The 288,358-nt window shown below is 42.6% G+C and overlaps 3 protein-coding genes across 11 annotated transcripts in view; 1 reads left to right on the top strand and 2 right to left on the bottom strand.

The window, feature by feature from the left end:
* The window catches only part of map3k19 (mitogen-activated protein kinase kinase kinase 19), a 109,898-nt gene extending 15,947 nt beyond the window's left edge, over positions 1-93,951 (bottom strand). For 3 of the 4 annotated variants that reach the window (XM_068035069.1, XM_068035071.1, XM_068035072.1), the window contains exons 1-8: positions 93,754-93,951; positions 69,546-69,734; positions 57,129-57,289; positions 55,258-55,373; positions 50,124-50,188; positions 33,764-33,893; positions 23,355-23,439; positions 1,017-1,285 (exon numbers count right to left, since the gene is read on the bottom strand). In XM_068035069.1, the coding sequence (XP_067891170.1) occupies positions 1,017-1,285; positions 23,355-23,439; positions 33,764-33,893; positions 50,124-50,188; positions 55,258-55,373; positions 57,129-57,289; positions 69,546-69,734; positions 93,754-93,771 (1,033 nt within the window). In that variant the 5' untranslated portion in view covers positions 93,772-93,951. The remainder of the gene's footprint in view (positions 1-1,016; positions 1,286-23,354; positions 23,440-33,763; positions 33,894-50,123; positions 50,189-55,257; positions 55,374-57,128; positions 57,290-69,545; positions 69,735-93,753) is intronic. The other variant, XM_068035070.1, reaches the window with a different exon arrangement.
* A 4,144-nt stretch (positions 93,952-98,095) lies between these two features.
* rab3gap1 (RAB3 GTPase activating protein subunit 1) lies at positions 98,096-216,479 on the top strand. Of its 2 annotated transcripts, none has more exons than XM_068035073.1 (25): positions 98,096-98,244; positions 102,222-102,352; positions 102,448-102,503; positions 105,915-105,990; positions 106,437-106,572; positions 106,920-106,998; positions 109,342-109,461; positions 140,705-140,870; positions 145,828-145,927; positions 148,586-148,667; positions 155,511-155,579; positions 156,247-156,320; positions 156,440-156,532; positions 156,652-156,824; positions 164,903-165,004; positions 168,010-168,182; positions 168,586-168,640; positions 183,621-184,028; positions 197,941-198,078; positions 198,868-199,095; positions 205,702-205,798; positions 205,998-206,101; positions 206,198-206,313; positions 209,221-209,323; positions 215,670-216,479. In XM_068035073.1, the coding sequence occupies exons 2-25, from the start codon at positions 102,263-102,265 to the stop codon at positions 215,910-215,912; spliced, it is 3,081 nt and encodes a 1,026-aa protein (XP_067891174.1). In that variant the 5' UTR covers positions 98,096-98,244; positions 102,222-102,262; the 3' UTR covers positions 215,913-216,479. The 2 variants fall into 2 exon arrangements, with proteins under 2 accessions (XP_067891174.1, XP_067891175.1); XM_068035074.1 differs by having other exon boundaries at positions 98,098-98,244; positions 156,655-156,824.
* A 13,785-nt stretch (positions 216,480-230,264) lies between these two features.
* zranb3 (zinc finger, RAN-binding domain containing 3) overlaps positions 230,265-288,358 on the bottom strand; it is a 171,643-nt gene continuing 113,549 nt past the window's right edge. For all 5 annotated transcript variants that reach the window (XM_068035047.1, XM_068035049.1, XM_068035051.1 and 2 more), the window contains 9 exons: positions 269,312-269,819; positions 268,721-268,996; positions 265,537-265,634; positions 261,271-261,372; positions 259,432-259,574; positions 258,873-259,022; positions 256,261-256,663; positions 237,146-237,277; positions 230,265-230,454 (listed from right to left, as the gene is read on the bottom strand). In XM_068035047.1, the coding sequence (XP_067891148.1) occupies positions 230,356-230,454; positions 237,146-237,277; positions 256,261-256,663; positions 258,873-259,022; positions 259,432-259,574; positions 261,271-261,372; positions 265,537-265,634; positions 268,721-268,996; positions 269,312-269,819 (1,911 nt within the window). In that variant the 3' untranslated portion in view covers positions 230,265-230,355. The remainder of the gene's footprint in view (positions 230,455-237,145; positions 237,278-256,260; positions 256,664-258,872; positions 259,023-259,431; positions 259,575-261,270; positions 261,373-265,536; positions 265,635-268,720; positions 268,997-269,311; positions 269,820-288,358) is intronic.

Here is a 288,358-nt window from a genome sequence, read left to right as displayed (position 1 = left end):
CTTGAGAGCTCTTTAATTTAAACAGGAATGGCTTTAAATAACAGGATCTACTTGAATCTGCAGCTAGAAGTGGAATCCAATGTTTCTGCTCCCTTTTCCCACCCTAAACCTTCCTGATTCCTCACAATTTCACCCCATCTCCTGCTGTTTCCTTCCTGAATGCAATTAGTGATTTGCATGGAGCAGCAACAAGTGTTTAGCAGGCTGAGAGGAAGTACTTTTGTTCAATCTGTTGGGTGTAGTGAACTGTTAGCTTGGTAATTTTCTTCAGACCTGTCACCTTCTTGTACATTTGTGTACGCATAGGTGTTAGAGGCAACAGTCTCTCTAGCAGCCACTTCCTCCCTGAGATTCCGCACTGCTTTTCTCTGAAGATTGTACCCTAGAGTGGCAAACAGGATAGCCCTTCTTGTACCCACCCCACAGCAATAACTTTACTCCTGCATCAATGAACCTGGTGGCTGTTCTGCTTCAGTGCTCTATAAGAAATCAGGAAACTCAGTTTTATCACACAGAAGCTTTTTCAGTACCAGTCAGCTTCCCTTTAAATTGTTGCTCCAACACTTTAAACAACTACATTAGCACTCGGAAATTCCGATGAGGTGTAAGTGAGCTTCCAGAGACAGCCCACTGAGTGGGCAAGTGGATAAGAGGTTACATTGCAAAGCTGAGATTGAGGTAGGAATAGGCATGTGCAGCAAATTGACAGACATTCGACTGATCATTATTCCTGCCCCGAGATTGCAGGAATCAGAATTTCTACAACACAATGATATTTTTAACTTTAGGAATGGTTAGATGACCACAGTGGTGTTTTCCAGCCTTGTATGTCTCAAAATAATTACAAGTTGTTCTAGTTTTCTACTCCCAATTTAGACATTACTGGAACACCTGATGAGATTGGTGCCCTGTATTCACTTCCAGGTATCCATTATTCTCTACATAATCTCTAACATCTCTGCAAAATAGGACTGTACTAAGAAAGAGAATCAGCAAGAACATGGAAGTCTGCTTACTTTGCTGAATATGAGTTTTTGAATCTTGTGAGGAATCCAGGTGTATTTCAGTATCACTGATATTTGGCTTAGATTGTGAGTGCTGCATTCCACTGCTAACTTCTATACTGGGCACATCTTTAAACTTCTTGTTCCATCTGGTAGATAAGTTTAATGAAGAGGGCCTCCTTAGCTTCATAGGAGCCAGCAGTATCTCATCTGGGAGTGATGAATGACGTAACTTTTTTCTATTAAGACCGTTCCAATGATCTGCCAATATAGTATCTGGGCTGTGGATGATATAAATTACTTTACATTATCTTTCTTGAACCTAATATCTGTGTATCTGTTTTAAATTTACTCACAGCTTTTAAATGTATCTTGCATGACTACATAAAAGCTGTAGGGGAATCAATAATTGAAAGTACATCAAACATAAGACTCATCTGTGCACTAATAATTTGTTCTTGCTTTCCACTGCATGAGTTTAACTTTTGGGCTTTTCTATGCATCATTGTAAACTTGAGGTGTAAAAGGAAAGAATTTTTTATGGAAATTGCACATACTAGCACTGTGTATTCTGTTAATGCATGAGCAATTTGAAAAGCCTTTCAGCAGCTCTATTTACTAACAGCGAGAAAAGAATTTCAATTCTGTGCCAAGAGCTGGGCATGAAGTTAAAAAGTAGGACCTTGAAGGTAGTAATCTCTGAATTACTCCCAGTACCATGTGATAGCGAGAGTAGAAATAGGAAGATGGGAGGGTCAATGCGTGGCTCGAGGGATGGTGCACGAGGGAGGGCTTCAGATTCTTGGGCCATTGGGACCTGTTTTGGGGCAGGAGGCACCTATTCAAAAGGGATGTGTTGCAGCTCAACAGGACTGGGACAACTGTGCTTGCAGGGACGTTTACTAGTGCGTTTGGGGAGGGTTGAAACTAAATTGGCAAGGTGATGGGCACAAGCATATAGAAGTAGAAAAGAAAAATAAGGTGCATGAAGGAGTGAGAATGTTGGATAGTACTACAGAAGGAAATGGTACCATATTAGGAGCAGACTAAGAAGGACTACAAGGAATGCATGAACAGGTTTAGAATGCATGTATGTAAATGCAGAAAGTATGGTGAATAAGGTTGGTGATAGGGAAGGAAAACAGGGAGGTGGGGTGACAATACAGATTAGGGAAGACATAATAATGTTGGAAAAAGAGGATGTCCTTGAGGATGCAAGGACAGAATCCATTTGGTTAGAGTTGAGAAGCAAAAAAGGGATGATCATGCTACTGGGGACATTCTGTAGGCCTCCAAATTGTGTGAGAGAGAAATAGAGGAGCAAATTTTCAGGGAAATCAGAGATATGAAAGAACTATAGAGTGGTGATATTGGGGGATTTTAATTACCCAAATATCATTTGGGAGAGTAAAAGGTAAGGAGGAAGAAAAAATTCTGAAATGTGTGTTCTCAATCCAACTAGGATGGAGGCATTGCTGGATCTGATGCTGGAAAATGAGGTGGGCCAAGTGGACCAAGTGTCTATGGGGGAACACTTGGGTAAGAGTGATCATCGTATAAGGTTTAGATTAGTCTTGGAGAAGAACAAGGAACAAACTAAGGTAGAACATCTAAATTCAAAGAGGGCTAACTTCAATGGGATGGGAAGGGATCTAGCCAGGGTAAAATGGAACCAAAGACTGACAGGAGAAACAGTAACAGTTCAATGGGTGATCTTTAAGGAGGGGATGTTTCAGGCACAGGTTGGGTACATTCCAACAAAGGCGAAAGATATGGGAACCAAAGCTCGGGCTCCTCGGGTGACAAGGATGATAGAGAATATGACAAAATAAAAAAGGAGGGTGTATGATGCATGTCATTCTTCAAGTGAGAACCAGGCCAAATACAATAAGTAGACAGGGAAGTGAAAAGGAAACTAAGACTGGCAAAGAGCGAACACGAGAATAGAGTCACAGTTAACATAAAAGGGAACCCAAAGGTCTTCTCCAACATGTAAATAGTAAGCAGGTCGGTAGAGGCAGGGTGGGGCCTATTAGGGACAAAGACGTAATATATGCTTAAAGGCACAGGGCAAAGCTAGAATACTTAATGAGTACTTTGTATCAGTGTTTACTAAGAAAGAGGATGCTAATAAAATATTGATAGAAGCGGAGATGCTAGAGGTAATGGATGGTGTGAAAATTGATAGGCAGGATGTACTGGAAAGGCTGGCTATGGTTAGAGTGGATAAGTCACCTCGTCTGGATGGCTTGCATCCCAGGTTGCTAAAGGAAGTGGGAGTGGAGATAGCGGAAAGGCTTGCCATAATCTTCCAATCTTCCCTAGATATGGGGACGTGCCAGAGTATTGGAAAGTGGCAAATATGACATCCTTATTCAAGAAAGGGTGTAAGGGCATTCCTAGTGACGACAGGCCAGTCAGTTTAACATCAGTGGGGGGTAAAGTTTTAGAAATAATAATTTGTCTGAGTACAAATACCATGTCTGTGGTACCTCTGTTTGCTCTGAAACCACACTGGCTCTCTAGGAGGTTTTCTTCCGCAATGGTAGGCACAAGCCTGTTCAGAAGTATTCTAGCCAGGATCTTCCCAGCAATAGAAAGGAGGGTGATCCCACAGTAGTTGGAGCATCTGATTTTTCTCCTTTGTTATTGTACAAGGTGATGATAACGGCATCACGAAGATCCCATGGAATCCTGCTCTGTTCTCAGCAGGTTGTGAAAAACTCATGGACCTTAGTGTATAGGGCAGGGCCACCATGCTTCAAGGCTTCAGGTGGAATTCCATCAGCTCCAGGGGCTTTGTTGTTCTTCATCTGGTTGATGGCGGTCACAGTTTCCTCCAGAGTTGGGCTCTCATCCAGTTCTTCTTTGACAGGCTGTTGTTAGATGCTATTGATGGCAGTATCATGCACTGTGCACTTGGTGCTGAAGAGTGTTTCAAAGTGCTCCAACCAGCGATCCAGGACTGACTCCTTGTCAATGTGTAGGGTCATGCCATCAGCGTTCCTCAAGGGGTTTTGGGTTTGATATGCTGGTCCATAGACAGATTTTAGTGCTTCATAGAAACTTCTTATGTCGCCAGTAAAGCGTACACTTGAGCTTTTTCCACAAGTGCAATCCACCAGTCATTTTAGATGTTCCTCAGTTTACATTGAAGGGTGCTGCATGCTTGACAGTAGGCTGCCTTTTTCTCTTGGCTGGCCGGCTGAGCCAGCCAGGTGAGCTTGATGAGCTGACCTTTTTATTTTCAGCAGAACTTGAATTTCCTTGTCATTTTCATTAAACCAGTCCCTATTCTTCTTGGTGCTGGGTCCGATGACCTCGTTGGAAGTATCCAGTACTGCAGCTTTGATGCGTTCCCAGGGTTCTTCTGGAGTGGAATCAGCAGTGAGATCAGGATGTTTCAGTCTAATCTGTAAGGTTGCTTGATATCTATCTCTGCAAGATGAGGTTTGCAGGTTGCTGACTCGAAATTTCTTTGATGGGTTGTCTCTAGGCCTGTTCTTTGGCTCAGGCTTTGGAAGTGGAAGTTCAGCTTTGAATGAACGAGCCGGTGGTCTGTATGACAGTCAGCACTGGATATGGCTCTAGTATGCAGGACGTCCTTTAGGTCACACTGGCACACCAAGATGTAATCTATCCAGTGCCAGTGTTTAGAGCAGGGATGCATCTATGTGATCTTGAAGCAATCTTTTTGTTGAAAGAAGGTGTTGGTTATGGACAACTGCTTTTCTACAGAGTTCCAAGAGTAAACGTCCGTTTTCATTACAGTTTCCAAATCCATGGTTTCCGAGCACTCCTTTCCATGTCAGACTGTCATGGCCCACTCTGACGTTGAAATCGCCAAGGATGACAATTTTGCTTTTATGACAATTTTGTCCTTGGGAGGGGCATTCTGGATGAATTCACAGAGATCTGTGTAGAACTTATCTTTGTCAGCTGGGTTAGCCTTCAGGGTTGGAGCATAAACACTGATGAGGGTTGCATGCTGCTAGTCTTGGAGGGGCAGGCTCAGGGACATGATGCGTTCGGAATGGCCAATTGGCAGGTTTGAAAGTTTAGTGGCAATAGTCTTCTTCACCATGAAGCCGACACCGAAGAGGCGTTGTTCACCTTGAGGTCTACCTGACCAATAGAGGGTGTAACCAGCGTTGTGTTCTGTTCGGCTGCCTTGCTCTGAAAAGCAGTCCTCACTCAGGGCCGCTATATCAATGTCTAGTCTGGCTAGCTCATGGGCCACCAGCGCTGAGCGTCGTTGGGGGTCGCTGTTGTCACCAGAGTCGAACAGTTTTCTCAAGTTCCAGCAGGCGAGTTTCAGAATTTTTCTTCTTTTCCTACCTTTTGAAGTGAGGTTAGGAGTTTGCGTTTCCTTCTCTGTCGTAGTTGGACTGCATTAGGAGATGCTTGTTGGCCACGGCAAGCCAACTAGATGATGGAGATGAGCATTTGTTTAGGCCACCTTTTCTAGGCTCCTCTCCAATTTCGGAGAAGCAATGCTGTCCTTCAAAAAGGGCAATTAGGGATGAATAAAAAAAAAGGCTGCTTGGTCGCTCAGGGTGCTACCGGGTGATGATGTCATCTCTAGGACATCATCAAAACGAACAATATCCTGAGCCGCCTGCATAATAATTGATAAAGGAAAAATAAAAAGAACCAGGTTTCTTGTGTAAAAGAGTAAAGTCTACATCACTGCAATATCTTTAACAGTTGCTGCAACTTTTCTGGGGAAGGAGGATGTATCCCTGAGTGATTTGAGGAACTTAACCAAGGTTAATAGCACAGGCAGCAAAATTGGAGTTAGAGTTAAAACCAGGAGCTGAGAAAGCAGGCGTAATTGAAATAATAGCACAGCATTTATAATTGGAAGAAGAAGAAAGTAAACTAGAGGGTAGTGCATTGAGTTAGCTAAAATTCAGTTACAGATGAAGCAGCTTGAGCTTGAGCAGGAAAAAGAATTGAAAAAACATGTGCTTGAGAAAGAATTGACAATGAAAAAATTTGAACATGAAGGAACGGAAAGGGAAAGAGAAGAAAAGGAATTTGAATTTAAAAAGATGGAACTAAGACAAAAGAGTGGTCTTGACTCCAGTGAAAGTTCTGGTGAGGAAGGATCTGGCTCCAGTCCAGGACCCAGTGGAGAGCTGTTTAAATTTGTACAAGCCCTCCCTAAGTTTGAGGAAAGGGCCGTAGAGGCATTTTTAATTTCTGGGAATGCCCCACGATCTCCTCCTCAGGCCAGAAAGGAAGAGGCTGAGGGTGTAAGTGAGGTCCACAAGCCTAAATGTTTCCATTATTACAAGGTGGGACATCTTCGAACAGAATGCTGGAAGTTGCAGGGCAAACCCATGGGAATTATTCGGGTACACAAAGCCAATGCAGAGAAAGGGGCCCTGGCCGAGAGTTCAGCAAATCAGGCTGTAACTCTGACTGCAGCTGTAAGGCTAAATACAAAAACTGCGCAGGGGTTGTGAATAAGGTACCTGACAGTTATGGGAATTCTTGTCGAAAGGAAAAGTAACTCCTTATCCCTCAAGTGAGGCAGGTAAACCTATAGTTATACTTTGGGATACAGGAGCCACCCAAACTCTTTTGCTGGGGAAAGGCATAACATTTCCATCAGAGAGCGCTCTGAATGCTAAAGTTTTAGTGAATGATATTGGGGGGATATATCCCCGTACCTTTGTATCGGGTGCAACTGGAGTGTGACCTAGTGTCTGGAACAGTAACTGTAGGAGTTGTCCACAGTTTGCCAGTAGACAGAGTTGACCTACTCCTGGGGAATGATCTGGCCGGAGCGAAACTCCTCCAATGGTCATGGAAAAACCAAATGACGTTAAAGAGACTGAACTGTTGCAGGAAAAGGTTCCAGGAATTTTTCCTTCATGTGTAGTAACTCGAGCAATGGCTAAATGAGTTCCATTGTCGGAGGTAAAACTGGCACCACAGACAGATAGCCAAATATCTGAAACTTTCTTTGGGGATTTGGATAATCCAAAGGAAATGTTTAATAAGTCTTCTCTGATCACGGCTCAGCAAGCTGATAAAGAGTTAAATAAAGTGGCACAATCAACTCTTAACAGAAGCTGAAGCAAAAGGAATTCATGAAGGCTATTATATTAAAAATGGGATTCTGATGAGGAAGTGGAGACCTCCTCAAAGACCTGCAGACAAAGAATGGACGGTAGTTCATCAGATAGTGGTACCAACAAAGTATCGCCGGGAACTATTAAGGATAGCGCATGAAGTTCCTAAAGCGGAACATGTGGGGATCCGGAAGACCAAATCACGTATAAGTTGACATTTTGACTGGCTAGGTCTTTCCAAGAACATGGTGCAGTTTTGTAAAAGTGTCATACATGCCAGAATGTTTGAAAACCATAATCTGCCATAAAACCAGCATCTCTAATTCCCATACCAATTATTGGGGAACCAGTTAGGAGGGCGTTGGCAGACTGTGTAGGACCTTTACCGAAAACAAAAGCTGGACACCAATATATGCTCACTATCATGGATATGGCTACTCGGTTCCCAGGGGCCATTCTCTTGAGAATAATTCCTGCTAAGGTAGTGGTAGAGAAGTTAACCCAGTTCTTCACTAGATATGGATTACCGATTGAGATTCCATCGGATCAAGGTTCCAATTTTATTAAAGTTTTTCAGGACATTATGGGTAATTTGAGTATAACACAGTGAAAATCTTCAGCATACCACCCACGGACACAGGGAGCTTTACAGAGGTACCATCAGACTGTCAAAATGATGATCAGAGCATACTGTCATGAATATCCCTATGATTGGGATAAGGGGCTAGAATGTCTTTTGCTTGCCACTAGGGATTCATGTAATGAGTCTACAGGTTTTAGCCCTTTTGAATTAGTTTATGGACATGGGATAAGAGGTCCTCTAAAACTAATTAAAGAAAGGTTTTTAGAAAGAGGGACGAATCTTCTGTGCTAGATTATGTATCCGTGTTCTGGAAACGGCTCACGAGAGCTTGCAAATTGGCTCAAGAACACCATCAAGCTTCCCAAACAACTATGAAGAAATGGGCAGACAAGTTTGCTAAGACACAAACATTTCAACCAGGGGCTGAGGTGTGTGTTAGTATTACTACCTTTACAAGGTGAACTATTGAAAGCACAGTTCAGTGGTCCATATAAAGTGGTCAAGAGCTTTAGTAAAGTAAATTATTTGATTGACACCGCCAGATCGCCAGAAAAAGAATCGGCTGTATCATATCAATATGTTGAAATAATATCATCTCCAGGAGGAGGATAAGCAAGCACAGGTATATCAGGTAGTAGGGACAGCAAAGGATGAAAGGGATAGTGAGGATGAGGCAGAAGGAGGCCTAGACAGTTCTCAAACTGAATCTCCTACTACCTGGTTAGCTAATACTGAATTGTTAGGAGATTGGACACTATGCTTTCATATTTGGAAGTAAACCAACGAGAAGGCTGAACAAGTCTGCTCATAGCAGTTAAAAGTGTCTGTAGAGATAAGCCACGATGTACAATCTTAGCCACACATGATGTGGATGTAGGGGAATCCTTTCCTATAAAACAGCATCCTTATTACTTCAGTCCCGAGAAACAGGCCCAGGTAAAAGCAAAAATCCAATATATGCTGGAAAACCACTTAATTGAGCCAGTCAAAGTGCTGGAGATCATCAGTGGTATTAGTGCCTAAACCTGATGGTTCAACTAGACTTGCTTAGACTACAGAAAAGTTAATGCAGTAACAAAGGCTTACTCCTACCCAATACATACAAATATATGAATTAGGAGCAGGAGTAGGCCACTCGGTCCCTCGAGCCTGCTCCGCCATTCAATAAGTTCCTGGCTGACCTGATTACTCTACATTTCCACCTACCCCCGATAACCTTTTACCCCCTTGCTTATCAAGAACCTATCTACTTCTGCCTTAAAAATGTTCAAAGACTCTGCTTCCACTGCCTTTTGAGGAAGAAAATTCCAAAGCACAATCCTCTGAGAGAAAAAATGTCTCCTCGTCTCTGTCTTAAATGGGTGACCCCTTATTTTTAAACCGTGACTCCTAGTTCTGGATTCTCCCACAAGGGGAAACATCCTTTCCACACCCACCCTGTCAAGACCCCTCAGGATCTTATATGTTTCAATCGAGTCACCTCTTACTCTTCTAAATTCCAGCGGATACAAGCCTAGCCTGCCCAATCTTTCCTTGTTACACAGCCTGCCCATTCCAGGTATTAGTCTAGTAAACCTTCTCTGAATCGCCTCCAACGCATTTACATCCTTCCTTAAATAAGGAGACCAATAGTGTACACAGTACTCCAATGCCATGTACAGCTGAAGCATAACCTCCCTTCTTTTGTATTCAATTTGCCTCGTGACAAACAATAACATTCTATTAGCTTTCCTAATTACGTGCTGTACCTGCATACTAACCTTTTGTGATTCATGCACGAGGACGCCCAGATCCCTCTACATCTCAGAGCTCTGCAATCTCTCACCGTTTAGTTAATATGCTACTTCTTTATTCTTCCTGCCAAAATGGACAATTTCACATTTTCCCACATTATACTCCATTTCCCAGGTCTTTGCCCACTCACTTAACATATCTATATTCCTTTGTAGCCTCCTTCTGTCCTCTTCACAACTTACTTTCCTACCTATCTTTGTGTCATCAGAAAATTTAGCAACCATACCTTCGGTCCTTTCATCTAAGTCACTTATATACCTCACTTGGAAGACTGTATTTACAGAATGGGCAGTGTCATGTTTCTTACAAAAATAGATTTGTTAAAGGGATACTGGCAAGTTTCTTTAACACCCTGAGCTAAAGAAATATCAGCCTTTGTCACACCAGACGGTCTTTTCCAATGCCAAGCGATGCCATTTGGGCTAAAAAATGCCCCAGCCACTTTTCAGAGACTAGTGAACCAAGTGGTAGTCAGTGTTTCCAGCTATGTGGTTTACGTTGATGATGTGCTAGTCTACAATGACACTCGGAAGGACCACTTGGAACAACTGAAGGGCTCAGTTTGGAAGATTGCAGTCAGTTGATTTGGTGATAAACTTTGTGAAAAAACTTTAAAACGAGAATGCCAGTCTATTCCGATGGAGTTTACTATTACTACCTTATCACTTAAAGAGTGATTGCGGGCAAATCCACATTGCGGGCAAAAATAATGTTATTGCAGATGCTTTATCAAGAATCTAACTTTGTTTTGAATTATCTGAATGAAAAGAGGGTTACAGAGTAGAATTGTATTAACTGCAGGTAAAGAGTGAATGGGGATGAGTGTGAAAATATGTTTTAGAAAGTTTTCATCTTCTGTTTTTTATACTTTGTAATGAAACGTATTTAAAAATGGCATTTCATTTCTCCAAGGGTGGAGGTGTTACAAAAGTGCTTCTGTTTTTCTTTAAAATATTTTTTTGAGAATTCATACTCAAACTGAAGAAATGTTGGACCAGTTTTTTTTTCAAGAGGGTCATCAAAAGAACACTGTTGTTTGACAACAACATTTACTGGTTGTCACATGACTCAAGTTAAAACTAGAACAGAAATCCTGGTAACTGGGGAAAGATGTGTGTAGAGAAGTGACAGATCAGAAGGTGGACTTTCTGTACTATTTAAAAGGGGTTGGAGTTTTAAAAAAAAACTGAGGGACAGAACCCCAGCTCAGCCCAGCCTGTTCCATCTATTTAAAAAACCTGCAGAAAAATGAAGAGAACTTCCAAGGACAAAAGAGAATTCCCAAGGAAGGAGAGAAGACTACAACCCAGCTCAGTATTCAGCCCAAGTGTTTTCTTTGTCTGTAACAAAGCTCTAAACAAAAATCCCTTTTATTTTTCCAGTTAGCCAGTGTATGTGTGTGTGTGTGTGTGTGAATGTGAGGGGCTAAGGTAAAAAGGGAACTTTAAAATTTCAATCTGTTTGTTTATGCTTTACTTCATTACTGGTTAAGACTCGTTTCATAATAAACTGATAATTTTGTTGTTCATTAAAGAAACCTGGTTAGTGCATTTTATTCTGGGAAAAATAGAGTATATGATTGACTGTATTGGTAAGTTGGAAAATTTTAATACATGTTGTGACCTGTGGAGAAGTGGAACTAGAATAAAGAATGCACTGCTCCCGCCTCAGTCGTAACAATGGAAATAAGCATGCAGGGCTACTGGAATAGAGGGGGAATAGGTCTGACTAGATTGCTCTACAGAGAGGTGGCCTGGACTGGATGAGCCAAATGGCCTCCTACTGTGCTGTTATGACTAATTTACATACAACAAGTTCCCACAAACAGCAATGAGAAAATGACCTGATATCTTTTTTAGTGATGTTACTTGAAGGATAAACAATGGCCAGGTCACAGCGACATCTGCCATGCTCTTCAAATAATGCTACAGGATCTTTTATATCCAATGGAGAAGGCAGACAGGGCCTTGGTTTAATGAATCATCTGAAAGTCAGCACCTACACCTGTGCAACACTCCCTCAACTCTGCAGTGTCAGTGTAGATTTATGTGTTCAAGCCTCTGGAGTGGAACTTAAACCTATCACCTTCTAACCCAGAAGCAAGAGTGCTATCAAACGAGCCACAACTGCCACCCTATAGTAAAAGGTATTTTGCCAGTCTTTACAGTGTTTCTGCTCAAGTACATCTTGTTTGAGAAACATAAGCATTGAGGGTGAACTTTTCTCACCAATATAATCTGGAAATTAATTTCCCATTTGTAACCACAAACCAGGTATAACAAAATATATATTTTTAAATGAGCACTGAATAAATTTTTTTGCATAATTACATTACCAAAGGTAAGCTCACAATTTGTTTAACATTGATTTCAAGATACAGTCAATCCAAAATTTGCGAGTGTATAATATAGAATTTCTCTGTGCTATTTTAACTAATGCATGAACACATTTAACCTCAAATCATTGGAATTTTATGCATCCAAGATTATGATGGGCTAATTCCAAGATCCTGTCCCTAGTAGTAAGTGGTGCATGTAGGAAGTATAGCTCAGAGAATCGTAGGGAACTACAATGTTGTACCCCCATCTGTGGCCCCTGATCCCTTTTGAGCATGGCTCCCTCACTAAATTAACTCATCGTTGTTTTGTTATCTGCCAGATTACATAAATTAGGCACTGTGGACTAGATTTTTGTCTTCGATGACTGGTTAGTAAGCTAGTAGAATAGATTGTTCACCCTTTAAACAACCATTTGATTTTCATTCCATTGATTTTAAAGACCATTAGTCTATTGATATCTATTCATTGGTGCTTCCTATGATATCTGACTCAAAAATGTTTGTTAATTCAAGATACAGAGGATGTTTTTCCTTTTTTTCCCCCAACAACACTAGCACCAGCTGAAACAAATACAACTTCTGCCTATGTACACACTGCGTGGTGTTTTTCTGACTGAGTGCTTAGACCACGTGTATTGTGTTATGATAGAGGGAGGAGGAGTTCACCGTCTTTCTCTAGTTCTACTTCTCCACGGGTCACAACATATATTTAAATGTTTCCCCAGTTCCAGATACGGCCAGTTATACTTTATTTTTATTTCAGAATAAAATACAACAACCAGGTTTCTTTAATAAACAACAAAATTATTAATTTATTATAAAACAAGACTTAGTCAATAAACATGCAAAGCTTTAACACACAGTTTGAAATATGAGAGTAAATATATATATATTCCCTTCTAAATATGCAACACACACACACACAACGGTTAAAAGAAAAATAAAGAAATTTTCTCTACAGAGATCTTTTTACAAAAAAACAGACAAAAAAAGAATACTTTGGCCAAATACTTGTTTACTCTTGAAGGAAAAGGAGAAGATTTGGAATTTCATCAATTGTTCATTTATTCTGGTGTCACCAAGACGTGTAGACAGCTGTCAGTGAAATCTTTCTGGTACAGTTCTTTTCAGGCGGCATCGTGGGTTAATCCGATAGGCTTTCCAGGAGAAATGCGGCATCAGGGGTTTCAGCAATCACACTGGATTCGCAGGGTTTTTCAGAGAGGTACTGAAAAGATGAACTGATGCCCTCTCGCTTAGCAGGCTAACCTCCAACTGACTGAAAACAGTACTGACCACCATAAGTCTTGACATGCCACTTCTCTGTAAACAACTCCCATAGTCAGAGGGCGCCTGCTGTTTACTTAGCTGAAGACATGTGACTTCCAGTAAGTGTTTTTAAACAAAGTCCTTCCAGTGACTTAAAAAAAAACAAAGTCCAGCATCTATGGAATCACTTCAATCCTCCAAAGGACTCCATCTCTACAATCTTCAACCATAAAAATATTTTTAAAAATAGAAGCACTTTCATAACACCTCCATCCTTGGAGGAATGAAACATCATTTTTAAATGCATTTCATTACAAAATATGGAAAAAAGATGAAAAATATTAAAACATATTCACACACTCATTCTCACTCACCCTTTACCTGTCACTCATACAGTTCTGCTTTGTATCATCTTTGTACTCAGATAACTCAAAGCAAAGTTAAATTCTAGACAAAGCATCAGCAATTACATTGTTTTTCCCTGCAATGTAGATAATCTTTAAGTGATAGGGCTGCAATAGTAAACTCCATCGAAATAGTCTAGCATTCTTGTTTTTGAATTTTTCCACAAAGGTTATGATCTGTATATATCAGTGTCTCTCTGTAGTCGTGGCAGACATAAACTTCAAAATGCTTAAGATCTAGTAATAAGACCAAATTTCTTTTTCCACTGTTGTGTATCTCTTTTGGTATCGATTTTGCTTTTTGGAAAAGTATCCCACTGGCCTTTCTATGCCTGAATCATCATCTTGTAACAGGACTGTACCGACCCCCAACGTCACTAGCATCAATTGCTACCTTGAAGGACTTAGTGAAATTTGGGGCAGCCAACACAGGTTCATTGATCAAAATAGCTTTCAGCCTCTCAAACGATGCTTGGCACTCTTCTGACCACACTACCTTGGCTTTCTTTTTTGTAGCAAATCTGTCAGTGGAACAGCTATAGTGCTAAAATTTGGTACAAACTTGCAGTAGAAACCACACATCCCCAAAAACCTCATAATTTCTTGTTTAGTCTTAGGGGCAAAGAACTCCATCTTTTGCTGTACTTTTGCTGTTCTTGGCAACACTTGCCCTACTATATGCCATAAGTAGGTTACCCGCGATTTTACAAATTCACTTTTGGCAAGGTTTATCACCAAATTAGCCGACTGTAATTTTCTAATAAGAGCTTCCAGTTGTTCCAAGTGGTTCATCAAGGTAAAGCACACAGTACCACTTGGTTCATTAGTCTCTGGAAAGTTATGGGGCATTTTGTTTTAGCCCAACTGGCATCACACGGTATTGGAAAAGACCCGACCGGTATGACAAAGGCTGATACTTCTTTAGCTCAGGGTGTTTAAAGGAACTTGCCAGTATCCCTTTAACCAACCTATTTTGGTAAGAAACATGGCACTGCCAACTCTGTCAATGCAGTTTTCCAAACGAGGAATTGGGTAGGAGTCTTGCTTTGTTACTGCATTAACCTTTCTGTAGTCTATGCAAAATCTAGTTAAACCATCAAGTTAAAGCACAAATCAACTGGGGAGCTCCAGCTGCTTGGACTGGGTTCAATTTGGTGGTTTTCCAACATGTATTGGATTTCTGCTTTCATCTGGGCCCGTTTCTCTGGACTTAAGCAATAAGGATGCTGTTTTATAGGAGAGGATTCTCCTACATCCATATCATGTATGGATAAGGTTGTACATCCTGGTTTATATCTACAGACTCCTTTAAATGCTGTGAGTAGCCTTGTTACGTCTTCTCATTGTTCTGCATCCAAATATGAAAGCATAGTGTCTAATCTCCCCAACAATTCAGTATTAGCTAACTGGACAGTAGGAGGTTCAATTTAAGAATTGTCTAGGCCTCCTTCTGCCTCATCCTCACTATCCCTTTCATCCTTCACTGTCCCTGCTACCTGACATACCTGTGCTTGCTTATCCTTCTTCCGGCATTGATATTGTTTCAACATATTGATGTGACACAGCCAATTCTTTTTCCGGCGATCTGGGGTGTCAAATAATTTACTTTACCAATCCTTTTCACTACTCTATATGGTCCACTGAACCATGCTTTCAGCAGCTCACTCTGTAAAGGCAGTAATACTAACACCTCATCCCCTGGGTGAAATGTTCAGGTCTTGGCATGCTTGTCTGCCAATTTCTTCATAGTTGTTTGGGAAGCTTTCAGGAGTTCCTGAGCCACTTTGCAGGCTGTTGTGAGCCGTTCCTGGAACATAATACATAATCTAGCACAGAAGATTTGTCCCTCTGTTCTAAAAACTTTTCTTTGATTAGTTTTAGAGGACCTCTTACCTCATGTCCATATAGTAATTCAAAAAGACTAAAACCGGTACACTCATTACGTGAATCCCTAGGGGCAAACCAAAGAAGTTCTAACCCTTTATCTCAATCATGGGGATATTCATTACAGTATGCCCTGATCATCGTTTTGAGGGTCTGATGGTACAGCTGTAAAGTGCCTTGTGGGAGGTATGCTGAGGATTTTCACTGTGTTATACCCAGATTGCTCATAACTTCCTGGAAAATTTTAGACATAAAATTGGAACCTTGATCTGACTGAATCTCAATCAATAATCCATATCAAGTGAAGAACTGAATTAACATTTATACCAATACCTTAGTAGAAATTGTTCTCAAGGGAATGGCCTCTGGATACCAAGTAGCCATATGCATAATAGTGAGTATATGGTGTTCCGCTTTTGTTTTCGGTCCCACACAGTCTACCAACACCCTACTATATGGTTCCCCAAAAACTGGTATGGGAATTAGAGATGTTGGATTTATGGCAGGTTGCGGTTTTCCCACAAACTGGCATGTATGGCACATTTTACAAAACTACCATATTCTTGAAAAGACCTGGCCAATAAAAATGTTGACTTTTACATGATTGAGTCTTCTGGATCCCTACGTGTCTGGCCATAGGAATTTCATGGGCTATCCTTAATATTTCCTGGTGATACTTGGTGGGTACCACTATCTGGTGAACTACCATCCATTCTTCGTCCGCAGGTCTGTGAGGAGGTCTCCACTCCCTCATCAGAATCCATTTTTAACATAGTAGCATTCCGGAAGTCCTTTTGCTTCAGCTTCAGTTAGAGCTGATTGTGTCACTTAACTCTGGATCGGCTTGCTGAGCCTTGATCAGAGAAGACTTACTGAACATTTCCTTCAAATTGTCAAAATCCCCAAAGAAAGTTTCAGATACTTGGCTACCTGTCTGTGATGCCAATTTGACCTCCGACAATGGAACTTGTTTAGCCATTACTCGGGTTAGTACACATGAAGGAAAAGTCCCTGGAACCTTTTCCTGAAACTGCTCTGTCTCTTTGACTTCACTTGGTCTTTCCGTGACTCCAGGAGAAGCTACTACCTTCACTCCAGCCAAATCATTCCCCAGGAGCAGATCAACTCCATCTACAGGTAAACTATAGACAACTCCTACGGTTATCGTTCCAGACATTAGGTCATACTCCAGGGCACCCAAGACAAAGGTATGGGTATATGCTGCCCACCAATACCATTCACTAAAACATTGGCATTCAGTGCATTCTATGGTGGAAAAGTTATGCTTTTCCTCAGCAAAAGAGTTTGGGTGGCTCCTGTATCCCAAAGTATAACTATAGGTTTCCCTACCTCACTTGAAGGATAAGGAGTTACTTTTCCTTTTGACAAAAATTCCCTACAGCTCTCAGGTAGCTTGTTCACGTCCCCTCGCACTTACAGTGGTTTTTAAACTTGGCCTTACAGCTTTAGTCAGAGCTACAGCCTGATCTGTTGTACTCTTGGTTAAGGCCATTTCTCTGCATTGGCCTTGTGTACCCCATGGGTTTACCCCGCAACTTCCAGAATTCTGCCCGAAGCTGTCCAACTTTGTGGCAATGGAAACACTTAGGCTTTCGGATTGCACTTCCAGCCTCAGCACCTTCCTTTCTGGCCTGAGGAGGAGATAGAGTCATAGAGTCATACAGTTATACAGCACAGAAACAGGCCCTTTGGCCCATCGTATCTGTGCCGGCCATCAAGCACCTATCTATTCGAATCCCATTATTCAGCACTTGGCCCATTGTCTTGTAAGTTAAGGCGTTTCAAGTGCACATCTAAATACTTCTTAAATGTTGTGAGGATTCCTGCCTCTACCACCCCATCGGGTAGTGTGTTCCAGATTCCAACCACCCTCTGGGTGAAAATTTTTTTTCCTCAAATCCCCTCTAAACCTCCTGCCCCTTACCTTAAATCTATGCCCCCTGGTTATTGATCCCTCCGCTAAGGGAAAAAGTTTCTTCCTATCTATCCTATCAATGCCCGTCATAATTTTGTATACCTCAATCAGGTCACCCCTCAGCCTTCTCTGCTCTAAAGGAAACAACCCTAGCGTATCCAGTCTCTTCTCATAGCTCCAGCCCAGGCAACATGCTGGTGAATCTCCTCTGCACCCTCTCCAGTACAGTCACATCCTTCCAATAGTGTGGTGACCAGAATTGTACACAGTACTCCAGCTGTGGCCGAACTACGGTTTTATACAGATCCTGGGGCTTTCCCTGCCATCCTGGCTACTTGCCTTCCTTTCACCCTCCCACCTTCTATCCTTCTCAGGTTTGTGGAGATGACGGAAAAAAAGTTTGGGATTTTAAACAAGCTTGTAATCATCAGTGATCTCAGCTGCCTGTCTGGCAGTTAAAACCTTCTCTACATGGGTTCTTACTAATGGAGGGAGTGAATTTTGAAATACTTCCAGGAGAATTATTTCCCTAAGGATCTCATACGTGGCCTGTACCTTTAGTGCCCGCATCCAATGATGGAAATTAATTTGTTTTTCCCTCTCAAATTCTATATAAGTCTCCCCAGGCTGTTTCCAGAGGTTCCGAAATTGCTGCCTATGAACTTCAGGGACTAACTGATAAGCAGTGAGAATAGCCTTTTTTGCCATCACAAAATGAACCCATCTGGTTCACTAATGTCCTTTAGGGAAGGAAATCTGCAACCCTTACCTGGTCTGGCCTACATTTGACTCCAGACCCACGGCAATGTGGTTGACTCTTAAATGCACTCTGAAATGGCCTAGCAAGCCACTCAGTTGTATCAAGCTGCTACAAAGTCAATAAGCAATGAAACCAGATGCACCACCCTGCATTGACCTAGGCACCGGAAACGACAAAGGCAAACCCAGCCCTGTCGACCCCGCAAAGTGCTCCTTACTAACATCTGGGGGCTACAGACTAGTCAAGCAGCAGCCTGACATAGTCATTCTCACTGAATCATACCTTGCAGACAATATCCCAGACACTGCCATCACCATCCCCAGGTATGTCTTGTCCCACCAGCAGCACAGACCCAGCAGAGGTAATGACACACTGGTATACAGTCGAGAGGGAGTTGCCCTGGGAGTCTTCAATATTAGCTCCAGATCCCATGACGTCTCATGGCATCAGATCAAACACGGGCAAGGAAAACTCCTCCTGATTATCACCTACTGCGCCCCCCTCAGCTGATGAATCAGTACGCACTGAGGGTGGCAAGGACGCAGAACGTACTCTGGGTGGGGGACTTCAATGTCCATCACCAAGAGTAGCTCAGTAGCACCACTACTGACCGAGCTAGCTGAGTCCTAAAGGATGTAGCTGCTAGACAGGGTCTGCGGCAGATGGTGAGTGAGGGAACCAACAAGACGGAAAAACATACTTGACCTCGTCCTCACCAATCTGCCTGTCGCAGATGCTTCTGTCCATGACAGTATTGGTAGGAGTGACCACTGCATAGTCCTTGTGGAGACAAAGTCCCATCTTCACATTGAGGATACCCTCCATCATGTTGTGTGACACTACCACCATGCTGAATGGGGTATATTTTGAACAGATTTAGCAACGCAAAATTGGGCATCCATAAAGTGCTGTGGGCCATCAGCAGCAGCAGAGTAGGTCTCAACCACAATCTGCAACCTCATGGCCCAGAATATCTCCCACTCTGCCCTTACCATCAAGCCGGGAGACCAACCCTGGTTCAATGAAGAGTGCAGGAGGGCATGCCAGGAGCAGCACCAGGCAGATCTCAAAATGAGGTGACAACCTGGTGAAGCTACAACACAGGACTATCTGCATGCCAAATTGTGTAAGCAGCATGCGAGAGACAGAACTCAGCGATCCCATAACCAACGGATCAGATCTAAGCTCTGCAGTCCTGCCACATCCAGCCGTGAATGGTGGTGGACAATTAAACAACTAACTGGAGGAGGTGGCTCCACAAATATCCCTGTCCTCAATGATGGGGGAGCCCAGCACATCAGTGCGAAAGATAAGGCTGAAGTATTTGCAACAATCCTCAGCCAGAAGTGCCGAGTAGATGATCCATCTCGGCCTCCTCCTGAAGTCCCTAACATCACAGATGCCAGTCTTCAGCCAATCCGATTCACTCCACGTGATATCAAGAAACGACTGAAGGCACTGGATACTGCAAAGGCTATGGGCCCTGACAACATTCCGGCAATAGTCCTGAAGACCCGTGCTCCAGAACTTGCCGCGCCACTAGCCAAGGTGTTACGATACAGCTACAACACTGGCATTTACCCTGCAATGTGGAAAATTGCCCAGGTATGTACTGTACACAAAAAGCAGGACAAATCCAACCTGGTCAATTACCACCCCATCAGTTTACTCTCGATCATCAATGAAGTGATGGGAGGTATTGTTGACAGTGCTATAAAGTGGCACTTGCTTAGCAATAACTTGCTGAGTGATGCTCAGTTTGGGTTCTGCCGGGGCCATTCTGTTCCTGACCTCATTATAGCCATTAGTTGCCACACGAAGAAAAGAGCTGAACACCAGAGGTGAGGTGAGAGTGAATGCCCTTGACATCAATACAGCATTTGACAGAGTGTGGCATCAAGGAGCCCTAGCAATACTGGAGTCAAGGAGAATCAGTGGGAAAATTCTCCGCTGGTTGGAGTCATACCTAGCGCAAAGGAAGATGGTTGTGTTTTTTGGAGATCAATCATCTCCAGGACATCACTGCAGGAGTTCCTCAGGGTAATATCCTAGGCCCAACCATCTTCAGCTGCTTCATCAATGAGCTTCCTTCAATCATAAGGTCAGAAGTGGGGAGGTTCGCTGATGATTGCACAATTGTCAGCACCATTCACGACTCCTCAGATACTGAAACAGTCTGTGTAGAAATGCAGCAAGGTCTGGACAATATTCTGGCTTGGGCTGATAAGTGGCAAGTAACATTCGTGCCACGCAAATGCCAGGCAATGACCATCTCAAACAAAAGAGAATCTAATCATCTACCCTTGACATTCAATGGCATTACAATTGCTGAATCCCCCACTATCAACATCCTAGGGGTTACCATTGATCAGAAACTGAACTGGGGTCACCATATAAATACCATGGCTACAAGAGCAGGTCAGGGGCAAGGAATCCTGTGGCAAGTAACTCACCTCGTCACTCGCCAAAGACTGTCCACCACCTACAGGGCACAATCAGGAGTGTGATGGAATACTTGCCTGGATGGTTGCAGCTCCAACAACACTCAAGAAGCTCAACATCCAGGACAAAGCAGCCCCCTTGATTGGCATCCCATCCACAAACATTCACTCCCTCCACCATCGATGCACAGTGGCAGCAGTGCGTACCATCTTCAAGATGCACTGCAGCAACGCACCAAGGCTCCTTAAACAGCATTTTCCAAACCCACGACCTCTACCAAATAGAAGGACAAGGGCAGTAGGTGCATGGGAACACCACCACCTGCAAGCTCCCCTCCAAGTCACGCACCATCCTGACATGGAACTATATCACCGTTCCTTCACTGTCGTCAGGTCAAAATCCTGGAACTCCCTTCCTAACAGCACTCTGGGTGTATCTACCCCACATGGACTGCAGCGGTTCAAGAGGGAGGCTCACCACCACTTTCTCAACAACAATTAGGGATGGGCAATAAATGCTGTCCCAGTCAGTGACGACTACATCCTAGGAACAAATAAAAAAAAACTGTAGACGCCTCCTCAGAGAGCCATGGCATAAACTTCATGAGCTCTGCTCATCAACCTGCTTTGCATGAGCAGTATCTAGCTTTCCTTCCATCACTTCATATGACTAGTTATCTTTTCAAAAGAAATGAAAAATGCCTCTATGTTCCTTCCTCAAACTTCGGGAGGGCCTGCACAAATTTAAATAGCTCTCCACTGGGTCCTGAGTTGGAGTCAGATCTTCCTCACCAGAATTTTCATCGGTGTCAAGGCCACCCTTTTTGTTTAGTTTTATCTTTTTTAAATTGGAATATCCTTTCTTGCTCCCTTTCTCTTTTTCTTTTTCTTTCTCTTGCCACTCTGCTTGCTCCCTTTTAAATTCTAGTTCAAGTTTTCTCATTTCTTTTTCTCTTTCAAGTTCAAGTTTTTTCATTTCTTTTTCCTGTACAAGCTGCTTTATCTGCAACTGAATCCTAGCTAATTCAACTGAACTATCATCTGGATTGCTTTTTCCTTCTTCCAAATTCAAATGTTGTGCTATTACTTCAATTATGTCTGCTTTTTAAGCCCCTGGTTTTCACTACAACACCAACTTTTCCGTCAATTCCTTTAGCCTAGCCTTGATTAAGTTTTTCAAATCACTCAGAGATAAATCCTTCCTCCCTAGAAAGGTCATAGCAACTGACAAAGCTATTCCGGTAGTGTTAACTTTACTCTGATGCACAAGAAACCTGGTGTTTTCCTTTCCCCCTTTTCAGTTATTATTACCCCACTTACAATTGCCCATCATTGGCTTTGGGTTATCCTGCACAGAGCACCCAATTATATGTTAGGACTGAGGAGGGAGGAGTGCTCTAGTTCCACTTCTGCATGGGTCACAATATATATTGTTACCGATACGGCCAGTTATACTCTATTTTTATTTCAGAACAAACCAGGTTCTTTAATAAACAAGAAAATTATTAATTTATTATAAAACAAGACTTAGTCAATAAAGATGCAAAGCGTTCATACACAGTTTGAAAATATGACTATATATATATATATATATATATATTCCCTTCACAAACCACTGACCACCTCCAGGCACTTACCCATTGTCTCTCGAGACAAGGAGGTCAAAGAGATATATTCCCTTTTAAATAGCCAACACACACACACACACACACACACACACACACATACCGATTAAAAGAAAAATAAAAGAAATTTTACCTGCAGAGATCTTTTGACAAAGAAAAAGACAATAAAAGAATATTTTGACCAAATACTTGTTAACTCTTGAAGGAAAAGGGAAGATTTGGAATGATATCAGTTGTCCCTTTATTCTGGCATCCCCAATACATGTAGATGGCTGTCACTGGGATCTTTCTGGAGCAGTTCTTTTCAGGCAACATCGAGGATTCATCAGGCAAGTTTTCCAGGAGAAATGCGGCATCAGGGGTTTCAGCAATCACACTGGTTCACAGGGTTTTTCAGAGAGCTGGAGAAAAGATGAACTGATGTCCTCTCTCTGAGCAGGTTGACTTCTAACTGACTAAAAACAGTATTGAAAATGAAACCAACTCTTGACCACCATAAATCTTGACGTGTCACTTCTCTGTAAACAACTCCCATAGTCAGAAGGCATCTGCTGTTTATTTAGCTGAAGACATGTGACTTCCAGTATGTGTTTTTAAACAAAGTCCTTCCAGTGACTTCTTAAAAAAAAAGTCCTGCATCAATGGAATCACTTCAGTGCTCCAAAGGACTCCATCTCTACAATCTTCAACAAGTTCTCACAAAAATATTAAAAAATAGAAGCACATTGATAACAATTGGTAAAGAATATGATTTCCCACAGGATGACTTGTAAAAACCTCCTCATCTATTAGGTAAAAACCATGGTTATGAACTGAAAGTCATGCCTGTCCAGTTCTTTTGTGTTGCTCCTGTTGCTGTGGAGTCTGTCTCAGAATGTAAGTGGGGCAGATTTCACAGCAGCAGATACCCCCAACATATGTAAACTATGTGTAATAGAAGTGATTTGTAATAAAAGAGGGTATGTGTTAAAATGGAGCTGACATTCAAATTTATCTCTCTTTTGAAAGTCAACAATTCACTCCTGCAGCTACCAAACAATAAAGAATCTTTTAGAAAAATTACTGCCAAATGTGATTAGAACTCTTTTTGGTCTAATTGCAGCTATCTCCATTATGTTTTGATTGATTCAGATGGCTCAAATTTTCATTTTAAACTACAAAAACACTACAAAGCCTCATAAGTTTTTAAATCTACAGCATGTCCATTGAAATCAGTGTTCTTATTGTGCTTACCGACTTGTTTCTAACTCATTGTAAACACAAATCATCTCTTCTAATGTATTTTTTCCGGCGTTCAAATAAAGAAGAATTTGCTGACCTATTAAAGAGATTTTAAAACATGATTATTTAACATTATATATTCTAGTGCAACTCAATCTATTTTCTATATAGACAGTAAAAGTGTCATGAAATGTCATTCTTGGCTGATGTCAATAGGTCATGATTTGAATATTTCTTAGTAAATAATTATTCAATAGACTGGATTTGCTCTCAGCACCGAACAAATGGCACCAGACATATGATACATACCTACTTGCCCATAGGCTTTCTATGGGACCATATATTAGAATTTACTTAAAATTGGTGATAGCCTAAGAGTCAGAAGGTTGTGGGTTCAAGTCCCATTCCAGAGACTTGAGCACTAAAATCTAAGCCAACATCCACTGCAGTACTGAGGGAGGGCTACACTGTCTGAGGCACTGTCCGCTCTCTCAAGTGGACGTAGAAAAATCCCGTTACATTATTTTGAAGTACAGCAGGGGAGTTATCCATTATGTCCTGGTCAATATTTATCCCTCAATCAACATCACAAAAGCAGCTTATCTGGTCATTATCACATTGCTGCATTTGGGACCTTGCTGTGTGCAAATCAGCTGTTGCATTTCCTATATTACAAGTGACTACACTTCATAAGTACTTCAGTGCTGTAAAGTGCTTTGGACCATCCTGAGGTCATGACAGCACCATAGAAATACAATTTTTTTTTGAAAAAGCACAGCACCCTCTACAAAGGATCTGGAGCCTGTGTATCTCCTTAACCAATCAAATTAAGAATTGTCAATGAGCAGCGCAATGTCAAAACCAGGAAATGCCACTTAGAATATTGAATACAATGTCAAATCGGATACAGAAAACTAAAAGGAAAGAAGCTTTGGATAAAGGGAGAGAGAAAAAAAGACAGAAAGCAAAAGTAAAAAATAACATTTTATTAACATTTCCAACAGTAATTAAAATCTGAAGGAATGCGACCCCACATTTGTAAAAGTTAATTTTCAGTGCAAAGAGAGGTTGTTTGGTACTAATTAAGACTTCATACCATTAAAAGCACACTTACACTGTGATGGACAAGCCCTAACGTTTTCTTGTGATTTTAGTAAATATTCTGCAAGTACAGAAACTTCACACTGTTCAGTGTATTTGAATGGTGAGTCAGAAGGTGAGATGCCATTTTCACACAGTTTTTGGAGGACTAGGGCATTTTGGACAGCAACTTCCTGATTTTCATGTTTAACTGTGCATGTATGGTCTTCAGACTTCCATTGTCCAATTTCCAAAGTAAATTACTGCAAAGTAAATTTTAATACTCACACATAAAACATTGAAGAATGGCAGAACATGGCAGAGAGAAGACTCCAAGGTTTTCAGACACTGCACTGGAGGCCTTTGTGGAGGGAGTGAAAAGGAGGAGAGATGTCCTGTGTCTGCAGGGGATCAGGAGGCCCTCCAAGCACATAATCAGAAGCCAGTAAGAGCAGATGGAAGTTAATGCCAGATGTCAGGCCCCCAAGACCTATATGCAGTGCCGGAAGAAGGTCAATGAGTGGTGAAGGTCAGTGACTGCATCACCAAATGCCATATCCCATCAACTGCACCACTGGCCTCAAAATCTGCTCAGATCAGCACACCCCATCAGTCACCTACCAACAAGCGCTATCAATCAGGATTCATACTTGACATTCATATGCTACACTGCACCCTCACACACTTAGCACTGTTGCAAGTCTCACACCCACATCTCATAGCTTGCACACACTGCCAGCTATTCAACTATGACAGTCACAGCACTCAAACAGATGGCACGATCCTCACTGACATACTTCCTTCTCCCTTGCAGGACAAAGCAGCACACAACTGGGGGAAAAAAGCAAAATTTGCATTTATTTGGTGCCATTTGTGACTTCAGGATATCCCAAAGTGCTTAACAGCCAATGAAGTAATTTTGAAGTGTAGTCACTGTTGTAATGCAGGAAACATGACAGTCAATTTGCACAGAGCCAACTCCCACAAATGGTGATAAGATAATGACCAAAAAAAATGTTTTTCTTATGTTGATTGAAGGATAAATATTGGCATGGACACTGGGAATAACGCCCCTGTTCTTCAAAATAGTGCCATATGATTTTTACATCAATCTGAGAGGGCAGACAGGGCTTTGGTTTAATGTCTCATCCAAAAGACAGCAGCATTCCCTTAGCACTTATACTGGAGTCCCAGCTTTGAATGTGGGACTTAAACTCACAACCTTCTGACTCAGAAGTAAGAGTGCTCCCATCTGAGCCACAACCAATATCAAGCACAAGTATGCAGCAGGAGTTAAGGGGGATAGGAGCGGCTGCATGTTCTAACTCCCACGGAGAAGAGGTTGAGGCTGTGGCCAGTGATGGGGCTGAAACCATACGAAGATAATGGTATCCTCATACCTAATCCTCCTTTTCACCTCCCAGCCACCCCCCTCATCCCAATACTGTAAGTATGCACTTCTTACTTCCGCCCTCCACCAACCCCCCCACCCTCTCCACCCCTCAGCTCTACCCTTGTGTCTTTCTCTTTTCAGATACCCATGATGTGCAACCTGGCCAGGAAAACAGGAACAGCAATAAGACAGTGATGATGAAGATGCACTATTAACTCAATTTCACACTCGCAGCCACCAGCTTAGATACTGCGATTGCACATAATTTAAACAATAGCATTTAGGGGGGGATCTGCATGTGGTGAGATACTGGGCACAAGTAGCAAGGATAGTGTGGGTGCCAACTCACCAGAGGGCAGAGGTAAAGTACTCAGATGAGCATTTTGATGGAGCACCGTACAGAATAACACTGTTGTGTATGCAGAACAAAATGCTTGGTGCATTGGGAAGCCTGCCAGAAAGCCTGCGTTCATCATCAAGGAGCGTGGAGGGGTCTGGCACCAACTTGGCACAGGGCCTTGCACAGAGCTTGAAATCTATCCTTTCCAGTGTGAAAGTGGTGACTAACTCTGTTCACTCACTTGTGGACCCAACCATGATGTAGTGTTGGATGGCTGATGTCGCAGCTTCTATTGCACCATAATCAGCAGCCAGCCAACATCTCAGTGCTACAGTGGAAGCTCAGACTTTGGTTATGCAAGGTCCACTTGCTGCCAGGCAAACACAGACTGCTGCCATCATGGCTGTGGATTACATGGCTGTGGATTTGCTGTGTGCAAACAGGCCAATTGGGTCTCACAGCAGTCCAACAGATTACTAGGATTTCTGAGCTGTCACACTGGGATAGTTGCAAACCTGCTATTCTCTCTCAGGAAGCAAGAATTCATCGTGCCACCCCTGCCACTCTGTCAGTGCCCTTGCTGTTGTCTATTAGCTGGCAGCTCAGACTGCTGTCACCCATGCCGAGATAGCACAGTCCACAGCCAGGCTCGAGGGCATCCTCCAAGGCCATCTGCTGGCTCCTCCACTGAAAGTCAGCAGCCTTCCACCAGAAATACTGCAGCAATATAATAAAAGAAAAATACTGCAGATGCTGGAAATCTGAAATAAAAACAGAAAGTGCTGGAAATGCTCAACAGGTCTGGCAGCATCTGTGGGGAAAGAAGCAGAGTTAACGTTTCAGGTCTGTGACCTTTCCTCAGAACTGGCAAAGGTTAGAAAAGAATGAGGTTTTAAGCAAGTGAAAGGGGGGGGGCGGGTGGGTGGTGTTTGGTGGGGAAGAGAACAAAAGGGAAGGTGTGTGATAGGGCAGAGGGCAGAAGAGATTTTTAAAAACGCTGTCATGGAACAAAGGGAAAGAGCTTATTAATGCTTAAATAATGAGCAGCTCTGTCCACATGAAAAAACAGGCACATGGTTAAAAAATAAAATAAAATAATAAAAAAAGAAAAATATAAAAAATGCCACTTGTGCTCAGAAATTGTTGAACTCAAGTTTGAGTCTGCAAGGCTGTAGAGTGCCTAATCGAAAGATCAGGTGCTGCTCCTCAAGCTTGCATTGATTTTCACTGGAACACTGCAGCAGGCCAAGGACAGAAATGTGGGCATGAGAGTAGAGGGATGTGTTGAAATGGCCAGCAACTGGAAGCTCTGAGTCATGCTTTCAGACTGAGCAGAGGTGATCCGCAAAGCGTTCACCCAATCTGCGTTTGGTCTCCCCAATGTAGAGGCCACTGCATTATGAGCAGTGAATACAGTATACTAAATTGAAGGAAGTACTAGTAAATCAATGCTTCACCTGGAAGGAGTGTTTGGGGCCTTGGATGGTGAGGAGAGAGGGGGTAAAAGGGCAGATATTACACCTCCTGAGATTGCATGGGAAGGCTCCGTGGGAAGGGAACGACGTGTCGGGGCTGATGGAGGAGTGGACCAAGGTGTAATGGAGGGAACAATCCCTTTGGAAGGCTGACAGGGGAGGGGAAGGGAAGATGTGTTTGGTAGTGGCATCACACTGGAGGTGGCGGAAATGGCGGTGGATGATCCTTTGGATGTGGAGGCTGGTGGGGTGGCCAGTGAGGACAAGGGGAACCCTGTCACGGTTCGACATATCCCGTAAAAAGACAGGCATAACTAGGACCCATAGCAACACCTTTTATTTGAAGGAAATGAGTGGAGTTGAAGAAGAAGTTGTTCAATTTAAGAACAAGTTCAGCCAGGCGGATGAGGGTGGTGGTGGATGGGGACTGGTTGGGCCTCTGTTCAAGGAAGAAGTGGAGAGCCCTCAGACCATCTTGGTAGGGGATGGTGGTGTAGAGAGATTGGACATCCATAGTGAAGAAGAGGCTTAGGGACAGGAAACTGGAAATTGTCGAAATGACGTAGGGTGTCAGAAGAGTCATAGATGTAGGTGGGAAGAGACTGGACCAGAGGAGAAAAGATAGAGTCAAGATAGGAAGAAATAAGTTCAGTGGGGCAGGAAAAGGCTGAAACGATGGGTCTACCAGGACAGCCCTGTTTGTGGATTTTAGGAAGGAGGTGGAAGCGGGCTATCTGAGGTTGTGGGTCTATGAGGTTGGAAGCTGTAGAGGGAAGATCTCCAGAGGAGATGAGGTCAGTGACAGTCCTGGTGACAATGGCTTGATGTTCGGAGATGGGGTCAGGGTCCGGGGAAGTAGGAAGAAGAGTCTGAGAGTTGGCACTCAGCCTCTGCAAGGTAGAGGTCGGTACATCAGAGAACAACAGCACCACCCTTGTCAGCATGTTTGATCATAATGTTGGGGTTAGACCTGAGAGAACGGAGTGCAGCATATTCGGAGGGAGACAGGTTAGAGTGAGCGAGGGGAGCAGAGAAATTCAGATGGCTGATGTCACGACGACAGTTCTCAATGAAAAGATCAAGCGTGGGTAGCAGGCCAGAGGGAGACATGCTGCAGCCACTAGGATAGGAGCACTAAGGCATGCAAAGGCACATGGAAGATAGGCATTAAGGAAATGCACAAAGGTGATTATTTGATTTTTGTATGCATTATGGCATGATTTCATTTATATATTTTGTTTTGGCATTTATTTTTGCATTGTGGCCAAATGGATGCTTTGATGGTCAGTGACAGAGGTAATGTAACTTTGGTGAACTATTGGTGAATTGGGAATTGGGGTTGGGGTTACTGGTGTCACACTCGGATGAGTTCTTCATGAACAGCCTGACAATAAAGGGGCTATGTAGGCTCTCTCCTCCCTTCCTCTTCCTCCTCCTCAAGCTTTTGCTTCTTAGCTGCTAGCTGCAGTGCTAGTGGCAAAGGGTGTCCTCTCATGATGGCAAAGTTGTGCAGCATGCAGCAGACCACCATGAATCTTGACACCCATTCTGCTGAGTCCCGCAGGACTCCTCCAGAGTGGACCAGACAGTGAAAGCATTGCTTCAGCATGCCAAAGGTCTGCCCTATCACATTTCATGTGGCAACACTGTAATAGTTGAAGGCAGGAGAGATCAAATGACAAAATGATGATGGTGCCAAACAAAGGGAGATAGCAATGGTTCAAGTAAAGAAACAAAAGATGGATCCAGAGAAGATGTAAATGGGAATAACAGAATCATTACCGACAGCTGCTGTCTGAAAAACTGGAGGTAGAGGTTATGATCTGAAATTGTTGAACTCAATGCTAAGTATGGAAGGCTGTAAAGTGCCTAATGAAAAAATGAGATGTTGTTCATCTCAAGGGTGACCCCGATGGTCACCTGACATTTTAATTCTCCGCCACACTCCCACTCTGGCCTCCCTATCCTCAGCATCCTAAACTACTCCAATGAAGCTCATCGTAAGCATGAGGAACGGCACCTCTTCTTTCGGACAACAGCTGTTGGTAATGATTCTACTATTCCATTTACACCTTCTCTAGACCAATCTTTTGTTCTTTACTTGTCCCATTATCATCTAATTTTGCTTTGCACTATCAGTCCTTTTGTTTTCAACCCGATCACAGACCATCCCTTTTGTTCTTTCCCCCTCTCCCTTTCCTTGCTTCTGCACTTATTTAAAACCTATTACATCTTTAACTTTCTCCAATTCTCAGGTCATCAACCTGCAACGCTAAACTCTGTTTCTCTCTCCACAGATACTGCCAGACCTACTGAGTACTTCCAGCATTTTCTATTTTTGTTCAAGAGTACTTCATTGGCTGTGAAGCACTTTGGGACATCTTGAAGATGTGCAAGTTGTTCCTTAGTAACTTAGAATTATTTTCTGCATAGGAATACATTAAACAGGCATTCCTGGCAGGCTACTAGGAGAAGAAGTACCTTCAAAGAAATGTAGAAAATAGCTCACTGTTTGTAGCTGATACTGGAAGGTTTGTCACTCTAAGACTGGGAATCATTACTTTGTGCACAAAGTTTTTGTGAAGTTGCACTTCACTTTATGTTACCAGTTTCAATCCTCTAAGTTCTCAGCTAATAATTTACTCATAGAATCATAGAATGGTTACAGCATAGAAGGAGGCTATTTGGTCCATCATGTCTGTGTTGTCTCTCTGTAAGAGCTACTCAGCTAGACCCACTCCACCACCTTTTCCCATAGCTCTGCAATTTTTTTGTTTAGATAATTATTCAATTCTCCTTTGAAAGCCACAATTGAGTCTGCCTCCACTAAACCCTCAGGCACTGCATTTCAGATCCTAACCACTTGCTGTGCAAAAAAGCTTTTCCTCTTGTCGCCTTTGGTTCTTTGGCCAATCACCTTAAATTGGTGTCCCCTGGTTCTTGACCCTTTATCAATGGGACCCCTCTATTTTGAATACCTCTATCAAATCTCAACAGCCCCAGCTTCTCCAATCTATCCACATAACTGAAGTCCCTCATCCCTAGAACCTTTCCCACAAATCTTTACTGCAACCTCTCTAATGCCTTCTAAAGTACGGTGCCCAGAATTGGACAAAAGCAAGGAAATTATGCTGAACCTGGAGGGCAAACCAGTGTTTCATAAAGGTTCAGCATAATTTCCTTGCTTTTGTACTCTTTCCCTCTATTTATAAAGCCTAGGATTCTGTATGAATAATTAATCGCTTTCTCAACCTTCCCTGCCACCCTTAGTGATTCATGTTCATATACCCCAGGTCCCTCTGCTCCTGCACCCACTTTAGAATTGGATCCTTTACTTTATATTGCTTCTCCTTGTTCTTCCTACCAAAATGCATCACTTCACACTTCTCTGCATTAAATTTAATCTGCCACATGCCTGTCCATTCCACCAGCCTATGTCTTCTTGAAGTTTATCACTATCCTCCTCACAGTTCACTTTCAAGTTTGTGTCATCTGCAAATTTTGAAATTGTGCCCTGTACACCCATGTCTAGGTCATTAATAAAGATCAAGAAATGTAGTGGTCCTAATACCAATCCCTGGAGCACCCCACTACGTACCTTCCTCCAGTCTGAAAAACAACCATTAACCGCTAGTCTCTGTTTCCTATCACTCAGCCAACTTCATATCCATTTGCCACTGTCCCTTTTATTCCATGGGCTTTAACGCTGTTGACAGCTCTGTTATGTGGCACTTTATCAAATGCCTTTTGGAAGTCCATGTACTACATTACTCTCTGTTACCTCATTAAAAAATTCAATCAAGTTAGTTAAACACAATTTGTTTTTAATAAATCTGGGGACAGTGTCTGCTTATTTGGGGATGAAAACCAGCACCAGTCCTGGTTCCTCCTCTCAGCACCACTGTTGGATCCTACCTCCTGCTGCTCCTTCAAGAGATTGAATGTTGCTTCACACTATGGACAGGAGCTCTTTATCAGGATTTCCAGCTCCTCCAATGCAGCAGCATTCAATTCCCTGCAGCCGCAGCATGTGAGAGTCTAGAGTAATGCTATTTGGGGAACAAGGTCGGGACAGAAATAGAATGCCAATGTTAATTAGGCGGAGGGGGTGGAGGGAATGAAGTGCTGGCACAAACTGGGTAGAAGAGGAAAAATTCCACTGTGAATTAGAATGTGAGAGGGAGAAAAAGAGTTCAAAAACGAGGGAAACAAATGTCATTGTATCACTGTTGCAATCACATAAGCATTTTCAAAACAATTAAAAATCCAATTTAGCAACAAAGGATGTAACACATATTCACATTAACCTATAATTTATCTGCAGGAAATAAGGAAATTCTCCAAAATTTTACCATAACTTCCCGCTATACAAATGCAGTTTTAAACTGTGACAACTGAAATGCAATTTCATCGTGACTTTATTGTCACAGCCTATACGTAAGACTGATTTGTGTTGTCAATTTTTGTTTGAAGCTGTTGATCAGGTTTTGTGAGTTTTGCAGTTTGGCATGTACAAAAGAATGTAAGATTATAACAGAAGTAAACTTTCATCAAACAGTAGGCAATACATTTCAAAAACTGTTAACATTTTAACTACCCTAAATTACCAGTTCATAAACGTGCATAAACTTAAACACTTACAGTGAAGTTGTACAATCTTTGCACAGACCCTTGTGCACATAAAAAATATTAAGTCAACATTGCAATGATAGGGTGACCTTTTGCAGCTTGTTCTGAAACAGTAGGCATTTCAGTTTCCGTAATATAATAGTATTGGGGGGAGGATTCCCATTCAGATGCTCCAAGTCCAAATTTCTCTCTCAATGGTCATTCAAGCTCAATTTATCTCAACAGAAAATTTCATTAACTCTTGTCTAATCTTTAAAGAGAGCACTTGAATATTTAATTTAAAAATACATTTTTCCCTACCAGGGTAATTCGCCTATGGCCAATAAAGGAGCAATATTTATGCTAAGCCCTGAGGAAAATGCTGTGGTCCAGAATACTAATCTTCCCAGTAACAGAGGCAGTGTGACAATAAAGTTACAGCAAGTGGGAATCTAACAGAAATAAGGAGGAAACGGTTTAAAGATGTTCTATAAGAACGGAACAGTTTCAACAGTGAAATTTTGTGATAACTTTTCCCTAATGCTTCTGATTCTCTCCCCAGCCCATTCCAGTTTTTAGCAGGACCCCCACAACAAGAGAAGATGTCGTATATGTAACAAACACATCTTCCTTCAGAGGGCAGAGTAGAAATGTTTATTCTGCATGTCAATACAACGCTCCTAATAAGGCACATTCACAGCAAATAATGAAATCTTTATAAGATATATGTTTGCAATAGCAAGTTTCTCTTTGCATTTTGAAAGGAGAATGAGCTTCATGAAAAAGCGATTGGCAAGCCTTTGTTTATAAATGCACAATGCGTGACAAATTATATTCCAGCACATCAGCTCACCACTTGCATATGATTTTAGGATTAAAAATATGCATTGACTCTTCTCCTTATCAAAATTTGGCAAACAACATTTACCATGAAAACAATGCCTCTCTAAATAATTCAAATGGAAAAAAACAATGATGGTCTTAAACGAGTTGTAAATTCCCACGTTAAACAATAGCAGCCTAGTGTACCTGTTTTGGTTGCTGGCACCTGAATGAGGTTTGCATACTTGAGACTGGAAGCAAGCACATCCTTATTCTCTGCCTCTTGTATATAATGTGCAGTACTGTTCTACCTACAGCTTCTCACAACGCTTGGTGATAAGCTACCCATTTCTTTATTGTACAATCTGGCTCACCGCAGCAAAAGTGTTATGTAACTATTCTGTATTCTCAGATATAACAGATCACAGAGATTTGCTTACATGTCCAAAGCATACCTGCCAAGATGTTATCTTGCATCTTTAGGAAGACAACAATAATGCCCTATCTAAAGAAGGAAATTGGATATCAAGAGTGCATTATCCATGGCTATAAAAATTACAGTAGTGTTATACAAAGAACCTATTATTGGTGTGCTGAAATGTTTGTAAGAAGTCATTGAATGAGGGACTTTTTGCAATGAAACTGTATATCCTCCATCTTCCTGGTCAAAATAATTAAAACCGAAGGTATAATGTAACAGTACCTTGTGTTAGGCTTTGAAATTCTGTATTTGTTCCATCAGATCGTTTGCCCGAAGTGCTGCTTTTTTGAACAGCGAAAGCCGTATTTCTGCTCGTCAAACAGTTTGTGTTTTCTGAGTCCTCATTGGACACCTGGAGGCCAGAAAATCACATGAATGTTGTAAGTTTCTCTGTGCACCAGATACCCAGAGGGCTAAATTCGATAGCCCCAGAAAATGGGCGTGGGAATTCCGAAGTGCGATTACCTGCACCCATTGATTGCAATGCAGATGCATGCCAACTTTGTGCTGCCTGTTCATTTCAATGACTTCAATGTACAGCAAGCACTAAGTGCAGTTGGTTGGCTGGACACATCAGTAGGGGACCAATATCGTGAGTAGCTAGCACCACTTAAAACTCGCCTGCACCATGTAAAGCTAGCCTTTATCTCTTAAAGGGAGGTGAATCGTGGCAGCTGAAATGCTAGCAATTGTGCAAGAAGTGACTCTGACCTGGGAAACATTGATGAATAGCACAACATGGGAGGGTGTGCTCCAAAGATATCAGATGTTGAGGTGGAAAGGAGGAGAGATATCCTATATCACCCAGACCAGGAGGCCATCCAGCAAAACACTTAGAATGGAATGGGAGCAGATAGCCGTGGAGGTAAATGCCAGGGGTCAAGCCCCAAGGACCTATAGGCTGTGCTGCAGAAGTTCAATAACCTCACACGAGTGGTCGAGGTCAGCGAATGCATCTCAAATACCATAACTTACCAACTGCACCACTAGTTTCAGATATTGCTCAATTCACTATACCGGCATCACTCACCTACCCACAATCTCTATCAGGACTCATACCTGACATTCATATGCTCCACCACACTCTCACACGTCTGGCACTGTGGCAAGCATCGTGTCCACATCTCACAGCTTACACACACTGCCAGCTATTCATGACAGCCACATTGTCCAAACAGATTGTGTGACACTCACTGACACACTTCCCTCTCTCTTTCAAGCCAAGGTAGCACATAACCAGAGGCAGCAGGAGCTAACCGGTAAGGAACCGAAGTGCTTGCATGTCCTAATCCCCATGGACAAGATGGTGCTAGCCATTATTAGGATGGCCGCTGCTGAGACCATGGCCAGCGACAGTGTCATGCAATCTGTTTGAACAATGTGGATGTCATGGTTGAGTAGCTGACAGTGTGTGTAAGCTGTGAAATGTGGATGTGAGGCTTGCTGCAATGCCAAATGTTTGAGGTCATGGCCAGCAACAGGGCTGAATCTATCGAAGATCATGGTATCCTCATATTTAATCCTCCTTTTCACATTGCACCCACTCCCTCATCCCAGACTCTCTTCTGATTTAGAAACTGCAGATGGTGTAAGCAGGCACCTCTTACTTTCCCTCCCCCACTTTGCACACCACAAACTACCCCTGCGGTTTTCTCCTTTCAAATACCCAAGAATTTCAACCTGGTCAGGCAGTGGAAGAACAGTGAGAAGACAATGATGGTGAAGACGCACCGTCACTCAATTTCACACTTGAAGCCACCAGCTCAGGTACTGTCACTGCATGCAACTTAGAGCATAGCATAGAGTTGGGATCTGAATGTGGTGGCACAAGTGGCCTGCAGCCAGGGCAGGGGTCAGTGCTAGCGCAGCCACCAGCTCATATGAAGGTGAGGTCGCACCCAAGTTCTGCTGCAGAGAATTCAGATGAACACTTCAATGAAGCAACCTACAGAAGAATACAGATGGGTATGCACTAAAAATACTAGGTGTACTGGCAAGCTTGCAAAGAGCCTGTGGTCAATGTCAAGAAGAATGGGCGAGTGCAGCACCAACTTGGCCCAATGCTTTGTGCAGAGCTTGAAGCATGGAGGTGATGGTCAGCTCCATTTGCACACTTGTGGACCCAACATGATGCAACATCAGGAGGTCGATGCCGCAGCTATCATTGCAGAACAAGCAGCTTCCACCCAATGTCTGATTGTTGCACCCAATGTCTGATTGTTGAAGTGGAAGCTCAGACTTCTGTCATGCAAAAGCAGACTATTGCCATCATGGCTGTGGATTACAGTATGCAACAGGGCTTGCAAGCTGTCACAGCAGTCCAGCAATCTGTCCTCCAACAGATTGTTGTGGTGCCACCCCGAGGCAATGGCACTGTGGAGCACAAACCTGCTTCCCTCTCTCAGGAAAACAGTATTCATCTTCGCAATCCTTCCACCCCGCCAATGCCCTTGCTGTTGCCTGTCAGCCAGCCATTCCAGACTGCTAGCGTCCATCCTGAGATGGTGCTGTCCACAGCCAAGCCGACTAAGCCCAGAGCTGCTCAAGCTTGTTCTTCAAGACCATCTTCCATTTTCTCCACTTAAAGTCAGTAGTGTTTCACCAGCTATTCTGCAGCCACTGGAGTAGCACTGTGTAGGGCCACTAGGACATGCAAAAGCACACAGAAGTCAGGCACTAAGGGAATGCACACAGGTGATTTGTTTACTTTTGTATGTAATATTGCATGATTTCATTTATAAATTTGGATTGGAATGTTTATTTTGTGTACGCCTTTATTTTTGCATTGTGGCCAAGCGGATTTGTGTCACACAAATGCTAGGCATTGACCATCTCCACAAAGAGAGAACCTAACCATCTCCCCTTGATGTTCAACAGGGTTACTATCGCTGAATCCCCCACCATCAACATCCTGGGGGTTACCACTGACCAGTGGGCCAGCCATATAAATAAAAACAGAAAGTGCTGGAAATACTCAGCAGGTCAGACAGCATCTGTGGAGAGAGAAGCAGAGTTAACGTTTCAGGTCTGTGACCTTTCATCAGAACTGGCAAAGGTTAGAAAAGAATTAGGTTTTAAGCGAGTGAAGTCGGGGGGAGGCGGGGTCAGTGGTGGGGGCGGTGGTGGGGAGGAGAACAAAAGGAGAGGTGTGTGATAGAGCAGAATGCAGGAGAGATTAAATAACAAAGCTGTCCTAGGACAAAGGCAAAGAGCATGTTAATGCTTGTGGTGAAAGACAAAGCATTAGTCCAGAGAGAGTGTTAATGGCAGAATGAGTAGCTCTGTCTAGCTGAAAAACAGGCACATGGTTAAAAAATAAAATAAAATAAAACAATTAAAAAAATAGAAAAATATTTTTAAAATAAATACTGTGGCCACAAGAGCAGGTCAGACACTGAGAATTCTGCGGCGAGTAACCCTCTTCCTGACTCTCCAAAGCCTGTCCACCATCTACAAGGCACAAGTCAGGAACGTGATGCAATACTCTCCACTTGCCTGGATGAGCACAGCTCCAACAACACTCAAGAAGCTCAACACCATCCAGGACAAAGCAGCCCACCTGATCGGCACCCTATCCACCACCTTAAACAGTCACTCCCTTCACCACTGGCGCACAGTGGCAGCAGTGTGCACTATCTACAAGATCCAGTGCAGCAACTTGCCAAGGTTCCTTCGACAGCACCTTCCAAACCTGCAACCTCTACCATCTAGAAGAACAAGGATAGCAGATGCCTGGGAACACCACCACTTGCAAGTTCCCCTCTAAACCACACACTATTCTGACTTGGAACTATACCACCGCTCCTTCACTGTCACTGGGTCAAAATCCCAGAACTCCCTCCCTCACAGTATTGAGGGTGTACCTAAACCATATGGACTGTAGCGGTTCAAGAAAGCAGCTCACCACCAATTTCTCCTGAGCAATCAGGGATGGGCAATAAATGCTGACCTTGCCAGTGATGCTCACATCCAATAAATTAAAAATAAAAATGCCATGATGGTCAGTGACAGCGGGAAGGTCAGGTATGAATGGGGAATTGGGACTGTGGATTCTGGTTTTGCACTCGCCTGAGTTTTTCATAGACAGCCTGTCCAGTATCGGGTTGTCTAGGTTGCCTTCTCCCGTCCTCCTCCTCCTTCCTCATCCTCCTTCTCCTGTTCCTCAACTGCTCACCATATAGCTGGTGCAAAGGCTGTCATTGCATGGTGGTGGGCATGCAGCAGACTACCACAAGTCTTGGCATCTGCTCTGCTGAGTACTGCAGCACTCCTTCAGAACAGTCCAGGCAGTGAAAGCATTTTTTTAGCAGCCCAATGGTCTGCTCTATCACATTCATGTGATAGTATAGCTTTGATTTTATCCCTGCTGCGCATGTGTGTGTGTGGGCTACAGACTGGAGTCATCACTATGTCATCAGCGGATTGCCCTTGTCATCCTGTAGCTGCCTTTTAATTTGCCATGGTGGCACAGTGGATTGTCACAGAATGAATGCAGCCACATAGGAACAGCACCACCTGCAAGTTCCCCTCCAAGTTACACATCATCCTGACTTGGAACTATATCGCCGTGCCTTTACTGTCGCTGGATCAAAAACCTGGAACTCCTGTCCTAACGGCACTGTGGGTGTATATACACCACATGGATTGCAGTGGTTCAAGAAGGCGGCTCACCACCATCTTCTCAAGGGCAATTAGGCATGGGCAACAAGTGCTGAACTTGCCAGTGACGCTCATATCCCATGAAATAATTTTTAAAAAACGACTGCTTCCAGGATATTGGGCATTGGCGTGCATTGATTCACTGCCTATGGTCACATTCCAGCTGGACATTGAGGAAGAGGAATCCCTTTCGGTTCCAGTATAAGGCAGAGCTAACATGCGGTGCCTGCAAAGCGATGTGCGTGCACTGGAGTGCTGACTTGGGTTGTATTAGAGTGCTGAAGTGTGAGTTTTGTGACTGAGGGAGTTTGGTGAGGAGGGAGCAAGGAGTTCCTTTCATTTCCTACCTGTCCTCAAAGAGCGTGAGGGGAGCCGGGAGTTTCCACAGAGCACAGCTGTCTGGTGAGTAAGTCCTGGTGGGTATTTTTCAAATTGGATTAAATTATAAGTCATTGTTTTAGCAAGACTTAGTTGATTTTTAAAAAATTATAATAGTCTTCTAAAGTTTTAAATTTAAAGGGTTTAGTCATGGCAAGAGAGCTTAAAGCCGTGGTTTGCTCCTCTTGCTGCATGTGGGAATCCGGAAACATTTCCAGTCCCCGGGACCAGCATGTGTGCAGGAAGTGTGTCCAGCTGCAGCTCCTGGAAGCTCAGGTTTCAGAGCTAGAATGGCGGCTGGAAACACTGTGGAGCATCCGTGAGTCTGAGAGCATCGTGGATAGCACGTATAGAGAGGTGGTCACACCGCAGCTGAAGGGACTTGAGGAAGGAAGGGAATGGGTGACCACCAGGCAGTCCAAGAGAATCAGGCAGGTAGTTCAGGAGTCCCCTGGGATCCCGCTTGCAAATCGGTATTCCATTTTGGAGACTGATGAGGCTGGTTCCTCCAGGGAGTGTGGACAGAGCCAAGCTTCTGGCACCACAAGCAGCCTGTCTGCACAGGAAGGGGGAAAGAGAGGAAGAGCAATAGTAATAGAGGATTCTACAGTCAGGAGAACAGATAGGCACTACTGTGGCCGTCAACGTGACTCCAGGATGGTGTGTTGCCTCCTTGGTGCCAGGGTCCGGGATGTCACTGAGCGGCTACAGGGCATCCTGAAGGGGGAGGGCGATAAGGCAGAGGTCATGGTACATGTTGGTACCAATGACATAGGTAGAAAGAGGGATGAGGTCTTGCATCAAGAATTCAGGGAGTTAGGCAGCAGACTAAAAAGCAGGACCTCTCGGGTTGTAATCTCTGGATTACTCCCAGTGCCACGTGCTAGTGAGTATAGAAATAGCAGAATAGCACAGATGAATGCGTGGTTTAAGAGTTGGTGCAGGAGGGAGGGTTTTAGATTCCTGGACCACTGGGACCATTTCTGGGGAAGGTGGGACCTGTACAAGCGGGACGGTCTACATTTGAACCAGAGGGGGACTAACATCCTTGCTGGCGGGTTTGCTAGTGCTGTTGGGAGGAGTTTAAACTAATTTGGCACGGGGAGGGGACGCAGACTCTTAGCAGAATAGGGACACAGCTAAACACAGGAAAGCAAACAAGTCAGAGGGAATACAGTGGAAATAAGTTTCAAGGGAGTAGGACCAGGATGGATGGCCTCTAATTTAATGCCAGGAGTATTACGGGTAAAACAGATGAGTTAAGGGCAAGAATTGGCACGTGGAATTGTGATATTGTAGCCATCACGGAGACATGGTTGAGGGAGGGGCAGGATTTGCAGCTGAATATCCCGGGATATAGAATCTTCAGGCGAGACAGAGGAGGGGGTAAAAGAGGAGGGGGCATTGCAATATTAGTTAATGAATCAGTTACTGCAGTAAGGAGAGATGATATCTTGGAGGGGGCATCAAATGAAGCTTTATGGGTAGAGTTTAGGAATAAAAAAAGGACAGCTACATTGCTAGGTGTTTATTATAGACCCTCAGATAGTCAGCGGGAAATTGAGGAGCAAATATGTGCGCAATTCGCAGAGGTGTGTAAAAATAATAATAGGGTAATTATATTAGGTGATTTCAACTTTCCCAACATTAATTGGGATAGTCATCGTATTAAGGGCTTAGATGGAATGGAGTTCTTAAAATGTATACAGGAGAACTTTTCAGCTCAATATGTAGAGGATCCAACAGGGAGGGTGCACTGCTGGACCTAATTGTGGGGAATGAAGCCGGACAGGTGGTTGATATGTTGGTGGGGGAGCATTTTGGTGATAGTGACCACAACATGGTACAATTTAAGCTTGTTATAGAGAAAGAAATAGACAAGTTGCAAAAAAAGGTTTTGGAATGGGGGAGAGCAAATTTTAGTAAAATAAGGCAGGATCTGGCCAAGGTAGACTGGAAAGAGTTACTTGTCGGGAAATCTACAGAAGAGCAGTGGGGGGCATTCAAAAAGGAAATGGGGAGGGTACAGGCCCAACATGTTTCCTCTGAGGTAATAGGTAGGAGCAACAAGCCCAGAGAACCATAGATGACCAGAAACATTCAGGGTACAATGAGAAGGAAAAGAGAGGCTTTTAGCAAATACAAAGAGAGCAAATCAATGGAAGCATTAGTGGAATACAGAAAGTGTAGGATGGAGCTTAAGAAAGCAATTAGGAGAGCAAAGAGGGGACATGAGAAAGCTCTGGCTGGTAAAAGTAGGGAAAATCCCAAGATATTCTATATCAATGGGAAGAGGATAACAAGGGAAAGAGTAGGACCCATTAGGGACCAAGGGGAAAATCTGTGGGTGGAGCCAGGGGACATTGGTAGGGTCTTGAATGAATACTTCACATCTGTCTTCACCCAAGAGAATGAGGAGGTAGATATGGAACTCAGAGAGAGAGACTGTGAGGTTCTTGAGCAAATTGTCATAGGGAGTGACAGGTATTGGGGGTTTTGGCAGGCTTAAAAGTGGACAAATCTCCAGGTCCGGACAATTTGTGTCTCAGGATGCTGTGGGAGGCGAGGGTGGAGATTGCGGGGGCTCTGACCCAAATTTTTAATTCCTCTCTGGCCACCGGGGAGGTGCCAGAGGACTGGAGAACAGCTAATGTGGTCCCACTATTTAAGAAAGGTTGTAGAGATAAGCCATGAACTATAGACCAGTGAGTCTTATGTCAGTGGTAGGGAAACTATTGAAGAAAATTCTGAAGGAGATAATCTATCTCCACTTGGAGAGGCAAAATTTGATTAGGAATAGTCAGCAAGGCTTTGTCAGAGGGAGGTCATGCCTAACAAATTTGATTGAATTTTTTGAGCATGTGACCATGTGTGTAGATGAGGATAGTGCAGTTGATGTAGTTTACATGGATTTCAACAAAGCCTTTGACAAGGTCCCACATGGGAGACTTATCAAGAAAGCAAATGCACATGGGATACAAGGTAACTTGATAAGATGGATTCAAAATTGACTTAGCTGTAGAAGACAGAAAGTGATGACAGACAGCTGTTTTTGTGACTGGAAGCAAGTGTCCAGTGGCGTACCACAGGGATCTGTGCTGGGTCCCCTATTGTTTGTCATTTATATAAAGGACATAGATGACTATGTGGAGGGTAGGATCAGTAAGTTCACGGATGACACAAAGATTGGCCGAGTGGCTAACAGTGAGGTTGAGCATCTTGGGTTACAGGAAGATATAGACGTGATGGTCAAATGGGCAGAAAAGTGGCAGATGGAATTTAACCCTGAAAAGTGTGAGGTGATACACTTTGGAAGGAGTAATGTTCAATGAATGGCCTGACACTGGGAAGTTCCGAGGAACAAAGGGACCTTGTCGTGTTTGTCCATAGATCCCTGAAGGCAGAAGGGCAGGTTAATAGGGTGGTGAAAAAGGCATATGGGACACTTGCCTTTATCAATCGAGGCATAGATTACCAAAGCAGGGAGGTCATGTTGGAGTTGTACAGAACTTTGGTAAGGCCACAGCTGGGTTACTGTGTGCAATTCTGGTCGCCACATTATAGGAAGGATATGATTGCACTGGAGGGGGTGCAAAGGCGATTCACCAGGATGCTGCCTGGGAGGGAACATTTAAGCTATGAAGAGAGGTTGGATAGGCTTGGGTTGTTTTTGCTGGAGCAGAGAAGACTGAGGGGTGACCTGATTGAGGTGTACAAGATTATGAGGGGCATGGACAGGGTGGATAGAAGGGTCAGTTACTAGGGGACACAAGTTTAAGGTGAGGGGCAGGAGGCTTAAGGGGGATTTGAGGAAGAACTTTTTTACCCAGAGGGTGGTGACTGTCTGGAATGCACTGCCTGGGAGGGTGGTAGAGGCGGGTTGCCTCACATCCTTTAAAAAGTACCTGGATGAGTACTTGGCATGTACTAACATTCAAGGCTATGAGCCAAGTGCTGGCAAATGGGATTAGGTAGACAGGTCAGGTTTCTTTAATGCATCGGTGCAGACTCGATGGGCCGAAGGGCCTCTTCTGTGCTGTATTATTCTGTGATTCTGTGCAGTCAATGGCACCCTGCACATTGGGCAGTCTGTAATCCTAGTGAAGCCATGGGCTCACCACCTCCTTCTCTCTGGCAAGAGAGAATGAAATGTAGTTTGCTATCAATGAACACACAGCCTCAGTGATTAAAACAGAAAATGGTGGAAAACACTGTTTTTATTTCAGATTTCCAGCATCTGCAGTATTTTACTTTTGTATTAAAGAGTCAGTGACCTCCCTTGTGCAATAGTGGATGGCAAACACATGTAGCATCAAAGTAACAGCTAAAAACAATCAACCAGCAACTGAGCTGTAGGTAACTGATAATCCTTTTTAATAGCACTGGGTAGAGGTGAGTGGGGGGTCTTTCCTGCTGCTGAATGCGTGGTCAGCTGTGTCAGGTTAATAGAGGGTGTTAGCTGGAACATTGAGCTCCAAATTGGCACAGCTGGCATCAAATCAGCATTGCCTGCTGATTGACATTATGATCTACCTCCTCTGCATACATCTGTCAGCCGTTCACTGTGTGGGCGCTAACATCCTCACCAATATGGCGTGATCTGTCCCAAAGGTGTGCGCACATGCTGCGGACACCATTTTGGAGCTCTAAGGGCACTAGTAGCCCCTGACAAAAATGAATAAATGAAACTAATTTCTTGCCCTCAGACTCTTAGAATACTCTCTAAATAGAATATTAATCAATTGCTTGAACTAAACTTAACTAATATAACATGGATTATTTCCTCACAGTAAACTGTTTTTAATCAGAGCCCTTACTGATTTTCTCAAACCTGTATTCACTCAAACCCATTTAATGGCAATAGTTATGCAGTTTGTCATGCTAGACCCCCACCTGCCAAGAATAGGGATATTAATTTTGTCATATGAACATTGATTTTAAACTGTTGCTGGAGCGAGGAAACGACTTGTTAAACAGATCAGCCGTGGCTGGTAAAAACATTTGCATACTAACAGACAGTGCTTGGAAAGACAAAGGGGCTATTCCCTGCTCCAATTTAACCCGCAATGGACTTTGAGCACCAGGTAATGTGCGTAAGAGGAGACATTACAGGGTCAGCTAAGACAAGAGAATCCACAAACAGACATGTGAATAAAAGCAAAATACTGCAAATGCTGGAAATCTGAAATGAAAACAAGAAATGCTGGAAATACTCAGCAGGTCTGGCAGCATCTGTGGAGAGAGAAGCAGAGTTAACGTTTCAGGTCAGTGACCTGATGACCATGACTGCTTGGCAACCTAGGTTTTTTCTGAATTGTACAAAGAGTTTGAACTCAGAAAGACTGTTTGCTCCTGGAGTGAGAAGACCTCTCCTGTCTGCTCCCATCTCTTTCTCACAAGCCTCTGGACGCACTGAGGACACATGGAGTTCAAGAGAGAAAAGTCTCCTACATCGAACAAAGTTTAAGAAGAATACTGCACCCCAACGAAAAGCAAGACCTACCTACAATCAAGGACTTTACAGCGAGTTCGAAGAACAGTAACCAAAACCATCTTCAGATACTGCCTCAAACTTTTCCAGTTTATTTCTTCCGCTCTTTTCTGTCTCTATCTGCATGTGTGTATTGCGTATGCATGCTGGCATGGGTGTGTCGCTTATCCGTAGGCATGAACCCAATTAGAGCTAAGTTTAATAAAGTTCAAAATTTTTTCTTTAAACCTCAGAGAACCTGTTTGACTAGTTTCTTTGCCTTATAATTGGAAGATAGTGAACAAGGATTCACTAAGGGGGAGCTAAAAAAAATGGTGTGTTTAAAATTAAACCCTGTTATGGTAAGACCAGGTGAAGGCTGAGAGGGACCCCTAGACCCCTTTCTCACCTGGTTGGAACATGTTAATAAAGGTTTTTTTCATCTTTTGTGAATCAGCAATTTCTGTTTATTTTACTATGTGTTAAGGTTGGAAATAATAGCCCAGAATTTGCTGGAGTGGGATATTGTTAGACATTTTCCCTCACCCATCAATATGAAAAATTTTTGTGCAGGAAGTTTGAGCTGGTACCAGGACAGGGAGGTTAACAGGGCACCAAGGACCTTGGTGATTGATGTAACCAGGAGAGCCACCTCTGTCCCATGTCCCTTTAATATCAGGAGCCTACCACTTCCTACCTGCCTGACCGTTAGAATAGGTAATGGGAAGGCACGTCAAGGCATTAGGCATATGCACAGTGTTAGAAAACAATAGGTTGGCTGTTTCATTGTACCTGGTCAAGTTCAAAATGCATTTAATTTGCTTGTAGTTATTCTTGGAAGCTGCTTTGTACAGCGCCTTTGTCATATGACAGTTGACTGTGCACTTATTCAGTTCTGAGCTATTGATGGAAGCCTGCTTATCTTTGGTCATTTCTGAATTAAGATTCAATATGCACTTATTCTGTTCTTTGGAGGCTGGTTTATACTTTGCCATTGATGTATTCATGTTCAGCTATGCTTTGTTATTGATGGAGGCTTGTTTGTGCTTTACCATTTTCTTCTATTAAAGTTCTATTGTCCTGTTCGTTAATCATGGAGATCACAGTCATATTGGAAAGGGTACACTCACTTGGGGCAGACATAATCACATAGGTGTTGGCAATTGACATAGTCATATTGGGGAAAAAAGGTTGATGAGCTGTTACATGTTTGGGTGCACACTGGTTTCAGACAATATTTATCAGCAAGTGGGGAAGAAAGTGGGCAGGCTATCTCCTGTCAATGTAAGCAATTAAGTGAAGATCTCTGTAACAAGCTACCTTTTGATTCTCCTTTGATTATTTTTGTACCCCTCTCTAGCATACATGGCAAGCCACCCCTTGGCTTGTCCAGGCATCTCAATTGGCCTTTCAGAAGCCCTATGTTCTTCTCCACCACACGTCTGTTCGCTGCACAGGCTCTCTCATAGCAAACCTCTGCTTCATTGCAGGTCACATGGAATGGTGTCATAAGCTATGGTATCATGAGGTAGACCTTGTCCCCAAGGATCCTTCTCTCTGAATAGCTGTGTGATGGCTGAATACTCTAGATTGTATGTATTGTGATTGTGATTCCCAGCAATGGATATTGCATGTCGGTGCTGTGCTGTGCATTAATGTGCAGAATCTGTTGCTAGGCATCAGAGATAATCTGCACATTTGGAGAATGGGACACCTTCCTGTTATATATGGCAGTGGGTTCCAAGTTGGTGCCTTCTGAGTCACATGAATGCTATCAATAACCCTTGCACTGTAAGGAAGCCAGCAAGTCTGTAAAATTGAATGCTGCCATCTCTCTGCTCCATGTGGGTATTGCTGCAATTGATGAAGTCAGATGCTGGCAAAAAGTATGCTAAAGTAAAAGGAAGATGATCATAGGAATGTCATATATCAGATGGCACCAGATGACCAAGAGAGATGAGGAATACAGGATAACCAAATGAAAGGATAGGGAGAATGTACGAGATAGGAGTTAATGATGAACTGCTATGAATGCCTCATTTTACTACATGTTGGTACAAAGGTGGTATAAATCAAGTTAGAGCACTGTACCAAACTACATGACAGCAAAATCCAATTTAGTTTAATACCTGACAGGAAACACTACTAAGTAGCTCCTGCTTATCTAGAGCTCCCCCGACGTTGGAGGTCGTGGTGGGGTGGGACCAGAAAATGCCTCCAGGAAGGACTCACCATGGACCTCGACGCCAGGAAGGCCGGGCCCTATATTGCCGATGGAGGCAAGGACTCGTGGCGGCCCCCCTGCCGCTCAGATACGGGAGACCCATTTCAAAATGTAAATTAATTAGAATTAATTACCGTTCCGCTCCTGCCGTCGTCCTGGAGCGATATTCGTGCCAGTGGCCGGCACTCCCGCACCTTCGAATCCCTGTCCGGGGATCCAAGGTGGAACACTGGTGGGCAGGGGGAAGCAGGTAGGTTTCTCTGTGCAGGAGGAGGGGGGGAGTGGGGTCACAGTCATCTCATTGGTAGAGGGGACGGTGGGAAGGGGTAAAGTTGATGCACTTTGTGGGGTGGGGGGGGAGAGGTCAGGTGCACAAGGTGTGTTTGTGGGGGGTGGCAGATAACTAAATCTATGGTTATGGGGGGTGGGGGTGGGAAAGGGGCAAGATCAATTTAGTTAATTTTTTAAAATCAATCTCTCTTTAAAAATTTTAATTGAAATGTAGGGCTCGACGCCCTTTAAAAATGGCATCAGTGCCTGCGCAAAGGCAGCTGACGCCATTGCCGGGGATGGACCGCCCGCCTCCTCCACTTCATCGGGGTGGGTGGTCTGCCCCGCTATTTAAATGAGCTGCTGCACTTAATGGCCGGAATTTTACGCCGCCCCAGCAGGTCGGATGGTGGCGTGGGGGCGGCGTAAAATTGTGCGGCAGGCTCCGGGAGGCCTAACCTCCCCGATTCCGCCTCCAACCGTGTTTACGGAGGTCCGGCGGGGAGGCGGGGGTGAGAAGCAGCCTTCCTGCCTGAGACCAATCAAGACCCTTAAGTTCCTTGGTATCCTCCTCAGTCGGCTGGGCTGCAGTCCCAGCAGTTGCCACTGCTCCCAGTGGAAGTCCCGCCTCGGGCCAATTAAAGCCTGGGGATCCGTAAAATACGGGACGGATCCCCAGGTTGGGTGGAAGCGGGTTCAGCACCAACATTTACGTCGGAGTCCAGCTCCCATCCGCCCACTGTAAAGTTCCGGCCAATATTGCCCACACGGGCGGACTGCCATTGTTTTCGGAGTATACATTTCAGCCCTATATTTCTGAGATGCTGGATAAAATTAGGTTAAGAAAATATCAAATTATTAAAGTATCTTTTTTCTATAAAGTAGGATCAAGTTGATGGAATAAGACAAAGCCACCTTTAATTGTAACTGTAAACACGTTTAAAAACATCAGTTTGAAAGAACTTATTTGTGCACAAATGAATAAAACTTCAAAATTTCTAAATTCTGATAATTGAAAGGAATGTTATTTTAATAAGCTCCAAAGGCAATGAAGAGTTTTGATAATAGTAAAACCTTCTTTATTACCTGGCATCTATGATTGTTGGCAACTATCTTTTCTGGCAGTCAAAAGACACATTACCAAAATTACAGCCTTTGTAAGGTCAGCTAATAAAAGATGCAACCTGATTCAAGAGCTACATTTTCATATGTCAGTAAAGTATTCTTTCATTTATCATCCTCTTAGACACAGATAAATTGTGGGTATACTTATCTCTGGATAATTTCTTCCAAAAGATTTGTTTATATTATGTTCAGTAGATTAATCCAAATAATGAGATTGATAGGAGTCTAGAGGGAGTATTTTTAGTTCAAACTGCTTCCTTACTGTCTAAAAATACAACTATTAAATATATTAATTGGTGTTTTAAACATCAATCCAGAATACTATGTATTGTCACTGCCCTCTAATCATGCTGCCTTTGAGAGGGTACAGAGGCAAGTAACAAAGATGCTCTGCAGTATAAAGAGTTTCAATTGAGAAGATTAAGGAAATTGGCTTGCCCTCTGTAGAAAAAGAGACTTCAAAAAGTTTAAATTCAAGGTTTCAAAATTGTGAAGGAAACTGACAAAAATCCAGGTAAACTGTTCACCATGGTGAGTTCAAGTATCAGGAGAGACACGTTAAATAGCAAGAGATTAAGAGGAAGAGAGAAGTCTGGTGGAATTTTTTCACCCGTATAAGAAAGATCTATGGAATAAGTCAACAGGGAAGGTCATTGGAATAGGTTCAAGAGAAAGTTTGATTTATTTTTGGAAAGAGAAGGGATTGAAAGATATGGTAAAATATGTAATAGCACAGAGCTTCAGATGCCTTCCTAAAGGATTGCAGGATAGCATCATGGTTGACTTCTACACTGTCCCCTATGAGTGGCCGGAAGACCCTATGACACAAAAGTTGACGTCAGTGGTGACTTTCACCATCATAGGTGGGAATCATTTACTGTTCTTGTAGGTTTTCGTGTGCCAGGTGGTGTATCTCAGTCACAGCATCCCTGCCAATATGACCAACATCATCTATTGCTCCTCCATGAGATCAGGATAGCTGATTCTGTTATGTTACATTCACTTCCTGAGTTGGTTTGTTCTGCAAGTGCTTCGTCCAGCCCCCTCCTTTTGCTGCTGTTGCAACACAAGGGCTCCCTACACCTATTCTGTGTGGGTCAAAGAATCTTTGTCAGTGTTGTGCTAATGCTTCCAAATCTTGCCAGTCTATCATTACAATAACTCCATCTCTACATCTGAGCACAAAGATGGAGACAGTGGCATAATGGTAATGTCACTGGACTCTCTATGGACTGTAATCCAGAGGCTCAGGCTAATACCCTGGGGACATAGTTTCAAATTCCACCACAGCAGCTGGTAAAATTTAAATACAAGTAATTAATAAAAAATGTCTGGAATTGAAAGCTTGTCTCAGTAATGGTGTCATGAAGTTGTCACTGATTGTTGTAAAAACCCATCTAGTTCATTACTATCCTTTAGGGAAGGAAATCTGCTCTCCTTACCTGGTCTGGCATACATGGGACTCCAGACCCACCGCAATGTCTGTGACTCTTAATTGCCCTCTGAAATGACCCAGTAAGCTTCTCAGTTGTCAAGGGCAATTAGGGATAGACAACAAATGCTGGCCTTGCCAGTGACACCCACATCCCATGAAAGAAGAAAAAAATCTCCTTGGTTGTTATATTTTATTATTTCAACTCAATGCTAGTATTCGTGGGAATACGATCTGTGTGATGCACCAAGCCACACAGGCAGAAAACGATTAAACAACTGGACATGTGGTTGGAAGAATGAGGTAGGGTTTTAAAATTGTGGGGCACTGGGACCAGTTTTGGAACAGGAGGTGGTTGTAGATCTAGAGGAGCAGGTGTATATATTTTTAAAAGCAAATAGAAAAAATCTACAAAAGACTAGAAGAGATTCTGGATTTTATATATAGAGGCATTGCATGCAAAAGGGTGATGATGAATCTGTACAAGGCATTAGTTTGAGTACTGTATGCAATTTTGGGCACACTCTATCATAGAAAGGATGTTGGAGCTATAGAAAAGAATAAAATAGATTTACTGGAATGATACCATGGATGAGAGACTGACAAGAGTTTTTAAAAATTAGAACTATATTCATAGAGTAGTTTAAAGGCAATCTAATAGGAATGTTCAAAGCTTTGAAAGGGTTTTTTTCATCAAGTCTTCCATGTAGGCTCTCAAATAGGAATGGTATTATTCAAATTTAAATATTGTATTGTAGTGCCATATGATCTGAACTGCAGTAAAATCAGGTTGCATTTCATTGCATGTTGTAGAGAAGTACCTGCACACTTTAAAATATTATATCTTTGATTATAAACCAGAAAAAAGTCCCAAAATATTTATTTATATGGCAATTATAAGTTTCAGGTAATCAGCATCACTGGAGAGTAAAAGAAACCCCTTATGTTAAGTACAATGTACTTTTGTTTCTTTTATTCAAAATTGACTCCTGTTTCAACAGGAAGGTGAAAGACATCCTGTTACCTGTGAACCACAGATGCTCAGATCAACGTTTATCCCGTTCTTTTCTCCATATACAACGAAGTTGTCTAAAAAAGATGATTCTGTATTAGGAGAACAGTCAGAAATATCTTCTGCTTGCATGGCTACAACATCAAAGGGACAAAGATAAAGTGTTTTTGAAAAAATTATTTTTTTTCATTGAAAAATGATTGAAAAAAAGTGATTTTTTTTAACCACCAAAATTGGGCAGAACATCCTTAAAATAATTCTGTTTTCATTTAAGAGCAGTGGGCCTAGTTTAATGTTTGTTAGCACCTGCAAAATTTAGTAGATGATCCCGGTCCTAAGGCTATGAAGCATTTGCATTCAACCATACATCTCTCAAGATATAACATTTTACTTTTGCCATTTAGAATATTCTAAATATGATGGGCCGGATTTTATACCAGCAACGGGGGTTCTGGTGGCAGGCCTGAAGGTTGGGGGAGAACCCACCTTGGCTCTCCGTTGGACCCTCGTTGCTATTTAACAGAGGGCAGCCAATTAACTGCCTGCAGTTGGCGATGCCGTCCCTTTAAGGGATGAGCTCCCATGTCCAAAACTGCCGGCCAATTGGAAGGCCAGCAGCTCTGCGGTACAGGCTGCGCCACTGGCAGCTGGGGCGACTACTGGAGGCCCTGCAGTACGAAGACATACGAACATATGAATATACAAATTAGGAGTAGGAGGAGGCCACCCGGCCCCTTGAGCCTGCTCCATCATTCAGCAAGATCATGGCTGATCTGATTGTAACCTCAGATCCATATTCCTGCCTACCCCCAATAATCTTTCACCCACTTGCTTATCAAGAATCTATCTACCTCTGCCTTAAAAATATTCAAAGACTCTGCTTCCACCGCCTTTTGAGGAAGAGAGTTCCAAAGACTCACAACCCTCTGAGAGAAAAAAATTCTCCTCATCTATCTTAAATGGGTGACCCCTTACTTTTAAACAGTGGCCCCTAGTTCTAGATTCTCCCACAAGAGGAAATCCTTTCCATATCCACCTTGTCAAGACCCCTCAGGATTTTATATGTTTCAATCAAGTTACCTCTTACTCTTCTAAAGTCCAGCAGATTCAAGCCTAGCCTATCCAACCTTTCCTCAAAAGACAACCTGCCCATTCCAGGTATTAGTCTAGTAAACCTTCTCAGAACTGCCTCCAATGCATTTACATCCTTCCTTAAATAAGGAGACCAATACTGTACGCAGTACTCCAGATGTGGTCTCGCCAATGCCCTATATAACTGAAGCATAACCTCCCTACTTTTGTATTCAATCTCCCTCACAATAAATGATAACATTCTATTAGCTTTCCTAATTACTTGCTGTACCTGCATTCTAACCTTTTGCAATTCATGCACCAGGACACCCAGATCCCTCTGCATCTCAGAGCTCTGCAATCTCTCACCATTTAGAGAATTTGCTTCCTTTTTATTCTTCCTGCCAAAATGGACAATTTCACATTTTCCCACATAATACTCCATTTGCCATTTCTTTGCCCACTCACTTAAACTAATAATATCCCTTTGTAGACTTCTTACGTCCTCTTCACAACTTACTTTCCTACCTATCTTTGTGTCATCAGAAAATTTAGCAACTATACCTTCAGTCCCTTCATCCAAGCCATTTATATAAATTGTAAAAAGTTGAGGCCCCAGCACTGATCCCTGTGGCACACCACTCATTACATCTCGCCAACCAGTAAATGACCCATTTATACTTACTCAGTTTCCTGTTAGCTAGCCAATCTTCTATCCATGCCAATATGTTATCCCCTACACCATGAGCTTTTGTTTTCCACAATAACCTTTGATGTGGCTACATTTCAAATGCCTTCTGGAAATATAAGTACAGTACATCCACCAGTTCCCTCCACATCATATGTTACTTCTTCAAAGAACTCCAATAAATTGTTTAAACATGATTTCCCTTTCACAAAACCATGTTTATTCTGCTTGATTACCTTGAATTTTTCTAAGTGCCAACCTATAACATCTTTAAAATTCTAACATTTTCACTAAGACAGATGTTAAGCTAACTGGCCTGTAGTTTGCTGCTTTCTGTCTCCCTCACTTTTTGAATAAAGGAGTTATATTGGTTATTTTCCAATCCAATGGAATCTTTACCGAATCTAGGGAATTTTGGAAAATTAAGACTAATACATCAACTAGCCTCTTCTTTTAAGACCCTAGGATGAAGTCCATAGGATCCAGGGACTTGTCAGCCCGCAGCTCCAACAATTTGCTCAGTAGCACTTCCCTGGTGACTGTAATTTTCTTGAATTCCTCCCTCCCTTCCTTTCCTGATTTACATCTATTTCTGGGATGTTACTTGTATCCTGTATGGTGAAGACAGATGCAAAATACCTGTTCAATTCATCTGCCATCTCCTTACTTTCCATTATTCATTCCCCAGACTCACTTTCTATAGGACCAATGCTGACTTTGTTAACTCTTTTCTTTTTAAAATATCTATAGAAACTCTTACTATTTGTCTTTATATTTCAAGCCATCTTTCTCTCATACTCTATTTTTTCCCTCCTTATTAATCTTATAGTCATTCTTTGTTGCTTTTTATGTTTTGTCCAATCTTCTGACCTGCCACCCATCCTTGCGCCATTATATGCTTTTTCTTTAAGGTTGATACCATCTTTAACTTTTTTAGTTAACCACGGATGGTGGGTCCTCGCCGTGGAATTTTTCTTTCTCATTGGAATGTATCTATTCTGTGTATTCTGAAATACCCCCTTAAATGTCTGCCACTGCATCTCTATTGACCTATCCCTTAACCTAATTTGCCAGTTCACTTTTGCTAGCTCTGCTTTCATGCCCTCATAACTTTCCATTATTTAAATTTAAAATACTAGTCTTAGACCCACTCTTCTCTCCCTTAAACTGAATGTAAAATTCAATCATATTATGATCCCTGATACCTAGGGGCACCTTAATTATGAGGTCATTAATTACTCCTATCTTGTTGCACAGTACCAGGTCTAGTGTAGCCTGCTCCCTGGTTGGCTCCAGAACGCACTGTTCTAAGAAACTATTCCAAAAACATTCGATGAGCTCCTCATCTAGCCTACCTTTGCCCATCTGATTTTTCCAGTTTATACGTAGATTAAAATCCCTCATGATTATCACCATACCTTTCTGACAAGCACCCATTATTTCTTCCTTTACACCAGTCCTACCATGTGATTACTGTTAAGGGGTCTGTACACCACTCCCACAAGTGACTTCATGCCTTTATCATTTCTCATCTCGACCCAAATAGCTTCTATATCATGGTTTCCTGAACTTAGGTCATCCTTTCTATTGTGCTAATACCCCATCATTAATTAACAGAGCCACTCTTCCACCTTTTCCTAGCTTCCTGTCCTTCCTAAATGTCATGTACCCTTCAATATTCAGGTTCTAATCTATGTCATTCTGCAGCCATGTCTCTGCAATGGCTATCAGATCGTACTTATTTATTTCTATTTGCGTTATCAGTTCATCTGTTTTGTTTCGAATGCTACGTGCATTCAGATACAGAGCCTTTAGTTTTGTCCTTTTCTTATTTTTGTAACCTCTAGCCTTGTCTGCTGATTTATTATTAGATTTGTACTCACTGTCCCTTCCTGTCACAGTCTGTTTATTATTTCCCATATTAATACCTTTCCCTCTTGTCTTGTCTCTACTCTTTGATTTACCACATCTTCCCAAATTTGATCTCTTGCCCCCACTATTTAGTTTAAAACCCTCTCTACGTCCCTACTTATGCAGCTTGCTAGAATGCTGGTCCCAGCACGGTTCAGGTGTAGACCATCCCAACGGTACAGTCCCCACTTTTCTCAGTACTGGTGCCAGTGCCGCATGACCCGGAACTCACTTCTACCACACCAGTCTTTGAGCCACACATTAATTTCTCTAATCTTATTTGCCCTACTCCAATCTGCACGTGTCTCAGGTAATAATCCACAGATTATTACCTTTAAGGTTCTGCTTCTTAAATTGCCTAGCTCCTCATACTGACTATGCAGAACATATTTCTTTGTCCTGCCTATGTTGTTGGTACTGGCGAAAAGTGATGAAAACCCCTGGAGAAGTAAGTGAGGTCGGAGTTGATGGGGCCAGGCAGGTAGGCCCCAGCGATGGGGTGGAGTGGTGGTGGGGGCGGGGGGGATGATTGCTGCCAGGGGCCCTGGATTGCACACAAAGGAGGGAACCCCCAGACCCCTCTAGGAGGTTTCCAGGCTTTACCTGGCAGTATCTCTCCAAGGCGGAAGGCCCCTCCGCCTTCTACAAAATTGAGGTGGAGGCAGGAAGAGGCCCTTAAGTGGCCATTAAATTGTCCACTTAAGGGACTCAATTGGTCTGGGGAGGAAAAGCCATTCTCGGCCTTCCCTGCCTTAGACAAAATGGCAAGGGGTCCAGGCAACGTTGGGAATGGCTCCCCCGATCATTTTGTTTGCCCCCTGCCTCCATGCCTGCCTCCAAGGCTAGCACAATATTCTGCCCATTGTGCCTATAGTTACAACCATTGCCTAGATGAACACACAATACAGAGAAGGCCGTGCTCAGGTAAAGAACCATCTTTCAGTTGTGTGGATCATTATGATACTGAATTTAATGTGATCTATTGCTCAATTATTTTGGATCCTCACTGACTTTCAAATCTTTTGGGTTGAGTTAGAGCAGCGGATTAAAATTCACGAACAGAAAAAATACAGACATTGTTCACTTATAAAGGATGCACGGTTCATTAAACAGCATTGCTGTTTACATTTAAATTCACTAGGCATACCAGCATAAACAATGACAATAATCAACATTAAAATTCTTCATAACTTAGAAACTGCTTTTTTCTCGAAAATTACAGCACAATGTTACAGATATTTCTAATTTAAATTAATTTATCTCTTTTAATAGACTTAAAAGTTGTTTTTTGGTTCAGGTCTTTTACTTCCAATATTCCCAGATGTAGGACCTTGTATGCATTGGCATGTAGGACCTGGCATGCAGTTGGTTATCACTGTCTAAATTATTTCACCTTACTTTCCTGCAAAGAAGGAAGAGATTTTGTCTCATAAAATCCTTGAAAACCATCATTCAAATGGAAACAAGCAAGTTTACCTTGTAGTGATAGATGATTTGGTAATACATCAGTCAGATGTTTTCCTACTGTGCTGTTCATTTGGGCTGCATACTGTGTAAGTGACCTCCTGTTTGAATTGCAAGAATTCAAATTTCTAGAAAGCACAACATAATACTGCAAAATGTTCAATAGGAATATGACGGGAACTTAGTTTTTTTATGCATATTTATAAAAGTGTAGGAGTTCATAGATATTATAAAAGTGGAGGAGGTTAAAGGGAAAATATATATTTTTAAAAGCTTTATATTTTGGGGAAAATGTTTAAGTGCATCCATTATATAATGTGCTACAACTCTGGTTTCACAGCAGCTCAATCTTCCATCTTGCTTTGCCATCAAATGAGGCCCAAGGTCCAATATCGGGTGTACCTCATGCCTCAAAATTTGGATGCAGGGATCTTTCTCTGTGCCCCCAGAAATTGTGCTATACCCTGAGGAACTGTGTAAACATTTGTACAACGCTAAAATTAAAAACAAGTCAATTCTTGTGTCCATAATAAACTGCAGAAACTGATAATCCAACATAAAAGTGAACTGAGTTCTGACAAAACGTCTCTACCTGAAATAAAAACCTGTCCTTTTCCCTCTTCAAATACTGAAGGACTTGCTATGTATTACCAGCACTTTAAAAAAAAAATCGTTGTTTTTAAACTTGTGTTGATCAAATATTATGCAGTTATTGTTAATGTACAATTAAAGGACTTAAAATGCTGATGGAGTCATTGTTGATAGTGTGAGGATGCTAGAGAAAAGAATTGATACAATTGGTGATGTATCATATTTCTAGATATTAAGGGCATCAAGGGACATTGCAGGAAAATGGCGTTGAGGTAGAAGATCAGCCATGATCTAGTTGAATGGTAGAGCAGGCTCGAGGGGCCAATGACCTACTCCTGCTCCTATTTCCTATGCTCCTATATCTTGTCACTGATGGAGGAATTTGGAAGGGCACTTATTACCAGGCTGTCAGTGGTAGAGGCTCTAACAACATGTTTGCTGCTCTTTCGGTCCTGGCCCTTTAGTAAAGTTGAATGTATATTTTCACATATTTCAATTCATTAATTTATCTGCAGTGCAAAATCTCCCCAACCCACACCAAACCTCTTGAAACAGTAAATATGTCACTAATTTAAATACTTAAGTTGATAAAAAAAATCAAATCTTTCCAAACTATTATAGACTTTATGTACGTGTGTAACGTTCATATTTTGCAGCTTTAAACACAGTTCTATTTACAAATGGTCAACATTTGTAAAGGGAACTGAAAATAGTTATAATATAGCCCAGGTGCAGTTTTTATTATGGCTCTAAAGATGATAAAGATCAGTCGATTATTTTAAGTCATTACGCATCCAACTATTCTACAACCATAAGATAAGCAATGTATAACACCAAAATTTAATAACCGATACACCAATAGAACAAATGATTAAATGCTGTAAAATAAAATATGCAAATGAATTGTGATGTACATTACGGCCTAAGCAATAATTTGATAATCAGGGTCATAATGATCAAGAATCGATTCATATTGCTCTTCCTCATATTTAGCAACTTATTTGTAGTTTGTGATAATAAATGTGGTGTTTTAAAGAGTTGCTATGTGATTGTTCTTTAAAAATATTACCGATTTATTCAATCTTGCCTTTGATGTGGCTACAGTTCATTAACTGACAATTTGGCTTCATTGAATATTTAAAGCAATGCAATTTCAACTTACTTTTAACACCAGTTTATAAGGAATTCAAATTGATCTGGACCCAATACCAAACCAAAATACCGGTAGGTTCATCTAGATGTCCTGTAGTTTGAAGACAATAAATTTTCCATAGCATTAAATTTAAACTTACTCATGATGTTTAGGAAGTTCTTGAACAATCTTCACTGGTCTGTATTCTGCTGGTGCAAGATCCATCAGTTTTTCCAACATGTCCACATCTTGTACAGTTAACGTAAGGGGAATCAGACCTTTGAGATTGTTGCAATTTACATCCAATGATCCTTCTCCTGACTGGAAGACATGTTAATAAGAAAATATTACCATTTTTTAAAGAACTTATTTATCCAAGGATTTTAACTGTTAGAATTATAAACAGTTTTTTTTTACTTCCTATTTCCTTTCTCCTGCAATCTTCACAAATCCCATACTTTCCAAGCTCTCCCTTAAAAACAGCTGCAATAGTTTGCTCACAAGTGAGCTGTTACACGTTTGGAGATCAACCACCTACTCCACACTATCACCTTTGAAGATATATAAGTTTTCTGTTTCCACGAGGAGTAGTGGAACAAAAATTGTTTCCCACTCACTTTTTGTTAATATTCTATTTTAATAGTAATCCTAAAAGCAGTGCCAAAACTAGATGAACAGACTGTTAGTGCTTTCTACCAACATTATTTGTCTTAGCTGGCAATTCCAACAAAGAGTCATCACAGTGATAGAAAGGAGGGACTAAATGAGTGTAATCTGAAGGTGGACCCAATGTGGTTAGAATTAAGGGAAAGAAAATAATCTAACACACCAGTGTGATTATTTTACAGACCACTTGACTGCATGACTTAACAGAGGAATATACATATCTGTAGATGGTGGAGGCCTGTAAGAAGAAAAATGTAGTAATGGGAAACTTTAACTTACATTTAAATTGAAGAGAAATAGCAGGAACGAGAATATTTATTGTTGTATTGAACACTTTCGTTAAAGCAGCATTTTTTAAAGCCAAGAAGAAAGCATGTGATACTTGACACAATTACACATAATGAACCAGAAATAGTTAACAGTATGGTAGTAAAGGGCTTTTAAAAGGCCAAAGATACCTTAATAATGGTCTACAAGAGTGATCAGGTTGATTGTAAACAAGAGGAAAAGGCTAAGTAAGGGCAAAGAACAGTGTTGAGATTAAAGCCTACAAAATTACAGAAAGCAACTAAAGGAGACCAATAAAGTAATAAGGAGGGCAAAGAAGGAGTATCAGAAAAACATTTGTAGATGATATTAAGGGTAATAATAACAGCTTTTGTAAGTATAGTATAGTGCTGTGGTCAGTCCACACGTTGAGTATTGTGTCCAGTTCTGATCGTCAAGAAACAGAGAGAAATTGGGAATGAATATTAACTGCTGCCTGTCCAGCCAGCAGTTGAAAATTAAAAACAAATTGCTCACCAACCAGCTACCCAAGGCTCGCTAGATGTGGTTTTCAGGCGGGGCTTGAAATGGGTGGCTGGAATTATACAATCATAGAATAGTACAGAACAAAAGGAGGCCATTTGGCCCAATAACAAAGTGCCAGCTCTTTTGAAGCTTGCACTTCCACCCAAAATAAGCAGAAGTCTTGAGACATTGAGAAGCCTAACCAGTGGTCCTTAAAGGATTTGCTGGAGGCTGCACAGAAAGCATCATGACAAGGTGGTTATAAAGATTCTTGGGCAGTTGAGGGGAGCCTCCTGGCCTCACGGAACTCTTCAGGCTTACTGTCAACCACTCAGTGGTCGTCTTCCCAAATTGCCTTCAACCCCCTGCACCCCTCCCCCTGCTTTGGGGCCTGTCTTCTGGATTGACTTCATGGAGAAGCCACCAGATTCTGCACCCACCAGCCCAACAGTAAGCTGTATGTGTACAATTGCTGACCATTGGCAGTCTGCCGACAAAAATGTGAAGTGCAGAGAACAGCTGCAATGCAGATCACTAATGTCAAAGGACTGAGTTATAAGGTAAGACTGGAGCAACTTGAGCTTTCAAAAGATGATCTTATAGTGCTATATAAGACAGTTAATGGAATGAAAATGGCAAATTTATATTATTATATATGACCTAGATTTGGGAATAGAAAGGAATACATCAGAATTTGCAAATGATACTAAGACAGTGTAAGCACAATGGCCTGTAAATTGCCTTAAATGTGTTCTCAAAACAGACTCAGTAGCCAAACTGAATTATTGGGTACTAAATCACAAGGAACTGTGGTTACTTACAAGAATAAGACATTCTCACAGAAACTACAGTAACATTGGCCATCAAGGCCACAGGCCCAGTAATAGCTTGGTAGGAAAGATAATTGTGCTACTCCATACATGGAAAATAATACAAAGCTCTTTATACTAAGAGAGAGGTTAAGGAAGTAAATTTACCACATGGCATGTTTGGATTCCAGTTATCACCAGAAGTCTCCAGGAGCATTAATATGGTTGGTGATTGACACCAAAAAAGAGAACTCTTTTGACTCTTGTGACTCAGATCGGTTAATTGAATGAAAGGGGCACTTAATACTTGGAGAAGCTTCTTGCTTCTTCTTTTGTTTTAATCCTGTAGTAGCCTTTAGCTAATGTGTGTTGAAAGGCGTCTCTGTACAAACAGAAAGCGCATCTCTGACAGCGACAGAGTTGATTACCAAAGTAAGACTTTACAGCTATTCTAGCCAGTCACACATGTGTCACTTAAAGAATCATAGAGTAGTACAGAAGGAAGACATTTGGCTCACTGAGTTTGTGCCTGCTCTTTCGAAGAGGATTCCAATTAGGCTGATTCCCCTGCTCTTTCTACATATCCCTGCAATATTTTTTCCTTCAAGTATTTAGCAATTCCACTTTGAAAGCGGCTATTGAATGTGTATCCATCATGCTATTACTAGCCTTCTCTGTTCTAAGGAGAACAACCCCAGCTCCTCTAGTCCATCCATGTAATTGTAATCCCTCATCCCTGGAACCATTCTAGTAAATGTCTTCTGTACCTTCTTCAAAGCCTGCATGTCCTCCCTAATCTTTGTGCCCAGAATTGGATATAAAACTCCAGTTGGTGCTGAATTACTGTTTTACGTAGGTGTAGCATAACTTCCTTGCTTTTGTACTCTATGCCTCTATTTAAAAAGCCCTAGATCCCATATACTTTATGAGTTGCTTTGTTAACCTGTCCTGCTACCTTCAAAGATTTAAACCAGCTAGTCCAGATATAGTTACCAATATGTAAGGTGACTTTTCCCAGGCACAGAGTATGCCAGACAAATGGATAACAATTCGACAGAAAGATGTTTCTCATCCATCATTCCAGAAGCCAATGCTATTAACCCATAGGAAAGTGAGATAACCAACTCAAATGTGCAGCTCCTGTGGGCGACGTCATATAAGTTCTGGCAACACAGCTAGCTGCCTGCACGTAGATGCTCATCAATCCCAGGCTCTGGGGACATTGGTTCGAATCCTACTATGGCAGATGGTGAAATTTGAATTCAATTAATAAATCTGGAATTAAAAAGCTAGTCTAATGCTGTCCATAAAACCATTGTCAATTGCTGTAAAAACCCATCCGGTTCACTAATGTTCCTTAAGGAACAAAATCTGCCGTCCTTACCTGGTCTGGCTTGCACGTGACTCCAGATCCACAGCAATGTGGTTTATTCTTAAATGCCCTCTGAAATGTCTTAGCAAGCCACTCAGTTGAATCAAACTGCTATGAAGTCTAAGTAAAGGAATTAAACCGAAGGACCATCCAGCATTGAACTAGGCACTGGAAATGAAAACGACAAACCCAGCCCTGTCAACCCTGCAAAGTCCTCCTTACGAATGTCTTGGGCTTGTGCCAAAATTGAGAGAGTTGTCCCACAGACTAGTCAAGCAACATCCTGACATAGTCATACTCACGAATCATACCTTACAGACAATATCCCAGACACCACCATCACCATCCCTGGGTATGTCAAACAAACGAACAGACAAATTAGGAGCAGGAGTCGGCTACTTGGCCCCTCGAGCCTGTTCTGCCATTCAATAAGTTCATGGCTGAACTGATTACTCCACATTTCCACCTACCCCCGATAACCTTCCACCCACTGGCTTATCAAGAATCTATCTACCTCTGCCTTAAAAATATTCAAAGACTCTGCTTCCACTGCCTTTTGAGGAAGAGAATTCCGAAGACTCACGACCCTCTGAGAGAAAAAATTTCTCCTCATCTCTGTCTTAAATGGGCGAGCCCTTATTTTTAAACAGTGACCCCTAGTTCTAGATTCTCTCACATGAGGAAACATCCTTTCCACATCCACCCTGTCAAGACCCCTCAGGATCTTATATGTTTCACTCAAGTTGTCTCTTACTCTTCTAAATTCCAATGGATAAAAGCCTAGCCTGTCCAATCTGTCCCCATAAGACAGCCCACCCTTCCAGGTACTGGTCTAGTAAACCTTCTCTGTACTGCCTCCAACGCATTTACATTCTTCCTTGAATAAGGAGACCATACTGTGCTCCAGATGTGGTCTCACCAATGCCCTGTGTAGCTGAAACATAACCTCCCTACTTTTGTATTCAATTCCCCTCATGATAAACGATAAACCCACCAGCAGGACAGACTCACCAGAGGTGGCGGCACAGTGGTATAGTCGGGAGGAAGTTGAACTGGGAGTCTTCAATTGACTCCGGACGCCATGAAGTCTCAGGTCAAACATGGGCAAGGAAACCTCCTGCTGCTTACCACCTACCACCCGCATCCACCCCCCCAACCCGCCCCTTTGAACACAAAGTGGAAGAAGCACTGAGGGTAGCAAGGGCACAGAACATACTGTGGGTGGGGGTCTTCAATGTCCATCACCAAGAGTGGCTTGGTAGCACCACTACTGACTGAGCTGGCCAGGTCCGAAAGGCTGCTAGACTGGGTCTGCGGCAGGTGGTGAGGGAACCAACAAGAGGGAAAAACCTCACCAATCTACATGTTGCAGATGCATCTGTCCATGACAGTATTGGTAGGAGTGACCACCGCACAGTCCTTGTGGAGATGATGTCTCATCTTCACATTGAGGATACCCGCCATCGTGTTGTGTGGCACTACCACCGTGCTAGATGGGATAGATTTCAAACAGATCTAGCAACTCAAAACTGGGCATCCATGAGGCGCTATGGGCCATCAGCAGCAGCAACCTGTAACCTCATGGCCCAGCATAACCCCCACTCTACCATTACCATCAAGCCGGGGGACCAACCCTGGTTCAATGAAGAGTACAAGAGGGAATGCCAGGAACAGCACCAAGCATTCCTAAAAATGAGGTGTCAGCCTGGTGAAGCTATAACAGGACTACTTGCACGCCAACCAGTAGAAGCAGCATGCAATGGACAGGGCTAAGTGATCCCACAACCAATGGATTAGTTCTAAGCTCTGCAGTCCCTCCTCATCTAGTTGTGAATGGCGGTAGACAATTAAACAAATAACAGGAGGAGGAAGCTCCACAAGTATCCCCAACCTCAATGATAGGGGAGTCCAACACATGAGTGCAAAAGACAAGGCTGAAGCATTTTCATCCATCTTCAGCCAGAAGTGCTGAGTAGACGATCCATCTCGGCCCCTTCCTGAGGACCCCAGCATCATAGATGCCAGTCTTCAGCCAATCCGATTCACTCCACATGATATCAGGAAACGTCTGAAAGCACTGGATACTACAAAGGCTATGGGCCCTGACAACATTCCAGCAATAGTACAGAAGACTTGTGCTCCAGAACTAGTCGTTCCCCTATCCAGTGTTCCAGTACAGCTACAACATTGGCATTTAACCTGCAATGTGGAAAATTGCCCAGTTATCTCCTGTCCACAAAAAGCAGGACAAATTCAAGCCAGCCAATTATCACCCTATCAGTCTACTCTCGATCATCAGCAAAGTGATGGAAGGGGTCGTCGACAGTGCTATCAAGCGGCACTTGCTCAGCAATAACCTGCTCAGTGACGCACAGCTTGGGTTCTGCCAGGGCTACTTGGCTCCTGACCTCATTACAACCCTGGTCCAAACACGGACGAAAGAGATGAACTCAAGAGGTGAGGTGTGAGTGACTGCCCTTAACATCAAGACAGCATTTGACGGAATATGCCATCAAGGAGCCCTTGCAAAATGAGTCAATGGGAATCGGAGGAAACCTCTCCACTGGTTGGAGTCATAACTAGCACAAAGAAAGATGATTGTAGTTGTTGGACTTCAGTGCAGCAGTTCCTCAGGGTAGTGTCCTAGGCCCAACCATCTTCAGCTGCTTCATCAATGACCTTCCCTCCTTCATAAGGTCAGAAGTGGGGATGATCGCTGATGATTGCACAATGCTCAGTACATTTGCGACTCTTAAGATACTGAAGCAGTCCATGTCCAGATGCAGCAAGACCTGATAAGTGACAAGTAACATTCACATTAGACAAGTACCAGGCAATGACCATCTACAACAAGGGAGAATCTAACCATCTCCCTTTGATATTCAATGGCATTACCATCTCTGAATCCCTCCCTATCAACATCCTAGGGGTTACCATTGACCAGAAACTAAACTGGACATAAATACCATGGCTACAAGTGCAGGTCAGAGGCTAGGAATTCTGTGGCTGGTAACACCTCCTGTCTCCCCAATGCCTGACCACCATCTACAAGGCACAGGTAATTGCCTGATTTGGTGCAGCTCCAAAAACACTCAAGAAGCTCAACACTATCCAGGACAAAGCAGTCTGCTTGATTGGCACCCCATCCACCACCTTCAACATTTACTCCATTCATCACCGACGCACAGTGGCAGCAGTATGTACCATCTACAAGATGAACTGCAGCAACTCACCAAGGCTCCTTCGACAGCACCTTCCAAATCCGCGACCTCTACCACCTAAAAGGACAAGGGCAGCAGATGCATGGGAACACCACCACCTGCAAGTTCCCCTCCAAGCCACACATCATCCTGACTTGGAACTATATTGCCATTCCTTCGCTGTCACTGGGTCAAAATCCTGGAACTCCCTTCCTAACAGAACTGTTAGTATACCTATATCCCAAGGACTGCAGCGGTTCAAGAAGGCAGCTCACCACCACCTTCTCAAGGGCAATTAGGGATGTGCAATATATAGTGGCCTAGCCAGCGACGTCCACATCCCATGAACAAATAAAAGAAAACTGGCTATATAATTCAGTTAACTTGTCAGCTATCTAAGAAGCATAATCCTAAATTAATCTCACTAATATATATCAATCTCAGACACTGGTCTTGACCATAAATTAATGATCAATAAAGCAGCTAATGCTGAGTTACAGTGACACAACTGCTTTTATGAACTCTATTGTTCATTTTGTAAGTAACCCTATCTACTAATTATTTGTGCACTCAATATTTAATTTAGGTGTTGCTAAATATGATTCTGAAGTTAATAAACAATTGTTAGTGCATGACCTGTCTTCTTTTTTGATAATTTGGCAAGGAAGGCTTATTTCATTCACGCAGCATAATACGCAGAAAGAAATTGAAGGTTGGTAAGATAATTTGCCTGTTCAACTTTGTCAAACTTCTTCGTAATTTCATTAGGTGATTTTGAAATCTAAGTTCTAAGGATAAGCCAAATTTTCTTAACATTTCCTCATATCGAATACTCCATCTGTATTATTGAGTGACTTCAAATGGAAGGCATAGTTTCTTGCCACAATCTTCAAAATTTGTTTCTAGCCTGTTTCTAAAATGCATTTTTAGTTAAAAGTTTTCTTGTTTCTTTTGTTTCTAAATGTATTTATCAGGAATTCTAAGTTCAATTTCAAAGAATCTTAAGTATGCATCTTGCTGTTAAAGAGTACATGAGTAGGGTTACAGTTTGTATGTATAGATGCAAACTAAACCTTGTCGAGGAAAAATGTTAGTATGGAAACAATTAGTTAATTGAAGTGTTAGCACATAATCCAACTGAATTTTCTGTGTAATATTGAGATAACTAGCAGAGACCTGCAAAACATTTGCAGTCAAATTATTTATTGCAACAGTACTTCTTTAAATACAGGATTTTTAGTTCTTATTTCATCAAAGACTTTAACATAATCAAAATTTCTCTCTCTGGAAAAAGCTACATAAAGCAGTCCATGTGTATAAACAGGCCTATGAATATAAATACAAATTTTGTTAAGAGTCTGACCTTGTGACTTGTTTATACTTATAGAATATGAAAGTCTAATTGGGACCTGTTTTCACCTGAGTTGAAAAGGCATGTTTACATCTGATGGACTCAATATTATTCGAGGAATATTTCCTTGAAATCTGTCTGTTATAATTTCAGCATCTATTGTCGAAGAAAACAGCTTCCTATCTACCAATCTTGTTCCATGACAAACTCCTTATTTAGGATTCAAGTTTTTGGCAACATAAGTACTCCTTCCTTGAGTCTGCGTTTGTGTGGTGGCATGCCCATTGGAGTTAGACAATGTAGAAACTCTGGAGGGTATAGACTGTTATCTTCTTCATCTATAGAATCAACACTGATGTTTGTTTTAATTCACCTGACAGCTTTTCTAAAACTTTTTCTTTCAAATCTAGTTCATCTTCATTTTAGCACAAAGAATAGCTTTCGAACAATAAGTTGTATCAAATAATTTTCCCTGTCATTTTCCCACGCTTAATCAATTCCATCATTTCATCCACCTATCCCATGCCATCCCCATCCTATTCCTTCCATCCCTTCCATGTCATCCCCATCCCACTCTTGCCATCTCAATCCCCCCCTTGCCATCTCCAACCCTCCCATCAATCGCATCCCATGGAAACAATCTCGCCAGCCAGGATAACTTTGTTGTTGGGCTCCCCTTATCTTACACTGTTTTTGTTCTTCACCAACCCCCCCACCCCACCCCGCCACCGCCGCCACCAATCGTTGGCAGCCTCATGTGCATCACGCACTCCAGTCCTTTGTGTGCCCCATCTGCCTCTGCGTGCGCCGCCCTCAAATAAACCCACCAACAGATGCGCTCCTTAAACTGACCAATCAAAACAGTCTGTACAGACAAAAAAATGAGTATTATTATTATTATAGATGTTGCACTGTTGGAGGTGCACTCTTTTATATGAGATGTTGAACTGTGGTACTGTCCTGTTGTATAGGTGGCTTTAAAAGATTCCATAGCACTAATCAAAAAACAGCAGGGGAGTTCTCTTAGCAGCATTTATCCCATTCCAAACACTACTATAAAACAGATTAAATGGTTATTTGTTTCATGGTAGCTTGTAGGACATTGCTGTGTGCAATGGCTGCTCTATTTGCCTACAAAAGGAGGACTACACTTTGGAAGTAATTAATTGGCTATGAAGTACTTGGCGGTAGCTTAAAGATGAAAGGCACTATACACAAGTTCTATATATTTTTCAAAGTGTGTATGTATTTTGCAAACTGCAATAGACAATTTGGGTATGGTAATGTAATTGTTACGCTAGTAGACTCTTAATCCAGAGGCATGGACCAATAATCAGAGAATGTAAGTCATACGCAGACTGGGTGACCGCTTTGCGGAACATCTCCACTCAGTCCGCAAGCAGGACCCTGAGCTTCCGGTTGCTTGCCATTTCAGCACTCCCCCCTGCTCTCATGCTCACATCTCTGTCCTGGGATTGCTGCAGTGTTCCAGTGAACATCAACGCAAGCTCGAGGAACAGCATCTCATTTACCAATTAGGCACACTACAGCCTGCCGGACTAAACATTGAGTTCAATCATTTCAGAGCATGACGGGCCCCCCATTTTACTTTTATTTTTAGTTATTTTTTCTCTTTTTTTTTCTTTTTTTCTTTTTTACATTTTTTACCATTTTTTTTTTGTGTTTATTTCATTTCATTTTAGTTTGTTCAGTTTGCTTACCCACTGTTTTTTTTCATGGTTGTACTTGCTGCTGTTCAATCTTCAGTCCGTTAACACCTTATCTGTACTAATGCTTTGTCTTTCAACACACCATTAACATATTGTTTGCCTTTGCTCCATGACCTTTTGATCAGCTATGTGGTCTTGTCCAATCTACACCTTCTCCTCTGTTATCTCTTGCCCCAGCCCCACCTCACTTGCTTATAACCTTTGACATTTCTAATATTTGCTAGTTCCGAAGAAGGGTCACTGACCCGAAATGTTAACTCTGCTTCTCTTTCCACAGATGCTGCCAGACCTGCTGAGTGATTCCAGCATTTCTTGTTTTTGTTTCCGATTTCCAGCATCCGCAGTATTTTGCTTTTATATTAATGTAAGCCATATCCCTGCTATGGCAGTTTGAGAATTTGAATTCAGTTTTAAAAAATCTGGAAATAAAAAATTGGTATCAGTAAAAGTGGCCATGAAGCTGTTGTATTCTCTGATATCCTTAAAGGAAGGAAACCTGCTGTCTTGACCCAGTCTGGGCTACATGTAACTCTTGTGTTACACTAATGTGACTGACTTGTAACCACCCTCTGAATATACCTAGCGAGTCACTTGGTTCAAGAAGAAGGCTGTTCAAGAAACAGACCCACCACCATCTTCTCAGGGCAGCTACGGATCCCATTACCAGCCCACATCCCGAGAATTAAATTTAAAAACTGCAATAGACATACAATATTCACCTGTCTGTAATCACTTGAATTACATAGGAAATGAATACAAAGCAACAAAGCTCAACCAAAAATCGACACCAAGCCCAATTCATTTTTAATCTATTGCAGCAATCAGCAGATGGTGTTTAATTTGTAGTTATTCCACTCAAACCTTTACTATTTTGCCTGCCTCTCTCTAATTAAATTAATTGCAACTGGGTTACACAGCCATTGTTTGCTCCTTTCACTTCCTTTCAGTGACAAAGATTACATCATAGATGAAACCATAATACTATTATTTGTTACATTACAACACCTACCAGCACCTGTTGGAGTTGATGGAGATCCCCAAGCCAGGTAGTCTATAACCGACACCTGTTGGAAAAGCTGGTTCTGGTTACAGCAGACAGCAGGATTCCCTGGACAACAGAATTAGCCACATGTATGGCTGTTTCACTGTTGTGATTTAAAAGAATGATATCTACCTCCTTCTTCAAAAGCAAGCAAATAACCCAGAACAGTGATAAAGCTTCTATTGTGCTGATCACAAAAATAAAAAAGTAGACCATCGATCTTAGATCTGAAGAATCTGATAAATGCTTTACTTTCAATACCAGTGGAAAATCGATATAGGTTTTACAGGTCATTTTAACCCGTTGTGAAATTATTACTAACCAACAAGCTGCTGTCTATTGATTTACTTTTAACCGTTTTCTTTCTTTCTTTGTGCTTTCTTTTTCTCCTTGACATTAACAAAAATTGTAACCAAGTCAGTTCCACCATATTTACTTATAAAGTATGATTTATATGCATGAGTTATATACTTGAAAAGAATAATTTGCTTAAATATTAGAATTCAATTAGAGTTGCCATAGCAACAAATATTCTTTGATTGATGGTTTAGCTTGCATTTTCCTTAGGTACATGATGTCATCGAAGTATGATGGGGTGGATCCTTCACCAGCCAGATGACACTAGCACTGACCCCACAATATTTTCTGGGGTCAGCTTAATTTAAATACACAAAGTAAACCCAGGCATTGGCAATGCCTCTCACTGGAAGTTCCCCTATTAGTGGATGAGAAATTGCTCCAACAACAAAAACAAGAAATGCTGGAAATACTCAGCAGGTCCTGCAGCATCTGTGGAGAGAGAAACAGAGTTAACGTTTCAGGTCAGTGACCCTTCATCAGAACATGAGAAATTGCTTGCTGCTTTGGGACATGAAGAGTCAAACATTACTGTCACAATTTTGGCTGTAAAAAATGCAATTCAAAGTGTCAGAGAAGACTGTTGCAGGACATAAAACCCTATGCTTTGTGGATACTGATGTTGAAGAGCTGCCTCAGGAATTTAGGCTTAGGAGTGAAACACACAGTTCTGGGTACTGCCTGTGCAGAGTTTGCAAGTTCTCCCTGTGACCGCATGGGTTTCCGCCAGGTGCTCCAGTTTCCTCCCACGTCCAAAGACTTGCAGGTTGATAGGTAAATTGGCCATTGTAAATTACCCCTAGTGTAGGTAGGTGGTAGGAGAATGGTGGGGATGTGGTAGGGAATATGGGATTAATGTAGGATTAGGGTGGTTGTTGGTCAGCTCAGACTCAATGGGCCAAAGGGCCTGTTTCAGTGCTGTATCTCTCTATGAGTCTAATTCTGCACTCCACCAATTCCAAAGACTGCATTTTGAGCAATCATGGGTGCCCAATTGCGACTTTCTGCCTATTACAATACATGATTTTTAAAAATCACAAGCTATATTCCAGTGATTTCCTGAAACGTGCTTCCTGCAATGCCACTTTCAAGAGAAGAATTGGCCATTCTGAGCCATCAAGAGAGTAAATACTATTTCGCATATGGAAACTTCAATCTATACAGTCGTAAGATGCAACCTTACAAAAGTCATAAAGAAAGGCTAACATAGGCCACAACAAAAGTGTTAGTAAAAGTATGATACAATTATGGTTCTTACCTCTGTATTACCCTTCTGAGCAGTTCCAGTGAGAGATGTGCAGCCTATGTCAGGGTGCTCTAAATTGCTGTTCATAGGTGCTGTTTCATTTGTCAGCATTTGACTCTGTACTAAAGTCTCCAAGTTGCTTTCTGATGCAGTAACCAAGAAGTCAAGCACTGGATTCATTTTGTCTATTTCCTTGTTTCCCTATCAAATTGTAAAAAGATCAAATTTAAAAACCAATTTATAATTAAGTTGCAATGAAATGCAATCAAACATCATGTGTGAAAACCCTAGTGAAACCTCATAAAATAAACCATTTCAAATGTTTTACGTGACTTTGTCTATCATCCTATTATTGCTTATTTCCTACATTACAGCAGTGACTACACTTTAAAAGTACTTCATTGACTGTAAAGTTCAGATGTCCAGTGGTTGTGAAAATCACTGTATAAATGCAAGTCCTTCCTTCCTTTCTTTCTCTTTAAGGATTTCAGCCCTAAAATCACTGTTGCTGTGTTTTTCTAAATACCTATGACATCCTTCAGTACCTGGCTTTCTAGAATATAATATGCTAGCAGAGAATGGTTGTCTAAAGGTGAAGGTTGGAAATGAAAACAATTACTTCAGATGGAAAACTAAAATCCTAAAGGCCATTGTAGAAAATGGCAAAAGGCAAGTGTACATTGTCAGGGTATGATTACCCCCCCCCAATGTTCTCGGAGGCTGAACCACATGACCAGTGAAGGAATGAAGTGAACATGTGGTCACGGGTTATGTTAATTATTCTTACCCTGGATTGCTCCTTGTCCTTTTCCATAGTCAGCCTAAACCTTATGATACAATGATCACTATCTCCTAAATGCTCTCCTACTGATACTTGATCCACTTGGCCCACCTCATTCCCAAGAACCAGGTCTAGCAGTGCCTCCTTTCTTGTTGGACTAGCAACATACTGTTGTAGAAATTTTCCTGAATGCACTCTAGGAACTCTTGCCCTTCACTGCCCTTTATACTACTAGTATCCCAGTCTATGGATAATTAAAGTCCCCCATTAAAACTACCCTATAATTTTGCACCTCTCTGTAATTTCCTTGCAAATTTGTTCCTCCACTCCTTCCCACTAGCTGGTGACCTATAGACAACACCAAGCAATGTAACTGCACCTTTCTTGTTCCTTAGCTCTAGCCAAATTGACTCTGCCCTCGACCCCTCTGGGACATCCTTTTTCTCCAGCACTGCAATGCTCTCCTTAGTCAATACCGCCACCCCTCCCCCTTTTTTCCCTTTCCTATCTTTCCTGAACACCTTGTATCCAGAAATATTTAACACCAAGTCCTGCCCTTCTTTGAGCCAGGTCTCTGTTTTAGCCACAACATCATATTTCCACAAGGAAATCTGTGCCTGTACCTCACCTGTCTTATTAACCTCACTCCGTGCAGTCATAAATGCATATTAACCCTGATTCAGACTTTATTACTTTCTCCCTTACTCTGACCCCACCTAATAATGTACTATTCCCTACTCTCATGCTATCTATCTCCCCCAGTATTCTGTGCACCTTGGTATTCCTCTCTAATACTTGCTCCTGGTTCCCACACCCCTGACTAGTTACCAGTTTTGCTTCCCTCCAATCTGAGCTCCCTCTCAGGTTCCTAACCCCCTGATAATTTAGTTTAAACCCTCCCCAACAGCACTAGCAAATCTCCCTGCAAGCATATTCATCCTAGTCCTGCTAAGATGCAACCTGTCCATCTTGTACAGGTCCCAGCTGCCCCAAAACTGGTCCCAATGTCTCAGAAATCTGATGCCCTCCCTTCTACACCAGTTGTCCAGTCACATGTTCAATCGGCCAATTCTCCTATTCCAATGTTCACTTGCATGTGGGACCAGCAGTAATCCTGAGATTACTGCTTTTGAGGTCCTGCTTTTTAATCTCCTTCCTCGCTCCCTAAAATCTGCTTTCAGGACCTCATCCCCCTTCTTACCTACGTCATTGGTACCAATGTAGAACACGATCTCTGACTGTTCACCGTCCCCCAGAAGAATATCCTGCAGCCTCTCCGTGACATCCTTGATTCTGGCACCAGCGAGGCAACACACCATCCTGAAGTCAAGTTTAGTGCTGCAGAAACGCCTGGCTGTTCCTCTAACTAATGAATCCCCTATCACTACTGCTCTTCTACTCCTCTTCGGGGTGGGCTTGAGGGGCTGAATGGCCTACTCCTGCTCCTATTTCTTACGTTTTTATGTTCCTGTGCAGCTGAGCCACCTGTGGTGCCACAAACTTGGCTCTGACTGCACTCTTCAGAGGAACCAACACCCTCACCAGTATCCAAAATGGAAAACCGACTCCTGCATGACCTGCCTGGTTCTCTTAGACTGGCTGGTGATCAACCATTCCCCATCTACATGCATGATCCTAATCTGTGGTGTGACCACCTCCTTAAATGTCCTATCCACGTAGTCCTCCGCCTCGCGGATGCACAACAGTGACTCCAGCCGCTGCTCAAGTTTCGAAATTTGGAGCTCAAGCTTCTGCAGCCGGTGACACTTCCTGCTGATGTGTTTGTCTCGGACATGTGGTGCATCCATGACTTCCCACGTGCCACAGTGCTGCCTTGCCATACCTTAACTTTACTCGGAGGGCGGAGTCCCAGAGAGGTGAGTATATAAAAAAAAACTTACCTCGGGGATTCTCGGAGCAGACTCAGAGGGCGGAGTTCCAGAGCGGTGAGTATATAAAAAAAACTTACCTCGGGGATTCTCGGAGCAGACTCGGAGGGCGGAGTTCCGGAGCGGTGAGTATACGGAGTCAGTTACCAAGGGTGGGGAAAAAAAACTGAAAAAGTGACGTCACAGGAAAGCTGTGACCTGATTGGCTGGTAGGGAATCTGTACTGAATTTGAAAATAAAACTGATAAAAATTGATTAAAACACTAATTAACTAATTAATAAGTAGAGTAACTAAACCAGAGGGAGGCGATTACTGTATTCAGATAGCATTTAATATTTATTGTAGAAATCTAGCACGAGGGACCACATAGTGAAGTGTATCATAATTTAGTAAGGATTTAATAAGTATTTATTTATTTTATATCAATTAACTAATTAGTGATAGAAATGTCAGTTAGAGGGGTGAAGTGCTTCACCTGTGAGATGTGGGAAGTCCGTGACGCTTCCAGCGTTCTGGGCGACTACATCTGCAGGAAGTGTACCCAGCTGCAGCTCCTCACAGACTGCATGGATCGGTTGGAGCGGCAATTGGATGCATTTAGGAGCAGGCAGGTGGCGGAAAGCGTCATAGGCAGGAGTTTTAGAGAAGTGGTTACGCCCAAGGTGCAGGCAGATAGATGGGTGACCGCTAGAAGGGGCAGGCACTCAGTGCAGGAATCCCCTGTGGTTATCCCCCTCTCTAACAAGTATACCGTTTTGGATACTGTTGCGGGGGAGATGGCCGATCAGGGGAAAACAGCAGCAGCCAGAGCAGTGGCAGCATGGCTGGCACTGTTGTTCAGCAGGGAGGGACAAAGCACAGAAGAGCAATAGTTATAGGGGACTCTATAGTCAGGTGGGAACCAGAGCAGTAGGACAGCTAGTGAAGTAAATGAGCAGGACATAGTAAATAAGGCCAGTAGGACTAAGAGGAAGAGCAGGCAGGGAGATGTTGCTGAGCACAGCGGGACTGGTGGTCTGAAGTGCATTTGTTTCAACGCGAGAAGTATAACAGGTAAGGCAGATGAACTTAGAGCTTGGATTAGTACTTGGAAATATGATGTTGTTGCTATTACAGAGACTTGGTTGAGGGAAGGGCAGGAGTGGCAGCTAGATGTTCCAGGCTTTAGAAGCTTCAGGCGGGATAGAGGGGGATGTAAAAGGGGTGGGGGAGTTGCATTACTGGTTAAGGAGAATATCACAGCTGTACTGCGGGAGGACACCTCGGAGGGGTCATGCAGCGATGCAATATGGGTGGAGCTCAGGAATAGGAAGGGTGCAGTCACGATGTTGGGGGTTTACTATAGGCCTCCCAACAGCCAGCGGGAGGTAGAGGAGCAGATATGTAGACATATTATGGAAAGATGTAAAGGTAACAGGGTTGTAATGGTGGGTGATTTTAACTTCCCCAATATTGACTGGGACTCACTTAGTGCTAGGGGCTTGGATGGGGCAGAATTTGTGAGGAGCATCCAGGAGGGCTTCTTGAAACAGTATGTAGATAGTCCAAATAGGGATGGGGCCATTCTGGACCTGGTATTGGGGAATGAGCCTGGCCAGGTGGTCGAAGTTTCAGTGGGTGAGCATTTCGGGAGCAGTGACCATAATTCCATAAGTTTTAAGGTACTTTGTGGATAAGGATGAGTAGTCCTCGGGTGAAGGTGCTAAATTGGGGGAAGGCTAATTATAACAATATTAGGCAGGAACTGAAGAATTTAGATTGGGGGCGGCTGTTTGAGGGTAAATCAACATCTGACATGTGGGAGTCTTTCAAACATCAGCTGATTAGAATCCAGGACCAGCATGTTCCTGTGAGGAAGAAGGATAAGTTTGGCAAGTTTCGGGAACCTTGGATGACGCGGGATATTGTGAGCCTAGTCAAAAAGAAAAAGGAAGCATTTGTAAGGGCTGGAAGGCTAGGAACAGACGAAGCACTTGAGGAATATAAAGACAGTAGGAAGGAACTTAAGCAAGGAGTTAGGAGGGCTAAAAGGGGTCATGAAAAGTCATTGGCAAACAGGATTAAGGAAAATCCCAAGGCTTTTTATCCATATATAAAGAGCAAGAGGGTAACCAGGGAAAGGGTTGGCCCACTCAAGGACAGAGATGGGAATCTATGCGTGGAGCCAGAGGAAATGGGTGAGGTGCTAAATGAGTACTTTGCATCAGTATTCACCAAGGAGAAGGACTTGGTGGATGATGAGCCGAGGGAAGGGAGTGCAGATAGTCTCAGTCATCTCATTATCAAAACGGAGGAGGTGTTGGGTGTCTTGCAAAGCACTAAGGTAGATAAGTCCCCAGGGCCTAATGGGATCTACCCTAGAATACTGAGGGAGGCAAGGGAAGAAATTGCTGGGGCCTTGACAGAAATCTTTACAACCTCATTGGCTACAGGTGAGGTCCCAGAGGACTGGAGAATAGCCAATGTTGTTCCTTTGTTTAAGAAGGGTGGTAAGGATAATCCAGGAAATTATAGGCCGGTGAGCCTTACGTCAGTGGTAGGGAAACTATTAGAGAGGATTCTTCGGGACAGGATTTACTCCCATTTGCAAACAAACGAACTTATTAGCAAGAGGCAGCATGGTTTTGTGAAGGGGAGGTCCTGTCTTACTAATTTGATTGAGTTTTTTGAGGAAGTGACGAAGATGATTGATGAGGGAAGGGCGGTGGATGTTGTATATATGGACTTCAGTAAAGCCTTTGACAAGGCCCCGCATGGCAGACTGGTGCAAAAGGTGAAGTCACACGGGATCAGAGGTGAGCTGGCAAGATGGATACAGAACTGGCTCAGTCACAGAAGACAGAGGGTAACAGTGGATGGGTGTTTTTCTGAATGAAGGGCTGTGGCTAGTGGTGTTCCGCAGGGATCAGTGCTGGGACCTTTGCTGTTTGTAGTATATATAAATGATTTGGAGGAAAATGTAGCTGGTCTGATTAGTAAGTTTGCGGACGACACAAAGGTTGGTGGAGTTGCGGATAATGATGAGGATTGTCAGAGAATACAGCAGGATATAGATCGGTTGGAGACTTGGGCGGAGAAATGGCAGATGGAGTTTAATCCGGACAAATGTGAGGTAATGCATTTTAGAAGGTCTAATGCAGGTGGGAGGTATACAGTAGATGGCAGAACCCTTGGGAGTATTGACAGGCAGAGAGATCTGGGCGTACAGGTCCACAGGTCACTGAAAGTGGCAACGCAGGTGGATAAGGTAGTCAAGAAGGCATACGGCATGCTTGCCTTCATTGGTCGGGGCATAGAGTATAAAAATTGGCAAGTCATGTTGCAGCTGTACAGAACCTTAGTTCGGCCACACTTAGAATATTGTGTGCAATTCTGGTCGCCACACTACCATAAGGATGTGGAGGCTTTGGAGAGGGTACAGAGGAGGTTTACCAGGATGTTGCCTGGTCTGGAGGGCATTAGCTATGAGGAGAGGTTGGAAAAACTCGGATTGTTTTCACTGGAACGACGGAGGTGGAGGGGCAACATGATAGAGGTTTACAAAGTTATGAGCGGCATGGACAGAGTGGAGAGTCAGAAGCTTTTTCCCAGGGTGGAAGAGTCAGTTACTAGGGGACATAGGTTTAAGGTGCAAGGGGCAAAGTTTAGAGGGGATGTGCGAGGCAAGTTCTTTACACAGAGGGTGGTGAGTGCCTGGAACTTGCTGCCAGGGGAGGTGGTGGAAGCAGATACGATAGCGACGTTTAAGAGACATTTTGACAAATATATGACTAGGAAGGGAATAGAGGGATATGGGCCCCGGAAGTGCAGAAGGTGTTAGTTTAGGCAGGCATCAAGATCGGCGCAGGCTTGGAGGGCCGAATGGCCTGTTCCTGTGCTGTGCTGTTCTTTGCTCTTTGTTCTTCTACAGGCTATTTGTTATCAGTAGAATAGCTTACCAGGTACTCACCAAACAGCTCCTTCCACTGCACCAAAGCAAGAACCCAATACTGGAGGGCTAAAAAAGTAGAAGAAAGAAAGAAAAATGGAGCACCTCTGCCCCCTTCACCAAACTCCAATCTCCACACTCAGCTCGTAATCTGCACACTGTGAGTCTAATAGACCTTACCAATGAGAATAAAGATTTGCCAATACTAATAAACCTTACTACTATTAGTAAATCTTACATATACTGATAAACCCTAATAATACTTAATACAGTTTATGTATTAAGTTGTCCCAATTTGAACAACACTCACGGCTGGTCTCTCTCTCACTCTACTATAAATTAGAAAATCCGCTTTAGTTTTTAGTTTATATACTAATAAATCTATATTTGATTTAAATTAAAGTAAAATTAAAAGCTTACCTGTATACTCATATAGATAGTGCTTGTACCTCAACAGCATGTGGGACAGATTGGTTAAAATGCTATTTTGATTCACTACGCAGTGAGGATCGACATACGGTTAAGGAATATAAAAGTACTATTTGCTTTAGGTTGAACAATGACAACACTTTGAGGTCACTAAAGAGAGTTGTAATTCCGTGTAAAATAGCTGGAGTAAGCTATTTTATAAGAACTGATGTCGCCTCTATTGAGATACCTATTCTGTTGAGTAAACCTTCTATGAAAAAGGCTGAAATGAAACTTTACATGGAGCGTGATAAGGCAACTATTTTTGGGAAGTCAGTTAGAACATAGAACATAGAACATTACAGCGCAGTACAGGCCCTTCGGCCCTCGATGTTGCACTGACCTGTGAAACCATCTGACCTACACTATTCCATTTTCATCCATATGTCTATTCAATGACCACTTAAATGCCCTTAAAGTTGGCGAGTCTACTACTGTTGCAGGCAGGGCGTTCCACGCTCCTACCACTCTCTGAGTAAAGAAACTACCTCTGACATCTGTCCTATATCTATCACCCCTCAACTTAAAGCTATGTCCCCTCGTGTTTGTCATCACCATCCGAGGAAAAAGACTCTCACTATCCACCCTATCTAACCCTCTGATCATCTTATATGTCTCTATTAAGTCACCTCTCCTCCTCCTTCTCTCCAACGAAAACAACCTCAAGTCCCTCAGCCTTTCCTCGTAAGACCTTCCCTCCATACCAGGCAACATCCTAGTAAATCTCCTCTGCACCCTTTCCAAAGCTTCCACATCCTTCCTATAATGCGGTGACCAGAACTGCACGCAATACTCCAGGTGCGGCCGCACCAGAGTTTTGTACAGCTGCAGCATGACCTCGTGGCTCCAAAACTCCATCCCCCTACTAATAAAAGCTAACACACCATATGCCTTCTTAACAGCCCTATTAACCTGGGTGGCAACTTTCAGGGATTTATGTACCTGGACACCAAGATCTCTCTGCTCATCTACACTACCAAGAATCTTCCCATTAGCCCAGTACTCTGCATTCCTGTTACTCCTTCCAAAGTGAATCACCTCACACTTTTCCGCATTAAACTCCATTTGCCATCTCTCAGCCCAGCTCTGCAGCCCATCTATGTCCCTCTGTAACCTACAACATCCTTCGGCACTATCCACAACTCCACCGACCTTCGTGTCATCCGCAAATTTACTAACCCACCCTTCTACACCCTCATCCAGGTCATTTATAAAAATGGCAAACAGCAGTGGCCCCAAAACAGATCCTTGCGGTACACCACTAGTAACTAAACTCCAGGATGAACATTTGCCATCAACCACCACCCTCTGTCTTCTTTCAGCTAGCCAATTTCTGATCCAAAACACTAAATCACCTTCAATCCCATACTTCCGTATTTTCTGCAATAGCCTACCGTGGGGAACCTTATCAAACGCCTTACTGAAATCCATATACACCACATCCACTGCTTTATCCTCATCCACCTGTTTGGTCACCTTCTCAAAAAACTCAATAAGGTTTGTGAGGCACGACCTACCCTTCACAAAACCGTGCTGACTATCGCTAATGAACTTATTCTTTTCAAGATGATTATAAATCCTATCTCTTATAACCTTTTCCAACATTTTACCCACAACCGAAGTAAGGCTCACAGGTCTATAATTACCAGGGCTGTCTCTACTCCCCTTCTTGAACAAGGGGACAACATTTGCTATCCTCCAGTCTTCCGGCACTATTCCTGTCGACAATGACGACATAAAGATCAAGGACAAAGGCTCTGCAATCTCCTCCCTGGCTTCCCAGAGAATCCTAGGATAAATCCCATCTGGCCCAGGGGACTTATCTATTTTCACACTTTCCAAAATTGCTGATACCTCCTCCTTGTGAACCTCAATCCCATCTAGCCTAGTAGTCTGTATCTCAGTATTCTCCTCGACAACATTTTCTTTCTCTACTGTAAATACTGACGAAAAATATTCATTTAACGCTTCCCCTATCTCCTCTGATTCCATACACAACTTCCCACTACTATCCTTGATTGGCCCTAATCTAACTCTAGTCATTCTTTTATTCCTGATATACCTATAGAAAGCCTTAGGGTTTTCCTTGATCCTATCCGCCAATGACTTCTCGTGTCCTCTCCTCTCTCTTCTCAGCTCTCCCTTTAGATCCTTCCTGGCTAGCTTGTAACTCTCAAGCGCCCTAACTGAGCCTTCACGTCTCATCCTAACATAAGCCTTCTTCTTCCTCTTGACAAGCGCTTCAACTTCTTTAGTAAACCACGGCTCCCTCGCTCGACAACTTCCTCCCTGCCTGACAGGTACATACTTATCAAGGACACGCAGTAGCTGCTCCTTGAATAAGCTCCACATTTCGATTGTGCCCATCCCCTGCAGTTTCCTTCCCCATCCTACGCATCCTAAATCTTGCCTAATCGCATCATAATTTCCTTTCCCCCAGCTATAATTCTTGCCCTGCGGTATATACCTGTCCCTGCCCATCGCTAAGGTAAACCTAACCGAATTGTGATCACTATCACCAAAGTGCTCACCGACATCTAAATCTAACACCTGGCCGTTGATCTGCAGTTTACCAGCCAGGACATTATGGTATTCCCTTAACAAAACTATAGTCATGGAGAGGGACAGGAGCAGATGGGATGGGAAAATATTTAATTGGGGGAGGGGAAATTACAATGCTATTAGGCAGGAACTGGGGAGCATAAATTGGGAACAGATGTTCTCAGGGAAATGCACGACAGAAATGTGGAGGTTGTTTAGGGAGCACTTGCTGCGACTGCTGGATAGGTTTGTTCCGATGAGGCAAGGAAGGGATGGTAGGGTGAAGGAACCTTGGATGACAAGAGATGTGGAACAGCTAGTCAAGAGGAAGAAGGAAGCTTACTTAAGGTTGAGGAAGCAAGGATCAGACAGGGCTCTAGAGGGTTACAAGGTAGCCAGGAAAGAACTGAAGAATGGACTTAGGAGAGTTTTTTTTTAGTTTTTTTAGTGATACAGCACTGAAACAGGCCCTTCGGCCCACCGAGTCTGTGCCGACCATCAACCACCCATTTTTATACTAATCCTACACTATTCCCATATTCCTATCACATCCCCACCTGTCCCTATATATTTCCCTACCACCTACCTATACTAGGGGCAATTTATAATGGCCAATTAACCTATCAACCTGCAAGTCTTTGGCATGTGGGAGGAAACCGGAGCACCCGGAGGAAACCCACGCAGACACAGGGAGAACTTGCAAACTCCGCACAGGCAGTACCCAGAATCAAACCCAGGTCCCTGGAGCTGTGAGGCTGCAGTGCTAACCACTGCGCCACTGTGCCGCCCAGCTAGAGCTAGAAGGGGACATGAAAACGTCTTGGCGGGTAGGATTAAGGAAAATCCCAAGGCGTTCTACACTTATGTGAAGAACAAGAGGATGGCCAGAGTGAGGGTCGGGCTGATCAGGGATAGTGGAGGGAACTTGTGCCTGGAGTTGGAGGAGGTAGGGGAGGTCCTAAATGAATACTTTGCTTCAGTATTCACTAGTGAGAGGGACCTGGTCGTTTGTGAGGACAGCGTGGAACAGGCTGATTTGCTCGAACAGGTTGAGGTTAAGAGGGAGGATGTGCTGGAAATTTTGAAAGACATGAGGATAGATAAGTCCCCGGGGCCAGACGGGATATACCCAAGGATATTATGGGAAGCGAGGGAAGAGATTGCTGCGCCTTTGGCGATGATCTTTGCGTCCTCACTGTCCACTGGAGTAGTACCAGATGATTGGAGGGTGGCAAATGTTATTCCCTTGTTCAAGAAAGGGAATCGGAATAACCCTGGGAATTATAGACCAGTCAGTCTTACGTCGGTAGTGGGCAAATTATTGGAGAGGATTCTGAGAGACAGGATTTATGATTATTTGGAAAAGCATAGTTTGATTAGAGACAGTCAGCATGGCTTTGTGAGGGGCAGGTCATGCCTCACAAGCCTTATGGAATTGTTTGAAGATGTGACAAAACACGTTGATGAAGGAAGAGCAGTGGATGTGGTGTATATGGATTTTAGCAAGGCGTTTGATAAGGTTCCCCATGGTAGGCTCATTCAGAAAGTAAGGAGGCATGGGATACAGGGAAAGTTGGCTGTCTGGATACAAAATTGGCTGGCCCATAGAAGACAGAGGGTGGTAGTCGATGGAAAGTATTCAGCATGGAGCTCGGTGACCAGTGGTGTTCCGCAGGGATCTGTTCTGGGACCTCTGCTCTTTGTGATTTTTATAAATGACTTGGATGATGAAGTGGAAGGCTGGGTTAGTAAGTTTGCCGATGACACGAAGGTTGCTGGACTTGTGGATAGTGTGGAAGGCTGTTGTAGATTGCAATGGGACATTGACAGGATGCAGAGCTGGGCTGAGAAGTGGCAGATGGAATTCAACCTGGAAAAGTGTGAAGTGATTCATTTTGGAAGGTTGAATTTGAATGCAAAATACAGGCTTAAAGACAGGATTCTTGGTAGTGTGGAGGAACAGAGGGATCTTGGGGTCCATGTCCATAGATCGCTCAAAGTTGCCACCCAAGTTGATAGGGTTGTTAAGAAGGCGTATGGGGTGTTGGCTTTCATTAACAGGGGGATTGAGTTTAAGAGCCGCGAGGTTATGCTGCAGCTCTACAAAGCCGTGGTTAGACCACACTTGGAATATTGTGTTCAGTTCTGGTCGCCTCATTATAGGAAGGATGTGGAAGCTTTAGAGAAGGTGCAGAGGAGATTTACCAGGATGCTGCCTGGACTGGGGGGCATGTCTTATGAAGAAAGGTTGAGGGAGCTAGGGCTTTTCTCATTGGAGCGAAGAAGGATGAGAGGTGACTTGATAGAGGTGTACAAGATGATGAGAGGCATAGATAGAGTGGATAGCCAGAGACTTTTTCCCAGGGTGGAAAGGGCTATCACCAGGGGGCATAATTTTAAGGTGATTGGAGGAAGGTTTCGGGGAGATGTCAGAGGTAGGTTCTTTACACAGAGAGTGGTGGGTGCGTGGAATGCACTGCCAGCGGTGGTAGTAGAAGCAGATACATTAGGGACATTTAAGCGACTCTTGGATAGGTACATGGATGATAGTAGTATGAAGGGTATTGTAGGTAGTTTGATCCTTGAGTAGGTTAAAGGTTCGGCACAACATCGTGGGCCGAAGGGCCTGTACTGTGCTGTACTGTTCTATGTTCTATGTTCTATGTTCTTAAAACCTGATGTTTCACAACAGAGTGTTAGACAAGTACTAATAGAATCAGGTGATAAGAATCAGAGAGAAAAATTGTCTTAAAGTTACAGGGATAATTTGCTCACCCCTTCTTGTCAAAGGTTAAGAACCCTGCTAAAGGATGCACATGTGATTGATGAAAAGTATACACGGTCAATAGATGAGATGAGCAAGAATTGTGAAATCTGTAAAAAAAAAATCAGAGGACACCGCCACATTCTATTGTAAACCTTCTGATGTCACATTATTTTAATGAGATGGTTGCCATGGATCTAAAAGTATGGGACAAAGACAGAAATATTTTCATTTTACATTTTATAGACCTAGTGACCAGCTTTATTCTTTCTACAATAATACATAGGAAGGACAAAAAGGTAATAATTGACAAAATCATGGAGAAATGGATTGGGCCTGGACTTGGGACACTTGCGAAGTTTCTGACTGATAATGGAGGGGAATTTGCCTGTGACGAGTTTAGAGATGTGTGAAAATATGAACATCATGGTCATGAATACCACAGCCGTAAGTCCTTTCAGCAATGGACTCTGTGAAAGGAATCATGTGGTGATCGGTGAAATGCTGCATAGCTGATCAACCAGACTGAAAGTTGCTAACTGCCCTGGAATGGGTCGTTCATGCAAAGAATTCACTCCAGGTGGTTGAAGGGTTTAGTACTTATCAATTAGTCTATGCGTGAAATCCCAAATTGCTTTCTGTTCTGTGTGATAGTCCTCCTGCACTAGAAGGTACCACAATTAGTTCAATTTTTTTCCTGCAAATTTGAATGATTTACATGTAGGGAGATGGGCTTTCATCAAGGTTGAGGTCTCAGACAAAATTCGGAGAGCACTAGGGCATCGTATTAGACAATCTGAGACAGACTTCATTTCAGGAGATTTAGTATACTATAAAAGAGAGGGTCATAGGGAATGGAAAGGCCCTGGTAAGGTAATGGGTTGTGATGGTAAGACAGTAATTATCAAATATGGCAATCAAACTGTTAAGGTTCATTCCGTATGATTGATCAGAATTAATTACAATATCTCAGACTCTGAACAGTTGACAGAAGTAAACGAGGCAACTTGTATCTCAAATACTCATGTGTTTTGTGATGAAGGGCCTGAGGATCAGAATGCAGCAGACCAAAGGTTTGATAGTGGTAATGTGAGTGATCATAACACACATCACCAAACTATCATATCCACAGGCCAATTGCACAAAGTGGATACCCTGGTGACATATATTCCAGAGGGGGTCTAAGTGAATGGCGCATTGTGACAATTGTGGGATTTGCAGGAAAAGCTACTGGCAAGTTTAAGTATTGGTTGAATATTCAGGATGATGGCTAAGAAGTGAAGTCCATGGACTGGCAGAAGGAGGTGAAAGAGTGGAGATTAAGAAACAGCAGTGCAAGTATTTATAGTGAGTCTGGAATGATTCTTGCATCAGAAAACGATCACAAACTAGAGAAAGAGCCTCCGATAGTGCAAGAGGGAGATTTCTCAGTAGTAGTCCCAGGAGGGAGAAAAGTAGATGCAGAGACCATAGTTTGAATAGATTAGACGATGAAATAAAAGATGCAGAAGTCCTACAGTCATAGAGTCATAGAGTTATACAGCACAGAAACAGACCCTTTGGCCAATCGTGTCTGTGCCGGCCATCAAGCACCTAACTATTCTAATCGCATTTTCCAGCACTTGGCCCGTAGCCTTGTATGCTATGGCATTTCAAGTACTCACCTAAATACTTCTTAAATGTTGTGAGGGTTCCTGCCTCTACCACCTCTTCAGGCAGTGCGTTTCAGATTCCAACCACCCTCTGAGTGAATTTTTTTCCCTCAAATCCACTCTAAACCTCCTGCACCTTACCTTAATTCTATGCCCCCTGGTTATTGACCCCTCCGCTAAGGGAAAAAAGTTTCTTCCTATCTAACCTATCAATGCCCCTCTTTATTTGAGTATACCTCAATCATATCTCTCCTCAGTCTTCTCTGCTCTAAGGAAAACAACCTAGCCTTTTCAGTCTCTCTTCATAGCTGAAATGCTCCAGCCCAGGCAACATCCTGGTGAATCTCCTCTGCACCCCCTCCAGTGCAATCACATCCTTCCTAGAGTGTGATGCCCAGAACTGTACACAGTACTCCAGCTGTGGCTTAACTAGCATTTTATACAGCTCCATCATAACCTCCCTGCTCTTATATTCTATGCATCGGCTAATAAAGGCAAATATCCTGTAACAGAATTGAAAAAGAAGTCCTCAGGATTGTGAAGTTTTGGTGGCTGCCAATAAAATTGAGGATAAACTAATAAGAGAGGCAAAACAAAGGGAATTAGATAGTTGGGGAGAGTTTGGATTTATTCTGAGGTACCAGATAAGGGTCAACCAGCCTTGTCACATAGGTGGATTTGTACTGAAAAAGTCCTTGCAGGTGGGGCTTATAAACCTAAAGCGAGGCTAGTTGCGTAGGATTTTGAAGAGTGACTGGGTGATGCAGATGTTAGAGTGGATTCTCACACAGCTGGAAAAGTAATCTTAAAAACCTTTTAACTCTTTTGGCAACATATTCATGGGAATCCTGAAGATGCTGTCTGTCAGTCACTGCTCTGCCACAGGCAAACATTGATATCAGTTGATGTGGCGTGAACGTCCCTTTTTCTGCTCTCGTATTGCTGATAGGAACCCCATAAAAAATTAAGCCTTGTTCAATGAGCAGATCTGAGTAATAACTACTGCTGAACACCCAATCTGGCCCTGAAAATATAATTTTATATTTGTGAAATGTTGTTAAAGTTACAATTAATTACTAGAATTTTTAAGTTAGATTTTTTTTAAATGTTTAAAGTTAGTTCATGATATTTTAGCTTCTACTTTAACCCTATGTGTATGTCCCAATCTTTAGTTTGTTCTCTGTAAAAATTTTTAAAGTGATTTATTTATTAGCGTTTTTCATTTTCTGGTTGGTTGTCTGTGAGCTGCTTGGACAGCTTGATGACATCACTGCAGCACCGACACTGTCTGTCCCCATTAAACAACATTACAGTCGACTGTACGTCGAGAGAGTTAAAGTTTTTGCCACAGAGATCACTAGATCTCTCAACAAGGCTTTCTTCGAGGTCAGAGGCAAGTGCCCTTGCTTCACCGCTGTTGGCAAAATACAGACCTATATTTAATCATGGCTTAGATAAGACAATATGGGGCCATTTATCCAAGTTATGCCAATGTCACAAAATTTAGTCACATAGTAAGTAGTGTAAACGGGAGCATAAAATTATTGAGAGACATTAATAGATTATATGAGTGGGCAAAACTGTTGTAGATGGATTTTAATGTGGGTAAATGTGAGGTCATCTATTTTGGACCAAGAAGGGATAGATTCAATTACTTTTTAAATGGTGAAAAACTAGGAACAGTGGAGGTCCAAATAAGATTTAGGGGTCCATGCACAGATAACAAAAATATAGTAGTCAAGTACAAAGAAATAATCAAACAGGCTAGGGGGCTAGAATATAAAGGGGAAGAAGTTTTGCTACAGCAACACAAAGTCCTGGTTAGATTATATCTGGAATAAAGTTTTGATCATCGCACCTTAGAAAGGATATATTGGCCTCCAAAGGACTGCAATGCAAATTCACCAGAATGTTACCATAGCTCCGAGGGTTAGATTATGAAGGGAGATTATATAAATCAGGAATAAAAACAAGAAATGCTGGAAATACTCAGCAGGTCTGGCAGCGTCTGTGGCAAGAGAAGCAGAGTTAACATTTCAGGTCAGTGACCCTTCTTCAGAACTAGCAGATGTTAGAAATGTGAAAGGTTTTAAGCAAGTAAAGTTGGGGTGGGGCAAGAGATAACAAAGGAGAAGGTGTAGATAGGACAAGGTCACACAGAATAACTGACCAGAAGGTTATGGAGCAAAGGCAAACAGTATGTTAATGGTGTGTTGAAAGACAAAGCATTAGTACAGATAGGGTGTTAACGGACTGAAAACTGAACAGCCACAAGTACAAACATGAAAAAAAACAGTGGTTAGGCAAACCGAACAACCTAAGATAAAACAAAATAAACACAAAAGAAATTTTAAAAAGGAAAAAGAAAAAATAACTAAAATTAAAAGTAAAATGGGGGGCCCATCATGCTCTGAAATTATTGAACTCAATGTTCAGTCCAGCAGGCTGTAGTATGCCTAATCGGTAAATGAGATGCTGTTCCCCGAGCTTGTGTTGATGTTCACTGGAACATCATCGCAAGTTCGAGGAACAGCCTCCATATCCAAAGGTTCATCCTCCACCATTTCCGCCACCTTCAGTGTGATACCACTACCAAACACATCTTTCACTCCCTTCCCCGTCAGCATTCCAAAGGGATCGTTCCCTCCGCGACACCTTGGTCCACTCCTCCATTACCCCCACCACCTCGTCCCCTTCCCACGGCACCTTCCCCTGCAAACGCAGGAGGTGTAATACTTGCCCAATTACCTCCTCTCTCCTCACTATCCCAGGTCCTAAACACTCCTTTCAAGTGAAGCAGTGATTTACTTGTACTTCTTTCAATGTAGTATACTGTATTCGCTGCTCATAATGGGGAGACCAAATGGAGACTGGGTGACTGCTTTGTGGAACACCTCTGCTCAGTCCGAAAGCATGACCCCGAGTTTCCGGTTGCTTGCCATTTCAACTCTCCCCCCTGCTGTCATGCTCACATCTCTGTCCTGGGATTGCTGCAGTGTTCTAGTGAACATCAACGCAAGCTCAAGGAACAGCATCTCATTTACCAATTAGGCACACTACAGCCTGCTGGACTGAACATTGAGTTCAATAATTTCAGAGCATGACGCCCCCCCCCCCACTCCATTTTACTTTTATTTTAGTTATTTTTTCTTTTTACATTTTTTTTGTGTTTATTATATTTTATTTTATCTTAGTTTGTTTAGTTTGCCTACCCACAGTTTTTTTTCATGTTTGTGCTTGTGGCTGTTCAGTTTTCAGTCCGTTAACACCCTATCTGTACTAATGCTTTGTCTTTCAACATACCATTAACATATTGTTTGCCTTTGCTCCATGACCTTCTGGTCAGTTATTCTCTGTGACCTTGTCTTTTATTATCTCTTGCCCCACCCCCGTTTTACTTGCGTAAAACCTTTCACATTTCTAATATCTGCTAGTTCTGAAGAAGGGTCACTGACCTGAAATGTTAATTCTGCTTCTCTCTCCACAGATGCTGCCAGACCTGCTGAGTATTTCCAGCATTTCTTGTTTTCATTTCAGATTTCCAGCATCCGCAGTATTTTGCATTTATATAAATTAGGCTTTTATTCCCTCGAATATAGACGTTTAAGGGAGGATTTGGTTGAGAGTTTTAGGATTTTGAAATTAATTAATAGGGTAGATAGAGAGAAACTTTTTCTGCTGGTGGGGAGTCTAAAACAAGAGGACATTACCTTAAGATCAGAGACAGGCCACTCAGGAGAGAAGTTAGAAAAGACTTTTTCATGCAAAGGGCAGTAGTAGTTAAGAGCTCTCTCCCACAAAATGTAGCAGACATGAGCTCAATTAAAAATTTTAAATATGAGATCCATAGATTTTTGTTAGTCAAGGGTATTAAGGAATATAGAGCCAAGGTGGGTGGATGGAGTTCGGATATAGATTAGCCATGATCTTACTGAATGGCGAACAGGCTTAAGAGGCTGAATGGATACTCCTGATCATGTGTTCCTATGAAAGGGGTGGAGGAAAAAAAACAATGGCACAAAAGGGGACAGGCAATGAAGAGAAAAGAGGGAAACATGGATGACCATGCAGTGGAAAATCAGAAGAAAAGGAAGCAAAATGTATAATAATGAAGGGGACAGGAAATGAACACATGGTGCTTTGGCAGGAAGAGTGGTGGTAAGCTGGGACCACCTCTATGAAGCTGGGGAAGGAAAGAGAGAGCCAGCTTTCACAAAGAGTGGTGAAAGCCTAGAAAGGTGGTTTGAATGGGGAGAATAGTGCCAACTTGAATTGGAGAAAAATAGTGTCAGCTTGAAAAAAGGTGGAAGTCAGACCTACCAGAAGTTGCAGTACAGTGGTTTACAGCTGTGAGGGAGTCACCCTGGGAGTTCTGACCCCATGATGTCTCTTGGCCACCGGTCAAATATGGGCAAGAAAACTTCTTGCTGATTACCACCTACCGCCCTCTCTCAGCTGATGAATCAGTACTCCTCCATGTTGAAGACCGTGTGGAAGAAGCACTGAGGGTAGCAGGGGCACAGACTGTACTCTGGGTGGGGGACTTCAATGTTCATCACCAAGAGTGGCTCGGTAGCACCATTACTGACCGAGCTGGCTGAGTCTGAAGCACAGGCTGCCAGACTGGGCCTGCAACAGTTGGTGGGAGAAACAAGAGGGAAAAGCCTACTTGACCTCACTTTAACCAATCTACTTGTCGTACATGCATCTGTCCATGACAGTATTGATAGGAGTGACCACTGCACAATCCTTGTGCAGACGAAGTCCCGTCTTCACACTGAGGATATCATCATTGTGTTGTGTGGCACTACCCTGTGCTAAATGGGTTCGTTTCAGAACAGATCTAGCAGCTCAAAACTGGGCATCCTTGAGACTCCTGTGGACCATCAGCAGTAGCAGAATTGTACTCTACTGCAATCTGTAACCTCATGGTCTGGCATATCCTTTACTCTACCATTACCATCAAGCTAGGGGATCAACCCTGGTTCAATGAGGAGCATAGGACAACATGCCAGGAGCAGCACCAGGCATACCTAAAAATTAATTGCCATCCTGGTGAAGCTACAACACAGGACTACATGTATGCTAAACAAAGTGATCCCACAACCAATGGATCATATCGAAGCTCTGCAGTCCTGCCACATCCAGTCATGAATGGTGACGGGCAATTAAACAACTAACCAGAGGAGGAAACTCCACAAACATCCCCATCCTCAATGATGGGGGAGCCCAGCACGTCAGTATAAAAGACAAGGCTGGAGCATTTGCAATCAGCTTCAGTCAGAAGTGCATGATACATCTTGGACTCCTCCTTGAGTCGCCAGCATCACAGATGCCAGTCTTCAGCCAATTCGATTCACTCCATATGATATCAAGGAACGGCTGAAGGCACTGCATATAGCAAAGGCTGTGGGCCCTGACAACATCAAGGCTTGGTACTGAAGACTTGTGCTCTAGAACCAGCCATGCCTCCAGTCAAACTGTTTCAGGATGGCTACAACAGTGGCATCTACCCAACAATGTGGAAAATGTCCTGTCCACAAAAAGCAGGACAAATCCAATCCAGCCAATTAACACCCCATCAGTCTACTCTCGATCATCAGCAAAGCGATGGAAGGTGTCATTGACAGTCCTATCAAGTGGCACTTATTCAGCAATTACCCGCTTATCGATGATCAGTTTGGTTCCGCCAGGGCCGCTCAGCTCCTGACCTCATTACAGCCTTTTTACAAACATGGACAAAAGAGCTGAATTTCAGAGGTGAGAGTGCCTGCCCTTGACATCAAGGTAGCATTTCACTGAGTGTGTCCTCAAGGAGCCATAGCAAAACTGAAATCAATGAGAATCAGCGCAAAACTCTCCACTGGTTGGAGTTATACCTAGCACAAAGGCAGATGGTGGTGGAGGGTTGCTGGAGGCCAAACATCTCAGCCCCAGAACATCGCTGCACGAGTTCCTCAGTGTAGTGTCCTAGGCCCAACCACCTACAGCTGCTTCATCAATCACCCTTCCTCCATCATAAGGTCAGAATGACCCGATGATTGCACAGTATTCAGTACCATTTGAGACTCCTCAGATATTGAAGCAGTCTGTGCCCACAAGCAGCAAGATGTGGACAACATTCAAGCTTGGGCTGATAAGTGGCAAGTAACATTCGCGCCACATGTGTGCCAGGCAATGACCATCTCCAGCAAGAGAGAATCTAACCATGTCCCCTTGATATTCAACAGCATTACCATTGCTGAATCCCCCACCATCAACAACCTGGGGATTACCATTGACTAGAAACCTAAGTGGGCCAGCCATATAGATTCTCTGACTGCAAGAGCAGGCCAGAGTATGGGAATTCTATGGTGAGTAACTCACCTCCTAACTCCCCAAAGCCTGTCCATCAACTACAAGGCACAAGTCAGGAGTTAGATGGAATACTCTCCACTTGCTTGGATGAGTGCAACTCCAACAACACTCAAGAAGCTCGACAACGTCCAGGATAAAGCAGCCAGTTTGATCAGCACCCCATCCAGCACCTTAAACATTCATTCCCTCCACCACCTGTGCATACTGGCAGCAGTGTGTACCATCTACATATGCACTGCAGCAGCCCACCAAGACAGCACCTTCCAGATTCTGCCACCTAGAAGGACAAGGGCAGTGAGGGCATGGGAACACCACCAACTGCAGCTTTCCCTCAAAGCCACACACCATCCTGACTTGGAACGATATTGTCGTTCTTTCACTGTCGCTGGGTCAAAAACCTGGAACTCCCTTCCTAACAGAAATTCCTACACTACTTGGGACTGCAGCAGTACAAGACAGTGGTTCAAAGGCAATTAGGGATGGGCAACAAATGTTGACCTTGCCAGCACACTCACATCCCACGAAAGAATAAAAAAATGGGTTTGGAAGAAAAAGAAAAATTATCTAAATTAACCAGAATGCATCATTTTTAATGTAAAAATTCAATTTATTTGGTGGGGGGACTATGCTTCCAGACTATCCTGGAAATTAACTGCTAATTTTGTGTCTTCAACATGTGGATTTCCCCTTCTGGCTTTCATTTACTTATGTTATTACTTTCCAATATAAGTGAAGAAATGTGAGTATCCTACAGCTCAAGTTACAAAGCCTGTGCTCCTGCTTGTTTTCACATACCAAAGGCTTATAATCAGGACTGTTATTTAATTGTCAGCTTTTGGGAGTTGTGTAATTTTTTTTGAAGTTGCTAGTCAGTTTTAAGAGTATTCTTCATTGGGATTGACAACTTTGAAGTCAGGAGCACCAGTATGCAACAGCTTTGAGTCATTCAGTTGGTGATGCTGGAATAAATAGTCGGTCCTGAAGGCTCTAATGGTCATGCATTCAGTTTACTTCTTTATAAGAAACCTTCCTCCTTGGCTGGTAAACAGTGCAGCATGCCACCTCCACAATTTGGGGATACTGTAGTGTAGTGGTTATATTAGGGGAATGGTAATTGAGAGGCCTGGACTAATCAAGAAAATGTCAATTCAATTACAAATACCTGAGAATTCAGATTAAAAAATATGAAAATTAAAAAAACTGCTGTCAGCAAAAGAAAAGTGACCATAATGCTGTTAGATTATCGTAAAAACACGATACATTCACTAGTGTCCTTTAGGGGAAAAATCTGCCATCCATACCTGGGGCCAACTTTTCAAAGTAGAAGCTGGAAACAGGAGCCTGGACTGGTTTTTGGTCTGAAGCCTGCCTCCTCTAGAAAGCTGATTCAGATTGCAATTTTCAAGTGGAAACGCCTTAATTGGTACGGCGACTGGTTCTCTGTCCTCTTAGAGCCAGTAGAATTGGAAATAGCAGGGATTCAGATCAAGTGCGGGGCTCATCATTGAGGCTGCTGGTTGCCCTGAGGGAGAGATCTGCCTTCCATAGCACCAGAAGGAAGAGAGATGTCACTGGGGAGCTGAAGGCCTGTCACCAGGGGCAGGGCAGACACTCGTTTCATCAATGCCCAGCTGGATCTAATTCTGGAGGCTGTGAGGGACAGGAGGGAGGTCCTCTTCCTAGAGGGTGGCAGGAGGAGGCCACTTTGTTATGCAGCAGGGGCAACTGTTCAGTGTTATCCCCATTGCCCCCTCTTCCTCTTCCTCCCTTATCTCCTGCTCCTCCCCTGATGAATTGTCTCCTTCCAGCGGTTCACGGTCCTCAAGGTCCACACCTCTATGGAGGGCCATGTTATGGAGAGCGCAGCAGAGCACCACAATGACCAAGACCCTTGCAGGAGGGCATTGAATGGTGCCACCTGACCGATTCAGGCACCAGATTTAGATCCTCAGAAACCCAATGGCCTGCTCAATGGTTGGCCTACTGAGCAGGGGGCATTGGTTGTTTCGCCTCTTGCCTCTGTATAGGGCTCTCATAGAGGGGTCAGTACCAACTCTTCAAGGGATTTCCCTTGTCCCCTTGAAGCCAGCCATGCACTTTGGGGATGGAGTGAAGATCTGAGGCAGACTGGACTGGCAGAGCTTGAAGGAGTCATGGCAGCTGCCAGGAAAACAAGTGCACACATAGAGAAAGCTCTTGTTGTGGTTGCAGACCAGTTGGACATTGAGGGAATGGAAGCTTCCTGTTGATGTATCTCACTGGCCATTCGCTGGGTGACTTGATGGCATCAAACCATGTTGTGTTCTCCCCCGTCCCCCCCGCCATAGCGTTTCCCCATTGCCAGCCTTTAAAAATGATGCCCTGCATCTGAAGGAATCCATCCATGCCATCAAAGCCCAATGCCCTCTATGCCAGTGCAGGCCCATCTGTGCCAAAGTGGGTGTAGTTCCTACCCTCCTGAAAAGGGGATCCATCACCTGCCTGATGGCCCAATGAGATGATGACTGGGTCCACAGCTGATTCCTGTAACAACCTGGCTGCATAGAATTCAGGGCACCTGAGGCCTTGATGGCTGCAGATAGAGAAATGGCATGGGGGTCCTGAGGCCTCAGGCCATTATGGATCAGATCAGACAGGGCTGAGGCCATCTGCCTGGATAGATGTGGCCTCGGCACTGGTGCTCTGTCATTTGCAGGTAGCAGATTCTTGGGCTGTGCACCCGACATCCTGGGTAGCGCCTTCCTCCCCTTGCAGCCCCCCGCTGTGCTCCTCTGGCTTCCAGCTGTCCAAGAGGTTGCATCTGCTGCAGCTCATCCTGGCTGCTCTGTCCAGCGTCAGAGTAGCCTGTTCCCATCTGACCTCCTTCAGCTGGGCCTTAAACATTCACCATGCCTGCCACTGTGATTCTAGCAGGCTCACTTCCCTATCTGGTTTCATGGCACTCTCTAAATGTAATATTTAACTTGTTCAGGTTCAACAATATCCACACTGAGACACATCTAAGGCAGCTATGCTTTATTTGCTGCTTCTGCTTTAATTTAATCAGCCCTTCCCATAGCCCTCATATCCCTGCACAATGCTCACGTCTTCAAACCAAGTCGTGTTCTCCATCGCAAACCCCCACCCCCATAGCATTTTCCCCTTTCCCAGCCTTTAAAAATAGCTCCCTGCTCCTGACAAGCTTGTTAATGAGCTCTTTAATAAGCCCAGAAGCAATTAATTGGAGGCGAACATGCGACCCGTTCTGTCCCTGCCTGCGGCACTTTTTAAACTGCATTGTGTTCTAGAGGCAGTGAGACCCAGTGCCGACATCAGAGAATGCGATCTTCAAATCGCGCTCGCTGCTGTTCACTCTCTTAAATCCGGCTCCTGGTCTGGTCTATATGTGCCACATCACTGCAGTTGGCTTTTGACTGCTCTAGGGCACTTAGGGATGGGCAATACATGCCGACCTTGTCATCATTTCTCACATACTGAGAACGAATCTAAAAATTATACCTATTTCTACAATTGCCATACATTCCACTATAAAATGCTATAATTTGTCAAAGATGAACATATTCTGGAAAGAATATGTGCCGTATAGTCACTGCTAAAACTGCCATTACACCATGGACAGAGAATAATAAATAAGCAATTATCGAACCTTTACTAAGAGTCCCAGCACCCCCAGCTGGTAGGAATTCGCTTGGATTACGGTTTGTTTTTGCCAGTTCTAATTTATAATAAGCTTCTTAAAATTAATATCACAAAAATTAAAAAAACCCACAACCGTTATATCTTATAAATCAATCCATTGATTTTATTCATAATTTCCTGGTGTGTGTAGTCAGTCTTACCTTTGATGATCCGATCATGCCAAAGACAAATAACCATGTTCTGATTCCTTGCGGAGTCCGACGAACTAGTATCGAGATTTAAACTATAACATCAGCAAAGGTAAAGGCTGTACCGTTGGTCTTTAAGTAATGCTGCTTAAAAGTGCAAAGGCCGACCTATTTCAGCACCTAGAAGGCGAGCTGTGGTGCTGTTTCCCGGGGACTTGGTATTGCTCTGTCTGAAGGTTTATAGTTTACAGTGTGGTTGCCGGTAGCAACAGTTGGACTCACTGAAACTAAGGAAAAGCTTTCACAGAGCAACCGAATAAAAGCTTTCCCTCGAAAACGATCGCCAGGACGATCTTATAAAGAGATTAATGCAAAAGATTCAATTTTAGACATTGTGTGGGAATTGACCCAAGACGCTTACATTTGTTATCAACAGTTTTTTTTTGCAATGTTGCATTTACGTGTGAAGTACTATACTCGTGTTTTAACCGAATTGACAGTTTTTCAAATTCTTTCACGAGGTGTGGGCGTCGCTGGCTAGGCCAGCATTTATTGCCCATTCCTAATTGCCCTTGACAGGTGGTGATGAGCCACCTTCTTGAACCATTGCAGTCCATGTTGGGTAGGTACACCCACAATGCTGTTAGGAAGGGAGTTCCAGGATTTTGATCCAGCAACAGTGAAGGAACGGCGATATAATTCCAAGTCAGGATAGTGTGTGACTTGGAGGGGAACTTGCAGGTGGTGATGTTCCTATGCATCTGCTGCCCGTATCCTTCTAGGTCATTGAGGTCACGGGTTTGGAAGGTGCTGTCGAAGGAGTATTGGCAAGTTGCTGCAGTGCATCTAGATTGTATCGGTTTCATTTACACATATTGCACAAGGTCTGCACTTCCACGTAAAAGGCAAATAGGTTGTTCCAACAGCAAATGCTGTTAACTTTAGTTTATTTTGAATATTTTGGTGATAATTACATAAATACGGAACTTGATTTAACTGACTTAAAACTCCTACTATTGCTTCTTAAAATTACTTTTTTTCTGTACAATGCTTGTGATATAGTAGGAAAAAGCAATTAAGTGAAAAATAAAAATTCTGTAAGTCTTATAAGCTCAAGAGGAAATGATTGGTTAATACATTAATATATATTTTTATATTATTAAACTCCCCATTTCCCCATATTATTGAAGCTGTTGTCACTGTTCAGTGGGGCAATTTTCAAAAGTACTTTTTGTATGAAATCACCATTATGAATTTGGTTGCTGTGATCAGCATTGGAAAATGTACATTAAACATATAGTGTGATAGCTGTTTTGGCTTATTTTCTACTGTTTGTTACAACCATGATGAGAAGAGTGCACTGCCTTGCTCTAGGTCCACTTCTCCACAGGTCACAACATATATTTAAATGTTTACCCAGTTACCGGTACAGACAATTATGTTCTCTATTTTTATTTCAGAATAATATCCACCAACCAGGTTTCTTTAGTAGACATCAATATTATCAATTTATTATAAAACAAGACTCATTCAGTAAAGATGCAAAGTATTAACACACAAAATGAAATATAAAAGTTCCCTTCTGCCTTAGCCCAACACACACACCAGTTAAAGAAAAAAAAAAGAAATTTTCTCTGCAGAGATCTCTTTACCAAAAAAGACAAAAGAAAATTTTTGGCCAAATACTTGTTAAATTTTGAAGGAAAATGAGAGGATATGAAATGATATCAGTTGTCCCTTTTATTCTCGCATGCCAAATATGCGTAGACGGCGGTCACTGGGATCTATTTGGAGCAGTTGTCTTCAGACTGCATTGATGATTAGTATGGCAGGCTTTCCAGGAGAAATGCAGCATCAGGGGTTTCAGCTATCACATACTGGATTCACAGAGTTTCTCAGAGAGATGGACAGAGGATGAACTGGTCTTCTCTCTTAGCAAGCTGACTCAACTGACTCAAAACAGTATTCAAAATGAAACCAACTCTTCACCGCAATAAACCTTGACATGTCACTTCTCTGCAAGCAACTCCCCCTAGTCACCAAGCCATTTGCTGTTTTCTTAGATCAAGACATGTGACTTCCAGTAAGTTGTTTTTTTAAACAGAAAGCTCAAGCCCCAAAGTCCTTCCAGTGACCTTTCAAAAAAAAACAAAGCCCATCTATGGAATCACTTCAGTCCTCCAATGAATTCATCTCCACAATTCTAAAACACAAGTCCTCAAAAAAATTAAAGAGTCGAAGCACTTCCATAACATGTTCTTACTTTAAATATTTCAGCTTTCCTATTAAACTATTCACATAGATGAGCATTGACAGTGTGCCCAGGATATCAGAACCATTCTCTTTAGATGTCTTTAGCTATTAGGTATATTCTGTGTCTTTCAAGAAGTGGTAAAATTTTAAATGAATTCATTGAACAAAGATAAACAATCAACAAAGAAATAATAAAAAAACTTGCAACTACATAGAATGTTATTAAATATTTAGAATGTCCCAAAACACATCACAGCGATGAAATACTTTTGAAGTACAGTCACTGTTATACAGGCAAACACAGCTGTCTGGGTACAGCAATTGAACGAATGATCAGATAACCTGCTTTTAATAATGTTCGTTGATGACACTGGGACCCTGAGCAGTCAGATATTACCTCAGTTTAATGTCTCATCTGAAAAACAATTCCTTCAACAGTACAACACTCTTCAGTACTGCACTGAAATGTCAGCCTACATTTTGTGCTCAAGCAAAATTTGAACCCACAGCCTTCTGACTCTCAGGCAAGAATGCTCCCAATGAAGCAAAGGTAACATTACAATATAATTTATATAGTAGAACTTAGACTATACCAACTCCTTAGATAAGAAAAATAACAAATGGTTCAGTATCTCTAGACTAACCTACATATTTTATAATTAACTTGAGTATATAGTTACTTTGAAATATTCTTATCAACTATGCAAGCTCATTTGTCTTACTAGTTTGCAATAGTTTCAGATCAATACTGTCTCTAATTTGAATAGCCTAAGCTAATTAAATGCCCATAAAAGAATTGCTATGGTTCCTTGGATTTGAATAATTGTTAGCTAAATTTAAAAGCTGCTGCCAGTCATGCACATAACTGAACAAATCACATAGTATTAGGGGTGGATTAATGCATGGACCTAATGGGACCCATGCCCAGGCGCTCTAGCTAGATATGGGGTCCCTGATAAAACTCACAATTATGCAGAAGAACTGCAAACAACAGTTGGATGAATTTCATTTAAGCGCAGTGTATTGCGATACGTTTTGCTTTATTATTAATGCAGTGCTTTTATAGTCCTTTTTCTTCATGCATTTTACTACATTTACGTTTTTTAATGGATCAGTTGTGGGGTGGGGGGAGGGGGTTGTGATAGAGAAGGCCCTGAATGCTTTTGATGCGCGGGGCCCAAGAATTCTAAATACAGCTCTGTGTAGGATCTTTCTGTTTAAATTGTATGGCTTTGCTTCTTTCCCTAGCCAACAGCATCAGAGATAACTAATCAGAAGCTTGAACAGCATTCATATCTAGAGTTCAGCTGGGGGCATGATTCAGAATGCAACTAGGTTTAAATGCCTTATGTATTGCGATTGAATTAAAGGGACCACTGCAAACCTTCATTCTTCTTATACTTTAAAGGTACATTTCCACTGCTTTGTGTATTTTGGAAAAGTTACAGCAAAGGAAACACAGGGAAAATTATGCAGTTTCCAAAAGAAATTCACCCTTCTCCACATATCAGAACATGCTGATGTGGAGCATTTTTACCAAAGTATCACAAGAGTAAAATTATCTGATTTGAATTTGATCCAATACTAAATTGCCTGTGACATTGCCCACATGTTCAGTTAATTAATATAATTGTTTATTATATATAGATATATAACATCACACAGACAAGATGGCGATGGAGTTGGAAGAGTATTCAGAAACTTTCTCCACAATTTACATTAGAGCTGAATAGTGGCTCAGTTAATTTTGCCAAATAGGTATATTCATTTCACAATATTTGATCATTCTATTTTTCACTTCTTGCAATGAGACAGTTCCAGATTTGATACAACACCATTAATAAAGAACTATTTGCTCATAAAGCAGTGGATTATTTTTGAATCATATATATATTATATATATACAAAAGGGACAATAGAGCTATCAAATAAAAGCCCAGAATGATACCATTGTCTTTTCATGAGTATTCTAAAGATAGCTGATAAGCATAAATTTTTTTCAACACTCATGAAAGAATTTTGATGATTGCTGTTACAGATGTGGCTCCTAGAACACAGGAGCTCTACTTCTTCCAATGACGTAGTCTTGCCATGACCTCAATGCATGACTCAGGAGAACACCTGCCCTAACCAAATTTCATGTATTGAGACCCTATCCTCCGATCATTCTTTGGATGGTTTTCTCCACTCATCATTTTTCAATTCACCTTGAGGATCAAAGGCACAAGCAGTTTTCTATTGCTGAACCAAGTAAGTTAATGCTCATGCCACAGGTGACTTGGAGATACATAGAAGCAGATAAAATTGCTGATCGGGAAAACAGCCTTGCCTCTAAAAACTAAACATACCCTAAGTGGGGGTTCACTGGCCTGAAGTAATTCTATCTGATAAAGGTACACTCTATCCTAGCTTGTGAATAACTGAAATCTTTTGTACTGACTTGTGAACAACTGAAATCTTTCTGGCAAATGCAGTTGTGAAATCCCTGCTTACATGGTTGACTACAACATGCTTTTTTTGGGTGGCAGGCTGTTTTGAATAGCAGTGATATGCTCCTCCTTTGTGGGCCCATGGCTACTGTGAAAATATTCAAAATGTTACATCTCATCAATATTAGAACTTTTGTAAGCTAAAGTTTGATAAATATATACATACAGATAAAACTTGTAAAAAAAAAGCCTTAAAACACAAACTTAACTTGATTTACAACATAAATTATATGGCATCTTCCAGATTCATTTTAGAAATTATTAGATAAATCATTTAACTGAAATGAAATTTCACATGCTCCTGTAGTGGATTGATGCATTAAAAATGTGCATGCCACAGAGTTGAGGTTGGAGATTTGCTTCCCTACTGAGCTGCACTGTATCGGAGTGAGGTGTCATTCAGAAACCAAGGAATGACAACACATGGGCAAGCAAACTAAGACCAGAAAGGTATCCTCTATGCTCATTGGCTGCTTACACACTAGCTGATGAAGTGCCTTTTAAATGCATTTTGATTTCAGTTTGATGGCGCCTCTGTGAACATAGTTGTAGCATGACTGTAGTCATTGTCTGCATTAATCTGCTTTCACGTCCCGTAGACATGTTAACCTGATCATCGGGCACACATTAAGTTTAAGGACATAGTGTGCAGGAAAGTGGTCAAAGCTAATTTGTGTAGTGTCAGATTGTCAACCTTGGCTCAGTGGTAGCACTTTTGCCTTTAAGTCAGAAGGTTATGGGTTTAAACCATACTCCAGAGACTTGACCATAATCCAGGTTAACACATCAGTCCAGTACTGAGAACGTTGCCCCATTGAGGGTGCTATCTTTTGGTTGAGACATTAAACCATGCTTCTCTCAGATGGATGTAAACAATCCCATAGCACTATTTGATTAACAGCAGGGTAATTCTCCTTTTATCCTGGCCAATATTTATCCCTGAACCAACATTACTAAAACAGATTATCTTGTCATATTTCTCACTGCTATTCGTGAGACATTGTTTTGTGCAAATTGGCTACTATCTTTCCCTACATTAAAACAGTGACTACACTTCAAAAGTACTTATTTGGCTGTAAAGCACTTTGGAACATCCTGAGGCTGTGAAAGGTGCTATATTAGTGTAAGTCTTTTCATTGCTCATATGGAAACAGAAGATGTTTACCAGGAAAAATATTGTAAGGCCATAGAGGATCAGAGAAAATGTCCAAGCAGGCCAGTCTCAGTGTGCAAGTTGGGCACTGCTACCACATATAAAAGTATACTATTTCCAGTAGGGATCAAGAACAAGGGGCCATAGATACAAGATTAAATGTAAGAGATTTAGGGCAGAGGGCAGGAGAACTTCTTTCTATACAGTGTTCTAAGGTGTGGAATTCATTCCAGTTTTAAGGTTGAGGCAGAAACTATATTAACATTCAAGATTAGATTGAATAGGTAGATAAAGGAAAAGTGGAGGAATGGATATGGGAACAGGGTAGTTAAGTAGGATTAGAACTATTTGCTCACATTGAAATTAAAAGCAAACACAGACTGGTTGGGCCGGATATCCAGTTTCTGTGTTGTACTATCTGTGTATTTTTGTATAATTGTGCATAAATACTCACCAGCTATAGCTTTCAAAATTTATGCCTATCCATATGTATGTCAGAACTATAATTATTTTACTACTGAAAGTACTTGAATTTTTTTTGGACTCCTAGAGCGATGTTACAATTAGTTATTTTAATGATCATGTGAGTAATTAAAATCCAATGGGGTGCTAATAGCTAACAAGCTTGTATATGGTATATCGCCTTCATAGTGAGAGGATTCGAGTACAGCAGCAGGGATGTCTTGCTGCAATTATACAGGGCCTTGGTGAGGCTACACCTGGAATATTGTATGCAGTTTTGGTCTCCTTATCTGAGGAAGGATGTTCTTGCTATAGAGGGAGTACAGCGAGGGTTTATCAGACTGATTCCTGGGATTGCGGGACTGACGTATGAAGAGAGATTGAGTCGGTTAGGATTATGTTCGCTGGAGTTCAGAAGAATGAGGGGGGATTTCATAGAAACCTATAAAATTCTAACAGGACTTGACAGGGTAGATGCAGGAAGGATGTTCCCGATGGTGGGGGAGTCCAGAACCAGGGGTCATAGTCTAAGGATACAGGGTAAACCTTTCAGGACTGAGATGAGGAGAAATTTCTTCATCCAGAGAGTGGTGAGCCTGTGGAATTCGCTACCACAGAAAGCAGTTGAGGCCAAAACATTGTATGTTTTCAAGAAGGAGTTAGATATAGCTCTTGGGGCAAAAGGGATCAAAGGATATGGGGGAAAAGTGGGAACATGTTACTGAGTTGGATGATCAGCCATGATCACAATGAATGGCGGAGCAGGCTCAAAGGGCTGAATGGCCTACTCCTGCTCCAATTTTCTATGTTTCTATGTCTATGTTTCTATACCACTATACTGTGCCACTGATGCAGGGCTCTGCCCACAATCTCCCATGAGTTTCTTGCCTTCTCTGGTTATCAAGTGGGAAGTGTCAGATGGACAAAAGGAAGAAGGTGAAGTCAAAGGATTAGCTTCTTTTTATATCTGAACAAGGAGATCATCTATACCATTGCTCCCAATAAGTTGGATGATACACTTTTATAATGACAGGGCAATTCTACCTGTTAATGCAGGAATATATAATTCCAAAAGGCATTCGATAAGGTGCTACACAAAAAGTTAATAGGCAAGATAAGGGCTCATGGAGTTGAAGGTAATATATTAGCATGGATAGAGGATTGCTTAATGGACAGGAAGCAAAGAGTGGGCATAAACGGGGCATTTTCAAGTTGGCAGGCAGTGAAAAGTGGAGTGCTGCAAGGATCAGTGCTGGAGCCTCAGCTATTTACAATCTATATTAATTACTTAGATGAAGAGACAGAGAGTAATGTATCTAAGTTTGCTGATGATACAGAGGTAGGTTAAAAGGTAAGCTGTGGGGAGGACATAGAGCGGCCTCAAAGAGATATAGACAGGCTAAGTGCAGGGCAACAAGATGGCAGATGGACAATAATGTAGGGAAGTGTGAAGTTATTCACTTTAGTTGCAAGAATAGAAAGCAGAATTTTTTTGAAAAGGTGTGAAACTCGTATTGATGTTCAAAGAAACTTGGGTGTGCTTGTACAAGGAACACAGAAAAAGTTAGCAAGCAGGTACAGCAAGCAATTAGGAAGGCAAATGGCATGTTAGCCTTTATTGCAAGGGGATTGGAGTACAGGAATAAAGAAGTCTTATTACAGTTGAACAGGGTTTTGCTGATACCACATCTGGACTACTGTGTGCAGTTTTGGTCTCCACATTTAAGAAAGGATATATTTGCATTGGAGGCGGTACAAGGAAGGTTCACTAATTTGGTCCCTGGGATGAGGGGATTGTCCTATGATGAGAGTGAATTGGGCCTATACTCTCTGGTGTTTAGAAGAATGAGAAGCGATCTCATTGAAACATACAAGGTTCTGAAGGGGCTGGATAGGGTAGACGCTGAGAAATTGTTTCCACTGGTTGGGAATCTAAAACACAGGGGCACAGTCTCAGGATAAGGGGCCGATCATTTAGGACTGAGATGAGGAGAAATTACTTCACTCAAAGGGTTGTGAATCTTTGGAATTCTCTACCGCAGAGGGTTGTGGATTCTCCATTGTTGAATACATTAAATTACAGTTAATATGCACTTTCTATGCTGTCACGTTTCCTCCAACAGTACCCCTCAACTTCCTCACCATACTGTTCCAGTGATGGCTGATGCCTTTGTGCCAGGAAACTGGCTCCGCTACCCACAATACACCGCAGACAAATAAACAAACAGATTTCAAGATGGCGGCGGACAGTGATGTGAGGTTCTTTGGTTTCTGTGAAAATATACTGTTTGTCTTTGTAATTGGTTACTTACCGAGTTTTTCACGCGTCTCTCTTTTTAATTCCGACAGCCAGAATCGGAAGTGTTTGAAATCACGGACTTTACGACGGCATCAGAATGGGAGAGGTAGGAGTGAGGGGAAAGCGGTTGCTGACCGAGCCTGTGGCCGTTTGACGTTGGAAGCCCCTGATGTCGCGTGTTGGAGCGCGAGCTCCAGACCCAGCATCCTTTCACCCGCGAGCTTCCTTCACACGTACAATCCTTTTCGGTGTTGATGGTACTTTGATAATGTTGTGACGCCTGTTAGGCGCAGACACACACCAATGCAAGCTAAACTGCCCTTAAGTACTTATGGAAATCCACTTTAGTGTGCAGCCAGCAAGTTTTTATATCTGCTATTTTAGCAATCGGTTATGACAACTTTCCAAGCTATTTGTTGTTAAAGGACATCGTTTTTTTGAAAGTTGTGAAGTCGATTACTCAATGTTCAAAGCAGCTTGCTGTTGTGTTGCAGTTAGTTAACATTTCACAATGTGTGCTCGTGGAATTATATTTTCCCTACTATGTTGCCATTGCAGCTTATGAAGTAGCTACTCATTACGATACACTTACAAATTAAATAAGCTGTATATCATTTTTGCTACTTATTACTTGGAAACTAAAGTGAGCCTTGCATTGTATCTGTAGAAATGCCTGGGAGTTGGTGTCTGGAAAATATTTTTCTTTCAAATTGAAGCAATCTCAGACAATTCACAGTATAAGATCAGAAATTTCCACCAAAATTGTGGATCATTACTCTTGGAGTATAGCAATTTCCACTTTTTGTAGTTTTTTTTCTAGTCTTGAATCTATAAAACAACAGGAACATGCCAAATCATATGGTTGGTTTTCATGTGAGTGTGAAGTTCAATGATTGGGTTACGACATTTGAAGAAAGAAAAATCAATTACAATTTCACACAACTTATAAAAAGGGGTGAACAATTAATTCATAGTATTGAATGCGTATTCAGTTACAATTAAACTTACAAAAAGCATGAATTTGAGAACTGCAGTATGTTTACTAATCTTGATAAAATACAGAACTCATAACACATTGTGTTGTGGAGCACCAAGATATTGAGAAATTGAGATGACATAAACACCATGATGGTGTTAGTTCACAGATCCCTGCTGTTTTCCCGCACTCTCCCACCTCAATGCTGTTTTCCTGCACTCTCTCTATATCCCTTGATATCTTAAATATCTAGAAATCTATCGATATCTGTCTTGAATATACTCAATGACTGAGCCTCCACAGCCCTCTGGGGTAGAGAATTCCAAAGATTCACCACTCTTGAGTGAAGAAATTCCTCCTCCACTCAGTCCTAAATGGCCTACCTCTTAATCTGAGACTCTGTCATCTGGTTCCAGACCTCCGAGCCAAGGGAAACATCCTTCCATCATCAACCCTGTCGAGCCCTATTAGAATTTTGCATGTTTCAATGAGATCAACCCTGGTTATTCTAAACGCTAGAGAATACAGGCCAAGTGTCCTCAATCTTCTCATAGGACAATCCCACCATCCCAGGAATCAGTCTGGTGAACCTTCGTTGCACTCCCTCTATGGCAAGTATATCCTTCCTTAGGTAAGGAGACCAAAACTACACAGTACTCCAGGTGCTGTCTCACCAAGGCTCTATACAATTGCAGCAAGACTTCTTTACTCCTGTATTCAAATCCTCATGCAAAAAAGGCTAACATACCATTTGCCTTCCTAATTGCTTGCTTCACCTGCACGTTAGCTTTCAGTGATTTGTGAACAAGGACACCAAGGTCCCTTTGGACATCAACACTTCTCATTGAATAAGACAGATTGCTAATATTTTGACAAGAATTTTACTTGCTTGTAAAGTAGTGTGGCTCAGCAGTTGAGTCCAATTTTGTTTAAAAAGCCTAAATGTTTAGTTGTCAGATACATTCAAAATAACTGTTGTGTTTTAGCATGGGGAGGGGAAGAAAGAGAGAGTCTTCAAATGGCTGGCTCACGGCATCATTGGGGAGTTGATTGCCTTTCCACCCTTTCAATTCTGGAAAAAAGATAGGGCAATTTGATTCTGTTATTTCCCTCTATTTCAGTGCCAATCTGACCATTTACCTTTTGGGATTCATTCCTTAATTAGTGGCTAAGTTGAAAACAAGATGAAGTGATGGGCTGATACAATTGATAGACCACTCTGGTGCTAGAAACTTCTAGGCCTACTGCTTTATATCTCAAAATTGGTTTTTTTTCACTAACGAAATTCAAATGATCTAGGAATGCAAATTAAACAACGTAAAACAATAAAGTGGGAAGTTACTTGGATTGCTTAACTTAAGTGACTTTGAAATAAGTAGGCTGAATTTTGAGTTAAGACTAAAAGAGAAATGTACAAAAAAGCTAAATTAGTAAGAAAACGTTTAGTAGGGAGGAAAAGAATATTGCAGAAGGAACCATGTTAAATACATCTAGTAAAGGTGAAGCAGTTAATAAAAGTTTAATTATGTTTTTTGAGTTTACCGAGATGTACGGAAGAATGCTGCTAAGCGAAAAAGAATTCTTCTAATTCTGTTTTTATTGCTGTGACCAATTGAGTTTGAATTGAAGCATTTATTAATATTGGGATTTCCAATAGTCATTTATCCAGATTTAACTTGTGTTAGAAAAGTCATATATTTGTGCAATTTTAAAGTTTTGCTTTTTGAAAATTTATTTATTTTTATTTATTTTTTATTTAGAGATACAGCACTGAAACAGGCCCTTCAGCCCACCGAGTCTGTGCCGACCATCAACCACCCATTTATACTAATCCTACATTAATCCCATTACCCTCTTACATCCCCACCTTTCCTCAATTCCCCTACCACCTACCTATATTAGGGGCAATTTATAATGGCCAATTTACCTATCGACCTGCAAGTCTTTGGCTGTGGGAGGAAACCGGAGCACCCGGCGAAAACCCACGCGGTCACAGGGAGAACTTGCAAACTCCGCATAGGCAGTACCCAGAATCGAACCCGGGTCGCTGGAGCTGTGAGGCTGCGGTGCTAACCACTTCTATGATAGTTTGGCTTTTTGTAAAGAATAGTTGCATAAATTATTTTGTAAGTGAAAGTTCCAAAATTCTAATGTATTACAGAGGCAAAAATATATAGTGTGATATGTTAAAATATATAGAAAGGCAATGCTGCTGCTTTGAGTAGATTGGAAGATTCTGGAGTATCCAGTACCTCAGGACATTCTAAGAGAAATTGAAATATGGCAAGTATCCTCAATGAAGAATTGAACCTTATCCTTGAAATACAGTAAATTATATTGTTTTCTTAATTTTTTTTCTGGACTGAAATCTAAAACTGCTGTATATTGCCAGATGGCATGACTGGTTTACATGTAAATTTAAAATTCAAGATTAGGTTTCAAAATTATGTGCTGTACCATAATGTACTGAAGACTTTATTTTAAAATGATTAGCAGTTATTTCAAGTATTTTAAAATCATCCTGTATTTTCATATCTCTAGATTTGTGTCAAAAATTGAAGAAGTGCTGAATAATTGGAAACTGATTGGAAGCACTGCAAGAAAATCTTTGGAAAAGGTCTGTTTTGGTTAATGCTGCATCTCCATAGTTGAAGTAACATACAACATTGCTCTTTCATCTTTTGTGAAGAAATTGTTAAAGTTTAAAAAACAAAGGGTTGGATTGAAGTCAATATCGGTATTTTCTCCGTAAGTTGATAATTTTCTCCCCAATATTTATGTTAGATTTATTTATGGCAGTTTATAAAATACTCGTTCCAAACCTTCCAGCATGATTCATACAATGGGAAAGGGTGTTTCAACATTGGAATAATTGTCACAGGGCAGTGGCCAGATTCTTTGGTCCATGTCCAGTGGGTAATATTAATTTCAACCCCTGGTACTGCCCTTTTTGGCAGGAACCCATTGTAAACTTGCTTTTAAACTCAATGTGTTGTTTCTTTATATATCTACTTAAAATTACTGTTCTGTAAAGCTACAATGTTACAATTTGTGAAATTACAGGGTGAATTAACTTCTGGAGTGTGGGAGGAGAAGTCTGATGAGATTTCTTTTGCAGACTATAAATTCAGTATAACGCATCATTATCTCAAACAAGAGTCTTTAACTGAAAAAGAAGTAAAAGAAGAGTCTGAAGAAGGTATGACTAGCTACCTGTGTTGGCTGTGTGCGTTAAACTGATATTAAGGGGTATTAAAGTATTTGTATTGTATAATGTATTTCTGAAGGTTTTACGTTGGGATAAATTTCATCAGTTTTGGAATATTTTTTATGTAAGTAGAGCCTTTAGGATCCAAAGCTGTTATAAGTTTGTTAGGAGTGTGGATATTGCAAATTGGCCTCCTTCGCAACCATATTTAGTTAATTGCCAGTATTTGATTGTACGTAGTTAAATAAATTAGTGTCTTCTGTAGAGGAATTCTGTTTTGTGTTTTTCATATAAAATGACTTTTTATTTAAAAAAAGAAGGGAATTCTATTTTAACAGATGCTCTTCCTGAAGCAATGCAGGATTTACTGTCCATGCGCAATGATTTTCCACCCAGAGCTCATTGTCTTGTCAGATGGTAGGCATGTTCTCAATGTTATTCAACTCTTTGTTATTTACTATTGGTGTGCAATTGACAATGTTATATGAAACTGACACTACATGTACTTCAGCCCACACAGGATTTAGAATTTATGGTTCTATGATGAATGGAAAAGTCTTTCATATAGATGTGTATGGGAGCCTTATGCATATATCAACCAGTTTAGAGCTTTGATGTGGTATAACAGCCCATTAATGCAGGATACCTGCTGCCAAATTATTACCTGGAAGCAGCAGCACCTCTTAGAAGTGTGAACACGTATGTAAATTATGTTTTTAAAAGGGAAGGGAAGACTAGAGGATGTGCTTTCATTGCAAGTATTTTCTATCCCTCTAATTTTTTAAAAGATAAATTGATTAACCATACTGGGTGTTGTAGATATCATCAGCTCAGTTAAGTTATCCACATCTATGGAGTCTTGTCCAGGCTGGTGCTAAAAGTTCTCATCTTGAGTGCCACTGGAGTGCTCACTGCCAGTGAAATCATTGGAGCTGCTTTGGGATGTGTCTGTAACCAGGTCATTGGAGCAGCTTGAGAGCACAATGTTGAAATGATGCACCTCCTCAGGGAGGGGAAACTGGCAAAATTCACATATTTGAATAGTTGGAAGACGGTATTGATTTCTTTATTTTTTAAATAAAGACTTTGTTATTTTTTAGCACACTTTCCCCCCTTTTAAATAATTCGTTCAACCATTTGAATTGAATTGATTACATGGATTTTGATATAAAGATTCTCAAAGTAGATTTTAAGAATTGCGTTTTTAAAGTAAAGTTTCACCTACTGGTATTGAATGCTCTGTAGTAGATTAGAACTGATTATTTTGTTTAGGTTTTAAAATAATGTTCGGATTCTCTTCCCCCTCCATCCTATCGCAGATCTTCCTTCTTGTTCTTCTTCCCCTCCCCCCTTTCACTTGCTCAAAGACTGTTGCATTTCTAACATTTGCCATGTCTGATGAAGGGTCACAGACCTGAACGTTAACTCTGTTTTTCTCTACACAGATGCGGCCAGACCGGCTAAGTATTTCCAACACTTTCTGTTCTCATTTTATATTCTCCTACTCTGGTTTTCCTGTACCACACACCATTCCCTGTCTAAGCAAATAGGAAGGCAGCCCTTTTCCCAGGGCTTTGCCAGTGTTGTTCTTGATCCAGCTGTTTGGAGTTTGAGAGCACTTTGGGGTGACAGTAGCGCTGTACTGGAAATTACGAGGATAGGTTACGTATGCTTGCATTTCCTTGAGTATAGAAGATTGAGGGGTGATCTAATTGTTTGCTTTTAAATGGTATAAGGATTCAACAGGATAGATAAAGAGAATCTATTTCCATTGATAGGGGAGTCCAGAACAAGAAGGCATGATCTTAAAATTAGAGCCAGGTGCCATTCAGGAATGAAATCAGGAAGCACCTCTTCATACGAAGAGTAGTAGAAATTTGGAACTCTCTCGAAAAGGCTGTGGCTACTGAGTCAATTAAATCTTTCAAGATTGAAATTGTTAGATATGGGCCAAAGATGGGTAAATGGGATTAAAGTGCAGATTGGCTGGGATCTGGTTAGGTGGTGGAGCAGAATCGAGGTGCTGAATGGACAACTCTGTTGCTATCTTTCTGTATAGGAACTGAAGAAAGCCATTTAGCTCAAACGACCTGTTCCTTTTCAGAGATCAACCCCACTTATTTGCCTTCCCACATTTCCCTCAGTCTATAGAAACTCATTCACTTTTCTTTTGAACCTATTCATACAGTGCACTTCAACGGCCTTCATTGGTAATTGACTCCACAAATTTCTTCCCTTTTGGGTTAAAAAGTTCCACTGCATTCCCCTCTTCTGATTTCCTAATTTTGTGTATCCTGACACTTGAACCTTTCGCTGTAGTGATTTTTTTGTCTGTAAATTAATTTTGTTGGTTTCCTCTCTAATCTTCGAAATTTCAGAACTTAGTACTTTGAACCTCTTTTTCAAAAAAAGACAACTTCCTTAACATTCCTCATAACCTATATTTTTAATAGATATACAATCATTTTTGTTGCTTCCCTTTGTTTCCTCAAGGGCAAAAATGTTTCTACCATTTGGTGAAAAGAGCTGCAAACACTATGGCAGATTAAATTTGGCTAATACCTCATACAACAAAATTACAGCCACCTTTAATTTACATCCTGGTAATGCAACCTAGAAAACCTCGGTTTAAGAAAAACATTGTTTTCAAACACTGCCTGGATAAGTAAGGATTTTTGATTATGATCTTGCCATTACTGTTGAAATTGGTGAATAGCTATCAATAGCAAATTTATCATCTTTAGGTGTTTCTTATCCTAGGTATGGTTTACGGGAGTTTGTGGTAATTGCTCCTGCAGCCAGTAGTGATGCAGTCATCAGTGAATCGAAGTGCAACATTCTGCTCAGCTCTATCTCTATTGCATTGGGCAACACTGGTTGGTAGGTAAATATTTGAAAATGCTATGTAGATTGTATTAGCTATTTACATATGGAACACTGAAGAGGAGAAACTTTAAATTTGTGATCAAATAATTTGAATTGTTATGGACCATCACTCTATTTCTACTTTTTCTCTTTTTTTTTTCCTACTTCTGTTCTGTTTACCATTCCTAAACCCCTCTCTTCTATTGTCATGCTTCTTTTCACTTCTCCACTCTCAGGTACTCTGCCCTCCAATTCCCTACCCAAACCTTTCAGTACTCCTCGACCTTCCTTTTCCCTTTAAAAAGACTTGCATTTATATAGCACCTTCCATAACCACCGGATGTCTCAAAGTGCTTTACAGTCAATTAAGTACCTTTTGAAATGTAGTCACTGTTGTAATGCAGGAAACAGGGCTAATCTTGCCTGTCTCCTTCCTGTCCGTCACACCCCTCCTTTTTTGTTTTGTTTACGCGATTTGAGGATCACTGGCAAGGCCAGCATTGGTTGTCCATCTATAGCCAGCAGATTAGCTCTCACCACCCCTTTACGCATCTCCCTCCAGAATGTCTGTTCATTTGTGATCTGTGATTTGTCATTGTTCCCTTGCCATCCATTAATTTAACATATTATGGATGATTGTGTCGACATAATGGTCTTGATGGAAACCTGGCTGAGTGGTGATGACACCTTTCCCTTTAATGAAGCCTCCTGCTTGGCTATATCTTCCACCACTTGCCCCGTCAAGACTGTCAACGTGGCGGTGTGGCACTTACCACTAGATCACATGTTGGCTCAACCCCGTACTCCTCTGACACTTTCTCCTCCTTTGAGCATCTCGCCTTGTTCCACCCCTCTCACCTCTCTTTCAGAATTCTCAAGCCCTCTCAAGTATGATAATTTTCTCTCACTGAGGTGACTTCACTGCTTTCCTCCTTCAGCCTCTGCACTGAAGGACTTTTCATCCTCATCCTTTCAACCTTCATCTCAACTCATCATGCTCTCATTCCTCTGAGCTCACTGCCCTCTTATCCTCCCTAAATCTCTACTTCCAAGTAAACTCCCCAACCCGTTTTCACGGCCACCCTCTTGACTTAGCCATCTCATGTGATCTTGCTAGTCCCATTATATCAATAGCAGATCACTTCCTTGTATCACTCTCCACCCTTCATCCTCTTCCATGCCCCAAACCTTACCTCCTCTGTATTCATCCCTGGAGAAAACTATCCTCCAATTCAATTACAACTGCACTTTTGAAATCCCAACTGTTTAGCCTTTGACCCTCTTTTTGCCACAACATTTCTGTTGCTAGTGATTTGCTCAACTGCACCCTGTCCTCCACCTTTGATGTCCTAATCTTCAATGAAACCATTACTCTTTCTTACCCTGGCCGTTCCTCCAGTATGGCCCTCGTTTCCACTTCTTTAAGTCCAAGGGATGAAAGGATATGGTGGACAACTGGTTTCGCCATCCACTGCCAGTTCTGGCTGGACCACATAAAGCACTATCGGCTCCTGCTGTCACCTGTTAAAACTGCTCACTATTCCAGGATCATTCTGGAATGCAAAGATAAGCTTCTTTTCTCTACTGCAAGCTATCTTCTTAAACCTCTCTCCCCTATCTCCTCCATCCTTGATTCCAACGAGGCGTGAAGAGCGGATGACTTCTTTGTCACTGAGATTGAGACCATCCGATCAGCTGTATCTGCCGCGACCTTCCCTTCCACTAGCCCACTGGGCCAAGTTTCCTCTAAGTTCCCTGCTCCCCAGCCCTGGTCTTTCATCTTTCTCTAGTTTCTCTCCTATCTCCCCTCATGACCATTCCAAGCTCACCTTGACTGTGAGACCCACCTCCTGCTCCCTCGATCCTATTCCCACCAAATTGCTGACCACCCAACTTCCCCTCCTAGTCATTGCGTTAGCCGATATTATTAATGGTGCTCTCTTCAGGTATTATCCCTGTCTCTCTTAAATCTGCCATCATCATCCCTCTCCTCAAAAAACCAACCCTTGACCCCGCTGTCCTTGCAAACTACTGTTCCATCTCCAACATGTTATCGCCTCCCAAATCCTAGCCATCTTACCCGGAACTTCATGTTTGAATCTCTCCAATCAGATTTCTGCCCCTGCCTCTGTACCGAGACCGCTGTTAATCAAAGTCACAAAAGACGTCCTATGTGAATATTGTTGAGCTATCTGCGCTCATCTAATTCTGGCCTGTTGAGCATCCCCGATTTTATTCGCTCCACCGTTGGTGGCTGCGTCTTCAGTTGCCTGGCCCTAAGCTCTGGAATACCCTCTTTACACCTCTCTGTGCCTCTCTACCTCACTTTATCCTTCAAGATGTTCTTTAAAACCTACCTATTTGACCGCAAACTTTTGGTCATCTGGCTTAATATGTCCATATGTGGTTCGTTGTAATTTTGTTTTCTAATGCTTTATGAAGTGCCTTGGGATGTTTTATTATAACAAAGGCACTATATAGATACAAGTTGTTGATCTTTTGACATGAATTGATATATAATGTTTGCATTATTTAGCATCTTATGTTTAAGTGTTAATGCATGTGAATTTTTTTATACATTTCATGGAATGTGGGCATTGCTGGCAAGGCCAGCATTTTCTGCCCATCCCTAATTGCCCTTGAGAAGGTGGTGGTGAGCAATCTTGAACTGCTGCAGTCCATCTGGTACAGGTACACCCACAGCACTGTTAGGGAGGGGGTTCCAGGATTTTGATCCAGCGGCATTGAAGGAATGCCGATATATTTCCAAGTCAGGATGGTGTGTGACTTGGAGGGGAACTTGCAGATGGTGGTGTTCCCATGTGTCCATTGCTCTTGTCCTGCTAGGTGGAAGAGGTCGTGGGCTTGGAAGGTGCTGTCAAAGGAGGCGTGGTGAGTTGCTGCAGTGCATCTTGTATATGGTGTACACTGCATAGGTAATGAGATAAAGGATCAACTAATCTATTGAAGCAATATTGACTGTGACATTAGGAGAATCCTGTACTGACTGACATGGATGTGGGTAATTCCACCCAACCCTGCTTGACACCCCAGGTGTTGCTCGCGGGGGACTTGTAATTGTGATACTTTTGAAGGTCAGTATGACATGGTTGGGTCTGCTCACAAATATTGTTTCTGCAGGTTAGTTGTGAATTTGTCCCCTTTGAAGCACAGGCCGTATCCTTTGGTTGTGCTATTCAGGAAAAGGTGAAATAGTGTAGACTTTGGCAAGCTATCTACTCCCCTTTAGAAACCAACCACTGGAGGATTTTCTCTTAGACCTTAGTTTTTCTATGGCAACTTGGTGCCATACTCTGTCAAATGCTGTCTTGATGTTAAGAGCCTTTATCTCCCCTCTCTTGTGTCCATGTCTGGGTGAAGACTGTGACAAAATTTGCAGCCCAGTGGTTCTTCTGGAGTTATTGGTGAGCTGGTGTTGTTTGATGGCACTAATAACTTCTTCCATTGCCTTGTTGTTGATAAGGAGGAAGTTAATAGGGTGGCAGTTGGCCAGTTTATATTTGGTCTGCTTTTTATGGAAGGGACACGCTCAGGCAATTTTCTGCATTGTTGGGTTAACGTCAATGGTTGCGTTAACGTCAATGGTTGCGTTGGAATAGCTTGGCTCGTGGGCTGGTTCTGATACTCGGGTCTTCAGCAGTATAGCCGGGATGCTGTCAGGGCCCATAACCGTCATTTTGTTAGGCATAATTAGAAACTTCTTAATGCCATATGGAGTGAACCGAATGGACTGAACATTGGCATCGATGAAAGTGGGGACCTTAGGAGAAAGCCGATGGACTATTGGGGTGTTAAAGGAAGCTGCCAGTATCCCTTTAACAAATCTATTTTGGTAAGAAACGTGGCACTGCCAACTCTGTCAATACTGTCTTGTTACTTTTCTGTAGTCTATGCAAAATTTAGTTGAATCATCAGGCTTAGGCTCTAACATGAATGGGGAACTCCAGCTGCTTTAACTGAATTCGATTAGGTGGCTTTCCAACATGTATTGGATTTCTGCTTTCACCTGGGCCTGTTTCTCTGGACCTAAGTGATAAGGATGCTGTTTTTTAGGAAAGGATTCTCTTACATCCACATCATGTATGGCTAAGGTTGCACATCCTGGTTTGTCCTACAGACTGCTTTAAATGCTGTGAGTAGCCTTGTTGGGTCTCCTTGTTCTGCATCTAAATATGAAAGCATAGTGTCTAATCTCCCTAACAATTCGTGCTAGCTAACCGGATAGTAGGAGGTTGAATTTGGGAATTGTCTAGGCCTCCTTCTACCTCATCCTCATTATCCCTTTCATCCTTCACAGTCCTTACTACCTGACTTGCCTGTGCTTGCTTATCCTCCTCCTGGCAGTGATACTGTTGCAACATATTGATGTGACACAGCCCATTCTTTTCTGGCAATCTGGAGTGTGGGTCAAATAATATACTTTACCAATCCTTTTGACTACTCTATATGGACCACTGAATCGTGCTTTCAGCGGCACACCCCTGGTTGAAATGTTCGGGTCTTGGCATGCTTGTCTGCCCATTTCCTCATGGTTGTTTGGGAAGCTTTAAGGTGCTCCTGAGCTATTTTGCAGGCTCTCATGAAACGCTCTTGGAACACGGATTCATAATCTAATATGGAAGATTCGACCCTCTGTTCTAAAAACTTTTCTTTGATCAGTTTCAGAGGACCTCTTACCTCATGTCCATAACTAATTCAAAAAGGCTAAAACTGGTAGACTCATTAGGTGAATTCCTGGTGGCAAACAAAAGAAATTCCAGCCCTTGGTCTCAATCATGTGTATATTCATGACAGTATGCTCTGATCATCATTTTGAGGGTCTGATGGTACCATTCTAAAGCACCTTATGTCTGTTGGTGGCATGCTGAGAACTTTAACTGTTACACCCAGATTACTCATAACTTCCTGAAAAATTTTAGACAAAAAATTGGAACCCTGATCTGACTGGATCCCAATCGGTAATCCATATCGAGTGAAGAACTGGGTTAACTTCTCTGCCACTGCCTTAGCAGAAATTGTTCTCAAGGGAATGGCCTCTGGGAACCGAGTAGCCATATCCGTAATCGTGAGTGTATGTTGATGTCCCGCTTTTGTTTTCAGTAAAGATCCCACATACTCTACCAACACCCTACTAAATTAGTTCCCCAAAAACTGGTATGGGAGTTAGAGATGCCGGTTTTATGGCAGGTTGCGGTTTTCCCACAATCTGGCACATATGACATGTTTTACAAAACTGCACCATGTCCTTGTGAAGATCTAGCCAGTAAAAATGTCAACTTATACACGCTTGGGTCTTCCGGATCTCTGCATGTCCGGCCATAGAATTTCATGGGCGGTCCTTAATATTAATTAAAAAAAAATTTCCTGCCGATACTTGGGCGGTACCACTATCTGGTGAACCACCATCCATTCTTCCTCTGCAGGTCTGTGAGGAGGTCTCCACTTCCTCATCAGAGTCCCATTTTCAATAAAGTAGCATTCCACATCTCCCTCTGCTTCAGCTTCGGTTTGAGCCGATTGGGCCACTTTACTTAACTCTGGATCGGTTCGCTGAGCCTTGATCAGAGAAGACTTACTGAACATTTCCTTTGGCTTATCCAAATCCCCAAAGAAAGGTTTAGATAGCCAAATATCATCTGTCTGTGGTGCAATTTGACCTTCGACGATGGATCATTGCTCAGGTCATGACACATGAAGGAAAAATTCCTGGGACCTTTTCCTGCAACTGCATTGTTTGCTTGACTTCACTTGGTCTTTCAGTGACTGTTGGAGAAGCTACTACATTCGCTCTGGCCAAATCATTTCCCAGGAGTAGATCAACTCCGTCTACTGGCAAACTAAGGACAACTCCTACGGTTACTGTTCCAGACATTAGGTCACACTCCAGGTGCACCCAATACCAAGGTACAGGTTTATACTCCCTGCCAATACCATTCACTAAAACCTTGGCATTCAGTGCGCTCTCTGGTAGAAAGGTCATGGCTTTCCCCAGCAAAAGAGTTTGAGTGGCTCCTGTATCCCAACGTATAACTATAGGTTTACCTGCCTCACTTGAGGGATAAGGAGTTACTTTTCCCTTTGACGAGGATTCCCTAAGCTCTCGGGTATCCTGCGCTCACAGCGTTTTTTTTTACTTGATCTTACTGCTAAAGTCAGAGCTGTTGCTTAATCTGTTGTACACTCAGTCCGGGCCCCTTTCTCTGCATTGGCCTTGTGTACCCCAATAAATGCCATGGGTTTACCCCGTAACTTCGAGCAGTCCGCACAAAGGTGTCCCACCTTGTGGCAATGGAAGCACTGAGACCTCCGGAGCTCACTTCCACCCTCAGCACTTTCCTTTATAGCCTGAGGAGAAGATCCCGTATGTTCCCAGCTGTCCCTTCTTGTCCCCGACTACATGCCTTCCTTTCACCCTTCCGCCTTCTATCCTTCTCAGGTTTGTGGGGTAATGGAAAAAGGGCTTGGACTTGTGGTCAAGCTCATAATCATCAGCCGTCTCAGCTGTCTGGCTATTGAAAGCTTCTGGTTCTCTACATGGATTCTTGCTAATGGAGGGAGTCAATTTTTAAATTCCTCCAGGAGAACTATTTCCCTATGGGTCTCATATGTGGCCTCTATCTTTCGTGGCCGCATCAAACAATCAAAATTAATTTGCTTTACCCTTTCAAATTCTATATAAGTCTGCCCAGGCTGTTTCTGGAGGTTCCCAAATTTCTGCCTGTAAGCTTTAGGGACCAATTCATAAGCAGTGAGAATAGCTATTTTTGCCATCTCACAATCTGCAGAATCGTCCTCAGAAAGCATAGCATAAACTTCATGAGCTCTGCCAAACCACCTGCTTTGTATGAGCAGTGTCCAGTTTTCTTTCGGCCACCTCATCTGTTTAACTATCTTTTCAAAAGAAATCAAATATTCCTCTACATCCCTTTCCTCAAACCTCTGGAGGGCTTGCACAAATTTAAACAGCTCCCCACTGGGACCTGGATTGGAGTCAGATTCTTCCTCATCAGAACTTTCCCTGGAGTCAAGGTCAGCCTTTTAAGCCGGTATTCTCTTCCTTTCTCCTTTTCCTCTCTTTTTTTCTTTCCCTTTCTCTATTCTGCTGCTCTGCTTGCCCCCTTTGAAATGTTCTTTTTTCTTTTCCTCCTTTTGAAATGCTGTCTCTTTTTCCTTTTTCTCTCTTTCTCTTGCCTTTTCCCTCACCTGAAATTTTAACTTTAATTCCTTCCTGTCCAACTGAATCTGTGCCATTGTTACCTTGTCGTCTTCCGATTCTGCTTATCCCTCTGGTTCTTTCACTTCACTCTTCAGCATTCTGGCCACTAGTTTCTGAATTTCAGGTCTCTTAGCTTTTGGTCTAATATCTAACTTCAAGTGCTCCACCAGACTTAACAGCTCGTCAATAGACAGTGCCTTTAAAGAACCATAATTTATCCCAGACTGCTGCACAAATGCACTTGCATCAAAGTAGCCATTCTGGTAGTATAAGCTTTAATGCACAAGAAACCTGGTGTTTTCCTTTTCCCTTTATCAATTATTATTAACCCACTTAAAATTGCACTTTGTTGGCTTTGGGTTATCCTGGGCGAGCCCCCAATTATATGTTAGGACCGAGGTTGGAGGAATACACTGTCTTTCTCTAGTTCCGACACTCCACTGGTCACAATGTCTGTTTAAAGGTTTTACCCAGTTACCAAAACGACTAGTTATATACTTTAGTTATATTAGTTTCAGAATAAAAAAAATCCACCAACCAGGTTTCTTCAATAAACAACAAAATTATTGATTTATTATAAAATGACTTGCTCAATTAAGATACAAAGCTTATTAACACAGTTTGAAATATGAAAGCATAAATAAATTGTTACGACCAGGTGAGGAAGGGGTCTCAGGCTCCCCTTTCACCCCTTCTCTGGTTTGACCGCAATAGGATTTATTCTTTTAACACAGTGATTTAGCTTACCACCTCAGTGAGCCCTTGCTCATTTTTCCTCGAATATAATTACAAATAAAGTCATAGAGTTATACAGCACAGAAACAGGTCCTTCGGCCCATCGTGTTTATGCCAGCCATCAAGCACCTAACTATTCTAATCCCATTTTCCAGCACTTGGCCCATAACCTTGTATATTATGGCGTTTCAAGTGCTCATCTAAATACTTCTTAAATGTTGAGGGTTCCTGCCTCTACTAACACTTCAGGCAGTGTGTTCCAGATTCCAACCATCCTCTGAGTGAAATTTTTTTTCCTCAAATCCCCTCTAAACCTCCTGTCCCTTACCTTAAATCTATGCCCCCTTGTTATTAACCCCTCCTCTAAGTGAAAAAGTTTCTTCCTATAATGCCCCTCATAATTTTGTTCAGTTCAGTTCAGAGATACAGCACTGAAACAGGCCCTTCGGCCCACCAAGTCCGTGCCGACCATCAACCACCCATCCATACTAATCCTACACTAATCCCACATTCCTACCACATCCCCACCTGTCCCTATATTTCCCTACCACCTACCTATACTAGGGGCAATTTATAATGGCCAATTTACCTACCTGTGCTCCAAGGTTGGAAGAAACTGCAGTACGCAGCTTATGACTGTTTACCAGGCTACTTAAATGAGGCGCTTTTTTTCCCCAGACAAATATCCCATAGTAAGGATATCCAAACTGTAGCCCATGTGCCACATGTGAGCTCTGAGTTCTGACAATATGAGCATCGATACTTTGCCAGCTGGTTTGTCCTGTTCAGATTTTATGGAAATTTGGCAAGGGCTATTTTCAGCGCTGTTGCCTTACTGATGGATATTTGTGAAATAAAAACACGAAGATCTGTTATCATCAATTTGAGATGTATGCAAACTGATGGGAACATGAAGGTTAGCTTTATGTGTCCTCTGAAGCTCCCCAATATACACAGCAGAGTCAAAAAGCTTGGAACACCACTGTACTAGAGCACGACACACCATATCAACCGGGCATACACATTCCATTTGTTTTGTAATGACTTAAGTTGACAATTTGATATGGTACAAGTATTTCCCAAGGTCTCTATAGTACTGTGAAATCATACTAAGGTTCCAGATATAGTAATGTTGCTTTTCCGAATGGAGATTTCGTCCAGCAAGATAACAAACAATTCAGGGGAACTGAGAAAATAAGAATTCAATTTGATTTAATCTTGTAGAATGCTTTCAAATCATCTCTGAAGGCCTGGTATTAACTGAACCATTTTGAAGGTGATATCCATAGTCCACTTATACAAGTCCAACTCCAGCTCCTCACAGACCGCGTTAGGGAACTGGAGCTGGATAAACTTCGGATCATTCAGGAGGCTGAGGGGGTGATAGAGAGCAGTTATAGGGAAGTAGTGACACCTAAGTTCCAGCTGGGTGACCATCAGGGGAGGGAAAGGGAATAGGCGCACAGTGCAGGGATCCCCTGTGACCGTTCCCCTCAATAATAAGTATACCGTTTTGGATACGGTTGGGGGGGGGGGGGGGGGGAGACCTACCAGGGGAAAGTCACAGCGGCCAGGTCTCTGGCACTGAGCCTGGCTCTGTGGCTCAGAAGGGAAGGGGGGAGAATAGGAGAGCGATAGTGATAGGAGATTCAATGGTTACAGTAACAGACAGGAGATTCTGCGGTCGCGAACGAGACTCCCGGATGGTATGTTGCATCCCGGGTGCCAGGGTCAGGGATGTCTCGGATCGAGTCTACAGGATTCTTAAGGGGGAGGGGGAGCAGCTAGAAGTCGTGGTGCACATCAGTACCAATGACATAGCTAGGAAAAGGGATGAGGACCTGAAAAGTGAATATAGGGAGTTCGGTTGGAAGCTAAAAGGCAGGACGAGCAGAGTAGTAATCTCAGGATTGATACCGGTGCCACGTGCTAGTGAGGCTAGAAACAGAGAGCGAGTGCAGCTGAACACGTGGCGACAGAGCTGGTGTAGGAGGGAGGGCTTCAGATATGTGGATCATTGGGATATCTTCTGGGGAAGGTGGGACCTGTAGAAGAAGGACGGGTTGCATCTGAACTGGAGGGGCACCAATATCCTGGGTGGGAGGTTTGCTAGAGCTCTTCGGGAGGGTTTAAACTAGTTTGGCAGGGGGATGGGAACCGAAGCTACAGATCAGTGGATGGGGTAGCTGTTGAACAGGCAGATACAGAGTGCAGAGAGTCTGTGAGGAAGGTTAGACAGTTGACAGGGCAAAGCTGCAGCCAGTATGATGGGTTGAAGTGTGTCTAATTTAACGCCACAAGTGTCAGGAATAAGGATGATGAACTTAAAGCATGGATCAGTACTTGGAGCTACGATGTTGTGGCCATTACGGAGACTTGGATATCACAGGGGCAGGAATGGATGTTGGATGTTCCGGGGTTTAGATGTTTCAAAAGGAATAGGGAGGGAGGTAAAAGAGGTGGAGGAGTGGCATTGCTAATCAGGGGTAGTATCACAGCTGCAGAAAGGGAGGTCGTCGAGGAGGGTTTGTCTACTGAGTCAGTATGGGTGGAAGTCAGAAACAGGAAAGGAGCAGTCACTTTATTGGGAGTTTTCTATAGACCCCCCCCAATAGCAACAGAGACACGGAGGAACAGATTGGGAGGCAGATTTTGGAAAGGTGCAGAAGTAACAGGGTTGTTGTCATGGGTGACTTCAACTTCCCTAATATTGAATTGGAACCTCCTTAGTACAAATAGTTTGGATGGAGCAGATTTTGTCAGGTGTGTCCAGGAAGGTTTCTTGACTCAATATGTAGATCAGCCGACTAGAGGGGAGGCTATGTTGGACTTGGTGCTTGGCAACGAACCAGGCCAGGTAGCAGATCTCTCGGTGGGAGAGCATTTCGGTGATAGTGATCACAACTCCCTGACCTTTACTATAGTCATGGAGAGGGATAGGAGCAGACGGGATGGGAAAATATTTAATTGGGGGAGGGGGAATTACAATGCTATTAGGCAGAAACTGGGGAGCATAAATTGGGTACAGATGTTCTCAGGGAAATGCACGACAGAAATGTGGAGGTTGTTTGGGGAGCACTTGCTGCGACTGCTGGATAGGTTTGTCCCGATGAGGCAAGGAAGGGATGGTAGGGTGAAGGAACCTTGGTGTATACCTCAATCATGTCCCCCCTCAGCCTTTCCTGCTCCAAGGAAAACAACCCTAGCCTTTTCAGTCTCTCTTCATAGCTGAAATGCTCCAGCCCAGGCAACATCCTGGTGAATCTCCTCTGCACCCTCTCCAGTGCAATCAGTCAGACAGCTTTTCTTGAGTTTAAACAAGAAAGATGTAAGTTTATTAATCTTATCACTCTAAACTGGTTTAAAATTTCTAAAATATGTGACACATCCACGCTCACATTCATACGAGAGGCACACTCACACACAAATAGATACAGAGGGGAAAAAAATAGAGTTGGGTGGTTGAAGTAAGGTCCATAATAAATGGAATTGAAATACTGAGTTTCAGTATCCTTAATTGCAGTTAAAGTCTTGAAGTCCTCGCTGAGAGACTCACAATTTGGGCTTGCTTCTCTGGTTCCGGAAGGCCGAAGAGAGGCTTTAGCCGTCCTCTTGGTTGTTGCCTGTGATGGTCTATAGATTTGAGATTCAGCTGCAGCCGAGGCTCCCCTGGGACTTGGCTGGAGAGAGAGAGAGGTGCTGTTTTCTTCCTTAGAGTTCAGTTACTGTCTTCTGAGGCACAATTCACAAACTCGGAGTTACACAGGCAGGCATGTCATGCGACCATCTCTTTGTTTGAAAACAGAAGTTTCTGGAAGGTTTTTTTGAAATTCAGAGTTCTGTCAAGCTGTGCAAACATACTTGGTTTGGTGGGGGGGGGGCGGGCGGGTGGGTGGGGTGGTGTTTGGCTCTTTCAAAGTCCATGGGTGTCGAGGCTTTTGACGACCAGTATGGACAAAAACCATTCTAGGTAATTGAATCAGAGTGCACTGCTATTGTTCTAGCTAGGCTGGGTAATTATCTCTGTCTCCCAGCTGGTCTTTGGCTTCTCATATACAAATTGTGGTTGGCCATTGTTATGACCAGCTGAGAAAGGTGTCCCGGGGTCCCTTTCAGCCTTCACCTGGACTTACTTTAACAGGATTTAATTTTAAACACACCATTTTTTGAGCTCTCCCTTGGTGAATCCTTGTTCACCGCTTTCCAATTATAAGGTAAAGAAATGAGCACAAACAGGCTTTCTTAGGTTTAAAGAAGAAAAGTGAAATTTATTAAAACTTAAACTTTAATTCAGTTAACGCCTATGGATACACGCCGCGCCCCAAGTTAGCATGCATACGCGATACGAACATGCAAATAGAGACGGAAAAGAGCAGAAGAAAAATGAAGTGCAGAGGTTTCAGGCAATATCTGAAGAGTTTCTTGTTACTATGCTTCGAGTTCACTGTAGAGTCCTTGTTTGTAGATAGACCTTGCTTCTCGTTGGTGCCCAGTATTATTCTTAAACTTTGTTCAGTGTAGGAGATTTTTCTCTCTTGGGGTTCATGTGTCTTCAGTGGGTCTTGGAGTTCTGTGAAAAAGAGATAGGAGCAGACAGGAGAGAGATGTTCTCAATCTAGGAGCCAAACTTTTCTTCAAATTCTCTGTGGCCGATTTAAAACTCAGTTCAAAATTCTGCAACAGCCAGTTAGTCATGTGACTAAACTGGTCTGACCACATCTTCTGTGTATTGGGAGCAGTTCCTTTATTCTAACACTGTCTGCTCATGTGCAAACAATATCTTTCCAGCTAGGGGCCTGGCAATTCCTTGGCCCTCTTTTTTTCCCAGCAACAATTTGAAGTTTAATGTCCATGTGGCAAAATTAATGTGCCTTGTTCTAAGCAGGTGGAGGTCTGCATGACACCATCTTTAGCTGTTCTGCTTTTTAAAAGTTATTTGTAATAATTTCCAGTAAAAAGTCTCGGGCAGAGTTTTATACGACGAAATTAATATTTTTCCATTTGGCATGTGGGTTTTCTGTCACAATATACCCTTCTAAAATAACCTAAAACACATGCACACACAAACACCGGTTGAAGAAAAAAATATATAAATGAAGAAACTGGCTCTGCACAGATCAACTTTTTAAAAAGTGCTTTGGCCAGGTTATTGTCAATTCTTGAAGAAAAAGGATAAGATATGGAATGTTCCAGATGGCCTTTGGTCTGGTGTCCAGGGATCTTTCTGGAGCAGTTCTGTTCAGGAGACGTCAAGGAATAGTCTTACAGGCTTTTTGAGAGAATTACTGCATTAGTGGTTTCAGCTATCACACTGGATTCTTAGAAGATTTTCCAAAACAGGTGGAAAAGGATGAGTTGGGTGGCTTCTCTCTTAGCAGTCTACACATCAACTGAGCATTTGAACAGTCCAAGCCAAATCAAAAAGCTAAAACTCCTGACAACCATAAACCTGGACATGCGACTTCTCTGTAAACAACTCCAGTAGCCAGCAAGGCTCCATATGTTTATTTTGTCACTTCATTGTCTCTTCCAGTAAATGTTTTTTTTTAATCCAAAGTGTCCTTCCAGTAACCCTTTTTTAAAAAAAAACAAATCCAGGCATAGAATCATAGAAAGTTTATGGTCCAGAAAGAGGCTACTTGGCCCATCGTGTCAGTGCCAGCTGAAAAACGAGCCACCGAGTCTAATCCCACATTCCAGCATTTGGTCTGTAGCCCTGCAGGTTACGGCATTTGTAGAGTATATCCAGACACCTTTAAAATGAATTGAGGGTTTCTGCCTCCTACTACCCTTTCCGGCAGAGAGTTCCAGACCCCCACCACCCTCTGAGTGAAAAGGTTTTTCCTCACCTACCCTCTCATGTTTCTACTAATCACTTTACATCTATGCCCCCTAGTCACTGGTCTCTGCTAAGGCAAATAGGTCCTTCACATCCACTATCCAGGATCCTCACAATTTTGTACATTTCAATCTAATCTCCCCTCAGCCTTATCTGTTCCAAGGAGAACAACCCCTACCTATCCAATCTTTCCTCATAGCTGCATTTATCCAGTCCCAGCAAATCCTTGTTTAATTTCCTCTTTACCCTCTCCAGTGCAGTTACATCCTTTCTGTAATGAGGTGACCAGAACTGCACACTGTATGCAAGTTGGCCGAACCAGAGATTTATACAGTTCCAGCATACAGTTCCTGCTCTCTCCTCGGTTTTTCAAATAAACCAATTTCCACAATCTTTTAAACACGAGGGCTACAGAATGTTGCTTTGATTGGGATCATCTAACATTGTCTAGTACTTGCTATTTTCGATATGTAGCTTGCAGGTAGCCCTATGTTGTAGGTTCACCTAGATTGATGCCTCATTCTAAGGTATTCCTGGTCCTGACATATCCTTAAATATTTTCCATTTAACCAGGATCTTAGTAATGGTAGTTAAAAATTGCATTTTTGAATATTCATAATTGCTTTTATATTTGATTTTTTATTGAGTATTTTATATTCTTACCCCCTCACCGGTACTTAATTTTTTGTTCCTCTACTAGTGTCTCATATTCATATAGTGCCTGTAGGGTTTTGCCTATGTTAATTATGAGTTTGAATTGCAATTCAGCATAGTGTGGAATTGAACGAGCATTTAGAATAGCATACTGCAGAAGGCAGCCATTTGGCCCATCAAGTGTGTACTGGCTCTTTCAAAAAATAATCTAGTTAGTCCCATTCCTCCACTCTTTTGCTATTTGGCCCATCTGCACCAATTCTTTAAAAAAAAGTCTAGTATTCCCCCGCTCTTTTCCCATATTCCTACAATTTCTTCTCCTTCAAGTATTTATCCAATTCACTTTTAAGGTGATTACTGTATCAGTATGCACCACCCTATCAGGGAAAGCATTTCAAATCCGAACTACTTGTCATGCCTTGCATTGATGCTTTAACTCCATGCTCCCCTTATTTACATGTTTAAAATAGTGTTAGTTTTCTATTGGGAAAAATATTTGCAGCTTTATTTTTGCTTTAGTGAATTTTTCTTTTCTGTTGCCTTGACCAATCAGTGTCAAGCTGTCTTGTTTAAATTTCAAACAAAGCTTGGCAGTTAACTGTCAGTCACTGTAAACTGGTGCATTCTCCATGGCAACGCCTCGACCAATCAGAGTTCACTTGCCCAACCAATCAGTGCTTTCTTCTCCTGCAGTATAATTTGTTGTTTTCTCTTACGTTGGTTATTCTTGCGTATTGCCCTGCTGAGTGCAAGATGAATAGCTTCGACAACATGTCTCTATTTTCAACAATTTAGTAAGTTATTAAATGCAGACAGAAAGTTAATAAATATGGCAAATAAAATAAGAAATGTGGACAATATATTCTAATATGTTGTTGGGAGTTGGTGGTGTAGTGGTAATGCCACTAGATTAGTAATCCAAAGCCCAGGCTAGTGCTCTGAGGACATGGGTTTGAATCCCTCCATGGCAGATGGTGAAATTTGAATTCAATTAATATATCTGAAATGTAAGAAAAAGCTAGTCTAATGATGACCGTTGTCGATTGTTGTAAAACCCATCTGGTCCACTAATGTCCTTGAGGGAAGGAAATCTGCTGTCCTTACCTGGTCTGGCCTACATGTGACTCCAGACCCACAGCAATGTGGTTGACTCTTAAAATGCCCTCTTGAGGGGTCTTGACACGGTAGATGTGGAAAGGATGTTTCACTTTGGAGAATCTAGAACTAGGGGTCACTGTTTAAAAATAAGGGGTCGCCCATTTAAGACAGATGATGAGAAATCTTTTCTCTGAGGGTCGTGAGTCTTTGGAATTCTCTTCCTCAAAAGGCGATGGAAGCAGAGTCTTTGAATATTTTTAAGGCAGAGATAGATAGATAGATTCTTGATAAGCAAGGGGATGAAAGGTTATTGGGGGTAGGTGGAAATGTGGAGTAATCAGTTCAGTCATGACGTATTGAATGGCGGAGCAGGCTCGAAGGGCTGAGTGGCCTACTCCTGCTCCTAATTCGTATGTTTGTAATGGCCTAGCAAGCCTATCAGTTAAAGGACAGTTAGGGATGGGCAATAAATGCTGGTCTAGCCAGCGCTGCCCGCGTCGCACAAAAAAGAATAAAAATAAATAAACTTTAGTGAGTAATGTAATTCAATCATTAAATTTACCAAGTTATAATGCTTAGCTCTGCAGAGTTGTGGATCTCTGCCTTCACATCATCATACCAAAGTGAGCCACTTTGAAATAACAGCATCTTGTAGTTTGAGTATATTTGTGAAACTTCACGGAAAGTGCTTTAAATGATTTCTTCTCTGTGGTCACCAATGCTTTTCCAACCTATTTGTGGCTCTTTTATACTTTTCCAGGAAAGATTCCCTTTCTGTCCGCTTGTCCACTGAGCACGCACAAGAAATTAGGCTGAAATTTAGTTTGATGAATGTTAACATCTGAGACATTATTTCAACACTTTTTGTAAGTGGCAATGCAAAAGACCTCTTTTAGATTACCACATGTCAATTTTGAATTTGATCACAACTGTATACAAATGGGAGTTTGCAAGCTTTCCATATGGTAGGTGAATTATAGTATTTCAGAAGGCAGAAGCTGAAAGCACACAGTATGAGGACAAAGCAGAAGCCATCTTGGTTGGATTCATGGTGCTGGGTTTCCTGAACCAAAGTCATAAATACTTTAATTTAGGGACCTAAAACACCAAACTGTTGTCTTCAGAACACACTCAAGTACTCAAAAGATAAAACCCAAAAGGAATTGTGTTTACTTTTAATTGTCAGTGTGTCACTGAGGGGCATACATCATGCTTGCACACAGCAGTGAAGTGTGTATGGCATATATCGGAAAAGTTGCGCATACAAAGTAGCTTTAAACATATCAGCACCCAAAGGCCAGTTGAAAAATAACAGCAGAAGGCAAGTCTGAGGCCCCTCATATTAGCACCCAAAGGCCAGTTCAAAAATAACGGAGCAGAAGGCAAGTCTAAGGTAAGAGAACAAAGAACAGTACAGCACAGGAACAGACCATTCGGCCCTCCAAGCCTGCGCCGATCTTGATGCCTGCCTAAACTAAAACCTTCTGCACTTCCGGGGACCGTATCCCTCTATTCCCATCCTATTCATGTATTTGTCAAGATGCCTCTTAAACGTCGCTATCGTACCTGCTTCCACCACCTCCCCCAGCAGAAAGTTCCAGGCACTCACCACCTTCTGTGTAAAGATCTTGCTTCGCACATCCCCTCTAAATTTTGCCCCTCTCACCGTAAGCCTATGTCCCCTAGTAACTGACTCTTCCACCCTGGGAAAAAGCTTCTGACTATCCACTCTGTCCATGCCGCTCATAACTTTGTAAACCTCTATCATGTCACCCCTCCACCTCTGTTGTTCCAGTGAAAACAATCCGAGTTTATCCAACCTCTCCTCATAGCTAATGCCCTCCAGACCAGGCAACATCCTGGTAAACCTCTTCTGTACCCTCTCCAAAGCCTCCACGTCCTTCTGGTAGTGTGGCGACCAGAATTGCACGCAATATTCTAAGTGTGGCCTAACTAAAGTTCTGTACAGCTGCAGCATGACTTGCCAATTTTTATACTCTATGTCCCGACCGATGAAGGCAAGCATGTCGTATGCCTTCTTGACTACCTTATCAACCTGCGTTGCCACTTTCAGTGACCTGTGGACCTGTACGCCCAGATCTCTCTGCCTGTCAATACTCCTAAGGGTTCTGCCATTTACTGTATACTTCCCACCTGCATTAGACCTTCCAAAATGCATTACCTCACATTTGTTTTTTTTTGGCTCGAGGGATGACTTTCAATCGATCACAACGAGATAGCTGCTCTGCTACGTACGAAACTCTGAGCCAGAATCAGGTCATCTACGAATAATTTAGCACCAGGTTCCCCACGAACATGCTGTGCGTTAACAGGAGAGAGGCGGCGCCCATCTGGCTGCACTCCAGCCCTGAATCGAGCGGCACTACTCACCGACCGGAGTTGGCTATCCCAGGCCAACCAGTGATCTGCGGTGCGCGGGTATTGTTACGTTTAGGGGGGATTCTGACTTGGAGGCGTTCAGTCATAATCCCACAGATGGTAGCTTCGCACCATTGGCTCCTCAGCCAAGCACATACACCAAATGTCTGAACCTGCAGTTCCTCTCGTACTGAGCAGGATTACTATTGCAACAACACATCATCAGTAGGGTAAAAGAGCTGTTTTACTGTTCTGATTTTCAAATATCTTGGTGTTTTTTGCTAGATGTCCCTCCCTGCCTGAATTATTTTTTGTTTGTGTGTCTTATGTTTCTTTTTAGGAGGTGTATATAATGGAGTGGGTGGGGAACCAGTATGGCTTTTGAATAGATTTAGAATTTTATTTTAAGTGGAATTCAACATAATTGATTTCTTCCTCATGAATTAATAGTAATGAGGGTGTCTTTGATCTAGTTGGTTTGTCATCAGTGGAAAATTTGCTTCACCTGAAATTGGAGTAATGCATATGCCTTGCAGCCTACAAATGTGCTACTTTCTCACACGCTACAAACAAGTGCCAGATGCAAAGCTTTTAAAAGTCATGTAGCCACTAGATGGAGGTGTTTTCTGTGTTTGTTTTAAAAAGGGTTGATCAATGACATATATGTACGGAGAAATGGTAGCATTCTGATTTTCATAAACTGGTATGGATAGATGTTTAAGATGTTTTTCTTCAAGCCAAGTGGAGTTACATCTGGAAGTTCGCTGCTTTTGATTGGAAAAAGCAAAGCACAATCACTTGCTAAGTATTTTTTTTGTCTTTTATTGCAGTAATTTTTGTAAATTAATTGATTTTAAGGCTATTGCAGTTAAATATTTCTTAGAATGTAAAAAGAGATAAGCCATTTGTGGGGTGGGGACACATGACATTGTGTTACTTTACAAAATTGAAAGACAGGTTTGCCTTTATTCAGTATGCACATTTTAGAAATCTGACCTTGGGAAGGAAAAATAATAGTAATTCTACTTCTCTCTGCATACAGTTGTGCATCAAGTTGTTTTCTGATCAAGACTGCAAGTTTCGGCTGTGGGTTCCTTCAGTTTGAGCAAGTTGCTTGAGTTTTTACAACAGGGCAATAAACAGATTTAAGTTTTACAGCCAGGTTACCCTCATCACATACATTGGACACTTAGAACCATAGAACAATTACAGCACAAATGGAGGCCATTCAGCCCATCTTATCCATGCCAGCTGAGAAAACTAGCTGCCCAATCTAATCCCACCTCCCAGCACCTGGTCCATACCCTTGCAGGTTGCAGCACTTCAGGTACATGTCCAGTTTAAAAGTGTTGAGGGTTTCTACCTCCACTACCGTTCCTGGCAGCGAATTCGAGACACCCACCACCCTCTGGGTGAAAAGGTTTTTCCTCATGTCCCCTCTAATCCTTCTAACAATCACCTTAAATCTGTGTCCCCTGGTAACTGACCTCCTCACCAAGGGAAACCGGTCCTTCCTGTCCACTCTATATAGGCCCCTCATAATTTTGTACACCTCAATTAAGTCTCCCCTCAGCCTCCTCAGTTCCAAGGAAAACAACCCTAGCCTATCCAATCTTTCCTCAAAACTGCAACTTTCAAGCCCTGGCAACGTTCTTGTAAATATCCTCTGTACTCTTTCCAGAGCAATTATGTCCTTTCTCTAATGTGGTGACCAGAACTGTACGCAATACTCCAGCTGTGGCTTAGCCGGCGTTTTGTACAGTTCATGTCACATCCCTGCTTTTGTATTCTATACCTCGGCTAATAAAAGAAAGCAATCCGTATGCATAGAACAGTACAGCACAGTACAGACCCTTCAGCCCACGATGTTGTGCCGACCCTTTAACCTACTCTAAGATCAAACTACCTACATACCCTTCATTCTACTATCATCCATGTACCTATCCAAGAGTCGCTTAAATGTCCATAATGTATCTGCTTCTACTACCACCGCTGGCAGTGCATTCCACGCACCCACCACTCTCTGTGTAAAGAACCTACCTCTGACATCTCCCCGAAACCTTCCTCCAATCACCTTAAAATTATGCCCCCTGGTGATAGCCCTTTCCGCCCTGGGAAAAAGTCTCTGGCTATCCACTCTATCTATGCCTCTCATCATCTTATACACCTCTATCAAGTCACCTCTCATCCTTCTTCGCTCCAATGAGAAAAGCCCTAGCTCCCTCAACCTTTCTTCATAAGACATGCCCTCCAGTCCAGGCAGCATCCTGGTACATCTCCTCTGCACCCTCTCTAAGGCTTCCACATCCTTCCTATAATGAGGCGACCAGAACTGAACACAATATTCCAAGTGTGGTCTAACCAGGGCTTTATAGAGCTGCAGCATAACCTCGCGGCTCTTAAACTCAATCCCCCTGTTAATAAAAGCCAACACCCCATACGCCTTCTTAACAACCCTATCAACTTGGGTGGCAACTTTGAGGGATCTATGGACGTGGACCCCAAGATCCCTCTGTTCCTCCACACTGCCACGAATCCTGTCTTTAAGCCTGTATTCTGCATTCAAATTCGACCTTCCAAAATGAATCACTTCACACTTTTCCAGGTTGAACTCCAACTGCCACTTCTCAGCCCAGCTCTGCATCCTGTCAATGTCCCGTTGCAACCTACAACAGCCCTCCACACTATCCACAACTCCAGCAACCTTTGTGTCATCGGCAAACTTACTAACCCAGCCTTCCACTTCCTCATCCAAGTCATTTATAAAAATCACAAAGAGCAGAGGTCCCAGAACAGATCCCTGCGGAACACCAGTGGTCACCGAGCTCCAGGCTGAATACTTTCCATCTACTACCACCCTCTGTCTTCTATGGGCCAGCCAATTCTGTATCCAGACAGCCAAATTTCCCTGTATCCCATGCCTCCTTACTTTCTGAATGAGCCTGCCATGGGGAACCTTATCAAACGCCTTGCTAAAATCCATATACATCACATCCACTGCTCTTCCTTCATCAATGTGTTTTGTCACATCCTCAAAGAATTCCATAAGGCTTGTGAGGCATGGCCTGCCCCTCACAAAGCCATGCTGACTATCTCTAATCAAACTATGCTTTTCCAAATAATCATAAATCTTGTCTCTCAGAATCCTCTCCAATAATTTGCCCACCACCGACATAAGACTGACTGGTCTGTAATTCCCAGGGTTATCCCTATTCCCTTTCTTGAACAAGGGAATAATATTTGCCTCCCTTCAATCATCTGGTACTACTCCAGTGGACAGTGAGGACGCAAAGATCATCGCCGAAGGCGCGGCAATCTCTTCCCTCGCTTCCCGTAATATCCTTGGGTATATCCCGTCTGGCCCCGGGGACTTATCTATCCTCATGTCTTTCAAAATTTCCAGCACATCCTCCTTCTTAACATCAACCTGTACGAGCATATCAGCCTGTTTCACGCTGTCCTCACAAACGACAAGGTCCCTCTCACGAGTGAATACTGAAGCAAAGTATTCATTCAGGACCTTCCCTACCTCCTCCGACTCCAGACACAACTTCCCTCCACTATCCCTGATCGGCCCTACCCTCACTCACCCTCACTTCTGTTCCTCACATAAGTGTAGAATGCCTTGGGATTTTCGTTAATCCTACCCACCAAGACTTTTTCATGTCCCCTTCTAGCTCTCCTAAGTCCATTCTTCAGTTCCTTCCTGGCTACCTTGTAACCCTCTAGAGCCCTTTCTGATCCTTGCTTCCTCAACCTTAAGTAAGCTTCCTTCTTCTTCTTGACTAGCTGTTCCACATCTCTTGTCATCCAAGGTTCCTTCACCCTACCATCCCTTCCTTGCCTCATCGGGACAAACCTATCCAGCAGTCGCAGCAAGTGCTCCCCAAACAACCTCCACATTTCTGTCGTGCATTTCCCTGAGAACATCTGTACCCAATTTATGCTCCCCAGTTTCTGCCTAATAGCATTGTAATTCCCCCTCCCCCAATTAAATATTTTCCCATCCCGTCTGCTCCTATCCCTCTCCATGACTATAGTAAAGGTCAGGGAGTTGTGATCACTATCACCGAAATGCTCTCCCACCGAGAGATCTGCTACCTGGCCTGGTTCGTTGCCAAGCACCAAGTCCAACATAGCCTCCCCTCTAGTCAGCTGATCTACATATTGAGTCAAGAAACCTTCCTGGACACACCTGACAAAATCTGCTCCATCCAAACTATTTGTACTAAGGAGGTTCCAATTCAATATTAGGGAAGTTGAAGTCACCCATGACAACAACCCTGTTACTTCTGCACCTTTCCAAAATCTGCCTCCCAATCTGTTCCTCCGTGTCTCTGTTGCTATTGGGGGGGGTCTATAGAAAACTCCCAATAAAGTGACTGCTCCTTTCCTGTTTCTGACTTCCACCCATACTGACTCAGTAGACAAACCCTCCTCGACGACCTCCCTTTCTGCAGCTGTGATACTACCCCTGATTAGCAATGCCACTCCTCCACCTCTTTTACCTCCCTCCCTATTCCTTTTGAAACATCTAAACCCCGGAACATCCAACATCCATTCCTGCCCCTGTGATATCCAAGTCTCCGTAATGGCCACAACATCGTAGCTCCAAGTACTGATCCATGCTTTAAGTTCATCATCCTTATTCCTGACACTTGTGGCGTTAAATTAGACACACTTCAACCCATCATACTGGCTGCAGCTTTGCCCTGTCAACTGTCTAACCTTCCTCACAGACTCTCTGCACTCTGTATCTGCCTGTTCAACAGCTACCCCATCCACTGATCTGTAGCTTCGGTTCCCATCCCCCTGCCAAACTAGTTTAAACCCTCCCGAAGAGCTCTAGCAAACCTCCCACCCAGGATATTGGTGCCCCTCCAGTTCAGATGCAACCCGTCCTTCTTCTACAGGTCCCACCTTCCCCAGAAGATATCCCAATGATCCACATATCTGAAGCCCTCCCTCCTACACCAGCTCTGTCGCCACGTGTTCAGCTGCACTCGCTCTCTGTTTCTAGCCTCACTAGCACGTGGCACCGGTATCAATCCTGAGATTACTACTCTGCTCGTCCTGCCTTTTAGCTTCCAACCGAACTCCCTATATTCACTTTTCAGGTCCTCATCCCTTTTCCTAGCTATGTCATTGGTACTGATGTGCACCACGACTTCTAGCTGCTCCCCCTCCCCCTTAAGAATCCTGTAGACTCGATCCGAGACATCCCTGACCCTGGCACCCGGGATGCAACATACCATCCGGGAGTCTCGTTCGCGACCGCAGAATCTCCTGTCTGTTACTGTAACCATTGAATCTCCTATCACTATCGCTCTCCTATTCTCCCCCCTTCCCTTCTGAGCCACAGAGCCAGGCTCAGTGCCAGAGACCTGGCCGCTGTGACTTTCCCCTGGTAGGTCTCCCCCCCCCCCCCCCCCAACCGTATCCAAAACGGTATACTTATTATTGAGGGGAACGGTCACAGGGGATCCCTGCACTGTGCGCCTATTCCCTTTCCCTCCCCTGATGGTCACCCAGCTGGAACTTAGGTGTCACTACTTCCCTATAACTGCTCTCTATCACCCCCTCAGCCTCCTGAATGATCCGAAGTTTATCCAGCTCCAGTTCCCTAACGCGGTCTGTGAGGAGCTGGAGTTGGACTTGTATAAGTGGACTATGGATATCACCTTCAAAATGGTTCAGTTAATACCAGGCCTTCAGAGATGATTTGAAAGCATTCTACAAGATTAAATCAAATTGAATTCTTATTTTCTCAGTTCCCCTGAATTGTTTGTTATCTTGCTGGACGAAATCTCCATTCGGAAAAGCAACATTACTATATCTGGAACCTTAGTATGATTTCACAGTACTATAGAGACCTTGGGAAATACTTGTACCATATCAAATTGTCAACTTAAGTCATTACAAAACAAATGGAATGTGTATGCCCGGTTGATATGGTGTGTCGTGCTCTAGTACAGTGGTGTTCCAAGCTTTTTGACTCTGCTGTGTATATTGGGGAGCTTCAGAGGACACATAAAGCTAACCTTCATGTTCCCATCAGTTTGCATACATCTCAAATTGATGATAACAGATCTTCGTGTTTTTATTTCACAAATATCCATCAGTAAGGCAACAGCGCTGAAAATAGCCCTTGCCAAATTTCCATAAAATCTGAACAGGACAAACCAGCTGGCAAAGTATCGATGCTCATATTGTCAGAACTCAGAGCTCACATGTGGCACATGGGCTACAGTTTGGATATCCTTACTATGGGATATTTGTCTGGGGAAAAAAAGCGCCTCATTTAAGTAGCCTGGTAAACAGTCATAAGCTGCGTACTGCAGTTTCTTCCAACCTTGGAGCACAGGTAGGTAAATTGGCCATTATAAATTGCCCCTAGTATAGGTAGGTGGTAGGGAAATATAGGGACAGGTGGGGATGTGGTAGGAATATGGGATTAGTGTAGGATTAGTATAAATGGGTGGTTGATGGTCGGCACAGACTTGGTGGGCCGAAGGGCCTGTTTCAGTGCTGTATCTCTGAACTAAACTAAACTAAATCATGGTTCTTCTACATCATGCAATGCATAAATGGCTTGCATCACAGGTTGCTAAAGGAAGTGGGGGTGGTGATGGGGAATGGGTTTGCCATAATCTTCAGAACTTCCCTAGATACAGGGGAGGTGCTGCAGGATTGGAAAGTGGCAAATGTGACACCCTTGTTCAAGAAAGGATTTAAGGACATACCTAGTAACTACAGGCCAGTCAGTTTATCAATGGTGGGTAAAGTCTTAGAAACAATAATCAGGAAAAACGAAATTAACAGGTACTTAAAGTTGTAACAGCACTGAAAGCAGCCAATCAGCCCTTCGAGTCCCTGCTGGTTCCCTGTAGAGCAATCCAATCGGTCTCATTCCTCCGCTCTATCCCCATGGCCCTGCAAGTTTATTACCCTCAAGGGCCCATCCAATTTCCTTTTGAAATCATTCATCGTCTTGGGAGAGGTTTGAGTTAATAAGGAGAGTCAGCACAGATTTGTAAAAGGAACATCATGTTTGACTAATCTAATTGAACTTTTTGATGAAGTAACAGCGAAGGTTGATGAAGGGTCACCATAGTGACCATAATATAGTTTTAGCATAATCATGGGAAAGGACAAAAATAAAATAGGAGCAAAGTTGTTAAATTGGGGGAAGGCAACTTTTACAAAACTGAGAGGTGACCTGGCGAAAGTGGACTGGATACAGCTACTTGAAGGAAAATCAGTGGCTAACTCGTGGGAGGCATTCAAAAGTAAGATACTACAGGTACAGTGTAGGCATGCCCCTGGTTATCTAGAAGCTTACAGGGTAAGTTAAAGAAGAAAAAGAAAGCTTATGATGATTACAAATATCGTAATCCTTTAGAAAGCCTAGAGAAGTATAGAAAATGCAGGGGCGAAGTAAAAAAGGAAATTAGAAAAGCAAAGAGAGGACATGAAAAATTATTGGCAGGTAAAATCAAGGAAAACCCAAAGATGTTTTATCAGTACATTAAGAGCAAGAGGATAACTAAGGAAAGGGTAGGGCCTATCAGAGATGTGCAAGAGAACTTATGCGTGGATGCAGAAGATGTGGTTCTTAATGAGCTTTTTGTCTCCGTCTTCACAAAGGAGAGGGTTTTTATTTTTTTTTTATTTTAGAGATATAGCACTGAAGCAGGCCCTTCGGTCCACCGAGTTTGTGCCGACCAACAACCACCCTTTTATACTAACCCTCCAGTAATCCCATATTCCCTACCACTTACCTACACTAGGGGCAATTTACAATGGCCAATTTACCTATCAATCTGTCAGTCTTTGGCTGTGGGAGGAAACCGGAGCACCTGGCGAAAACCCACGCTGTCACAGGGAGAACTTGCAAACTCCGCACAGGCAGTACCCAGAATCGAACCCGGGTCCCTGGAGCTGTGAGGCTGCGGTGCTAACCACTGCGCCACTGTGCCGCCCAAAATTCAAAGAGCACTAAGACATTGTTTGTAAGACCATCTATTTATAGATACAGCACTGAAACAGGCCCTTCAGCCCACCGAGTCTGTGCCGACCAACAACCACCCATTTATACTAATCCTACATTAACCCCATATTCCAACCACATCCCCACAATTCCCCTACCACCTGCCTATACTAGGGACAATTTATAATGGCCAATTTACCTATCAACCTGCAAGTCTTTGGCTGTGGGAGGAAACCGGAGCACCCGGCGGAAACCCACGCAGTCACAGGGAGAACTTGCAAACTCCGCACAGGCAGTACCCAGAATTGAACCTGGGTCGCTGGAGCTGTGAGGCTGCGGTGCTATCACTGCGCTGCTCTTAATGCAGACATTGTAGTTAAAGAGGAATGTGAAATATTAGATACGATAAGAATAACGTTAGACGGTCTGACATCCATGAAAGTGGAAAAATCACCATGGCTGAATGGATTGTATCTCAGGCTGTTAAAGGAAGCCAGGGAGGAAATAGCAGATGCGCTGAGGATCATCTTCAAATCCTCACTAGATACAGGCGAGGTACCAAATGATTGGAGGTCTGCGAACGTCTCACCATTGTTTAAAAAGGGTGTGAAGGATAGGCCAGTCAGTCTGACCTTGGTGGTGGGTACATTATTAGAATCAATTATGAGGGACAGGATAAACTGCCACTTAGAAAGGCATGGATTAATCAGGGATAAGATCATAAGAACTAGGAGCAGGAGTAGGCCGTCCGGCCCCTCGAGCCTGCTCCGCCATTCAATAAGATCATGGCTGATCTTTTCGTGGACTCAGATCCACTTACCCGCGCTCTCACCGTATCCCTTAATTCTTTTATTGTTCAAAATAGCTTAGCTTTAAAAACGTTTACTGAAGAAGCGTCAACTACTTCACTGGGCAAGGAATTCCATAGATTAACAACCCTCTGGGTGAAGAAGTTCCTTCTTAATTCAGTCCTAAATCTGCTACTCTAATCTTGAGGCTATGCCCTCTTGTCCTAGCTTCTCCTGCCAGTGGAAACATCCTCTCTACTTGTATCTTATCTATTCCCTTCATAATTTTATATGTTTCGGAATGTGATTTGCTACATGGACAGCTTGATGACATCATTCCAGTTCCACACACTGGGAATGCCCAGTAAAGAATGCTACAATGAGTTGCAGTCCCACCTGCTTCATCGCTGACCGGAAACTCCGGGCCCGGGTGTTTAGTGGTCTGGATTTTGGAGTCAGCTGCGAAGCAAGGACACTCGCTGCTGACCTTGTAGAAAACCTCACTGAGAGATCTAGAAATCTCTGTAGTGAGAAATTTACCTCCTCTTGCTGTGCACTGAATTTTAGTGTTCTTTAATGGGGATTCCCAGCTTGGCTTTGCAATGATGTCATCAAGCTGTCCAAGCAGCAAATTATATTTAAGAATTCTCACAGACAGCCAACCATGAGTTCAAAAGCACTAAAATCAAATCACTTTTAAAAAAAATTTGCAGAGAACAAAGTAAAGATTGGGACATAGGCATGGGGTGAAGGTAGAAGCTAAAATATCACGAAAAGACTTTAAAAAAAAATGTTTAAAACTTTAGTCTTTAAAAAAATTTGGTAATTAATAATGCTGACCTTTAGCAACACAACACATCTGTTGCTCAGCAATAGCTATTACTCAGATTTTTTTTTTTATTCGTTCATGGGATGTGGATGTCGCTGACTAGGCCAGCATTTATTGCACATCCCTAATTAAGAAGATGGTGGTGAGCTGCCTTCTTGAACCGCTGCACTCCATGTGGGATAGGTAAACCCACATTGCTGTTAGGAAGGGAGTTCCAGGATTTTGACCCAGCAACAATGAAGGAACGACGATATAGTTCCAAGTCAGGACGGTGTGTGACTTGGAGGGGAATTTACAGGGGGTGGTGTTCCCGTGCATCTGCTGCCCTTGCCCTTCTAGGTGGTAGAGATCGCGGGTTTGGAAGGTGCTGTCGAAGGAGCCTTGCAGAGTTGCTGCAGTGTATCCTGTAGATAGTACGCAATGCTGCCACTGTGTGTCAGTGGTGGAGGGAGTGAATGTTGAAGATGGTGAATGAGGTGCCAGTCAAGTGGGCTGCTTTGTCTTGGATGGTGTTGAATGTTGTTGAAGCTGCACCCATCCAGGCAAGTGGAGAGTATTCCATCACACTCCTGACTTGTGCCTTGTAGATGGTGGACAGGCTTTGGGGAGTCAGGAGGTGAATTACTGGCCACAGAATTCCTCCGACCTGCTCTTTTAGCCACACTGTTTTTGTGGCTGGTCCAGTTTAGTTTCTGGTCTATGGTGACCTCCCCCAGGATGTTGATAAGTGGGGGAATTCAGCGATGGTAATGCCATTGAACGTCACTGGGAGTTGGTTAGATTCTCTCTTGTTTGAGATGGTTCTTGTCTGGCACTTGTGTGGTTTGAATGTTGCTTACCACTTATCAGCCCAAGCATGGATATTGTCCAGGTCTTGCTGAATATGGACACTGGCTGCTTCAGTATCTGAGGAGTCACAAATGGTGCAGAACATTGTGCAGTCATCAGCGAACATCCCCACTACTGACCTTATGATGGAGGGAAGGTCATTGATGAAGCAGCTGAAGATGGTTGGGCCTAAGACACTACCCTAAGGAACTTCTGCAGTACTGTCCTGGGACTGAGATGATTGACCTCCAACAACCACAACCATCTTCCTTTGTGCTAGGTACGACTCCAACCAGAGGAGAGTTTTCCCCCTGATTCCCATTGACTCCAGTTTTGCTAGGGCTCCTTGATGCCATACTTGGTCAAATGCGGCCTTCATGTCAAGGACAGTCACTCTCACCTCACCTCTGGAGTTCAGCTCTTTTGTCCGTGTTTGAATCAAGGCTGCAATGAGGTCAGGAGCTGAGTGGCCCTGGCGGAACCCAAACTGAGTGTTAGTAAGCAGGTTATTACTGAGCAAGTGCCGCTTGATAGCACCGTCGACAACCCCTTCCATCACTTTGCTGATGATTGGGAGTAGACAGATAGGGCAGTAATTGGCCGGGTCGGATTTGTCCTGCTTTTTGTGTACAGGACGTGCCTGGGCAATTTTCCACTTTGCAGGGCAGATGCCAATGTTGTAGCTCTACTGGAATAGCTTGAGTAGGGGCGTGGCTAGTTTTGGAGCACAAGTTTCCAGTCCTTTTGCTGGAATGTTGTCAGGGCCCATACCCTTTGCAGTATTCTGTGCCTTCAGCCGTTTCTTGATATCATGTGGAGTGAATCGGATTGGCTGAAGACTGGCATCTGTGATGCTGGGGACCTCAGGAGGAGGCCGAGGTGGATCGTCCACTTGGCGCTTCTGCCTGAAGATGGATGCAAATGCTTCAGCCTTGTCTTTTGCGCTGATGTTCTGGCTGCCCCATTGTTGAGGACGGCAATGTTTGTGGAGCCTCCTCTTCCTGTCAGTTGTTTAGTTGTCCATCACCATTCACGACTGGATGTGGCAGGACTGCAGAGCTTAGATCTGATTTGTTGGTTGTGGGATCGCTTAGCCCTGTCTGTTGCATGCTGCTTCCGCTGTTGGCATGCAAGTAGTCCTGTGTTGTCGCTTAAACAGGCTGACACCTCATTTTTAGGTATGCCTGGTGCTGTTCCTGGCATGCCTTCCTGTACTCTTTATTGAACCAAGGTTGGTCCCCCTGCTTGATGGTAATCGTAGAGTGAGGGATATGCCAGGCCATGAGGTTACAGATTGTGGTTGAATACAATTCTGCTGCTGCTGATGGCCCACAGCGCCTCATGGATGCTCAGTTTTGAGTTGCTGGATCTGTTCGAAATCTGTCCCATTTGGCACTTTGATAATGCCACACAACACGATGTCTCCACAAAGACTGTGCTGTGGTCACTCCTACCAATACTGACATGGACTGATGCATCTGCGACAGATAGATTGCTGAGGACGAGGTCAAGTAGGTTTTTCCCTCTTATTGGTTCCCTCACCACCGGCCGCAGACCCAGTCTAGCAGCTGTGTCCTTTAGGAGTTGGCCAGCACGGTCAGTAGTGATGCTACCAAGCCACTCTTGGTGACGGACATTGAAGTCCTCCACCCAGAGTACTTTTTGTGTCCTTGCTGCCCTCAGTGCTTCTTCCAGTTGGTGTTCAACATAGTGAAGCACTGATTCATCAGCTGAGGGGGTGGCATGGTGGTTGGTGGTAATCAGTAGGAGGTTTCCTTGCCCATGTTTGACCTGATGTCATGAGATTTCATGGGGTCCAGAGTCAGTGTTGAGGACTTCCAGGGCATCTCCCTCCCAACTATATACCACTGTGCTGCCAGCTTTGGTGGGTCTGTCCTGCCCTGGGACAGGACATACCCAGGGATAGTGATGGTGGTGTCTGGGACATTGTTTGCAAGGTATGATTCCGTGACTATGTCATGCTGTTGCTTGACTAGTCTGTGGGACAGTTCTCCCAATTTTAACACAAGCCCCCTGTAAGGAGGACTTTGTAGGGTTGACAGTGCTGGGTTTGTCGTTGTCGTTTCCGGTGCCTAGGTCAATGCTGGGTGGTCCGTCTGGTTTCATTCCTTTTCTTACACTTGGAGGTGGTTTGATACAGCTGAGTGGCTTACTAGGCCAATTCAGAGAGCATTAAGAGTCAACCACATTGCTGTGGGTGGAGTCACATTAGGCCAGACCAGGTAAGGATGTCTGATTTCCATGATCACCACTAGACTAGCTTTTTAATTCCAGAATTTTATTAATTGAATTCAGATTCCACCTTCTGCCGTGGTGGGATTCAAATCCATGTTTCCAGAGCATTAGACTGGGGCTCTGGTTTACTAGTCTAGTGACAGTACTATTACGCCCCGCCTCCTCACTTAATCACTGTTAAAAATCCAGTTACACCTGATTGAACAAGGTATACCTTTGTATGGGGTTTCTACAGCAATGTGAGAGCAGAAAAGGGGAAGTTCTCGCCACATCAGCTGATTTCAGTGATTGCTGGCTCAAGATGGGGGCGGCGGGCCACAGCGCAACCTGTGGTGGAGCAATGGATGACACAACACAACTTCAAGATTTACGTGTTAATCTGCGTTTGCGCTAAATCCTAAATTGCGGTCAGTTTCAGTGGGATAATGATGGCGAATGCTGACAGTTTGCTGTCAAAACCCCTGCAAAATCTGGGATACTAAGCTAGAAAAGAAGAAACTGAAATATTTTTAGCGAATGTTTCATTATAAAATATTGATTTATTCTAGAAGTGGTGACTAGATGTAATTTGTCTGTGGAGCATTGTAGAGGTTAATAAATCATGTATTTGTGTATTTTAAATTAGTCAGGTGACCTTGTTTGTGCAAATCCAGCAAAAGCTGAGAAAGATGTACGTGGGTGCATGTGAAGGCCCTGGTGTTCGGACAGATTTTGAAATGGTTCATCTTCGGAAGGTGCCAAACCAGTATAATCATCTGTCTGGTCTACTGGATATTTTTAAATCGAAGATTGTAAGTATTTTTTAGAAATACATTTAATTAGCTTCTGGGAATATAGTTTACTGAATTTAGTTGGAATTGATGTTCCCTCTAATTAATTATTTGTTGTACGCGCGGCCTGTTAATCTCAATATGCATTATTTTAAATGGGGCAGCTTGTGGGCTGTTTGCGCAGTACTGAAAATGAAATTCCTTTTAGTCCCATGCCCCAGCCTTTCCCCATTTCCTTTTACCACCTTCTACTTCCCTTCTAAAAGCTGTATGGATTCTGCTTCTACTGTTTCTGTTGCACATGCCAACAACCTTCTGCATTTTTGCTTTTGTATAATTTTAAATATCTTTTGGTTAGGAACTTACTGATAGAATTAGCTTTGACCTATTTACGATAACAAATGTTACCATAATTAAAAAACAACATTTTGAACACCTCTGAAAATTCTGTTAATCTCTTTTCTAGTAAGAAGTGCCTCAGATTCTCTAGTCTCTCAAATAAAGCTTTTTGTCCTGGCGTCATCATGCTAGATCTTTTCTGTGCCCTCATTATGGCCTTGAGATCTTTCCTAAAGTAGTGCACCCAAAACTGGATTTGGAGAGTGCTGGAAATACTCAGCAGGTCAGGCAGCATTTTCAGAAGTGTTAAAAATGTTATGTTTTTTATTATGGTAACTGGAGCAGGCCAAATACACAAATGTTGTGGGGGGGTGGGGGTGGGGGTGCGCGGGGAAATTGGAAGCAAAAGTTGAAGTTTTCCGGTTCGGTGGTGGTGGATGGGGTGTTGAAATGGCAAGCGACCGGAAGCTCGGGGTCATGCTTTCGAACTTCTGCAAAGCGGTCACCAAATCGGCGTTTGGTCCAATGTGGAGGTGACCACATTGCGAGCAGCAAATACAGTATACTAAATTGAAGGAAATACAAGTAGATCGCTGCTTCACCTGGAAGGAGTGTTTGGAGCCTTGGATGGAGAGGAGAAAGGCGGTAAAAGGGCAGGTATTACACCTCCTGCGATTGCATGGGAAGGTGCTGTGGGAAGGGGACGAGGTATCGGGGGGTGATGGAGGAGTGGACCAGGGTGTCTTTGGAATGCTGACAGGAGGGAAAGGGAAGATGTGTTTGGTGGTGGCATCACTAGAGGAAATGGTGGAGGATGATCCTTTGGATGTGGAGGCTGGTGGGATGGAAAGTGAGGACAAGGGGAATCCTATCGTGGTTCTGGGAGGGAGGGGAAGGTGGTGAGGACAGAAGTGCGGGAAATGGGTTGGACGGTTGAGGGCCCGCAGAGGGGGGGGGGAATCCTTGGTTAGGGAAAAGGAAGACATGTCAGAAGCGCTGTTGTGGAAGGTTGCATCATCAGAACAGATGCATCAGAGACAGAGAAACTGGGAGAATGGAGTCCTTACAGGAAACAGGGTGTGAGGAAGTGTAGTCAAGGTAGATGTGGAAGTCAGTGGGCTTATAATGAATATTAGTAGACAGCCGATCCCCAGAGATGGAGACAGAGAGGTTGAGGAAGGGAACTGTTGGAAATAGACCATGTAAAGGTGAGAGAAGGGTGGAAATTGGAAGCAAAAGTTGAAGTTTTCCGGTTCGGGGCAAGAGCAGGAAGTGGCACCGATACAGTCAACAATGTAACAGAAAAAGAGGTGAAGGAGAGGGCCTGAATAGGACTGGAACAAGGAATGTTCAACATATCCCACAAAAAGACAGGCATAGCTAGGCTCAGTCCGAAAGCATGACCATGAGCCTCCGGTCACTTGCCATTTCAACACTCCACGCCCCCACCCCCGCTCTCATGCCAACAGTTCTGTCTTTGGCCTGCTCCAGTGAACATCAACGCAAGCTCAAGGAGCAGCACATGATCTTTCGATTAGGCATTCCTACAGCCTTGCGGACTGAACATTGAGTTCAATATTTCAGAGCATGACTGGCCTTTTTAAAATATTTTTTGTTTTATTTTATTTTTTAACCATGTGCCTGTTTTTCATGTAGACAGAGCTGCTCATTACTCCACTATTAACACGCTCTCTGGACTAATGCTTTGTCTTTTACCACAAATATTAACACATCCTTTGCCTTTGTCCCAGGACAGCTTTGTTATTTAATCTCTCTTGCCCTCTGCCCTATCACACACCACCTCTTTTGTTCTCTTCCCCACCATCCCCTCCTACCCCCTTCACTTACTTAAAACCTAATTCTTTTCTAACCTTGGCTAGTTCTGATGAAAGGTCACTGACCTGAAACGTTAACTCTTCTTCTGTCTCCACAGATATTACCTGACCTGCTGAGTATTTCCAGCACTTTGTTTTTATTTCAGATTTCCAGCATCTGTAATATTTTGCTTTTATAGAAGTGACATTTCTCTTTTAGTGCCTGAAAAATACATGCAGTGCCCAGGAAAAGTGGATGCTATTCCTTTGGCCCATTTAACACCTATCACTGCAGCTGTATAGCTTTTCAGGTGGTTACACATGACTGCATCTGAAGAGGGTGAAGCATTATAAATTGCATGCAAGTGAATGTCAGAAACCTTTGCACTCTGATTTTGTGCTCCAGTACCAGATACAGTTCAGGGACAAACAATTCCAAACAAAACTGGTGCTATAGTTTCCAGAACTGCCATGTTATGTTTTCTGTCTGAGAGACAAACTGCTTCTGGAGAGAAACATTTTTTTTTTTGCTTTTTGAATAAAAAAAAATTCAGCTGCAAAATGGGACTGTTTCATTCACTCCTTGTTTCGATCAAACAGCATCCTTCTCTTAAAAGCTACACCATAGAGGTCTTTTCACTGACCTAAATAGCTGGGGTGGGAGGTGATCTTAATTTCAAGTAGAGGGCTTCCAATTCCTTTACCTTCCTTCCCTTACTCTCTCATGACTCATCAGTTGTGCTGACTGCTGTCTCTAAATCTTCTAGAGTGCATGTATTTGAGCTGATGAGTGGGTAGGCAGGATTTAGAAAGATAAGATAAATTGAAGGTGTTAGGGAACTGCCAGGTCAGAGATCATAGGGTGATGAGTGATGAAGATATGGTGTGGGATAGGATAGGGATTCTCAACTAGGGGTGTGCAAGAAGGTTTCGAGAAGTCTGCCGAAAATAACCAGAGAATGAATAGATTGCAAGCCTCAATCCGCCTATGCATCTCTCTAATGAATTGTTAAACCCGCACTTGAGCATAGAACATACGAATTAGGAGCATGAGTAGGCTACCCGGCCCCTCGAGCCTGTTCGCCGTTCAACAAGACCATGGCTGATATGATTGTAACCTCACATTCCTGCCTACCCCCGATAACCTTTCACCCCCTTGCTTATCAAGATTCTATCTACCTCTGCCTTAAAAATATTCAAAGACTCTGCTTCCACTGCCTTTTGAGGAAGAGAGTTCCAAAGACTCGAGATCCTCTGAGAGAAAGATTTTCTCTTCATCTCTGTCTTAAATTGGCAACCCCTTATTTTTAAACAGTGACCCCTAGTTCTAGATTCTCTCACAAGGGGAATTATCCTTTCCACATCCACCTTGTCAAGACCCCTCAGGATCTTATATGTTTCCAAGTCACCTCTTACTCTTCTGAACTTCAGTGGATACAAGCCTAGCCTGTCCAACCTTTCCTCAAAAGACAGCTCGCCCATTCCAGGTTTTAGTCTAGTAAACCTTCTCTGAACTGCTTCCAACACATTTACATCCTTAAATAAGGAGACCGGTACTATACACAGTACTCCAGATGTGGTCTGACCAATGCCCTGTATAACTGAAGCATAACCTCCCTTTGTTTGTATTCCAGTCCCCTTGAAATTAGCTTTCCTAATTACTTGCTGTACCTGCATATTAACCTTTTGCGATTCATGTACCAGGACACCCAGTTCCCTCTGCATCTCAGAATTCTGCAATCTCTCACCATTTAGATAATATGCTTTTTTATTCTTCCTGCCAAAATGGACAATTTCACATTTTCCAACATTATGCTTCACTTGCCAGATCTTTGCCCACTCACTTAACCTATCTATATTCCTTTGTAACATCTTCATGTCCTCTTCATAACTTACTTTCCTACCTATCTTTGTGTCATCAGAAAATTCAGCAACCATACCTTTGGTCCCTTCATCCAAGTCATTTATATAAATTGTAAAAAGTTGAGGCTCCAGCACGCTCCCTGTGGCACACCACTCATTACATCTTGCCAACTAGAAAATGACCCATTTATGTCTACTCTCTGTTTCCTGTTAGCTAGCTAATCTTCCATCTGTGCCTATATGTTATCCCCTACACCATGAGCTTTTGTTTTCCACAATAACCTTTGGTGTGGCACCTTATCAAATGCCTTCTGGAAATCTAAGTACAGTACATCCACTGCTTCCCCTTTATCCACAGCACGTTGCTTCTTTAAAGAACTTCAATAAATTGGTTAGACATGATTTCCCTTTCACAAAACAATGTTGACTCTGCCTGATTACCTTAACATGCACATTCTATTCAACCAATGGCCAGTAGCTGAACTTCGCCTCTTATGCAGGCACAAGAAGGCTTGCATTTGCAACGTAATGCTACACTTCTCACCTGAGCCTGGATCTGGTGTTGCTACTACCCCTCACCCTAGCCGCAATCTGGAGCCCGGCACCAGCAACAAGTTTCACATTAAGTAAAACAAAAATAATAAATGTATGTTTAATAGTAACTCTTTTTATACAGAAAAATTACTTGTGTTACAGGGGGTCTGTGAAATTTTTATAACATGGGAAATGGGTCTCAGAAGCAAAGAAGTTGAGAACCCCTGTCTTATGTAATTAACATATTGTTATTTTGCATCTTTAACTATCTTTTTTTAACCAGCGATTTTTATGTGAAATAAAATTGCTAGTTTTTAGCTCAAAGAATGAAGTGACTTCTGAATTGTAGGAAATTTAAGCCTAATCTTTTCTGTTTACTTAGAACGCTTTATCAGAGGTAAAGTTGCCTGTAAGTTTTTTTCTTCCAGGGATGTCCTTTGACACCTTTGCCCCCAGTAAGTGTAGCTATCCGGTTTACTTATATCCTTCAAGACTGGCAACAGTACTCTTGGCCCCAGCAACCTCCAGGTATGATGCTTCAGGTTGTATTTAATGTTATTAGATTACATCTATATTTTAATTGTGCAATTTAAAGGTTGCTACTGAGCACCATAAAAATTCAAACAGAAGCCCATAGTTCCTTTAATGCATACTGTGTATGTATTTACCCGTGCTCAGACTTTGTTTTTTTAAAAACTTTATATCTGCTTGCATTTTGCCTCCTTTCTTGACTTCATTTTGCCTCCTTTCTTGACTTTGTTGCTTTCCATTTGTTGTTAATTCTCAAGATGAGGGAGGCGGAAACGATGGAGTTACTGTTGTGTGCTGTGAAGCTATGTTATTTGTTGAGATTCTTGTATTGATATTTACGTTGGCCATATTTTGATTCTTAAAATAAGTTTGGTCACAGTAACAGTTTCTTACCAGCTTCTCTTATCAGCGCAGTTTTTCTTGCTGTCCACTGTGATGGGCATACAGTTCAGGCAACTGATAGTATACCTTTACCTGTTGATATTGCAACACATACCAGCTATGTAGTGCCAAACCATTGAATTTTTGCTTTTTACCCAGAGAGTACTACAGTAGTTTGCAGTGCTGAATTTTATTTTGTGATCAAACTCATACTTGGGTATACCAAACAAGTGTCAATGAGCATGTTGCTTGATTGGCCTCTCGGTTGGGGTGTGATTATATGAAGCAGGAAGTCAAAAGAAAGGAGAAAAATACTAGCTTTTTATTACAAAGCAAAAGTGAGCACTGCCTACAACTTATGCAACTATGAGAGAGCAGAGTTAACCTTCATGATATGAGCAGTTGCATTTTAAGCACACTGACATAATAGTTGAAGGTTTCCATTTCATTAGAGTTTCTGAATGCAATTTGTATGAAAACTAAATTTATTTAGATGGAGAAACTGTCACTGGCTTGGATTCAAAAATGCTTCTAACCCAACAACTTAATGAAAACTTGATGGATTTCAGTTGGATTTTTAAAATTTCATTTATTCAGATTAAGCTGTTAATGAACATGAAAAATTCTAATTTTGATAATTAGTCTTATTAGTGCTGTGAAAATCATTGCTGCATAATGCCATTCACTGAACAATGTAGCATTATGGTAAAATTAAATGTTCATTCCATATATTGGCACAACAGATCAGGCTCCATGTTTAAATTTGGGTGTATAAAATAGATTAAAGAAATAGATAGTAATAGATTTGAATATCTTCCATTTACAGTATCTTGTGCTGTTGCCTTTCACCTCTTCCTAATGCACAATTTGAATTTGTTGCCTTAGTATTCGCAGTTGCCCATCACAATTAAACATAGTGTTAGAATTTAATTGTATCAGTAACAGCTGCATGACAAGGTTCTGAGTTCAAGTCCCACTGCAGACTTGAGCATAAAAATCAATGCTGACACTCCCTCAGTACTGTATCGTTGTCGGTGCCATCTTTCGAATAAAACGTTAAACCAAGGCCTTCCCAGGTGGATGTAAAAAGATCCCACTGTACTATTTCGAAAAGGAGTAGGGGAATTATCCCTGGTGTCTAAGCCAACATTTATCCCTCAATCAACATCACATAAAAAGATTGTCTGGTCGGTATCACATTATTTGTAGGAGTTTGCTGTGCACAATTTGGCTGCAGTGTTTCCAACATCACAAAAGTGATTACACTTCAAAAATACTTCATTGACTCTGAAGCGCTTTGAGACGTCCGGTGGTTGTGAAAAGTGCGATATAAATGCAAGTCTTTCTTTACAATTAGTAGATCTCCTGTGGTGATGTTTGTGGGGAGCAGAGGTAGAGCTTCAGAAATCTGGATTGTGAGGAGCAGGATGATTGTTGTTACAAGTCTTACATGCAGTAATGTATCCTCAGGTTACTGACACAACACTTGGTCCTGATATGTAGGCATCTTATACAATATGTCCAGGTGCATTGAGTTCATTTTGAAGTATCTTAATATTTCGGGGTTGTTACTATTTTTGGGAAACTTGTGTTGCTTGGTATATTATGTATATTGTGAAGTAATATATCGCTTCCCCATATGCTTGAAGCTGGTGCCTATAGGATGAAGCTACTTAGTAGAACAATTGTGCACAAGTTCTTCAGATTTTATAAAAAAAGTGGCCTGCACACCTTATAGCCTATTCTAATCATCCAAAAAGGTGCTTAGTCAACTGGCTTTGCAACAAGTCACAATAATTACATTAAAACATATGCTCTGAAACTAACTTTATTTGGATTTCACTGTTGGTGTGGAAGTTTCATGAGTGTGTTAATGTCATCACATTCACATGTGATTAACATCCATAACGTTTATTGCATTTTTTGGTGCTCTGAAATGTTTTGTGATGCAGGCTTTCTTCTTTGTTGCAAAGCATAGGTCAGGGTACTACATATGCTATAAAAACTGTAGACTGTTAATAAATTGATGGGTCTGGTATAAATCTTAGCTTATCAAGTATTACTCTTGGACACAGACAGGAAATGTTTTGTGTTCAGGCTCCCTACAGAAGCAATGTTCCATAGTATTGCTGTATTTTATCCAGTGGGCTGTATAATTCAGATATTAAAAGTTAATTTATGCATGGTAGATGCTTGTCAGCTGTATAAGATTTTGAAGTTTCTAACATTTTATGGTTGCAAAATGCCTCATACAGAAATTCCCTTCATATGTAGATTTTGATGCATTGGTTGGAGGAGAAGTGGGTGGTCTAGAATTTGGAAAATTACCATTTGGAGCATGTGAAGACCCTATTAGGTGAGGCTGTGCGATTTCTTGATGCAAGCAGTAACAGAAATTAAGGCTATATATGTGCTTATTTTCATTGTCTGATCCTGAAATTCATCTAAGTGTTTTCTAGTTATGAAGTTACATGTTGTGGGGTGGTTAATCTTATTTACCCTCTGGTTGAATAAAGAGTTTCACCACTGGACTTGATAGAGATAATAACCCACTCAAGCATAAATATTACTACCAATTCTGAGCAATACACTAAAACATAACAGTTGTAAATAGCACAACCTCCATATCTGTGCCCAGGATGCAAAGGTGATCAGTCTTTCTACTATCAATGACACTGGTGTCACAAATCTCCCTGAGAGCTCTACCTAACTGGGTGCTTGGCTCTCCTTATATTGAGTTTTTCTGCAGATCATGCGCAAGTATCCACATCCCTTACCACCATCTGCAGTATCATTCTATGCTAGAGAGATGTTTGTCCTAATTCGTACCTTATCGCAGACATTCTGTATATGAGGTCTGGAGGTATGATGATCTCACCCACCAGCAAACATGGTTACAATCCCAGGGCCTTCACAAGATGTTTAACATATTGAGCAAATCTTGAAGCTGCTAACATGCTTTTTCCCTTTTAATTTGCTGTAGTTGCAGCTTCTCAGCTGTTGGACTAGACTCTTCAACACCCCTGTGAGCCTTTTGCTGTCCAAATTGGTCTGCCTGTTTCCCCAAAGCATGCTGAATAAAGCTACTAGATTGCTTTCTCACACATGTAATAAACAATGTGTATATTTTAAATACTTCTGTTTTATGGAACAATCTAGGATCCATTTGGTATTTTCAATGCATTAATAGTAACACACTGCATTAATTATGCAATCAATTTGGGAACAGAATGTTCTTCACCCACCAAATTGATATTAGTTACTGTATTTAAATCAGTTTAGTTTTGATTTCTTTTTGGTGTGTTAGGAAATGTTACAGTTAGTGTAAACTAGACCATTTCCTCTCAGGTTAGAGGAATTTGTATGTCTTGATTTTGAAAAAAGTTACACCTCAGCTAAAGCCATTGGGAATTCCTGACCCATTGTACACAGTGTGTTATTTTAAGTGAATTATCGGGCCCTCATAATTTTTCAACATCGAAAGGCATGCTACTACAGCAGTTCCAACTAATTTAGATATAAAAATGTAGATTCCATTTTGGTTCAAGAATTAAAGATGTCTCAATTTTTTAAAATGCCATAATACAATAAATATTAGTTATTCATAAATTCTCTTAAAATGGTATCTATTTTTAGCAAAATTGAACCTTTTAAATCATTTAAATGGACGTTATTGGACTCTGTCTCAGAGTGGCCATTGGTTTACTCATCACTGCCACTTGGTACCGAGCCAGGTGAGGTGGCTAATTGCTAAGCTTCAGTTAGATAAAATTGTGTATTTTTAATATTTTAAATGTTGCTATTTATAGCAGTGTATTTTAAAGAGTTGAGATCAGTGTAACTAAATCATGCATTCATATCTTGGTACTTCACCTGTCTGGATGGTAATCAGTACCTAGTATACTAGCATAACCTGATATTATGAATCCAAATGTTGTTAGATGATGCATACCACAGTTAGAATACTGTGTGCAGTTTTAGGCACTCCATTATAGAAAGGATATTAATCATGATCTGATGCCCACTTTCCAGTATATATCACTTATTTAAAAAAAGTTAGTAGCTATTTGCATTCATATTTCAAAATAAATAAATTACAGTCAGTAGATTGTACTAGGTGGTGATTAGAAGTGGGACTGGTGATAGATCTTCCACCACTTCTGCCTGAGATGAGCAAACTCTTTACAAGCTAAATATTGAACTTGGATCCTTTCTGTACTGGATGAGCATCAGGTCAGAGCACATTTTATGCACCAAGCCAATGGGGGAAGCATGTATTGAATTTATTTTAACATCACTAACTTTAGGCAAAGTGGCAGTTATGTATCAGCTTTGAATAACTTAGAGATGGGGCAAGCAGGTACACATTCTGAATTGCACAATGGTAATGGTACCACATTAACGTTGCCCTGTCTCTGATTCCGACCACCCTGTGTCATGAAACTTGCTGTCTGTGTCACTGGAAGAGAGGAATAGAATATAGCTTCTAAGTGCACCTCTAAATATCCCTGAAGAACAGTGTAATTGTATAGCAACAGTTTATTAAAATTTGTCTTTGAGTCACAGTCATTTACATCATAGAAGGAGGCCATTTGACCTATTGAGTCCATGCTGGCTCTCGGCGGAATAATCCAATCAGTCCCACTCCCCCCGCACAATCCCTGTCACCCTGCAAGTTTATTTCCTTCACATACCTGTCCAATTTCCTTTTGAAATCATTGATTGTTTCCGCTTCCACCACCCTCTGCAACAAGTTCCAGGTCATTACCACTTGCTACATAAAAAGGTTTTTCCTCATGTTCCTCCTGCATCTTTTGCCCAAAATCTTCAAATCTGTGTCCCTTAGTCCTTGTACCATCAGTAAATAGAAACAGTTTTTCCTTGTCTAACTTATCTAAACCTGTCATAATCTTGTCAACTTCTATCAAATCTCATTTCAATCTCCTTTGCTCTAGGGAGAACACCCCCAGCTTTTCCAAGCTAACCTTGTAAATAAAATCCCCCATGCCTGGAACCTTTCTGGTAAATCTCCTCTGCACCCTCTCGAGGACCCTCACATCCTTCCTAAAGTGTGGTGACCAAAAGTTGATGCAATATTCTAGTTGTGGCCTGTCTAGAGCTTTATAATGGTTCAGCAGAACTTACCTGCTTTTGTACTCCATGCCTCTATTTATGAGCCCAAGATCCCATATGCTTTGCTAACCATTCTCAACATGTCCTGCCACCTTCAAAGATTGATGTACATGCACCCGCAGATCCCTCTGTTGCTGCACACACTTTAGAACTGTGCCATTATGTCTATCTTGCCTCACCCTATCCCTTCTGCCAAAATGCATCACCTTCACCCTTGTTAGTATTAAATTCTATCTGCCACTTGTCTGTGCATTCTGTGTTAGCTTATCTATGTCCTATTGCAGGCAGTCCGTATCATCCTCATTGTTTGCCACTCCTGCAAGTTTGATGTCATCGGCAAATTTTGAAATTCTCTATTTCAAAATGCAGATCATTTATATATTGCACAAAAAGTATCGGTGCTAGCACTGATCCTTGTGGAACATCACTGAATACCATCCTCTAGTCTGAAAAACTACCATTTATCATAACTCACTGTTTCTGTCCTTCAGCCAATGTTTTATCCAGTTGGACACTGACCCTCCATTCCATGAGCCTCAATTTTGTTAACAAGCCTTTTATGTGGTACTTTGTCAGACGTTTTAATAAAATCCATATAGACAATATTGACTGCATTCCCTTCATCAGCCTTCTCTATTACTTCATCAAAAAGTTCAGTTAGATTAGTCAAACTTGATGTGTCTTTTACAAATCTGTGCTGACTCTCCTTAATTACCCTCTTTGTCCCTAATAGACCCCACTCCACCTCTTACTACCCACTTATTATTTACATGCCGGTAGAAGATTTTTGGGTTCCCTTTTATGTTGACTGCCATTCTATTCTCATATTCTCTCTGTGCCAGTTTTATTTACCTCTTCACCTCCCCTCTCAACTTATTGTATTTGGCCCAGTTCTCACTTGAAGAATTCATCTAAGATCATAAGAAGTAGGAGCAGGAGTAGGCCGTCCGGCCCCTCGAGCCTGCTCCGCCATTCAATAAGATCATGGCTGATCTTTTCGTGGACTCAGATCCACTTACCCGCGTTCTCACCGTATCCCTTAATTCCTTTATTATTCAAAAAGATATCTATCTTAGCTTTAAAAACGTTTACTGAAGAAGCGTCAACTACTTCACTGGGCAAGGAATTCCATAGATTAACAACCCTCTGGGTGAAGAAGTTCCTTCTTAATTCAGTCCTAAATCTGCTCCCTCTAATCTTGAGGCTATGCCCTCTTGTCCTAGCTTCACCTGCCAGTGGAAACATACTCTCCACTTGTATCTTATCTATTCCCTTCTTGATTTTATATGTTTCTATAAGATCCCCCCTCATTCTTCTGAATTCCAATGAATATAATCCCAATCTACTTAGTCTCTCCTCATAAGCCAACCCCCTCAACTCCGGAATCAACCTAGTGAACCTCCTCTGCACCCTCTCCAGTGCCAGTACATCCTTTCTCAAGTAAGGAGACCAAAACTGCACACAGTACTCCAGGTGCGGCCTCACCAGTACCTTATACAGCTGCAACATAACCTCTCTGCTTTTAAACTCAATCCCTTTAGCAATGAAGGACAAAATTCCATTTGCCTTCCTAATTACTTGCTGTACCTGCAGACCAAGCTTCTGTGATTCATGCACAAGGACACCCAGGTCCCTCTGCATAGCAGCATGCTGCAACTTTTTACCATTCAAGTAATAATCCTTTTTACTGTTACTCCTACCGAAATGAATGACTTCACATTTATTAACATTGTATTCCATCTGCCAGTCCTTTGCCCACTCACTCAATGTATCTATGTTCCTCTGCAAAGTTTCACAGTCATCTGCACACTTTGCTCTGCCACTCATCTTAGTGTCATCTGCAAACTTTGACACCCTACAATTGGTCCCCAACTCCAAATCATCTATATAAATTGTAAATAATTGCGGACCCAACACCGATCCCTGAGGCACACCACTAGTGACTGATTGCCAACCAGAATAGCACTCATTTATCCCCACTCTCTGCTTCCTGTCAGTCAACCAATCCTCTATCCATGCTAATACTTTACCCCTAACGCCATGCATCCTTATTTTATACAGCAGCCTCTTGTGTGGCACCTTGTCGAAGGCTTTTTGGAAATCTAGGTACACCACATCCACTGGGTCCCCATTGTCCACCTTGCTCGTAATGTCATCATAGAATTCCAAAAGATTTGTCAAGCATGACCTGCCCTTCATGAACCCATGCTGCGTCTGCCCAACGGGACAATTTCTATCGAGATGCCCTGCTATTTCTTCCTTGATAATAGACTCGAGCATCTTCCCCACGACAGAGGTTAAGCTAACTGGTCTAAAATTCCCCATCCTTTGTCTACCTCCCTTTTTAAACAGTTTTCCAATCTGCTGGGACTACCCCAGAGTCCAGTGAATTTTGGAAAATTATCGCCAGTGCACCTGCTATCTCTCCCGCCATCTCTTTTAGTACCCTAGGATGCATTCCATCAGGGCCAGGAGACTTATCAATCCTTAGCTCCATTAGCTTGCCCAACACTACCTCTTCCGTAATAATGATTGTTTCCAGGTCCTCACCTACGTTCGTCTCTTTGTCAATTACTGGCATGTTATTAATGTCCTCCACTGCGAAGACCGATACAAAATACCTGTTCAATGCCTCGGCCATTTCATCATATCCCATAACTAAATTCCCCTTCTCATCCTCTAAAGGACCAACATGCATCATGCACCCTCCTTTTTTGTTTCATCATAATCTCTATCTCCCTTGTCATCCAAGGAGCCATGTTTTTGGTTCCCCTTTTTGCTCTTGTTGCAATGTTACCTAGCCTGTAGCCTAAGCATCTCTTCCTTTAAAGATAACCTATTGTTTGGTTCCATCTTATCCTGGCTAGATACCTTCTCATTATATTAAAGTTAGCCCTCTTCCAATCTAGCTGTTTTACTTTTAATCGATCCTTGCTTTTCTGCATTACGAGTCTAAACCTTACGATACAACGATCACTTTTATGCAAGTGCTCCCCCACAGACATTTGATCCACTTGGCCCACCTCATTTCCCAACACCAGATCCAGCAATGTCTCCCTTCTAGTTGGGCCAAGAACATATTAATCAAGGAAATTTTCCTGAACACAATCCAGAAATTCCTCCTCCTCCTTTCCCTTTACCCTGAAATTATCCCAATTGATATTGGGTTAATTAAAGTCCCCCAATATCACCATCACAAGATGTTCTTGCACATCTGTGATTTCCCTGCAAATTTGCTCCTCTATCTCTCTCACTATTTGGAGGCCTATAGAATACCCCTAATAGCCTGATAATACACTTTTTGCTTCTCAACTCTAACCAAATGGATTCTGTCCTTGCCTTGTTAAGGACATCCCCTCTTTCCAACACAATAATGTCTTCTCTGCAGTATTGCCACCCCATCTCCCTTTTTTTCTTCTCTATCTTTTCTGAACACTTTATATCCTTGTTTATTAAACGCCCAGTCCTAACCATTTTTAATAAAAGCAAAATACTGCAGATGTTGGAAATCTGAAATAGAAACAGAAAGTGCTGGAAATACTCAGCAGGTCAGGCAACATCTGTGGAGAGAGAAGCAGAGTTAACGTTTCAGGTCTGTGACCTGTGGCCTCAGGTCACAGACCTGAAACTTTAACTCTTTTGCTCTCCACAGATGCTGCCTGACCTGCTGAGTATTTCCAGCACTTTGTTTTATCTCACCATTTTTAAGCCACGTTTCCCTTATTTTCATCATATCATATTCCCATGCTGCTGTTTGTGCTTGTAGCTTACCAAACCTTATTCACCAGATACATGCATTGTAATCCTGTCATTGCAATCCACAAAGCCCTTCTCAGTCTGCTCCTATCTAATATCCCTTCTCTCGTACTAACACTCTCACATTATGCACCTTATTCCTCTTTTCTACTTCTATGTGCTGGTGCCCATCCCTCTACCAATTTAGTTTAAACCATCTTTCTTTACCAGGCATGTTCTTCCACATTTTCTTTTGAAATTTAACAGCACGGCCTCAATGCATTTAATAATGATGAATAAGACTCTGACTAGTGTCATATTTTTGTTTTAGTGAATTGCATTTAGCCACCACTTGGCCTCATCTCACAGAAGGCATTATTGTTGACAATGATGTATACTCGTAAGTACTGATTAGCTTTAATTTTATTTTTCCTGTTCAAAATTGTTTTATCAAGTTTACAAATGTGTTTGAATAAAAGCTCAGAATTGTTGATATTTCATCCTTCGGCAGTTCTGCAAAACAACAAATTTGTTATTTTGCTTGCAAGAGTTCATAATACATTTATAATCTAGTATATTTTGTTAACCTAGGATGTTCTATTTGTAGAGAATAACCTTTATGACCTTTTAGTCTCTTCAGTCCATTTAGCTAGCTTTTGGAAAGGATTTCATTGGGTTTTGCTGAGATTTGAGAAAAGTACTGAGATAAAATTCAACATGGAAGATTGATAAATGGTGCATGGCAATTAATTTCATTGTACTTTGTAAGTAATTGGTATTGTGTAAGGGCTTAGAAAGCTAAGTAAGTTTGTTCTTAATGAAAGTAAACAAGGAATGAAAGAGTGAAGGTGTCTAGGAGTATTCCTGAAACTGATTTTAACTCTGGCTTTTTGTGCAGCTGTGATAAGTAAATTGAGATTGTGAGAAATTAATAACATTCTTCCATGTAGCAGAGAAGTTGATAGCATCTGCCCCATGTTGTAAATACAGTGTTTTGAAGCAGAGCTATTAAGCTGCTTAAGAAGGTGTAAATACTTTTCACAATTTTAAACTTTTTTTTTTGCCAGGGACCTTGATGCTCTACAAGCACCCCAGTGGTCTGTCAGAGTGAGGAAGGCTGATAACCCCCAATGCTTGTTGGGTATAATATTATTCCACTGTAATATGAAAAACTGCAAGTGAGAGTGAACTCAAAATTTTACATTATAACAGAATTCTGTAAGAAATCCTAAAAGGTTCTACTTTTTTTTTTATATATAGGAGATTTTCTTACTGAGTTCTTTAAACTTTGTCGCCGGAAAGAGTCGACTGATGAGCTTCTTGGAAAGTCAGCTTTTGAAGATGAAAGCAAAGGTTAAAACAGCGGAATCTGAAATTCAGATAACAATGCATGACTTTTTAGTGTTTGGTTTGTGTACAACATACAGTTTCAGTGTACTTACTAAGTTGTTTATAGTAATACTTCTTTTCAGCAGAGAATGCAGATATCAGCCAAGCATTGCAAAAGCTCACAGAACCAACAGTTCACATGCCTAGACTATCCACTATGTCAAATATGGTTCACAGTGCTCGTAAGAGGATGCATAGACATAGGCGTGTGGAAGAGTCACCGATTAGCAATGAAGTTCTAAACTCCATTTTATTAGTAAGTTGTTAATTTGTTTAAAAGTACAGTCTACTAATAATTTGAAGTAGTTTTTGCACTAATATTTAAAATTTTTCAATAATTTAACAGTGTAAATAGCACAACAAAGGAGAAATTTGGGGCTAAAAAGAAATTTGCTTGAAAGTTGCAATTATGAGGAAAAATTGGATCGGCTAGGGTTGTTTTCCTTAGAACAGAGGAGGCTGAGGGGTGACTTAATTGAAGTGTACAAAATTATGAGGGGCCCAGATAGAACAGAACGGGAGGACCTGTTTCACCTAGTGGAGAGGTCAGTTACCAGGGGGCACAGATTTAAGGTGATTGGTAGAAGGATTAGAGGGGGCATGAGGATAAACCTTTTCATCCTGAGGGTGATGGGTGTCTGGAATTCACTGCCTGGATCGGTGGTGGAGGCAGAAACCCTCAGCTCTTTTAAAAGGTACCTGGACATGAACCTGAAATACTGTAACCTGCAAGGCTACGGACCAGATGTTGGAAGGTGGGATTAGATTGGGCGGTTTGTTTTTTCAGTCGGCGCAGACACAATGGGCTGAAAGGCCTCCTTCTGTGCCGAGACCTTTCTATGGTTCTTTAGTTCTAATATACATTACAGACATTTGAATTAAGAGAAGTAGATTGTAGCAAAATGAAAATGTTGTAACTTTGATTTTGTGGTCGTTGCTTTCTTTGTAATGACATCACTTTAAAGTTTACCTTGTTTTTAGATGTGATATATAACTGTTATTTTCCATTAATCAGCATTATTGTTTAATAAACTCAGTGATCATGTCAGTCACAATTTCTTCATTGAAGATATCATCCCCACATCATGCCCCAAGAACATCCTTGCTGTCCTTATGCACCATGATCTCTGAGTTCTCTGGTAGACAGAATGAGCACAAATGGCATAAAACTGCCTTAGTGGTTCCAAATTCTGTATCATAAAATAATAGTGGCCATTTAAAGTCCACTTCGTGCTCAAATCTCAGACATATTCAAATATCGTTTCAAACTACTTAAGCATTATAATACCAGAAACCTTGTATGTAAGCTTGTTTCTTTATAAATTTTGAGAGGTGGTAAAATTGACCACATATTCACTTTTAAGTGCTGTTAGTTGGGACTTTTATATTATTACTGTAATTATGGCTCATAGATTATTGTTATGGGCAAGCCCCAATTACCATATGTTTGATAATGTTTATCTTAGCCTCATGATCTAGATAGGCTTTCAGTAATGCACCGGAGATAGTGAAACCAAAGACTTTGCTTGTTGATTGCTTTTATTTACTGAACTTATCCTATCCCTTGTAATAATTATCTTGTCTGGGATGAGAGACTAGAACACCATCTGCAAATTTAATTTTATGTTTAAATTCATTAAGCGCATGAATTTAATAAAAGACAGATGAGCGAATAATTTATGGCATTGGTTATACATTTACAGTGGAGAATGTTGGCCCAGATTTTGTGGTTGTAATGACGGCATTCTGGGCATTCACTGTCATTATCCTGTGAAACTGACAGCAATGTCTCCCGTCCGCACATACACAGTTAAACGTGGAAATCCAGAGAAGTTGCTGTCACTGATTCTCTGATCCTCTACAGGGTGCTCTGTTGAAGTCGTTGCAGATGGCAATCTTTTAAAAATCACTGTTCTGATGAGAGCTTCCCCTTTTACTCTATAAAAGCTCTGCAAAAATTACACCTTGTTAATGAGGTGTAACTGGGTTTTTAATGGTGTACTAAGTTATTTAAAAATTAGATTTTAAGGGTTAATTTTATCTTTAACCTGTCTTTTATTTAGCAGATTAACTTAGCAGTTGCTGTTAGGGTTGGAGAAGGTGAGTTTTAGACCAGCTTTAAACAGGCTCTGCTTGCAGCTGTACCTTGTTAATTAGAGAATTGGTTTAAACCTGTTTTCAGGGGCTAGAGTCAGTCAGTATAAAAGTGAGCCATCTTACAGTGCTGACTTTGTTTGCACTAGAGTGCTGACTTGGGTTGCATTAGAGTGCTATAGTGGAAGTTTGGTAACTGAGGAAGTTCGGTGAGGAGGGGGCGTGGAACTCCTTTCATTTCCTACCTGTCCTCAGAGTGAGGGGAGCCGAGAGCTTCCAAAGAGCACAGCTGACTGACTGGGAGAAGACTCGGAGGCGGAGTTCCAGGCTGGCAAGTATAAAAAAATTACCTCTGGAAAAAAAAAACTGAAAGTGACGTCACAGGAAAGCTGTGACCTGATTGGCTGGTAGGGAATTTTTACTGAATTTGAAAATAAAACATTGATAAAAATTGATTAAAACCCTAATTAACTAATAAGTAGAGTAACTAACTAAACCAGAGGGAGGAGATTACTGTATTTAGTTAGCATTTAATATTTATAGTAGGAATCCAGCATTAGGGACCATATAGTTAATTATAATAATTTAGTAAGGATTTAATAAGTATTTTAAATTAATTTATTAATAAGTGCTAGAAATGTCAGTTAGAGGGGTGAAGTGCTTCACCTGTGAGATGTGGGAGGTCTGTGATGCTTCCAGCGTTCCGGACGACTACATCTGCAGGAAGTGTACCCAGTTGCAGCTCCTCACAGACCGCATGGATCGGTTGGAGCGGCAACTGGATGCACTTAGGAGCATGCAGGTGGCAGAAAGCGTCATAGGCAGGAGTTTTAAAGAAGTGGTTACACCCAAGGTGCAGGCAGATAGATGGGTAACCGCTAGAAGGGGCAGGCAGTCAGTGCAGGAATCCCCTGTGGCTATCCCCCTCTCTAGCAAGTATACCGTTTTGGATACTGTTGGGGGAGATGGCCTATCAGGGGAAAATAGCAGCAGCCAGAGCAGTGGCACTATAGCTGGCACTGTTGTTCAGCAGGGAGGGACAAAGCACAGAAGAGCAATAGTTATAGGGGACTCTATAGTCAGGGGCACAGATAGGCGCTTCTGTGGACGTGAAAGAGACTCCAGGATGGTATGTTGCCTCCCTGGTGCCAGGGTCAAGGATGTCTCTGAACGGACAGGGGGCATTCTGAAGGGGGAGGGTGAACAGCCAGAGGTTGTGGTACACATCGGTACCAACGACATAGGGAGGAAGAGTGACGAGGTCCTGCAGGGGGAGTTTAGGGAGTTATCTAGGGTTGTAATCTCTGGATTACTCCCTGTGCTACGTGCCAGTGAGGCTAGAAATAGGAAGATAGTGCAGCCAAACACGTGGCTGAACAGCCGGTGTAGAAGGGAGGGTTTCAGATATCTGGACCAGTGGGATCTCTTCAGGGACAGATGGGACCTGTACGAGAAGGACGGGTTGCATCTAAACTGGAGGGGCACAAATATCCTGGCTGTGAGGTTTCCTAGCGTCACTCGGGAGGGTTTAAGCTAGTGTGGCAGGGGTTGGGAACCAGAGCAGTAGGACAGCAAGTGAAATAAATGAGGAGGAGCTGGTAAATAAGGCCAGTAAGACTAAGAGGAAGAGCAGGCAGGGAGATGTTGTGGAGCACAGCGGGACTGGTGGTCTGAAGTGCATTTGTTTCAATGCGAGAAGTATAACAGGTAAGGCAGTTGAACTTAGAGCTTGGATTAGTACTTGGAACTATGATGTTGTTGCTATTACAGAGACTTGGTTGAGGGAGGGGCAGGAGTGGCAGCTAAATATTGCAGGATTTAGAAGCTTCAGGCGGGATAGAGGGGGTTATAAAAGGGGTGAGGGAATAGCATTACTGGTTAAGGAGAATATCACAGCTGTACTGCGGGAGGACACCTCGGAGGGGTCATGCAGCAAGGCAATATGGGTGGAGCTCAGGAATAGGAAGGGTGAAGTCACGATGTTGGGGGTTTTCTCCAGGCCTCCCAACAGCCAGCGGGAGGTAGAGGAGCAGATATGTAGACATATTTTGGAAAGATGTAAAGGTAACAGGGTTGTAGTGGTGGGTGATTTTAACTTCCCCTCTATTGACTGGGACTCACTTAGTGCTAGGGGCTTGGATGGGGCAGAATTTGTAAGGAGCATCCAGGAGGGCTTCTTGAAACAATATGTAGATAGTCCAACTAGGGATGGGACCGTACTGGACCTGGTATTGGGAAATGGGCCCGGCGGTCGAAGTTTCAGTAGGGGAGCATTTCGGGAACAGTGACCATAATTCCATAAGTTTAAGGTACTTGTGGATAAGGATAAGAGTAGTCCTCGGGTGAAGGTGCTAAATTGGGGGAAGGCTAATTATGACAATATTAGGCAGGAACTGAAGAATTTAGATTGGGGGCGGCTGTTTGAGGGTAAATCAACATCTGACATATGGGAGTCTTTCAAACGTCAGTTGATTAGAATCCAGGACCAGCATGTTCCTTTGAGGAAGAAGGATAAGTTTGGCAAGTTTCAGGAACCTTGGATAACGCAGGATATTGTGAGCCTAGTCAAAAAGAAAAAGGAAGCATTTGTAAGGGCTGGAAGGCTAGGAACAGATGAATCCCTTGAGGAATATAAAGACAGTAGGAAGGAACTTAAGCAAGAAGTCAGGAGGGCTAAAAGAGGTCATGAAAAGTCATTGGCAAACAGGATTAAGGAAAATCCCAAGGCTTTTTATACGTAAAAAAGAGCAAGAGGGTAGCCAGGGAATGGGTTGGCCCACTCAAGGACAGAGAAGGGAATCTATGTGTGGATCCAGAGGAAATGGGCGAGGTACTAAATGAGTACTTTGCATCAGTATTCACCCAAAGAGAAGGACTTGGTGAATGATGAGCCTTGGGACGGGAATGTAGATAGTCTCAGTCATGTCATTATCAAAAAGGAGGAAGCGTTGGGTGTCTTGCAAAGCATTAAGGTAGATAAGTCCCCAGGGCCTGATGGGATCTACTCCAGAATACTGAGGGAGGCAAGGGAAGAAATTGCTGGGGCCTTGACAGAAATCTTTGTATCCTCATTGGCTACAGGTGAGGTCCCAGAGGACTGGAGAATAGCCAATTTTGTTCCTTTGTTTGAGAAGGGTAGCGAGGATAATCCAGGAAATTATAGGCCGGTGAGCCTTACATCAGTGGTAGGGAAATTATTAGAGAGGATTCTTCGGGACAGGATTTACTCCCATTTGGAAACAAACGAACTTATTAGTGAGAGGCAGCATGGTTTTGTGAAGGGGAAGTCGTGTCTCCCTAATTTGATTGAGTTTTTTGAGGAAGTGACAAAGATGATTGGTGAAGGAAGGGCAGTGGATATTGTCTATATGGACTTCAGTAAAGCCTTTGACAAGGTCCCTCATGGCAGACTGTACAAAAGGTGAAGTCACACGGGATCAGAGGTGAGCTGGCAAGATGGATACAGAACTGGCTCTGTCATGGAAGACAGAGGGTAGCAGTGGAAGGGTGCTTTTTTGAATGGAGGGATGTGACTAGTGGTGTTCCGCAGGGATCAGTGCTGGGACCTTTGCTCTTTATAGTATATATAAATGATTTGGAGGAAAATATAGTTGGTCTGATTAGTAAGTTTGCGGACGACACAAAGGTTGGTGGAGTTGCGGATAGTGATGAGGATTGTCAGAGGATACAGCAGGATATAGATCGGTTGGAGACTTGGGCGGAGAAATGGCAGATGGAGTTTAATCCGGACAAATGTGAGGTAATGCATTTTGGAAGGTCTAATGTAGGTGGGAAGTATACAGTAAATGGCAGAACGCTTAGGAGTATTGACAGGCAGAGAGATCTGGGCGTTCAAGTCCACAAGTCACTGAAAGTGGCAACGCAGGTGGATAAGGTAGTCAAGGAGGCATACGGCATGCTTGCCTTCATCGGTCGGGGCATAGAGTATAGAAATTGGCAAGTCATGCTGCAGCTGTACAGAATTTTAGTTCGGCCACACTTAGAATATTGTGTGCAATTCTGGTCGCCACACTACCAGAAGGACGTGGAGGCTTTGGAGAGGGTACAGAAGATGTTTACCAGGATGTTGCCTGGTCTGGAGTGTATTATCTATGAGGAGAGGTTGGATAAACTCGGATTGTTTTCACTGGAATGACGGAGGTGGAGACATGATAGAGGTTTACGGCGGCGCAGTGGTTAGCACCGCAGCCTCACAGCTCCAGGGAGCCGGGTTCGATTCTGGGTGCTGCCTGTGTGGAGTTTGCAAGTTCTCCCTGTGTCTGCGTGGCTTTCCTCCGGGTGCTCCGGTTTCCTCCCACATGCCAAAGACTTGCAGGTTGATAGGTTAATTGGCCATTATAAATTGCCCCTAGTATAGGTAGGTGGTAGGGAAATATATAGGGACAGGTGGGGATGTGATAGGAATATGGGATTAGTGTAGGAAAAGTATGAATGGGTGGTTGATGGTCGGCACAGACTCGGTGGGCCGAAGGGCCTGTTTCAGTGCTGTATCTCTAAACTAAACTAAACTAAACTACAAAGTTATGAGCGGCATGGACAGAGTGGATAGTCAGATGCTTTTCCCCAGGGTGGAAGAATCAGTTACTAGGGGACATAGGTTTAAGGTGAGAGGGGCAAAGTTTAGAGGGGATGTGTGACGCAAGTTCTTTACACAGAGGGTGGTGAGTGCCTGGAACTTTCTGCCGGGGGAGGTGGTGGAAGCAGGTACGATAGCGACGTTTAAGAGGCATCTTGACAAATACATGAATAGGATGGGAATAGAGGGATACGGTCCCCGGAAGTGCAAAAGGTTTTAGTTTAGGCAGGCATCAAGATCGGCGCAGGCTTGGAGGGCTGAATGGCCTGTTCCTGTGCTGTACTATTCTTTGTTCTTGGTTTTAAGTCATAACTACTGTTGACCAACCTCTGTGCCCCAGAAAACCAATTTAATATTTGAGTAATGTCAATTTTTTCTATTTTGATAATTCCATAGTTTTAATATTTTAAAAGTTTTTTTTTTAGTGATATTTCAGCTCACAACGTGTATGTCCCATTCTTTTTCACGCTATAATTTATGTAAAAAGTGAAGGATAATCAGTGCATTTTGCTTCTGGTTTGGTGGCTGAGAATGCATCAGTGTGATTGCCTGCTTAGCCTGCTTGATGATGTCACCTTTGGTGGATGCCTGGAGATCCCCTTACTTGGCACCAGATTCAAACTAACATCAGGAAATGGCTAGATCTTTGTGGGCAGCGTTCTTCGAAGTCAGCAGCTTTGTCACTGACCACAAAATCCAGGCCATAATCTGTCTCCTTGAGTAAATGAAAAAGTAAAAAGATCACAATTTGACAGACTAAGCTAATCCCTCATAAGTGACTTTCAAATTGTGATCTTTTTACTTTTTCTTTTACTTTACTTTTAGAGCTTCTACGAGAAAAACACAGTTTGAATTTACCAAAAAGCAATGTAGATTATTAAAGGCCCTCACAGTGATAAAATCAAAGGAAAAAAAACACTATTTGACAGACTAAGCTAATCCCTCATAAGTGACTTTCAAATAGTGTTTTTTTTCCTTTGATTTTATCACTGTGAGGGCCTTTAATAATCTACATTGCTTTTTGGTAAATTCAAACTGTGTTTTTCTCGTAGAAGCTCTAAACTAACTGATTCCAAGACTCTCCTATTTAAGTAAAACACCCCTTTTTCTATACCGAGATGAGTAAAATGGCAGTTACTCGAGTTTGAATATCTAATTATTAAAACTTTCAAAGGAACTGTCAATCAGCTGCAAACTAAACCAATCACGTCGCATCGTTTAATTTTGCATTCTTCTTCTCTCCAGCCTGTAACAGAATCTTGCAACATTGTATTGAAATAAGCTGAATGGAGGGATCTGACTGCAGTTGGCTTTTAACCTGCTTATGTTATTATGACTCGATTTAAAGGAGTGAGCACAGAGCCAAAATACACACTATCTAATTTTTGTCACAAGCAGTTTTTTATATATAAAAATGATCTAAGTACGTTTGAATCTTTTGAAGAAATAATATGATACAAGATGATTTTATTTTGTTATGAATTATTGTCTGTTTCTTTAGTAAAGTGACACTTTATCCGTGATGAAAATTACATTGGTAACATAAATGTGGGTTCAAGAGTTAAACGACTAAATCGAGCACACACCGCACCATGATAAAGAGGAATTAATTGTAATCTAACTTGTCATTTTATATGTTTTAGTTTCTGTTCCCAGATGCTGCTGATAAGGCTGGTGATGCATCTAATGCTAAACATAGCTCCTCAAGAGGAAGTAATATCGCTACAGTGGAAGAAGAGGGCTATGTAGGTTCCAGAATCTTCTACCCAATTCAACCGTAGAAAGTCCTTGTAACTGTTTTAATTGTTGATCTTTTTGAGGATGATTATTTTTTTTCCTAGTATGTTGCGGCAAAATATTATGTTTCAGAAATGAGTGGTATAAATTTTTAGGCATACTTGTTCCTTCCCACTGAGTTCAGCAGTTATGATGCTAACATAAGCATATCAAGAGGAGGTGGTATGGCTACAGTTGAAGATGACAAAATTTGCTGCAGAATTTCATGTATGCGCAAATTGTTGTTCGTTATTCACTATTCAATTCTTGTTCCAAACTGTGGTATATTATGAGCTTCAGGTGAATGTTGGAATTGATGTATGTGCAATTCCTTGTGATCCACAAGTAAAAGTAGTAGATGTCAGTCTCGATTCAATGGTAGCACTCTCACCTCTGAGTCAAAAAGTCAGGTGCCACTCCAGTGACTTGAGTGTATAATCTAGGATATACTTCAAATCAGGACAGAGGGAATGTGAAAGTGTCGGTGGTGCCCTCATTCAGATGAGCTGTTAAGCTGAGACCTTGGGCTGAATTTTACGCCACCCCAGTGGGTCGGATAGTGGTGTGGGGGCGGTGTAACATTGAGCGGGAAGCTACGGGAGGCCTAGCCGCCCCGCTTCCGCCTCCGGTCAACTTTACGGCAGTCGGGTGGGGAGGGGGGGAATGGCCCACCCGCCTGTGGCCAATCAAGGCCCTTAAGTGGCTACTTAACGGCCACCTAAGGGCTCCCGCCCACCTCCACGGGTATTTTACCTGTCGCAAGTGGGCATGCTGGGGACGTGAAAGGCTGCCCAGCAATAGCTGCTGGCCTTTCTGTGCCCTGGGGCAGGGAGCCATGGCAGTCGGGCACAGGGTACCCAATTGAGGTCTGCCCCTGCCTCCAAACCCACCTCCGGGACCCAAGACGCCCCCCCCCTCCCCCCATACGACCACGCCAGCCTCACCAGGGAAAGATCGATCTGCCTGGTGAGGCATGCCCAACTCCCTTCACTCATGGATCCATCTGGTCGGCTGGGCTGCAGTCTCAGCAGTGGCCACAGCTCCCAGTGGTGCTGCTGGGACTCAGCTGCCAGCCCGCTGATTGGTTGGGTGGAAGTCTCGCCTCGGGACAATTAAAGCCCGGGGACCCGTAAAATGTAGGACTGATCCCCGGGCCGGACAGAAGCGGGTTTGCCACCGACTTTTGCGTCGGTGGCAACTTCCCATCTGCCTAAGGTAAAATCCAGCCCCTTGGCTCTCTTCTTTGGTAGATGCGAAAGATCTCACAGCGCTATTTGAAGAGGAGCAGGGAGGTTCTCCTGAGGTCCTAGCCAATATATGTCACTCAACCAATAACTAAAACAGATCTGGTCATTTATTTCATTGCTGTTTGTGGGACCTTGTGTGCAAATTGGCTGCCCTATTTCCTATAGCACAACAGTGATTAATCTTCTAAACTGCTTAATGGGCTGGAAAGCGGCTTGGGACATCCAGGGTCATGAAAAGCCCATATAAATTCAAGTTCTTATTTCTTTCTAGTATTCAATACTTAATTTTCACATAGCAGAAGAAATACTGTTCAAGATGATTCGATTCCATTCAGTAGACAGATGATAGAGAAATGTGTGCATGTTTTGTGTGTGTATTATGTGTGAGGGCTGGGGGTAACAGAGGTTACTGTGCTCGAGTAATTTCTAGGAAAACCAAATGCAGAAATTCAACTATCTTTAATGAAGCACTTGAATGAAATCTGTCAGTCCATCCAATATTACAATTTTGCTCTCTGCTGTAGCCAATATCTTTAAATATTCCTTTGAGGATCAGGACAGTATTTGTGGTCAGAGAAATATAACTAAATTAGAATTTATTATGAGCTGTAACAAATAATCCTACACTTTTGGGAATGCTCTATACTTTTTATCTTTCTCTAAACATGATTTTAATAATGGATGAGTTTATTGCATACTTGGACTAACATTGGCCAGAATTACAAATGGATGTCTAAAATATAATTTTGCAGCATTTTCACAAGCATGCTTAGCTTGTCTTCCAACAATTACACTGAAGTTTATATTTCCTGTATAACCTAAAATGGAAAATGTAATGTTCTTGCATTGTTTTTCTTTCTTTCCCTCATTTCTGTCTCCTGGATTTTCTTTGTTGATTTCTTACTTTTGGTGTGCTCTCTAGCCTTTTTATTTTGCGATTTTACACACTGTGTATTTTTCGTGAGGAAACATTTTTTTCCTCCCAATTGGGAGATCTCCATCAGCACCAATCTGCACTGCAACGTAAAACTTCAAGCAGTTGGGAATTATGTGCTAGTTCAGTATTCCTGATACTTAAGTACATGTAAAACATATTCAGGCTTGGCAGCATGTTTTGTTGCCAAGTTTGGACTTAAATTTAAGTGCAATAGTTTTAATTTCAATATTGGTTTTGGTGACTGGCAGTCAATTTAAAAAAAATAGAATTTTAAGAAATGTCAGCACAATCTAGCTACTTGGTCCAGTGCACCTGTGCCAGTGCTATCTAATTTAAGCCAACTAGTTACATTGCAGCAATCTACTTTAAACCACTTTGCATGCTCTTTTCCCTTGCTATTTAATATTTTTCTTTAAGTATTTACCAAATTTCCTCTCAAATATCATAAAATTATAGCATACAAATTTACAGTGGAGAAAGAGGCAATTCAACCCATCTTACCTGTGACTAACCTGGCTTCTGTGCCAACTTGTAATTTAATCCATAACCTTTTGTGGCAAAATATGTTTACTTGTTAAAAGGTTTTATCATTTAGGCTGTCTCAAGTGAGTAGGTATTCATTTCCTCCATCTTAATGGTTCTGGTATGTTACCTGTTCATATCTCATTCTCCAGTTTGATCAGTTTTATAGTTTTTTTAAATTTAAGTAAAATTTAACACTGGTATATAAAATTGGTAAACCTCATATATACTAATGCTTTTTATTATATTTCTGGTTTCTTTTCATCAGAACCTTTACAGTCAATTTAAATCTGCCCCCTCAGACAGTCTGACATACAAGCTGGCTTTGTGTCTCTGTATGGTTAACTTTTATCATGGTGGAATGAGGGGTGTAGCCCATTTATGGCAGGAATTTGTGTTGGAAATGCGATACAGATTGGAAAATAATTATTTTGTACCAGGGTAAGTTTTTTTTTAACTGTATCGCAGAAGCTTTACAATCAGAAGCCTGACTTTGAATCTTAGCATTTGCTGATAATTGTAGTTGCATTGCATTTCTCCCAGATTGCAAGCTATATTGGTTCATTTGGTACAGCACCATGCAAAACAACTGACCAAGCAAATTGCAGGAAGGAAAATCAATTGCGTTCTACGTTCAGCACCCCCTCATGACTGAAGGGAGACAGATCTAGGTTGTTTAGATGTTTAGGGCCTGAAATTTAAGATATGTTGTCTTGGAGTATATGCAGATAATTTTTTTTAAATAGATTTAAATGGTGAATTTGGTGAATGCAAGTTTGAACATATGTATTGCTATACAATTCTATCATAAAGCAAGAACCAAATAATTAGTTCTGTTTTGCAGGTTAGCTATTGGACCTCCAGATTTAAAATGCTGCTTGTTACATCAAAAACTCCAGGTAGGATTGAAAATTCCATCAATAATTTCATTGTAGTAGCCATTTTAAGTGTCATTCTTCTACATTTTTTCAGTTGAACTGATGGAATTTCTCAATGCAAAGAAAAGAATAGTTTTGTTAAGTTCTTTTCATCTTTAGGTATGCACCTTATGTCCTTATCTTGCTATGAAAATAATGTTAAATATTAAACAGAGGATATCTCATTAAGCTTTTGCTTGCACTGCACCTCCAAAACACCATTTCTTCTCTCAGTAGAAATAAATAATTTTTGACTTTATATTCTGTAAAAATGGACATTATGGGCTGAATTTTATCAGCCCCTTGATGCCAGGGGTCATGGCGGGGGGGCCCGTAAAATACTTGTGGGAGCAGCCCACCAGGACCCCAGACACCAAGAAGGCCCTGTTGCATTATACCAGCGGCAGCAAAGCCTCAGTGCGGCCCCCCACTCCCCCCCAGCACTTGGCGGGGCCTTCATTTAAATATTAAAACTAATTAAAAAGAAATGCAAATAAACTTACCTCATCCCGGCGGCTGAGCCACGCCAATTTTACAGCTGCCAGCCGCACCTCGCGCGCCTTTGGAACCCCGTTTGGAGTTCTGAGGCGAAATGCTGGTGGGGAGGAAGGAGGACTGAAATTATCAGGGCAGAAGGTTGGAGGAGTGGGAAAAACACTTCTTATTGGCTGTGGGGATGGCGGGAAGGGATTGAGGGTCAAAGGTAATTAGGTTTGGTGGGGGGGAGGGGGGGGGCAGTTCAGAACCTGAAAAAAAACTACTTGTCGGGGGGAGAGGGCCATTTACACATTTATTACTCATTGCAGGTGTGGGACAGGGAATGGAAAATGTGAATAAACGTATATCTGCATTTTTAAGCATTCTGTCACTTTAAAACTTTTAATGAGGCCGAAAAGCCTGAAACCCTTTAAAAATGGTGCCTGTGCGGTGGCGCCGGACGCCATTGCCGGGGACGGAGCGGCCACCACCTCTACGTCATCGGGGGCGGCTGCTCCGGCGCCTCCATTTAAATGAGCCCCCGCGCGAGTTATTGCAGGGGCTCGACAGCAGCACTTCCGGATCTGAAGGCCGCCGAGTTCAAAATGCACCGCCGCAATGTGCGGCGCGCCAACAAAATTGAGTCTTAATCTCCTAAACTGTCCTTAATTCTTTTAAGGTAAGCTGTAGAAAATATATCTTTTGATATTCATTTTTGCATTGTCATTAGCTTTAAAAGTGTCTGATGCTGTAAATTATGATATTTCACCTGCATTTTGAGCACCTGGTACTTATCATCTACTCTGTGAGCAAGAATCGTCCCTGGTATTTTAGCTTTATGAAAGCTGTTAGAGATTGTAGGTTGAACCACTTTTTTGACATTCTGTTTAAGTCATGCAGCTAATTCAAGTTCTTAACTGAGCAAAACACCTTGTTGGCAAGTTGTTTGTTGGCTGTCGTGTCTTTCATTTCACCCTGCACATCATCAATTGAAACTGCATCCTCTCCTCCGTTATGTGTTGGGTCATTTCCCAGTTAAACTTCATTTGAATTGTCCATTTTTCACTGAAAGAGAGCCTCTGCAAGAGAATGGCTCTATTTTTAGGCTTTAAACTAGTAAGACAGCAGGAGTGATGGACAAGAAATGAAACAAGCCGTAATATAAATGAAACAGGAAAAGAAGCACAGGACGGACTAAACTGGGAGGGCATAAATGGCCAGGGATTAAATAGATTTATAGAACAGGAGTGTAAAAAGATGGTGAAAAATGAAATGAAAGGAAATACTGTTAAAAATGAGTTAAACTCTCTCTACAGCAATGCACATAGTGTCCGTAATAAAATGGGAACTGGAGGCATTAATATGTTGCGAGAAGACAGATATAGTAAAGATTACTGAGTCATGAGTACAGAAAAATCAACTGGGAATCAACATTGCTGAATATAGCATATTTAGAAAAGATAGGGAAAAGGTGGGGGTGAAGCAACTACTAGTTTGAGATAATGTAATGGCAGTAGAAAAAGGTGGCGCATCTATCATTAAGTCAGAAATAGAATCCATGTGGATAGAGATAAAATGTAATAAAGGATCAATCACATGAATAGAGATAGTCGACCGACTACTTAATAGTTGAAGGAAGGTGGAGGAAGAAATATGCAACAAATTAGGGAAAGGAACATAGAATAATAATCAGGGGGGATTTCAACTACCTCAATTAATTGACCAGCAGAGATAGCTTAAGGGAATGGAGTGAGAAGCCCAACAATTCACTACTGGATCTAGTAATGGGGAATGAACCAGAGCAGATAAGTAAATGTAGGGACATCTATGCACTGGTGACATAATATAATTCATTTTAAGATGATAATTGACAAGGACATAAGTATGAAGAAGACCAGGGTAATACATTGAAGAAAAACCAATTTTGAGGGACTGCAAATAAAACTTGGGAAGATAAAATGGACAGCAATATTGGCAAACAATAATGTAGAAGAGCAAAGAGAAGCATCTAAAACGCTGCTTAATAGAGTCCAGGAAAAATGTATTCTGCCAAAAAATAAGAACAAACTAAACACTAATGAGACACCATGGATCAATAAAGACCTAAGGAAAAAATTGAGGGTAAGGAAAGAGGCATACATTAAGTATATAGACAGCAGGGGAGAGCATCACAAGAGAGAATACAGAGAGATTAGGAGAGAAGTCAAAAAAACAATTAGAATGACAAAGAGGAACTATGAAATTAAATTATCAGGAAATATAAAGCAAAATAGTGAAATTTTCTACAGGCACATAAATGAGGGAATGTTGGGATGGGAATAGGACCACTAAGGAGTGAGCAGGATAAAATCACAGGCAGCTATAGCAAAATGGCAGAAATATTGAATAATTACTTTGCTGCAGTATTTAACAGGGAGACAAATCAGATGACATGATATCAGGAGGTGAGATTAGAAATGATATAATTGCATTTAAAATAAAAAGAGGAGAAATATTAAATAAACTAATCAAACTCAGAGGATAAAATCCCCGGTCTGGATCGATTACATCCAAGCTTTTTATAAGAATCGAGGGACGAGATAGCAGAGGCCGTATTGCACATATTTAATAATTTGGTAATAAAAAATATATAGGGTCGGATTTTTGGAGCCTGCAGATTACGGGATCAAAGTTGAGCATGATTTTAAGATCGCATTCACAGAGGTTGGCACTGGGGCCCACTGCCTCTGGAAAACAACGCCATTTTTTAAGGGACGCTGGCATTGAGGGAATGGGTCAGGCGAGCGTCTCCTTGAGCTCGTTAAAGAGCTCATTAACAGACTTGTCACTATCAGTGAGCAATTTTTGCAGGCTGAGAACAGGGAAGATGCCATGGGGGGAATACAACAGGGTCGTGAAGATGTGAACAGTGTGGAGGGCTTTGATGGCTATGGGAAAGGCTGATGGAAATAAAACAGAGATGGCAAATAAAGCTCAGCTGCTTCAGTTGTGCCTCAGTGTAGCTATTGCTGCAGCTGGAAGGTTGAGTTTCTCATTGGTAAGTGGCAGGAAACCAGAGAGAGCTCGAGCCCGCTGGCCTCAAGGGCAGCCTGGGGTTGGCAGGGGAAGGCCTGATAAGCGTACAAAGCCCAACTGAGGGCAGATGGGACCAGGCTACTCTGACGTTGGACAGAGCAGCCAGGATGAGCTGGGGCAGATGCAACCTTCTGGACAGCAGACGGCCAAAGAAGTACAGCGGGAGGCTGCAAGGGGACAAAGGCATTAAGTAAAACATCCGGTGCACAGCCCAAGAGTCAGCTACCTGCAAATGATAGAGCACTAATGCCATAGGAGACTGCACCTGTCCAGGCTGATGTTCTCTGTCCTGTGTGATCTGATCCACAATGACCTGAGGCCTCACGGCCCTCATGGTAATTCCTACCTGCAGCCATCAAGGTTTCCGTCGCCCTGCACTTCTATGCAGCTGGGTTGTTCCATGGATCAGCTGTCGACCCAGGTGGCCTCTCACAGTTGGCATCTTATTAGGTCATCAGGCAGATCACTGCCCTTTTCAGGAGGGCAGGGACTACACTCACTTCGACACAGATGGGCCTGTGCTGGCACAGAGCGCAGTGGGTTCAGCCTCCATCGCTGGATTCCCCCAGGTTCAGGGCATCATTGCTTGCACCCATCAAGGCGCCCAGCGAACGGCCAGTGAGATCCAACAACAGGAAGGGCTTCCGCTCCCTCAATGTCCAACTGGTCTGCAATCAAGGCAAGAGCGTCCTCTATGTGTACATTCACTTTCCTGGCAGCTGTCATGGCTCCTTCATTCTCCACCAGTCCAGGCTGCCTCAGTCCTTCACTTCATCCCCCAAAGTGCACGGCTGCCTCCAAGGGGACAAAGGAAATCCCTTGACGAGGTGGCTACTGACACCTCAACAGGAGGCCTTGCGCAGAAGCAAGAACCAATGCCACCTTCTCAGTAGACCAACCATTGAGCAGGCTGTCGGGTTTCTGAAGATGCGATTCTGGTGCCTGGATTGGTTGCGTGGCATCTCCAATACCTGCCTGCAATGGTCTCTGTTGTTCTGGTGCTCTTCTGCGCTCTCCATAACATGGCTGTCCAGAGAGCTGTGGACCTTGAGGACAGTGAGCCCTGGAAGGAGACAACTCAATGGGGGAGGAGCAGGAGGTAATAGAGGAAGAGGGGGATAACAGTGAACAGAAAGGTGCCCCTGCCACACAACGAGGTGGCCTTCTCCAGGAAGACGACCTCCCTTCTCTCCCAGGCAAGCATCGGATGAAGCAAGGGTCTGACCTGCCCCTAGAGCCAGGCCTCCAGCTCCCTGTGACATTTCGCTTCCCTCTAGTGCTATGGAAGGCAGCTGTCTCTCTCAAGACAACCAGCAGACTCAGTGATGGCTGCCATGGAAGTCTACATGAGCCTCATACATGATCTGACCCACTGCCATTTTCAATCCCATTGGCTCTAAGAGGACTGGAAACCTGTCTCCATACCAATTAAGACTTTTTCACCTGAAAATTGCAATCTGAGTCAGCTTCCCAGAGGAGACAGGTTTCAGATCCAAAACCAGACCCGGTTCCTGTTTCCCACCTCCGTAATGAAATTTAGCCCAAAGTGCCAGAGAACTGGCGGATAGCAAATGTAATATCTATCTTTACGAAGGGAGTTAGAACGTGTTCAGGGAACTATTGACCAGTCAACATAATATTGGTAGTAGGAAAAATAATGGAATCCTTACTAAAGGAGAAATTAGAAAAATAAGTAGAAACTAAAAATATAATAATGAATAGGGTAGTCCTTTTCAGAGCTCAATTTGCAACGATTTGACATGGACCCATTTGGTGACAGTGATTCAACTTTATTAAGTATGAGTATAACTTAATACTTTTTAGGTTTTGAGCAGTAGTTTTCAGAGTACAATTGAGTCTTGTATTATCCCGTTGTACCCTCGGTAGATGTGTTCACACCCTCTGCCTTTCTCTTCTGGTCAGTCTCCTGGGTCATAGAGTCGTACAGCATAGAAACAGGCCCACCGCGTCCATGCCGACCATAATGCCTTTCTATACTAATCCCACCTGTCTGCATTAATGCCATATCCCTCTATGCCTTGCTCATTCAAGTACCTGTCCAGATGCCTCTTAAATGTCGCTGCTGTTCCTGCCTCCACCACCTCCTCAGGCAGCTCATTCCAGATACCCACTATTCTTTGTGTGAAAAATTTACCTCTTTGATCCCCTTTAAACCTCCTCCCTCTCACCTTAAATCTATGCCCTCTAGTTTTAGTCACCCCTGCCATGGGAAACAGACTCTGGCTATCTACCCTATCTATGCCCCTCATAATTTTATATACCTCTATCATGTCCCTTCTCAGCCTCCTTCGCTCAAGGGAAAACAGACCCAGCCTATCCAATCTCTCTTTATAACTCAAGTCTGCTGAATTTCCCTGAAGTTTTCTACACTGATTTGTCCATTGGGATCTCTTTCTCATACCTTTGCTATAATTCAAAAACAGTGAACCTTGTTGCACCAATTAGTGGCTTACACCCAAATCCCCATTATCCAGTTAATGAGATGCCACAAACACAATGTCCGTGCTTACTCAGGTTTTGATCTTCTTAACACTGTCCCTCCACCCCCCAACCTTAGCATCATTTGTTTTGACGTTTAGGACAGTTATCAGGCTCAGCTGTTGCAAAACAAAGAGACATATTTTCATACTGGTGACATTTGGCATCCTTGACCATCAATGATCCCTTTGAGGTATGCATTTTCCTAGCCTTTAACAGACAAGGAAGGAGGTTCTGCATAGTCAGTATGAGGATCTCGGTGCCAAATTAAGAAGCAGAACCTCAAAGGTAATGATCTCTGGATTATTACCTGAGCTATGTGAAAATTGGAAACTAAGATTAGAGAAATAAATGTGTGGCTCAAAGACTGGTGTGGTAGAAGTGGGTTCTGGTTCATGGGACACTGGCACCAGTACTGGGGAAACTGGGGGCTGTACCGTTGAAACAGTCTACACCTGAACTGTGCTGGGGCTGGTGTTCTAGCAAGCCACATAACTAGGGAAGTAGAGAGGGTTTTAAACTAAACAGTGGGGGCAAGGGATCAAATTTGGGAGGATGTGGTAAATCAGAGAGTAGGGACAAGGCAAGAAAGGTGTAAATATGGGAAATGATAAACAAACCGTGACAGGAAGAGATAGAGAGTACAAATCTAAGAGTAAATCAGCAGTCAAGGCTGGACATTACAAAAATAAGAAAAGGACAAAACTAAAGGCTCTGTATCTGAATTCATGTAGCCTTCGAAACAAAACAGATGAACTGATAGTGCAGATAGAAATAAATAAGTACGATCTGAACGCCATTACAGAGACATGGCTGCGAGATGACATAGATTGGGACCTGAATATTGAAGGGTACATGACATTTAGGAAGAGCAAGGGGAGGACCCACCATCCATGGTTAAATAAACAAGTTAAAAGATTGTATCAAACTTAAAGAAAAAGCATATCATTGTGAAAAGATGGATGTCAGGTCAGAAGATTGGACAAAATATAAAAAACAGCAAAGAATGACTAAAAGATTGATGAGGGAAAAATTAGAGGATGAGATAAAGCTAGAAATGTAAAAACAGATAGTAAGAGTTTCTATAGATATTTTAAAAAGAAAAGTGTTAACAAAGCGAGCATTGGTCCTATAGAAAGTGAGTCTGGGGAATTAATAATGGGAAATAAGGAGCTGGCAGATGAACTGAACAGGTATTTTGCATCAGTCTTCACCATAGAGGATACGAATAACATCCCAGAAATAGCTGTAAATCAGGAAATGGAAGGGAGCGAGGAACTTAAGAAAATTACAATCATCAGGGAAATGGTACTGAGAAAATTGTTGGAGCTGTGGGCTGATGGACTTCATCCTAGGGTCAAAAAGAAGTGGCTAGTGAGATAGTTGTGCATTGATTTTAATTTTCCAAAATTCCTTGGATTCGGGAAAGGTTCCATTAGATTGGAAAATAGTGAATGTAATACCTTTGTTCAAAAGGTGAGGGAGACAGAAAGCAGGAAACTACAGGCCAGTTAGGGAAAATGTTAGAAGTTATTATTAAAGAATTTATAGCATGGCATTTAGAAAAATTCAAGGTAACCAGGCAGAGTCAGCATGGTTTTGTGAAAGGGAAATCATATTTAACCGATGGATGTATTATACTTAGATTTCCAGAAGGCATTTGATAAGGTGCCACTTCAAAGGTTATTGCAGAAAATTAAAGCTTATGGTGTAAGGGTTAACATATTGGCATGGATAGATGATTGGCTAGCTAACAGGAAACAGAGAGCAGGCATAAATGGGTCATTTTCTGGTTGGTAAGGTGTAACGGGTGGTGTGCCACAGGGATCTGTGCTGGGGCCTCAACCTTTTACAATTTATACAAATGACTTGGATGAAGGGACTGAAATTTTCTGATGACACAAAAATAGATAGGAAGGTAAGTTGTGAAGAGGGCATAAGGAGGTTACAAAGGGATATAGATGGTTAAGTGAGTGGGCAAAGATCTGACAAATGGAGTATAATGTGGGAAAATATGAAATTGCCTATTTTGGCAGGAAGAGTAAAAAGGAAGCCAATTATCTAAATGGTGAGAGATTGCAGAGCTCTTAGACACAGAGGGATCTGGGTGTCCTAGTGCATGATCTTAGTGTCATCTTTACGAACAGGCTTAGAAATTTCTCTGAGACTAGGATGCTTTGGTGGAGGTTATTTATTGCTTGCTTCTGCTCTCCAAATGACACCTCCAGCCAGTGCTGGCTGGCTCTTTATGTATACACACTTGGGTGTTAATTACTTAATTGTATTCAACACCTGTTCACCCTGTTATCTTGAACTGCCAGGCATTTATCATCCATTAACAGAACTTCAAACGCTAACACATGAATTGCAAAAGGTTAGTATGCAGGTTCAGCAAATAATTAGGAAAGCTAATAGAATGTTATCATTTATTGCGAGGGGAATCGAATACAAAAGTAGAGAGGTTATGCTTCAGTTATATAGGGCATTGGTGAGACCACATCTGGAGTACTGTGTATGGTATTGGTCTCCTTATTGAAGGAAGGATGTAAAGGCTTTGGAAGCAGTTCAGAGAAGGTTTACTAGACTAATACCTGGAATGGGCGAGTTGCCTTGTGAGAAAGGTTGGACAGGTTGGGCTTGTATCCGCTGGAGTTTAGAAGAGTAAGAGGTAACTTGATTGAAACATATAAGATCCTGAGGGGTCTTGATAGAGTGGATGTGGAAAGGATGTTTCCTCATGTGGGAAAATCTAGAACTAGGGGTCATTGTTAAAAAATATGGTGTCGCCCGTTAAGACACAGATGAGGAGAAATGTTTTTCTCAGAGGGTCGTGAGTCTTTGGAACTCTCTTCCTCAAAAGGCAGTGGAAGCAGTGTCCTTGAATATTTTTAAGGCAAAGGTAGATAGATTCTTGATCAGCAAGTGGGTGAAAGGTTATCGCGGATAGGCAGGAATGTGGAGTCAAGGTTACAATCAGATCAGCCATGATCTTATTGGATGGTGGAGCAGGCTCGAGGGGCCGAGTGGCCTACTCCTCCTAATTCTTATCTTCGTGTGAGATACCGGTCCTCCCTTTTCTTTCACAGCATTCCAGTGATGATAGAGCTGATCTTGGTTCCCATACACAGCTAGTCCAGCTGTATCCCATGTTCTTGCTGGGCTAACATGTGACTTTCTCTAAACTACCCACAGCTTCCCATCTTGCCATGTTAGTTCTCTCTCTCCTGTAGTTTGTCTGAACTGCATTCTGAAAGTCATTTACTGCAGACAGAGAGTGTTGTGTAGTCACATACAATGCAGTTAAAGAAGTGATACCTAATGCATTAGCATTGCGTTTATATAGTAGCATTTTGATAGCATTTTACAGCCAACCTGACCCTCAGGCACCTAGGCATCTCACTATAGCATGGATTTCAAAAGGGAAATTCTTGCTTGAACAATCTCATAGAATTCTTTAAAGAGATAACAGAGTAATAAAGGGTAATATAGTAGATGTAAATCATCTAGATTTCCAAAAGACCTTTGATAGGTTGCCACATACTGTATTAATGAACAAGATCAAAGCATGCAGAGTCAGGGGACAAGTAGCGGAATGGATAAAAGCAAAATACTGCAGATGCTGGGAATCTGTAATAAAAACAAAGTGCTGGAAGTACTCAGCAGGTCAGGTGGCATCTGTGGAGACAGAAGTATAGTTAATGTTTCAGGTCTGTGACCTTTCATCAGAACTGGCAAAGTTAGAAAAGAATTAGGTTTTAAGCAAGTGTGGGAGGTGGGTTTGATGGGGAAGAGAACAAAAGGGAAGGCGTGTGATAGGGCAGAGGGCATGAGCGATTAAATAACAAAGGTGGCATGGGACAAAGGCATAGAGTGTGTTAATGCTAGTGGTGAATGCCAAAACATTGGTCCAGAGATAGTGTTAATGACAGAATAATGAGCAGCTCTGTCCACATGAAAAACCAGGCACATGGTTAAAAAAAAAGGCCAGTCATGCTCTGAAATTGTTGAACGCAAGGTTGAGTCCGCAAGGCTGCAGACTGCCTAATGGAAAGATCAGCTGCTGCTGCTCGAGTTTGTGTTGATGTTCACTGAAACACTGCAGCAGGCCAACGACAGAAATGTGGACATGAGAGCAGGGGGTGTGTGTTGAAATGGTAAGCAACCAGAAGCATGGGGTCATGCTTTCGAACTGAGCAGAGGTATTCTGCAAAATGGTCACCCAATCTGCATTCGGTCTTCCCAATGTAGAGGTGACTGCCTTCTGAGTAGCGAATACAGTATACTAAATTGAAAGAAGTACAAGTAACTTGCTGCTTCATCTGTAAGGAGTGTTTGAGGCCTTGGATGGTGAGGAGAGAGGAGGTAAAAGGTCAGATATTACACCTCCTGTGATGGTACAGGAAGGTGCTGTGGGAAAGGGACGAGGTGTCGGGGTGATTGAGGAGTGGACCAGGGTGTCACGGAGGGAATGATCCTTTAGGAATGCTGACGGGGAGGAGAAAGGAAGATGTGTTTGGTGGTGGCATCATGCTGGAGATGGCGGAAATGGCGGAGGATGATCCTTTGGATGTGGAGGCTGGTGGCATGGAAAGTGAGGACAAGGGGATCTGTCGTGGTTCTGGGAGGGAGGGGAAGGTGAGGGCAGAAGTGCGGGAAATAGGTCAGACACAGTTGAGGGCCCTGCTGGCCACAGTAGTGGGGGGGGGGGAATCCTTGGTTAGGGAAAAGGAAGACATGTCAGAAGTTCTGTTGTGGAAGGTTGCATCATCAGAACAGATGTGTTGGAGACGGAGAAACTGGGAGAATGGGATGAAATCCTGACAGGAAACAGGGTGTGAAGAAGTGTAGTCAAGGTAGCTGTGAGAGTCGGTGGCCTTATAATGAATATTAGTAGACAGCCTATCCCCACAGATGGAGACAGAGAAGTCGACGAAGGGAAGTGTTGGAGATCGACCAAGTAAAGGTGAGAGAAGGGTGGAAATTGGAAGCAAATTTGATAAAGTTTCCCAGTTCGGGGCAAGAGCAGGAAGCGGCACCGATACAGTCATCAACGTGCTGGAAAAAGAGGTGAGGGAGGTGGCCTGAGTAGAACTGGAACAGGGAATATTCGACATATCCCCTCACAAAAAGACAGGCATAACTAGGACCAATGTGGGTACCCATAGCAGCACCTTTTATTTGAAGGAAGTGAGTGTAGTTGAAGGTGAAGTTGTTCTATGTAAGAACAAATGGAGCCAGGCGGACGAGGGTGGTGGTGGATGGGGACTGGTTGGGCCTCTGTTCAAGGAAGAAGCGGAGAGCCCTCAGACCATCCTGGTGGGGGATGGAGGTGTAGAGAGATTGGACGTCCATAGTGAAGAGGAGATAATTAGAGCCAGGAAACTGGAAATTGTTGAAATGACGTAGGGTATCAGAAGAGTAACAGATGTAGGTGGGAAGAGAGTGGCCCAGGGGAGAATCAAGATCGGAAGAAATAAGTTCAGTGGGGCAGGAACAGACAGAAATAATGGGCCTACCAGGACAGTCCTATTTGTGGATTTTGGGAAGGAGATAGAAGCGGGCTGTCCGTTGTTGCGGGATTATGAGGTTGGAAGCTGTAGAGGGAAGATCTCCAGAGGAGATGAGGTCACTAACAGTATTGGAGACAGTGGCTTGATGTTCGGTGGTGGGGTCATGATCCAGGGGGAGGTAGAAAGAAATATTTGAGAGTTGGTGCTCAGCCTCTGTAAGGTAGAGGTCGATATGCCAGATAACAACAGCATCACCCTTGTCAGCAGATTTGATCACAATGTTGGGGTTAGACCTGAGAGAACAGAGTGCATCAAGTTCGGAGGGAGACATGTTAGAATGAGTGAGGGGAGCGGAGAAATTGAGATGGGTAATGTCATGCTGACAGTTGTCAATGAAAAGATCAAGGTCAGAGGGAAGGGAAGGAGGATCTGGAGGGGTGTTGGTACCCATGAGCTGCTGGAGTTTGCGTTCCTTAACACCTGAAAGGAAGAGAAAAAGGTTTTTGTTAATGAATCGGGTAAGATGCAGGATCAAATGAAACTGTGGAGCAGAACAGCTTTGAGAAAAGGTGAGGCGGTGCTTCTGGAGAGAGAGTTCAATTGTGTACATGTTGCAGCACATGGCACTGAGTGTTGATCTCAGGATGTGGTGAGAGCAGCAGTCCGGGAAACGTTGTATTTCTCTGAGATATCTGTAATCCTGGGTGGATTCAAAGCATGAAGGATGGAACTTCAGTTGGAATAAGTTGGAGCAGGAGACAGTCAGAGGAAGGAGATGTGGTTGTGAAAACGAGGTTTAGTAGACACCTTATCAAACATCAGGAGGGACATAGAAAGCAATGAAGGTAAACAAGGTAAAAGAGACAAACAGAAATCTCATCAGAGAGAAGAGCAGAACTTCTTCGAGGTAGGCATTCCTGGAAGAGAAATGGCCATGAATTATACACAATAATATAAAAGAAAAATACTGCAGATACTGGAAATCTGAAATAAAAACAAAGTGCTGGAAATACTCAGCAGGTCAGGCAGCATCTGTGGAGAGAGAAGCAGAGTTAACATTTCAGGTCTGTGCCATTTCATCAGAACTGGCAAGGCTAGAAAAGAATTAGGTTTTAAGCAAGTTGGGGAGTCAGATTTTGGTGGGAAGAGAACAAAAGAGAAGATGTGATAGGGCAGAGGGCAGGAGATATTAAATAATAAAAGTATCATGGGACAAAGGCAAAGAGCATGTTAGTGCTTGTGGTGAAAGACAAAGCATTAGTCCAGAGAGAGTGTTAATGGCAGAATAATGAGCAGCTCTGTCCACATGAAAAACCAGGCACACGGTTTAAAAATAAAATAATAAAAAGAATAGAAAAATATTTAAAAAGGCCAGTCATGCTCTGAAATTGTTGAACTCAAGGTTGAGTCTGCAAGGCTGTAGAGTGCCTAATCGAAAGATCAGGTGCAGATCCTCGAGCGTGCGTTGATGTTCATTGGAACACTGCAGCAGGCCATGCTTTCGGACTGAGTGGAGATGTTCCACAAAATGGTCACCCAATCTGCATTTTGTCTCCCCAATGTAGAGGCGACTGCCTTGTAAGCAGCGAATACAATATACTAAATTGAAGGAAGTACAAGTATGTCGCTGCTCTTTGCGTTTGTCCCTTCGCAGTTTTGTTACATAATCTCTCCTGCCCTCTGCCTTATCACACCCCTTCCCTTTTGTTCTCTTTCCCACCAAACCACCACCCCCCCCCCCCCCCCCCCCCGCCCCCTGCTTAAAACTTGCTTAAAACCTAATTCCTTTCTAACCTTTGCCCGTTCTAGCAGAATGGATAGCTAGCTGCCTTCAAGACAAAAAAGCAGAGTCTGGGTAAAAGGTAGCTTTTCAGATTGGCATAAGGTGGAAAGTGGGATCCCACATGGATCAGTGCTGGGACCACTGTTGTTCACAATTTATATTAATGATTTAGACTTTGGAATCAAAACTACAATTTTGAAATTTGCAGTTGACAACAAATTGAGGGGGATAGTCAATGCTGAGGAGGAATGCAACAAATTACAAGAAGACATTAATAAACTTGCAGAATGGGCATATAATTGGCAAATGAATTTCAACACAGACAAGTTTATGGTATTACATTTTGATAAAAATAAGGCGGTCACATATTTCTTAGGAAATAAGAATCTCAATGGGGTAGAGGAACAAAAGTATCTTGGAATAAAAGTACATATATCACTAAAAGTAGCGACAAGCTAATAAGGACAAAAAAGCAAAACGAGCATTGGGGTTTATTTCTAGAGGGTTCGAATTGAAAAGTAGACAAGTTATGCTAAAGTTCTCTCTAACCTTGGTTCTAACCATACATGGAGTACTATGTATAATTCTGGTTGCCATATTATACAAAGGATATAAAGGCACTGGAGAAGGTACAAAGAAGACTTACAAGGACGATTCAAGAAATGCGATGTTACACTGATCGGGAAACAATGAACAGGTTGGGTCTCTCTTGAAAAGAGAAGACTGTGAGGTGTCCTAATAGAGGTCTTTAAAATTATGAAGGGGTTTGATAGAATAGACAGAGAGACTGTCAGCATTTGTGGAACACAAGAGGCCATCACTATATGATAGTCACCAAGAAATCAAATGGGGAATTCAGAAAAACTTCTTTACCCAGAGAATGGTGAGAATATGGAACATGCTATTGCAGGGAGTGATTGAAGTGAATAGTATAGATGCATTTAAGAGAAGGCTAGATAAGCTTTTGAGAGAGAAAGGAATAGAGGGTTATGCTGATAGTTAGATGAGGAAAGACAGGAGGAGGCTTGAGTGGAGCATAAATTCTGGCATGGACTGGTTGGGCTGGGCTGAATGACCTGTTCCTGTATATTCTATGTAATTCTATATCTGTCCGGCCCTACGCTGCATAGCAGTCAAATTCCGTTAATTCATTAAGCAGTGTTGTCTGTATCATTCGTTTGTATACATTTTTATTCACTTTTGTAAAACAGAATATCGTTGAATCTTGAACGGTTAAGGAGAGACGTGCTATCATATATGCAGTACTCTCTCATCTCCTCTCTCACCCTCCCGTGGCACCATTTGGAAACAGGACACCAGATAGTGGCATTCCAGTCACTGGAAGCAATTCAATTGCAATCAGAAAACTGTTTGAAGAAAGAAAATGAGAGGAAAAACTGCCAGGGAGATTATGTGGTGGGTGCTTATAATCAACAATGACTTTTGAGACCAAGGAATCATGGAGCAGCAGAAGCACTGAGTTGTGCTTTGGTAGATGCAGTTTGCCCTGTGCGGTGCTGTAATAGGTTGCATTTGAGCTCTTGAACATAAGGGGAGGGGTAGGAATGAAATGGACAACTTTTAATTTCGTGTGAAAACTTTTATTTTTCATTTTAAGATGCTGAACTGTTGCATTGAGAGGAAAAAAATAAGAGATGATGGAAGAAAACAAGCAGCTGAAAATGTACTAGGTGGTTTTGTGGAGAGGAAGGTGTCAAATACTACTGGTAAAGGGACACAAGAATGTTCTGATAACAAAGAGTTTGATAAGGAAAACAAAGGGGAATCATCTCAGCAGAAGTCGTGGGACTCATGGAGTGACAGCGAGGATGAGTTTTTTGAATGTCTGAGTGACACAGAAGAGTTGAAAGACAGTGAAATGAAAGAAGGAGCAACAAAAGGAGAGGAAAAAGATGAAGGAGGAAAGAAAGAGATGCAAAAGTGGAGACCAGAGGGACGTCTGCATCAATATGGCAAACTCACTCTGCTTCGCACAGAAGATCCACTTTATATTCCAGTTACACAGGTAAGAAATATTGTGGGTAACGAGCATTAATTTCCAATATCTACACATTTTAAAATGAAGTGACAATGATACTTTCAAGTTATTTGTATATCAACAACTGCTACTTATATTTATATAGTGTCTTTAACATACTAAAACATGCCAAGGAACTTCACAGGAGAATTATAAAACAAAGTATGACACTGAGCCACAAAAGGAGATATTCAGTCAGAGGACCAAAAGCTTGGTCAAAGAGGTAGTTTTTAAGGAATGTCTTTAAAGGAGGAAAGTGAGGTGGAGAGGTGTAGTGAGGGTATTCCAGAGCTTGGGGCCTAGGCAACTGAAGGCGCAGCCACCAATGGTGGACTGATTAAAATCAGGGATGCACAAGAGGTCAGAATTCGAGGAGTGCAGATAACTTGGAGGGTTGTGGGGCTGGAAGACATTACAGAATAGGGAAGGGCAAGGCCATGGAGGGATTTGAAAACCAGGATGAGAACTTCAAAATTGAGATGTTGCTCAGTCAGGAGCCAGTGTAGGTCAGTGAGCACAGGGGTGATAGGGGAACGGGACTTGGTGCGAGTTAAGACACTGGCACCAAATATATTAGTGACTTTGTAAAGTCATCTTTCACGTGAATAAATTCAACCTATTTAATTACAGCTGATGGCCAGGTGAGTAAATATACCACTGAAGCAGAAAGATTCGCATCAGATTCCTGGTCTCTGCTAAACCTGTTAATCTCAGCCAAGTTAATATCGAGAGCAGTTCAGTTAGCCATAGATATCCCTGGTTAAGAAGGGAAAACAATTAGGCAGGATTTGTATTCCTGGTTGTTAAATGTAATCGCAGCTAAAATGTGTGCACGTGCCTGCCTGTATATATGTGTGTACATATCAAGTTGCAAAACCCCTGAAGGATTGGCGCTAATAGCTGAAAGAGTACAGCGGGAGATCAAGAGAACCTCAATGGAATTTCCAGTCCTAGAATACATTGGAAAGTAGACATGCAGGATTTTCCTTTGCCATACAATAACTGTACAGCGTAATAAAACCCACAGTTACAGATGACAAGACCCTGCTGAAAAATCTGTTAAGATAGATTTCAACTTAAAATCTTTCTTATGGTGAGAGTGAGATCATGAGGTCATAGAAAATCAATTTCCATGTATCATTCTTTCTGTAAGAGCAGGAGGAAGTAGCTCTTTACATTGTCAGGATTGATAAATTCCCTGGACCAGAGAGCTACATCCCAGAGTGTTGAAGGAGGTGGCTGTAGGGATAGTGGATGCATTGGTAGTTATCTTTCAAAATTCTGGAAAGGTTCCTGCAGATTGGAAAGTAGAAAATGTAATCCCACTATTTAAGAAAGGAGTGAGAGAGAAAATGGGGAACTAAAGACCTGTTAGTTTGACATCAGTAGTAGGAAAAATGTTAGAATCTATTATAAAGGATGTGATAACTAGCCACTTAGAAATTAATGATATGATTGGGCAGAGTCAACATAGATCTATGAAAGGGAAATCATGTTTGACAAACTTGTTGGAGTTTTTTGAGGATGTTACTTCTAGCATAGATAAAGGAGAACCAGTGTATGTGATGTATTTGGATTTTCAGACAGCTTTTGATAAGGTCCCACACAGGAGGTTAATAAACAAAATTAGAGCACATGGGACTAGGGTAATATACTGGTATGGATTGAGAATTGGTTAACGGACAGAAAACCGAGTAGGAATAAATGGGTCATTCTCAGGATGGCTGGCTGTTACTAGTGGGGTACTGCAAGTATCAGCGCTGGGGCCACAGCTGTTCACAATCTATATAAATGATTTGGATGTGGGGACCAAATGTAATATTTCCAAATTTGCAAATGACACAAAACTAGGTGAGAATGTAAGTTGTGAGGAGGATGCAAGGAGGCTTCAAGGGGACTTGGACAGGCTGAGTGAAGAGGCAAGAGCATGGCAGATGGAATATAATGTGAATAAGTGTGAAGTTATCCACTTTGGAAGAAAAAACAGAAAGACAGAATATTTCTTAAATGGTGAAAGGTTGGGAAGTGTTGATGTCCAAAGGGACCTGGGTGTCCTTGTTCTTAGAACATAGAACAGTACAGCACAGTACAGGCCCTTCGGGCCACGATGTTGTGCCGACCCTTTAACCTACTCTAAGATCAAACTACCTACATACCCTTCATACTACTATCATCCATGTACCTATACAAGAGTCTCTTAAATGTCCCTAATGTATCTGCTTCTACTACCACCGTTGGCAGTGCATTCCACGCACCCACCACTCTCTGTGTAAAGAACCTACCTCTGACATCTCCCCGAAACCTTCCTCCAATCACCTTAAAATTATGCCCCCTGGTGATAGCCCTTTCCGCCCTGGGAAAAAGTCTCTGGCTATCCACTCTATCTATGCCTCTCATCATCTTATACACCTCTATCAAGTCACCTCTCATCCTTCTTCGCTCCAATGAGAAAAGCCCTAGCTCCCTCAACCTTTCTTCATAAGACATGCCCCCCAGTCCAGGCAGCATCCTGGTAAATCTCCTCTGCACCTTCTCTAAAGCTTCCACATCCTTCCTATAATGAGGCGACCAGAACTGAACACAATATTCCAAGTGTGGTCTAACCAGGGCTTTATAGAGCTGCAGCATAACCTCGCGGCTCTTAAACTCAATCCCCCTTTTAATGAAAGCCAACACCCCATACGCCTTCTTAACAACCCTATCAACTTGGGTGGCAACTTTGAGGGATCTATGGACGTGGACCCCAAGATCCCTCTGTTTATCCACACTGCCAAGAATCCTGTCTTTAAGCCTGTATTCTGCATTCAAATTCGACCTTTCAAAATGAATCACTTCACACTTTTCCAGGTTGAACTCCATCTGCCACTTCTCAGCCCAGCTCTGCATCCTGTCAATGTCCCGTTGCAACCTACAACAGCCCTCCACACTATCCACAACTCCAGAAACCTTTGTGTCATCGGCAAACTTACTAACCCAGCCTTCCACTTCCTCATCCAAGTCATTTATAAAAATCACAAAGAGCAGGGGTCCCAGAACAGATCCCTGCGGAACACCACTGGTCACCGAGCTCCAGGCTGAATACTTTCCATCTACTACCACCCTCTGTCTTCTATGGGCCAGCCAATTCTGTATCCAGACAGCCAATTCCTTGTATCCCATGCCTCCTTACTTTCTGAATGAGCCTACCATGGGGAACCTTATCAAACGCCTTGCTAAAATCCATATACATCACATCCATTGCTCTTCCTTCATCAATGTGTTTTGTCACATCCTCAAAGAATTCCATAAGGCTTGTGAGGCATGGCCTGCCCCTCTCAAAGCCATGCTGACTGTCTCTAATCAAACTATGCTTTTCCAAATAATCATAAATCCTGTCTCTCAGAATCCTCTCCAATAATTTTCCCACCACCGACGTAAGACTGACTGGTCTGTAATTCCCAGGGTTATCCCTATTCCCTTTCTTGAACAAGGGAATAACATTTGCCTACCTCCAATCATCTGGTACTACTCCAGTGGACAGTGAGGACGCAGAGATCATCGCCGAAGGCGCGACAATCTCTTCCCTTGCTTCCCGTAATATCCTTGGGTATATCCCGTCTGGCCCCGGGGACTTATCTCTCCTCATGTCTTTCAAAATTTCCAGCACATCCTCCTTCTTAACATCAACCTGTTCGAGCATATCAGCCTGTTTCACGCTGTCCTCACAAACGACAAGGTCCCTCTCACTAGTGAATACTGAAGCAAAGTATTCATTAAGGACCTCCCCTACCTCCTCCGACTCCAGGCACAAGTTCCCTCCACTATCCCTGATCGGCCCTATCCTCACTCTGGCCATCTTCTCGTTCCTCACATAAGTGTAGAACGCCTTGGGATTTTCCTTAATCCTACCCGTCAAGACTTTTTCATGTCCCCTTCTAGCTCTCCTAAGTCCATTCTTCAGTTCCTTCCTGGCTACCTTGTAACCCTCCAGAGCCCTGTCTGATCCTTGATTCCTCAACCTTAAGTAAGCTTCCTTCTTCCTCTTGACTAGCTGTTCCACATCTCTTGTCATCCAAGATTCCTTCACCCTACCATCCCTTCCTTGCCTCATCGGGACAAACCTATCCAGCAGTCGCAGCAAGTGCTCCCTAAACAGCCTCCACATTTCTGTCATGCATTTCCCTGAGAACAACTGTTTCCAATTTAAGCTCCCCAGTTCCTGCCTAATAGCATTGTAATTCCCCCTCCCCCAATTAAATATTTTCCCATCCCGTCTGCTCCTGTCCCTCTCCATGACTATAGTAAAGGTCAGGGAGTTGTGATCACTATCACCGAAATGCTCTCCCACCGAGAGAGCTGCCACCTGACCTGGTTCGTTGCCAAACACCAATTCCAACATAGCCTCCCCTCTAGTCGGCTGATCTACATATTGAGTCAGGAAACGTTCCTGGATATACCTGACAAAATCTGCTCCATCCAAACTATTTGCACTAAGGAGGTTCCAATCAATATTAGGGAAGTTGAAGTCACCCATGACAACAACCCTGTTACTTCTGCACCTTTCCAAAATCTGCCTCCCAATCTGTTCCTCCGTGTCTCTGTTGCTATTGGGGTTCTATAGAAAACTCCCAATAAAGTGACTGCTCCTTTCCTGTTTCTGACTTCCACCCATACTGACTCAGTAGACAAACCCTCCTCGACGACCTCCCTTTCTGCAGCTGTGATACTATCCCTGATTAGCAATGCCACTCCCCCACCTCTTTTACCTCCCTCCCTATTCCTTTTGAAACATCTAAACCCCGGAACATCCAACATCCATTCCTGCCCCTGTGATATCCAAGTCTCCGTAATGGCCACAACATCGTAGCTCCAAGTACTGATCCATGCTTTAAGTTCATCATCCTTATTCCTGACACTTGCGTTAAAATAGACACACTTCACCCCATCATACTGGCTGCAACTTTGCCCTGTCTAACCTTCCTCACAGACTCTCTGCACTCTGTATCTGCCTGTTCAACAGCTACCCCATCCACTGATCCGTAGCTCCGGTTCCCATCCCCCTGCCAAACTAGTTTAAACCCTCCCGAAGAGCTCTAGCAAACCACCCGCCCAGGATATTGGTGCCCCTCCAGTTCAGATGCAACCCGTCCTTCTTCTACAGGTCCCACCTTCCCCAGAAGGTATCCCAATGATCCGCATATCTGAAGCCCTCCCTCCTACACCAGCTCTGTAGCCACGTGTTCAGCTGCACTCGCTCTCTGTTTCTAGCCTCACTAGCACGTGGCACTGGTATCAATCCTGAGATTACTACTCTGCTCGTCCTGCCTTTTAGCTTCCAACCTAACTCCCTATATTCACTTTTCAGGTCCTCATCCCTTTTCCTAGCTATGTCATTGGTACCGATGTGTACCACGACTTCTGGCTGCTCCCCCTCCCCCTTAAGAATCCTGTCGACTCGATCCGAGACATCCCTGACCCTGGCATCCGGGAGGCAACATACCATCCGGGAGTCTCATTTGCGACCACAGAATCTCCTGTCTGTTCCTCTAACCATTGAATCTCCTATCACTATCGCTCTCCTATTCTTGAGTCACTAAAAGCTAACATGCAGATGCAGCGAGCAATTAGGAAGGCAAATGGTATGTATGTTGGTCTTCATCACAAGGGGTTTAGAGTACAGGAGTAAAGAAGACTTGCTGCAATTGTATAAAGCCCTGGTGACACACCTGGAGTATTGTGTACAGTTTTGGTCTCCTTATCTAAGGAAGGATATACTTGCCATGGAGGAAATGCAACGAAGATTCACCAGACTAATCCCTGGGATGGCAGAATTGTCTCATGAGACGAGATTGAGGAAACTGGGTCTGTATTCTCGAGAGTTTCGAAGAATGAGAGGTGATCTCATTGAAGCTTGTACAATTCTTGCAGGGTGGATGTAGCTAGGATGTTTCCCCTGGCTGTTGAATCTAGAACCTGGGGACATAGTTTCAGTATAAGGGGTAGGCCATTTAAGACTTGAGGTGAGGAGGAATTTTTTCACTCAGAGGGTGGTCAATCTTTGGAATTCTCTACCCCAGAGGATTGTGTAAACTCAATCATTAAGCATGTTCAAGACAGAGATCGATAGATATCTATATCTTGAGAACTGCTGAAAATAGAGACATGTTGTCGATGCTTTTTGTCTTGCGCTCATCAGGACAACATGCAAGAATAACCAATGTAAGGGAAAACAACAACTTATACTGCACGAGAGGGTGCTGATTGGTTGGCAAGTGAACTCTGATTGGTAGAGGCATTGCTATGGAGAATGCACCAGTTTCCAGTGACTGGCAGTTAACTGCCAAGCATTGTTTGAAATTTAAACCAGGCAGCTTGACTCTGGTCAAGGCATTGTCCTGAGGAATGAAGTAGCGAATGACTGTCACTTATGTTGTTCAACTGAAACTGGTACAATGTGTGTACATGTTCTTTCTGTCTGCAAAGAACAGGGCTCTGTGTATTAATGTATGTAGCTTCCAGTGCGCGCAAATGCGCCATACTGAGAGCCCAACTGACATCTTAAATTGGTTGTCAGCGAAATTCTTAGCACACTGAGGATTGTTTAGAAAATGTTGTCCAATCGTGGAATCACATCTAATGTTAGACACTGTGTTTTGAGTTTTGGAAGCATGGGCTGTTTGGGTAGGGCCTCTACCGTGCCCATTGCAAACAGCGGAAGGGACATGTTTGATACGATCCGCCAGTCTTTGGGACGTACGGCCTATATACCGAGCATCACACTGGCATTAGATGTACAGACTTGTTCACCAGACTAATTACATTAGATGTGATTCTGCGATTGGACAACATTTGCTAAATAATCCTTATGTGCTAAGAATTATGCTGACAACCCATTTGAGATTGTCAGTAGGGCTCGCAGTGTGGCACATTTGCGCTTGCTGGAAGCTACAGGGCCGTGTTCTTTGCAGACAGAAAGAACTTGTACACACATTGTGCCTGTTTCCGCTGAACAAAATAAGTGACAGCCATTTGCTGGCTTATTCCTCAGGTCAATGCCTTGACTAATCAGAGTCAAGCTGCCTAGTTTAAATTTCAAACAAAGCTTGGCAGTTAACTGGTAGTCACTGTAAACTGGTGCATTCTCCATGGCAACGCTTCTACCAATCAGCACTCTCATGCACTATAAGTTGTTGTTTTCCCTTACATTGGTTATTCTTGCATATTGTTCTGATGAGTGCAAGATGAAAAGCTTCGACAACGTGTCTCTACTTTTAGCAGTTCTCAAGTTCTGTACTACCAAACAACTAATGATATCAAGGGATATGGGGATAACTGAGGAAAGTGGCATTGAGGTAGATGATCAGCCATGATCCAATTGAATGGCGGAGCAGGCTTGACAGGCTGAATGGCCTACTCCTACTCCTATGTTCCTATGCTGTTTTTAATCCAATCTTCAAACACCTAGCCTATTCCAGCATGCATTTAGTATTAAAAAAAAAAATTGTAAATTTGTTTTTAAAGTTAATGTTGTTGGAAAATGCAATGGGAAGGCTTTCCATTGATGCCTTTAAATACACACCAACGTAGGCCAAAATTAAAGCATTTTTCCTTTTTTTGGTATTCACTCAAAACTGTCTTCCGACCTAATTGTGAGGACCTGTACAAGAAATTTAATGTTTACTTGTTTATAATCTGTGACTTTTCTAATATTTGTCAGTTCCGAAGAAGGGTCACTGACCCGAAACGTTAACTCTGCTTCTCTTTCCACAGATGCTGCCAGACCTGTTGAGTGATTCCAGCATTTCTTGTTTTTGTTCAAGAAATTTAATGGTTTGGTAGAATTCTCAAAATAAGAAAATACCTGTACTCATATTTTGTCAACAGGAGTCTTTTAAAAAGGTCTGCATTAGTTTCTTACAGAATCATAGAACTGTACAGCACAGAAGGAGGCCATTTAGCCTACTACACTTGTTCCAGCTCTTTCAAAGAACAAGCTAGTCAGTCCCACTCCCTGCTTTTTCTCCATTTCTCCTTCAAGTATTTATCTAGTTCCCGTTTGAAGGTTACTATTAAATCTGTAGCCACCACCTTTTCAGAAAATGCATTCCAAATCCCTAACCCCTTTTGTAAAGAAGTTTTTTCTCCTGTAGTCTCTTTTTTTTTTGCCAATCGCCATAAATCTGTGCCCTCTGTTATCGACATGTCAGTCATTGGAAAGTTTCTCTTTAGTTCATCTGTCTAAACCCTTCCTGATTTTAAACACCTTTATTAAATATTCTGTTAGCCATTTGGCTCTAAGGAGATCAACCCCAGATTTTCCAGTCTATCCAAGTAACTGTAATCCCTCAACCCTGGAAATATTCTGGTAAATTTCTTCTCTACCCTCTCCAAAGCCTTTCCATCCTTCCTAAAGTGTGGTGCCCAGATATGGACACACTACTCCATCTGGGACCATTGAATTTCATCTACCATGGGCTGAATTTTATGAGGTCTCCGGCGTTGGGGGGTGGGGGGGGGGCCTGAAAATTCTTCAAGGAGAGGCCCACCACGACCCCTGACACCGAGAAGGCCCCGCCGCATTTTACAGGCGGCAGTGCGGCCCCCCCCCCCCCCCCCCCACAACTACTGCTTGGTGGCAGGGCCTTCATTTCAATATTAAAATTAAGTTAAAAAGATGCAAATCAACTTACCTTGTCCCGGCGGCCGTCCCACGCCAATATTCTGGCCACCGACCGGAAGTCCCAAGCCTTCAGAACTCTGTTCGGAGTTCCGAGGCATGACACTGGTGGGGAGGGGGGGTACAGTGAAAACTTCAGGTTGGGAGGGGGGAAAACTGCTACGATTGATTGTGGGAAGGGGTTGAGGGTCAAATGTTCTGAAGGTGGAGGGTTAAAGTTAGTCATGTAAAAAATTGGTCTTCCGGGGTTATAGGTAATTCTATTTACAGAGAACGCATTGGGGGTGGGGGGAGGGCAGGGTGTTGGGAGAGCGGATGCAAAATTTGAATAAAATTTTATTTCAAATATTAGTGCGGCGGGAACTTTAAACATTTAAATTTACCTGACGGGCTTGAAGCCCTTTAAAAATGGCGCCACCGCCAGACGCTGTTGCCAGGGACGGAGCGGCTACCCCCTCTACATTATCGTGGGCAGCTGCTCCGCACCCTCTATTAATACGAGCACCCGCGTGAAATATTGTGAGAGCTCAGCGATGGCACATCCCCGTCAGAAGACTGCCGAGATCAGAGCGCGCCGTTGAGATTTGCAGCGCGCTCATAAATTTCAGCCCCATGTGTGCAACCAATCCACCGCCCTGTCTATGTCCTCTTGAAGTCCATTATTTTGTTCCTGTTTTACTACACTTACAAGTTTTGTTTCATCTGCAAATTTCAAAATTGTGCTCTATACCCCCAGAATCTGATTGTTAAACACAATGAAGTATTTAGATTTCAACTTGTTCAGATAATGTGAGATTTATTCTTGTTTATGCTACATATATTAGCAGTCCCAGCTTTCGTGACAATTCTATTGTGTAAATTAGATCTTTATTGATTAAGAAAAACTGATGGCTTAAAAGACCCCCATCATACATCTTGTCTACAGTCAAGCATTCTTCTTGTTACACATGAAATCATGTGAATAAAATGTAGTGCCAAGATTTGCTGATAATGGAAGAAAACAACCTAAAAAAACTAATGGGAAAGTTAAGAAGTGATGAACAAACCAAAAATAGTGGGATCATCATTTCCAAGCTGAGGAGCAGAAAAATGGTCAGGGTTTCTGGTTACAATGCAGCAACCCCTATCGGAAGTGGATGCAGGATAAGGGCAGGATTGGGCTTGTCCTGTTTAGCCTCCTCACCGTCTCAAATCAAATGACATATTGACAGGCACATTGACAAGGAATGGCCAGTTGGATTAGTGAACACTGAGTGGTTGTTATAGGTGGTGAAAATCAATTGCTGCTTTGAGGAGAGTGCTGGAGAATAAAATCTTATTTTCAACTGCTATTATCTGATGACATAAGCTTCTAAATGGGCAGAAATCTTACTTTTTGAAGTTAGTTGTTTGATCATTGTGACATTGCTGCAGGTGTTCCTCAAGTCCGAAGCCCAACCATCTTCAGCTTCCTCAATGACCTTTCCTCCAACATAAGGTCAGAAGTGGGGATTTTTGCTGATGATTGCACAGTGTTCAATACCACATGCAATTCCTCAGATACTGAAGCGTACATGCCCACATGCAGCAAGACCTGGATAACATTCAGGCTTGGGCTGATAAGTGACAAGTAGCATTTGTACCACGCAAGTTCCAGGCAATGACCATCTCCAATAACAGAGAATCTAACTATCTCTCTTTGATGTTCAACAGCATTACCATCATTGAATCCCCCACTATCAACATCCTTGGGGTTACCATTTATCAGAAATGAACTGGACCAGCCATATAAATACTGTAGCTACAGAACATGTCAGAGGCTGGGAATTCTGCAGCGAGTCATTCGCCTCCTGATTCCCCAAAGCCTATGCACCATCTACAAGGCACAAGTCAAGAGTGCGATGGAATACCCTCCACCTGCCTGGATGGGTGCAGCTCCAACAACACTCAAGAAGTTCAACACCATCCAGGACAAAGCAGCCAGCTTGATTGGCACCCCATCCACCACCTTAAACATTCATTCCCTCCACCACAAGTGCACAGTTCTAACAGTGTGTACCATCTACAAGATGCACTGCAGCAACCTGCCAAGCCTCCTTGACAGCACCACCTAGAAGAACAAGGGCAGCAGGGCAGATGGAAACACCACCACTACCTGCAAGCTCACCTCCAAATTGCACACTATCCTGATTTGGAATTATGTCGTTGTTCCTTCACTGTCGCTGGGTCAAAATCCTGGAACTTCCTCCCTAACAGTACTGTGGTGTACCTACACATGGACAGCAGTGGTTCAAGAAGACCACCACTTTCTCAAGGGCATTTAGGGATGGGCAATAAATGCCGCCTTGCCATCAATGCTCACATCCCTTGAATGAAAAAATATTGGTACTGCAGAAAAACAAAATTGCTTCCCATCCCATCCTCAAAATATTTTTCTAATTGTCTGAAGTGGATGATATCAAGACTCTGCAAATTCCACCCAAGCAAGCTATTTTCTGGGTTATTTGTCCAATATGGTTAGAAAATAGACATCTCAGCTCAAAGCACTCTCGTCTAAGTCATTAGTTTGTGCATTTAAGTTGTATTTCAGGGCTTTCACACACAATCCGATTTGACACTTCAGTGCAATACTGAGGAAATATTGTGGTGTTGACATTCTTTAAATAGCACGTTAAACTGAGGTTCTTTCTGCCTGTTCCTATGGTACAGATGGGCATAAAGACTCCATGTCACTATTTGAAGTGTATGGAATTTTCCTGGTGTCCAGGCAAACATTCTTCCAACAACACAAAAAAATTAACAGTTTATCAGTCTCATTTGCAGTTTCCTAAAGAGTAATTCATTGGATATGACGATCATTGGAATGTACTGAGTTTCCTGATGCGGTGCTATGTAAATGCAAGTTCATTCTTTACAGGATTTGAGCACACAGTGTAAGCTGACGCATCTTGTGCTCAACGAGTACTGCATTATTCAGATGGCCATCCTTTTGATAAAGAAGATCTTTGCCGTAGTAAAATGTTTTGTGTTCAGATGCCATTCACAATATATCATGATTGTGTGACCGTTGTTCTTGATTACATAGTCATTCAAGCTATAGATTCAAATAACAGTGCAAGGATGGAGCTTTTTGTAGTGGTACTAATGGAATCCCAGAAGCTTTCTCTGAATATTTTAACTACATCTCTGTTCGTTCCTTTTGTCTTCGAGAGTCAATTTGATGAGAAAAGAAAACTGCTACCTATTTGTAAATTTGTTATTCGGGATAGCTTCTGCCAAAGGTGTAGTGTACCTGCCATTTTGAAAATGGAGGCTTGGAGTGTGGGTTGAAGGGAAGGAAGAGAAAAATTGTCTTGGCTCCAAATAAAAAAAAAATAAGAAAGAAAATGCAAACACGGAAGCTTTCTTGTGTATGACATGTCCGTACACTGTTGGAAAATATCTAGATTTAGATAGGCTGCAGAGCTGGGCTGAGAGATGGCAAATGGAGTTTAATGCGGAAAAGTGCAAGGTGATTCACTTCGGAAGGAGTAACAGGAATGCAGAGTACTGGGCTAATGGGAAGATTCTTGGTAGTGTAGATGAACAGAGATCTTGGTGTCCAGGTGCATAAATCCCTGAAAGTTGCTGCCCAGGTTAATAGGGCTGTTAAGAAGGCATATGGTGTGTTAGCTTTTATTAGTAGGGGGATCGAGTTTCTGAGCCACGAGGTCATGCTGCAGCTGTACAAAACTCTGGTGAGACCGCACCTGGAGTATTGCGTGCAGTTCTGGTCACCGCATTATAGGAAGGATGTGGAAGCTGTGGAAAGAGTGCAGAGGAGATTTACTAGGATGTTGCCTGGTATGGAGGGAAGGTCTTACGAGGAAAGGCTGAGGGACTTGAGGTTGTTTTCGTTGGAGAGAAGGAGGAGGAGAGGTGACTTAATAGAGACATATAAGATAATCAGAGGGTTAGATAGGGTGGATAGTGAGAGTCTTTTTCCTCGGATGGTGATGGCAAACACGAGGGGACATAGCTTTAAGTTGAGGGGTGATAGATATAGGACAGATGTCAGAGGTAGTTTCTTTACTCAGAGAGTAGTAGGGGCGTGGAACGCCCTGCCTGCAGCAGTAGTGGACTCGCCAACTTTAAGGGCATTTAAGTGGTCATTGGATAGACATATGGATGAAAATGGAACAGTGTAGGTCAGATTGTTTCACAGGTTGGCGCAACATCGAGGGCCGAAGGGCCTGTACTGCGCTGTAATATTCTAATTCTAAAAAAAATCTCTAGGGTGCATAGTATATATATTAGCTCAAATTTCTATTTGTTCAACAGCAACCAATGGGAAAAAAACATTCATAAACACACAACATGCATGTCACTATCCCTCCAATAAAACCACTATTCAGAAAAAGGAACCAACGATTTTTCTCAAAAGCATGAGAAAGCCTTTTTGATGCAATTACACTTTTATGTTTTTATTCCCCCTCCTTTTCCTCTCCCCCATACCATTTTGTAGTCTCCTGGTATAGAATGTTGCAGTGTCTTTTTAAAATTGGAAATTTGTTTTACCAAATGTATTCTATTTGGATAATATTGGAATAACTTTTCTCTTGGGTCATGTTAAGCAGAATTTTTTTTTTAAATCATGAGCAAGCCACTGGTGTATTTATTTTATATCAATGAGACAAGATGATTAAATAGATGTTTAAAAATTTTCAGCGAAAACTGTAGCCACAAGCTGCATAGTGTAAACGCCAATTTAGAGTATAAGGACTTGGGTTTTGTGGCTGTGATTCCCCACATTCTCTCTTTATGTTTCAAACTCAGCTGTGTTGCTGTGCGAAGTACCCAAGTGGAAGCAGTAGATTCTTTGTCATGAGGTGCAGGGAGCATTGGAGGAATATTATGAGAATGCCATCCTTATACAAATCCTCATGCTTCAATTAGAGCAGCTTTGATATAGCCTGGGAGCAGATCATCTGGCTTTTCTCCTGATCTTGGCTGATTAGGCTTGTAACCTATGCCCAACACTGGACAGATTTTGCAAAAGATCCATTTTAAAGCCAGTAGATTGACCTATTAGATGTTTCACAGTCCAGTATTGGATAATATTCAAATTGTTAATCATTGAAAAGTTTGGGTCAAACTAAAAAGGTGCATGTACTTGCTGTTTGACGGGTTCTTTCTCCTCCCACCAGCTCCCCACAACTGCTGCATATCATAGGAAACAAATCTAACGTAGGCATTTTAATTTACTGAAACCTTTCTTCCTGTCAGGAGCCAGCACCAATGACAGAAGATTTATTAGAAGAACAGTCAGAGGTATTGGCTAAATTGGGGACATCAGCTGAAGGAGCACATCTACGTGCTAGGATGCAGAGTGCCTGTTTGCTGTCAGACATGGAGTCCTTCAAGGTAAAATACCTTTTCAGAATTTCAATCTTCCTAGTCGTCAACTGTAGGGGAACACTATCCTGTCATTAGATGTAATGGAAAAGGTTGGATGCTGTTCTTCTACCTGTGGTACATTCAGAATTGTACAGCATCACAGAAAAAAGTTGTGCAGCTATGATATAATTCACATTGAAGCTTGGTTCCTTAATTAGATACATTATTTTATGAGCTTGAATTGTGCATGATCAGCTGCAATAATATCACCTGTTCAAAGTGCACTGGAAGATCAGTGGTGTGCACAAGATTGGGTAATGCACACTGTTAAGAGATTTCTTCATAACAAATTATAGTTGTGTACATTATGCGTAGAATTTAGTAATGGAAGCTTGAGCAATTCACATGTTATTTTTCTAAGTACACAAAACTGTTATGCATTTTACTCTAGTTAACTCTAAGCATGTGCATACAATGTAGAGGCAACTACTAAAGTTGTAGAGTAAGAGAGAGACTTGAGGCTCATTGTAGATAAAACATTAAATGTTCAGAAACAGTGTTAAGTGGCTGCCCGGGCAAATTACTGGAGGGCTAATGGTGCTCATACAACTGTACAACAGTATGAGTTAGTATTCCTTTGGAGAGAAGGGTAGTGAATAAAAGAAAAAATATGCTGACATTTTTTTCCACAGGTTTACATGAAGTAATTTTTCTTCAATAAATAAAATATTTGAGGAGTGCTAACCACTACATTTTAAAGGCAATAATGTAACTTTACAGAGAAAAATTTTGTGACCCAGTTGATTTGTTTCTTAGGCTGCAAACCCTGGCTGTTGTCTGGAAGATTTTGTGAGGTGGTACTCTCCTCGTGACTATATTGAGGAAGAATTCACCAGTGAAGCAGGTGACAAGGTTCTCAGGAGAGAATTAAGTGCCAGAATGAAAATCCCTGGCAACATGTGGGTGGAGGCATGGGAAACGGCAAAGCCAATTCCTGCCCGACGACAGAGACGTCTCTTTGATGACACAAGAGAGGCTGAAAAAGTATGACTGATTTAAATAGTCATGTTAATGATGGCATAATGAGGGAAAGCAAACAAAAAATAGAAAAGTTGAGAGAATGTATGAAGTAAGGATGCAGGGCACATAAAGGGAAATAGTAAAGGTTCTTGGGCACTTGGAAAGTAAAATAATAAAGACTAAAGAGAATTAGAGGTGAGGAAGGAAATTTTGTCATGAAGGGATATTTTGTTTCAGTTCACACGTGAGTATGATACTGGAAATGGAAAGATAAAAGAGAAGGATCTGCAACAATTAGGTAGGATAACATTAGTTATGGAGGTAGTTCTGAAAACATTGGTGAAATTCAAAGTGGAGAAGACACTATGTCCTGTTGTCCTTTATTGTACAATGCTGAGGGAAGTCAGTGCGGAAATAATTAACTCTCGCAACAATTTTCAAACATCCTTGGATATGGAAGTTATTCCAGAGGATTGTAAAGCTGTTTTTATACAAGAAAAGCAAAAAAGCAATAACTGAGTAACTGTAACCTAATACTGGTAATAGGAAAGCTTTGAGACCGCATTGTTGTTCAATACATTAGCCACTAGCCATATGTATCTAATTGGGAATCCAAATGTAGCTTATTGCTTTTCTAATTAGCAAATAAAAATGAGCAATAGATTACATTATTAGGCGTGTGATATCAGTAATCTTACTCACACAGTGTGTACCTTAAGTTTTGTGTGTGTATATTGGTAAAGTGGTAAGACAGAAAAAATAGTGAATGCTTTTTGATTGTAATGGGTGCTTTACTTTTTGTGTGGTAAAAGATCATTAAGTAAGTATACATGTGAGGCACATTTACCTGTATTGTGTGAATATATGTAAGATGTTTTCTACTAAAATTAGCATATGGCTAAAATGGTGTCACTGTAGCCACTTGTGTCTAGTCAACAATTTTTATTGAACAATACTGTTGTAAAGGGTATAATATTGAATAAAGCTATAACTTTGAAAGACCTGGGGTAATTAAGGGCAGCCAGCACGTTTTAGACAAAAAAGCAATTTGTGTCGACAAATGTATTAGAGTCGTTTGAGGAAATAATGGAGTGTGTTTATAAAAGAAATACAGTGGATGCTCTATCTATGGATTTTCACAGTCATTTCATAAGTGCTGCATAGGAGGTGTGTTGATATAATTACGGTGTATAGTTTTAAAGGGAATTTGATAATATGGATAAACAGAATTGACTACAGGATAGAAAAGATAGTGGTATTTGACCAATGTTTTTCAGATGAAGGAAAAGGGATGTAAACAGTGGTTTCCCCCAGGTATAGAACATAGAACAGTACAGCACAGTACAGGCCCTTCGGCCCACGATGTTGTGCCGAACCTTTAACCTACTCTACGATCAAACTAACTACCTACCCTTCATTCTACTATCATCCATGTACCTATCCAAGAGTCACTTATCTGCTTCTACTACCACCGCTGGCAGCGCATTCCACGCACCCACCACTCTCTGTGTAAAGAACCTACCTCTGACATCTCCCCGAAACCTTCCTCCAATCACCTTAAAATTATGCCCCCTGGTGATAACCCTTTCCACCCTGGGAAAAAGTCTCTGGCTATCCACTCTATCTATGCCTCTCATCATCTTGTACCCCTCTATCAAGTCACCTCTCATCCTTCTTCGCTCCAATGAGAAAAGCCCTAGCTCCCTCAATCTTTCTTCGTAGGACATGCCCTCCAGTCCAGGCAGCATCCTAGTAAATCTCCTCTGCATCCTCTCTAAAGCTTCCACATCCTTCCTATAATGAGGCGACCAGAACTGAACACAATATTCCAAGTGTGGTCGAACAGGGCTTTATAGAGCTGCAGCATAACCTCGTGGCTCTTAAACTCAAACCCCCTGTTAATGAAAGCCAACACACCATACGCCTTCTTAACCCTATCAACTTGGGTGGCAACTTTGAGCGATCTATGGACATGGATCCCAAGATCCCTCTGTTCCTCCACACTACCAAGAATCCTGTCTTTAAGCCTGTATTCCGCGTTCAAATTCGACCTTCCAAAATGAATCACTTCACACTTTTCCAGGTTGAACTCCATCTGCCACTTCTCAGCCCAGCTCTGCATCCTGTCAATGTCCCGTTGCAACCTACAACAGCCTTCCACACTATCCACAAGTCCAGCAACCTTCGTGTCATCGGCAAACTTGCTAACCCAGCCTTCCACTTCCTCATCCAAGTCATTTATAAAAATCACAAAGAGCAGAGGTCCCAGAACAGATCCTTGTGGAACACCACTGGTCACCGAGCTCCATGCTGAGTACTTTCCATCTACTACCACCCTCTGACTTTTATGGGCCAGCCAATTCTGTATCCAGACAGCCAACTTTCCCTGAATCCCATGCCTCCTTACTTTCTGAATGAGCCTACCATGGGGAACCTTATCAAACGCCTTGCTAAAATCCATATACACCAAATCCACTGCTCTTCCTTCATCAATGTGTTTTATCACATCTTCAAAGAATTCAATAAGGCTTGTGAGGCATGACCTGCCCCTTACAAAGCCATGCTGACTGTCTCTAATCAAACCATGCTTTTCCAAATAATCATAAATCCTGTCTCTCAGAATCCTCTCCAATAATTTGCCCACTACCAACGTAAGACTGACTGGTCTATAATTCCCAGGGTTATCCCTATTCCCTTTCTTGAACAAGGGAACAACATTTGCCACCCTCCAATCATCCGGCACTACTCCAGTGGACAGTGAAGACACAAAGATCATCGCCAAAGGCGCGGCAATCTCTTCCCTCGCTTCCCGTAATATCCTTGGGTATATCCCGTCTGGCCCCGGGGACTTATCTGTCCTCATATCATTCAAAATTTCCAGCACATCCTCCCTCTTAACATCAACCTGTTAGAGCATATCAGCCTGTTCCACGCTGTCCTCACAAACGACCAGGTCCCTCTCACTAGTGAATACTGAAGCAAAGTATTCATTTAGGACCTCCCCTACCTCCTCCGACTCCAGGCACAAGTTCCCTGCACTATCCCTGATCGGCCCTATCCTCACTCTGGCCATCCTCTTGTTCCTCACATAAGTGTAGAACGCCTTGGGATTTTCCTTAATCCTACCCGCCAAGACTTTTTCATGTCCCCTTCTAGCTCTCCTAAGTCCATTCTTCAGTTCCTTCCTGGCTACCTTGTAACCCTCTAGAGCCTTGTCTGATCCTTGCTTCCTCAACCTTAAGTAAGCTTCCTTCTTCCTCTTGACTAGCTGTTCCACATCTCTTGTCATCCAAGGTTCCTTCACCCTACCATCCCTTCCTTGCCTCATCGGGACAAACCTATCCAGCAGTCGCAGCAAGTGCTCCCTAAACAACCTCCACATTTCTGTCGTGCATTTCCCTGAGAACATCTGTTTCCAATTTAAGCTCCCCAGTTCCTGCCTAATAACATTGTAATTCCCCCTCCCCCAATTAAATATTTTCCCATCCCGTCTGCTCCTGTCCCTCTCCATGACTATAGTAAAGGTCAGGGAGTTGTGATCACTATCACCGAAATGCTCTCCCACCGATAGATCTGCTACCTGGCCTGGTTCGTTGCCAAGCACCAAGTCCAACATCGTCTCCCCTCTGGTCGGCCTATCTACATATTGAGTCAGGAAACCTTCCTGGACACACCTGACAAAAACTGCTCCATCCAAACTATTTGTACTAAGGAGCTTCCAATCAATATTAGGGAAGTATAGATTCACATTATTAAAATATACAGACAACAGAAAAATAAGGAGCATGATTAACTGTGAAGAGTATGTTTAATGACTTCAGGAGGGCATAGGTTGCTAAACTAAGCAGACTGATATTGGATGAAATTTGATGAAGAATATGGAGGAAAGGAAATGTACGCTAAATAGTAAAAAATTTAAAAGGAGCAGCAAAATACAGAGACTTAGTTGATATAAACCCATCTTTAACTTGTTCTCCCAAATTTTATTTAATCAAAGAATGGTTACAGCACCGAAGGAGGCCATTTGGACTTTTGTGTCTGTGCCAGCTCTCTGCAAGAGCAGCTCACCTGGTCCCACTGCCCCGCTTTTTTTCCCGTAGCGCTGCAGATTATTTTTCTTCAGTTAATTATTCGGTTCTCTTTTGAAGGCAAAAGTTGAATCTGCCTCCACCACACTCAGGCAGTGCATTTCAGATCCTAACCACTCACTCCATAAAAAAGTTTTCCTCATGTCGCCATTGCTTCTTTGCCAGTCACCTCAAATCGGTGTCCTTTGGTTCTCAATCATTCTGCCAATGGGAACAGTTTCTCCCTATTTACGCTTTCTCCTCATGATGTTCAATACCTCTATCAAATCTCCTCTTAATCTTCTCCAAGGAGAACAGCCCAGCTTCTCCATCCTATCCATGTGACTGATGTTCCTCATCCCTGGAACCACTCTCGTGAATCTTTTCTGCACCCGCTCTAATGCCTTAACATCCTTTCTAAAGTGTGGTGCCCAGAATTGGGCACAATACTCCAGTTGAGGCCAAACCAGGTTTATCATAATTTCCTTGTTCTGGTACACTATGTCCCTATTTATAAAGTCTAGGATCCCGTATGCTTTATTAATTGCTTTTTCAACCTACCCAGCAACCTTCAATGATTTATGCACAAATACCCCTGGGTCCCTCTGCTCCTGTACCTCCTTTAGAATTGTAGCCTTTATTTTATATTGCCTCTCTTCATTCGTCCTACCAAAATGAATCACTTTACACTTTTCTACATTAAATTTCATCTGCCACTTGGCTGCCCATTCCACCAGCCTATGTCCTCTTGAAGTTTATCACTATCCTCTTCACAGTTCCCAATACTTCCAAGTTTTGTGTCATTCACAAATTTGGAAATTGTACACCCAAGTCTAAGTAATGAAGAAAAGTAGGGGAACCGCTGGGGAGCCCCACTATACACCTACCCCCAGTCCAAAAAACTGTTCACAACTACTCTGTTTCCTGTCACTCAGCCTGTTTCATATCCATGCTGCTACTGTCCCTTTTATCCCATGGGCTCTAACTTTGCTGACAAGTCTGTTATGTGACACTTTATCAAATGCCTTTTGGAAGTCCATGTACACCACATCAATTGCATTACCCTCATCAACCCCCTCTGTTACTTCTTCAAAAACGGAGGTAAGTTTGTTAAACATGATTTGCCCTTAACAAATCTGTGCTGGCTTTCCTTAATTAATACACATTTGTCCAACTGACTATGAATTTTGTCCTGAATTATCATTTCTAAAAGCTTTCCCACCACTGAGTTTAAAGTGACTGGCTTGTAGTTGCTGGGCTTGTCCTTAAACCCTTTGTGAACAAGGGACCAAGGGGGAACAAGTTGATAAAGCTATGTGGGAAATGCATATGGGATCCTAAGTTTTAGAAATCAGACATAAAGTACAAAATCAAACAGACAGTGCTAACCTGTACACAGCATTAGTTAGGTTACAGTGTCCAGTTTTGAATGCTTTTCTTTAGGAAGAATATCCAGTCCAAAGAAAAAGTACAGAAGAAATTTTACTAAAGGATACCAGGCATGAGAGGCTTTGAGGGGAAACTGGACCTGTTTTTATTAGATCAAAGAAGATTAAGAGAAATTACAAGGTGTTGTTTAAAATTGAGGTGTTTTGATGAGGTAAATAAGGGAAAAACTATTTCCACTGGTTGGTGAGTTGATAACTAGAGGGCCCACATATAAGATCATTGCCGAGAGAATGAAGGGAGAGTTTAGGAGAATTCTTTTCACCCTGAGAATTGTTGGGATATAGAATGTCCTACCAGAAACAGTGGTGGAAGTAGTATCCACATTAGCCTTTGAAAGAAAAGGTGAATATTTATAAAGGAATAATTAAGGGGAAAGGGTTTGGACCTGGATAGGTTCTTTAGTCTGACTGGCTGAATGGTAGCCTCTTGTCTCTTAAAATTCTGTGGCAATGACCTGGCAAGAGACAGGATTCCACACAAAAACTCCAAATGTAAGAAGGTTCCATGAAATCACACACATTGTGTACTTGAGGGATCAAAAATGAGGAGCCATAAATAAAGATTAAATGTAAGCAATTTAGAACAGAGGGCATGAAAAACCGCTTCTCACACATTTGTGAGGCTGTGAAATTTAATTCCAGGGTTAATGGTTGAGGCAGAAACCATGTTGCCGTACAAAAGTTGAATTATGGGTAAATATGGTTAGAACTATTTGCTCAAGTGAGGGTAAACCTGAACACAAACTGGTTGGGCTGAATGGTCTGTTTTCGTGTTGTAATTTCTATGTATTTCTATGTACTTCATGGTGTAGAGAAAGAACTTATCAAACCATATCTAAGTGCATTTGAGAAGTTTTCAACATGTTAAATTGATGTTTATGGTTTTAAATTTTATTGAACTGGATAAGATTATACAGAAGGAAATTGATATATTTAAGGTTTTTTGTGTATGTGGGGAGGTGTGATGTAATTTACAAGTCTTGAGCAATAAGATAAATACATAATTCAATTTTATAACATTTTAATTGATGGATTTTTAGCCATACCTTAAATTGTATTTATCTGCAGAATTAGACCTATGCACTTGAAATAACAGGACATATGTTTTCTTTCAGGTTCTTCATTATTTCGTTGGCTTAAAACCTGCAGATTTGACTAGGCATTTACTACCATGCATTTTGCATGCTGCAGTGCTGAAGGTTAAAGAAGAAGGTAACACAGTTTTGTAAAATTATACAACATAGTATTAACAGTTTTAAATAGTTTTAATCGTTTATGATTGATTTCACAGAATTCTTTTATAATGAGATAATTGATTAAATCTTAATTAGCTTTTAAAATATCTTAGTTTCTGGTCTCCATGTATGTTGCTTTATCTTTGTGCTATTAATTTATTTACCACCTTCATCAGAATCTGTGGAAGATATCCCTTCTGTAAGAAAAATAATTCAGCAGATCATTACCCATGCTAGCAAACTTTTAAGATATTCAAACCCTGACATCAAAAAATTGGAAGTAAGTTTCGCTGGCATTACCTTTCGAAAGATTTACAAATGGGCCTAAGGGCGCTTTCGAAAAAAGGGAAACATAACTATATAACCTTCCTTCTAGGAAATAATTAATCAAATAATAGCTTCAGAAGCCATTATTGCAAGATCTCGATCACTTCAAGCCAAATTTGGAATTAAGAAGTGTGAAAAGGAAGATGAACGTGAAGAATTGGAAAGGTAAAAGATGTTATATTGATTTTTTAATCAGTAAATTGCTAATTTTTTTGCTTTAACTTACCAACTTTGTCAATTTGGTAAACCTGAAATGGACAGTAAATAATCCTGTGCAGAATTTGGGGCTACATTAAATCAATGGAGTGTAATGTAAGTAACATTTTAAGAAAGATTACTTAATTCCAAAAACATCAAGAGAAGCTGTTCACTATAGAAAAGGCCTTTGAGAGCAATAAAAACTGAAAATGCTGGAAATACTCAGCGGGTCAGACAGCATCTTTGGAGAAAGAAATAGAGTCAATGACCTTTCTTAGAACTGCTGCCTGGCCTGATGAGTATTTCCAGCCTTTTTTAAATTCAGATTTCCAGCATCCGCAGTATTTTGTATTTGTCTATGAGAGGGATATAGTCATGTAAATATGTAAGATTTCTTGGTTCCACTATTGGAAGCTGCCTGGGCCCCAAGCTTTGGCGTTCCCTCCCTAAACCTTGCCGCCTCTCTCTCCTTTAAGACGCTTTTTAAAACCTACTGTTCGGGGAGAAAGCGGGAACAGGTTACTGAGTTGGTTGATCAGCCATGATTATAATGAATGGTGGAGCAGGCTTGAAGGGTCGAATGGCCTATTCCTGCTCCTATTTTCTATGTTTTCTATGTTTCTATTTGAGCAAGCTACGGCTCAGTGTCAAATTCCATTTGATAACACTGCATCTTAGGACGTTTTATTATATTGAAGACACTATATAAATGAAAGTTGTTGTTGTCCATTTTATATCAAAGCTCTATCCTTAATAGCATGGAAGTTATGCTGAATCTTTTTAAAGTTCTGGTTAGGCCCCAATTAGAGTCCTCATCACCACATTTAAGGAAGGATGTGCAGGTCCTTGAGAGTAACTCACCTCCTGACTCCCCAAAGCCTATCCACCATCTACAAGGCACAAGTCAGGAGTGTGATGGAATATTCTCCACTTGCCTGGATGGGTGCAGCTCCAGCAACACTCAAGAAGCTCGACACCATCCAGGACAAAGCAGCCTGCTTGATTGGCACCCCATCTACAAACATTCACTCCCTCCACCATCAACGCACAGTGGCAGCAGTGTGTACCATCTACAAGATGCACTGCAGCAACGCACCAAGGCTCCTTAGACAGCACCTTCCAAACCCGCGACCTCTACCAACTAGAAGGACAAGGGCAGCAAATGCATGGGAATACCACCACCTGCAAGTTTCCCTCCAAGTCACACCGTTCCCTCACTGTCGCTGGGTCAAAATCCTGGAACTCCCTTCCTAACAGCATTGTGGGTGTACCTACCCCACGTGGACTGTAGCGGTTCAAAAAGGCAGCTCACCACCACCTTCTCATGGGCAATTTGGGATGGGCAATAAATGCTGGCCTGGGCAATAAATGCTGGCCTGGCCAGTGACGCACACATCCCATGAATGAATAAAAAAAAATGCAAAAGAGATTTACCAGAATGGTTCCAGTGATGGTGGATTTTAGTTACAAAGTTAGGTTGGAAAAGCTGGGGTTATTCTCACTGGAGCAAAGGAGGTTAAGGAGAAATTTGATAGGGGTGTACAAGATTATGGCAGGCTTAGGTAGGTTAGACAAGGAAAAACTGTTCCCATTAACAGATGGTACAAGGACTAGGGGACACAGATTGAAGGTTTTCAGGCAAGAGATTAAGGTGGAATGTGAGGAAGAACTTTTTTATGCAGGGAGTGGGAATGACATGGAACTCACTGCCCACGAGGGTGGTGGAAGCGGAGACAATGATTTCAAAAATAAATTGGATGGGCACTTGAAGGAAATAAGGGTAGTAGGATTGACTGGATTGCACTGTGGACTCAAAGGGCCAGTTCTTTGCCATAACTGATTCTAGTTATTTTTTGATGCTTAGGTGACCACTCTAATTGCCTTTTTCCAAATTAATTATACTGAACTATAAAGGATGCTGTAGATAAAATTTTCTGTTGGATGGTAGTAGTCCAAAACATTGGTTTATAGCCACAGACAGGTTTATAAGATTTAAGTTTATTTTTTTACAAAGGAAAAAATTTAATCAATCAAATTTGATCAATTTAATTAACCTTTTAAATACTGAAGGTAGATTTCAATATGAAAATAAAAGTGATTAGTCCTGAGATTGCTGTAATTATTTTGTGATGCAGTAGCTTTTAGCTTTATAAGTTGAACATTAAGGCAGAACTATTAAAAGTAATATTATGTTTCAAACAACATTGCTGCTTTGATTTCTAAAATGTTTTCCTGTCTGTAAGGATTCATGGACTTAGAAACTGGATAAACAATTTGATCCAGGGTTCTGAGATGTAGTTGAATGACCCAGGAGACTGGGCTGGTGGTATTCTCCTTCATTTTCTCCAGGTTGCTCTGGGCAGGCAAGTGGCTTCTGCTTGGCACCTTGTCCTGAAGGCATTGTAAAAATAGGAACTTTCTCTTGTGGGGAGCTGTGTTACAGCAAGCTGTGGCTCTTAATTACATCAGCAAATAACTCTTTTGAGCAATCCACAGTGATATTTTTGTTTTCATTTACCAGTGGGATTAAAATAGAAGCATTGTCACAAAGATTTGATCTTAAATTCTATATTAGGATATCACAATCTTAACTATATTTAAAAATGTATTGTGTAAAATATTTGTTTTTGGTTAGAATGTTTGTGATCTTTTGCTTAGAACTATGGATTATTAATGCAGCACTAACTAAAAGTATTAAATGTGCTCCATATTACCTAGCTATCGTACAGAATAGCTTAATATTTGATGTTTTAGTCTAATACAAACTTAGCTTTGGAATTATTCAATTGCAATGTTGGGCATGTTATTAGACATTCAGAAGATTGACATGTCAGAAAACTTTGTGATTCACGGATTTAATTTTTTTTTTGTTAGGTTTGTGAACTGTCTTTTAGAACAGCCAGAAGTACCAGTCATTGGAGCAGGACGAGGGCCTACAGGCAGCATTATTTACAAACTATTTGTGAATGCACAGAGGGTGAGGACAAACTGAAATTGAATTTTTCAATACTTGGAATTGATTCTGAAATAGTTTTATAGAATCATAGTTTAAGGCACAGAAAGAGGCTACTTGGCCCATCGTGTTTGTGCCAGCCGAAAACCTATTTTAATCCCACCTTCCAGCATTTGGTCCGTAGCCCTGCAGTTTACGGCACTTGAGGTGCATAGCCATACTCCTTTTGAATGAGTTGAGGGTCTCTGCCTCAATTACCCTTTCAGGCAGTTCCAGACCATCAACACCCTCTGGTGAAAAAATATTTCCTCGTCTCTCCTCTGATTTTTCTACCAATCTCTTTAAATCTATGCCCCTATCACCGACCTCTCTGCTATGGTGAATAGACCCTTCACCTCCATTCTATCCAGGCCCCTCACAATTTTGTACATTTCAATCAGATCTCCCCTCAGCCTTCTCTGTTCCCAGCCTATCCAATCTTTCCTCATAGCTACATTTTCCCAGTCCTAGCAAAATCCTCGTAAATCTCCCCTTTACCCTCTCTAGTGCAATTACATCCTTTCTGTAATGAGGTGACCAGAACTGCACACAGTACTCAAGTTGTGCCCTAACCAATGAATTATACAGTTCCAGCATAACCTCCCTGCTCTTGTATTCTATACCTCGGCTAATAAAGGAAACGATTCCATATGCTTTCATAACCACTTTATAAACCTGTTCTGCTACCTTCCAGGGATCTGTGGACATTCACTCCAAGGTCCCTTACTTCCTCTACACTTCTCAGTATTTTCTCATTAATTGTGTATTCCTTTGCCTTTTTTGATGAATGATCTTCATAAAGTGGGGCAAAAGACATGCCAAAGAAGTGGTATGCAATACCAGTTTTTTCCTTCAATAATGACATTGTGCAAATGAATCTGCAAGTGAACACATGTCAAGTTACTTTATTAAAATAAGAAAACTAAAGGTACGTAATGTTATACATTGGCTGGCAAATTACCATAGGTTTCAATCAAACACAAATACAGGCAGGCACCTAACATAATTAACAAGCAAAAGGCACAGTAGCTAACTCTTAAAAGTATCTTTGTGACTAATTGGAAGGGAGTCACATTTATTTGTGTAGTGTTCTTCATACTTTCAGTTAAGGTCTGCTCAACATAACATGGGCAGAATCGTTTGAGATGCTTCTCCCTTGGAAATATTTCAACCAGAGCCATTTGACCTTCCTATATAGCATGACAAACACTGAAGTTGAATGATTTCCTGTGTGTGTGTCAATTGCTCTGTTAGCTGTGGCTCAGTGGGTAGCACTCTTACCTCTAAGTCAGAAGGTTGTGGATTCAAGCCCCACTCCAGAGACCTGAGCACAAACGTCTATGCTGAGGGAGGGCTGCACTATTGGACATGCTGTCTTTCAGATGATATCTGCTGTCTCAAGTGGACGTGAAAGATTTCTGCACTATTTTGAAGAAGAGCAGGAGAGCTCTCGCCAACATTTATCCCTCAACCAACATCTCTTTTTAAAAAAAAAAACAGATCATCCGGTCATTATCACATTGCTGTTTGTGGAAGCTTGCTGTGCAGAAATTGGCTGTCATGTTTTCCTATATTACAGTAGTGACTACAATTCACAAGTACTTCATTGGCTATTAAGTGCTTTGGATGTACTGAGGTTGTGAAAGGAGCTATGGAAGTGCAAATTCTTTTTAGCCAAAGAGACAGGATATTGGAGAGATAAATGAGGAATGAATTGCTCTGATTTGAAATAATTTTTGAACTTGGAATAGACAACTTGCAGAGTTGAGCAATAATCAGCAGTGTGAAGCTGTTAGTAATATAAAATGTACCGTACAGACACGTTAAGCACAGGCATGGGCTATACCAAACGTAAGCGAATCAGCCTCACATCATGTATTATTGGATCTTAATTACCTACCTGAACAGTCAGTAATTCCATACAGTTCAAAGTCAGGTTTCTTAATTGAGAGGTACTGAAATCACAGCTGTTTTTCGAAAGGGGTGGAGTGCGAGCCATGGGGTTGATTGAACAAAGAACAGTACAGCGCAGGAACAGGCCATTCGGCCCTCCAAGCCTGCACCGATCTTGATGCCTGCCTAAACTAAAACCTTCTGCACGTCCGGGGACCGTATCCCTCTATTCCCATCCTATTCATGTATTTGTCAAGATGCCTCTTAAACGTCATTATCGTACCTGCTTCCACCACCTCCCCTGGCAGCAAGTTCCAGGCACTCGCCACCCTCTGTGTAAAGAACTTTCCTCGCACATCCCCTCTAAACTTTGCCCCTCTCACCTTAAACCTATGTCCCTCAGTAACTGACTCTTACACCCTGGGAAAAAGCTTCTGACTATCCACTCTGTCCATGCCGCTCATAACTTTGTAAACCTCTATCATGTCGCCCCTCCACCTCCGTCGTTCCAGTGAAAACAATCCGAGTTTATCCAACTTCTCCTCATAGCTAATGCCCTCCAGACCAGGCAACATTCTGGTAAACCTCTTCTGTATCCTCTCCAAAGCCTCCACGTCCTTCTGGTAGTGTGGCGACCAGAATTGCACACAATATTCTAAGTGTGGCCTAACTAAAGTTCTGTACAGCTGCAGCATGACTTGCCAATTTTTATACTGTATGCCCCGACCGATGAAGGCAAGCATGCCGTATGCCTCCTTGACTACCTTATCCACCTGCGTTGCCACTTTCAGTGACCTGTGGACCTGTACGACCAGATCTCTCTTCCTGTCAATACTCCTAAGGGTTCTGCCATTTACTGTATACTTCCCACCTGCATTAGACCTTCCGAAATGCATTACCTCACATTTGTCCGGATTAAACTCCATCTGCCATTTCTCCGCCCAAGTCTCCAACCAATCCATATCCTGCTGTATCCTCTGACAATCCTCATCACTATCCGCAACTCCACCAACCTTTGTGTCGTCCGCAAACTTACTAATCAGACCAACTACATTTTCCTCTAAATCATTTATATATACTACAAACAGCAAAGGTCCCAGCACTGATCCCTGCGGAACACCACTAGTCACATCCCTCCATTCAGAAAAGCACCCTTCCACTGCTACCCTCTGTCTTCTATGACAGAGCCAGTTCTGTATCCATCTTGCCAGCTCACCTCTGATCCTGTGTGACTTCACCTTTTGTACCAGTCTGCCATGAGGGACCTTGTCAAAGGCTTTACTGAAGTCCATATAGATAACATCCACTGCCCTTCCTTCATCAATCATCTTCGTCACTTCCTCAAAAAACGCAATCAAATTAGTGAGACACGACCTCCCCTTCACAAAACCATGTTGCCTCTTGCTAATAAGTTCGTTTGTTTGCAAATGGGAGTAAATCCTGTCCCGAAGAATCCTCTCTAATCATTTCCCTACCACTGGCGTAAGGCTCACCGGCCTATAATTTCCTGGATTATCCTTGCTACCCTTCTTAAACAAAGGAACAACATTGGCTATTCTCCAGTCCTCTGGGACCTCACCTGTAGCCAATGAGGATGTAAAGATTTCTGTCAAGGCCCCAGCAATTTCTTCCCTTGCCTCCCTTAGTATTCTGGGGTAGATCCCATCGGGCCCTGGGGACTTATCTACCTAAATGCTTTGCAAGACACCCAACACCTCCTCCTTTTTGATAATGAGATGACTGAGACTATCTATGCTCCCTTCCATCGGCTCATCATCCACCAAGTCCTTCTCTTTGGTGAATACTGATACAAAGTACTCATTTAGTACCTCGCCCATTTCCTCTGGCTCCACACATAGATTCCCTTCTCTGTCCTTGAGCGGGCCAACCCTTTCCCTGGTTACCCTCTTGCTCTTAATAATGTATAAAAAGCCTTGGGATTATCCTTAATCCTGTTTGTCAATGACTTTTCATGACCCCTTTTAGCCCTCCTGACTCCTTGCTTAAGTTCCTTTCTACTGTCTTTATATTCCTCAAGGGATTCGCCTGTTCCTAGCCTTCCAGCCCTTACGAATGCTTCTTTTTTCTTTTTGACTAGGCTCACACTATCCTGCGTTTTCCAAGGTTCCCGAAACTTGCCAAACTTATCCTTCTTCCTCACAGGATCATGCTGGTCCTGGATTCTAATCAACTGACGTTTGAAAGACTCCCACATGTCAGATGTTGATTTACCCTCAAATAGCCGCCCCCAATCTAAATTCTTCAGTTCCTGCCTAATATTGTTATAATTAGCCTTCCCCCAATTTCGCACCTTCACCCAAGGACTACTCTTATCCTTATCCACAAGTGCCTTAAAACTTATGGAATTATGGTCACTGTTCCCGAAATGCTCCCCTACTGAGACTTCGACCACTTGGCCGGGCTCATTCCCCAATACCAGGCCCAGTACGGCCCCATCCCTAGTTGGACTATCTATTGTTTCAAGAAGCCCCCCTGGATGCTCCTTACAAATTCTGCCCCGTCTCAGCCCCTAGCATCAAGTGACTGCTGTATCTGTCCGTTATATGTAGATTAAGAATTAGAGCAAGTATTCTGCATTCATCCTCACATATTTAGGATCCATTGGAATCAGGCCTGCAACCAATATTGCTATTTCTGATTTTCATGGTAAAGTTGGTAATTCTTTGGCCATCACTCTATTCTGTTTTCCTTATATATTGCAACAATAAATCCAGTTCATCATTAATCACAACTATACACTGACAATGTGCATGTAGAGTATCTGTAGCTACCAACATATTATACAGTGGAGCACATTTAAATGAATAGGCCATTAAGTATCAAAATGGTGGTGGAAAGTGAGATCCAATGGCAGCAGTGTAATAAACTCAGGAGACAACAACATCACAATTGAATGATTATCTGTTCGATGAACTGTAACAATGGAAACTGTCCCACTTTTTTGAAACAGGAAAGCAAAGTGTGAAGTTAAATTAGCAAAATCTTTAGAAGAGGAGACAGGATAATTTTTTTTTTCTGTTTTGCTGATTAGTAGCCTATACATTTAATATACTCCACTTATAACCTAAAGGCAGCTACAGAAATTGTAAATGCATGGTTGTCAGTATTGCTAAAGCTCATATTCAGAATTGGATTCATTGCTATAATATTTAAAGTTAGTTTTTATTAGCAATGTGTACCTTAACATTTAATTAATGGTAATAAGATACTTAGAAATTTTAGGGATTAGACATTTCCTATCCCCCCCACCCCCTCACCAAACTGACAAAAATGGCAAGTAGTACAAACTCTTATCACATCTCTTCAGATTAAAGCACATGGCATACTCGCATAAACTTCAACCTAAGATGGTAAGTTCCCAAATGCCCAGTTACCTTAAAATTCCATCATTAGATAAGAAATATAATTTATATGCTTATTTTGTAGGATTGACATCTTAGTGCTTAGGAAGTTGATAGGCTGCTGAAGCTTTTTTCTTACAGTTTTACCAGATGAGTCCCTTGACATACCTGTTGCTTTATAACATAGTTCTAGCTATTGATTATGTAAATATAGTAAATACTGGTGCATAGCATGTCTAAGTATTGATCATTTTAGTTTTATGTCAAAAGGGTATGTTTTCATGTTTTAAACAGGAATATATTTAACTTCCGTTTAACCCCTTATTAACCATCTAACTTGACTTTCCTTTCTTCATCATTGTGTTTCTCTCCTAATACTACTTTTCTCTCACCCCTTCTCAAGCTGGCTGAATCTACTGAAGAGGTAACAACCAGCTCTTCTCCTTCATTACCCTTCATGTCATGCCTCATGTAGATGCAATTTTTTTAGGGCAATGTATAAATGGAAGCCATCTAGCATAAAACATATTTTGATTCTCTTTGCCTTTTTTAATGTTAAAATACAATTTTTTTATGGTCTATCTGTTTTAACAGACCAGACCATTCACAGTGACTGTCACTAGTATTATGGAAAGTGTTTCTTACCAATTATATTATTTTACATATTTCAAAATATTGAAATGACAGCATTCATATTGCAATCAAATTGCTAATTCCAATGAAAAGCAGTGTTCACGCAATACAAGTCTGTTTTACATCATGCATAGCAGTTGAACTTTAAAATGTACATTCACTTTGCATAAAAAGTTGTGTATTTTTAAAACATTTGTGATCAGCTTGTAATCTGGTATCTTTTTCCAAAGATATTGAATTTTAAACCTAGGGCCTACAGAACCATTAAAAAGTGTATTTGCCAATACCACTTACAGCATCTACATGTTTGGTCAATTTCATTTTCAGCTTCCGCATTAAATTCTATACATACATTTAAATTACTGTTTTGTCTCTTATCGGTGACTAGTAAATGAGTTCAGGCATAATTGGTGTAAAAATAATCTCTCTGTTCTGTTTTCAAGGCTGCTACTCTGACTCCGATTGAAGATGAATTTGGAAAGCCAGGTTCTTCTGATGAGCACAGGTCAAGCTCAGGAGCAGTCTCAGAATTTCCTCCTCCAACTGGACGTGAAATAATTCTCCGGACAACTGTGCCGCGCCCTGCACCATACTCCAAATCTTTACCACAACGCATGTACTGTGTTACGTTAAAAGATGAATTCCGTCTAGCTGGAGCATTTTCATCAGACACATCATTCTTCTAAGATTGGGACAGTTGATACTTAAACTCATTAAAAATATATCCATACAAAAATAATTGAATGCCATTCCTACATTTTGTCACATACTTAGGTAAACATAATAAATGAATATGTTTGAGATGTAGCTGTTAAATTTCAGAGGCCCAATCTAAAATGCTACTCAATTTATTTTTCATAAATATAATGCATGCACATGTAGAAAACTGGCATTGGTTCTGGCAGTTTAATTTCATGATTGCTAATATTGAGTAAAAGTGCAGTTAATGGTTAAAATGTCAATTTCAGGAAAATAGCATAGTTGTAATATGAAACTGTCCAAATGTAAAATGCTATAACTGCTGTAAAATGGAATTGGTAAGTGCATAGTGAATTTTTGACATGGTCATTACTTCAGTTGCTGTTTTGCTGAATGCAGGGCAGCACTTTGTTCATTTAAATATTATTACAGCCCTGAACAGCTTTTGAAACTGTCAAAAAAAATGTTCGCCTGTAACATGTACTCCACATCATGGACTTTTCTGGTTGTGGATACTTTAAGGATTTTATTGCATCAATAAATCATGCAAATCATTTACTTTAGTACTTTTACTAATGTAAAAAAGGAGCAGGAGTAGGCCATTCAAGCCTGCTCTCTCATTCAGTAACATCCTACATTCAGGGTCTACCTAAACACCTATCTGCACTATCCTCATATCCCTTAATTCCCTCAGTACCCAAAAATTTAGCGATCTCTGCCTTGAATATAGTCAACAACTGAGCATCTGCAGCTCTCTGGGATAGAGAATTCCTAAGGTTGACAATCGTGAGTGAAGAAATTTCTCCTCATCTCAGTTCTCAATGGCTGGAAATGTTCTGAAAATGTGACACCTAGTTCGAGACTCCTCAGCCAGGGAAAACTTCTTCTCAGCATCTACCCTGTCAAGCCCCTTATGAATTTTATGTTTCAATGAGATCACCTCTCATTCCTCTAAGCTCTAGGCCTAGCCTGCTCAATCTCTCCTCATAGGACAATCCTCCCATTCTAAGAATCAGTCTACCATTCTAAGAATCAGTCTAGTGAACCTTCATTGCACTCCCTCTAAGGCAAGTATACCCTTCCTTAGGTAAGGAGACCAAAACTGCTCCAAGTGTGGTCACCAAGGCTGTATATAATTGCAGTAAGACATCTTTACTCTTATGCTCCAGTTCTTTTGTAATAAAAGCTAACATACAATTTATTTTCCTAATTGTTTGCTGTACCTGCATGTTAACTTTTTGAGATTCATGTACAAGGATACCCAGGTCCCTCTGAATACCATTTCCCAGTCTCACCATTTCAAAACTATTCTGCTTTTCTTGTTTTCCTTCAAAAGTGGATAACTCCCCATTTTTCTACATTATATTTCATCTGCCACAATCTTCCCGACTCACTTAACCTGTCTGTATTCCTTTGCAGACTCTTTGCATCCTCCTCACAGCTTACTTTCTCTCCCAGCTTTGTTTTGTCAGCAAACTTTTATACACTACACTTCGTCCACTCATCTAAGTCATTGATGTAGATTTTTTTTTATTTGTTCATAGGATGTGGGCATCGCTGGCTAGGTCAGCATTTATTGCCCATGAGAAGGTGGTGGTGAGCTGCCTTCTTGAACCAATGCAGTCCATGTGGGTTAGGTACACCTACAGTTCTGTTAGGAAACTAGTTCCAGGATTTTGACCCAGCGACAGTGAGGGAACGATGATATAGTTCCAAGTCACGATGGTGTGTGGCTTGGAGAGAAACTTGCAGGTGGTGGTGTTCCCATGCATCTGTTGCCCTTGACCTTCTAGGTAGTAGTAATTGTGGTTTTGGAAGGTGGTATCTAAGGAGCCTTGGTGCGTTGCTGCAGTGCATCTTGTAGATGGTACACACTGCTGCCACTGTGCATCGGTGGTGGAGGGGGGAAGTGAATGTTTGTAGTTGGGGTGCCAAACAAGCAGGCTGCTTTGTCCTGGATGGTGTCGAGCTTCTTGAGTGTTGTTGGAGCTACACCCATCCAGGCAAGTGGAGAATATTCCATCACACTCCTGACTTGTGCCTTGTAGATAGTGGACAGGCTTTGGCGAGCCACAAGGTGAGTTACTCGCTGCAGGATTCCTAGCCTCTGACCTCCTCTTGTAGTCACGCTATTTATATGGCTACTGCAGTTTCTGGTCAATGGTAACCCCTAGGATGTTGATTGTGGGGGATTCAGTGATCGTAATGCCATTGAATGTCACGGGGAGATGGTTAGATTCTCTCTTGTTGGCGATGGTCATTGCCTGGCACTTGTGTGGTGTGAATGTTACTTGCCACTTAACAGCCCAAGCCTGGATATTGTCCAGGTCATGCTGCATTTCTACACAGACTGCTTCAGTATCTGAAAAGTCGCAAATGGTGCTGAACATTGTGCAATCATCAGCGCATGTCCCCACTTCAGATGTTATGATTGAAAGAAGGCCATTAATGAAGCAGCTGAAGATGGTTGTGCCTAAGATAGTACCCTGAGGAACTCCTGCACTAATATCCTGGAGCTGAGATGATTGACCTGCAACCAGCACAACCATCTTTCTTTGCGCTAGGTTCGACTCCAACCAGCGGAGAGTTTTCTCCGATTCCCATTGATTCCAGTTTTGCTAGGGCTCCTTGATACCATACTGGTCGAATGCTGCCTTGATGTCCAGGGAAGTCACTCTTGCCTCACCTCTTGAGTTCAGCTCTTCCGTCCATATTTGAACCAAGGCTGTAATGAGGCCTGGAGCTGAGGGCCCTGGCAGAACCCAAACTGAGCATCAATGAGCAGGTTATTGCTAAGCAAGTGCTGCTTGATGGCACTGTCGATGACACTTTCCATCACTTTACTGATGATTGAGAGTAGACAGATGGGGCAGTAATTGGCTGGATTGGACTTGTCCTGCTTTTTGTGTACAGGACATACCTGGGCAATTTTCCACATTACCGGGTAGATGCCAGTGTTGTAGCTGTACTGGAATAGCTTGGCTAGGGGTGCAGCCAGTTCTGTAACACAGGTCTTCAGTACTATTGCTATTTCAGTAATGTGTTGTCAGGGACCATAGCCTTTGCAATATCCAGTGCCTTCAGTAAGTAGCTGAGGTCCAAGCACTGATCTTTGCAGTACTCCACTAGTTACAGCTTGCCAACCCAAAATTTATTCCTGCCTGATTTTCTGTCCATTAACCAATTTCCAATTCATGCTAATTATTCTCATCCAATGAACTTCAACTTTGCAATAACCTCTTTCTTGGCAAATGCTTGTTGAAAATCCAAATATGCTACATCCACTGGTTCCCCTGTGTCTACGCTGCTAATTACAACCCTGAGGGGTGAGAACTCCTGTGATGGGGTTGCATTTTGGAAGTGGCAACCTAAAATTTTCCCTACTACTGCTGTCAGGCTAACTAGACTATAGTTCTCTGTTTCCTCTCCCTCCTTTCTTGGATAGTGGGGTTATGTTTGCTACCTTCCAATCCACAGGGATTATTCTAAGATCTAGGGAATTGTGGAAGATCAGTGCATCTACTATCTGTGTGGTCATCTGTTTGAAAACCCGAGGATGTAAGCCATCGGGCCCAGGAGATTTATAGACTTTTTGTTCCATTAGTTTCTCCATTACTATTTCTTTTAAGTTCCTCATTCTCACTGGATCCTTAGTTCGCTGTTATTTCCAGGATTATTTTGTATCTTTTACTGTGAAGACAGATACAAAGTATTTGTTTAATGTTGTTGCCATTTCCTATTCACTATTATTATTTCTCCTGTCTCGTTAAGGGACACAGGATTACTTTTGCTAATCTCTTCCTTTTTACAGATGTATAGAAGTTTTTATAATTTATATCTGTTGCTAGTTTACGTCCACATTTATTTTTGCTTTCTATCAATTTCTTGGTCATCCTTTGCTGAATTCTGAAATCTTCCCAATCCTTATGTGTACTTTTTTTTTGCAACACTATAAACCTCTTCTTTTAATACACCTTTAACTTCTCTTATAAGCTACAAGTTTCCCTATGGGGTTTTAATTTCTTAATTATTTAATTATTCTCCATTGATTATCTACTGTCATATTATCATGTAGTTTCCCAATCTACCTTAGCCAACTTGCCCCTCATACCTACATTGTTTGCTTTGTTGAGATTTAAAATAGTGTGGATGGTAAGTTCGTGGAATGCATTCAAAATAGTTTTCTAGATCAGTATGTGCAGAAACAACTAGGAAACAGGCTATTTCAGATCCAGTATTGTGCAATGAGACAGATTAATTGATAATCTTGTTGTAAAGGAGTCTTTTGGGAAAGAGTGATCATAATATTATAGAATTTTATATTGCGTTTGAGTGTGATTTCGTTAACTCCTTGGTTTGCCCAGTCTATATGAAGATTATATATTCATGACCTAGACCTTGGTGTACAGGACACAATTTCAAAATTTGCAGAAGATACGAAACTTGGAACAATTGTGAACTGTGAGGTTAGTGTAGAACTTCAAAAGGAAATAGACAAGTTGGTGGAATGGGTGGACAATCGGCAGATGATGTTCAATGATTCATTTTGGTAGGAAGAACATGGTGAGACAATATAACATAAAGGGTACAACTCTAAAGAGGGTGCAACAGCAGAGGGACCTGGGGGTATAGATGCATAAGTCATTGAAGGTGGCAGGATAGCACCATAGAAAAATTATGGCGCAGAAGGAAGCCATTCAGCCCATCGTGTCTGTGCCAGCTGAAAAAAAAAGCCACCCAATCTAATCCCACCTTCCAGCACTTGATCCATAGCCTTGCAGGTTACAGCACTTCAGGTGCATGTCCAGGTACCTTTTTAAAATAATTGAGGGTTTCTGCCCCCACCACCGTTCCTGGCAGTAATTCCAGACACCCACCACCCTCTGGGTGACAAGTTTTTCTCATATCTCGTCTAATCCTTCTACCAATCACCTTAAATCTGTGCCCTACTCTATCTAGGCCCCTCATAATTTTCTATACCTCAATTAAGTCACCCCTCAGCCTTCTCTGTTCTAAAACAACCCGAGCCTATCCAATCTTTCCTCATAACTGCAACTTTCAAACCCTGGCAACATTCTTGTAAATCTGCTCTGTACTCTCTCCAGAGCAATTATGTCCTTCCTGTAATGTGACCAGAACTGTATGCAATGCTCCAGCTGTGGCCTATCCAGCATTTTATACAGTTCCAACATTACATCCCTGCTTTTGTATTCTACCTCGGCCAATAAAGGAAAGCATTCAAGCAACATTGGACTGTAACTTTGCAAGGACTCTAATTTTTTCCTATTTTTACTGTTGTTTATATCTTCATAGTGTTTAAGAATTTAGTTTTTCTAATTAAACAGTTAATTTGTTGATTTGAAGACACCTGGTTTGGTTAGCCTCATTCGGGGGTTAATAGTATAATTTGGCTGGGTCTTTAATTTGGAAAGTTTAAAATTATGTTGGGTGATCTGTGGAGGGACGGGATTGAATTAACAGTGCACTTCTCCCACCAGTCAGAATCATATATTTTGATTGGGGGGCTTTGACTGGAGCTGTCGGTCTTAATGAGTGGACCAAAGAAAATTATCATTCAACAAAACACATTGGCGTAACAATACAGTATCCTGGGCTTTATTAATAAGGGCATAGTGTACAAAAGCAAGGAGGTTATGTTAAACTTGTATAAGGCACTAGTTCAGCCACAGCTGAATTATTGCATCCAGATTTGGGCACTGCACATTAGGAAAGATATGAAGACATTGGCAAGAGTACGGAAAAGATTCACAAGAATGGTTCCAGGGATGAGGAACTTCAGGTATGAAGACAGATTGGAGAAGTTGGGACTGTTTTCCTTGGAGAAGAGAAGGTTTAGAGCAGACTTGATAGAGGTATTCAAAATCATGAGGGGTCTGGACAGAGTGGATAGGGAAAAAAAATAGTTCCCACTTGTGAAAGGATCGAGAACGAGAGGGCACAGATTTAAAGTGATAGGCAAAAAAAAAGCAACATGAAGAAAAACTTCTTCACACGATGAATGGTTAGGATCTGGAATGCATTGCCTGAGAGTGGTGGAGGCAGGTTCAATCGAGGCATTCAAAAGGGAATTAGACTATTATCTGAAAGGGAAGAATGCGCAGGGTTACGGGGAGAAGGTGGGGGAATGACATTAGCTCTCATTTGGAGAGCTGGTGCAGACGAGATGGGTCAAATGGCCTCTTGTGCTGTAACAATTCTGTAATTAAAGTTCCCCATCATTATTGTATTGGTACTTTGAACTGGTGAAATCTTGCTTGAAACTCAATAATTAATATTAAAGATTTACTCATAGATAATTTATAGCTGGAGCCACTGCAGGGTATTATGTCACTGAATTGTTGTTTTGCGGCTACTTTACATTGCTGCACACTTGCTAAATATTTTTTGCCGTAACTCTTCTCTGGGTTCTAATACCAACCAGTATCAATGCAAGTCTTTAGCATGTTTTCAAATATCTCACATTTTTAAGTATAAGGCGTGTGGGAAAAAATTAGGTTATCCTAGGGGGAACACATACAACTGCTAATTCAGGTATTTGGTTTGGATCTATGTTTATTTGGAACTTTATAGCAATGAAAAGTACTCTGATCCATTTTTTTGTTGTTGCTGTTTTCCTATCCATGCAAATCTTGTTATTGACCTTCACACAATGTGTAAATTGAGCTAACCATTCCAGACAAATAACTTCATAATGACCTTACATTACTGCTGGTGACAAAACGGGCACATCTGAGCCAATCCATTTTTTTTCCCCATCCGAACACCAACACTTCAAGATGTTATCCATGTTAAACAAGGTTCTAAAAAAGCTCAGTTTTCTCATGCATGTGAGGTATTTACTTTTCCTCTTAACTTCAGTTTTTGATGTTTATATGTTCCCGCTGTTGCTTTTGCCCAGTTAGTTTTGTTAGGTAGTACTTTGTTTTTTTTTCCCTTCGATGCTAATAATATCAATAATTTTTAGTCACTGCTGCTTTTACCTTTAAAAGAAATGGGTGTAATTCTAGTTGGACTTCTCCATGTGACTTATGCAGCACATGCAGGAGCTCATGAGGGTCCAACAAATAGTGGTGCAATGACACCTTAGACTTTTGCTGATACCTGACATTATGCCAAGATTTGCATCTGGAAACATCACAGGATTCACCTCATTTCACAAGAGAGGTTGCAACAGCTCTTCCCACAAAAGTGAAGTTTACCACAGCATGGTACTAGACCTTTTGATTGTAGCAAAGACATTGGCCACACCAGGCTGTCAGCAGCGAAAAAACATGGCTCAGGCAAGTGACAACCATCACATTTGCAAGGAATGACATCTTTATTATAGTTCCCGTGGAAAGGAGGCATCAGCTGGATAGGCAGTAAAGCAGGATTCCTTTAAATTCAAACAGCTGAACATAATAACCATGTGGGTAGCAAGGGTCTTCGCATCAACCCTGTTGCCTTCATATGATTTACCCTCAACATATTGTTCAGGTAGTATCTGACAACAAACAGAATTTTAGTAACCTTTATCCTGTAGCCAGCATTACATGGTGTTCTGCGATACCCTCATTATTTATAGAAAAACTGAGTGAATGGTTGCTCAGAGGACAATCCTTTTTATCCAGTTATTGAGAAATTTAACAGCAAAACAGCACCTTGCTCTAGACACCTCAGTATCTGTTTGCTTAACTCGTTGACTACTCCATTTTCAATCTAAGCTGTAAACACTTACTTTGAGGGAGCTGAGAGGAGCCAGACCTGCGTAGGAGCATCTAGAACCGGGAGCGGATAAATACAGCGTGAGGCTCGGGGCCTTCACTTACCTTCAGGGAGCTGAGAGGAGCCAGACCTGGGTGGGAACACCTAAAAAGCTTCAGGAGTGGGTGTGCGCTGACTGAGTTTGAAAAATATTCAACCAGTGACATCACAGGAAACAGTAAGGTCATTGGTTGGTGAGTAACTGCTATTAGAGAGTATCTGTAAATAGCTAGGTTGGTACACAACTGTTATGGTGCATGTGTTAATAGCTGAGAATTAGAAAAATATAAAATCAAATTTAAGTAGCTATCTTAAGACAGGCAAGCAGAAGTGAAGTAAGAAGTTGGTGAGTCTACTGTTCTGTTTTAGTATAAGTGGTAAGGTTTATTGTATTACCAAGATTTAAATTAGTGCAGTAAGTGCTGAAGAGAGGCGTTAATTAAAAAGTTAATTAAGTAAATAATTAATTATTTAAAACACAAGGAGGATGGCAGAGCAGGTGATGTGTTGCAGCTACAGTATGTGGGAGTTCGTGGACACCAGTGCGATTTACAGCAACCTCGTCTGCAGTAAGTGTCTACAGCTCGAGGGGCTTCAGCACAGAGTTGATGAGCTGGAGGCTGAGCTACAGATACTGCAATGCATCAGGGAGGGGGAAAATTACCTGGACACTTTGTTCCAGAAGGCAGTCGCACTCCATAGGATAGGGTCTTCTGATTTGGTCAGGGACAAGAGAATGTGACTGCGAGTAAGGCAGGTAAGGGGATCGAGAAGGTACAGGTGGAGGAGCCTCAGCCCTTGCAATTGTCCAACAAGTTTGAGGTTCTTTCAGCATGTATAGATGAGAGCGGGGGCTGCAGGGTGGATGAGCAAACTGAGCTCATGGTACAGGAAGCCATTCAAGAGCGGGGAGTAAATAAGAATGTAGTGGTAGTAGGGAACAGTATAGTCAAGGGGATAGACACTGTTCTCTGCAGCCAAGAATGAGAATCCAGAAGGCTGTGTTGCCTGCCCGGTGCCAGGGTTTGGGAATTCTGCTCAGGGCTGGAGAGGAACTTGCAGTGGGAGGGGGAGGACCTAGTTGACTTGGTCCACGTGGGTACCAATGGCATAGATAGGACTAGGAAAGAGGTTCTGAATAGGAAGTATGAACAGTTAGAGACTAAATTAAAAAGCAGACCCTCAAAGATAATCTCTGGATTATTACCTGAGCCACGAGCAAATTGGAGTAGGGTAAATAAGATTAGAGCGTTACATGCGTAGCTCAAAGCTTGGTGTGGGAGAAATGGGTTTCAATTCATGGGGCACTGGCACCAGTACTGGGAAAAGTGTGGCCTGTACCATTGGGACAGTCTTCACCTGAACCATGCTGTGACCAGTGTTCTGGCGAGTCGTACAACTAGGGTAGTAGAGAGGGCGTTAAACTAAATAGTGGGGGCTAGGGATCAAGTGAGAGAAAATATGATAAAGTAAAGAAAGAGGACAAGGCAAGACAGCAAGGTAGCAATGAGAAATAATAATCAGAGCGTGGCAGGAAGGGACAGAATGTACAAAATTAAGAGTGTGCAAGCAGCTAAGGCTAGAGGTTGTGTAAATAGTAAAAAAGACAGAACTAAAGGCTCTGTATTTGAATGCGAGTAGCATTCATGACAAATGATAGCTCAAATAAAAATAAATATATATGACCTGATAGCCATTACAGAGACATGGCTGCAAGATGATAAAGGCTGGGACTTTAATATTCAAGGGTACATGACATTTCAGGTGGACAGGAAACTAGGAAAAGGCGATGGGTAGCTCTGTTAATTAAGGATGACATTACTACAATATAGAGAGGTGACCTAAGTTCTAAAAATCAAGATGTAGAATCAGTTTGGGTAGAGATAAGAAATAGTAAAGGTAGGAAGTGTTATACCCGAGGCAGGAGGAGTGCACTGTTTTTTCTACTTCCACTTCTCCACAAGTCACAATTTATATTTAAATGTTTACCCAGTTACCAATCATAGACTCTACTCTTTATCCTAGTATAAAATACACCAACTAGGTTTCTTTAATAAAAAAAAAATTATCAGGTTATTATAAACAAGACTAACCAGTAATGAAGCAAAGCATTAACAGAGTGAAATATGAAAGTTCCCTTTTACCTTAGCCCCACACACACACCGGTTAACTGAAAAAATAGAGATTTTCTCTTTAGAGCTGTTACAAAGACAAAAAAGAATACTTTGGCCAAATACTTGCTAATTCTTGAAGAAAAAAGATCTGGAAAGATGTCAATTGTCCCTTTTTGGTTTGGCATCCCAAGTACACATAGATGTTCTTTTCAGGTGACGAAGATCAGTTTGGCAGGCTTTCCAGGAAAAATGCGGCAGCAGGTGTTTCTGGCAGGCCTTACAGGAGGAATGCAGCATCAATTTTTCTGTATCTTACTCTCGCTACTAAGAGCTCAAAAGGATGGAAAAGGGTGCTGCTAGTGATTGCACTCTTGGCTGGTTTTCTCCAACTGCCTTCAAAACAGTTCACACCCCAGCACACTGTCCAAACTGAAGCCAAAAACCATATCTCAAGAGTCAAGCCTCCTGACCCTATAAATCTTGACCTATCACTTTTCTGTAAACATTTCCCCAAGTCAAAAAGCCCCTGCTGGGTATTTTTCTGAAGATGGGTGACTTCCAGTAAATGTTGTTTACAAACCAAGTCCAAGAGACCTTCTGATGACCTCAGTGAAAAAACGTCCATGGAATCCTTTTCAGTTTTCCCAAATATAACAATGTCCATAATTCTAAAATACGAGTTGTCAAAAAAAACTTAGAAAATACAGAAGCACCGTCATAACAGAAGTCACTTGTGGGAGTACTTTATAGACCCCCTAATAGTACACCCTGTAGAACGGGTGTACAGGAAGAGATAATGGGGGCTTTTGAGAAAGGCACGCGATAATCATGGGTGATTTTAATATACAGATAGATCGGACGAATCAGATTGGCAAAGGTAGCCTGGCAGATGAGTTCATGGAGTGTTTTCAGGACAGTTTCTTAGAGCAGCATGTTCTAGAGCCAACCAGAGAGCAGGCTATTCTAGATCTGGTAATGTGTAATGAGACAGGATTAATTAATTACCTCATAGTAAAGGCACCCCTAAGTGGCAGTGATCAAAACATGATTGACTTTCACATTCAATTTGAGGGTAAGAAGCCTGTATCTAAGACTGTTATAAACTTAAAAAAGGGTTATTATGAGGGTTTGAAGACAGAGCTGGTTAAAGTAAACTGATAAATTAGGTTAAGGGATAGGTCAGTAGAGCTGCAGTGGCAGACATTTAAGGAGATATTTCATAACACTCAGCAAAGATACATTCCAGTGAGAAAGAAAGACTCTAGGGGAAGGCGCACCATCCGTGGCTAACTAAGGAAGTTAAAGATAGTAACAAATTGAAAGAAAAAGCACACAATTCATCTAGTACACAAAACACACAAAATAATATGCAGGTACAGAAAGTGATTAAGACGACAAATGCAATGTTGTCGTTTATTGCAAGGGAATGGATTGTGAAAGTAGAGGTGTTTTGCTACAGTTGTACAGGGTATTGGTGAGACTACATCTCGAGTCTTGTGCAGTTTTTGTCTCCTTACTTAAGAAAGGATATGCTTGCATTGGAAGCAGTTCAGATAAGGTTCACTCGACGGATTCCTGGGATGAGAGGGTTATCTTATGAGGAAAGGTTGGATAGATTGGATAAATTGGGCCTGTATTCATAGTTTAGAAGGGAGAGGTGATCTTATTAAAACATATAAGATCCTGAGAGGACTTGACAGGGTGGATGTTGAAAGGATGTTTCCCCTTGTGGGAGAGACTAGAACTAGGGGACACAATTTTAAAAAAAAGGGTCTCCCATTTAAGACTGGGATGAGGAGAAATTTTTTTCTCAAGAGGGTTGTGAGTTTGTGGAGCACTCTTCCCCAGAGAGTGGTGGAGGCAGCGTCATTGAATGTTTTTAAGGGTGTCAAAGAGTACTGGGAATAGGCAGGAAAGTGGAGTTGAGTCCGCAAGCAGATCAACTATGATTTTATAGAATGACAGAGCAGGCTCGAGGGGCCGGATAGCTTACTCCTGCTCCTAGTTCGTATGCTCTTATGGAACAGTTAAAAAAACATTTGCAGTAGAGAAATTGTTATGGACAGTGCTTAAAATTTTTACCTGTCAGCAAGTCAGGTGGAAAATATCATAGCTGTAGAAGATTTTGAGTGTTAATAGATCAGAAGTTAAAGCTGAATTTTTAACGGGTCAAAAGAAACTGAAAAAGTAGTGTATGGAAAGATAAATGCCATAAGGCTTTCAAAGGAAGAGATGAAATTAAATTAATAGAGCAAGACAATGTGGTTTATATATATATATATACATTATATATATATATAAAAATTACTGTCTTTTCACCTGAAACCTAGATTTGAATCAAGTACAGAGTGGTTGTTCTCAATTGTCCAGCTGTTTTCATTCATGCCAGACATTACTGGACATTATTAGTACTGGACATATTAGACATAACTGGAATTTCAACAGTTAATAAAAATAGTTATACTATTTAACAAAAAAAATAAGCTATGGTGTAAAGTGGTGTGACATGTTGCAATTCCAATGCAAATAGTGACATAAAAATTCCCATACACAAGATACTGATTTTCCAGGGAATGGCTGTATGTCGATTAGGTGCTTTCCTATACAGTGGCTATTTTAGCTGGGTTTACTCCATAGTTCTTTGCAGTTAATTATGTACAGTTTTGCTAAGAGCTGGAAGCCAGTTATGTGATAGGGAATTATGCAATACAGGGTAAAAATAAAAAGTTAAACATTTTTGCTGAGTTTTATTATATGAATGTGACAAGTCACAAAGTGCATGCAAAATTTTGAACTCGGAACCTGTTAACTGTGTTAGTTACATTTTATGTTTGCAAACATTTTTAGTTTGAAATGTTCTTAAAACCACAACAAAAATGTACTGTCATGCTGGGTCCGCACCTGCCAAGAATGAGGCATATTAATTTTGCCATATGGACATTAAATTTCAAATTGTTGCTGGGAAGAGGAGAAGGCCTGTTATAAGGGCTGCCAGACTTGGATGGAGGGTATTTGCATACCAATAGGGGCAAGAGAGGTTACTTCCCTTATGCATTTATCCTAAAATGAACTTTAAACACCAGATATTGTGTAAGAGGAGCATTCCAGAGACTGCTAAGGTGACACAATCCACAAATTGGTTAAACCAGCTGGTCACATGACTAACTGGCTGGTCCAGGGCTTTTTGAACTAGCCATAGAGTTTGAACTCAGTGTAGTTTGCTCCTGGACTGAAAAGACCTCTCCTGTCTGCTCTCATCTCTTTCTCACAAGCCTCTGAATCCACATGAACCCTGAGAGAGAAAAGTCCCCTAGAGTGTTTAAGACGAATACTGGGCCCCAATGAAAAGCAAGAACTACCTATAATCAAGGACTTAACAGCGAGCTTGAAAACAGTAACCAAAACTATCTTCAGATATTGCCTCAAACTTTTCCACTTTATTTCTACTGCTCTTTTCTGCCTCTATCTGCATGTGTGTATCGCGTATGCATGCTAGTGTGGGCATGTCATGCGTCCGTCGGCATCAACCAGAGTTTAAGTTGAATACATTTCAATCTTTAAACCCATGAAAACCTGTTTGTGCTGGTTTCTTTGCTTTATAATTGGAAAGCGGTGAACAAGGATTCACCAAGGGGGAGCTAAAAACACGGTGTGCTTAAAATTAAACCCTGTTACGGTAAGACCAGGTGAAGGCTGAAAGGGAACCCTAGACCTCTTCCTCACCGGGTCGTAACAGTACCTTTTATTTTATCCCGACATCCAAACTTTTGGTGTTCATGAGTTGACCAGAAGCATATCATGGAACCTTGCATACCAAGTACAAAGTTTAAATCAATGTTCCCATTATTTTTGTGCCTCTGATGTTGTGATTACTAAGCTGGCATTCAAATTATAACTGATGTGTTATTGCAAATTGTTGACTCATTTTCATTGTCCAGACTTACACACAAAGTTTGTGGGCGGCACAGTGGTTAGCACTGCAGCCTCACAGCTCCACGGACCCGGGTTCAATTCTGGGTACTGCCTGTGCGGAGTTTGCAAGTTCTCCCTGTGACTGCGTGGGTTTTCGCCGGGTGCTCCGGTTTCCTCCCACTGCCAAAGACTTGCATTGGCCATTGTAAATTGCCCCTAGTGTAGGTAGGTGGTAGGGAATATGGGATTACTGTAGGGTTAGTATAAATGGGTGGTTCTTGGTCGGCACAGATTCGGTGGGCCGAAGGGCCTGTTTCAGTGCTGTATCTCTAAATAAATAAAGAATGGTCAAGAGGGTAGGGTACCAGGAAGCCACCATGCCTGCAAAAGTGTACCTCCAAATAAATAGCTGCCTTCGAGAATAATAAATACAAAAGGAGAAAGTAGGCAGACATATACAAAGTTTTATCATGTATTAAAGCGGTGAAGATTTTAAATCAAAGTGCAGGTAAACACACTCTTCAAATGTAAAATGTTTATTAGCACTAAAAGACTGAACAGAACATTCTAGTAAGTGACGTTGCAACAGTATTTAATTTCCAGTTCCCTTATCGGTTTTCTTTACATTTGTACTTATTCTTCATTTCTTTGTAAAAAAACTTCTGATGTCTGACCCATTTTTGAAAGTGTCTGAAAATCTCTTTGCCTGGCTTCTTTCTTTAGCTTGTTTTGCAGTTCTCTATGGAAGGAGAAATTTTATAATTCAGTTAACTTTTCAGTTTAATGAAAAATAATATCTGAAGTTTTATAATAAATTATAATTTACATCTGCAGAGGTATTTCAAATGAAAGGTGGTAGTGCATACTGTGAATCATCTATTTGATTTCCTAAACACTAGCTTTTTTAAGCAATGTTGAATACATTTCAATGTTGGTGCATCAGGAAAGTAATATCTGGCACTAAAATACATGCAAAGGGTCCAAACTATTTTTATATTACATATTTGCAGCTATTATACAAGTAGACATAAATATGTCTTCATACACATCTATATAGATATATTTATATATTATAGTTCACGAATTTTAAATTAATTGCCTCACAAAAAACAATGGACATTATAATACAATATCAATAAAATGTGACCGTGTCCTACACTTCCTCCACTTTCAAAGTACTCCTTAATACCTTTCTCCAACAGTTCCTCCACCACCACTCCTAGTCCTTTTATTCTAAGTATTCCTTCCCAAAAATGAAATGCATTGGCAAGTTTTACTTATATTAAAGAGGAGAGACAAATGCAAAGTTGTTGTAAACATTTTTATAGTATTGTTACACCTCAATTTTAAGGGTACGAAAGCCTGGTGATTTTGGTACTGGATGATCAACACACATCAGGAATTCAGACTCTCCCATTATAAGTTGCAGATTTGAATTCAATAAATCAACAACAACCTGCACTTACATTGCACCTTTAATGTAATAAAATGTCCCAAGGCACTTTACAGAGGCATTATAAAAACAAAATATGACACTGAGCCACATGAGGAGATATTAGGGTAGGTGACCAAAGGGCTTGTTCAAAGAGTTCAGGTTTTAAGGAGTGTCTTAAAGGAGGAGAGAGAGGTGGAGAGGTTTAGGGAGGGAATTCCAGAAGCTAGGGTCTAGGCAGGCAGCAATTAAAATCGGGGATGCTCAAGATGCCAGTATTAGAGGAGTGCAAATATGTCAGGAGTTTGTAGGGTTGGAGGAGATTAGAGATAAGGAAGGGCCAGACTATTGAAGGATTTGAAAACAAGGATGAGAATTCTAAAAGCAAGGCGTTGTTTGATCAGGAACCAGTGTAGGTCAACGAGCACAGGGATGATGAATGAATGGCATTTGGTATGATTTAAGGACACAGGCAGCAAAGTTTTAGATGACCTCAGGTTTACAGAGGGTAGAATGTGGGAGGCCGGCCAGGTGTGTATTAGAATAGTCAAGTCTGGAGGTAACAAAGGCATGAATGAGGATGTCAGCAGAAGTACTGAGGCAGAGGCGGAGACAGGTGATATTACAGAGGTGGAAATACGTGGTCTTAGCGACGCTGTGGATACCCGGTTGAGAGCTCATCTCGGGGTTAAATATTACACTGAGATCGTGAACAGTCTGGTTCAGCCTCAGAGTTGCCAGGGAGAGGGAGTGCAGTTTGTGGCAGAGACCGAAGATGATCGCTTCAGTCTTTCCAATATTTAATTGGAGGAAATTTCTGCTCATCCAGTACTGGATGTCAGATAAGCAGTCTGATAACTTAGAGACAATGAAGGGGTCAAGAGGGATGGTGGTGGTGGTGAGGTAGAGCTGGGTGTTGTCAGCATACATGTAGAAACTGACAAGTTTTCGGATGATGTCGGGAGCATGTAAATGTGAAACAGCAGGGCTCCAAGAATAAATCCTTGGAAGACACCGGAGGTAACGGTGCGGGAATGGGAAGAGAAGCCATTGATGGTGATTCTCCGGCTACAATTAGATAGTTCAGAATGGAACCAGGCGAGTGCAGTCCCTCCCAGCTGAAAGACAGGTGGAGAGGTGTTGGAGCAGCATGGTGTGATCAACTGTGTCAAAGAGTACAGACAGGATGAGGAGGGATAATTTGCATTTGTCACAGTCACATAGGATGTCATTTGTGACTTTGATAAAAGCCGTTTCTGTACTGTGACAGGGGTGGAAACCCGATTGCAGGGATTCAAACATGGAGCTCCGGGAAAGATGCTCATGAATTTGGGAAGCAACATGTTCAAGGACATTGGAGAAGAAAGGGAGGTTGGACATGGGACAGTAGTTTGCAAGGACGAGGGGTCAAGGGTTTGTTTTTTTTGAAGAGAGGGGTGATGATGATGGCAGATTTGAAGGAAAGAGGGACAGAATGTGAACAGTTAATGTCAGCTCACAGAGCAGCCAGAAAGAGAAGTTGGGTGGTCAGTAGTTTATTGGAGAAAAGGTCGAGAGAGCAGGATATGGGTCTCATAGACAAGATGAGTTTGAAGGGGAATGAAGGAAGATAGGCAACAGACTTGAGAAGGAAACAAGTTCAAGACTAGGGCAGGGGGGCGCCTTAGAGGAAGTTTGGCCTGATGGGCTAGGGGAAGGGAGGGAAATGACAGAGGTAGCTGATTGGATGGTCTCAATCTTGGTGACAAATCCATGAGTGCCTCGCACTTGTTGTTGGAGGTGAGGCTGCAGGATACAGGGGAGAGGGGTTTAAGAAGATGGCTTGCAGTAGAGAAAAGGTTACCTTTGCATTCCAGGATGATCCTGGAATAGTAAGCAGTTTTTTGCAAACGAGAGCAGAACCCAATAAGTGCTTTATGCGGTCCAGCCAGATCTGGCGGTGAATGGCTAAACCAGTGGTTCCCCCATATCCCTTTACGTCTCCATCCCTTGGACTTAAGGGAGTGGAGATGAGGGCTGTACCAGAGGAACGGCCAGGAGAAAGAGTAATGGTTTTAATGGGGACTAGGGTGTCGAAGGTGGAGGTGAGGGTGTGGTTGAGCAGATCGGTAACTGCAGAAATGTTGTGGTGAATGAGGGGCCAAAAGATAGATAATTGGGAATTTAAGACTGCAGTTCTAAGTAAATTGAGGAGAGTTTTTCCCCAGAAAGAAGTAGGGTTTGGAGGAGGAAGCAGCATGTGGGTGGAGAGCCATAGAGTTATATAGCACAGAAACAGGCCCTCCTGCCCATTATGTCTGTGCAGGCCATCAAGCACCTACCTATTCTAATCCCATTTTCCAGCACTTGGCCCGTAGCCTTGTATGTTATGGCGTTGCAAGTGCTCATCTAAATACTTCTTAAATGTTGTGAGGGTTCCTGCCTCTACCACCTCTTCAGGTAGTGTGTTCCAGATTCCAACGACCCTTTGAGCGAAAATTGTTTTCCTCAAATCCTCTCTAAACCTCCTGCCCCTTACCTTAAATCTATGTCCCCGGTTATTGACCCCTCCGCTAAGGGAAAATGTTCCTTCCTATCTCACCTATCAATGCCCCTCATAATTTTGTATACCTCAATCATGTACCCCCTCAGCCTTCTCTGCTCTAAGGAAAACAACCCTAGCCTTTTCAGTCTCTCTTCATAGCTGAAATGCTCCAGCCCAGGCAACATCCTGGTGAACCTCCTCTGCACCCTCTCCAGTGCAATCACATCCTTCCTATAGTGTGGTGCCCAGAACTGTACACAGTACTCCAGCTGTGGCCTAACTAGCGTTTTATACACATCCATCATGACCTCCCTGCTCTTATATTCTATGCCTTGGCTAATAAAGGCAAGTATCCCATATGCCTTCCTAACTACCTTATCTACCTGTGCTGCTGCCTTCAGTGATCTATGGACAAGTACATCAAGGTCCCTCTGACTGTCTATACTGCCTACGATCCTACCATTCATTGTATATTCCCTTGCCTTGTTAGTCCTCCCAAAATGCATCACCTCACACTTCTCAGGATTAAATTTCATTTACCACTGCTCTACTCATTTTACCAGCCCATCTATATCGTCCTGTAATTTAAGGCTTTCCTCCTCAGTATTTACGACACCGCCAATTTTCATGTCATCTGCAAACTTACTGATCATACCTCTTATATTCACGTCTAAATCATTAGAGCAATATAAGGAAGTGAAGAGAGATGACCTTATCTCTGATTGATACTATGTGGGTAGTGAGGCCACATGAAATGACAAGATCAAGAAAGTGGCCATGAATATGGGTTAGGAAGTATATGCAAGATGAGATTAAGGGAGGATAGGAAGACAGTGAACTCAGAGGAGAGAATATGATGAATTGAGATGGAGTTTAAAATCACCTCGCATTAGAAGTTGCTCGGTGCAGAGGCTGAGGGAGAACAGCAGTGAAGATAGCTCGTTGAGAAAATTGGCATGGTACTTGGGCAACAGTAGAAAAACCAGGATTTTAAGAGATGCGAGAGGGGTGGAACAAGGTGAGATGCTCAAAGGAGGAGAAAGTGCCAGAGGGGTAAAGGGAACAGTTCATGGTGAGATTTGATTATAGAATCCTAGAATGGTTGTAGTATAGGAGGCCATTTGGCCTGTCATGTCTGCAAGAGCAACTTACGTAGTGTCACTCCCTTGCCTTTTCTCCATAGCTCTGCAAATTTTTTCTCTTCAGATACTTATCCAGTTCTTTTGAAAGCCTCAATTGAATCTGCCTCCACCACACTCTCAGGCATTTCATTCCTGATCCTAACCACTTGCTGCATAAAAAAGTTTCTCCTCATGTTGCAGTTGCTGCTTTTGCCAATCACCTTAAATTGCTGTCCTCTGGTTCTGGATCCATCAGCCAATGGGAACAGTGCACCAGAGTTTGGGTGAGGAAAGTGGTGACAAAGTAGAGCCAAGCAGGGAGGCTTCAGTTAAAAGGAAGGTGTTATTACCCCGTCAGCCAGGTTTCTGTCAAAGCCATGATTTTGATGCAATTATCCACAATAAGCTCGTGGATTGCAAGGGCTTTGTCCACGCGTGAACAGGCATTCTGGAGGGAGATGCATGTACAGCCATTTAATGGAGCAGATCCAAGACGGATTCAGGTGCAGGGATGTAAATCAGCAAGGAATTTGGGTGTAGCGTAATTGCACATGTAACACACTTGTGCTCAAATTTCCTTGATCTTTTACAAAGAGTATTTTACATGTGCCTTTGCTGAAAATACACAGTAAATTCCATCCTGTTGTTTTTAGTTGTTACTGTCATTTCCAAATTCTAATCTTCAGCCACTAGCAGTCACAATTGCATTTTCAACATTAATCATACAATTTAAGGATCAGTTGTCATAAATTAAAATCCAATGCTCAGAAATTCAGAGAATTGCTCTTCTGTACTAACCTGCAAGTTCTCATCTACATTTGACTGCTTAATATCAGCACTCAATTCAAGGACCACGTGTGACTACACAGTCTCCTTACACCTGTAGGGCCTGCATTTGAATTAACCCAAGGTTGACAAGATAAAAGTCTCCTTTCTGCTAGCTACAGAAATACAACCTAGATTCGAATTGGTGAACACACCACAAAATTACCTATAATTATGTACAAATTAGCAATTTAATTGAGAGGGGTTTTTGTAGAAAATGGAAAATCCCTGGTGCAGAAGAATGTGGAATCAACGTCACATTGTCGTGGCAGAGTTTAGAAAGCAACAATCCGAATTTCATTTTACCCGATATGAGTGTATAATGCTGGCACTGGATGAAAAATGTTACATTCCACAATAATGGCAACCTTAATGTTGAAGAGTACAAAATCACAATCTATTTTTTCTGTGGAGTTAACATTGCAGGGCAATAAAAACAGCTGCAATAGGATCCCACATTATTTGATTAGGGAACATCTTTATAACTACATGTTTGATCTCATTACCTTTACTTATCTAAAAACTTGCAGGAATTTCCTCAGGTTTTCACCTGTTCTGCTCCATGACTTCGGCAGAAAACCCATTTATGCTGAAATGCTACTTCTGCCTAAGTTAAAACACCGGAATGGCAGAAGATGCGAGGAGACACATTTGCAGACACTTAGGTTACCCCTGGCATTTAAGATATCTTATTAAGGCCCAGTTAATAATGCTTACTCTCCAGTTGGGATGCTTGCAGGTTAGTACAGAAATGCAATTCTCTGAATTTCTGAGCATTGGATTTTAATTTATGACAACTGATCATAGATGTGATACCCCCAAAAAAAACTATTGAGGATTATTACAGTTGCACAACTGCAGCAGGGATTTAAGACAGATACTAGCCTGGGAAAGAAGCTTAGCTGTACAAAGTTCCCTTCAGCAGGCACACGCTCTGTATGATTTTGTAGTCCCAAACATTACAAAACTTTTTGAGTACACTGAAACTAAACAGATAGCCCAATTAATAGAGGTCATTACCCATGCAAAATTCACTTATTTTATAAAAAAAATTATTTACTCTTTTAATAAATATGCTTTATCTGTTTTATACAGTATATTACCTCAATTTTATGACATCAGCAACACAATTAGCTTTTCAGTCCAAGAATAAAAGAAATCTTATTGCACAATGCCTAATATTTATTACTTTTGATTAGTTTCTTATAGTACCCGGTGGATAGAAATAGCAAATGCTGAGCCTGGAGTGCAGCACAGTACTGCAAGCTTATGGCTTAAATTACATAGCGCTCTCATGGTGATATTAAGTGCGAGGCATCAAAGACAGCCCAAGTTAATAAGTCTCCATTTTTACAGGTCAAGAGACAAGAGTACCCTTTAACTGACTCACCCAAGTCTTTTATTTCTCCCATCAATCATTGACAGAGAGAAAAATATGAGAAGTAGCCAGATAATTTAAAAACTACCATTGTGAAACAAGATTTATGCCTTGTCAACCATTAGATTATAGTAACATCAGTTTACTAACCTCTTTATGACAGACAGTACACAGTGTCTGTAAGTTCTCAAGGGAGCATTGTCCTCCTCCACCATATACTGGTCTGATGTGATCCACTTGCCAGAAATGGCCCTCAGTTGGATTCCAAATAATTTCATTCAACTGAGAGAATATCAGAGATGAAAAATCACAGATTTTAAATAAATTTTAATGACACCATAACAAATTATTGAAGAATTAATTTACAAATTGCAAATAAAGCTACTTTAAATGAGAGGGAGAGAATTCAATAAAATACAAAATTTCTTTGGATCAGATTGTGGTATGGGAATTTTCATTTATTTCCTTACAAAACATTGTCATAGCAACTGGGTCATGACTCAGGTGGAGGCTACACAGAGGCTTTGAACTTTTTTTGAAGAAAAATTTATAACAACAATTTGTATCTATTTAGCACCTTTAACATAATAAAATGCCCCAAGGCACTTTACAGGAAATAACATTTCTTTATAAAGCAAAATTTGACACTGAGCGATGTAAGGAGATATTACGGCAGATGACCAAAAGCTTAGTCAAACAGACAGATTTTAAAGGGAGAAAGAGAGATAGAGAGGCGGAGAGGTTTAGAGAGGCAATTCCAAAGATTAGGACCCTGGCAGCTGAAGGCACGACCACCAATGGTTGAGCAATTAAAACAAGAGATGCTCAAGAGTTAGAGGAGCACAGATATCTTGGAGGCTTGTCGGGCTGGAGGAGCTAACAGAGAAAGGGAAGGGTGATGCCTTGTAGGGATTTGAAACAAGGATGAGAATTTTAAAGTCCAAGTGTTGCTTAACTAGGAGCCAATGTAGGTCAAAGAGCACAGAGATGGATGAATGGAACTTGATGCTATAATACAGACAATTGCCAGGGAGAGGGATGGATTTGAGGCTAGAGAATGGAGTTTGTGGTGGGCACCAAAGACAAATGGTTTTAGTCTTTCCAATATTTAATCAGAGGAAATTTTTGCTTACCCAGTACTGGATGTCAAAAAAATTGTGTAATAGTTTACAGACAATGGAAGAGTCGAGTGAGGTGGAGCTGGATGTTGTCAGTGTACATGTGAAAACTGATGCTGTGGGGCAGCATGTGGATGAGAAATAGGAGAGGGCCAGGCATAGATCTTTGGAGGACACCAGAAGGAACAGTTCCACCGTAGGAAGCAAAGTCATTGCAGGTGATTAGATAAATAAGAATGGAACCAGTCTCACCCAGCTGGACAACCTTGGGGAAGGGTGGTGTGGTCTACTGTCAGAGGCTGCAGACAGGTCAAGAACGACAAGGAGGGATAGTTAGAAAAATAGCATTTGTCAGTTTTCAGCAGAACATCTCTAGCCAGGAAAGGTACAATGATTTATGGGAATCGTCTCTAATGCTATGATACTTTGCACACACACAATGATAAATTCGGCGAGCTCAGTCAGTAGTGGTGCTACCGAGCCACTCTTGGTAATGGACATTGAAGTCTCCCACTCAGAGTACATTCTGTGCCCTTGCCACCCTCAGTGCTTCCTCCAAGTGGTGTTCAACATGGAGGACTACTGATTCATCAGCTGAGGGGAGGGCGGTACGTGGTGATCAGCAGGAGGTTCCCTTGCCCATGTTTGGCCTGATGCCATGAGACTTCATGGGTTTCGCAGTCAATGTTGAGGACTCCCAGGGAAACTCCCTCCCTACTGTATACCACTGTGACGCCACCTCTGCTGGGTCTGTCCTGCTGGTGGGACAGGACACACCCAGGGATGGTGAGGGTGGTGTCTGAGGATATTGTCTGTAAGGTATGATTCTGTGAATATGACTATGTCAGGCTATTGCTCGACTAGTCTGTGGGACATCTCTCCCAATTTTGGCATAAACCCCCCCAAATATTAGAAAGGAGGACTTTGCAGGGTTGGGTGCGCTGTTGTTGTTTCTGGTGCATAAGTCGATGCCAGGTGGTCCATTGGTTTTATTCCTTTTTGACTTTTCTGTAGCAGTTTGGTACAACTGAGTGGCTTGCTGGGCAATTTCAGAGGGCAGTTAAGAATCAACCACATTGCTGTGGGTCTGGAGTCACATGTAGGCCAGACCAGGTAAGGATCACAGACTTCTTTCCTTAAAGGAAATTAGCGAATCAATTGAATTGTGTTTAATTATATGCAGATGGTGAGCATTACTGACCACGCTGGCTGTGTCCTAAAGGACATATCTGCTAGACTGGGCCTGCAGCTGGCGATGAGGGAACCAACAAGAGGGAAAAACCTACTAGACCGTGTCCTCACCAATCTATCTGTCGCAGATGCATCTGTCCATGACAGTATAGGTAGGAGTGACCACTGCACAGTCGTTGTGAAAACAAAGTCCTCTCTTTACACTGAGTATGCCTTCCATCGTGTTGTGCGGCACTAAAGGGGATAGATTTAGAACAGATCTAGCAGCTCAAAACTGGGCATCCATGAGGTGTGGTGGGCCATCATCAGCAGCATAATTGTATTCAACCACAATCTGTAACCACAAGGCCCAGCATATCCCTCACTCTACCTTTACCATCAAGCCGGGCGATCAACCCTGGTTCAATGAAGAGTGCAGGAGAGCATGCCAGGAGCGGCACCAGGCAGACCTAAAAATAAGGCATCAACCTGGTGAAGCTACAAGACTACTTGCATGCCAAACAGCAGGAGCAGCATGCAATAGACAGAGCTAAGCAAACCCACAACCAACGGATCAGATTATAGCTCAGCAGTCACACCACATCCTGTCGTGAATGGTGGTGGATAATTAAACAACTAACAGGAGGAGGAGACTCAACAAATATACCCATCTTCGATGATGGGACAGCCCAGCATCAGCATATCAGTGCCAAAGACAAAGCTGAAGCATTTGAAACCATCTTCAGCCAGAAGTGCCAAGTGGACGATCCAGCTCAGTCTCCTCCTGAGGCCCCCATCATCACAGATGCCAGTCATCAGCCACCTTGATTTACTCCACATGATACCAAGAAATGGCTGAAGGTACTTGATATTGCAAAGGCTATTGGTTCTGGCAACAATCAGGCTGTAGTATTGAAGACTATTCCAGAACTCGACACGCCACTAGGCAAGCTGTTCCAGTACAGCTACAACACTGGCATCTACCTGATAATGTGGAAAATGTCCAGCTATGTCCTATCCACAAAACGCAGGACGAGTCCAATCTGGCCAATTAGCACCCCATCAGTCTACTCTTGATAACCAGTAAAGTGATGGAAGGTATCGTCGACAGTGCTATCAAGTGGCACTTACACAGCAACAACCTATCACTGATACTCAGTTTGGGTTCTGCCAAGACCACTCAGCTCCTGACCTCATTACAGCCTTGGTCTAAACATGGACAAAAGTGCAGGACTTCAAAGGTGAAGTGAGAGTGACTGCCCTAGACATCAAGGCGGCATTTGACCAAGTGTGGCATCAAGGAGCCCTAGCAAAACTGGAGTCAATGGGAATTAAGGGGAAAACGTTCCACTGGTTGGAGTCATACCTAGCACAAAGGTAGATGGTTGTGGTTGTTGGAGGTCAATCATCTCAGGCCCAGGAGATTGTTGCTGGGTTCCTCAGAGTAGTGTCCTAGGCCCAACCATCTTCAGCTGCTTCATCAAAGACCTTCCCTCCATCATAAGGTCAGAAGTGGGGTATTCAGTGATGATTGTGTGATGTTCAGCACCTTTCGCAACTCCTCAGATACTGAAGCAGTTCATGTCCAGATTCAACCAGACCTGTACAATGTTCAGGCTTGGGCTGATAAGTGGCAAGTAACATTCGCGCTACACAAGTGCCAGGCAATGACCATCTCCAACAAGAGAATCTAACCATCTCGCCTTGATATTCAATGGCATTACCATCGCTGAATCCCCCGCGATCAACATCATGGGGAGTTACCATTGACCAGAAACTGAACTGGACCAGCCATATAAATACTGTGGCTTCAAGAGCAGGTCAGAGACTGGAAATTCCAAGGCGAATAACTCATCAAAGCCTGTCTATCATCTACAAGGCACAAGTCAGGAGTGTGATGGAATACTCTCCACTTGCCTCGACGAGTGTGGCTCCAACAACACTCAAGAAGCTCGACACCATCCAGGACAAAGCAGCCCTCTTGATTGGCACCCCATCCACTAACTTAAATCTTCACTCCCTCCACCACCGATGCATATTGGCAGTAGTGTGTACCACATACAAGATGCACAGCAGCTACTCACCCGGCTCAAAGAACAAAGAACAGTACAGCACAGGAACAGGCCATTCGGCCCTCCAAGCCTGCGCTGATCTTGATGCCTGCCTAAACTAAAACCTTCTGCACTTCCGGGGACCATATCCCTCTATTCCCATCCTATTCATGTATTTGTCAAGATGCCTCTTAAACGTCGCTATCGTACCTGCTTCCACCACCTCCCCGGGCAGCAAGTTCCAGGCACTCACCACCCTCTGTGTAAAGAACTTGCCTCGCACATCCCCTCTAAACTTTGCCCCTCTCACCTTAAACCTATGTCCCCTAGTAACTGACTCTTCCACCCTGGGAAAAAGCTTCTGACTATCCACTCTGTCCATGCCGCTCATAACTTTGTAAACCTCTATCATGTCACCCTTCCACCCCCGTCGTTCCAGTGAAAACAATCCGAGTTTATCCAACCTCTCCTCATAGCTAATGCCCTCCAGACCAGGCAACATCCTGTTAAACCTCTTCTGTACCCTCTCCAAAGCCTCCACGTCTTTCTGGTAGTGTGGCGACCAGAATTGCACGCAATATTCTAAGTGTGGCCTAACTAAAGCTCTGTACAGCTGCAGCATGACTTGCCAATTTTTATACTCTATGCCCCGACCGATGAAGGCAAGCATGCTGTATGCCTCCTCGACTACCTTATCCACCTGCGTTGCCACTTTCAGTGACCTGTGGACCTGTACGCCTAGATCTCTCTGCCTGTCAATACTCCTAAGGGATCTGCCATTTACTGTATACTTCCCACCGACATTAGATCTTCCAAAATGCATTACCTCACATTTGTCCGGATTAAACTCCATCTGCCATTTCTCCGCCCAAGTCTCTAATCGATCTATATCCTGCTGTATCCTCTGACAATCCTCATCACTATCCGCAACTCCACCAACCTTTGTGTCGTCCGCAAACTTACTAATCAGACCAGCTACATTTTCCTCCAAATCATTTATATATACTATAAAGAGCAAAGGTCCCAGCACTGATCCCTGCGGAACACCACTAGTCACATCCCTCCATTCAAAAAAGCACCCTTCCACTGCTACCCTCTGTCTTCTATGACAGAGCCAGTTCTGTATCCATCTTGCCAGCTCACCTCTGATCCCTTGTGACTTCACCTTTTGTACCAGTCTGCCATGAGGGACCTTGTCAAAGGCTTTACTGAAGTCCATATAGACAATATCCACTGCCCTTCCTTCACCAATCATCTTTGTCACTTCCTCAAAAAACTCAATCAAATAAGGGAGACACGACCTCCCCTTCACAAAACCATGCTGCCTCTCGCTAATATGTTCATTTGTTTCCAAATGGGAGTAAATCCCATCCCGAAGAATTCTCTCTAATAATTTCCCTACCACTGATGTAAGGCTCACCGGCCTATAATTTCCTGGATTATCCTTGCTACCCTTCTTAAACAAAGGAACAACATTGGCTATTCTCCAGTCCTCTAGGACCTCACCTGTAGCCAATGAGGATGCAAAGATTTCTGTCAAGACCCCAGCAATTTCTTCCCTTGCCTCCCTTCGTATTCTGGGGTAGATCCCATCAGGCCCTGGGGACTTATCTACCACAATGCTTTGCAAGACACCCAACACCACCTCCTTTTTGATAATGAGATGACTGAGACTATCTACACCCCCTTCCCTAGGCTCATCATCCACCAGTGGCGCAGTGGTTAGCACCGCAGCCTCACAGCTCCAGGGACCCGGGTTCGATTCCGGGTACTGCCTGTGTGGAGTTTGCAAGTTCTCCCTGTGTCTGCGTGGGTTTTCTCCGGGTGCTCCGGTTTCCTCCCACAAGCCAAAAGACTTGCAGGTTGATAGGTAAATTGGCCATTATAAATTGTCACTAGTATAGGTAGGTGGTAGGGAAATATAGGGACAGGTGGGGATGTTTGGTAGGAATATGGGATTAGTGTAGGATTAGTATAAATGGGTGGTTGATGTTCGGCACAGACTCGGTGGGCCGAAGGGCCTGTTTCAGTGCTGTATCTCTAAGCTAATCTAATCATAATCTAAGTCCTTCTCTTTGGTGAATACTGATGCAAAGTACTCATTTAGTACCTCGCCCATTTCCTCTGGTTCCACACATAGATTCCCTTCTCTGTACTTGAGCGGGCCAACCCTTTCCCTAGTTACCCTCTTGCTCTTTATATAAGTATAAAAAGCTTTTGGATTATCCTTAATCCTGTTTGCCAATGACTTTTCATGATCCCTTTTAGCCCTCCTGACTCCTTGCTTAAGTTCCTTTCTACTGTCTTTATATTCCTCAAGGGATTCGTCTGTTCCTAGCCTTCCAGCCCTTACAAATGCTTCCTTTTTCTTTTTGACTAGGCTCACAATATCCCGCGTTATCCAAGTTCCCGAAACTTGCCAAACTTATCCTTCTTCCTCACAGGAACATGCTGGTCCTGGATTCTAATCAACTGACATTTGAAAGACTCCCACATGTCAGATGTTGATTTACCCACAAACAGCCGCACCCAATCTAAATTCTTCAGTTCCTGCCTAATATTGTTATAATTAGCCTTCCCCCAATTTCGCACCTTCACCCGAGGACTACTCTTATCCTTATCCACAAGTACCTTAAAACTTATGGAATTATGGTCACTGTTCCCAAAATGCTCCCCTACTGAAACTTCGACCACCTGGCCGGGCTCATTCCCCAATACAAGGTCCAGTACAGCCCCATCCTTAGTTGGACTATCTACATATTGTTTCAATAAGCCCTCCTGGATGCTCCTTACAAATTCTGCCCCATCCAAGCCCCTAGCATTAAGTGAGTCCCAGTCAATATAGGGGAAGTTAAAATCACCCACCACTACAACCCTGTTACCTTTACATCTTTCCAAAATCTGTCTACATATCTGCTCCTCTATCTCCCGCTGGCTGTTGGGAGGCCTGTAGAAAACCCCCAACATCGTGACTGCACCCTTCCTATTCCTGAGCTCCACCCATATTGCCTCGCTGCACGACCCCTCCGAGGTGTCCTCCCGCAGTACAGCTGTGATATTCTCCTTAACAAGTAATGCAACTCCTCCACCCCTCTTACATCCCCCTCTATCCCGCCTGAAGCTTCTAAATCCTGGAACATTTAGCTGCCAATCCTGTCCTTCTCGCAACCAAGTCTCTGTAATAGCAACATCATAGTTCCAAGTTCTAATCCAAGTTCTAAGTTCATCTGCCTTACCGGTTATCCTTCTCGCATTGAAACAAACGCACTTCAGACCACCAGTCCCGCTGTGCTCAGCAACATCTCCCTGCCTGCTCTTCCTCTTAGTCTTACTGGCCTTATTTACTAGTTCTCCCTCATTTATTTCACTTGCTGTCCTACTGCTCCGGTTCCCACCCCCCTGCCACACGAGTTTAAACTCTCCCAAGTGACGCTAGCAAACCTCGCAGCCAGGATATTTGTGCCCCTCCAGTTTAGATGCAACCCGTCCTTCTTGTACAGGTCCAATCTGTCCCTGAAGAGATCCCAATGGTCCAGATATCTGAAACCCTCCCTTCCACACCAGCTGTTCAGCCACGTGTTTAGCTGCACTATCTTCCTATTTCTAGCCTCACTGGCACGTGGCACAGGGAGTAATCCAGAGATTACAACCCTAGAGGCCCTGTCTTTTAACTTTCTACCTAACTCCCTAAACTCCCCCTGCAGGACCTCGTCACTCTTCCTGCCAATGTCACTGGTACCGATGTGTACCACAACCTCTGGATGTTCACCCTCCCCCTTCAGAATGACCCTGTCCGTTCAGAGACATCCTTGACCCTGGCACCAGGGAGGCAACATACCATCCTGGAGTCTCTTTCACGTCCACAGAAGCGCCTATCTGTGCCCCTGACTATAGAGTCCCCTATAACTATTGCTCTTCTGCGCTTTGTCCCTCCCTGCTGAACAACAGTGCCAGCCGTGGTGCCACTGCTCTGGCTGCTGCTGTTTTCCCCGATAGGCCATCCCCCCCTAACAGTATCCAAAATGGTATACTTGTTAGAGAGGGGGATAGCCACAGGGGATTCCTGCACTGACTGCCTGCCCCTTCTAGCAGTCACCCATCTGTCTGCCTGCACCTTGGGTGTAACCACTTCCCTAAAACTCCTGTCTATGACGCTTTCTGCCACCTGCATGCTCCTAAGTGCATCCAGTTGCCGCTCCAACTGATCCATGCGGGCTGTGAGGAGCTGCAACTGGGTACACTTCCTGGAGATGTAGTCATCCGGAACGCTGGAAGCATCACGGACCTCCCACATCTCACAGGTGAAGCACTTCACCCCTCTAACTGACATTTCTAGCACTAATTAATAAATTGATTTAAGATAAATAAATACTTATTTGACACCACCTTCCAAACACGTGACCTCTACCAACTAGAAGGAGAAGGGCAGCAGACGCATGTGAACACCACCACCTGCAAGTTCCCCCCCAAGTCACACACCATCCTGACTATATCGCCGTTCCTTCACTGTTGCCGGATCAAAATTCTGAAATTCCCTCCCTAACAGCACCGTGGGTGTACCTACACCAGATGGACTGCAGCAGTTCAAGAATGCAGCTCACCACCACCTTCTCAAGAGCAATTAGGGGTGGGCAGCAAATGCTGGCCGAGCCAGTGATGCCCACATCCCATGCAAGAATAAAAAAAAAAATTGATATACAATTAACACGGGGGTTGGTGGAAAAGCAGAAGAACCTGCGGGTACATATTCACAAATCTCTGAAGATGGCAGGACAAGTTGATGAGGTGATTAAGAAAGTGTATGCGATACTTGGCTTTGTAAATAGGGGCAATGAATACAAAACATTGAAATTGCTCAGCTGGAGTACTGTGTATAATTCTGGGCACCACACTTCAGGAAGGATGTCAAGGCCTTGCAGACAGTACGGAGGAGGTTTACCAGGATGATACCAGGGATGAGGGACTTGAGTTATGTGGAAAGACTGGAGAAGCTGGAGTTGTTTTCCTTAGAGCAGTGAAGGTTGAGGGAGGAAATCACAGAGGCATTCAAAATTATGAGAGGCTTCGCTAGAGTAAGCAGAGAGAAACTGTTTCCTCTGGCAAATGGGGCTGTAACCAAAGGACATAGATTAAAATAATTGGCAAAATAACTAGAGGGGAAACAAGAATTTTTTTCCCCCCACACAGAGCATTGTTCAGATTTGGAACACAGTATCTGAAAGTGTGATGGAATCTCATCCAATAGGAACCTTCTTGAAGAAGACTAATTTGCAGGGTTATGGGGAAAAATGGTGAAAGGACGAGAAAAATATATACATAGGTTTTGAAAAGATGCGAAGCAAAACAGAAAGAAAAACAAAAATAAAAGTGAAAAAAAGTTTTAAAAATTTCTTAACTAATTTATGTTAGAGACTGCGGGATAGCTTTACCACAGAATATGGGATGGTACACCCAGAATGCTGTTAGGGAGGTAGTTCAGGATTTTGACTCAGTGACAATGGACGAATGGCAATATATTCCCAAGTCAGGATAGTGCGTGACTTGGAGGGGAACTTGGAGGTGCTGGTGTTCCCATGCACCGCATCCTTCGAGGCGATAGAGCACAAGGGTTTTTAGAGGTGCTGTCGAAGAAGCCTTGGCAACTTGCTGCAGTGCATCTTGTCTATTGCATGCAGTGCAGTCATGGTGCGCCAGTGGTGGAAGAAATGAATGTTTAAGGTGACAGATGGGATGCCAAACAAACTGGCTGCTTTGTCCTCAATGGTGTCGAGCTTCTCGAGTGTTGCTGGAGCTGCATTCATCCAGGAAAGTAGAGAGTATTCCATCACATCATTAACTTGTGCCTTGTAGACAGTGGAAAGGCTTTGGAGAGCCAGGAGGTGACTCACTTGCCTCAGAATACCCAATCTCTGACCTGTTCTTGTAGCCACTGTATTTATGTGCTGGTCCAGTTAAGCTTCTGGTCAACAGTGACTTATTGGATGTTAATGGTGCGGGATTCAGTGATGGTAATGTCGTTGAATGTCATGGAGAGGTGGCAGACTCTCTTTTATTGGACATGGTCATTGCCTGGCACTTGTGTTAATTGCCACTTATCAGCCCATGCCTAAATGTTGTCCGTTCTTGCTGCATGCAAGCACGGACTGCTTCATTATCTGAGGAGTTGCGAATGAAACAGAACACCGTGAATCATTAGCGAACATCCCCATTTCAAACCTTATTATGCAACGCGGGTCATTTATGAAGCAGCTGATGATGGTTGGGTCTAGGACATTTCCCTGAGGAACCCCTGCAACAAGATCCTGAGGCTGAGATGATTGTCCTCCAACAACCACAGCCAACTTTCTTTGTGCTAGGTATGAGTCCAGCCAGTGGAGAGTTTTCCTCCCGATTCCCATTGACTTCAATTTTACATGGGTTCTTCGATGTCACACTTAGTCAAATGCTGCCTTAATGGCAAGGGCAGTTACTCTCACCTCATCTCTGGAATTCAGCTCTTTTGTCCATGTTTGGACCAAGACTTTAAGGAGGTCTGGAGCCTAGTGGTCCTGCCAGCACCCAAACTAAGCATGGGTGAGTAGGTGCAGCTTGATAGCAACTGTTGACGACACCTTCCAACGTTTTGCTAATGATCGCGAGTAGACTGATGGACTGGTAAATTGGCCAGATTGGATTTGTCCTTGTTTTTTGGAAAGGATCTACCTAGGAAATTTTCCACTTTGTCAGGTAGATGTCAGTGTTGTAGCTATACTGGAACAGCTTGGCTAGAGGCACTGCTAGTTCTGGAGCACAAGTCTTCAGCACTACAGCTGGGATGCTGTCAGGGCCCACAGCCTATGCTGTATTCAGTGCGCTCAGCTGTTTGTGAATCTTTGGAATTTTCTACCCCAGGGTACTGTGGATGCTCAGTCATTGAGTATATTCAAGAAGGAGTCGGTAGATTTTTGGATACTAAAGGATATGAGGATAGTGCGGGAAGTTGCAGTGTAGCTGAGGTACGAGATCAGCCATGATATTGAATGACAGAGCAGGCTTGAAGGACCAAATGGCCTACCCGGGACTCCTATGTCTTATGTTCCTTGATATCACATGGAGTGAACTGAATTGGTTGAAGAGTGGTTTCTGTGATGATGGGGCCTCAAGAGGGGGCCGAGATGGGTCATCCACTTGACACTTCTGGATGAAGATGGTTGCAAACACTTCAGCCTAGTCTTTTGCACTCGCATGGTGAGCTCCACTATCATCATGGAAGAGGACGACCTTGGAGCCTCCTCCTCCCATTAGTTGTTTAATTGTCCACCACCATTCACAACTAGATGTGGCAGGAAGATGTGTCTTTGTCTCCAGAAGGACTGTGCTGTGGTCACTCCTATCAATACTGTCATGGACAGGTTCATGTACAACAGGCAGAGTGTTGAGGATGAGGTCGAGTAGGTTCTTCTCTCATGTTGGTTCTCTCACCACCTGTCCCAGGCCCAGTCTAGCTGATATGTACTTCAGGACTCAGCCAGCTCGGTCAGTAGTGGCACCACCGAGCCACTCTTGGTGATGGACAATGAAGTCCCCACCCAGAGTACATTCTGTGCCTCTCAATGCTTTTTCCAGGTGGTGTTCAACAGAGCAGTACTGATTCATCAGCTGTGTGAGGGCAGTAGGTGGTATCAGCATGAGATTTCCTTGTCCATGTTTGACCAGATGCCATGATACTTCATGGGGTCTGGAGTCAATGTTGAGGACTCCCAGGGCAACTCCCTCCCGACGGATACCACTGTGCCGCCACCTCTGGTCAGTGTGTCCTGCCAGTGGGACAGGACATATGCAGGGAATGTGATGGAGAAATCTGAGACATTGGTGGAGAGGTATGATTCTCTGAGCAAGACTCTGTCAGGCTGCTGCTGGTTGAGTCTGTGGGACAGCTCTCCTGATTTTGGCATAAGTACTCAGATGTTAGCATGGGGAACATTGCAGGGTCGACTGGGCTTTGTGTGCCTTTGTTGTGTACAACGCCTAGGTTGATACTTAGTGATCTGTCCAGTTTTATTCTTACTACGCTTTTTCATAGCAGTTTGATACTACTAGGTCGTTTCAGAGGGTAGTTAAGAGTCAACCACATTTCCAGACCTGGTAAAGGTGGCAGATTTCCTTCCCTAAAAGGACTTTAGTGAGCAAGATGGGTTTTTACAACAATCCGGTAGTTTCCTGATCAGCATTTCTGATACTAGCTTTTTAACTCCAGAATTATTTAATTAAATGAATTTAAATTCACTAGGTGCCTTTTGCAACTCGGATAGCCAGGCAGAGAAAGATAGAACACTTACACCTTATATACACTTATAAGCTTTTATTCAGAGTGTCAGGTAAACCCCCCACCTGCTAAGACTGAGGCACACAATATTTCGCCACATGAACAAAAACTTAAAATTGCTAGCCCTCACTGGAAGGATATTTGCATAGTACCAGACAATGTTGAAACAATGGGGACCCAGTAGTTGCTTCCCCAATACACAGAAGTGGTCAGACCAGTTTTAGTTACGTGACTAACTGGCTGTTGCAGAGGCTTTGAACTGAGAGTTTTAAATTTGAGAAAACAGTACTTGAAGAAAGACAAAGTCGTGTGCTCATGGAGTAAAGATCTCTCCTGGAACTGAAGCAAGAATTACACCCTCTCCTGTCTGCCTGCTACCACCTCCTTCCCATGGAACTGAATCTTGTGAAAACACATGAGACTCAGAGAGAAAAGTTTCCTACGTGAACAAGGTTTTAAGAAGGCTACTGGGCCCCAACAAAACACAAGACCATATCTTCAATCAAGGACTACAGCGAGCTTGAGAAACAGTAACAAGATATTGCCTCAAACCATTCTACTTATCTTTTCTTCTGCTCTTTTCTTTCCCTATTTACATATGTGTATCGCATGTGCATGCGAGTGTGGGTGCATCACATATCTGCAGGCATTACCGTATTAGAGTTTAAGGTTTAATAAATTTCATCTTCTTCAAATCTCAGAAAGCCTGAGAGAATTGGTTTCTTTGTCTTATAATTGGAAAACTGTGAACAAAGATTCACAAAAAGGGGAGCTCAGTGTGTTAAAAATTAAACCCTGTTACAATAAGATCAGGAAGATAGTAACAGACCCCTAGATGCCTTTCGCACCTGGTCATAACGAGACAAACATTGCATATTGTGGACCTCCAACCAACAACCACACTTTCAATTTTCTCCATATATGAGCACAGGTGATAATTAGTACCCAAAACCTGAATACAATTAACATGGCCACAGTGCGACTTGAACTCATGTCTGCAGATCATTAGTCCAGACCTCTGGTTTACTAGTCCAGTAACATAACCACTAGGCTACCATACCTGTACTCTGTGAGCTATCAGTAGACAGGGGGTTGGTTGGCTCAGTTGGCTAGACGGCTGTGATGTAGAAAGATGCCAAGAGCACGGGTTCAATTCCCTACTGGCTGTGCTACCTCATGGAGGCCTGCCTCCTTGCCTTGTACCATGCTTGAGGAGTGGTGACCCTCAAGCTATACATCTTTCTTTCATGGGGACAGATGCCTATGGTCCTTTGGGACTATGGCTAGAACAAACAAAACCAGTAGACAAGGCAAACTAATCTACATTTAGCAGATTTCAAAAAATAATTTGCTTCATTCTTGTTTCATTGCATCTCTCTCTAATGCTATAGTGATTACTGGCATTACTCACATACGTTTGGAAATAATTATTGTAAAGAGAAGACACATTCTCTTTTAAAAAAAGCTACAAGCTTAAGGATTAACTGTTTAAATTCTTTGTGACTGCTATCAAGAACGAAAAGGCTGTAAGTAATATCTGTAATGTAAATAAAAAAAAGTCAAGATATCATCACCAGTAATAAAGAATTGTAGGCCGAGCAGAGGCATTTCCAATTTTAGGACACTTTCCAGTATGCTACCAATTCAGACAATGCCCCCTTGGAGTACTATAAAGAAACAATCAATTCCTGATACAGACTGAAAATCTTTTGTAATAATTATTGTCAATTTCTAGAAGCAACTTTGAAAATTTCCTCCCACACTGTATTATTTCTAAATTACTTGTTGATCCAATCAATATGCATTAGTTTTTTTCGCACCTGCTGAACTCTTCAGATATCACGTCATCAGAAATAAAGGAATATTGCAATAGATCTTTGAGAAGTTGAAAAAGTCATTGAAGTGCAAGAGTGTTCTCGAACTATTATGTTTACAGAAATTATTTTAAAATTACTCTTCACAAAACCTTGAACTGCAGTTCCTGCCACTTGCCATTTACGACTCTGTATAATTAGTAATTAAACAAGGTCGATTCAGAAAATTAAAAACGAAGCTTCAGGCGGGATAGAGGGGGATGTAAAAGGGGTGGGGGAGTTGCATTACTGGTTAAGGAGAATATCACAGCTGTACTGCGGGAGGACACCTCGGAGGGGTCATGCAGCGATGCAATATGGGTAGAGCTCAGGAATAGGAAGGGTGCAGTCACGATGTTGGGGGTTTACTACAGGCCTCCCAACAGCCAGCGGGAGATAGAGGAGCAGATATGCAGATTTTGGAAAGATGTAAAAGCAACAGGTGGGTGGGTGATTTTAACTTCCCCCATATTGACTGGGACTCACCTAGTGCTAGGGGCTTGGATGGGGCAGAATTTGTAAGGAGCATCCAGGAGGGCTTCTTGAAACAATATGTAGATAGTCCAACTGGGGAAGGGGCCGTACTGGACCTGGTATTGGGGAATGAGCCCGGCCAAGTGGTCGAAGTCTCAGTAGGGGAGCATTTCGGGAACAGTGACCATAATTCCGTAGTTTTAAGGTACTTGTGGATAAGGATAAGAATAGTCCTCGAGTGAACGTGCAAAATTGGGGGAAGGCTAATTATAACAATATTAGGCAGGAACTGAAGAATTAAGATTGGGGGCAGCTGTTTGAGGGTAAATCAACATCTGACACGTGGGAGTCTTTCAAACGTCAGTTGATTAGAATCCACGACCGGCTTGTTCCTGTGAGGAAGAAGGATAAGTTTGGCAAGTTTCGGGAACCTTGGAGAACGAGGGATATTGTGAGCCTAGTCAAAAAGAAAACGGAAACATTCGTAAGGGCAAGAAGGCTGGGAACAGACGAAACCCTTGAGGAATATAAAAAAAGTAGGAAGGAACTTAAGCAAGGAGTCAGGAGGGCTAAAAGGGGTCGAAAAGTCATTGGCAAACAGGATTAAGGACGTTTTTTATACGTATATAAAGAGCAAGAGGGTAGCCAGGGAAAGGATTGGCCCACTCAAGGACAGAGGAGGGAATCTATGCGTGGAGCCAGAGGAAATGGGCGAGGTACTAAATGAGTACTTTGCATCAGTATTCACCAAAGAGAAGGACTTGGTGAATGATGAGTCGAGGGAAGGGAGTGTAGATAGTCTGGGTCATGTCGTTATCAAAAAGGAGGTGATGTTGGGTATCTTGCAAAGCATTAAGGTAGATAAGTCCCCAGGGCCTGATGGGATCTACCCCAGAATACTGAGGGAGGTAAGGGAGGAAATTGCTGGGGCCTTGACAGAAATCTTTGTGTCCTCATTGGCTACAGGTGAGGTCCCAGAGGACTGGAGAATAGCCAATGTTGTTCCTTTGTTTCAGAAGGGTAGCAAGGATAATCCAGGAAATTATAGGCCAGTGAACCTTATGTCAGTGGTAGGGAAATGATTAGAGAGGATTCTTCGGGACAGGATTTACTCCCATTTGGAAACAAATGAACTTATTAGCGAGAGGCAGCATGGTTTTGTGAAGGGGAGGTCGGGTCTTACTAATTTGATTGAGTTTTTTGAGGAAGTGACGAAGATGATTGATGAAGGAAGGGCAGTGGATGTTGTCTATATGGACTTCAGTAATGCCTTTGACAAGATCCCTCATGGCAGACTGGTACAAAAGGTGAAGTCACACGGGATCAGAGGTGAGCTGACAAGATAGATACAGAACTGGCTCGATCATAGAAGACAGAGGGTAGCAGTGGAAGAGTGCTTTTCTGAATGGAGGGATGTGACTATGGTGTTCCGCAGGGATCAGTGTTGGGATGTTTTCTGTTTGTAGTATATATAAATGATTTGGAGGAAAATGTAGCTGGTCTGATTAGTAAGTTTGCAGATGACACAAAGGTTGGTGGAGTTGCGGATAGTGATGAGGATTGTCAGAGGATACAGCAGGATATAGATCAATTGGAGACTTGGGCGGAGAAATGCAGATGGAATTTAATCCGGACAAATCTGAGGTAATGCATTTTGGAAGATCTAATACAGGTGGGAAGTATACAGTAAATGGCAGAACCCTTAGAAGTATTGACAGGTAGAGAGATATGGGCGTACAGATCCACAGGTCACTGAAAGTTGCAACGCGGGTGGATAAGGTAGACAAGATGGCATATGGCATGCTTGCCTTCATCGGTTGGGGCATAGAGTATAAAAATTGGCAAGTCATGCTGCAGTTGTACAGAACCTTAGTTCGGCCACACTTAGAATATTGCGTGCAATTCTGGTTGCCACACTACCAGAAGGATGTGGAGGATTTGGAGAGGGTACAGAAGAGGTTTAACAGGATGTTGCCTGGTCTGGAGGGCATTAGGTATGAGGAGAGGTTGGATAAACTCAGATTGTTTTCACTGGAACAACGGAGGTGCAGGGGCGACATGATAGAGGTTTACAAAGTTATGAGCGGCATGGACAGAGTGGATAGTCAGAAGCTTTTTCCAAGGGTGGAAGAGTCAGTTACTAGGGGACATAGGTTTAAGGTGCGAGGGGCAAAGTTTAGAGAGGATGTGCGAGGCAAGTTCTTTACACAGAGGGTGGTGAGTGCCTGGAACTTGCTGCCGGGAAAGGTGGTGGAAGCAGGTACGTTAGCAACGGTTAAGAGGCATCTTGACAAATACATGAATAGGATGGGAATAGAGGGATACGGTCCCCAGAAGTGCAGAAGGTTTTAGTGTAGACAGGCATCAAGATCGGCGCAGGCTTGGAGGGTCGAATGGCCTGTTCCTGTGCTGTACTGTTCTTTGTTCTCTTTGAATCAGTTTTGATAAAAGTAGTGTGGTTGTGGTCTGTCAAAGACAATCTTGCCTTCCATTTCAAAGTAAAGGCTGCTACAGCATTACAATTTTTAAAAATAAGTAGGTCACAAAGGGTTTAGATAGCTTACATTTTTGTCTCCAAAAAACAAACACGAAGCAAACAAAAAAGTAATAAAAAACAGAAATAAATTTTTAAATTCCTTCTTCTTTTCACCACACCCACACGTGTTTTAATTTATGCCCCAACTCCGCTGTGGTACAGTTCCACTTGCTCGCCGCTCTTGAGTATTTCACCAAAGTGTGAGTTGGACAGCTGATGACAGCAGGTTACTGGATCACTGGGATCATCACGGTTGAACTTGATTCTTTACTCAACAGGTGCCCACTGGAGCAGCTGGAGTGCCGGACTGTGATGAGGAACAGCATCAGTGGGAGATTTTTCTTTCTCTAGCCCTGGGATGCTAAGGCTAACTGTAAAATTCATAGCATCCTAGCCCATATCTGGTTTTCAAACAAACACATAATTGATTCTTTTGACATCATACAATTTAAAATTCAAGTGCAAAAGTCATTTTTGAAATAACTGGAATGCCTTTTTGTGCTTGATTTTATTAATCTAATGCTTAAGGCATAATTAAATGAATGAAAGTGAAATTCGTACTTTTGGTAATGACAAAAAGGGTGTAATGCAAGGATAAAAATTATATGAAAAAATTGAATCAAAAAGTATCAGACATGGATGAATTAAATCAACAATTTACACGTACATAATGCTTTTAATATAAGTGTCCCAAGGTGCTTCACAGGAGTGTGATCAGACAAAAATTGATACTGAGCCAAAGAAGGAGACATTAAGAGAGGTGACCAAAAGCTTAGTCAAAGGTTTAAGGAGTGTCATAAAGGAGGAGAGAGAAGTAAAGAGGCACAGAGGTTATGGAAGGAATTCCCAAGCTTAGTGCCTAGATGGTTAAAGGCATGGCTGTCAATGGTGGGGCCAAGGAAGTGGGGAATGTATGAGGTCAGAGTTGGATGACTGCAGAATTCCCTCAGAGTTGTAGGGCTGGGGAAGGTTAGAGAGAGACAGCAGTGAGACCATGGAGAGCTTTGAACACTAGGATGAGAATTTTTTAAAAAGAGGTATTGGATGACCATGAGCCAATGTTAATCAGCAAGCACAGGGGGTGATAGGTAAATGAGATTTGGTGTAAGTTAAGATACAGGCAGAAAAGTTTTAGATGAGCTCAAGTTTATGGAGGGTGGAAGCTAAGAGGCTATCCAGGAGAGCATAGTAGTAAATTAGTTTGTAGCTAACAAAAGCTAAGGCTGATGAATCATATGCAGCACCGAAGAGACTAATACAACCAATCGGTGGGTTTAGAGAGAAATAAAAATTACTCATCTCATTGCGGTAAAAATTTCTGATGTAACACTGGGTCCAATCGTGAGGTAACCACAAGGGAACTCAGAGAATGGAAGATCAAAAAGCTACCCAGAGTAAAAATCTTTCTCCTCTTCAATTTCAGAGTCCCCAAAGATTGCCTGGAAAGTCTGACAGGACAAGGACCATCCCTCGCACACATCACATAAAACAGAAATGGGTAGCAGCAGTAACATTGACCAGGAATGTGTTTCTTACCTCTCCATCAGTATTTGCATGCAGCGGATGGAGAAGGGGCAGCTGGCATGGTCTTGGCAGGGGTAAGAAATGAAACTCAGTGCAGGAACGTAGTTGGGCCTTACCATCTGATTCTTCTCTCTTAACCAGTCCTATATATATTTTGTTTTACAAAAAGCAAACACTGCAAAATCTTCATTTTTATGTTATGTAAAACAAATTAAAGTTACGTTTTCCGCTTACCTGATCTAGTGAAAGCTGCGACAGCCATGTATTTTCAAGTAGCTCTTTCCGATGGGTCTTCAGCGTATCTCGAACACTAATGTACAGCTGCTGAGCATTGAGGCCACACTGCTGGCAGATTCCGTGCTCAGCTTCAAACACTTTTGACCTCATAAAGCACCGATTGGACCGAACTAAAAAGTCTTCCTGACACTTTTGGGAGCAATATCGTGTGTCCCAAGCTGTAGATTCATGATGCTTGCTGACCTGGATTGTTGGCTGTTGACAGCCAAGGCAAAGAGGGTTTCCTTCTTTGTTCACAGCTTGTACATAGCCAGTTTCTAAGGAGACGTCAGCTATTCCATTAGTTAGAGGCAATCGAGAAGTACTATTGCAGATTTTCTCAATGCTTCTACTACTGTCACTGAAAGTAAGACAATACAATATGAAACGCATACATTTTTACTGACGTAGAAAACATGCTAGAGCTTTGAAATGTGTTATCGCTTTGTAAATATGACTGTTCTACCAAGTATTAATCTTTTTTACTCAAATTTAATACAACATCAAAGCATGCTCTATCTATAAAGCAGATCACTATTTTCAAGTCATTTTAGCAGCCATGGCTGCATATAGACGTTGCTACCTAATTTATACTTGATTATATTCTCCAACCCATGTTAACAAAGTGAATATATAAGTTTCAAATGTTCTGTCTAATTTTTTTTTTAATATGGTCACACCATTTTGGATTTGATAATCATATTGGCTACCGGGTCAGAATCTAAACTTACAGCACTGAATGAAGCATCTTGGCACATTTACATCAAGTTTAATAATTACACTTGGTGAATAGCAATAATGTTTAAAATTGAGTATTTTCAGAAAACTGGCAGAAGGTTCTCTGCAATGGGCTGAAAAAAAAAGTATAATATTTAAGGATCAATAAAGCTACGAAAATAATTCTTGCAAAAAATTACCTACCAAAGTCACAAATGACATCCTAAGTGACTTTGACAAAGTTAAATTTCCTTCCTTGTCCTTCTCAAACTGTCTGCAGCTGTTGACACAGTTGATCACACCATCTCCTCCAACGCCTCTCCACTGGGTGGGACCGCTCTCACCTCGTTCCATGCTTATCTATCTAATCATAGCCAAACAAATCACTTGCAATGACCTCTCTTCCTGCTCCTGCACCATTACCTCTGGTGTCTGCCAAGGATCTATTCTTGGACCCCTCCTATTTCTCATCTACATGCTGCTTTCCGGCAAAGTCATCCGACAGTGTTACTTTTCACATGTTCGCTGACGACACCCAGCTCTACCCCACCAGCACCTCTATCGACTCCTCCACTGTTGCTAAATTATCGAACTGATTATCTGACATCCAGTACTGGATGAGCAGAAATTTCTTCCAATTAAATATCAGGAAGACTGAAACCATTGTATTTGGTCCCCAGTCCAAATTCCATTCCCTAGCTACTGACTCCATCCCTCTCCCTGGCAACAGTCTGAGATTGAGCCAGTTTGTTCGCAACCTTTGTGTCACATTTGACCTCGAGATGAGCTTCCGACCTCATTCGCGCCATTGCTAAGACTGCCTATTTCCACCTCTAACATCGCCTAACTCAGCTCATCTGCTGCTGAAACCCTCACTCATGTCTCTGTTACCTCTATGCTTGACTATTCCAATGCACTCCTAGCTGGTCCCTCATTCTACCCTCTCCAAACTTGAGGTCATCCAAAATTCTGCTGCCCATGTCTTAACTCACACCAAGTCCCGTTCACCTATTACGCCTGTACTCGCTGACCTACATTGGCTCCCAGTGAAGCTATGCTTGATTTTAAAACTCTCATCCTTGTTTTCAAATCCCTCCATGGCCTCACCCCTCCCTACCTCTGCAATCTCTTCCAGTTCCACAATGCTCTGAGCTACCTGGGCTCCCCTAATTCTGTCCACTTGAGCGCCCCGATTTTAATTGCTCCATCATTGTGGCTGAGCCTTCAGTTGCATCGGCCCCAAGCTCTGGAATACCCTCCCGACACCTCTCCGCCTCTATACTTCACTTTCCTCCTTTAAGACACTTCTTAAAACCTACTTATTTGACTAAGCTTTTGAACATCTGACCTAATATCTCCTAATGTGGCTCTGTGTTCTATTTGTTTTCTAATGCTTCTGTGAAGCACCTTGGAACATTTTATTACATTAAAGGTGCTATATAAATATAAGTTTTGTTGCAGCAAAGATAAATGAAGCTTGTAACATGAACCTCCTACAATTATTATCAATCAATTGACAAAATGGTGAACTTAAATTTCAGATTTTTAAGATAAGAAAAGCTCGATATACCACCACTATTTAATGCATGCTTATAATAGAAAAAATTACAATTAGCTTTGTAGCATTAAAGTTGCCATCTTATTCAGTTATTTCACTGACAACATCAACGGTATCTGAATCAACTTTTATTTATTGCAATTTTCAATCCTTTAAAATAAAGTGGCTTTCTGGCAAGTTGCCTGGTCATTTCTTCAGTGGTGAAATGTTACCCAAGAACTGCACCACATACAGAAAGCATCATTTCTACTTCATTGGCAAATCAACTACTAAACAGAAAACCGTAGAAACATACGTGTTTAAATTTTCCTCAATTGGTTGATTGGAAGTTTTCATTTTATTTTTGCCATAGAACGCAGACTCTCTTGCTATAACTCGTACAGTTCCTCCTTCAGTGTGTGCCTTATTCAGAGACACAGCAGCTACATCATCTTTTGTTATAAATCTAAATAAAAGAAATATTTCATACTGATTTTCAATGAAGCACTTAATTTTTATTATTGGACAATAAGTAGAAGAAACATAGAATTACTAAATTAGGAATAAAGAAGGTAAACTAGCTGGTCTGCATGCAGGGTGCACACTAGTGTACATCTTTTATTTTTAATTTCACTGAAACAAAAAAAGGAGACAGGAACTTGAGAACAAAAAAAATTTAAAAATTCCAATCAGCAAACTCTCACCAAAAACTCAGCAATAATCTTCTTTCCTTCATTGAAAAAAGACTAACATTTTAATCAATCTCGAACAGTATGTGCTACATAGTGTACAGTATAAAAAACAAATGGTACAGAATATGAAATATGTAGAGACTGAGGAGTCACAACATTAGGAACATCCCAATAAAGTCTTACCTTTTTGTACAGCTTTGTCTACGCTGGTCTTTCATGATATTTTCTAGTGCAAGAAGAGGACTGCAGAAAATCTGGTTGCTCTTCCTAATTATTCTTTGCTTCATAGCAGTTAAGCTGAGCCATTCTCGTACAAATCGCAGTAGCTGAAAATTGGGAAGAAAAAAATAAGATGGAGTTAGAATGCAGATTTATACGGAAGTGCAGGTGAAGCAAACTGATATAGTGGCACACTCAGCTACTTATTTTTCTGCTATTTCTGGAACATCAGGTGCTTTATGACAATGTTAAGATTTTCTGGACATGAACTTTAACAATACATTCTCCTTAACTAAATTAACAATGACAATACCAAAGGTATTACCAATGATTTCATATTTTAAATGGTTAAAAATATGTAATATACAGTTAAATTAATTTTGAAAGAAGTACTATACTATGGATTAACCAAAAGTCACCACTAGTTATCATTCTAGCATGATTGAAGCATATACAATTATTGTTACAATTAATACTGGGACTCTCGCTGAAATTCAAGGCACCACATTGTATGCACGGGCACATAAATACTGTCATATGCGTACATGTATGTTTTGGAAACACAATATTCATTAAAATTAACTACTGATTCAATATGCAAGTCGTAGCAACATTTTCAATGACAAATGTATTTAATTATCTTCAAATGTTTTGATTGATGAGCAATAATGTTGAACCTTGGCTCACTGGAAGCATTCATGCCTGAGTCAGAAGATTGTGGGTTCGCATCTCAGCTCAGAGAATTGAGCACATAATCCAGACTGATAATTCAGTGCAGAACTTTTAAATGAGATGTTAAAACTGAGGCCCAGACTGCCCTCTCAGGTTAACATAAAAGATCCTATGACACTATTTGAAGATGACCAAGGGAGTTCTCTTGGTGTCCCGGTGAGTTTTACTCCACAACTAACAGCTAAAACAGATTAAGATAAAAACAAGAAATGCTGGAAATACTCAGCAGTCTGGCAGCATCTGTGGAGAGAGAAGCAGAGTTAATGTTTCAGGTCAGTGACCTTCATCAGTTTTGATTAAGGGTTACTGACCTGAAACGTTAACTCTGCGTCTCTTTCCACAGATGCTGCCAGACTGCTGAGTATTTCCAGCATTTCTTGTTTTTATTTCAGATATCCAGCATCTGCAGTATTTTGCTTTTATTTTAGCTAAAACAGATTATTTGGTCATTATGTCATTGCTCTTTGTGTCTACACTTCAAAAAGAACTTCATTGGCTGAAAAGCCCTTTGGGACATCCTGACACTGTGAAAGGTGCAATATAAATGCAAGTTATTTCTTTCCATTAATTATAAGTACCCACATTATTCAGTTTAATTCATTCATGGGATGTGGGTGTTGCTGATAAGGCCAGCATTTATTACCTATTCCTAAATGTCCTTGAGAAGGTCATGTCAGATGGCTCTTTGAACTGCTGCAGTCCGTGTGTAGATATACCCACAGTGCTGTTAGGTCGGGAGTTCCAGGATATTGACCCAGTGATGGTGAAGGAACAGTGATATATGTCTAAGTCAGGATGGTGCTTAGAGGGGGAACTTGTAGGTGGTGGTGTTCCATGCACCTGCTGCACATTTCATGATACTTTAGCTTTCACACAGTATTTCTGGCGGCTTAGGAAGGTGCATTTTGTCAAACCAAATTTTATGTAATACAAGGTGTGGCATTGATTGGTTCCATATAACTGTTGCAGATTACAGGATTCCGACAAAATTCAACATACAAAAGCATACATCTTTAAAAAAAAATCTACAAAATATCCCACTGAAATACATAAAATATAACACAAACTTACCGCTACACGATTGTTTTGCTGATCAAAGAACGTTGGTAAATCCTCCCAGTTTTCTGACTTTATATCCAGAGGAATAAAATTGCAGTTTAAAGGCTCTCCCTCCTAACAATAAACAAATAATGATAAAAGTTTACTAAAAATCCTTCCAAACTCTTCAGAATCACACTTCGCAAAAATTATCAAGATGATGTCAGGGGATCCAACACAAGGGAGAATAACACTCTCTATTGTACACAGTAGAAATAAATAAATACATTAAAATAGTTTTACTGAAAAGACTGCTTGAGCACAAAGCCAATTGAGTCTACAATGTAGTCTACAATGTTACTATTTCAAATCAAAATTTATTCTAATTTACTGTTCAGGATCATCCGGGAGAGCAAAATATCCCCCAGCACATTTTCTCCCCCCTAACCTGTCTCCTCTGCCGTCATCTCTGAAAACAAGTGCAAGGAGCTCTGTTTAGCAGTTTCTATTGCATCCCCTGACTCCCCCTGCTCAACAACTCCCCCCAAGATTGCATCTGCCGCATTATCCAGCTCAGTGGGACGGCTCTTACCTGGTTCCACACTTACCGATCCAAATAGAAATTTGAAAAAATAAATTCTGCGCCATTTTATTTAAATTCATTAATTTGAGCCACTAAACAATTCCATTTTTCTCAAACAAATAAATAATGACTAAATTCACAGAAGTAGAATATATTAACAACTTCTTTTTGATACAAGACCTGGGCAGCATGTGTCTCAAGTAGGGGGGAGATAATCGTGTGCCATTGTATTCAATTGTTAATACAATGCACTGCTGTTACACGTAGAACTGATTTTACACATTTTTAAAATACATTTGTTGAAAGTTTTCATGATGAGGATAAATAATGCTGTCATGCAAAAACTAAGATGTTTGGGAAAGCAACTATATTTAGTCATGAATCAGATTTTTCTGGGGATTTGCACCATTGCAGTGGTGCATCTTTGTCATAGGGAACCTTGAACAGTGCAAAATAAAAAAGGAAATTATGGAGTAAGTTACATTCATTATGACACTCATATTTTCCCAGGGGTTTAGCCACTGTGCTCACTGTAAACAGAAGATATCACAGCTCCTTTCCCACTAAAATCAAGGGAAATAGCTATTTTCCTACATTTAAGCCAGTTTTTATGCTGTTGCTGTTTATACTTAAAATAAGGGCAATTGTGCTCTGGCAGCAGCCTGATTTAATGCTCCAAGATCAATATGGAAACAAATCCAAAATCAAATCAAATTGTATTTCACCATGAGATTTATCACTCGTGAGTCTGAGTCAGAAGGTTGTGGGTTCAAGCACCACTCGAGGAGGCTGATTTTAAGTTTAGTCTCTCAGAGTGTACCCACTGCCTGACTGTTGTTACCCATGCGAGGACCAAGCCATTTTGAGACAAAAGCCTTGCTTGCTTGCAGTTGGTGTGCTGCAAGCACCAAACCAGCAGTGCTGAACGGCAGAGCTAGTCAACATTTGAAGCTTGAGGAGAGAGGGGAGAAAGCCGATCTTGCACAGCACCAGAAGTAGTAAACTTTTAAATTAATTAAAAAGTTACTTCAGCCATTTTTTGAATGGCTTCCAGCTTTAAAGACTGTTGGTTAGACTGCTCATTGCCAGTTACAAACAAGCAAAGTGTCGGCGACATGTGTTACACTCATTAATTCCTCAAAATTGTAATTGAAGTGTTATGTATGTTATAGTACCCCAACTTTCATCTTACAAGTGGCCTTGGAAATGGGGTGATGAGTGACTGACACTGTTTTCAGGCTGTTACCACCCTGTTTTTGACAGGCATAGACAGGTAAAATCAGCCCTTAGGACTGGAGTGCATAATCCAGGCTGACTCTTCAGTGCAGTACAGAGAAAATGCTGTTATTGTTGGAGGTGCTGTCTTTGATGAAATGTTAAACCAAGGCTCTGTCTGCTTGTCTAGGTGAATGTAAAAGATCTTATGGCATCATTCAAGAAGAGCAGGGAAGTTCTCCTTGTGTTCCAGCCAAGATTTATTTTTCAACCAGTATCACCCAAAACAGATTAACTAGCCATTTATCTAATTTATTTTTACTGTGCCAAGTTTGCCTTCAAAATAACAGTGCCTACACTTCAAAAATATTGCTGCAAACAGACATTTTGTTGAAGCTTTTCATCTTGCACTCATCAGGACATTTCAAGAATACCAATATAAGGGAAAGCAACTAACTTATACTGTATGAGAAGAAAGTGCTGACTGGTTGGCAAGTGGACTCTCATTGGTGGAGGCTTTGCCATGGAGCATGCACCAGTTTATGGTGACTGACAGTTAACTACCAAACTTTGTTTGAAATTTAAACCTAGGTGGAGGGCCAGAGAAATGGAGCGGCAATGGCCGCCACAGAGTGTGATTGCCGGGCCCAATCTTCCCAGCTGCGGTGAGGCTCCGTGGCAGCACCTCCGCTGCTCTGTGATGGGACCCTACTTTAAATACATAAAATAGGCTGCATTTGCTGACAACGCAAGCACTAGGTGGCGTGGTACTTGCACATGCGCCAATGCAGGCTCTTCAATTGGAACGTCAGTGTCTGCGACGTTCAGGCAGCTGCCAGGATTAAAAACCGCTGCTCAATTTATCACAGGAAATGCTTATGGCTAGATCGTTCGAGCAAGCTAACCTTACATTAAGTTGGATGGAAGCCCAGTAATATGCTATATAGTTATAGGATACTAACTGTAATCCTCAGATCCATTTAATATTCCAGTAATCCTATTAAATACAAAAGGAATTTTATGATTGAATTTCCATTGGAAGATAGTGAATTGGCACCCCGATCCATGGAAAAGAAAATCGTGAAGAGTATAAAATATGCTGCCAATTCATTATTGTAATTCGTTTATAGGACTGAGCAGGACTGATTTCACCCGAACGCAGCTACTATCTCCCGCCCCACTGGCCACTCTCCCCCCTCGGCAACTCACTTTCTCCCCCTCTTCCCCCTCAGCCGCTTTCTCCAGACCTTGCTGCTTCCCTCCCACTTCCCTGGCCGATTGTTCCCCGCTCTCGACATCCCACTCTCCGGTCGTCTGTCGCTCCCCGCCCCCCCCTCCAGCCGCTAGTTATGGGCCGCGCCACTTCCCTCCTTTCGGCCACTTGATCCCACATTCATCATTCTCCACGTGCCACCCGAAGAAGCAAGGCGGGCCACAAGGAGCGAGTGGCCGACAAGAGGGAAGTGGCGCCACCTGGAGCTAGTGGCCGGAGTGGGTTGGGTGGGAAGCAGGGAGCGAGCGGCCAGAGGGAGGTGGCGCAAAGCGAGGAACAATCGGACAGGGGAGTGGGGGGGAGTAGCGAGGACTGGAGCGAGTTGCCGGGGGGGGGGGAAGAGAGCTCCAGCCTCAAAGTCTCCCATTCAGCCGCTTCCTCCAGCTGAGCGGGGGCTGGATACCCAATGACGCTTTATTGCGCATGCGTGAAGATGGACCAAGCTCGGAAACACGATGACGTCAGCAATGCGTGATGATGTCGTCCTGCGCATGCGCCACTTAGTCCTGGCAGGACATAGCTCCTCATGTGTGCAGCTTGGCGCACTCCGATGACGTCAGCGGGCGGCTGCGTTGTCAGGAGTCACTTTGTTTAAAATACCTCTCTGCATAAATTTAAATTTAATTCGCTGTGATCTTACCTTCAGCTCCCAATTTTGAGAATGTCGTGCAGCACACGCGCATCTTCACTTTCCCGGCCAGGAGAAGCTGACACTAACAAGGTGTAGAAGCGGTCAATTCTGCATTATTTAGTGTATGGGGGCGGGTAGGGGGGTGGTGGAAGGGGTCATCTCTGCATAATTTAGAACTGTTTGCAGGGCTGGCAGTCTTTTAAAATTGGCGCCAGCACCTACTCCGGCATCAGGAGACGCCATGAATGGCGTTGCCAATGCCGCCCCTGCCACATGATTGGGGGGGGGGGGGGGGGAGGAGGGAGAGCGTCAATTTGATAAGTGGCCACCTGCTGTGTAATTGCGGCAGCGCAGCTCCCGTGCAGGGCGGCCACCATTTTCTGCACCTGCTGCCGCTCCCAGTGGCGGGACAACAAAATGCAGCCCTAGATTTTTCTAATTTACTGGTTAAAAAAAATCAATTTATCATTACTGGTGACCTTTCTGATTGCTGTTTGATTAAGTTATAAGTGTAATACATTTCATGTTTAAGACACATGGATACACATTTACACAATAATATGCACCTATGCACGGAGATGAAGCTACTAATAATACCTTTGTGTAAAGATAGATTCTATCAGTATTCTTGCTTGCGCAAAACATGAAGCCATCATAAACTGGAACACTGCTGTCACAAGCGATGTCAGGTTGTTCTATACCAGAAAGGTTTGGAAGAAATGCCATGATTAGTTCCTTTTTCAAGGGGAATCACAGATAAAACATTAAAAATCAATTCTCTTTCATACATTCAACTATGTTAGGAAGAGATGCTGGCAAAATAGATTTTTTAAAATATCAGAAACTGCTGCAAGTAAACATATGGTGCGAAGACGGGTTTGGGACAGTTGTTACCTTTTGCGATTGAAATAACTGCTGACACTCACTTGATCATGGTACCCAGCTAGGAGTCAACGCCTTCAAGACAGGAAGGGAAGAAATAGGGACTGGGAGTGGGGTGGGGGGAGACAGCAGTGTGGGAATTCATGGGAAAACTTTATTAAATATCACTCTTTTGAGAAGTTAAAATGTTTTCACTAAAGCAGTGAACGTTAAGGGATGACCTGATAGATGTCTTGAAGATTATGAAGAGTTGGCAAAACAGGTAATAACAGAGCACATATTTCAGATAAACACAAAAAGATTAGGAAAAAAAGTCTGTATGCAAAAGGCGATTGGAATTCTTTGTCACAGGCCACCATTGAAGCAGAATACATTGTACATAACAGCAAAGAGAATTAGTTGCTCAAAAGAGGAATTTTAAAGGATATGTAGAGGGTGCATGACAGTTGGATTAGACTAGATGGATTATGGGATGAAAATCACCAACTGAGACTTTAAAGGCTGCCTGTACCATCTCTGTGTAGAACATTTGATGCTTCTATGATCTGGTGTGCAGTGTGAAGTTTTGGGCTTCAAAAGGCTATCAGTGTAAACTGAATGAGCAAAGGGGAATTTGGGCCAATTAAAATCTGATGCAGCCAAGGCTATAATGGATATTGAGCAAATGGCAAACTCATTAAATGAGTACTTTGTATACATTTTCATCGTGGAGGAAGAGGACAAAACACCAGTGATACAAGGGAACCTAAAAATGTCAAGTTAATGGATTTAAGATATGTAATAAAATAGCAATGAGAAAATACTGCAACTTAAGATAGGCAAATCTCAAGGACCTGATGGGTGAGGAAATTGCAGATATTAATCATAATTTTCCAAAGCTCTTGGAGGCAGGAATTGTGTCTTTCATTTGGAAAATTGTAAATGTTACTCCATTAATTAACAAGGGAGGGAGCCGGGGAGAAACAAGGAAGTACAGACCCATCTATTTAATAACACTTGTGGGGAAGTTTCTAGAATCTGTCAGACAGAATGATGGATTAGCTCATGCTTATCCAAGTGCTCAAAGCGGAAGCATGGATTTGTGGATGTCTCACTATTCTAGTTGAATTTTCTAAGCATATCATTAGCATAGTGATCATAAGGCATCCATGCATACAAATCATTAAATGCTAGTTCACAGGTACAAAAAGTAATCAAAAAGGCTAATGGAATGTTGGTCATTATCTCAAAGGGATTGGAATTCAAAAATGATGAATTGATGCTTCAGTTGTGAATACCCTTGGTCAGACCCCATCTGGATTACTGCATTACGGCATCAAACTTTGTGAAAGACATGTATGGCGCACATTCATCAGAATTGTACCAGGGCTTAAAGGGTTAATTTTGTGATTGCATCAACTTGGTTTGAATTTCCTTGTGTTTAGAAGGTTGAGGGTGATCTAATTGCAGTGATTAAAAAAAGGATTTGATAGGGAAAATACAGATAATCTATATCCTCTAGTTGGGGAATCCAGAACAAGGGGGCAATGATAGCTATTTAGGAGCAAAATCAGAAGCACTTTTTCACACACAGGCCAGGATTTTATCTTGGTGACTGGGGTCTTGACCATCAGTTAAAACGACCCTCTGAGGAAGGCATTACGTGCCAATTAGGCACTTAAGTGGACAGTGGCAGGCGTTCCTTGGGATTAAAAACCCCAGCGACAGAAGTCCCGCCCTCTGAAAACTGCTGGCCAATCAGAGGCTGGTGGCTCTTTTACTGAGTAATGCCACCATAGAGGCAGTGGCTGCTGCCGGTGCTGGACTCACCAGAAGAGCTGGAACCAGGCCACAGGATGGGAGTGATTTCACGGGGTGGGAGTCATGGGGGAGGGTGGTGTAGGGGGATCAGGGGCAAGGTGGCTCTCAGTGGGCCCCCCCTTTCAGATGCCTGGTCCCTCGTTCAGGCACTGTGCCTTTTAATGAGGGACGCCCCCTCACCCTGAGCCAGCAAGCAACCTGCATGGTTTTGCTTGGCGTGCTCCCCGTGCGGTGACAGGCCCACCTGCTGCTAGGCTAATACTGGTGGCAGCAGGATGAGGCCCTTAATTGGGCATTAATTAATTTTAAATGCTGAGATTAATTTTTGTTAGTTAAGGATATCAAGAGATATGAAGCAGTGGGTAAATGGTGTAGAGGTACAGATCATCCATGATCTAATAGAATGGCAGAATAGGCTCAAGGGACTACATGGCTTACTCCTGCTCCTTCATTCCTTAAAAAAGTTAGATAAATATCTGATTAGGAATAGAGTCATAGTCATAGAGGGATACAGCACTGAAACAGGCCCTTCGGCTCATCGAGTCTGTGCCGACCAACAACCACCCATTTTTATACTAATCCTACATTAACCCCATATTCCCTACCTCATCCCCACCTTCCCTCAATTCTCCTATCACCGACCTACACTAGGGGCAGTTTATAATGGCCAATTTACCTATCAACCTGCAAGTCTTTGGCTGTGGGAGGAAAACGGAGCACTCGGCGGAAACCCACGCGGTCACAGGGAGAACTTGCAAACTCCGCACAGGCAGTACCCAGAACCGAACCCGGGTCGCTGGAGCTGTGACGCTGCGGCACTAACCACTGCGCCACTGAACTGAAATTTATAGGAATAAATAGCTTGATATAATCAATATACATCAAGATGATCAAATAACTTTCCTGAGGTGCTGGGGGTAAAGTACTGCGCTATGGAAAGCAATAATGAAAGATGAATCTGGGATGGTCAGGAAACAATGTTGCAACACTTGCCTTCAAGAAACTCACTAACTTGGGTACAGCCCATACAACATATAATCCAGGAACTTCTTGTATTTAAATACAATTAGAAGTTGATGTGAAGAACAAACTGAATTACCTGACTGCTGTTGACTCTTGTTTTCCACTCTTCCTTCAGTTATGGAAACTGAATCGCTGCTTTTGTCAATATTGAAAAGTACATGGCTTTCCTTAGATTTCATTGTACTGTTGTGCATCTGCTCACTATTTATATGCTCTGGAAGTGTATTTGATTCATCGACTTCATTCTCTAGGTCAGATAGGACTGTACAGTCAGTCTGAGGTTGGGTTCTTCCTTCACATTCATTTTCACTTGGATTTGTACTACAAGACAAATTTTCTTCTTTTTGATCACCTGTGTTCAGAAAAAGCTTCAGTTTGAAACATTGCTTGGACAGCTTGAGCATAACTACTTGTTGACAAAAACAAAAAAATAGCAATAGGTCTTTACAGAGTTAAGGTATTAATCACAACACCACAAAATACACTTTCAAAGTATCAAAAGTTTTTTCCATCATCAGATCACTGAAACAGCCAACTATTTTTAGTTGAAGCAAAAAAAAAAGCACAAATACAGTAACTTGAGATTTTTTCTAATATTTTTCTCAAATATTTTTATAATAAATTTACTTGAGTGATAGAAAATTCGAAAAAAGGATTTTACCAATACCTCTTAGAGTTTCACAGATTTCACAGTAAGACAGTAAAGTATTATTGGTATATGTGCACACGTTGCAGTTCCACGGTTTTTCAGTTACATGTAGTTTTCTTGAATTAAGCTGTGCTTCACCCAGTAATCGTTGAGTATTTTGAATTCTAAATGGGGATGGCGTCGTCCCACCTTTGGTCTTTCTTGTTTTTGTACAGACATGATTTTGGACTGGTGTGCATAAAAATTTAAATCGTTTAGTCTTTGGCTCAAAGCCAGCTTTTAGCTCATCATCATTTGTTTTGCATTTTTCTTCATTCTCATTTCCACCAGCTTCTCCTGCATTTATTTTATCCACTTTTCCTTGTGATTGTTGAACTAATTTGGGCAAATCTGGAGATTTCTGCTGCTCAATTATATCAGGAAACTGGCTGGATGGCAAATCTTGAGGGGTTCTCTTGCGTTTCTCTGTAGAGTCAGGTTTTGGTGAGAAGAATGAGCGGATGTCATGTTGTTTTTCTTTCTCAAACTAAAAAGAAAGTATAATTCATTGCTTCAAAATAATGACTTGAAGACTTCTTAAATCAATTTATCTAGGAAATTAGAGATCTATAAAGCTAAATGCCCATTAAACCAGAAACACTTAGTCTTGCATTAAAGCTGCAATGATTCAGATGTATTTGCAAAGTCTACACCCTATCAAGAAAACCGTGGTCATGGGACAAGGTGTTGCATCTCCACCCCTGATCACACTAAATAACACCACACTGGAAATGGTTGGCAAATTCTGCTACCTTGGGTCTATGGTGACAAGACAATCCGTCCCTTGATGCAGAGCTCGATACACGCATACGGAAAGCAGCTACCACCTTTGCAAAATGTGCGTGGAATAACATCAAGCTGACCCTTAGGACTAAGCTGATGGTTTATAAGGCCTGTGTTCTTAGCACCTTGCTGTATGGCTGTGAAACATGGGTGACTTACAGCGACCAGGAAAAGCTCACAGAATCATTACAGCACAGAAGGAGGCCATTCGGCCCACCGTGTCCGCACTGGCTCTCTCAAAGAGCAATTCCCTCAGTCCCATTCCCCTGTCTTCTCCCCATAACCTTGCACATTCTTCCTTTTCATATAACGGTCTAATTCCCTTTTAAATGCTTCAATTGAACCTGCCTCCACCACTTTCTCAGGCAGCACATCCAGACCTTAACCACTCGCTGCGTGAAAAAGTATTTCCTCATGTCACTTTTGCTTCTCTTAGCAAATACTTTAAATCTGTGCCCTCTCGTTCTCGATCCTTTCACGTGTGGTAAGTTTCTCTCTATCTACTCTGCCCAGACCCCTCATGATTTTGAATACCTCTTATCAAATCACCTCTCAGCCTTCTCTTCTCAAAGGAAAACAGTTCTAACTTCTTCAATCTATCTTCATAACTGAAATTCCTCATCCCTGGAACCATTCTCGTAAATCTCTTCTGTACTCTCTCCAATGCCCTCATGTCTTTCCTCAAGTGCGGCGCCCAGAATTGTACGCAATACTCCAGCTGAGGCCGAACTAGTGTCTTATACAAGTTCAAGATAACGTCCTTGCTCTTGTACTCTATGCCTCTATTAATAAAGCTGTATGCTTATTAACTGCTCTCTCAACCTGTCCTGCCACCTTTAATGACTTATGCACAGTTACACCTAGGTCAGTCTGCTCCTGCACCCCCATTAGAATTGTGATCTTTATTCTTTTTGTCTATCCATGTTCTTCCTACCAAAATGAATCAACTCACATTTCTCTGTATTGAACTTCATCTGCCACCTATCTGCCCATTCCACCAACCTAAGTCCTTTTGAAGTTCTACACTATCTTCCTCACAGTTTACAATGCTTCCAAGTTTCATATCATCTGTAAACTTTGAAATTGTGCCCTGTACACCAAGGTCTACGTCATTAATCGTCATCAGGAAAAGCAAAGGTCCCAATACTGATCCCTGGGGAACTCCACTACAAACCTTCATCCAGCCCGAAAAACATCCATTAACCACTACTCTTTGTTTCCTGTCACTCAGCCAATTTCGTATCCATATTACTACTGTTCCTTTTATTCCATGAGCTACAAGTTTATTCCCAAGTCTGTTGTTTGGCACTGTATCAAATGCCTTTTGAAAGCCCATGTACACCACATCACACCAGCCAACCCTCTCTGTTACCTCCTCAAAAAACTCCAGCAAGTTAGTTAAACATGATTTTCCCTTAAGAAATCCATGCCAGCTTTCCTTAATTAACTCACATTTGTCCATGTGACTATTGATTTTGTCCTGAACTATTTTTTCTAGAGGTTTTCCCACCACCGAAGTTAAACTGTAGTTGCTGGGCTTATCTTTACACCCTTTTTTGAACAAGGGTGTAACGTTTGCAATTATCTAGTCCTCTGGCACCACCCGAGTCTAAGGACAGTGCCTCTGCGATTTCCAATAATTTCTCAATAATTTCCATCTTCACCCTCGGTGGCACATTATGGGTATATCCTGGAGGAACAAAATCACAAATGTGGCAGTCCTCTCAAAGACAGAGGTCCAAGTGTGTTGGCATTAATCAAACAAAGGCGACTTCGGTGGATCAGACACTTTCGCAGGATGGAAGACGGTTGCATGCCCATGGACCTTCCATATGGTGAGGTAGCTGGGGCCGGACGACCAGTGGGGCGCCCAAAGCTCCGCTTCAAGGATGCTTGCAAGCATGACATGAAGGCCCTAAATGTCGACTATCGCACCTAGGAGTCCTAGCTGACGAAAAAGGGAAATGGCAACACATCCTGTGGACTGGTGTGCGCTACCACGATGACCTGTTGCTATAACAGCTTGGCTACAGACACCGTCAAAAACAATAACTCACAGTGTCACTTGGCAGCTTCACGTGCAGCACTTTTTCAGAACCCGCCTCTCAAGGATTGGCCTTCACAGCCATCAACAAAGCTGCACCAAGAGAGGGCACCCCACCTAAATGGATTGCTTGCTGTGTGTCCATCATCTTTTGTAGATGGAAGGACGCCAACCAACACCCTATCAAGGTGATTATTAAATTCAATAGTTACTATAAATGTAAATCTTCCTAACTTTGTAAAAGTTTTGTTTTATGTAACTAGGCAATGAAAAATCTCATGTTCATGACATGTTGAGTCCAGTAAAGAAGGCAGCTGTGACTGAAGATTGTTCTACCACTTTTAGTTATATAAAGAATTCTAAGGACCAAAGGATACTGTCACTGTGCAATTGGAAACACAAAGAATAATAGGGACTAACCGGTGCCGAATGGCGTCCGTTATATTCTCTCTTTAGAGGACCATGAAAACCTCAGTACTGCTGGCAACTACAAGTGCGGAAGAAACCAAGTCGGTTGACTGGGGGAATGCAACAAGGCCTGTTCTATAAAGAACTTGAGCGATGCCAATTGTGATCGGGCGCGTGGAATGTTAAATGTCATGGTTAATAAACTAGAATGCGTAAGGAGTAGCTCAGGGCAATGGGGAACAGCAGTGCCTGAAGTTGCAAAGCGTGGCAATGAAGGTTCCCTTTATACTTAAAGTAGTCATGCATAAATCTTATTTTGCTTTTATTTATGCATAAATCTAGTGTCAGTATCACTAACTGTAGTTCTAACTTTATAACCCCTATTCTATCTGTTGCAGTTACTTGTTGGATTAAGTTCTATTCAAGTAATGTGTTATTAAATTGTCTAACTAACGTGAATGTTGACTGCAGGCTCCCATTTTGGGTAATCTGTCCATTATTTGTATCCTGAACGAGAGAGGTTGTTAGGCTCATAGAGTCATAGAGTTATACAGCACAGAAACAGGCCCTTTGGCCCATCATGTCAGGGCCGGCCATCAAGCACCTAACTATTCTAATCCCATTTTCCAGCACTTGGCCCGTAGCCTTGTATGCTACGGCATTTCAAGTGCTTATCTAAATACTTCTTAAATGTTGTGAGGGTTCCTGCCTCCACCACCTCTTCAGGCAGTGCGTTCCAGATTCCAACCACCCTCTGGGTGAAATTTTTTTTCCTCAAATCCCCTCTAAACCTCCTGCACCTTATCTTAAATCTATGCCCCCTGATTATTGCCCTCTCCGCTAAGGGAAAAAGTTCCTTCATATCTAACCTATCAATGCCGCTCATAATTTTGTATACCTCAGTCATATCTCCCCTCAGCCTTCTCTACTCTAAGGAAAACAACCCCAGCCTTTTCAGTCTCTCTTCATAGCTGAAATGCTCCAGCCCAGGCAACATCCTGGTGAATCTCCTCTGCACCCTCTCCAGTGCAATCACATCCTTCCTATAGTGTGGTGCCCAGAACTGTACATGTTACTCCAGCTGTGTCCGAACTTGCGTTTTATATAGCTCCATCATAACCTCCCTGCTCTTATATTCTATGCCTCGGCTAATAAAGGCAAGTATCCCATATGCTTTCCTACCTGTGCTGCTGCCTTCAGTGATCTATTGACAAGTACACCATGGTCCCTCTGACCCTCTGTACTTCCGATGGTCCTACCATCCATTGTATATTTCCTTGCCTTGTTGGTCCTCCCAAAATGCATCACCTCACACTTCTCATGATTAAATTCCATTTGCCACTGCTCCGCCCATCTCACCAGTCCATCTATATCGTCCTATAAACTAAGGCTTTCCTCCTCACTATTTACGACACCACCAATTTTCATGTCATCTGCGAACTTACCGATCATACCTCCTATATTCACTTCTAAATCATTAATATACACTACAAACAACAAGGGTCCCAGCACCAATCCCTGCGGTACACCACTGGTCACAGGCTTCCACTCGCAAAAACAACCCTCGACCATTACCCTCTGCCTCCTGCCACTAAGCCAATTTTGGATCCAATTTGCCAAATTGCCCTGGATTCCAAGAGCTCTTACCTTCTTCACTAATCTCCCATGCGGGACCTTATCAAAAGCCTGACTGAAGTCCATATAGACTACATCGACTGCTTTACCCTCATCTACACATTTCATCACCGCCTCAAAAAATTCAATCAAGTTAGATAGACACGATCTCCTCCTGACAAAGCTATGCTGACTATCCCTGATTAATCCCTGCCTCTCCAAGTGGAGATTAATCCTGTCCCTCAGAATTTTTTACAATATTTTCCCTACCACTGATGTTAGACTCACCAGCCTGTAATTACCTGGTTTATCCCTGCTACCCTTCTTAAATAATGGCTGTCCTCCAATCCTCTAAGCTCCATTAAGTGTACATGAGCACATTGGCTAGTTTCGTGGCTGAACTACATAGCCAGATTCACTGATTCAATTGTAACTCTTAATTTAAAAAATTGAATTGCTAGAATAATTGTGTAGAGCCAGTTGGCATTTATTCATGAATTACGACTGTTAGCGATAATGAGCTTGCTGACTTATAAATCATATTGAGCAATGTTTAAATGGAATTTTAAGTTAGATTTGAATTTAACCAACATACTAGCAAAACACTAAAGAACCAGGGGCATCCAAACCCTTCTCAGGGGAGAGAATACAGGGATCATGGGAGATAGCAATTGGCCAAAGTACTACCTCGTACCCAAATACGTGACCCAGAGAGATTCCCTCTTTGTGGGATCTCACTGGCTCGGTGTAGGGAATAATGTTGTTTGTCCACATCCCATAGAGATAGGGACGAGACCCGCGCATGGTTTTAATACCACCCTAAACTGTACCCTTGAAATTTCCAGTGCCCGCCATGAACCAACGCAGGTGGCACATGGTAGAGAAGGGGAATGCTGCGGGATCACCAACGAACCTTAATACCAGTACGGTAACATCCACTGTCCAGTAATAAACTCAAGTTTCTGCTTCCACCCCGGGGCCCAACGACATTCGGCAATAACTCACATCCGGCCTCCCCGTAGGGAGTGGATGAGCATAACCGATGGTCTAACGGAGGACGTTGAGATACCTGCTTCCCGAGGGGAAATGAATCCCTAAACTGCAGGAACATCTACTGAAGGTGAAGGAAGTAGCCCGGACAGCAATGAAGCAGTATTAACGAATCCAACAGGAGGTCAAGCAACTGGGAGAGGATGTGGTAGCCGAACTGGAGGATGCATCATGGTGGGAGGCGGTTTGGGACTGGGGTATTAGGGTGGACGTTAACCCCTGGATTAGAATTGATTCCTATGTACCGGTAGTGATGCAGTTGCTAAATGCTATCGGACCCACAGTTGAATGTTGTACCCTGGCACCTAAAGTGAGATGTTAGACATAATTTAGAAAATGCAACCGTGAAAATCTAACCACCAGTCTGGCCACACCGGAAACATCAGAGGAATGTATGATGGCATTAAGAGAGCCCTTGGGCCAACCATCAAGAAGATCGCCCATTCAAATCTAAATCAGGGGACATAATCACTGACCAACGCAAACAAATGGACCGCTGGGTTGAGCACTACCGAGAACTGTACTCCAGGGAGAATGTTGTCACTGAGACTGTCCTCAACGCAGCCCAGCCTCTACCAGTCTTGGATGAGCTGGACATATAGCCAACAAAATTGGAACTCAGTGATGCCATTGGTCCTCTAGCCAGTGGAAAAGCCCCTGGGAAGGACAGCATTACCCCTGAAATAATCAAGAGTGCCAAGCCTGCTATACGCTCAGCACTACATGAACTGCCATGCCTGTGCTGGGACGAGGGAGCAGTACCTCAGGACATGCGCGATGCCAATATCGTCCTCTATAAAAACAAAGGTGACCGCGGTGACTGCAACAACGACCGTGGAATCTCCCTGCTCAGCATAGTGGGGAAAGTCTTTGCTCGAGTCGCTCTAAACAGGCTCCAGAAGCTGGCCGAGCGCATCTACCCTGAGGCACAGTGTGGCTTTTGTGCAGAGAGATCGACCGTCGACATGCTGTTCTCCCTTCGTCAGATACAGGAGAAATGCCGCGAACAACAGATGCTCCTCTACATTGCTTTCATTGATCTCACCAAAGCCTTTGACCTCGTCAGCAGACGTGGTCTCTTCAGACTACTAGAAAAGATTGGATGTCCACTGAAGTTACTAAGTATCATCACCTCATTCCATGACAATATGAAAGGCACAATTCAACATGGTGGCTCCTCATCAGAGCCCTTTCCTATCCTGAGTGGTGTGAAACAGGGCTGTGTTCTCGCACCCACACTTTTTGGGATTTTCTTCTCCCTGCTGCTTTCACATGCGTTCAAGTCCTCTGAAGAAGGAATTTTCCTCCACACAAGATCAGAGGGCAGGTTGTTCAACCTTGCCCGTCTAAGAGTGACGTCCAAAGTACGGAAAGTCCTCATCAGGGAACTCCTCTTTGCTGACGATGCTGCTTTAACATCTCACACAGAAGAGTGACTGCAGAGTCTCATCGACAGGTTTGCGGCTGCCTGCAATGAATTTGGCCTAACCATCAAGCTCAAGAAAACGAACATCATGGGGCAAGACGTCAGAAATGCTCCATCCATCAATATTGGCGACCATGCTCTGGAAGTGGTTCAAGAGTTCACCTACCTAGGCTCAACTATCACCAGTAACCTGTCTCTAGATGCAGAAATCAACAAGCGCATGGGAAAGACTTCCACTGCTATGTCCAGACTGGCCAAGAGAGTGTGGGAAAATGGCACACTGACACGGAACACAAAAGTCCGAGTGTATCAAGCCTGTGTCCTCAGTACCTTGCTCTTTGGCAGCGAGGCCTGGACAACGTATGTCAGCCAAGAGCGACGTCTCAATTCATTCCATCTTCGCTGCCTCCGGAGAATACTTGGCATCAGGTGGCAGGACCGTATCTCCAACACAGAAGTCCTCGAGGCCGCCAACATCCCCAGCTTATACACACTACTGAGTCAGCGGCGCTTGAGATGGCTTGGCCATGTGAGCCACATGGAAGATGGCAGGATCCCCAAAGACACATTGTACAGCGAGCTCGCCACCGGCCGTCCATGTCTCCAATTTAAAGACTTCTGCAAACGCGACATGAAGTCCTGTGACATTGATCACAAGTCGTGGGAGTCAGTTGCCAGCGTTCGCCAGAGCTGGCGGGCAGCCATAAAGGCGGGGCTAAAGTGTGGCGAGTCAAAGAGACTTAGCAGTTGGCAGGAAAAAAGACAGAGGCGCAAGGAGAGTGCCAACTGTGTAACAGCCCCGACAAACAAATTTTTCTGCAGCACCTGTGGAAGAGCCTGTCACTCTAGAATTGGCCTTTATAGCCACTCCATGCGCTGCTCCACACACCACTGACCACCTCCAGGCGCTTACCCATTGTCTCTCGAGACAAGGAGGCCAAAGAAGTCTGACCAACAGTGATGGAGCAAGGAGCACTTAGCCTTAGTTGGCCATCTTGCTGGTAGCCGAGGGCCAAAAGGAGGGACTGAAGTGGTGTACCCTGGGAGTACTGCAGGCTTGACGAAAATTTATTTATTTTTTATTCATTCATGGGATGTGGGCGACGCTGGCTAGGTCAGTATTTATTGCCCATCCCTAATTGCCCTTGAGAAGGTGGTGGTGAGCTGCCTTCTTGAACGGCTGCAGTCCATTTGGGGTAGGTACACCCACAGTGCTGTTAGGAAGGGAGTTCTAGGATTTTGACCCAGCGACAGTGAAGGAACGGCGATATAGTTCCAAGTCAGGACGGTGTGTGACTTGGAGGGGAACTTGCAGGTGGTGGTGTTCCCATGTATTTGCTGCCCCTGTCCTTCTAGTTGGCAGAGGGAAGGTGCTGGTATAGGAAATCTGCTGTCCTGACCTGGTCTGGCCTACATGTGACTCCAGACTCACAGCAATGTGGTTAACTCTTACATGCCCTCTGAAATGGCTCAGCAAGCCACTCAGTTGTACCTAACCGCGACGAAGTTAATAAAAAGGAATGAAACCGGACGGACCACCCGGCATCGACCTAGGCACTGGAAACTACAACGGCAAACCCAGCCCCGTCGACCCTGCAAAGTCCTCCTTACTAACATCTGGGGGGTTGTGCCAAAGTTGGGAGAGCTGTCCCACAGACTAGTCAAGCAACAGCCTGAAATAGTCATACTCACGGAATCATACCTTACAGACAATGTTCCAGATGCTGCAATCATTATCCCTGGGTATGTCCTGTCCCACCGGCAGGACAGACTCACTAGAGGTGGCGGGACAGTGGTCTACAGTAGGGAGGGAGTTGTCCTGGGAGTCCTCAACATCGACTCCGGACCCCATGAAGTCTCATGGCATCAGGTCAAACATGGGCAAGGTAACCTCCTACTGATTACCACCTACTGCCCTCCCTCAGCTGATGACTCAGTACTCCACCATGTTGAACACCACTTGGAGGAAGCACTGAGGGTGGCAAGGGCACAGAATGTACTCTGGGTGGGGGACTTCAATGTCCATCACCAAGAGTGGCTCGGTAGCACCACTACTGACCGAGCTGGCCGAATCCTAAAGGAAATAGCTGCTAGACTGAGTCTGCGGCAGGTGGTGGGGGAACCAACAAGAGGGAAAAACATACTTGACCTCGTCCTCACCAATCTGCCTGCTGCAGATACTTCTGTCTATGACTGTATTGGTAGGAGTGACCACCACACAGTCCTTGTGGAGATGAAGTCCCGCCTTCACATTGAGGATACTGTCCATCGTGTTGTGTGGCACTATCACCGTGCTAAATGGGATAGATTTCGAACAGATCTAGCAATGCAAAACTGGACATCTTTGAGGCACTGTGGGCCATCAGCAGCAGCAGAATTGTACTCAACCACAATCTGTAACCTCATGGCCTGGCATATCCCCCACTCTACCATTACCATCAAGCCAGGAGACCAACCCTGGTTCAATGAAGAGTGCAGGAGGGCATGCCAGGAGCAGCACCAGGCATACCTCAAAATAAGGGGTCAACCTGGTGAAGCAACAACACAGGACTACCTGCGTGCCAAACTGCGTAAGCAGTATGCGATAGACAGAGCTAAGCGATCCCATAACCAACGGATCAGACCTAAGCTCTGCAGTCCTGCCACATCCAGTCGTGAATGGTGGTGGACTATTAAACAACTAACTGGAGGAGGTGGCTCCACAAGTATCCCCATCCTCAATGATGGGGGAGCCCAGCACATCAGTGCAAAAGATAAGACTGAAGCATTTGCAACAATCTTCAGCCAGAAGTGCCGAGTTGATGATCCATCTCGGCCTCCTCCTGAAGTTCCCAGCATCACAGATGCCAGACTTCAGCCAATTCGATTCACTCCGCGTGATATCAAGAAACGACTGAAGGCACTGGATACTGCAAAAGCTATGGGCCCTGACAATATTCCGGCAATAGTACTGAAGACCTGTGCTCCAGAACTTGCTGCGCCCCTAGCCAAGTTGTTCCAGTACAGCTGCAACACTGGCATCTACCCTGCAATGTGGAAAATTGCCCAGGTATGTCCTGTACACAAAAAACAGGACAAATCCAACCCAGCCAATTACTGCCCCATCAGCCTACTCTCAATCATCAGTAAAGTGATGGAAGGTGTCATCAACAGTGCCATCAAGCAGCACTTGCTTAGCAATAACCTGCTCCGTGACGCTCAGTTTGGGTTCCACCAGGGCCACTCAGCTCCTGACTGCATTACAGCCTTGGTTCAAACATGGACAAAAGGGCTGAACTCAAGAGGTGAGGTGAGAGTGACTGCCCTTGACATCAAGGCAGCATTTGACCGAGTTTGGCATCAAGGAGCCTGAGCAAAACTGAGGTCAATGGGAATCAGGGGAAAACCCTCCGCTGGCTGGAGTCATACCTAGCGCAAAGGAAGATGGCTGTGGTTGTTGGAGGTCAATCATCTGAGCAGGAGTTCCTCAGGGTAGTGTCCTAGGCCCAACCATCTTCAGCTACTTCATCAGTGACCTTCCTTCAATCATAAGGTCAGAAGTGGGGATGTTCGCAGATGATTGCACAATGTTCAGCACCATTTGTGACTCCTCAGATACTGAAGCAGTCCGTGTAGAAATGCAGCAAGACTTGGACAATATCCAGGCTTGGGCTGATAAGTGGCAAGTAACATTCGCGCCACACAAGTGCCAGGCAATGACCATCTCCAAAAAGAGAGAATCTAACCATCTCCCCTTGACATTTAGCAGCATTACCATCGCTGAATCCCCCACTATCAACAACCTAGGGGCTACCATTGACCAGAAACTGAACTGAAGTAGCCATATAAATACCGTGGCTACAAGAGCAGGTCAGAGGCGAGGAATCCTGAGGCGAGTAACTCACCTCCTGACTCCCCAAAGCCTGTCCACCATCTACAAGGCACAAGTCAGGAGTGTGATGGAATACTCTCCACTTGCCTGGATGGGTGCAGCTCCAACAACACTCAAGAAGCTCGACACCATCCAGGACAAAGCAGCCCTCTTGATTGGCACTCCATCTACAAACATTCACTCCCTCCACCACCGACGCACAGTGGCAGCAGTGTGTACCATCTACAAGATGCACTGCAGCAATGCACCAAGTCTCCTTAAACAGCACCTTCCAAACCTATAATTTATTAATTTATTGCTGTAATTTATGTCGCACAATACAAAGTATCAATCCCAGATTAAGCCTGGTCACTTGCACACAGGTGAGGTCATAAGACGACGCTAGGAAAGGATCCGAAGCTCATCGAAACCAGCAGGATCCCCGGATTATTCGACAGGCAGAAGATTCTAGGGTAATGGCTACCTTGGGCCAGGTGCTGGCCAAGGGCCAAAAGGGGGATCTGTAGGGGAGACTGGCATAGGGAACTATGGGATACTTGACATAACTTAGGCCCCTGTAACTTGAGAAAGCTTGCCTGCTAGATACCCGAATTATATGAATACCTAAGCAGAAGGTAACGAGCTCAGGAGGGGGAACAACGAATTATATGAAGACCTAAGAATCCTATGAATAGGGTAATCAAGAGGTTGACGAGGTGAATAATATAACCAAGACAGGATGGAATCAGGGAAGGCAATAGATGGGAGATGATGTAATTAGGAAACACTTTATCAAGTAAACCTCCTGTAAAACTGTACAAAATAACTACTGGAACAATCAATCGTGAGAGTAGGACTTCTCCTTACATGCTCATAAATAAAGATTGCTCGTTTGTACGAGACATCTGACTTGAGGCTTTTTTGGGTACCGGGGCAAGCCCTCACCCTTACACAATTTAACAGCTCTAAATTTTACTCAGCTGTTAACATAAATTAGATTGTTAAGTTCAGAATAAGATTTAGCTTGCCAAAATTTGTATTTGAAAGCAGCTCAATTTTTGCATTGAGATTATTAGATCAAGAAGGTTTGCAGGTTGCAGTATTTGGAAAGATAAAATCTAAAATCACAGGACTGACGTCAGTACAATCTGTAAAAACTGGCTGCGTGAAATCTTCATCTCCCACAGAAAATTTTAAGTAGCTTGGAAACAGAATGTGTCAAATATGTGATTTTCTTTGTTAAGACAAGACTTAATTATAATACTCTCAATTTATGGAACATTGTATATTTGACGTTTATATGATATATACCTTCTCAACATTATAAATTTTTATTTATGGTTGCTCATTTTTAACTATTGTGTGCTTCTGCATCCAGTTACATATTATATATGCAGCTTGGCAGGAAGAAACAGCTGAACATTAAAAAAATCCCATCAAATTTTCAGATGAACAAAAGCAGAATAAAACATAAAAGCTTAGAAACTGGATTGCACTGTGCATGCTTTTCAAGTGTGAAATAGATGCCTAATGATCCAATATGGTGGGCGCCATGCACACATCTATCTGTGCCAATTGGATTGGGCACCTCCTTAGGCATCCGGGGCATGTGCTGGAACTATTCACAAAACTCATAATAATAATGAGTCCAATAGTGGATGTCCTTCTGAGAAATTGCTTTGCCCTATAGCCTGATTAGCCACATTATAAACTCATGGTTTTAGTAATCAGTGCTATTTAGAGGGCATATCTCCTACAATACAGGTTAGTTGCTCGGACTTTTTTTTGCCAATTTTTTCATTTCCACTACTGACTTCAAGATTTCCAGGAACAATTTTGTGCTGGTTCTTGCAAGTATTTTATTTCACTCATCAATGGTCTTGTTAGGGGCAGCAAAGAAACAGCAGTCAGCCTGAGCTCCCAGTAGAAGGGCATGCCTTAGGAGGCCATTCCTAGAAGAGGTCTTTGGAGAGCAGTTCTCACACCTCAACTCGACCGAGGAGCAACATGCGAGATGCCTGCACCTCACCAAGGATGCAGTCATGTGGTAAGATTTTCCGTTTTGGGTTGGGACCCTGATGTCAGGGTCAAATGCAGTTCCCGACCAAGCACCGTGTCAAGGGCAGGCAACCTGGCATCGATTTTGCCTGGATTGGCCAATTAGTCGCCAGAGAGCGCGCTTGCTGTCCAATTAATTACAGTGGGCGGGCTTTCGATGTTCGAAGGCGAATAGGAGGCCCTCTAGCCCAGAGGGAGCTGCAGCCTGTCATTGCAGGTAAAGGTGAGAGAGGGCACCTCCATCCTGAGGCGTCCTCTCAGCATTTTAAAAACTTTTTGATTAAAAAATGTTCACAGCTGCCAGACCAGCAATGTGGAGGGACAACCATTCCACAGGGGGTGGCCTGTGGACATGTCGGTAGGGAGCACAAAGTCACTCCGGAGCGCTGGCATCACCCCTGCCCCTCCCCCCACCCAGTCACCAGGAGACTGTGCTCCTGACGCTGGGGCAGATCTGCAGGCCGACTAGAAAATTCCAGTCTGCCTCAGATCAATGGCTTCTTAATTATCTTAACAAGCTACGCACCACTTGCAGGAAGGAAGCTGTTCCATGCCCGATCTGGCCTTCCTGAAAATGGCTCAGGGGTGGAATGGTGCCAGCAAACTGGCACACCAGCCAGCGGCACGAAATTAATCAGTGTCTGGAAATTATGCCCATGGAGTCAACTCACCTGGTCCAGCTCCAAACCAGGGTAAGGACAGTACTGGCAGTGGCTATCAAGGCCCTTAACCTGTATGCCACAGGCAAGTCCCAGGCTGCAGCATGTGACATCAAGAACACTTTGCAGTTTGCTTTTCACTGCTGCATCAGTAAGGTGTACAACGTTAACTATTCCAGGTGGAAAATCTATATCCCATTGGACCAACCGAAACAGGACAAGAAAGCAATAGGTTTTACATGCAAAGCAGGTTTCCCCCACATTGGGCTGGATTGTAAGGACCCTTGACATTGGGATCCATGGCGCAGTGACCTGAAGATGGCCCCGTCTGAGGTTCGCCATGGAGTTCGATGCTGGCATATTCTTTAATCCCTTTCTCCTGTCCCCACCATTCTCACCTCCAACAATAAGTGCAAGGAACTCATGGACTTCTCTGTCACTCAGGTCGAGACATCCAATCAGCTGCCTCTGCCACATCCCTCCCTCTCACTAGCCCACCTGGCCAAACTTCCTCCAATGCTCCTCCCTGCCCTAACCTTGAACTCGCATCTTTCTCTAGTTTTTCTCCTATCTTCCCATGTGCCAGCTTTAAGCTCATCTTGTCCATGAGATCCACGTCCTGCTCCCTCGATCCTATTCCCACTAAACTGATCACCCAACTCCCCTCCTGGTCCCCATGTCGCTCGATATTGGTAAGGGTTCTGTCTCTTCGGGTGTTGTCCCTCTCTTCTTTAAATCTGAGAAAACACCACTCTCTTCAAAAAAAAACAACCCTTGACCCCACTATCCTTGCAAACTACCAGCCCGTCTCCAACCTCCCTTCCTCTTCCACCCTTCTCTCACCTTTACATGGTCCATCTCTGACACTTCCCTTCCCTTCCTCGACTTCTCTGTCTCCATCTCTGGGGATAGGTTGTCTACCAATATCCATTATAAGCCCACTGACCCCCACAGCTACCTCGACTACACTTCTTCACACCCTACCTCCTGTAAGGACTCCATTCCATTCTCCCAGTTTCTCCGTCTCCGACGCATCTGCTCTGATGATGCTACCTTCCATGACGGTGCTTCTGATATGACCTTTTTCCTCAACCGAGGATTTCCCCCCTCTGTGGTTGACAGGGCCCTCAACCGTGTCCGACCCATTCCCCGCACCTCTACCCTCACCCCTTCCCCTCCCTCCCAGAACCGTGACAGGGTTCCCCTTGTCCTCACTTTTCATCCCACCAGCCTCCATATCCAAAGGATCATCCTCCGCCATTTTCGCCACCTCCAGCGTGATGCCACTACCAGTCGCATCTTCCCCTCCCTTCCCCTGTCAGCATTCCGAAGGGATCGTTCCCTCCGCGACACCCTGGTCCACTCCTCCATTACCCCCACCACCTCGTCCCCGTCCCAGGGCACCTTCCCTTGCAATCGCAGGAGGTGTAATACCTGCCCATTTACCTCCTCTCTCCTCACTATCCCAGGCCCCAAACACTCCTTTCAGGTGAAGCAGCGATTTACTTGTACTTCTTTCAATGTAGTATACTGTATTCGCTGCTCACAGTGTGGTCTCCTCTACATTGGGGAGAACAAGTGCAGACTGGGTGACCGCTTTGCGGAACATCTCCGCTCAGTCCGCAAGCAGGACCCTGAGCTTCCGGTTGCTTGCCATTTCAACACTCCCCCCTGCTCTCATGCTCACTTCTCTGTCCTGGGATTGCTGCAGTGTTCCAGTGAACATCAACGCAAGCTCGAGGAACAGCATCTCATCTACCGATTAGGCACACTACAGCCTGCCGGACTGAACATTGAGTTCAATAATTTCAGAGCATGACAGCCCCCCATTTTACTTTCATTTTTAGTCATTTTTTCTTCCTTTTTTTTTGCATTCCTTTTTACATTTTTTACAATCTTTTTTTGCATTTATTTCATTTCATCTTAGTTTGTTCAGTTTGCTTACCCACTGTTTTTTTCAGGTTGTTTTTCTTCAGGTTTGCACTTGCTGATGTTCAATATTCAGTATATTCACACCTAATCTGTACTAATGCTTTGTCTTTCAACACACCATTAACATATTGTTTGCCTTTGCTCCGTGACCTTTTGGTCAGCTATGTGGCCTGGTCCAATCTGCACCTTCTCCTTTGTTATCTCTTGCCCAACCTCCACCTCACTTGTTTATAATCTGTGACTTTTCTAATATTTGTCAGTTCCGAAGAAGGGTCACTGACCCGAAACGTTAACTCTGCTTCTCTTTCCACAGATGCTGCCAGACCTGCTGAGTGAATCCAGCATTTCTTGTTTTTGTTTCAGATTTCCAGCATCCGCAGTATTTTGCTTTTATCCTTCTCAGGTGTGCAGGTGGTGTCTAGTTTCTCCAGTTGCCTCCTGCCTCTTATTATGTGTGATCTTCTTCCGCAGAAAGAAGAGTGCATTAGTGGCAGCCTAGTTATCCATTTTCAGAATGTGCCTGTCATGGTCGAATAGTTGTGTGCAAGATGTGAGCAAGATGTGAGGTGTGAGAAGTGAAGGTTGCAATAGTGCTGAGACTAACCTAGGCACCAGACAGGACAAAGACACATCCAGCCCAGTCAACCCTGCAAAGTCCTCCTCACTAACATCTGGGGACTTGTGCTAACATTAAGAGTGATGTCCCAAAGACTAGTCAAGCAACAGGTTGACATAGTCATACTCACAGAATCATACTTCTCAACTAACATCCCAGATTTCCCCATCACCATCCCTGGGTATGTCCTGCACCAACAGCAGGACAGGCCACCAAAGTGGCAGCACAGTGGTACACAATCAGAAGGAAGTGGCCTTGGGAGTCCTGAACATTGACTCTGCACACATGAAGTCCATTGGCATCAGGTCAAATATGGGCAAGGAAACCTCCCGCTGATTATCACCTACCTCCCTCCATCAACTGATAAATCAGTATTCCTCCATGTTGAGCACCACTTGGAAGCAGCACAAAAGGGAGCAAGGGCACAGAATGTTCTTTGGACTTCAATGCCCATCACCAAGAGTGGCCTAGTAGTACCATGACTGACCAAGCCCTGAAGGTCATAGCTATCAGACTGGGACTGTGATAGGTGGTGAGGGAACCAATACGAGGGAAAACCTATACGACTTCATCCTCGCCAATCTCACTGTCACAGATGCATTTGCCCATGACGGTATGGTAGGAGTGTTGACTGCACAGTCCTTCTGGAGACAAAGTCCCGTCTTCACACGGAGGAGACCCTCCATTGCATTGTGTGCTACGCCAACTGTGCTAAATGTGATAGATTCAGAACAGATTGAGCAACTCAAAACTGGGTACCCATGAGATTCTGTAGGCCATCAACAGAAGCAATCTTTAACCTCATGGCATATCTCTCACTCTACCATTAGCATCAAGCCAGGGGACCAACCCTGGTTCAATGAGGAGTGAAGAAAAGCATGCCAGGAGCAGCAGCAGGTGTACCTAAAAGGGAGGGGACCAACCTGTTGAAGCTTTAACATAGGACTACATTAAAGCCTGCCTACCCGACCCGAACCTGACCAAACCCGACTAAGTGTCGGGTTCGGGTCTGCATTCTGCACCTAGCATTCAGGCTGGGGCGGGTCGGGCTGAGCTGTTTTGTTTCGTATTGTTTTTGTTTTAATCTATGATTTTTTTTCTGTTTTAATGATATGTTTGTTATTTTTGGGTTGGGTCAGGCATTAAAAAAAATTAAAGGACTTGGGCCCGGGTCGGGTTTGGGTTGGTTGTTGTCGGGTTGGGCCTGGGTCGGGTTTTAATTTTATACCTGAGCCAGGCTTTAGACTACATGCATGTTAAACAGCAGAAGCAGCATGCCAAAGGCAGAGCTAAGCAATCCCACAACAAATGGATCAGATCAAAATTCTGCAATCCTGCCACGTACAGCTGTAAATGGCAGTGGACAATTAAATAACTAAAGGAGAAGGAGGCTTCATGAATATCTCCATCTTCTATGATGGCAGAACCCAGCATGAGTGCAAAAGACAAGGCTGAAGCGTTTGCAATTCTCTTCAGCCATAAGTGCTGACTCGGCTTTCTCCGAGTTCCCACCATTACATGTTAGTCTTCAGCCAATTCAGTTCAGTCCACATGATATCAAGAAACGGCTGAGCAAACTGGACACAGCAAAGGCTAAGAGCCCCGGCAGTAGTACAGAAGACTTGTGCTCCACAATTAGCAGCGTTTCTAGCCAAGCTGTTCCAGTACAGCTACAACACTGGCATCTACCTGACAATGTGGAAAATTGATCAGATATGTCCTGTCCACTAAAAGGACAAATCCAATCTGCCAATTACTGTTCTATTAGTTTACTTTCAGCCATCAAGCAGAGTGATGGAAAGGTTTCGTTGATAGTGCTATCAAGTGTCACTTACTCAATAATAACCTGCTCACTGATACTTAGTTTGGGTTCCACCAGGACCACTTGGCTCCTGACCTCATTACAGCCTTGTCCTAGACATGGACGAAAGAGCTGAACTCAAGAGATGAGGTGAGAGTGACAGCCCTTGACCTCAAGGCAGCATTTAACCAAGTGTGGCATCAAAAAGCCCTAGTAAAACTGAAGTCAATGGGAATACTCTCCACTGTTTGGAGTCATGCCTAGCGCAAAGGAAGATGGTTGTGGTTGGAAGCCAATCAATCATCTCAGCCTCAGGACATCACTGCAGGAGTTCCTCAGGGCAGTATCCTAAGCCCAACCATCTTCAGTTTCTACATCAATGACCTGCTTCCTAACATGTCAGAAATGGGAATTCTTGCTGACTAATGCACAGTGTTCAGTTCTGTTCACAACTCTTCAGATAAGAAAGCAGTCCGTGTCTGCATGCAGCAATACCTGGTCAACATAGAGGCCTGGACTGATAAGTGGCATGTAACATTCGCGCCATGCAAGTGCCAGGCAAAGACCGTCTCCAACACGACAGAGATAAAGCACTTCCCCTAGAAATTCAACGGCATTACCATCGCTGAAACACAGCCATCAACATCCTGAGGGTTGAGTAGTCTGTGACACCTCCTGACTCCGCAAAGTCTTACCACTGTCCATTTGCCTTGCTGAATGAAGCTGCAACAATCAAGAGGCTCGACACAATCCAGGACAATTAGTCTGCTTCATCAGCATCCCTT

The sequence above is a fragment of the Heterodontus francisci genome, chromosome 7, assembly GCF_036365525.1.
Source record: "Heterodontus francisci isolate sHetFra1 chromosome 7, sHetFra1.hap1, whole genome shotgun sequence".
Lineage (NCBI taxonomy): Eukaryota > Metazoa > Chordata > Chondrichthyes > Heterodontiformes > Heterodontidae > Heterodontus > Heterodontus francisci.
Note: the sequence above shows the minus strand (reverse complement) of the source record. Positions and strands in the feature narration are given on the sequence as shown.

Bases quoted from the DNA above. Each gene is read 5' to 3' on its own strand.
- rab3gap1 (XM_068035073.1), top strand. From the start codon at position 102,263: ATGCCTTTGTGCCAGGAAACTGGCTCCGCTACCCACAATACACCGCAG. The intron at 198,079-198,867 runs GTAAAATACCTT...TTTGTTTCTTAG, and splicing joins CAGACATGGAGTCCTTCAAG to GCTGCAAACCCTGGCTGTTG. The intron at 206,102-206,197 runs GTAAGTTTCGCT...CCTTCCTTCTAG, and splicing joins CTGACATCAAAAAATTGGAA to GAAATAATTAATCAAATAAT.